The 288,358-nt window shown below is 37.2% G+C and overlaps 1 protein-coding gene across 1 annotated transcript; it reads left to right on the forward strand.

Moving 5' to 3' along the window:
- Positions 1-7,860: 7,860 nt before the first annotated feature.
- Ar (androgen receptor) lies at positions 7,861-177,462 on the forward strand. The gene is made up of 9 exons (XM_004661005.2): positions 7,861-7,909; positions 8,041-10,722; positions 106,509-106,660; positions 144,707-144,823; positions 165,276-165,563; positions 169,981-170,125; positions 175,295-175,425; positions 176,272-176,429; positions 177,121-177,462. The coding sequence occupies exons 2-9, from the start codon at positions 9,116-9,118 to the stop codon at positions 177,274-177,276; spliced, it is 2,754 nt and encodes a 917-aa protein (XP_004661062.2). The 5' UTR covers positions 7,861-7,909; positions 8,041-9,115; the 3' UTR covers positions 177,277-177,462.
- The last annotated feature ends 110,896 nt before the right edge of the window (positions 177,463-288,358 follow it).

Consider the following 288,358-nt stretch of genomic DNA (forward strand, 5'->3'; position numbering starts at 1 on the left):
ACCCATGTGATATAACTATTTTGGGATAGTTTGGAAAGCTAAAGAGGTGGTACTTATCTTGAAGTAGTAGCTCAAGGAATGACATGACTTTGGGGACAGGCTGTATGTTGTTCTGTGTTTTTCTCTCTCCTTCCCTCCTTTCTGGTTGTCATGAGGTAACCAGTTTTGCTCTTCCCTACAATTTCTACCCTGTTCTTCCTTAGTATAGCCCAGAATCTCAGAGCTGGGCAACCATTTACTGAAATCATGAGCCAAAATAAATATTTACATCTTTTTAAGTTAATTGGTTCTGTCAATTATTTTTTTTTCATAGCAATGGAAAACTGACTAAATAGAGAAAAAACGGTCCCACTGGAGTTGGTTCATTTCTGTGACTAAACTAGTTCATGTGGTTCTTAAACTTTTGGTTTGGGAGAGTTTGAAAGATATTAGAGATTTGAACTGGGAAAAGCTTAGAATGCTATAAGCAGAGATAAATGGGTGATTGGAAGACAGGTTGTATTTTGAATTTAATTAGAAGCCATTTATGTTATATTCTGCTGAAAAAAGTGTCTAAATTTTGTCCATGTCTGGAAACTTTGTAGGATATTGGATTTCAAACTGTGATGAAGTTTCCTGGATGTCCGGCATTCAAGCTGTGGCCTTTTTATTGCTTACATGTTCAGCCAGGCTTACAATGAGAAATAGGGGGTGAGAGTCAGAGCATACAGTTTTCAAAACTTACATGTTGACCAGAAAATCCTGTCTTTTTTAATTTGGGGCTAAAGGGAAAATGTTTCTGAAGAAAATCAGTGTCATTGCAAAGAAGATATGTACTTTGCATTGGGTTTTAAAAGATCCTTTGATGGCATCTAAGAAATTGTCCAGTGCATCACAAGCTCAAGAGTGTGTGTACAAAACAGAGTTCTCTAGAGGAGCAGAACTGATAGAATGAATATAAATAACAGGGGAATTTAGATTAGCTTGCATGATACAGGCTGAGTAGTCCAACAAGGGCTGCTGTCTGCAGACCAGAGAAGCTGATAACTTAGTAGCTGCTCAGTCCATGAGGCCGAATACCTCAGGAGTCCCAATCCAGTGCTAAAGGCCCAAAGGATTCTAAGAGAACTGCTGCTATTTATTCCATTTTGGATGGCTGAAGAAGCTGGTGGCAGCAACAGGACAGATGCACTTAACAAAAGGAGCAAAGGTAGTTAACAAAAGGAGCAAAGGTAGGTAGGCAAAAATAGTGCTATTTGATTCTGATCTCTTTATATCTTAGCTGATACAAGAAGGACTTCCTGCCTGGGGAAGTGTCTTCTCTCATGTGTTAAACCTCCTTGGAAATGTTGTGGTCACAGCCTCACAAAGAGGTATGTCCCTTGCTTGATTCCTGATCCAATAAAGTTAATAATCAACCAAGTTGTCGTAGTATGAAAAAAGTAAACTTATTTAAATGATATCCCTTGAGAAATGAATACTTCTGGGGCACTCTATTCACACAGGGATGCTTAAAAGTTTGCTGCTACTTGATTTCTTTAAGGATGATCACCTACTTAGATACTCACAGGATTTTGTAGCCATATTTCAAGGGGGTGCTCCTCAATCTGGCAGAAGATCTTGATTTTAGGCGCATGATTATGGCTTTACAAGCATGAAGAATACAAAAGCCATAGCCTCATGGAATCTTCCACCCTGACTTCAAAAGAAATACTGCAATACCTGGAAATGTGTCGTATGCTCAAGGTCTCTGCAGGCAGGCTCTAAGAGAGAGCTATATGTGAAGCTGTGAAAAAGAAGCCAAAGAGGCAGTGGGGGCAGCAGGAAGTTGGAGATTCCAGGAATTTAAAAAGTCTGTCAAGGAAAGCCATAGTAAATGAGAATAACTAGCTCAGTAGTGAAGCATATGAGCTGCAAATTAGTCAAACTATGCAGGAGTTGGAAACCCCACACCCTTCGGAGTGGAGTTCTCTTTATGCTGCCAAGTGCTCCACTTTTCAAACAAAAGAGACATGATTTCATGTTTACCCTGGTGAGTTATGGTCTTGTTTGGGTCTGATTCCTTCCTATGATCCCTTTCCTGAATTTTGAGTGGGAACCCTTACTCTGTGCAATTGTATGTTGAGAGGATTTAAGTTGTTCTTTCTTTATTGCAAGGACTTAGACCAAGGAACAATGGAAAAGGCTAGCCATGGACTGAGTCAAAAATTATTCCTCCTTTTAAATTGATCTGTCAGGTATTTTTGTCATAGTAAGGACAAGCAATAAACATGTGTCATACCAAACTGAGTCTGTAGGGCTTAATTGTGAACACTAATCCTTACTCTCAGAAACTTATAGTTCAGTGAGCAAAACAAAATGAGATAAGGCATCTGAAGAAGAAATACTAAATGGCATTAAAACATACTAATTAAAGACCCAGTGAAGGAATTTCAGCTAGCTTTTGTGGTACAGGAGTTCTTCCTGGAACTACCAGTATATTTTCTTTTCCCTAGATGAATATGGAATAGGATGAACCAGCTTTTCATGCAGAGGGGATGGCACCTGCCAATGCATGACAGATTATAGGATATTTCATGAACTCAATAAAGGCCAACATGAGTCAACTTCAGAAAGCAAAAGGAAGAGTGGCATGAGATGAGTCAGAGATGTGTAGAGGAGCCAGACAGTGTAAGGTGTGGTGAAAATTTTGGACTTTCATAGTAAGAACAACAGAAAAGTAGTGACAGGATTTAAGTATGATCAGGACCAGATTCAATTTATTAAAAGAACCATCTTTGCAGTGCATATTGACAATTGATAATTGACAAAGGTCCAAAAGCAATTATTTAGACAGGCTAGATTTTTAAACAAATGGTGCTGAAAGAGTAAGATACTCTACAAAGAAAACTGAATATTTTTATATAAAAAAAATCAAGTCAGCACCAGGTATAGTGGCACACTCCTTTAATCCCAGCACTGGGGAGGCAGAAGTAGGAGGATCACTGTGAGTTTGAGGCCACCCCGAGACTGCATAGTTAATTCCAGGTCAGCTGGAGCTAGAGTGAGACCCCACCTCTCACCCCCCAAAAAAATTAAGATTGTATACATAATTATAAAACTAAAATTAATACAATTTCAAAATCAGCACAAATGGGAATATTTGTAATATTGAATTTGCAAAGCATAATCCACAAGAAAATAAGTAGATACATTGGAGGTCATCATAAAGATATTTAGCCCTCCAGACTCATGGGTTAAAAATGCACTAAGAATAGATCTGGCATATGATGTATATATACCATTTCTTGAATATACTCCAAAAGAACCTAAGTCAGAATATGACACAGATATCTGCACATCCATGTTTACTGAGCTAGTATGCAGAGTATCCAAGATATAGAATCAGCCTACGTGTCCACCAACATATGAAAAGGTAAAGGAAATTTATAAATATACAATGCAGTTTTATTCAGCTATAGTTATGAAACAATGCCATGTGTAGGAATATAGACATCACTGGAGATTATGATGCTAAAAATGCCTCAAATTGGCAAATATAATTCTCTCATATATGTTCATATATGCAGAAGCTAGACTTTTTTAAAAGACATCAAAGTATAAAGGAGGGCTATTTGGAAAGAAAGACAAATAGTTGAGTGGATAGAAGGAGAGACAGTAATGTGGGAGTAAATATGATCAAGGTTTCTGGATCTACACATATGAAAATGTTATAAGTAAGCCATTATTTTGTATAATGAATATACATTAATTAAACTTACATTCAAAATAAGCATGACATGAAAGTAGGTGTGGAATTTGATAGGTGAAGAGGATCAGTGGGAAATGAGACAAGAAAGGGTAATACAGGGGTGGATACATGATCAGAGTGTATGATATATGCATGAGAAAACATCATAATGAAAAATATTATTTTGTACAGTGAATGCATGCTAGTAGAACCATGAACAAGAAACACAGGTGAGGAAATGAAAACTATATAGGGAGAAAAATATTAAATCTTATATTTTGTATATGACTTGTTTCCAGGGTATGTAAATAATGCTAAAAATCCCATACTAGCATATAAGCAGTCAGTTTTTAATAATAAGCAAAAGTGAACAAGGTAATCATCTAAAACAACCAAATATTAACATGCAAAATAATATTCATATTTATTCATTAGTTAAATATGAATTAAATGATCAAATTTATTCATCTAATTAGAATGCTAATATTAAGAATATTACAGCTACCAAAATGGCTCAGCAGTGAAATGTGCATGTTTGCAAAGCCAGTCATCCTGGGTTCAATCACCCATCACTGAAGTAAAGCTGGATGCAAAGTGGCATATGCAACTGTGATTCCCAAGACATATATGACAATGTTAGACAGACCTAAGAGAATCTTAAACTCTTGGACATGCCATTCTTATATTTGTTTGAGTCTGGAAGTTCCATTACTGTGGCAAGAGACCCTGTCTCAAAGAATGTAGAGCTCAGATGCCTCAGAGTTGTCCTCTGATCTCTACACATGCCCACACATGCACCATGGCACATGTGTATTTCTCCACTACCAGAAACAGACAAATATTTTTTTTAAAGATTCTTCACCTTAAGCCAGGCATAGTGGCACACGCCTTTAATCCCAGCACTCAGGAGGCAGAGGTAGGAGGATCGCCATGAGTTCCAGGCCACCCTGAGATTACCTAGTGAATTCCAGGGCAGCCTGGGCTACAGTGAGACCCTATCTCGGAAAAAAAAAAAAAAAAAAATGGCTCTTCACCTTAAGTGTTGGTGAGAATATGGAGGAATAGGAATTTTCATGTGCTGGTGACAATATAACTCTCTCAGAACAACTGATCTAACCTATTTAAAAGTATTCATTTACTCAAGTGAAATTACAGCATATGTTTATGTTTAGATTTTATGTTGATGAACATAGCAGCTTTTGTAGTAGTAATCCTAACTTGAAAGAATTCACATGTCTGTCAACAAGTAAATAGACAAACTATGGGACAGCTGTACAATGGAAAACAACTTAACCATAAAAAGAATGAATTATGTAGTGATCCATATAACAGCTTGAATGTATATCAAAGTATTTTGCTTAGTAAAATATGTCAAACAGAAAAGTACATATTTTATGATTACATTATTATAAATTCTGGAAAATCAAAACTAATCTATAATGACAGAAATATCATTGGCTGCCTAAGCAGAAGTGTAGGAGCTACGGTGGGGAAAGAGGCACAAAACAATATTTCCAGGTGAGAATTTACTGTTTTGAATGAGTGACACTTTTGTGTGTATGCATGTTAATATAATTTTCAGAAATCATCAATTTTATAACTTCAAATATTGCAGTTTATTACATGTCAATTATACATTCATCAGATAAGATGTAAATTTATTTGTCTGTTCAATGCAGAACTGACTATTGCAAAGTAAGAATAGAAATGGAAGCACCGCTTACTGTAGTTCAGATAGGAAATGAGAATTCCTTGAACTATGTTGTCAGCAAGAAGATGAAGGGAAGTGAGCAAATTTACAAGACAGTTAGGAAATGAAATCACATTACTCAAAAAAAAGTCCACCATTTTCCAAAGTTCAATTCATTCTCATTTTCCTTGGGGGAGGGGAAATCAAGGGAATATTCCACTAATAAAATCATTGAAGTTGTAGCAAAATTTACTTCCAACTCAAGGGAGAATGCCACTTATTATACTCAGCTACTAAAACGTTGTTTAAAAGTGTAAAAAGAAAAAAAAATATAGCATAAGCACAGAATTTACAGCATATTCTTTTATAGTTGTCTCTCTGTCTTAAGAGCAAATGGGGGAAATAAGAGGTGAAATGGGGATGAGAGTCCAAAATTCCAATAAAGTTTGTGTCCATACTACATAGTGGTCAGTTTCCCCAAGCATGATATAATTGTTGAGAGATCAGGTCTACTTTAACATAAAACAGAGACCCTTCAGATTTTTTCTAATGCTGCCATACTCACAATTTGTTTTATACACAGCATCTCTTTTGATTGCCAGAGTAGCCTTTTGAGGGGATGTGTCATTAGCTACCATTCTCTGTGAGTAAACTATAGATACTTCTGGTGCCGTAGAAGCAACACAAATATTGGCATGTTCCAGGCTTGAGTTTGATTTTCTGTTAGGCTGTCATTTGTTAAAAGGAAAATTATTTCTCGCATTAATTTATTTCAGGCCTCTTTTCTTTGAACTTTCCTTCTCCATCACTGCCATTAGCACCCTCCTTCATCTGTAAGTAAATAGTTATGAGACCTATTTTCATTCCATTCTCTTATCTTACCAGCTGACACTATTTTCTTTCAACAAACCTTGTAAAAAAAAATTTGTGGGTGAAAGTTTGTGATGACCATTCAAATAAGGTTTTCAATGTATATGTGCATTTCAGTTATGCATTTATGTTTTCCATCAAAATAGAATATTGAGAATTAGCTATTTTGCAATTTGACATCTTATGAGTAAGTTGGTTTCTTTACTACACATAGTGATTTATGAGATTCTACCAAGAAAAGGGTATGGTATGCCCAGGCAGAGCCTCAGTTATTAAAGTTTTAGCAGGTACTGTTTTCATCTCCATAGATGGGAGTGTCTTCAAGCCTTTTTCTTCTACATGGTCATTTTATAACCAATCCCATGTGCTCATGAAATTGTCATACAATTTTTGTTTGTTGGGGAGGGCATTTAGGTGGGAGTTATTCCCTTTAGTCAAGGTAAATAAATACCCAAGATATTTATTTTAGCACAAAATTAAGCTACAAACCCTCTTTGTAGAAGGCCCAAAAATATGGAAAAGTCAAGAGTGATAATATACTTCTGCCATCCCAGAACTTGGGAAAATGAAGGAGGATCATAAGTTCAAGGCCAGTGCGGGCTACATAGTGAGACTCTGTTTCAAAAACACTAACAAAAATTAAAATTAAAATAAGTAAGTGTGGAAGCATATTTGGTGAAATCCTCCATATGTCTTTTGGGACAAGAGAAGAGACCCTTCTTAGATCTATATGAATGAGAAATTTAATAGCTAGGGAGGTAGGTCCATGGCCTTTCTGTTAGGCAACCTTCCTCATAGGTCTACCCTTAAATTTCCTTTCCTTTTCCGTTCTCACTTGTTTCTCTATGTTTACATGGGGTATATCAATATTTGTCCACAAAGGAACAGTTGAAGTACCACACATCACCCCCCACTTGTAGCTGTCCTTTAAGAGGGAAAGCGGCTCTCTATAAATGCTATTTCTTGGATAACATTGTGCGAAAGGTTAAAGTACGTAAAGACAACTTGAAAACCCCAAGGCTTCTATGCAAAGCTCTGGACCAAGCACTTGTGAGTCTGTATCCTTGCCTGGGGATTTTGCCTTTGTAAATCTAGAAAAAAAAAATGAAAAGTGCTGGTTAGATGGGAAGAAAGACAGAGAATAGGGTAGAAATGACCTCTGGTTCCTGGGGCCAAGAGTTTCCAGAGCAAATGGCACAGTGCCAAGAGGCCCAACCTACCCCTATGGAGGAATCTCAAAGGTTTCAGCAAGAAATGGCTTAGCTGCAGGTTGTTTCTTAATTTGTTGGAGACTCTTTTCTTCTACTTGTCCTCATGGGCCCCCAAAAGAATCCCTGACAGCTATTGGTGGCTGGCATTCCTATCACTCCACACCCCCCCCCCCCAAGAGTCTGTTTTGGGATTGGGCTTCAGTCTCAAATCTGGCCTGCACTAGCCTAGCCATCTGGATATCCAGTAGCCCTGTCTGTCAAATTAGGTCCAGGTTAAAGCTTCTGCTCTGGAGCCTAAAGCCTGGTTAAGGAAAAAAGCAGGAGGTATTCTCGGAGCAGGGGTCCTCCAAGGCTACAGCAAGTCACTCCTGCCCTCACCCACGCAGCGCCGGCACTTGTTTCTCCAAAGCCACCCAGCACTAGCTTTCGGTGAGGGGAAGGGAGGAAAGGAAAGGGGAGGGGAAAGAAGGGGAGGGAGAAAGGAGGTGGGAAGGCAAAGAGGCCGGCCCGCGGGGGTGGGACCGACGAGCAAACTGTTGCATTTGCTTTCCACCTCGCAGCGCCCCCTCCGAGATCCCCGGGAGCCAGCCTGCTGGGAGAAACGGAGGGTCCAGAGAAAGCCTGGAGGCAGAGGAGGCAACAGAAGGAAAAAGACCGTGCTAGCTACTCCAATGCCACACAGGAGCTGAAGACGCACACCACGCCAGATCCAGCCCGGTGACAGCCAAAGCCTGTTGAAGCGCGGCGGCGGCTACGAAGCCGCCGCCCCAGAGCTGCGCCCTTCCCTCTTCGGTGAAGTTTCTAAAAGCTGCCAGAGACTCCGAGGAAGCCAGGAAAGTGCCGGGTAGGACTGAGGAGTGCCTTTGTCCTCCTCCCCTTCACCCTCCAACCCCCTCCAGGGTGTACTCTCCCACAGCTGCCTAGGCCAGCTAGTCTCCTTCAGCTTCGGTGCCAACCCTCTCCCCTACACCCCCAGCATTGCCAACCAGTTTGAAGAGAGGTAACTCCCTTTGGCTACAGGCGGGCAAGCTAGCTTCACGTTGCAAAGAAGGCTCCTGGGAATTGGGAGACTGGGGAGCGAATTCTTCACTGCAGCCAGGACCAGGCTTCTTAAGCCATAAACCAAGAGGGTCCCCAGGTTACTCACACTTCCTCTGCACTTCCTCCTGTCCCTCTACTCCGAGTACTGAGCTAGAGACCCAAAAATGAAAAGACAGCAAGGGTTTCAGTAGTGGAAAACAAAACAAAAACCAAAGCCAAAAGAAAAGAAACAACCCATTTCTTATTTGCACCTGTTTAGTAGATATTGAATGTAGAAGACAGATTTTCCTTCTCTTCCCCTACCTACCTCCACCCAAATTTTGAGCATTGTTTGATTGAACTGCTTCAAATATTCAGGGACAGACTGAGCCTAGCAGGACAGATTGAATCTAGCTCGTGCCTTCCTCTGTACAAGACTTTGAGGCTACTAGAGCGTCTGTTTTCCCCCCTCTTGCAACTTTTCTTCCCCGGAGCTTTTCGCAGGCAGCCAGATAGCTACAGTGACTACTTATTATCACAGTCGTCTGAACTCTTGAGCAAGAGAAGGACAGTCCAGAGAAAGGAATTAGGGGGAAGATAAAACCAAGCTCAAGGATGGAAGTGCAGCTAGGGCTGGGGAGGGTCTACTCCCGGCCGCCTTCCAGGACCTATCGAGGAGCTTTCCAGAATCTGTTCCAGAGCGTGCGTGAAGTGATCCAGAACCCCGGTCCCAGGCACCCTGAAGCCGGGAGCGTAGTACCTCCCAGCTCCCGTTTGCTGCAGCAGCAGCAGCGGCAGGAGACCAGCCCCCAGCAGCAGCGGCAGCAGCAGCAGCAGCGGCAGCAGCGGCAGCAGCAGCAGCAGCAGCAGCAGCAGCATGGTGAGGATGGCTCTCCCCAAGTCCACATCAGAGGCCCCACGGGCTACCTGGCACCAGAGGAGGAACAGCAGCCTTCACAACAGCAGTCAACCTCCGAGGGCCACCCTGAGAGCAGCTCCCTCCCTGAGCCTGGAGCTGCCACAGCCACTGGCAAGGGGCTGCCATTGCAGCCACCAGCACCTTCGGATGAGGATGACTCAGCTGCCCCATCCACGATGTCCCTGCTGGGCCCCACTTTCCCATGCTTAAGCAGCTGCTCCACAGACCTTAAAGATATCCTGAGCGAGGCCGGCACCATGCAACTCCTTCAGCCCCAACAGCAGCCCCAGAAGCAGCAGGAGGTAGTAAGTGAAGGCTGCAGCAGTGCGAGGGTGAGGGAGGCCTCTGGGGCTCCTACTTCCTCTAAGGACAGTTACCTAGGGGGCAATTCGGCCATATCCGACAGTGCCAAAGAGTTGTGTAAAGCAGTATCTGTGTCTATGGGATTGGGTGTGGAGGCACTGGAACATCTGAGCCCTGCAGAACAGCTTCGGGGAGACTGCATGTATGCATCGCTGCTGGCAGGTCCACCGGCTGTATCTGTGCGCCCTACTCCCTGTGCCCCGCTGGCCGAATGCAAGGGGACTCTGCTGGATGAGGTCCCGGGAAAGGGCACTGAAGAGACTGCAGACTATTCCTCTTTCAAGGGAGGTTACTCAAAAGGGCTCGAAGGAGAGAGCTTGGGCTATTCTGGCAGCAGCGAAGCTGGTAGCGCTGGGATTCTTGAGCTCCAGTCCACCCTGCCTCTGTACAAGCCCGGAGCGGACGAGGCTGCCGCCGCGTACCAGAATAGAGACTACTACAACTTTCCGCTGGCCCTCCCAGGGCCGCCGCCCCCTCCACCTCCTCCCCATCCGCAAGCCCGCATCAAGCTGGAGAACCCGCTGGACTATGGCAGCACCTGGGCTGCCGCGGCAGCGGTGGCGGCAGCGGCGCAGTGCCGCTATGGAGATATGGCAAGCCTACAAGGTGCGGGTGCAGCGGGGCCCAGCTCGGGATCGCCCCCAGCCACCACCTCCTCTTCCTGGCACACACTCTTCGCAGCAGAGGAAGGTCAACTGTATGGGCCAGGTGGCGGGGGTGGCAGCGGCGGAGGCACAAATGAGCCAGGGCCTGTAGCCCCCTATGGCTACACTCGGCCCCCTCAGGGTCTAACAGCTGGCCAGGAAGGTGACTTCTCGGCCCCTGATATGTGGTACCCCAGTGGCATGGTGAACAGAGTACCCTATCCCAGTCCCAGTTGTGTCAAAAGCGAGATGGGACCTTGGATGGAGAACTACTCCGGACCTTATGGGGACATGCGGTAAGTTTCTTTTCCTAGAAAAGCTGCCCTTTGACCCAGGGCACAAAGTAGCATGGGCATGGGCGTCTGGGCGTAGCCAGGCACTCCTTCCCAAGAGAGTATTCTGTTTGAGCCCAAGACAGCACAGCTGGGTTCCATAAGCGAGGCTGCCTTACATATGGAGCATTTTAGGGGAAACGCATTTGACCTGCTAAAGTTTCTAGCTATGCGCCCCAATCCTTGTTGTGCTCCCTGGGTGCTGATTGGTGCCCTTCAAATTCCTAGACAACTCCCCACAGCCGCCTGAAATCCTCCTCTAAAATCTTTCTGGTGTTTCGTGTCCCACAAGTGTCAAACTTAAGTTCAATTGCAGGAGGCATTTTCATAAACGAAGTCCTTAAACCCTCCACTCTTTCTTTCTACCCTTCTTAAACTCCTAGGAACTGAACCAGAAATATGAGCAACTTCTCCTCTTTAGTTCTTTTGCATTTTCCTTCCAGCTTGTGAAATGGAAAAGGGAAGAGGCTAGCCCAAAAAGTTTCTCAGCCCGCATCCTCCAAAAAAAAAAAAGGAAAATAGGGCAAAGAAAAGTGGTGTCTGGGTGTTGATGGACCCTGCAGTTCCTTCTCGGTAAGCAACATGGGACTTGCTTCAGGGTTATAGTCAGCCCCTTGAATATTCACCTAGGCACATTTAGAGCGGGTAGTGGGGCTACTTTCTTCACAAAGCTTGGGCAATATTTGCCCTTAATGGATTTCTCAGCTTTGGCTGACTATATTAAAAATAGTTTCTCTTCTAAAATGTTTATTTTCTCTGTAGATTATAAAGGATCCAAAGTCCCCACTTTAGGTTTACATTAGGTCTATAAACAAGAGAGCATGCTTTAAATGAACAATTTAATCAGGTTTGAATTTAAGTAAGTGTTGGAAAAAAAATTGCAAAGCATTTCCTGCTATTCCAGTGTGCTCCGAAATTTATCCTAAGGAAGGGGGACTGAGACTCTTTCATTACACTCTTTCGTGTTAAAGACATACTTGCATTTTAAAACATGAGTTGCTGGTGCTAACAAATTGAGCAAGAAATACCAGTGACCTGTCCGCCATAATCTTGCCCCAGAGTTTTAATTAGGACATGAGAAAAGCGGTGAGCAATTTCACATTATTAAAAATATTTCCTTGCTACAGTACTTGGGCTTCTAGGAGACTAGGGGAAGATGTTTCTCAAGCAAGTTCATACAATTTGTTCCTCTGGTGAGAGAGGGAATACTGACTAATGAATTAATTCCTCAGGTTGGTAAGGTGCTGATGTCCCCATGAACATGTCTTCTTCTGTGTTTGCAGAGCTGCTTTTTTTTTTTTTTTCTGTGACTTCTCCAAAGTTTGTTAGCCTTAACATATTTGCTAGGGGGCCTAAATCTAACAATGTGTATGCTTTCATGAACATTTCTGTTCTTGGTTGATAAGACAGTGTCAAGAAAGAAAGGGGAGTATTGGTTTTCATAAAAGCACTATTTTCTGAGTTGTAGAAGAAACTGTTTCTTATCCGACTTTATATTCAGTTTTGTTTGTAAGGTTTGTCTTACAGGATTTTCAAAGATTCATTTGATATCATCAAATCCTTTTCAGTTAATTTAGAATGTTTATTTGTGTGAAGGGTTAGACGATGGGATAAAAGGTCTTCTTTATTTTATAAGAACAAATTTATGCGGGAGGGTTAATTTTTTTCTAGGCTTGCCAATAGCGTCAGAGTCTCTTTTTACTACAAACTTTTCTTGGAGTAGGGATGTCTAAGTTGTTTCTTAACCTATCATGATGCAAAACATAATCCCTGGAACCTTCTGCTTGTTCTGCTCTAACTCACTCACCTAACAAGGAGGAAACAAATAGTACCCTATATTTGCTTAAGAAAACACAACCTGACTTTCCAAACAGTGGCTAAAAAAATCCTCCCCCAGATTTATGATGAGCTTGCATTTTATCCCACATCGAAATAGAGAAAAAAAATACCTACAAACATCTCTACTAGGAACAACATCATACATTGATGCCTCATTGACACTCTGCAAATTAATCAGCTCAACTAGTGAGAATTTAGCAATATTCAAAAAAATACAAAATTATTTACTGTTTTACTGACCTGTGGTTCTTGAACTGGTTATAGTGAACCTCATAAAAAAGATAGAAATAAGTTGTCAATTTCTATTTCTAGAACATCAAAAATATTTTGTCAGTTTATTGAAAATTAATCAATTAATCAGACTGCAACTCATCCCACAATAAAAATTTGATATGCTTTCTTATTGTATTTTCCCTCATTTTAAGGGCAAACTTTGATGATATGCAAGGGATCTTTTAAGCCAAATCCAGTAGCTTATTCCCTGCATGTATAGCATGTATTATGTGTTAACTTCGAGTTAAAAATATCAAAAATCTGGAAGCTTCCAATAACCTTTTGAATTTCTTCCTTTTCTAATTGTGAGTGATACTGAACATTAGCTACTTGAGGGAGGGTTTTTTTTTAACTTTAATAACCACTGCAATAACTCTGTGTTCTGATACATAAACAATGTTTCTACTAAGAAAAGAGAAGCCAAAAGTCATCTGATTTTTACTTAACATGTACTTTGAACAGAAGGAAAAATAAAAATTATTGGGAATTGTTTGCAACCCTGATGATATTTTATGGTGCTGTTTTTTTTCTTGGAGCTCAAACAAGACCACAGCTTTGTTAATTTACCACTGGCCCACTTGACACAAGTAGGGTCCCTGATATCTCTGCTAACAGAACAATAATATGGCAAACATTTATTCTTGGAAGTTGAAGCCCATGTATTGAAATTGGGTATAAAAGAGATGTTTAATTTTTTTTTTCTTAGTGGTACCTCTGGGTCTTTAATTAGTATTAGTATTTTAGTAGTTTTGAGATTGGTGATCCTTTCCTTTAGCAATTCAGTTTTTTCAAAGTACCGTATTTCATTAATTTCTCTTTTCATCTTCTCTTCACAATTAGCAAACAACTTATCATAGCTATCTGATAAGGGGCAGTTTGTGTATTTTGTAAAACAAAATTTTGCTTTGGGATCAGGAGATGCTTTCTGACTCTAGGCTCTAAGCATGTTAGGATGAAGCATCCTTTCTCTGTGGTTAGTAAATGCCTACTGAGTTCTTTCTGGGTCTCAGTATTCAGAACTTGAGGACCAAATACATTGGGGGCATCCCATTCCTAAATATGCACAGGATGCAGCCATGGAAGGCCTCTCTTGCTAGTGTGCAGATTATCTCTCAGCTTGGCCAAAGGTTAACATTGATGTTTTCAAAGAAGCTTACAGCCTTCCAAATGCAGGGTCACTTTGGGGTGCTTTATTGACAGTGCTAATTTTATCTCATCAGATGATCATTCATTGAGCTATTTACTTTGAAATAATATATTGAATTTGCTGACACATTTCATTTTCTTTGTTAAGTGTTCTTCCTTGTTGTGATAATTTTCTCATTTTGTGTACATATACACTTTTAGAGCAAAGAACCTTTCCCAAATTTCTGCAAGTGTAGAGGCTGCTGTTGGCAATATCCTGTGAATTGGATCGGAACAATTTTATGATTAGTTATTACTAATGATGATGCTGAGACCACTAGTTTCATTTGGAACTCTGCTCAAGCAAGGAGCAAAATGCAGGCTGGATATGGCAAAGCAAAGGACTTCTTTTATAATCAAATCTAAGCCCATAATTCTGGAAAATAAAAAGCAAACACAAAATAAAATTTTGTGAGTTTTGTCAGCTAGGAAAAAGGAAATCTCCCCCCCCACAAACCCCACTTCCTCCATTTTCTCTTTGTCTGCAGCTTCCTCAAGTGCTACTTACCCACGATTTTCTTTTATTCCACTCTTTTATGTTTTTGATATTGAAATATGGACTCTTTCTTCTATTTCTCAGAATATTTTTTCTCATTACACCTGTGGAATGCTTCTAAAGAATTTATTTTTAAAAGCCTCTAGGAAGTAGCAGATCAGATCAACCTCAGAACCTTTCTCTTAAGACTAGAAGACACAAGGGGATTGCCAAATGAATAGCCAGGCTTTTTTATCTTGTGGTTAGAGCCTGAATCAACAGTTGCTGAGGGAGCCAAAAGATGCCTTGAGAACTTGAAGATTTAATGAAGTGCTTTTACTGGCTGCTCATTCTGTCTCTCTCTTGATCTCTGTCTCTGTCCATCTACTGACCCTATTGATAACCTTCTCCCAGATGCTGAAAGTAATTATAGTCTTTTTCTTTCCAGAAAGCCCTGTCTAGATCTACACCTAATCTGCATGTGAGGGTGTTTACTCTAAGTGTTCAGCTAGGCTAATCTGCTCAAGCTACCTGTAAATAGTCTATAAACATCAAAGAAAAAGATTAAAGAAGTTGTCTATTTCAGATTTCCTGTGCCAGCATTCTATCAAGTTTTGAGATGTTCAATCATACTGTTATTTTCATTCTTAACACAGAGCTGACTTTTGAAAAATTACTGTGAAGATCTGTACAGTGATTAACATTTGTTACCCTTCATCACAGGCAAGGGAATTATGAAATCGTGTCATTATCTAGCACTATAGTCAAAAAGTGACCAAATGTTTTCCGTTTTATTTACTAGCACTCAAATATGTTCCAGCAGGCCAGAAGAGTGTTTGGTGACCATCTCTTTGCTAGTAGACAGAATACAATGAGTTACATTTTCTATGTTTGTTGACCATGTGGAGAAACTTCTCTAGAGCAAAAATGAAAGTTTTGCTTCTAGAAGCCTCTCAACTGACTCTAATGCTATTGTTACTCAGTGACGGCTACACTTAGTGGCTTCTTCACAAAGATGATGGCCCATGAGTTATTTTTGCACAATCATGAATGATGCCATCTTTCTATCTCACATCAGTTCCTGCCAACCTGCAGGGTACATTGAGTTGTGGATTGCTCACTCACATAAATTTATAGTGTTAATGTGCTGGTCACTGGAGAATGCTGTCAATTTAGATCATGTACTATCTAAGTTATATTAATAACAGCTTTATTGAGACATAATTCATAATCCATATAATTGTCTATTTACATTGCCTAACTCAATACATTTTAGTATATCTGCAGTTATGTGCCTATTAACATAACCAATTTTAGAACAATTCAGTCATTCCCAAAAGAAACTCTATGTCTGATAGCAGCTACTCCTCTACCCACCCCCAACACTGAGCTACCATAATCTACTCTGTCTCTGTGTATTTGCTTATTCTTATATTTTATATAAATTACCCATCCAATAATGGGTCTTTGTGACTACCTTACTTCACATTGAATAATGTTTTCAAGGTTCATCCATGTTGAAGAACATATAAATGCTTCATTATTTTTCATAGCTGAATAGTGCTCTATTGTATAGCTATACCATGTTTTATCAGTTGAAAGGCATTAAGGTTGCTTCTACCTTTTGCCTTTTATTAGTATTTCAACAAACATTAATGTAGAAGTTTTCTATAGACATATTATTTAATTCTTTGGGGAACATACTTTGAAACACTGGGTTATATAATACCTCTGTATTTAATTGTATTTAGGAACCTGACAAACTGGTAGTGTCATTTTACAAACCCACCAGCAATATATGAACATGTCATCTCCACACCTTGCTAATACATGGTGCTATCTTTTTTTTAACTATACTTATCCTAGTAGGAGTAAAGTGGTATATCATTAAGGTTTTTTATCTATAATTTCCCAATGACTAATAATAGTCAGCATCTTTTTAGGTACTCATTAGCTGTTTTTTATCTTCTTTATCAAAATATCTATTCATATTCTTTGCTAATGTTAGTGGGACTATTTCCTTTTTCACCAATGAATTGTAAGAGCTTTGTAAAATTATGTCTTTTGGATAAAGGTCCTTTAACAAACTGTGATTTATGAATGTTTTCTTACATAATATTGGTTGGATTATCACTTTCTTGGTAGCATTCACTGAAGCAAAACATTATTTAAATTAAAAATTATTATATAAATATACTATATATACATATATACATCCATATATATATATGCTTGTGACATTGGTGTCATGGGCTTTTCTTAATCCTAGCACACAAAGATATATACCTATGTTTTCTTCTAAGAATTTTAACATTTTAGTTACTTACATATAGGTGCTTGATCACCTGTGATTTAATGTTTTTGTATGATGTGAAGTAAAGATGCAAAGTTTATTGGCTTTAATGTAAAGTTGCATTTATATAATTTCAACTGTATTCTACTGATCCATATACTTATAACACTTCCATGCTGTTTGTATTGCTCTCTGTTTTTACTTAGTCTTGAAATGAAGAAATGTAATTACCCCAACTTTCTCATTTTTTTTCAAAATTATTTTGGCTGTTGTGGTCCAATTAATTTCTGTATCGTTTGGAATCAACATGTCAATTTCTACAAAGAAACCAGCAAGCATTTCAATATGGATTGTGTTGAATTTTCAGATCATTTGGGCAATATTGTCATCTTAACAGTATTATGTTTTCTGATGTATGCATCTGGGATACTGTGACATTTTTTAAAGTATTCTTTACTTTTTCAGCAATATTTTATAGTCTTTAGAATATAAATTTTGCAATCATTTTGTTAAATGTATCCTAAATATTTTAAATTATTCTGATGTAATTGTTCTTTTAATTTTTTTCCATTTTGTTCATTGCCAGTGTATAGATACTAGAATATTTTAAATGTTGATATTATATCCTACAACCTTACTGAAAGTTCCTTAGTTGTAGATACCGGTGATACTTAAATGACAAGGAATTTTTTCTACTACCCTACAGTTACAGTGCGCTTCGTTTTATCCTGTATGAATGCTATTCAGTTTTACTCAGCTATGAACTGTAGTTGATCATTCAATACCTTTCCAGTATAAACAAAATGATGCTTCTGAATATTCAGCTTTTTGGAACTAGCAAGGGAAAAACCCAGTTAGATCTATAGTTATTAGTCCTATTATAGAATTTGGATTTGGTAATTATTAGCAAGTGGGGAATAATCATGATTTTTAATTAAAAAAATTATCATGGGCTGGAGAGATGGCTTAGTGGTTAAGGTATTTCCCTGTGAAGCCTAAGGACTCAGGTTCAATTCCTCAGTACCCATGTAAATCAGATGTACAAGGTGACACATGCATCTGGAGTTAGTTTCCAGTGGCTATAGGCCCTAGCATGCCCATTCCTCCCCACCCCAGCCTCTTTCTCTTTCTGTCTCTCTCAAATAAATAAATAAATGAATAAATTTAGCATGAAAATGTAACAAAAGCAAACTAGGCCACTGAAATAACTAATTATATTTGGCTTATTTTTGGATTTTTGTAAGCAGCTGATGCCATAACCTAATGGTTTTGTATGTTGTCCTTTGAATCCATTAAATCCTACCACTTCTTATGGTGTGCATTTCTAGATGGGAAATATTTACTGTCATGTGATGTAGGCTTCCTTTCATGAATGCACTCTACAGCCAAAGTTTGTCCTCATGAACATACAGAGCTAAGGGTCATAGGTTATCTGCTACAGTTTTAATACTCTGGAAAAGGTTAGTGAACCTCATTTCATTGAACAAAATAGTTGTATTTGATCAAATAGCTAGCTTTAGGGATTACCCTAATAAAGTAATTTTTTTAAAAAAGTTTCATGCTTGGAATTGAGCTCAGTAATAGAACACTTTACTACCAAGTGTAAGGCCCTGTGTTCTATCCCCAGAACCAAAAAGAAAAAAAAGAAAAAGAAAAAGAAAAATCCTCTATCAATCAAATGTTTTATTTTCATTAAGCAACTGCGATATGTGTAGCATATGTTGGAAGGTGGTGCACTTAAATAAAAGGGGATCCAAGTGAATGAGAATCTCAAGATCACCAATTGATTTGCCTTCAGGTTTCAAATAAATGGGTTTACCAGAGAAGGAAGACATAAATAGAAATCAAACAATTGGAGGAGTAAGGGCAACATGACATTCTTTTAAGGGGCTTACTTAAGTAAATGATGGAGCTTTGAAAATGACCCGGCCCCTTAATCACAGGTTCTATTGTTTCTAGACTAAGTTGATTTCTTACTTTTGGAAATACAGTCTCACTATATGACCACTAAGAAGACTGCATGTGTCTTGAGGCAGACTTCATGGTAGTGATCAGTCTCCTTTGGTTGTTTTAACAGCTAGCCAAGGTCCTATCACAAAAATAACTTAAACCATAACTGCCAGATAATAAATAACCTACCATTAGTACTCAGTATTTCACCTGGGATCCTAAAGTGATAAACATTTTTTTTTCTTTTTTTGTTGAAACCTTGATACTCCATGCTACATGTGGATCAGGGATCAGTGACAGTGGATATATTCCAGTATGCATTTTGCAACTTACAGAGAAGTTTCATCTTCCATTGTATTTAATTTTCATTTTTACCTTGTACAAGTATCCAGAGTTTAGAATATTAGAATACTGTTTACAAACATGCACAAAGAGGTTAGGTACCACATCTGTAATCAAAAAGCTTCAAAGTGGCAGATGTGAAACTTAAGTTTCTTTATTAATTACTAAAGCTACATGTTGCTGCTTTTATTCCACAGGTTTTTACTTCACACACAGGAATGATGAAATTCAGAGATGCCACAGAATACAACAGTATAAATAATAGAAATTCTTGAATCTCCTAAGGGTTCTAGGTCTCTATCTACCCACCAGTCTGATAGATTAGTTATGTTTAAGTTCTAGATGACAATAACCTTGTTATTTTATCTTACAGAGTATATTTATCCAACAATTTTTTTTGAGCTTCTACCACATGCCAAATTCTATACTAGGTATAGAAGATATAGTAATGAGAAGTCAGGCAAGATCCTTTCCTGGGGCTGTTTGTCTAGTAGGAGGAAGACATGTAGAATTTCTCCGAGTGTGATAAATGACGTGAAACAGCAGAGTGAGGGGAACAGTGATAGTGGAAGGGAGAATTCTGTATTTTTTCCTATGACAGGTCTTATTTGGAGAATGATGTGTGAACAGAAATCTGAAGGAAATGAGGAAGTGAGCTATGTGGCTATCTAAGGTTAGAAATTGCAAGAACAAAAGGCCTGAGGCAGGAACCAGGAACGCAGTAAGTGTGATAAATAAAGGACAGTGAAGAAACCCATATGGCTGGCTTGCTTAAGTAAACATTGAGAGAATATGACATTAGAGTATCATAAAGATTCCTTACAATTTTGAATTTTACTCTGAGATTTTGAGCATGGTCATGTGATTTCTCTTATATTATAGTAGTATTGTTCATAATGGCACAGTTGCTTTCTGATAGACTATACATTTATTTAATAACTTCTTGTTTGTATGATGATGGGACTGTGGAAACAAGCAGGAAACAAGGAAATGAGGCTACTGAAGTAGTCAAATGGAAGATTCCAGCAGCTCAAGCTAAGGTATCCAAGAAGGTAAGAAGTGGCTGGATTTGAGGTAGAGCATTTACTAAGAAATTGGACATATTGTGAAAAAAAAATAAAGAAAATAAAGGTGATTGCCAAATTTCAGTCTGAACAACAGAAAAAAAGAGATTAGCATTTATGAAATGATGAAGATTATATTTATAGAAGGTGAATAAATATGATATAGGAGTCAAAGGTTTGAAAAATGTGTACTATCCAGTGAATAACCTTTTGGCTTCTTCTTAGGCAGCTTGCAGTGATGTCAACTTTCCTGTTCTTCAAGGGGATTAAAAAGGATCTTAGAGAACACCTTGGCTGTCCATGCCTGTGTTTTCTCCATCTGCCTCTTGTTTTTTTTTTTTTTTTTTTTTTTTTTTTTTTTTTTTTTTTTTTAATGGAGGCTTAAAGAAGGCTAGAGACTTATTCAAGGTTATTTTGGATTCTAACTGACAGGTTTTCTAAGATATTATTCTATGGCTTCACTTATATGAAACAGCAAGTTTTGTTTTTTTGCCCAAACCATACAGCAAGTAATAAATAATATAAAGTCACACAAATTTGTTGCTGCTCTCCAAATTATACTACAATTTTATGCTTTACTGAACTGTATACTGAACTAATTCTAAAACACAATATTGATTTGGGTGAAAACTAAAGTTTACAGGGAATCTGAACAGAAACAGCATGAAATCCTAGACGACTAGACTAACTAAATAGGAGAGGAAATCTTTCCAGCTAGCTCATTTTATAGGTGAGGTGCCTGAGGCACAGGCAGAAGTCTTGGCCAATATCATACAATAAGCTAGTGCCTGCTGCTAGTCAGAGCCTCATCTGAAAGAAAGCACTTCTTTAGCAAACTCTATAGTGGAAAGAGATCCCATGCTCAGAACAAAGAATCATAATAGCATTTACTATTTGTTCTTTGCCTAACTTTGATACCTTACATAGACTAATACATTTAATTTTCACATCAGCCTTACATAGACTAATACATTGAATTTTCACATCAGCCTTCAAAAATAGACCAATAGTGATTAAGTAACTTGCCAGAATGTCACACAACTTGGAAGTAGCAAGACTGGTATGCACCCCCCAGAATTATGGCACCTAACCACAAGATTCTAACCACTATTCTATACCAGCTGCTTCAGGGGATGACTAACCATTCAGATTTATTATCACAGAAGACTAGTGACTAAGGTGATTTCACTATGCACTTCCCTCTGCTATATTCCACTGCTCTACAGGAAATAGTTCAGTGGCCTAGGGGTTACAGTGGTGTTGTGCAACAGAAAAATTATGAAAAGTGAATAATTTATGATAAGGATTAGAAAACAAGATGATAGGAAATATTGAAAAGAGCATAGAGTTCCTAGGGTGGCAGAAACTTTAAAGTCCACTACAAACCTGGGCAGTACATCTCCTGGGTAATAGAAGTATGAAGATAAGAAACAAAAAAAGAAAGAATTTTGGGGGATCCGTAACTTTTATATACTTTATATGGGCTATTTCATGTGATTTTCAAAACAATTCCATGAGGTAGCTATTTATTCTTATATTACAGATGAAGAAACATATATATATATATATATATATATATATATATATATATATATATATATATACATATATATATATATATCAATTAAATAATATGCCGAAGCTTAAGCAGGGCAGCAGAAAAGCCTGTGTTAATACTTAGTTCTTTTCTAATACAGTTTGGAAAAGAGGTGATACTCATACTACAAAAGTATTTTAAAGTAAAAATTAAAACAAAACAAACATTGTATTTGAACTTCAAACACTGACCAATTATTTTCTTAATTTTCTACCTACTTAAGGGCTCTATTAAATAAAAATCTCCAAAATTTCATGGTAAGTAAGTAAGAGAAACAGACCATAAATTTGAGATTTTTGGGCTTCCAGACATGTTTCTACTCAACCACTCTGACTGCCTTCTCAAAATCACTTGTCTTCCTTTTTTCCTTCCTCTGTATTGTACTGATACTCTCTTTAATGAAATATAAATACCTACATTAACAAGACTGGAAAGACAGGAGAATGAGGAGTGCCTGTCTTCTTTCAGAGATTAGACAATGTGTAAAGAAAAAAATTCAACATATGGAATTTCTTCTAAATAAGAAGAGGAACTTCCAAATACTTCAGTGATGCTACTTCCATCCTTCTACTTCCATGTAGGTTGTTAAGGGTCTCATAAGTTAAGAACATGACTGTCACACAACATTTTTGTTACTGTGGAAATGTTAGCAGATTGCTAGGAAAGTGCACCTCAATCCATGATTTCTTATCAAGGAGATACAATATTGCAGCTCACATAGTGAGAATACTTAGGTACTTCTTTTGAAAATTTCCACTGCTTGAGAAAAAGTATCTTTCCAACCTTGTCACAGTTGGGCACCTCCCTGAAATACTGTCAACCCTCTAACTAGGTGAGATCACTTAAACTGAGAGTTGATAGAAGCATTTGATGTTTAATATTTGGGTGCAAAACAGACTCCAAAACAAAAGTCTGCTTACTCTGCCCACCAACCTTTCCCTTTCATTTCTGTTTAAAAACCAAGGTTACCAAGTGTGTAGTCTGTGGTAGTTTCCAATTGTGTATATGAAATCTGTTTGATCACTTTTTAAATTGAAAAAGGAAAACAAGACAGACTGAAATACTCAGTTACAAGTTATCCAATAATAAAATAAAAATCTTAAACATGCTCTTATTTTTTCAAATAGGCTGTTTGCTTTGGATACTTACTGTGCCTCACTGAGGTCTAGATTCAAAATATACCAGGTCAGATGTGAAAGTAAACAGAGTAGTCTCTTTTCTGAGGGCATCTCTATTCTTCCAGGTTCAGTACATTCCATCAGACATGCCTCATAGTGTATCGGAAAAGCTAAGCTGCAGAGTTTGAGGACATCAGTTAAAGAAAGTGTTGTTTCCCCAAACACTCTCTGTAATCCCCTTTACCCAAACACAGATCTATATCACTTCCTACCTGTGCAAGTGCAATGACCTCAGATCTCGTCTCTCCAGCTCTTCCTGTAGCTTTCTTATTCATATTGTCTCCATGCCACTAGACTTTCTCAACATTTACTTGAAATCTTTTTAGAATTCTGTTTTAAATATCTAAGACTGCATAATGTCTTTGAGGGTTGTAGCTTTGATTTATCTTCTTTATTGAGTAATTAAGTAAGGCAGGGTAGAAATTTCAGCTAGGGCTAGGATGGGCTAGGATGTAGCTTCAGTGGCAAAGCACTAGTCTAGCATAAGAAACATGCTAGGCTCTATCCTCAGCAGTACACACTTACCCTAGAACTCCCCACACAAAACCAATCCTCTCTATTCACTTATTTTTCCAGCTTAAATTTCTACCATTACCTTACATACAAGTTACAGTTTAGTCAAAAGCATCTAGTCATTGACACTTTAAGCCATCCTCACTCCTTTCTTCTTTGGAGCTATTATTTTCCCTATTACCCCCTGGCCTTGAAAGATATTTCAGTTTCATTACTTGTTTTTTTTTCTACATGTAGCCTGAATACAGTTTCCTACAAGATCAGCTTTCTCATTCCTCAAACCAAGGAGAAGTCTTCTCTGACAAGATATGGTTAAATAATGTTGGCTATAGTTTCTTCATATGTAACCAGAACTAGAAATTTCTATCTTATGTCATATAAGATGTTAGATAAAAGTCAGGAATAAATTTAAGTTCATCCATTATTTTGTTACCACAGTCAGGAAACAGAGTCAGATGAATACTAGCACTCAGCACACTTTCTCCTTTTTATTCACTTCAAGACCCAAGCCTATTGAATGGTGCCACCCACAGTTAGGGTGGGTCTTCCAACCTCAATCAACCTAATCTAGAAAATTCCTCACAGATATGCCTAGACATTTGTCATTTGATGTGATTCTAGATCCAATCAAGTTGATAATAAAGATTAATCCCATTATTCACAGGACAGTACCTTTCCTAAGGCATGGGAAAGTTGAGATGCTGGGTAAAAAATAAGGGAGGCAGAGAGTAGTGAACATAACTACAGCTTCACTAAATTTGAATGATTATCCAAGAATTAAAAAGTTAAAAGGAAAAAAAAATTAGGGCAGGTATAATAAGAGAAACATGTCTCAGAACGTTTTCATGGTGCCCAGACTCCAAATGTTCATCTGGAAGTTTTAAAGCATACTTTATGTAGTTATAAATTTGTAATAGGTAACAAATAAGCTGTAGGGCCCTTGAGATAGAAACCAGAGACATGGGTAAAATAAATGTATTGACTGACATAGGCGTTAACATCTAACAGCCTTTGATTTAAATCTTGATTCTGATTCTTAATAACTATGAGTTCTAGGCAATTTCCTCTATCAAAGTTTAATTCCTTTTTTTTCTAAAATGAATATACCAATCCTTTCCTTACCATGGTTTTGTGATTGATAATAAGTAAAATAATGAATGGAAACATATATTCTAGTGCCTGACTTATTACAAAGGCTTACAGATCATCATCATCACCATCACTATTATTTCTGCTGCTGCTGCTGTTGTTATTATTATACCAGACAGGCAGAGCTTGGGACTATAACTACAGCTAAAGGGCATGGGCTTTCCTTGGGGCATTGTTGCCTGCCCTTTCCATCTGCAAAGTTCCCTACTTCTAAAGTATTTTGGCAAGAATCTATGTCTGAGGTCACTGCAGATAACGGGGATCCTGATTTGCTTTAATAATTCAAGCTATTTAGTTACCTCCCCCAGTTCAGCTGAAATATTTTACTAGTTGGCGCTTGCTTTAGAGTACAAAAACGAGCTGGTCTGTGGGAGAGTAAGAACCTTCTTAGGCAGAGGTCATGGTCCTCCAAAGGGAACAGGATGACCCAGTGCAAAGTCTGAGCCCATGGTGACTTTGGGAACCCCTGCATTTCAACCAGTTACTCCATTTAACATGTTGAGCCACTTCCATAGAATCACAGGATGGGAATATCTTTGATGCTTTCCATGGCCTGGAACCATCCCTCTTCTCATCCTCAAGATCCACACAGCTGGCAAAGAGCGGAAAGTAGAACCAAAGTAAAACTTTTAACATCCAGAGAGCAAGGCTTCACAGCAGCACTGAATTTTCTAGGGTACCTAATTTAAAAAAGGCATTCCTGATGGCCTCTCAACACCCCAAAAAGATTGAAACAGATATTGTTAATGACAAGCTGTCATCTCCTTGCCTGGATATATTTAAAGATCTGCTGAGTCATTTGAGAGCAGTCTAAAAGATGGCAAGAGATAAGGACTATCTCCCAACCCTTTAGTGAGTAAGTTTTGATGTGAAATCTGCTTGGCTTTTTCCCATGGAGACCAATGACATGACAGGATCCACTTCTATTATGCCCCCTCAACTCTAGAGAGTATCAGTGAAGATTTACTATTCTGTTACATTTGGAATCCCCATTTTATAAAAGTGAATGAGAGAGGAAGAGACAGAGGGGAAAGAACAATTATACTAGTGGGTCTCCTATTTAATTGTAAATGCCCCTGCTGGGAGTAATGTGAGAGTTTAAGATTGGTGTGATCATTTTTCTTTCATTTTCAGCTTCTGGTGTTATGCATTGTTACCAGCATGTGTGTGTGCATATGCATGCAAGCACACACACACACAATGACACACACACAATATTGTGTAGAAGTCATTCTAAGTGTAGGGTTTCAAACCATATGTGCTCATTGTTTTCATCCTAGGAACCTGTAGTCCTGATTGTTGGGAAATTCAGTGACTCCTTGGTCCTGACCTCATTGAACCCTGTTCCACAGACCTAAATCTCCATTCTCCATTCCCAGTCATGGCATCGATCATCCTCTTTGCTTACCCACTCCATTTTGGGTCATATACTCTTTCTGTTTCATTCTCTTCAGTTTGCGACACTTTCCAGAACCCCTCCCACTCCACTTTTATCATGTCATACAGCTGGCTTTCTCAAAATCACCCATTAAGTGAAGTCCTCTGAAAACCATTTAAATATTGAATAGGAATTGGAAAAGACAACAGAAAGCTAGGCATCCTCTTACGTCCAGGCACATTTTAGTTTATCTGATTTCTTCTAGGTTCTGGCCATGACTGCTTGAATAAATTGATGTTACCTGTGATAAAACATCATAATACCAATATTTAAAGTCCTACAAAAGTCAGCCTTTTGGGGTCCACTATCCAAAGATAGTTTCAAACAAAGGAGGCAAGGAGAAAAATGAAGTGTTTGTGTGCGTTTATGTGTGTATGGATGTGTATGTGTGTGAGAGATGGGGTTTGATATATGATACTTAATAGGAGCTGGGAAATTACAGAATATGAACTATGGAACTATGGGTTACTTAGATTGTTCTTATGAGTTTAAACAATGTACATACTGTGTTTAAGAGCTAATCTTAAACTTTTTTTTTTTTCCCAAGTAAGTGGTTAGTAGACTTGAAACACCATCATTATATTTGTGTTGAAAATCTGATACCCAGGCTTCTCTTCTCGATGTATAAAGGGTTTCTGGGCAAATTACAGTTTCTTGAGCATTTATCTCTTCATTGGTAGGTGCGGTTAGATATGTTCTATTTTCTTGTTTACTCTGTACTCTGAGTCAAAGTGGTTCTTATTAGTTCCACTTTTTGAAAAAGGAACAAAACATCATAGAGATCAATGACTTATTCAAAGTCACATAGTGAAGACCTTGGTGGATTTGGGATTTGCATTTTGACTTCTCAGGTGTTTTTTTTTTTTTTTTTCCCTGTAGTCTCAATGTTGTTTTCACTATTCCAAACCACTTTAACTTTATTTTTCATAGAGATCATTAAATCTACCTTCCATTAGCCAAAGCCTCTTGCCTCTCCCTTCAACATAGCTCTTTTCTAGCATGTTCTTAATAACCATCTGAAATGGTTTTACAGCCTTCCTGGGTACTGTGGCCCAGAATCTTAATCCAAGCACTTAAGTGCCTTGGTTAACTGTAAAATGGAAAATCAAAGTCACAGCTAATTCAGGAAAAATGAGTTCGGGATGTGAATTTCCTGAGCAACTTGTCATGCCTTTTTTATTTCCTTAGCTCCATAAACTTACCCACAGTATTCCCTGAGGTCTGAGAGTAATGGAGATGATGGAGAAATGTTTGCGTCTCCTCCTTTGCAAGAGTCCTTTAGCACAGTGCCACACCTATTTCTGCTTCCCAATTCTCTATGCAAAGATGGAGGTGGATGACAACACCAGGACTTTCTTTCATTTTGGGTGGACTGAAGTAGTAAGTGTGTTTGAATGGCTTCCAAGAGGACCAGGAGTAGATGCAACTGGGGTCCTTCAAAGATCATTGGGCCTGCACTTACACTTATAACACCTTGGATGTGTCCACACATTTGGGGTTTCTATCTGTATTCCTCATCTGTATATTGGAACATAACTTCTAATATTATACATTAAAGTTTAAATATAAAAGGATATTGTCAACTCAAGGACTTGTAGATTTACGGTATTTCCTAGAGTTTAGTTGTTAATATTTGGCACTCTATCATAGGAGTTGTAGTTTTAAAGTGTAGCTTTAAAAACATATCATACATGAATAGTATATATTTGTTAGGAACATTTATCTAGTTTTTCCTAAGATCATGAACATGTACAATTTAATGACTCAATAGAACCCTCTGTAGCAGCCACTTTACAGTGACAGTAACTATGGAATGAGGAAGCTTATACATTCAGAGGTGGACAGATGGCAAACAGAACAACCCCTTCAAGTCCCCCTTCCACCACCAAAGGCACTTATTATTTGTTCAAATAACATAATAACATTTAAAGCTCATTTAAAGTGGGCACACTGTATCTGCGCACCTCCCTTTTTTGTGTAAAACAAGTATTTGTTGACTTGGAGAAAATCATTACTCTTCTTTCATTTCTGAAGATTAATTCTACCTCTCCTCTACACAAGTTTAAAATGATAGGTTGTAAAGGAGACAAGCTGAGACCAAATTATCAGAAATCATAAGAACTCAGGGTACCCTAAAGGTCAGTCCCTTTTATATGGATTGGACAACTGAAACCTAGGCAGACAGAAAAGGGCATTAGACCAAGTTCACAAAGGACATCAACGAATATTTAGATTAGAAATCTTGGATTCCTGATTCCAGACACTTCCTAACACAAATGATCTTTGAATTCATTGATTTTTGACTCATTTACGGGAAAACAAAACATGGGAAGCAGAAGTCACCTTTGTAAAAAGTATGAATTTGTGTTCTCTTCTTCCCCTTTGTTGCTTTCTAGGGGCTTGTAAGTCAAAGGGATGCATTCTTTACATGTAGTGTATGATTTTTATATTTGCCTTTTCCCTTTATTCACAATCCACTATGCTCAGTAGAAAGTTTTATCAACGCTAATTGCCAAATATCTCTTTTTCCTATAGGTGCTGAAAGCAGAGTGGTTCTTTAGAGGTTATGTGTTTAATTTTCCTTCCTATTCCAAAGTATGACCCAAGCTGCTAGCCCATGGCTTTTCCCAGGACAACAAAGGTGCCATGAAATGAGTGTTAAGTGTTCTTGACTCTCCTTGTCACTTTCTTCCATGGTATTTGGGACTCACATGTGAGAAGTTCAGTTTCTAAGGTATTGAATACTATGTTTAGACTGTGATCTGTAGGATACAGCCATGGTGTCATCTATTAGGCATCTAGGCCATTTTTCTTGGTAAACTGTTTTGGTGTACAGTAATTTGAATCAGACTACAGGGTGATTTGGGCTTTAAGGGGAGCTGACCAGTTACTATTAACATGAAATACACATAGACATTATCTGCTATGAAAAGGCTCTATTGTGATTTAAATATATATTGGCCTGCTTACAGGAACCCAGTAGACCTTAAGTAACATACACTGTGTATGAACAACTGTAGGTTTTCATATATGTGTTATGTTTGATGCTTAAATGTGATTGTGTACCAGAACTGTAATGCTGTTAGTATGAATCCATTTCTGAGAAGTTGTGACACAAAGTTCTAGAAACACTGTCTTGCTAGTGAGACCATGTAGAAATTTTTTGTACTTATGTCTTTGTATAATCAGGTGTCCTTTTAAGTGAGCATGACCCTGTTTCTTGCCACTTCTGACACTCTATAATTGCTTTCTTATAATATTTATCTTTACGTTTTAAAAATATTTTATTTATTTATTTATTGGAGAGAAAGAGGCAGACAAAAAGAGAGAAAAAGAGAGAATGGATGTGCCAGATCTTCCACCCACTTCAAACAAACTCGAGATGCATGTGCCACCTTTTATATCTGGCTTACATGGGTCCTGGGGAATTGAACCAGTGTTCTTTGGCTTTGCAGGCAAATGCCTTACCTACTAAGCCACCCCTCCAGCCCCTGTCTTTAAATTTTGATATATGTCTGTCTCTTCCAGGGCAGTATGTCACAGGATCTGTTCAAATGTGGGTTTTTTCTGTTTGGCATGGAATTTTTGTGTCTACGTAAGCCTGTTTTGGGATGACTATCTGGAAAAGGACTAGCCCTTCTTTATGTATCTGGGCATCTATTTTTCTCTACTGTCCTGTTTTCATGTTTCCCTGCATGTCAGTGTTTTGATACTTCGGATTTTTTATCTTTGTTCATATTTCTGTTGGCATGCATCTCTGTCTTGATGTTCTGATCCTGTATAGTGACTTTTTCTCAATGCTGTGTAAAAATACCTAACAAGAAGAAACTTAAGAGATGAAAGGGTTATTTTGGATCACAGTTCATCATGGCATGGAAGGCATGGCAGAAGGAGTGTGAAGCATAGCTGGTAATATTGCATGTCAGTCAAGAAACAGAGTGATGAGTTGTGCTACTCAGCCTCATTTCTCTTTTTTATTCAGCTGGAGATCCAAGGATATGGAATGGTGTTACCCACAGTTAGGGCATGTCCTCCCACCTCATGTAACCTAATCTAGAAAATCCTTCACAAACATGCCAAGGGATTTGTTTTCATGGAGACTCTAAGGCCTGTCAAGTTGACAACTAACAATAGCCATCATAGAGCCTTTGCAACTTTTTTAAATTATTTATGCTTTGTACAAAACAATTGGTGTTATTAACATACCTTCCACCTTTTTAGCTTATGTGAATTAGTGCACATTACACTGACTTCACACTACTGTGGTGTGTTGGATGTCTCTGTTCTGTGTATAAATCTCAGTACATATGTACTTATCTGTACATCTCTCTATTTCTCTGTGACTAGATATTTTTATGTAGTTGTGTCTATGTGTCACCTTTTGCCTGAGTCTGGATTGTTGCTCATAGGCATATGAAATGACTGACCTCCTTCTAAGGATGTAATAGATTCTTGTTTAAGATAGTTCACATCTCTATTTTTACCTTTTTTTCATGTTCTGTCTTACTGGCTACTTAGGTTTTTATTGATATTTAGGTAAGCATAATTATACATGCATGCTATCAAAAGAGTCAATTAAATTAATTGTAACAAAAGAAATTGTCAGGAAAGTAGTGGTTGTGAACCTTATAAATCTTTTCATGTTAATTTCACTATTTCATTGAATTAGAAATTTTCTGGCTTGAAATTATGTGACCTTATAGAAATAGAATATTGATAGTGGAGAAAAAAGTTCTTTGTACTATGAAGTCTTATTGCGTTGTTCACTGATGGATTACAAGAGGTTTGTTTTCTGCCTTTCTTTGCCTCTTTATGTTGAAGAGTTGTCACAGATGGCATCTTAAGGGATATGGAACTTTCAGATTGACTGATGACACTTGAAGTACAGATATAAATAAAAATGGTAGAGATGGACATGTTTGCAACTAGTTAGAGTCTCAAGATGGAATGGACAACAAATGAGGAGATGAAAGTCAGAGGGAAAAGCTTTAAATAATCCTGTTGTACCTGTCCCTGGGCTACTGTGTTCACCCAATAAAGATGGTAAGAGCAAGGCAGGGATGAGGGAGAAGCTAGCTCTTTTTTTCTTTCTTTCTGTAATTAAAATTAAATTACCTCCTATAATTAAAATTTATGTTCTTGGTTTATCTTTCATTGCTTGATATACTATTTTCTGCTTTCTGTCATGTTAAGAGGTAATTCCAAATGTAGATTACTCATTCACTATATTTGTTTCTTTGCAAGGTATTAAAGAGAGCTTGTAAACTATCACTGCAGCCATCATACAGGTTGATCCTCTGATATGGTCTTCACAAGATATCTGTGCTGTTTACTAGGGACAATCATAATTTTTCTCATGATACCCTGTGTTCACTTGTCCAGTGTGTATGTAGAATTCTTATGTTTATAATTCATTCTCAACTCTGGCAGTACCTGAAAAGGAAGTGGATACTAAAAAAATTTAGGCTCATACAAATATCTAAGTATGCATACATAGGTTTAAGACATAAAATTGATACTCAGCTAAGAGAATATCTATCTAGAATCCAATTGCTTTATGTTCAGTAAAGGACAGATGCCCTGTGATTGTTTTAGTTGAATTATCCTGCAAGATCATAAAAGAATGCTTAAAAATACTCAATTGTTTTTAAAATTCACAAGTGCTCTAGACATATTAATTACATACAATTGGCATGCGTTACTCAGTACATCATTTTTATAAAAGTTGTCTCTCTTAGCTTAGTTTGAATTACTGATGCTAAATAGTGCAAATAACAAAATCAAGAGAGGTATGGAGTTGGTATTATCTTAAAATTCAAATAGTTGAGTTTTTACCTGGTTATGCTGATTTAAACACGGAGGAGTCTGTAGTTCTGGGTTCAAGTTAGAAGTGGGTGTTGGCTCCACATTCTCACCAACATTGATAATTTCAAACCTCAGTTTTCTTTTGGGTGTATGAGTAATTATAAAACCTGCCTCAATAGCTACCAAATCACTGTGTGTGACAAAATTCTCTTTTCTTTATGAAAATTGAAAAACATAAGGAAACCAGTGTGAATTTTGTCCAGCACAACACATATTCAGTTAAAATAATATTCTAAGATTAGCTTTTGTAATAAATCTTAACTTCTCTGTTTTATTTAGGAAAACATTTCTGGGAAGTGAGGATGAGTATTGGTTGAGGGAAGAGTCATTACTTTTCTGATATGATACTTCCATGGTGAAAATTAATAGTACTTTATATTTGTGGTGTAAATTATTTGGTTTTGCTAGTCAACAAATGCTTGTGGCAAAACTATTATGATCTCAGTTGTATAGTAGCTTCCTTATTATATTTTAAATTAAATGTAAAAAGAAATCAGAATTATCAGATATTGTTAATATTCTTTCAGTAGAGGTCCTAAGTGTTGACTTTATGACTGATAGAATATTAAATGTAAATGTGCATGATATAAAAGAAAAGAAAGCTTCTTGAAGTTCAGTGTTTCTTTCTATAAAAAATTGATTTGGTTTGATTTTTTTGTTGCTTTACTGGTATGATGAAATCTGAATGTTGGATTGTAAACATATCATTAGACTGCAAGGTAAGCCTTGAGGAAGGAAAGTAATCCAACCAGTCTATCAAATAATCACTTTCCTGGTAGGAAACTCTGCCATGTGTTTGCCTAGTTGGAAACACTAGTCAAAACTATCTAAATACCCAAACCAACATTGTAAAAATTGTCTCATTGTGCTTAAAGTGCTTTCTAGCACTACCCCTGTTCTTTATTAAAAAAAAAATAGTTACTTAAAAAACACCACTTATATACACATGTAATGTGTTCTGACACATTTTTACTCACAAAGCCCAGTGAAGTGGGTAGCAATCTTTCACTTCATTTTTTAGATGAAGAAATCAAGACCTACAAACATGAATTAACTTTACTAGAGTCCTGCCAATAGAATGTGATAGAGTGGGGATCCAAACCTAGCACATCGTTGTCTCCTTACACTTTCTGATTTTATGATTGTGTGGAAGGCTGCTGACTGACCTTAGGCTCTGAAGTCCAAGATTAACCATTCTGCAAAGCAGAAACTGTAAGATCATTCAGATGATATGTTACACTTTCAGAGGGCTGTTAACAATGCTCAAGTTAAGCGAAAGCAAATAGATACAACTAAAATATTTCAAGTAAAGTACTACACAAAGTACTTGTGAAACAGTTAACCTTAGCTAATTTGGCTTTAATTTACAAAGGTAAAGTAAAATGGAGGAACCAGTTCTCTCCTGGACTGATATTTATTTATCTTGTTCTTCTAACCTCTAAGCCAACAGTCCTAATTTTTCTGAATGTATATCCATGAGGAAAACATCAGATTTGGCACAAAAGATTGATTTGTTAAGATATTATTAAAAGGACTCCACTGACTTACATTTAAAAGTCTCTTTTAAGCCAGGCCTTTAGGCCAATGCTTTTAGTCTCAGCACTTAGGAAACTGAGGTAGAAGGATCAGCTAGAGTTTAAATTCAGCCTGTGCTAGATGAGACGATGCCTGGACCATTCCTTTCAATCTTTCATACTAGTGACATTTTCTCGGGTTCATATGATTCCAAGCCTTTGTTTGTGATATGGATACAGTTGCCTGTGTGATTAATGCTGCAATTTGTCTGGCATGATAACATATGTCTGTAATTCCAGGACCATGCTAAGGCAAGAGAATCGCAAGTTCAAGGCCACCCTGGGCTACATAGAAAGACCCTGTCTTAAAAAGTTAAAAGGCTGTAACCTGTCTCAGTGAGCATATGGGCTGAGCCTCCTTTGATTTTTTTCTTAAGGTTTTTTCGAGGTAGGATTTCACCCTATCCCAGGCTAACCTAGAATTCACTATGCTGAGCCTCCTTTTCTAGTCCTCTTTGACCTAGAGTTTCATGATAGAATTACCACTCTCTCATTGAGCCCTGGGACCACTGAGGCCCAGACTGACAAAGGAAACTTTTCAAGGTAACATAAGTAGTTACTGTCAGAATACATACTAGGTTTTAAATTGTAGAACATATGAGTTTTCCCCCTAACATTTTAGTTTATTTGAAAAGTTTTGTAAATAATAGTTAAGTAACTTTAAAAAAAGTATTATAGTAACACATAAATTCATGCTTCACAACTGTGTAAACATTGCCCTGTATCTTATGTCTATTGGGGATCTATACAAAATGTCTTCCGGTTCTCTGGGTTCCATTTCTACCTATGTGTGAAACATGGTGGAAGTTTAGGGAGGATAGGAACTAAGATCTCTAAGATTATTGCCAAAGCATTAGGATGTATGATTCTTCCAAGTGGCAACTCACTTCACTTCAGCTATGGAAGCCATATGTACCATAAATGTATACCGTATATTTTAATCATATTCACCCCCATTACTCTCTTTTATCCCCCTTCCATACCCACTGATCCTATTTTTCTTCCCAATTGGTCCCTCTCATCTTATCATGCTTTTTTGTGATCTACTATGTTAAATTAGAGCTGTTTGCATAAAAATGTGTTGGGATTATTTATTGGAATATAGACATTTTACCAGTAGCTACGTCATGGAAGAACCTGCTTTTCTATTGCAAAACATTAAAAAAGTATAAAAATAGTTGAAGGTGGCTTAGCTCAGACTCTGCATTATTGGGTCGGTACAGAATTGTTTAATATGAAGGATGCACACAGAAAACTCCCTGGGTTATCAAAATGGGAGCACATTAAAATTAATAGATGCTTTTATGATGTTGGGGCCACATAAATAATAGGGAATTGTTATAACACAATAATGATTGATTGATTGTTGCTGTTGTTTCTCTGTTTTGTTGTAATATAGTCTCACTGTGCAACCCAGGTTGGCCTTGAAATCATAACAATCCTCCAGCTTCAACCTCTTGAGTGCTGTATTGCATGTGTAAGCCAACCCTTCTTAGCTAAAAGTTAATATTTGTAAATGAATAAATGAGTTGCTTATGCCTGGGTACCTAAAGGAGTATGTTAAAGACTTTAAAAGACCCATACTTGAAGCACTATGCCAAGATAACTAGAGGGGCTGTGAATATGAATATCATAATATGGAAGAACCGTCATCATCCATCTTTCCTCCCAACTCAGGCTGAAAGGAATAATAAAACATACCTTACATCTCAGAAGTATGTAGTTGTCAAATGAAATTTGCTGTTTATAAGTGCCCATTTTTTGGACAATAGTCCTACCTTTCACTGTGCTCATGGAGGAGATGTAATACTGATGTATTATAAACAAAACCACAGAAAAGTGACCATGAATAAAACCATGGTTTGGTGTCTCCTTAACTACTCCTGTTTAAGCTTTGCTTTTTCTGTTATGTAATGATTTTTTTTCATTTTAAAATCTAACCACAGAAAGGAAAAAAAGACAGATCAGCAAGTAACCTCCTTTTCCATTTGCTCTATCTTTACCTCTGCCTTACAGATCATACCTTCAGCAAAATGGCCAATAGCAGATGAGACGTTATTTTTCAGAGTTTTACATTTGCTTCAAGTATGTGGAGAGACATAAAGAGGGTACTACTCACACAAATATGGCAAAGGAGTGTTAATGTTGGCAGAGATGGCACAGTGTCCTTTCTGTGCTTCTCTCCTTTATACATATCCAGGCTGAATAGCATGTGCTTTCTTTTCTATTTTATTCTCTACCTGGGAAAACATTGGTGATAACTTGTCATATTGACATTAAAAGGCACCTTGATGATCCTTTGTAGTTTTGTTGATATAAAATTTATGTAGCATAAAACTTAAACAATTTAGTGTTTCTTTTATATATTCATACATTTATATATTCTAAAATCAATTTTATATCATTTTTGTAACTCCAAAATAGAAACCTGTTGCCCACTAGTAGATCCTCCATGTTCCCTTTCTCCCCAGTTTCCTTCTGATTAGCAATCATGAATCTATTTGTTGTCTCTATATGTTTACCTATACTGGATATTTCATACAAATAACATAATGTAACATGTGGTAATTTGTTATCTTGATTGTTTCATTTAGCATAAGGAAGTTTCTTCACATTACATATATGTGAGATATAGATCATATGTATTCACTTCATTTATTTTATTGTTAAATAATTTTATATTTTGTGATTGTATGATGTTGCTTATTAGCTCATTAGCTGATAGACATTTGGTTTGTTTTGCCCATTTACAAATGTGAATAACGCTGTTATGAGCATTCACATATAAGTATTTTTTTTGGTTTGCTTTTTCAAGGTAGGGTCTCACTCTAGCCCAGGCTGACCTGGAATTCACTATGTAGTCTCAGGGTGGCCTCAAACTCACAGAGATCCTCCTACCTCTGCCTCACAAGTGCTGGGATTAAAGGTGTGCGCTGCCATTCTCAGCTCACATACAAGTTTTTATGTCAATATTTGTTTCTATTTCTCCTGAGAATATACTTCTAAGAGGAATGCTTTGTCAATGGTAACTTATAATGAAATCTTTTAAAAAGCTGTAAAATTTTTCCAAAATAGATGAACCACTTATATTCCCACCAACACATATTGTTTTTGCAGTTGTTTTTCTTTAGATAATATTTATTCTACTTGATTTGAAATGGAACCTCATGCTTTCTACTTGAATTTTCCTGATGACTAATGATTTTGAAGATGTTTTCATGTACTTATTTACTATTTGTATATCTTGGTTCTTTTTATTATTTCCAGTTGTATTTTCTTTTATTATTGAATTCAAGATTTGGATTACTTTGGATGTATTTGTCTTTTTATTGGAGGATGCCTTAACCTTATAGGTTATTTTTTTTAGTAAACATTTGTGTTATTCTTCTGGTGTTACATTTTAGCTGCATTTGCTGCTATGCTGGATATGAATTCCAGCAGAATCTCAGTGACCTTGGCTTCCCTGCTGAGTATGCAGCCTGGGCACAGAAATTTATCAAAATGTATCCAAAATTTCCCATTTGAGTCCTTTACTCCCATTATTTTCTGGGACAAAGGGAATTCACATTTAAAGGCCTATATTTTTGTTTTGATATTGTACTTTAGCTTACTTGATTTGGAGGCACTCTACTTTTGTCTCATGCAAATGAAATAGGGGCAAGTTAAGGAAGTGATGCATAATTATGATAGCAAAAGGAATATACTTCATTCAAATTGGCACATTCATTTTGGTCTGTGTGATGGGTCAGTTGGATGAGTTAGTCTGTCATTTTAAATTCTGATATATTTCAGGCACTGAAAGGATTTACCCAACGTGTATTTCCTTTATGTTTGGACTCTACATATTTTGGATGAAACAATGGGCATTAATAGTAACCCTACATACCTCTTTTAGGTTTGATTTAAGCAGCTGATATAAGTTATTTAAAATTAATCTAAAGTGTGAATTCATGAAGCCATGGGAGAATAGGTTATGAAACTTCACAGACCTGAATTTCAAATACTGCTTTTGCTATTTTTAGATGTCTTGTGCTGATGATTTTGCTTCTGTGAAATACCATTTCTGTCTTGATGAAGTATATATAAAAAAAACACGTACTCAAATTGTTGTGAGGACAAAATGAAATAACAAACATGAAGTGCCTTGCACATAATACATACTCAATAAAGATGGCCACTCTGTTCTGTTTGAGGATAAAAATGAGTAACTTTGGAAAACATTAGGGGCACAGTTACATTTGGGGTGGTATTCCAGTGTCCACAGTCAAAGTAGACTGGGACTGAGTGGTTATTTTCTTCTTGATGCAGACTTATACTAATCTATGATATTTATATACTAGTTTGTGCCTTTGGGTCTTTTTTTTTTTTCAAGGTAGGGTCTCAATAGCCCAGGTTGACCTGGGCATATATAGTCACTTTGTAGTCTCAGGGTGGCCTTGAACTCACAGTGATCCTCCTGCCTCTACCTGTGCCTCCTAGGTGCTTGGATTAAAGATGTGCACAAATAGCTCAGACCCTCACAAATAGCTCAGACCCTCTAGGACTCTTAGTACCTTTCACTTCACTATGTACTCATAAATTTCTGATAAAATGTATATATGTATATATAACATTTTTTATTTTGGGATTTTTCTTTTTTTCCCATTTCTATTTGTTATTTATTATTTTTTATTAACAACTTCAATGATTGTAAACGATATCCCATGGTAATGCCCTTCCTCCCCCCACTTTCCCCTTTGAAACTCCACTCTCCTTCATATCCCCTCCCCCTCTCAATCTCAGTCTTTTATTTTGATGTCATGATCTTTTCCTCCTATTATGATGGTCTTGTTTAGGTAATGTCAGGCACTATGAGGTCATGGATATCCAGGCCATTCCGTGTCTGGAGGAGCATGTTGTAAGGAGTCCTACCTTTCCTTGTGGTTTTTCCAAGGTAGGGTTTCACTGTAGTCCAGGCTAAACTGGAATTTACTATGTAGTCTCAGGGTGGCCTCTAACTCACATTGATCCTCTTACCTCTGCCTCCCAGCAGCTTGGATTAAAGGTGTACACCACCATCCCCAGCTCATTAATTTTATTTTTCACATAAAACTACTTATACCCAGAAACTTTTAGTGACTTGTCTGAATTCACACTACTTCAGTGATAAGGTCTGAATGAGAACAACTATCTTATTTTACAGTGTAACTCTTTCCTTTTTGTATTATGTCAGTCATCATGGGACTATATGTTTATAGGTTTTTATCTTGAAATATTTTTAAATTATTTTACTTTATTTTTCTTAAGTTTTACTTGAGATACAGTCTTTCAAAATTTCCAGGTTAGGTTTGAACCAATGATCTGCTTGCTTCAGCATCCTGAGCAGCTGAGATTACAAGCATACCCCATCACAGACAACACTTCAATGTTTTCTTTGTTATGTTTTTGTTTTTTGGCACATTTTTTATGTCCCTGTGTCTGATAATGTGTATATGGTTTTATCATTAAGTAGTTAAATACTCCTAGTGGATGTGATAAGCAGCTTTTCCTTCTGAAGAACCCTGAAAAGTGGAAAGAATTACAGGAGACTGGGCAGAAATACCCAAGTCGCTTTTAGGGCTGGATGACGTTTTATTGAAACCATCTCCAAGCACTACTTAAGAAAAGTGTTGTGAGATCAAAATAGGCACTTTGGATGAGTTAAGAACTGTAACTATGCATGGAAAATGTGGGAATATTGTTTTGCATTATTTTCATTAATGCCACACAATTGGTCCTTGGAATGCTATTTCAATAAGGACTAACAATATTGTTATAGATTTCCAACACAATGCTCATATATCTGCAATACCCTGACATGCTAGGTACATGGAGGAAAATTTATGAGCTTCACATTTCTATGCAAGTTATTAAAGTCTATTTTATCTGTTTCCTCTCTTGTGCTCTCTGAATATTTCAGTCTTTCTTCCCTTTATCAAGCTCCTTTTCTATTTGGTTTGCTTAAGAACACTAAGTAGGTCTGTTTTCCTTTAGAAATCATCACTAAAAACATTTATATTTTTCACCTCTTAGTTCAGTCCCTTGCAAAACAAAATGGTAGAACCCAGTAGCTTGAAAAAATTGGAAATGATTCTGTAAGAGGTGCAATAGGGTAGAAATTTATTCCTCTTTCTGAGAATGTACTCATGACTGTATGTACATTAATGAAATGACCTTTTTCACTTTTACTGAGAGTACTTCAGCTACCACTAAGTGATTTTCATATACATTTATCAGAGTCTGCTTCTCCAACTTCATAGAATTTCTTAACTTATTTTAAGCAGATGTCTGTCTGCCTTGTCTTTAAGGGTGTCCATGGAAAGGCCATCTTCAGGGAAAATTTGTTGTTTCTTCCCAAACACTGACAAAAACTTCTTTCTTCCATTTTCCTTTAATCATGTTTACAGGGTAGAGATATTACCTAACAATCATGATTTTACTACACTGAATGACTCTGAAAATAATATCTTCCTTTGATAAAAAACATTTATTGTTGATTTTATTATCATAACCACTTAGCTACAGTTTGAAAACAGTAATTGTGAGTATTGATATTATAATAATTATATTCCACAATATGAAAACATATTTTGGCCAATGGATGGAAAGTTGTTCTGTCGTTTCTGATCTATAACTTGAATGTTCAATGTACAATTTATTTAATCTAGAGGTAATGTGTATTACATCACTATTGATGTTGTTGTTCTTCTGATTCTTTAGATGTCAGCTTACAAGTTTCCTCTGCAGACAGTCTTTTTTGACCACTTTACTTCAAGTTGTCTCTCTCATTATTCCATCATAACATCCTATTTGTTGACTTTGAAATGCCTATTCCAGTTTTTCATTATACTATAAAATTTGTCTGTTATCTTGTTTATTGTTCATTTTCTGACTAGAAAATCCGTGATATACTGTTCACTGCTGTGTATATTCCCAACACTATCAGAGTGTTTGACACATATAAAATACTTAGTAAACATTTGTTCAATAAATGAATCATAAGCAAGAGCTCATATTTTAAGTGTTAAGTTGAATAAGTCTAAACCAGGGATTCTCAACATTGGCTACACAAAAAGAATCAACAACAAAACTTTTAAATAATGACTAAACTATCCCAATCTACTCATTCATAATCAACAGATGTAAATATCAGCATGTATTTTTTAAATAAATTGAAAATGACTCTCTTCCATAGATAGAGAGCATATAACCAGTTTAAATAGTATGTAATCAACTAATTTAAAAAAATCAGTTCCCTTTGCCTCAAATTTTCTCATTAGAAACTGTAAATGATAATTCTTAATGTCTCTTATTTTGTTTACATGAGCTATAGTGGGTCTGATGTGTATCGAGTTAGTTGGCATATATTAGTGAAGTGTTAGGGTGATGGCTAATTATCATTGTCAACTTGACTGGATTTACAATCACCATTGAAACAAACACCTCTCTGGACATATCTCTGAGGGTGTTTCTACATTAGGTTAATTGATGTGGGAAGAAATAACTTAAATGTGTCACAATTCCATGGTCCAAGCATCCCAGTTCTGAACAAAAAGGAGAGGTCAAAAATAATTACTAGTATTTATTTCTCACTTCTTTATTACTACAAATTCAATTTGATTAGCTGTCTCATGCTCCTGCTGCCATCCCCCGCATAATGGAAAGTGCTTGTAAGCCAAAGAAACACTTCCCTCAGTTTGCATTTGTTAGGTATTTTGTCACAGCAACAAGAAAAGTAACTAATATAATTAGTATTAATCAACCAGAATCATTCTCCTTCATCTCCCTCCCCACATCATGGATTAACTCTGCTGTCCTTCCTTATGTCTTCTCTATCTTTCTTATAGTTGTTAGATTATCATCAATCAAAAAATAAGTTTTTGATTTACAGAATTCTTAGGGTTTATCACAGAAAATAAACCAAGTTTCTCCCAAGAAAAATTTAGATACCTCTTATAGAGTACACTATTTTAAGAGGCTTTACTCATTAAAGAAATTTCAATATATAAAAAGTCACTGAATATGCATAAGATTACAAATGCAAAATTTTGTATTATGCCAAAACATGAGTTTATATTATATTCAAGTATTGTTTCCAGCATATGGCTCTCAGCCCTGGTAAATTTCCCAGTCATAAGAATATGATTGTTTCTGTTATTATTCATTTAAGATGATCCATATCAATTATACCAGCTATTATTATTGAGGACCTTGTATATGTCAACCACTGCTATAGGGATTTCATATTAATCCTCACAAGACATCTTAAAGCTAGTTAAACATTTCCACTTCATAATTCAGAATGTTTACCTCAGAGGATATATAATACATAGCCTGTAATTTCCTAAGCCTAGATTTGGGTAGGCGGGAAGGCAGAGAGGAAAGTGACCAATAGCAAAAGTAATAGAATTGATTTGTTAAACATAAATATGTTTACAAAACTCCAAGAAGGGAAAACATGGAAGGTATAGTGCACAACTACTAGAATGAGTGCCAGAATGCTACTACCTGGCATGCATTGAGGGTTAAACTTCTAGTCTTAACACTCTTCCTACCTTAAATCTCAATCTAATTATTCTGAAAGCCTCTACTCATGAGAGCACATTCCAGTTTTTCAAATTTGTGATTTACATCAGTGGCAGAATGGATTCAGTTAAAATTTGCTTTCCTCATGACATTTTAGGATTACATCCGTTTTGCAAAGTTCTGGTGTGTACACACACACACACACACACACACACACACACACACACACTTAAACATACAGTATGCCTTCTTCTTTTTAGTGTAAATTTCACTTTGCTATGCAAATGTGATGGCATCTTTGGAGTAAGGTTTCAGTACACTACTAATCCAAAGGCTGTATTTTCTCATCTTTGTTTCTGCTCCTTTTGGCTGATGACCTATGAGCATTACATAGCTCTCATTCATTCTAAAGTATTTCTGCATTACATTGATTAAGAAGCATTTCAATCTCCAGAGCAACTTAGGAGATTGTTGGTTGTCAGGAAGGATAAAGTGATATTTTTGCCATAGAAATAAAGGGTATAAGGTGTGTCAGTTTGGGCAAAGATAATGTTGTAGATTAAACTTTAAGTAAACAAAATGGCCTTTGACTTCATCTGTTTCAGTTATTGATCATGCCTAGGTCCTCCCAAGGAAAGAGATACTTTGAGACTTTTCTTCTGCTTTTGTCTGTCACATTAACCTGAAGGGGCTGGTTTCCAGCCATGAATTTGTTTCAAAAATTGTCTTGGAATCTTAGGTCTCAAACTTCAAATCCTCTGATATTACTCTCCTAAATGCTGGGATTAAAATGAATGCCACCACCCTTGGCTTTGTACCAGTCCTTGTTCCTGGAAATTATGACACACTTGAACTTGTATAAAGGCCATGAATGTATATTCCTAGAAATATTTGTGTTTATTTATTTGCAAGGAGAGATGATAGATAGACAATAGGTAGGTAGGTAGGTAGGTAGGTAGGTAGATAGATAGATAGATAGATAGATAGATAGATAGATAGATAGATAGATAGATGATAGATAGATAGAATAGTTAAGAGAGAAAGAGAATGGGTATACCAGAGACCCATGCTACTACAGGTGAACTCCAGATTCATGTGTCTCTTCATGCACTAAGCTTGATGTGGGCCAGAGGAACTGAACCTGGCCTGTAGGATTTGCACATAAGTGACTTTAACTGGTGAACCCTCTTCTCAGTCTAAGAATTCTATATTTTTGAAATATACTCAAGTAACTCAGATTGGTGGTAATCCTGGCACTCAAGAGTCTAGGGAAGAAGGATCATTACTTTTGAGACCATACTGAACTACATATACAGAACCTGTATCAAAATCATAATGAGCTTTTCTTAAGTGATTTTGTTATACACTTACAATTGAAAAATCTGTGACTTAAATTGTCCACCCTACTGACCACCTTCAATACTTCTCAATGGTGGCATTTTAGCCTAGCCTCATAGAAAACATAATATTTTTACTATTAAAAATGATTAAAGAGCCAGGCATGATGGCACATGCCTTTAATCCCAGCACTCGGGAGGCAGAGGTAGGAGGATTGCCATGAGTTCAAGGCCACCCTGAGACATACTGAATTCAAGGTCAGCCTGGGCTAGCGTGAGACTCTACCTCAAAAAAACCAAAAAGAGGGGCTGGAGAGATGGCTTAGTGATTAAGTGCTTGTCTGTGAAGCCTAAGGACCCCGTTTTGAGGCTCGATTCCCAAGGACCCACATTAGCCAGATGCACAAGGGGGTGCACGCATGATGCCCATTCTCTCTCTCTCTCCCTCTTTCTCTGTCTGTCACTCTCAAATAAATAAATAATAAACAAAAAAAAAAACAAAAAGAAAAAATGATTAGAGAATTAGTGGTGTTCCTCAGTGGTAGGCTACATATTCAGTATGTACTAGGCCCTGGGATCAATTCCCAACACCAAAAACAATGAGTATAAATGAATACTTAACACAAAACATGGTTTGGAAGAAAAATTTACAAATATGACCACAGGTAAAACTCAGATTCTCCTCATCCACAAGGAGAGAAATAGAAGCTCTGTGTGTGTGTGTGTGTGTGTGTGTGTGTGTACACATGTTTTCGCATGAGTGCATATATTTGTATTGTACATGTGCATATATGTGCACAAGTATGGTGGATAGAGGTCAATCACAGGTGTCTTCCTCAACTGTTCTCCAATTTTGGGGGGCAGACAAGATATCTCAGTGAACAAGGAGCTTACCATATTAGCTAACCAGTGGGCTCTGTGGACTCTCTTTCTCTACTTCTCTGGAACTGGGTTATAGGTATAAGCTACCATGCCCAGCATTTTATGTGTGTGCTGGTTATACAAATTCAGATCCTCATCCTTGCTTCATAAGTACTTTACTGACCAAGAAATATCCCCAACTAAGCAGCTCTTTGTTCATTGCAAATAGAAGCTTCCCATGGATAGGTACAGGCAAAGAGTCACTTGTCATTAACTTTGAATATCTTTCTATAAAACCTTTGATACACTTCTCTACTTATAAAGAAATCTTAAATAGAAAGGTGACTGACTAATGTGCCAGATCCATGCCATTGTGAAACCTCTATTCATACTGAAGGTTTTGAGGAATAAGAAAATTATTTGTTTCTTTAAGAGATGTATTTACTAGCTACTCTTTTGATTAGAGATGCCTTCAGAAGAGATTGTGTTCCATTTCATTTTGATTTATGCAAAAAGCCCACACTCCCCAAGTGGTGTTCCTTTATATGATAGTGATCTCAAGTTTGATTGTAAAAATCCAGTTGTTGAAGGGAAGTTGTACTGGCTATAAGATTGTTTTCATATTTCTGTCCTTTCTAAATTGTCATGAGTCAACAGCACTGAAACTGTTTGATAAAATAGTTATTTGTGTTGATGTACTGAATTGGGAGATAGGTATTCAATATGAAACTAGATATGGGACCAATAGGCAGTCCTTGAGAAAGTTTTTCTGATGTCAGTTTCTTCTTAACTTTAAGTAAACAGCCCACAGAGCAGTGCCAGTTTGTAAATATAAGTGACCAGACTAGTTGGCCCCAAGATAAAGAAGAAATGAGTTAGCCAGTATCTATCAAGTATAAGAGAGAACAATCTTCTCTTTTATGCCATGTATATTTTCCATGTGTTTATGACTTCTCTAGTATATCCTTCTACTTACTGGGGATGTTGGAAAAGAACACAGATTGTCTAAATTCACTGTTCACTGAGGAGCACTCCTCAGTCAAAAACTCCTCTTTACTATTTCTCATTCATTGACCCAGGGACATGGATAATGAAGAAACTTCAGGTAGCTCTTAAAAGAGGGAGTTGGTTGCAGAGGGTAGAGAAGTATGTGATGGATCAAGGTAGTTTGTGGACAGTGATAGGCTTCCAGTAATGTCAAAGAACATTGTTGTATCCAGAGCATATGAATCACTATCTATACTATATTGAATCTATAATTCTGTATCAACACTTTCCTTCTACAAAAACAGAGGACTATATTTAAGTATATTTTTGGTATCTATACACCTTTTCATATCTCTAGACATTTCTGTACTTTGATCCCTTGTTAAAAGTGCTCCCTGTTTTCAGCTGACTCCTCACTATTCCTACTGTGGCTCCAAGTGGCTTTTCAGGGTCCTTATAATTTAATAAATCATTCATTTTTAATGATGGTAATACATTCTTAGAAATACATTGTTAAGTAACTTTTATCACTAGACAATATATTCTTACAGGAACATTTGGGTGTATTTAATAATCATTGACTAAAATGTTATGTGGTACATAAGTATAAAATACTCTTGAAGTGGAAAGGGAACTTTCAAAATCCAAAATAATAATTTACATAGGCCTAAATTTTGATAATTGGCAGATATGTGAGAGTAGATAGTAGTGGGAAAATAATTCACAATGTATCCTTCAAATCATAGCTGGAGAAGATGGCTCCTTATTTTTCCATATAAGAGCATTCTATTTCCTATTTATTTCATACACACTACACACACACACACACACACACACACACACGCACGCGCGCGCGCGAGCGCGCAATCATGCAGAACTTGTAAACATTTCCTTTCCTTTCTCTATAGATGTGCATGTTTTTCTCCTTAAGCCATTTTTTTTCTTTTTTTTTTTTCCGCCTGGAAAATCCTAGTGAAGATGTTAAGTACCTTATCTCTACCATTTTCTTTACTATTCCTCCTCTTGTGATGAATATATTCACTAGTCTGATGTTATACTTCAACGTGGGAAGTAAGTGGCCTCCCCATCTCTAGATCTCATTCCACTAGCCTATAGTAATCACTTGTAAGGTTAGGATGAATAATTTATTGAATGACCTTAGAACTTTCAGACTTCTACTATTCCCTGTGAAAACTCCTAATTTTGGAAGAAGAGGGTAGGTGGTTGATACTTATGTATAGAGAACGATTGTAATTGAGGCATTATGGAGGCACATAGTTTTATACACTAAGTTCGGTGCCAGAATGGTTCCAAACACAGTTAAAGCCTACTATAGACCCAGTTGTTATAGAATTGGCCTGAGATTTATTTCTTCTTTTTTAGATAGTGTTAAAATAGTGAATTCGAGGTCAGCCTGGGCTGCAGCAAGACCTTACCTCAAAAAAATGGAACTTCTCAATTTTTGCCTTGTTAAAAATTGGCAATTCACTGTGGTCAGTTTCAGTATATTGGTTGATATTGTTGGTGTGCCCATTGAAAAACACTAACGCCTTCTCCTTTACGGGTATATTTCTGTTACTTGCAAGATCCTTCTTTTCCATTATCTTATTTAATACTCAAAAAAAATCTATAAAAGAGCCATTCACAATTTCCAAATTAAAGAACTAAGACAGATAGGAGAAAGTACTGGTTTAAGATAATATAGATAGAAAGTAAAGAATTGAACATACGTTTTCCTAGGTCCGAGACCACGGCTCTGCTACTAGAAAATACTGTAATATAAAGTAGGCAGTGAGGGACGATGCCATGTCTGATGTTCATCTAAATGTGCACATCCTTCTTAGAAGTCAGCCATGGCTTGTGCTGAATAAGTGTTGGAAACATTCCTTTAATTTATTTGGCTATCCATATGCTTTCTAGGGGAAGACAAGTAAGGGCAAGTACAGATGAGCAGCCATAAAGTTTTGGTGCTTTCCTTCCAAGCAGAGATGATTGCTTTAAACACACACACACACACACACACACACACACACACACACACACGGAACTCCTAAATATGTTGACTCTTAACAGAGTACATGACTTAAATTCAGAGAGATTGTGCTTCCCTCATCATTTATTAAAACTTGTATAGGGAGTATTTCTAAGTAATATGATTTATAGAACTGTATACAGAGTAAATACTTGCATTATAAGAAAATTAACTGCAACATTTTACTATGGCCCAACCATGCTACTTCGTTGCATAATCTAGGAGTCATTGATAACCTTTTCTTGGTTATGTACCATTCAGAATAGAATCTTAGGGAAATGTAAGAAACAAAAAGGCATATTCCTATTCTTTTCATATTACCTTCCAAAAGTTCCACACTCTTCTATTTGTAAAGATGGCATACCTAATGCTTTGGGGGTAATGAAGTCATTTTTCTTTAGCTGTATCCTTCTGGGGGTTAGACTGAGCAATAGTCAGCCAACTCTCCTCAGAGTAGCCACTGCAGGTGCAGATAATTTTTTCCCATGTTAAAAGTATGAGTTAATAACATACTACATAGGTCACTAGCCTTGGAATTCATTGTCATTTAATATTAGCTCTATGAGCAACAACAAGAAGCAGTATACAGTGAACTTTTGTTTGTAGAATAATGGAAGGGATCAGGGTGTAACATAACATGTCACTTGGTTTCTTTTACAGGTATCATCAATAAATGCAGTTCTAGAATCAATTGTTTGCCAGTCAATGGTGAGCAGTATTGTAGCTCAAATTACTGGTCTGGAGTGTGCATTGTCCGTATAATGCACATCCCTAAAATGAGAAGCCTGAGGTTACTGAGCATTTGGGTTGGAGTGCAATAGTTAATGAAGCCAGGAGAGTTAATGCTTTGAGATCTGTCTGAAGTACTTTTCTGCTTCATGATCATATCCTAGCCCTGCCACTAGTAAGGAGCTTTAGAAATAATATGGCATAAATTTTGGGTGCTTTCTTTAAAATCCAAGCTGATGGTGATAGAAGATATCTCTTGAACAGATTTTATTGATTTGCACATGCTCGTGAATGGAAAGTTTCCAAATAATCACTGTAGGCCACAATAATCAAATAATCCACAATAAGATTTATGAGTCCATAATATTTTCTGACTCAGGTGCACTCCTTATCCATAAGAATCACATTGAGTGTATTAGAGAATTCTACTAGAATACTTATGTAAAGGCTTTCTAGTATAATGGGAAATATAGTGGACTTAGAAATGGCTTAGAATTCAGTTACAGTCTGTCATGGTGTGATCCTGGGCAAATACTTTAACTTCTCTGAACTTCACTTTTCTTATTCTTTGAAGTAGAATTGTAAAATGGCTTCATGCCTGATTGCTTCAAGAATGAAAATGAGGTCCAGTGCCAGTCACACAGAAGCCATTCAACAAACATTATTGCTGTCCTTTTGCCCACCCCTGGGCTGACTCTCAGCTAGTGGTAGAAGTCTGCCTACTACTCTATGCTGTGATATGCAATTCATATACAGACTGATTTGTTTTCTTTCTTTCAAGCCTCCTGTCTTCTACTCTACCCACTTGATTCTGGGGTCTTTCAAAGTGGAAAGGTACAAGGTGTTCTGTGGGGCATCCAAAACTGTTACTCAATCTCTTGGTCAGCAGTCTCAGTTTTTCTTTACACACTCCATATTAAGGTAAACCCTAGATCTTGGTGCCCATGCATATCAACACTTAATTGTACCCAAATCCATCTCAATGTTGAAAAAAAGCAGGCTCAGATTTGTTTGGAGAGCAGATTTCCTAAGCTGTCATTGTTCCCACAACATTATTAAAAAATAAATGTTTTAAACCTGTTGGACTTTAGATGATTGGTCATATATTCTGTTCTCAAGGAATCCCAAAACAATTTCTAAGGTAATGTGACTATTACTGAGGATATGTAGGCCAGTGCATTAGCCATCACCCAGTGCTTCACAATTAGTCATCCCCAGGCTGGAATTATCAAGCCTATTTTTATTGGACGATTAAGAAAGGGGACAAGAAAACATTGGTTGGCAATTTCCACATATCCTTTATGAAAATGCTCTTGGTTATTCAATTTTAACCTGAATAACCAGGTCATGCAAATTTTTCAGTACCCAAAAGCTGAATGTGATAGTGTCAAGCTGATGACTGGATGGTACCCCTGAACACTGAAGTTGAGACTGCATTTGCATCAGCCTTTGTCCTAACTGCCAATGGAATTATCTTTTCCTGTTATGACTTATGTATCCCAAAGAGATACCCCACAAGAAAGTTTGTCATTGATCTACATTTGAGGTCATATTCAACCTGATTAGACATGATTAGATTGATCATTACCCACCAATATCAGAGATAACTGCCTGTACTGTTTAAAAGAAAGTTATAGTAGCATGATACAGACAGAGGCAGCTACAAGTAGGCATGGCAGATGTGTTTTAGTGTGATAGAATACAGACAGCTAGTTGCTCACCTATTTTTTAGCTTGCCTATATAGCTGAACAGATAAACTAAGCCTCTGGAAGCAGGTATATCTTCAAACATACCTAGTTTCTTTGATTCTTCTTGAATGGCCATTTGATATCATAGTAGAGAAGCTTTAGAGTACTTGTGGCTTTCAACTTCCATATGAAGCTTGACATTTTTAATAGTAATTTTTAATTATAACAGGTTATCTTTTTTATACCTTCTCCCCAGCTCCTGTTACCTTGGAGACTCTCCTCAGTGGGGTTATAGTATTCACTGTAGAGTTATGAAGGCCTCAGTCAGTCCTTATTGGGTAGCAGAGAACCATGTCTCCGGATATTCCTACCTACTCTGTGGATCTTACAATCTTTCTGCACCCTCTCCCATAATGTCCCCTGAAACATAGAATGCCTGTAGGCAGTCTAATTTAGTGTTGAAATCTCTGTAGCCCCAGTAATTCTGTTTTGATAGGTTTTGATTGAGCACCATATTTGTCACCTTCATCCTGGTGCTGGTTGCCAGGCTAGCAGTAAGAGCAATGTTCATGTTGTCATTTCCCCTGAAATTTCTTCTGGGCCCTGAGAGATGTGGAAAAGGTGACACAACTCATGGTGGGCAGTCATCTAGCTTCTTGTCTTGTGGATGGATCTTGATTCTCCTCCATTTTCTCTGCTATCTGTAAAATAAAATAGATTCTCCAACTAAGAGTAAGAGTAGCTTGAATTAAGGAAGGTATGCAAATTTGAAATTTGTGTGTGTGTGTGTGTGTGTGTGTGCAAGCCCACTCTTCTTTTCCAGAGAGCAGTGGGGGCTTCTGTCTATAGTCTATGGGTTTTCTAACAAGGGGATTCTGACTTGGTTTTCCAGGACCAGATATAAGTTCTGTTCCACTGAGCGGGCCTCATTTTCAATCAGAGAACAGTTGGTTACCAACTGAGGTGTGCCACTATTGCACAAGTGTGTACTTCTTGACTGGCTGATTGATTTTGTAGTCTGTAGCATCTCCTGATTATTCATGCTATTGGTGACTGTTGTTCTCTAGCAGCTCCCATAGGGCTTTCCAGCACTATGAGAGCTAGCCAGGTGGAAGGTAGTTTCCCTTTCAGTTCCAGCATGATATCCAGATGTCCTGTGACTGCAACCAGTGGTGTCTTCAGCAATATGGCCTTGCCTTTTATCTCTGGAAGGTAATCAGGGGTTTGTTTTGGAAATGGTCTGCATTGTTTTGGGAACCTCATGGGTAAACCTGGCTCACAGCTTACTATGGGGGACAAATAAAAGAGAACCTTGGAGTTTGAATTTTTTTTTATTGTTTTTCCTGTATGCTAAAGTTGATTTTTAAGATCTTCTAAAGCTGCATAGTTAGAATTTTGTTTCTTTTTAGTTTTATTTCCTCCATCTTCCTCAGGGTTTGATGAAGAGCAAGAGCTTTGTTATTGCCCCCTTGGCCAATTAGAGCCAGGAGTTTGGTTTATGCCATAAAAACCATGACAGCACACAAACTAGATTGAGGTGGGACTATGAAGCCTGTTTTCCTCTCAGGGTGAAGCAGAAAGAAAATCTCAGCATGAAATACTTGTGTTGCTACATACTTCACTGGGAAGTCTAGTCACTTGTTACAATAGCAGTTGCTTGGGCTCTCTCCTCTGAAGTTTTCAGGTCAAGGACTGGCTACACAATTTAGTAATCTCAAGCCGTGTGATTTTAACCCTTTAAACTTCAGTTTTCTAAATCTTAAAACTGGAACTAATGACAATAATTGCTACCTCACAGAGGTTGATGATTACACACTCATTAGGTGTAAGGTTTGGGAGTGACAAAGACCACACAAACCACTCTGAGGCAAGGATGAAAGCTCTTTTATTTGGAGGAACAAACACAAGCTGCCAGGACTGACTCTCAAGAGCAGAGCACAGACAACCTTAGATTCCAGGTATTGGGCTTTATAGGGCTCTTCAGTTGGGGAAGGTGAGGAAGAGAAAAGTTGGATTAAAAATAGTTTATTTAGCGGAGATCTAAGATAGCTATGGTATGTCACCAGAACAGAGACCAGGTGACTTACAAGATAAGGGGACTAAGGGGGCAGGAAATCATGACCTGGGGGGCATTGTCAGGCAAAGAAGGGATAATGGCTTGAGGAATGTGGATAAGTCTCTGTCACCATCCTGCTGCCCTCAGTGACTCCATTTTTGTTTTTTGTTTTTTTTTTAATTTTTTTATTAAATTATTTATTTATTTATTTGAGAGCGACAGACACAGAGAGAAAGACAGATAGACGGAGAGAGAGAGAATGGGCGTGCCAGGGCCTCCAGCCTCTGCAAACGAACTCCAGATGCGTGCGCCCCCTTGTGCATCTGGTTAACGTGGGACCTGGGGAACCGAGCCTTGAACCGGAATCCTTAGGCTTCACAGGCAAGCACTTAACCACTAAGCCATCTCTCCAGCCCTCCATTTTTGTTTTTGTTTTTGTGGTTTTTTGTTTTGTTTTTCGAGGCAGGGTCTTGCTCTAGCCCAGGCTGAACTAGAATTCACTACAAAGTCTCAGGGTGGCCTCAAACTCATGGCAATCCTCCTACCTCTGCCTCCCACATGTTGGGATTAAATGCATGTGCCATCATGCCTGGCTTCCATTTTTGGCAGCCTGTCCAAACCTAACATCCCAGCCTTTTGTTAGTGATAAGAGACAAGGTAGCCGGCCGTGGTGGTGCACGCCTTTAATCCCAGCACTCGGGAGACAGAGGTAGGAGGATTGCCATGAGTTCAAGGCCACCCTGAGATGACAGAGTTAATTCCAGGTCAGCCTGGACCAGAGTGAAACCCTACCTCGAAAAACCAAAAAAAAAAAAAAAGAGAGAGACAAGGTTAATTTTTTCATGATGACTGTAAGAGTGTTGAGTTCTTATGGGTAATGCAGTTGATGGGACTCCCTTTAGGGCAGGTGATGAGGAGGCATTTTCATGGTGGCTAGAGGTGGCAGAGTTGTGAGATTGATAGCACCAATGTAGCATGTTACTTGGTCCTGAATGAAACAGAGACTTCTCCCATACCATTTCTGTATTGAGCTGGCGTCTGGGCAATCACTGGTGACACCTGTTATAGAGAAGGTGAGGGAGATTGGCTCCTTGCACCCCGTGAGAAGACAAAAGGGAGGGAGAATAAAGGAGCTTGTTACTCTTGTCAACAGCTATGACATCAAAACATCAGGTGTAAAGAGGGGATGAGCATTCAGAGGAGAGAGATAGAGGATTTGGGACAAGAGAGAGGAGACAGAGGGGAGGGGCATTTTGGGTTCAGAGGAAGAGTAGAAACACAAGAGAGTTTAAGTTTGAGAGTGCCCATTGAGGTGGCAGTGTAATTCTCCCTGGATGAGATAGGGTAAGGCTAAGGAAGGAGGGGTCCCAAGGAAAAACTCTTATTCTGGTTACGATAAGTGGGAGGAGCTAGAACCAGGTTAGATGGAGTTCAGAAGTAATCAGGGACAGACAGATGAAGAAGGCATGAGTTAATATTAGAGTTGAGTATTGTAAGTCAACATCAGACATGGGTGCCTATTAGTCTGACTCATTGTTTATAGTGTAGTTATATTTTGTAGATATATTTTTCGCACTGGGTGATTAAGACCATGTAGGTTGCCAGAATTAACTGTATATTTTATAGATCAATAATGGCACGGTAGGACAGACTTTTATGCACCTTTGTGGAGTTCTATGTCTCTAATCAATGTCATCTGTTAGGATAAGTCAAGGCTGTGCTGACCAACTGGTCTTCTCTCATTTGGGAAGCCTGGAGGACTGATTTTCCTCTGATCTGACTCTCCTGTTGCAGATACACATTTCTGGGTCTCCATATCCTCTCTGATCAAGAAGAGAGGTAACTTAACAGAAGCTAGAAGTTAGTACTGTCACATCATCTACCCTGGATTTCTGACCCAGGAATAGGAACCAACATATTGTTTATACTTTTAACTCCAAAGTTTCAAATTGATTTTGGCTTCTATATATGATTATTAATCACTCAGAGAGACTGTACATATATTATCAGCAAAGCATGTTGGTTAAAAAGGAGGCAGAATACATCTGGTTAGCAAAGCCAGTCTGGTTAGAGAATGACACAATAGTTTATAATAATTCTGTTTAATATTTAATTGTCAGGTCACAGTGTAAGCTATATCTGGGACATAGAAAGCATACACATTCTATCTTTTAAGTATCTGTTAGTTATAAGTATAGGCAGAACATTTTAGGAGCCCTGAAAACAATATTTTATCCATTATTTTATCAATAACTTTAAGACAATTTGACTTAATCTATAAATTGTATGCCTGGAAAAGACAAGACAGTATAAAAACTTGGTATCTGTGCTTGAAGACAAACTTTGGTTAGTCTGTATACCAATGTAAGTACCAATTACCCCCAACCTGGAAGCAGAACAACAATTTAAAATTATTTTTCTAGGACAGAAAACATGTCATAAGTATCAGTATCTTTATAAGCAATGAACTTAAGATACCAAAATGAGACAATGAATTAAGTGAAATCCTGACTAAGACTGATTATATGTAGCTCAAGAATAAAATACAACTTGGTCATTGTTGAGTTAAACAAACCTGATTTTAACATACATTAGAGACAATATGACAGACACAAAGTGATTTCTTAAGTAAGTACATTTTACCATTGAGTAATTTTAAGGCTTAACTAATGAAATATTTATGATTATTACATGAAGCTTAGACAAACTATATTAGCATTGTTTGGGTACAGTGGATTTTCCTAAGACATGGGGAGCTTTCTTCAGTTTTTCTAAGCACAAAATAACAATAAGTCATATTTTATAAGACTTAGATTATAATTTCAGTGATAATCACCTAGAAAAACCAGCATGGACAAGACAAGAACCATCTTAAAATTACAGAGTTTTAGCCAGGTATGGTGATGTATGCTTATTAATAGCCAAACTTAATGGACTTTGTATAAACCAAATTACAATATACTGATATCTTGAAAAGTCTGATATTAACAAAAAGTAGAGTTTACATATTTAAGGCACATGAGAATACAGAGAGTAAACTATGAACAAAAGATCTGCTGACAGAATTTAAAATAAACAAGAAATCTGTGCTATGTAGTAACATTTTGGATTAAATATAAGGTCATGAAAAATTTTACAATTTTTAATGTTCATCAGAATTGAGATACCTTTATACACACACACACACACACACACACACACACACACACACACACACACATTTAGTGCTTCTAAAAGTTAAATAAGATGTCCATTCAATCTATAAGTCAGTTTCTGAAATTAATTCAGCTATATCTAACATCCTCAAAAAATAGAGGAACTGGATGAAACTGCCATGATTTAATTAAAGAAGGAGATATTTTTCATGGAAAAAAGAGGCAATGGGCATGCCAGGGCCATTTGCCACTGCAAACAACCTCTAAATGCATGTTGCACTATTTGCATCTGACTTTGTAAATAAGCATCTTTAACTGCTGAGCCAAAAAGAAATATTTTAATTTCTCCCAAATCAATTTTATAGAACTATATTGAATTCCAAAAATACAAAAAAATTTATGGCACAATCTATAACTATATGAACCTTAACCAACTCTATAACTTGTTCAGTAGTGATGTAAGTTAAAGTATTAAGATTGGTTGTTGGAGTAGTTGAGGAATTACATCTTAAATCACAAAATAATTTTGTTCAGAATTTTGTTTCACTGTTCACCATGAAGTAAATATTTTTTTAAGTGTGTGACAGATAAATACTGTTTCATATTTTAAATGTGGCCTATTTACCTTATAAAATAGGGGAAATCAGAGTAAATAATTCTTCTGTGAGTTTTTTTTTTTTTTGAAGTAGGATTTTAGATATAATAACCTTAGGAGAAAATTAAATATTTATAATATCTATTATGAGTAAATTTTAACCTTAAGAATTAGTTAAAAGTTTGACAAATAGAAGAACTTAGTTAACTTGGTTGGGTACTCTAAATAGTCTTTCATGACTATTATTATGACCAGATTAACATCAATGAGTTAAAATTAAGTTCACAACCTGAGTACTATTGCAACCTGCTACCAGCCAGTGTCATACTTTGTTAGTCTGATGTAAGCCCTAGGCTAATAGTCATTTTATATCTCAAGAAGACCATAATATGATCAAATTCTTTGTCTTTAACCTTCTGCTTAAGCTTACTCATATCTTCATCTACATACTTTACTCATCTACATATTTTTACTTTACAATTTATGTAACCACTCTGTAATAATCTTTTTCATCAAACATGTAACATCTAGCATTTAAAGTGTTCCTTCTGGGGGACACTCAAGTATAAAAATTGGCTATGCCATCTAGTACAGTGGGCTTGGTGGAGAATAACCCCACAATGAAATGGCATTGCTCAGCACAGAATTAATTCTGCAGCCTTAGGACTGTGAGCCCCCAGACATACTCATACACACACATGCATTTCAAGTGCATTTTTCATATAGACTCTAGACAACCATTTCCCCTTCACACATTCCTTCACTTATTCAAAAGTTATGCATTCCCATTTTAAACTTCTATTTTACTTACAACTCCAGAGACAAAAATCAAACCTTGTTACCAGGCAGGGGGTCAGAGGGAGCTGCAGGAGCTGTTGGGTGAGGTGGTTAGAAGGACCTGTTGAGAAGTGCAGGTAGAGCAGAGAGAAGGCTGTGCACTCAGGGTATTTCAGGTCATTTGCCTGTACAGAAGTCTTTTAAATGAGTGGGAATTTGAAAATCAAAAGTACCATTGTCAGGCCATTTGGACCCATTGTCCAGCTTAAATTGTGGCCAGGCAGAGTTACAGAGAAAGGTAAGATCCAAGAGTCATAGAGGCTTTAAGTTCTTAAGGAGACAGAGAAAGAGCAAAACAAGAGTGAGAGAAAGAAACTAGAACTTAAGCTGGGTTTACATAGAAGACCATTATAACCCCCTGGCCTGTTATGGTGAACAGGGCTTGCACCACCCATGTGGGCAGAGGCTTTAAAGGTTGTGACTGTCAGCTTTTTAGCCTGTTACATGTGAGCAATGCAGGTGACTGTGCTCCTAGTGGTGAAAGCAGCTAACAGTGAAATATAAGATCTCATGAGGGAGAGGGAGGAGGAGAGTGCCCCAAGATGGTGCAACCAAACAAAAAGGTAGAGCAAACAGCAAAGGACCCGAGGTGTCGAGAGTGTGTCTTTCTCAAGGCCTGGGATTGGGGTGCAAAAGCAGCTGAGGGGTGTAGCCTGACATGCTGTCATGGCTTCCATGAGTACAGATTAAACCGGAGAGCAGGCCAACTTGAACAGAACACTTACCAAGAAGAAGGGAGTAGACAAATAAGGGAACACTGAGACTGAATTTTAGTGGATGTAAAAGATGGTATCAAGCAGGGATGGTCAGAAGCTGTCAGTGTCGAATGGCAGTTTGGTGGTCTGGTCAGGGGAAAGGAGGTCTGGCCGGCCAAGTAGGCAATTAGAAGCCTCCTAGCCAAGTCATGAGCACCAAATGTAAGGTTTGGGAGTGACCAAGACCATATAAGGCACTCTGAGGAAAAGATGAAAGCTTTTATTCAGGAAAATCACAAGCTGCCAGGACTGAATCTCAAGAGCAGAGCACAGTCAACCTGTGATTCCAGGTAGTGGTCTTTATAGGGCTCTTCAGTTGGGGGAAGGCGAGGAAAGGGAAAGTTGAATTAAAAAAGGTTTCTTCAGGGGAGATCTAACATAGCCAGGGTGTGACACCAGAACAGTGACCAGGTGACTTACAAAACAAGGGGGCAGGAAGTCATGACCTTGGGGGGCATTGTTAGGCAAGGAAGGGATAATAGCTGGGTAGTTTCTTGATGAATGTGGATAAGTCTCTGTAACCTTCCTGCCTGCTGTCCTCAGTGACTCCATTTTTGGGAGCCTGTCCCAACCTAACATTAGGGAGAAAAATTCACTCAGATAAAAATAGGGAACCATTTTGCAAATGGTAAAATATTAGGATCTTAAAAGTTAATTAAAATTTTCCTTTCATTATTCCCCAGCGACTTGCATTTTCTGATTTTGGGGTTTTATTGCTTGTGTGTGTGTGTGTGTGTGTGTGTGTGTGTGTGTGTGTGTGTGTGTGTGTACGTATGTGCTATAGCATGCATGTATTTAGAGGTCAGAAGACAAAGTCAGGTTGTTGGTACTCTCCTCTTCTACCTTGTTTGAGACAGTCTCTCTCTATTTCCTTCTCCCTCCTCCCCAACTTTTCCTTCTCCCCCTCTTTCCGCTGCTAAGCTACTAAGACAAAAGTAGTTTGTCCCCAAGCTTCAGGTCTCTCCTGATTCCTGCCATTACTGTAAACATGTTGGGATTACAGATGTGTGCACCACTGCATCCAGGTTTATGTGAATTCTGGGAATCTCAACTTGTTCTCAGGCTTACCCATCAAGAGTTTTTAAATGTTGAGCTATCTTCCCAGTCCCATTTTCTGCTTTAATAGAAAAAAAATTGTCATTTTCATTTATTTATTTGAGAGCAACAGACAGAGAAATAAAGAGAGAGAGAGAAAGAGAGAGAGAGAGAGAGGGAGAGAGAATAGGTGTGCCAGGGCCTCCAGCCACTGCACATGAACTCCAGATGCATGTGCCCCCCTTGTGCATCTGCCTTACATGGGTCTTGGGGAATCAAGCCTTGAACTGGGGTCCTTAGGCTTCACAGGCAAGCTCTTAACTGCTAAGCCATCTCTCCAGCCCATTTTCTGCTTTTTTTTTTACAACATGGATCATTGACGGTTGATTCTGGACAAGGGATGGCCAGAATGACTTCTTAAGCATGTTTCAGTTTACTTGTTATTATGCTTTGCTTCCTTCCAGAATATCCCAAGGAGAAAACTGAAAACTATCAGCTTTGATAATGTCTCCTAAAATTTAATTGGATATTAGTACTCCTGAATTAAGTGCTGGTGTCAGAGCATTGTTTAGATAAATAGTAAAATGCAAATGGCAGGAAATTGGCTGAGTTTGAATCCTATTTCTACATGGGGCTAACAATAAGCCTCTATTGGCCAGTGACCTTTGATTTCTGTTTCTGCAACCTCACACTTGTCTAGGGATTTTCCTTCTGCTTTTACACTTTGTATTGGGGTTATTTCCAGGTATCACATTAATCTTTAAAGCAACCATATATACCTGTATGAGCAGTGCACCTAAAATAAATTATCCTGAGGAAAATATCAAAGCTATGAATACAAACATTCATGCCACTGAAAACAGAATTTGGAGAACTTCATTCAAGTGACCTGTCAGTTTATAGCAGTGGATGACTATAAGTGCAAGACAGATGGATGGAAATGTTTTCTGATTGACTGGAAGAGGGAGAAGACAAGCCTTTTGGGAATCTGAAAAAAAATGAAAGTGAAATAAACCTCACTGGGAAAATGATTTTTAAAATGAACCTGTTCAGTGTAGTGTGTATGAAAAATAAACTATAGAGACTTTGACTTCTGAGTCTTCTATGTTTCTGATGAAGTACTCTTTTCAACTTCATAGCAGTAGGTTGGATTTACTTATTCCACCACAAAACAAATGAAGATTGAAATCTTTAGTTGGACTTGGCTGCATAGTTTGTGCCAAATGTGAGTATAGTGTCACCCCAGTAAGGCCGAACAGGGGTCTCCAAAAGAACACGCTCCTAATGACACATTTTTGTTCAGTGAAGGTGAGGAAGGAAAAATCTTACAGTTAATTAACCAAACATAAAGCCCTCCACTGGGCTTGTGAGAATTGCTACAGAATACTCCAAGTTGAAGAGCTATGCTGCAACAGTGCCCTTTCTTAGGTTTCCTCTGAACTGAGATTGGATCCTCCTTTGTTACTATTTTTGACAGCTGTTGTAAAACAACTTTCTTTCTCTAAATAAGCAAGGAATACAATTCTCTAATTGACCAATGAAGAGCTCTATACAAGACACTTTAGTTGGAGTAATTTAAAGGATGATTCTCCTTGCAAAGATAGATGATGTGTCAAGAAGAATAATCCACATGGGAAGTATATGCTGAATTTAAAAAACACATATATTGAAAAATAAAGATGAATTCATCATTCAAGAGCAATATTTCACTGACATAAATCTGACTATATCCCTTAATATTCTGTTTGAGTGACTATAGAATTATTAATAAAGAACCTGTGGTTTGAATATTCACTGGAATAAGCCACATTCCTAGGGCAAATGGGATGGAGTGATGACTTAGTGGTTTAAAGGAAGTTTAAGGGCCCATGTTCAACTCTTCAGGTCCCATGTAAACCACATGCAGGTGACACAAGCATATAAAGTTGCATGTGCTCACAAGGGGGCACATGCATCTGGAGTTTGATTACAGTGGCTGGAGGCCCTGGCGCACCAATTCATTCTCTCTCTCTCTCTCTCTCTCTCTCTCTCTCTCTTTCTCTCTCTCTCTCTCTCTCTCTCTCTCTCTCTCTCTCTCTCTCTCTCATAAAAAAGGCTAGTCTTTTGGGCTTGCCTCAGAAAAAGTTCAATCTATTATGTGAAATTGACAATACTGAAGATTAAGTTATATTAGTATCAAGTCTTTTTAATTATACAAGTATCAAATATACATAAAGATGTTTGTGGTACTCTCATCACAGTAGAGCTATGAGCAAGTACTAAAGAAAATGGTTAGTTACCTCTACAAACTGTTAATGATTGATTGATTTTATGTGCCTCTTGTTTGGATAGAACAGCAGAGTGAATAGGTTTTAGAAGGGCAAAGCTAAAAGTCCAAAGAAAAGAGATTCTGGGATTTATTTAAAAAAAAGAATTTGGTGATTTCAGATCTTTGTCAAGCTTAACAATGGAAATCCTTTCCAATGTAATGGAGAAGTAATGGCTTTTGGGGGCAGTTTTTACTGGGTTAGTCTTCAGATTCCTCTTCCTATCTCTTGCTAAGGGAAAATATCCTTGCCTTTTCAATTGCTATATAATTTTCAAGTATAGAATGCAAAAGATTGCAAACTACCATCATTACCATTTCAAATCTGCAAAAATTGTGTCTCTGACATAGACTAGATTATCTGAGAATTAAGTGATTCTCACCAGTGCCTGACTGCATTACTCAAACATTAAAAGTAATAGGTTCCAACTTTTTGCTGGGTGTTTTCATAGTTAATTCTTTAGGAATGAAAGGATTATTTTGTATGTATATGTGCTGTGCATGCAGGTTTGTATGTGTGTTCATGCACATGTGTGTTAGGTACATGTACTTGTGCCTCTTGGTGTGTATGTATATGTGGAGGGCAGAGATTAAAGTTGCATGTCTTCCTTGATTACTTGTCACACTATTTATGGAAACAAGTTCTTGCTTTAACCCAGAGCTAACTGATTTGGGTAGTCTAGCTAGTCAACTTGTCCCAAGGATATCCTGTCTGTTCCTTCCCAGCACTAGGATTAAAAGCAGGCTACCATGACCACACTGCATTTATGTAGGTCCTGGGGATCCAATTTCTGTTCTTCCTTGTTTCATGGCAAGTGCTTTACCAACTGAGCCATCTCCTGATTTCCATAATTAAAGGTTAATAAAAACCTCATAGTACATTTTGAAGACATGCTGAGGAAAAAAACTTGCTATAACCTGTTTTACAAAAAATCTTTTTTATAAAGGTTATTGTAGTATATCTTAATACTGTACACTAGAATATATAGCTTATTTTTGTAAATTTGCCTTTATACTTCAGTTTAATAGGTAAAATTTATGTTAAATCTAAATGATCTTTTTCCTTTTGTTTATGTATTGGCAATGGATGTTAAAGACATAACTATTTTATCTGTTCACTTAGATTCAAACAGCAAATGCCTTTGTATGTTTATGCTAATAAGTTTAGATAAAATCTGAGTTTTTTGATGTACTGATCTGAAGAACATTCACTCTTCCTCATTTTGGTGTAGGCACTATTATTTGTTTAAAATGTCTTTCATTTTTTAATTGGATTCAAATCATTTTAAAGAAGGGGAGTAAAACACATGAAGTTACTATGAGAATAATGTAGATTAATGGGTCTTAACTAGGTGCTATCTTATTGCCCACTTGTGGGACATTTATCTGTATCTGGAGCTAGTTTGTCAAGACCCGGTACATGGCATGGAAACAGGGTACCCAGCGGACATGGGCCAATAATGTTGGTAAATATCCTACAACTCACAAGACAGTCCCAGCAAAAGGAATATCTGACCCCAAATATTGATAGTGGAGAGCTTGAGAAATCCAAGGATAGTGGAATGTAGGCAAATCTAGAACCAGTTCTCAGTTCTACAAATGATAACCAAATTATTTAACATGATGATGATTCACAATATTATTTGTAGAATGATAGTTTGAATCATGTGATCTTTAACAACTTCCAGGTATAAAAATTTATAAACCTATAAAATACCACAATGGGTTCTTTCTTATCAAGAGAATTTCTTTATTGATTCCACTTCATTTGTTGTAAGTCCTCCTATTTGACATATTCATTTTGTTTTTCAATTAATTTTTAGTTTTTAACTTAAACTAGTATATAATGAAAACATTGAAACATCCATATTATAAAAATATTTTGATATTTAAAGTTCTACTTTAGATTATTCCTAATATTTTATTTTAAAGTAGTTTTAAAAATCTGCCTTGGTCTCTATCAGCAATTAAACCAGAACCTTATCTTAAGTATACTGCATGCATTGAGGATTCTGCTTTCCTCAGTCTGAGGTGGCTCCATATATTCAATTCTCCTAAACTGTAAGAAGCCAGTCAGGTACATAAAAATTACCATGCTACATGATGTTAGTAAACTCATTTTATATACACATAGATTAGTGAGCAACACATATATGCATGTCATTCCTCTAGAGAAACTGTTTAGGTGATGGCTATAGAACTTTGACTTAAAAGAAAAAACATATATGGTGGTGGTTTCTTAAGTAGTTCAAGTTATAAAGTGATACCTGACTTGTACTGAAAATAAGATTTCTTTAATGAAATCAGTTCTAATTTTCTGTCTCTCTAGGTTCCATATGTCAAACCTTGTTGTATGTATTGAAACAGTATCCAGGTTTTATCCTGTCTTACAGATGATGTCACACAATTTCATAGGGATAAAAGCAGAAAGTTAAGTGACTTGTCCCAAATTACACAGCTAGGAAGTTGCTTTACAATTTTGTAGCACAGAGTATCTATATACAGTACAGAAGTGAATGAATGCGACTGGTTTTCAATGCAAGCATACAGAAAAGGAAGTAGGCCAATTTGGATTAAGCACTTTAGTTCGAAGACCTTCAACATTTCCTAAAGTCCCATAACTTGTCTTGATATCTCCATCTGCCCCCCAATTTCACCATCTGAAAAGAGAGCTCAGTTGAAAATTGCATAAATACTTGTAGAGAGAATATATAACCCTGTAAACCTCAATCATTGAGTCATCTGATATTAACCTCCTGAGCTTCTGCACCCCAGTCTGGCCTCTTTTATGATATATTACCTTCTTTTGGGTGTCTCAGCAAACAATTATGCATGCTTTCTAGAGTGTTGCTTGAAGACTACCTCTTTACTTCCCTACTATTTTCCAGAATATCAGATGTCCTATGCTTTATATAGAGAGCTTCCTGTATGCCATGGCCTAGAAATTGCTAGTATACCCTGTATTAGTTTAGATGTGTTTCTGCAGGGCCAGCTGGTAAAGGAAAAATCAGTCATATACAATTGCCAATTTATAACTGGACATAAATTATTTTGGATTAAAATAATTTTAGCAGTTCAAATATGATACATTCAACACATAATATGATTCTGGTGAGAATCAGGTGTTTCAGAACTTAGATCAGGTTTTGAGGACCTGAATGTGTTTACTACCAGCTTAATAATAATGTTTTTGTTATTTTAAAAGTAATTTCCCATCTCTTCCTCAGATTACTAACTTTTGAAATGGAAATAACAATCATGATTATTTCTTTGAATTCTGCCAACATATGAATAAAAATAATGGATACCAAAGTATTTTTTTTCTCAATTTTTATTAACATTTTCCATGATTATAAAAAGTATTCCATGGTAATACCCTCCCTCCCCCTCAACTTTCCCCTTTGAATTTCCATTCTCCATCATATCCCCTCCCCATCTCAATCAGTCCCTCTTTTATTTTATTTTATTTATTTTATTTTTTATTTTTTTAAATTTTTATTAACATTTTCCATGATTATAAAACATATCCCATGGTAATTCCCTCCCTCCCAACCCCCACACTTTCCCATTTGAAATTCCATTCTCCATCATATTACCTCCCCATTAGAATCATTGTAATTACATATATACAATATCAACCTATTAAGTATCCTCCCCTCTTCCTTTCTCTACCCTTTATGTCTCCTTTTCAACTTACTGGCCTCTGCTACTAAGTATTTTCATTCTCACGCAAAAGCCCAATCATCTGTAGCTAGGATCCCCATATGAGAGAGAACATGTGGCGCTTGGCTTTCTGGGCCTGGGTTACCTCACTTAGTATAATACTTTCCAGATCATCCATTTTTCTGCAAATTTCATAACTTCATTTTTCTTTACTGCGGAGTAGAACTCCATTGTATATATGTGCCACATTTTCATTATCCACTCATCTGTTGAGGGACATCTAGGCTGGTTCCATTTCCCAGCTATTATAAGTTGAGCAGCAATAAACATGGTTGAGCACTACTTCTAAGGAAATGAGATGTGTCCTTTGGATATATGCCTAGGAGTGCTATAGCTGGGTCATATGGTAGATCAATCTTTAGCTGTTTTAGGAACCTCCACACTGTTTTCCACAATGGCTGGACCAGATTGCATTCCCACCACCAGTGTAGAAGGGTTCCTGTTTTTCCACATCCCTGCCAACATTTATGATCATTTGTTTTCATGATGGTGGCCAATCTGACAGGAGTGAGATGGAATCTCAATGTAGTTTTAATCTGCATTTCCCTGATGACTAGTGACGTAGAACATTTTTTAGATGCTTACATGCCATTCGTATTTCTTCCTTTGAGAACTCTCTATTTAGTTCCATAGCCCATTTTTTGATTGGCTTGTTTGATTCCTTATTATTTAACTTTTTGAGTTCTTTGTATATCCTAGATATTAATCCTCTATCAGATATATAGCTGGCGAAGATTTTTTCCCATTCTGCAGGTTGCCTCTTTGCTTTTGTCACTGTGTCCTTTGCAGTGCAAAATCTTTGTAATTTCATGAGGTCCCAGTGATTAATCTGTGGTTTTATTGCCTGAGCAATTGGGGTTGTATTCAGAAAGTCTTTGCCAAGACCAATATGTTGAAGGGTTTCCCCTACTTTTTCCTTTAGCAGTTTCAGAGTTTCAGGTCTGATGTTAAGGTCTTTAATCCATATGGACTTAATTCTTGTGCATGGCGAGAGAGAAGAATCTATTTTTATCCTTCTGCAGATATATATCCAGTTTTCAAAACACCATTTGCTGAAGAGGCTGTCTCTTCTCCAATGAGTATTTTTGGCATTTTTATCGAATATCAGGTGGCTATAGCTATTTGGGCTTACATCTGGGTCCTCTATTCTGTTCCACTGATCTACATGTCTGTTTTTGTGCCAGTACCATGCTGTTTTTGTTACTATGGCTCTGTAGTATAGGTTAAAATCAGGTGTGGTGATACCACCAGCCTCATTTGTGTTGCTCAGTATTATTTTAGATATTCGAGGTTTTTTGTGATTCCAAATGAATTTTTATACCTAAGTATTTTAATGCTCAGCACTGCATCATATGAACATGAGGGAAGGATTGAGATGAGATGAATTAGTCACTGAGGCAATAACATATAAAGTATTCAATATCTGTTGTCTAAGTAAGCATCTATTATTTCTTTTACAGGACTTGGTAACAGTTTTTATTCTAATTGGCTTTTGTTAATCTCTGGTTTTTTTGGGTTTTAGTTGATTTTACACACTTTAAGGGCACGATTTACCCTTGAAAAATTCAAATATTGTTTGATTAATATAAAATCATTTGGCTTCAACTATAGCCATAATCATCTTCTTAGCTGTTTCAAATCTTCTCTTCTTCTATTTCAATCCCTTCCCTTTCCTTTCTTTGTTTTCTCCTCCCTTCCATTCCTTTTTCATTTTTCCTGAAACATGCAAAAGCTGTCTTCTTGAGATTTTCAAAATAGGCATGATTTCAGCTTATTGAACAAGCATTTCCTTTTGTGCCTATATGATGGATACAGTAGAATCCTTTCCATCAAGCTTAGACTAGATACATACTATTCATTATGCAACTAATAACCCAGTATGACTAGTTAAAGTGAAAATGTAGAAGATGATGTAGAAATGAACGATAGGCAACTCACTGGAAGAAACTAGAGACAGATAATAAGAAAAGAAAAGACCTATTTGTAGTTGAAGATGTATGGGTGGTATTGGTGTCACTACTTCCTCCTATCTAGTTGTGGTATGGTCTCAAATGTAAGTTATGTAGGTAATGTAATAAATTTGCTTCAGGAATATACACTGAATATGTACTTACTCACTATATAGCACAATAAAGATAATTTTGTACTTTTGCTACAAACCTATACTTGTGTTCATTTACCAATATGCCATTTTCTTGAGGTGAGAGAGGAAAACTTTTTATTTGTTTCTAAACCTCCAGGTGTCTACTTCTGTGCCTATCCCAGTACCTAATCCCAATACCAAGGGATGACTGAAAATGTATTTATTATAATATCTTTATTTATTTTGAAAATTTATCATATATAATGTATCTTATCATGTTTACCTTGCATTAACTTCTTTTTTTCCTCTTCCTACACCCCTTGAATCCTTTCTTCCTGCACTAGTACCCATTTCTATTTTCTTACTTTTTTGTAACACATTGGACTTAATTAGGGTTGCTTGCATGCACATGAGATTTATTTTATGGTACAAATAATGAGATTCTGAAATGTTTACTTTATGGCAAATGAATTTAAAGTCCATTTATAAAATAGACCTTCATATACATTTTTATTTCAGAGATTTCACAGTGCTGATTAACATATTAAAAATGTTTTCAACTAAGTAAAAAAATGAATGAATTGTTTGTATTTATTTTGAGTCCTAATCTTTTATTTTTATATGCTATTACCTAAAAAATTGTTAAATAAATCACAGAATATTCATATATAGTACTAAGCTATACTTAAATTGGGCAAATGTGCATATACCTACACCGTGTTTTATAATTAAACAAGGAAAGCATTTTTCACACCACTGTATTTATTTGACTTTTGTAAACAGAAAATCACATTTGAATATACACAAATGCACATGTTTATATATGCATAAAAGCTATAATAGAATATACTTCAAGTCGTATAGATATATAGATAGACTATACTTCAGATTGCAAGACAAACATCCAACCAGAAGCAGATTATGGGAAGAGAGGTTTTATTTCAGGTTTACATAATCCAAGGGAACACCATTAATGGTAGACAAAGCTGGCTCACTTCCATAGATACATAGCAAAGACACACCACCAACAGCCCACAAACACAAGTATCCAGAGCTCAATCTGCTCTGTAAACACCTTGGGACTAGACTTAAAATATGTCCCAGTGACACACACTCCAGCAGGCTTCTAGAGACTTTAATTGTAAGCTTAATCAAAATACCTCAGGCTACGGGGTACATGCAATCACATTTAAGCTACCACAAGTTGTTAAGGGTAGATCCATGTGATAGTTAATATTGTCATTTTGACAGGCTCACAAATAACCAAGGAGAAAAATCTCTGGGCTTGTGTAGATTAGTTTTATTGAGGTGGGAAGACCTAAGCTAAGTATGGGCTGTGGTCTTGGACTGAATTAAAAAAAAAAAAGAAAGAAAACTAGCTAAGCATAGGAGTCATCCACCTCTGCTTCCACAATGTAGACTGAATGTGACCAGTTACCTTAATCTACTGCTTCCATACCTTGTTCATCATGATGGACTTTAACCTTGAACTGTAAACCAAAATAAGCCCTTTCTACCCTTCCTTCTTTAAATTGCCTCTTTTCAGGTATTTTGCTTCAGCAATAAGAAAGTAGCTAATATAATGTCCCTGGGAAGGAAGAAGAAAGAGAGTTGAGTAGAAACTAGATTTGTTACTTTATATATCCCAGTAGCATTTAAGTGTGTGTGTGTGTGTGTGTGTGTGTGTGTGTGTGTACATACGTGTTTTGTATGTATGTGATGTTTGTGTGGTATATGCACATGTATGCCCTGATGCAGAGCACAGTGGGCTTGCCTAGAGGGCCAGAGGAGAACATTGGGTGACCCTCCATCACCTGTTGTACCTTCCAACTGAGTAGTACCTTCTGTAAATTTCACTGATACTTTAGTCTCTGCTTCCCACCATGGGACTGGAGTTATACATGTTCATGACCACACCAAGATGTTTACATGGGTTTTGGAGTTTCAAACCTGTGCAATCTCAAGCCTCCTCAAGCTCTTATGCTTGTCAGGAACTGCAATTAATAGTTGAGTTGTCTCTCCATCCTGTACTGTTTGATTTTTTTTTTTATTAATGAGTTTTGTACTCAGTGAATAAGTAAGTTGGTGCCATTGTTAGCCTCCTCCATGTCCTGCCTGCTCCCCCTGGCCTTACCTTGTTGAGGTATATATTACAAATTATTTCTGTAAGTTTTAAAAATATTAATTTTAAATCCTTCACTGCAAGTTTTAAACCAAACAGTAGAAATATGGAGGAAAACTATCTCCAGTTAAATTGACTATTTTGGAGATATTTTCATCTTATTCATTTAGCAGTACTCACTTGAAAAAGAAAATTCTTCAACAAACTGCTTTCATGTATACCTTTCTGAAAACATATGAGAGTTTTTCTGTAAAAAATGTATTTTTCTATAAATAAAGTTTCAATTATAAATTCTGTGTGTTTTGAAAGTAAATTAAATGAATAGTTTCAAGCAGTTCATAAGAAAGCACATGAGATAACAAGTTGTGTAGAATTTAACAGTCTGAATCTTTTTATTTTGCTTATAATAAATGGGGAAAGAAAAACGTATTTTAGCTTATTTACTCCCCAAATAATTCCTTGTTTCTCCAATAATAAGTGCCATATATCTTGTATCTCAGAATAGATATCTTAGTATTTCAGCCTAATAAGAAGTCTTTAATGTCATCTCACAGTGCAACTGTCTTCCATTGCTTCAAATTCTCTTGTGGCGGGAAATGTGAACTACAGAGTAAGCACTGAATAATCTATATATTGAATTTTTCAGGGACGCTTTTTGAGTAGATAATTTTAGATTTATTATTTTATTCTTTTTTTTAAAAAGTCTGTTTCTTTTTTTTAATTTTTTAATTTTTTTATTTATTTGAGAGCGACAGACACAGAGAGAAAGACAGATAGAGGGAGAGAGAGAGAGAATGGGCGCGCCAGGGCCTCCAGCCTCTGTGAACGAACTCCAGACACGTGCGCCCCCTTGTGCATCTGGCTAACGTGGGACCTGGGGAACCGATCCTTGAACCGGGGTCCTTAGGCTTCACAGGCAAGCGCTTAACCGCTAAGCCATCTCTCCAGCCCTATTATTTTATTCTTTACTGACTTGCAGAAAGCTGAAAAACGTACATGTTACTTGTGCCATTTTCAAGAATTTATACAACTGACTTCTTCATTGGTTTCACTTTGTTCAGGTACTGTCAGCAAATGCAAATGTTCGCATGATTCACCACAACAGAAGACTGAATATATAGTAGAACCACAAACTATTTCAAATAAGCAGTGTCTCGTAGGCAATTCAATCTCCTCATCTTACAGATTTGGAAACTGTGGGGGAAAGATGTTTCTGAATTCATTAGGTCAAAGGTGGACTATATGAGGTTCCTAGCCTTGTATTTTAGGGAGCATCCAGTGCTTATTGTCACACTAGTGCCAAACTCCACTAGCAGTTGGCCTGATCATAATAATGTATCCTGGAAAATATGACAGTATTCCAAATTTATTATTGTTTTGTATCAAGTTTATATGACTATAGTGCAAGGACAGATATCTCAGTGGTTAAAGGAACTTCATTGCAAAGCCTGATGGCCCATATTCGATACCACTTTGTGTCTGGAGTTTGTTTTCAGTGATAGAATGCCCTGACACACTCATATTCATTCATTCATTCATTCATTCATTAATTCATTCATACATTCATCCATTCTCTCTCATGCTCTCAAAATAAATAAAATATTAAAACTAACAAAATTTACATGGCTGTAAATAGTATAATATTATAAAGAGTGATCCTTAGTTCATGTTTATTTTTGTTTCATAATAGCAACATAAAATATATTGATGCAATGAATGAATGCAAAAATATTTAACCTAGATCAAATTAATATTTGCCAGATGATTTTTGGCACTCCTAGCTTCACTAATAACTTACTATGGTAGATAGATTCTTAAATGGCCTCTGTGACTTTCTTCTTGTATGATTCTTTCTTCTGTAAGTAAGGTTAGAAACTTTGAATCTTTTTCCTAAGAATGATATGTTATATGGTCGAGTAGACTTTATTTAAGAAATAACTAACTACACAAATCCCGTAAAACAAATTCTTCACCTAGTAACAAAATTACAAGTCAGGGACTTGAAGTTTGTGATGGGGGCTAGTTATTGTGTTAATATAAACTTGAAGATGGAGGAATAGGTATATAGACTCTAGTATTTAGTCATAATCCCTAACAACAGCCAGTAAGAAAATGAGAACCTCAGATCTAGACCTGTGAATAATAAATTTTGTCAACAACCAAAAACATGGGAATAGATTCCCTCTCAATATAATTTCCATGTAAGAGTCCAGTATGATTAGAACATTAATTTTGGCCTTGTGAGACCCTGAACATAAAACAGTTAAATATTTAAGAATTTCTTACCCATAAAATAATAAATAGGTATTATATTCAACTGCCAATATTGTGGAAGTCTGACAAAGAGCCAAGAACAATGCACTTATTACAGAAGACAATACCTTTTTCTTGTGTTTCATGTGTTTTTTTTTTTCCATTTGCATTGCTGTCAAGTTGAAGATATGAAAAATGACTTCCAAAGCAGTACTTGGCTTGCACTATTATTTGGGTGATATCAATAATGATTATGAATCTCTCATTTCTATACAAATCTGTTTGACACTTGAATAGCAAAAAATATAGATTGGACAGTTGGACCTCATTAGACATTCTAAAGAAGCTCAAGTCCTTCTACCATTCTGTAATAGTAGACAAAATATGGACCCTGAGGGAGCAGCTTTTTGCATCACATTCACATTGTGACTTAGTCTGTATCTAATAATCTCATAAGATATTCACTTCAACCAAAATTCACAAACCTAAAAATTTGAAATTAAGATCCATATATGAGAGAGAGGATGCAGTGTATATTTTTCCATGCTTAAGTTACTGCACTTAATACAATATTTTCCAGTTTCACTTATTTTCCTATAGATTTCACTTTTTCTTCACAGCTAAGTAAAATTACATTGTGTATATGTACACATGTTAATAATCCTTTCATCAGTTGTTGGACATCCAGGCTAATCCCATTTCCCTGTTACTGTGAAAAGAACAGCAATAAATATGTATAAGATATGAAAGATGAGGGAAGCATATTGGAGAAGAAAAGATACAGTGGGGAAAGCAAAGGTAGGGTGATGGGAGAGGAGGAGTATGGAAGATAATTAACCAAAATTAATTATGTCTAAAAATCCCATAAGGAAAATCGCTACCTTATAAGCAAATTAAAATAAAAATTAATTTTACAATAAGTATAAATAAAAGTAATCATAATGTCATGACATGTTTATTGTAAATATCTTTTAGTATTATTTATGCTGTAATAAACTAAGCTATTGAAAACAAAATAGAACATAAAGTCATTAAAGCTAAAAAAGGAACAGTTAGGATTTGACATATATATGACATGAAAGTAGAAGGGAAACGGGAAATAAGGACTGTATTGAGTAGAGAATGATAAAGGGTAGTGTAGTTAAATATGGGGACAATATACTCAAAGTACAATATACACTTGTATGAAAATGTCCTCATTTAACGTAGTACCATGTACAATGAATATATCTAATGATTCTTTTATAAGGTCCAAAAATAATAGTAAGGATTTGAACTACAGGAGATAGAACAGAGAAGACATTGAAGAAAAAATGTAAGGTAAGGCTTAGATAACATTAGAGGTCATAAGGGAGCTTAATAGGATAATATTTAAGTCGGTTTAATGGGAAGTTTGAATACATAAAAATAAATGCAATATGAAATGTGGCTGAAAGTACAGCCCTAGGCCAGTTGTTGAAGGCCTTGATTTGAAGGCTAGGATTTTAAAAATCATCATGTGTTGTTGAACAGAGGGATAAATTGACCACACAGATTAAAAATTTTCTGACAGTAGTATTAGTAAATGTTAACAGTGAAGTATGGAAAATGGCAAGACAGAAGCTAGAGAGAAGGAGGCAGATTAAATGTGAAAATAAATGAAATAATCATAGCATGATTATCAGAGTGGTTTGGAGAAAAAAGAAGGGAGGTGTTTTAGAGATGTTACAGAGATAAATGGAAGTGAAGACTATGGAATTTGTAGGTACTGAGATAGGTCAAAGTTACTAGGGAGTGTCAGTGTCAGGATTAGTACCCACAAAACAAGGCTCTAGAACTCATGCTTAAACATTATGAAAGGATAAACAAGAGTCAGGGGAAGAATCCTTTCTATATACACACTTCAGAAACAACATTTTCATAAATCCTGCACCTGCTCTTTGACAGGCTAGTTGAGGGGTGTGTGTGTGAGAGAGACAGATTTTATTCCTGGGAATGAAGATAGTAAACAGATCAGGCAAATCCACCATAGTGGAGCCCTCAAGTTGATAGCATTCAACTGCTCTGAGGAAAGGCTTAAAAAGCATGTATTCCCATGGCATTAACACATTCTTGAAATTCATAACCTTTTCAGAGGGCTGGGTCATCTAATTTCACTATTTCTGAATGTTGCCTTCTGAATCCACATTAATTTATTTTTAATCTATTCTAAAGATTCACCAAGACTTTCTTAGGAACTCTCTCAGACACCAAACATGCATGCAGTGATCTACTGAGAAATATACAATAAATACAGGATGGTAGGATTTTCAGTAATTCCTATACAAAACTTTGTGCTGTGGAGGGACTACAAATTATGATTCCTAAACCTAGCCAAACTTATTAAAGACAGAGAATATTTGTACATGTTTATAAAATGCTAAGATCCTTTTTAATAACCATGAAAGCTCAATACTCTCTTTTAATGTTTAAAGTCTCCAAATAAATTATGCTGTGTGCCAGAATATCAAATCAATTACAGTACTAAATATGTTTCTCTGAATGATACCTTTACCCACTGAGTCAGCAAGTATTCACCTGTATCAGTGATGTTTGAAAACTCTTTAGATAAGTAACACACACACACACACACACACACACACACACACACACACACACACACACACCATTTACCTAAAGCATGTGTGTTGAGAAGGTTCTTTTTCTTGACATTCTCATTGTTCAGGAAATGTTATGGAAAAAGAGGTAGAAAGTTTGAAAGAGCCACAAAGTGGGTAGGAATACCCTGAGGCATGGTCCCTTGCTATCCCATGGGGACTGACAGGCCTTCATGACCCCACAGTGATTAACATAACCCCACTGTGGAGAGCCCCCAGAGTAATAGGAATTGGGGTGATGGGATAATAGTATATATAACCAGTTATGATATATATACAATAATATTTATTTAGAAAACTAAAAAGTATGTTTAAAGATCATATAACACAAATATTCTTAGTAGTATACCCAACCACTAGCTGATGAAATTTAGCTAATTAGACTAATTCTTTATATTTTCTCTCATCTATGAAGATTTTTATGCTTGTACTACAATAAGTTTCATTGGGACTTTTCTTTGTCTGCCACTAGAGGAAGGAGCCTGACATGATCATGAGTAAATGGATGACATGATAAGAGAATGTTTCCATGTTGATTTCCATGGCACCTTTGGAATAATAGCCTTCATTTTATTTCCTTACTGACCAGTGTGAACAACAGGGATTTTATTGTCTGGACCTGGCTAAGTAATAATTGGAAAATGATAAAATGTTTCTTTCCATGGAGTTTGGTAGGAATCTTGAAACGCTGGACAACACCACGGTCCTGAGGCTTCAAATTCCTCAAAGCCTTGGGCATTCCCAGAGGATTTTCACAGTGACCTGTGTTGCAGAGGACACAGTTGAAATTACTTCCTAGTTTTGAAAATAAATGTGCACATGATTATGAACTGATTCACCCTTTTTGCTTGGATTGTTTCACTTTCATTGTGTCCTGATTCTCTGAAGGACCAGAGTGGTGTGCATATGTGTATCTATTACACCCTGGAGCTTTCTTTATGAGAAAGCATTTGTTGAGTGGTTTGCTATTTTGTTTTATAGCCACTCTGCAGGCTATGAAGTGGTCATCTGGCCTCTTAATTAGTCTGACAAAAGCCTCTTTCCCTTTCTTATCTACATGGTTGACAAGTAGAAGGAATAACTCAGAGAAGCCATGTAATTTCCTTCCATCTCTCTATGCAGAAGCTGGAAAGGGATTATATTTTTTATCAAATCTGAGGTTTATTCACTTGTATTTTCCACAAAGTTGGCATGTCATATTGTTTGCTTGGTAATATTACAGATAGCTTATAGACTTCATTGAAGCAAATCCATTCAATAAATGTGTGTTGAGTGCCTAATACATGCTAGGCATTGTGCTAGGCATTTTGTTAACAGTGATAAATCCAGGAAAATACTACAATTTATGTAATTATAAGATAATTATTAATTCTGAAGGAATAAAGTATGGGTCTTAGGGAGGAGTCAAGTACTGGGAGGAAAGGCAACTGAGACAGAAATACTCAAGCATACTGAATATAAGGTAATATAGCATAGTCCAGTACTGCTTCAGCAGGATCCAGGTAATTCATAGTATTCTGTGGGGAAACAAAGAGCCTTAGATGCCATTCTGTAGGTCTTTATTTATATATTTATTTCAGTTGGCAAATTGTTCACACTTATAAGGTATAATGTGATGTTCAGATACACATACTGGCTAAAATGGCTAAACCAAGCTTATCTGTCACCTCACATATTATAAATTTGTACTGAAAATATTTGAAAGTTGCCATCAATAATTTCGAAATATACAATGTACTATTATTTCCTATACTTCCTGTGTAGACTTCAAGAAGTATTCATGAAGTATAGAGACGGCTCAACAGTTAAAGGTGCAAGCAAGCACCTGATAATCTGGGTTTGATTTCCCAGTGCTTACATAAAGCCGGATGCACAAAGTAGTGCATACATCTGGTGTTCTTTGCATGATTAAGTAGCACTGGCACACTCGTTTATTCATTAATTCACTCATTCATTCTGTCTCTCTCTATTGCAAGTACATAAAATATTTTGAAACACCTATTCTTCCTAAGTGAACTTCTGTATTCTGAAGGTTTTCAACTTTCTACTGTGAGTACACATTCAAAGATTTAAAAACTTATTTGCTATTTATTAAGCAAGATATACATTTATGTGAAATGGTCATTTCCTTTTCTTTTTCCAGTATTAGTTTCCCTCACTGATTCTTTCCAGTTACTTGTTTATTTTAAATTTAGTTCTTTATGCTTTTTAAGCAAATGTATTCCCTCATAGGATTTACAGATTATAATGATGGTTGGGGAATGGTAGGCAGAGTGGTGATGCCAGAGGTACTGAGACTGTTCAGAAGGCTAATATGAGTGGTAATTGAGCAGAAAAGAATGGACATTATACTTGTTTGGATGGTTCAAGAGATTGAAAATACATGGGACTTTAGCAAAATCATCTAAGATTTTCATTGGCTCTTTGTACATATCATCAACACATGTATAAAAACATGGTGTTTTTTTAAGTAACTGTGAGCTTAGAATTGTAATATTGGGTTTCAGGCTCTAGAACTGCCAAACTAGTTGTGAAACCATAAGAATTGTCTTGCCATTTACTTCCTCAGTTGTAAAATGGGATATTGAAACTTTCTGGCTACTTCCTTGAGTTATGAGGAACAAATGAGATAATACTCTTGAAAGAAAATGTACTATACAAACATTGGTTTGTTAGGCAGCTGTTTTAATGGACTGAGTATTTATGCCTATTTCACAGGGCTGTTGCAAACATCAAATAGAATAATAGATTGAAAGCATTTTGTGAACTCTAAAATGTGATTCAAATGTTAAGAATTAGTAAAAATAATAAAAGAGTACGATTCATTCTCTGTCCAGATGTTTTGTTTCCATTGTGACTCATGTCCTCATTCAAAGCTATACAGATGAACCACCACTGAATGTCAGCAGGCTAAACTTCTACATATAACTGTATCAAATGGGACCAAAATATTCTGTGAATTGGTTTCTCTACTGTGAGAACTTATCTCTGGGATTGATGAGACAATCATATATCATGAGCCGCTGCCACTCTTGTATTCCCAGCTAATTCTGTTGCCCATGTGCATCCTGAAATTGGGTCTAGGAACCCTAATCTAACAACTGTTCCTTGTTCCTTTCAAAGTGTATGTATGTTCAAGTTTGATGTCCATCAGGGCCATAGGCCTCCAATCAGCATGGAACCAGAAGTTATCTCTAAATCAAGATACATTCTGCTTTTAGGCAGCCAGTTTGCTATTTCAAGTGGAGATAAACACATGGAAATTCTGCTTTTTATATCTATGAGATTAAAAAATAAAAGTGAGACATCAGAACAGTTCCCACTCCTACCCTCAAAATTCCAAGATAAAGAGGCCTTGAAAACCCTTTTGTATGATTGTTTGTTTCATTAGTAAAAGTATGTTCCTAGCTACATACTTATTCTGTCCCCATTCCTTTTCATTTTAATTTTAACAATTTAAGATCCTATAAATTTGAACTTTCAAGGATCATTTCATAATTTTTTACTTAGTTTTGGAGTTTTAGCCATGGAAAGTCTATTGATTTATATAGATTTACCCTCACACACCTTGCTCCAACTTTTTATTATATTACTAGTGACATAAATCATTCATTACAGCCCCACACACTTATTCAAAATGCTTTCTAGCCTCAAATTTTACTTACAGTTCAGAATTTGTTACATGACACAAATCAACTCAATTATTCTTAGTACACAGGAATCAAATGATCACTGTGCTACCGGCTTTTGGGAAACAGTTTAAGGTTAATTTAAATGTACATAGGAAATGTTTTCTTCTATGTTGTAATTACACCCTTTATTTTTATTTTATTTTATTAGGTAAGAAAGGGGAAGAAGCGTCTTGTTCCTCATCTATTTACTCCTGGAAAAGAAATGAAATTTAAAATAATTTAGAACCCAGTCTAAATTTAAACTCTAAAGAAGTTCCATATCAGCAGACTTAATGAACCAATATTAGTGAATTCAATGTGTAGTTGAGAATTTTGCACCACAAGAGTTGATATACAGACATACGATGTAACTTTTTTGAAGATTAAAAATCTAAAAGTAATGAAAAAATTAAGACATCCTGTCAGAATTTATTTTCTTGTTCACACATTTAACCATTTTTATTTTCTACATTTGCTTATGTGCCTGTTTTAATGTCTTCTTGCTTTACTATCATTAAATTTTGAGTTTTCTTTGTATATAACTTTTAAACATTAATTGTTTCTTCATATACCAATATCCAATATAAGTAGCTAATTAGGTTTAATCTTAAACTAACGTTAAAATTAAGGAAATTCCACTTTCAGTCCCTCATTCTTATGACCCATAATTCCCATGCTTAGTGGCCACATGTTGATAGTGTTACTGTGTTTAATAGTGCAAGATATAGAATATTTTCATCAATACAAAAGTTCTACTAGGAAGTAATGCCAAAGAGGGGATGTATCATACTATGCTGACCCAGTTTTGTACTGTTAGGCATGATATATGTATGTGTATATGTGATAGTTGACTACACCTGTGTTCTGACTATGTCTACTTGTTTTGGCTGATTTTTTAAAATCAAGATTAGTTTCAAAAGTAATGTTATTAGGCCAAAGAATATGAACATACTGTTTGGAACCTCGAACTCTTAAAATAGGTTTTATCAACAACATGAAAATGCTTTTAGCAGCATATTTGGTTCAACAAGTTTCAGCTTAATCTTGATGAAAGTAGATGTTACCAAGTTTAAGATTTTATTCTGCCATGTTTTTATGAAACTATTGCTTACATTTGATTTACTTTGTACATTCTTTTATTATTGGTGATTGCAAACTTCCTTAGCTTCACTTCCTTGTGTGTGTATGAGTATCTGTATGTATATGTGCAGATGTGTATGGTCATATGTGTAGAGGACCGAAGACAACCTCAGGTGTCATTCCTCAAGTGCTATTCACCCGCTATGAGACAAGGGTTCTCATTGGCCTGAAGCTTACCTATTAACCTAGACTGGGTAGCCAGTGTGACCCAGGGATCCTTCTGTCTCCACTTTCTTAGCTTTGGGATTGCAAATGAAAGCCCCTTTGCCCAGGTTATATGAAATAGATTCTGGGGATTTAACTCAGTTCCTCATTCTTGCAGGATGAACACTTTACTGACTAAACAATCTCTCAACCTCCCACCTTCACGTCTTGTTGAATGAAATTATATTTTCCCATTTACATTTTGATTTTTAATATCTTCTCTATCAATTTTAATCCATCCTCTCCAAGTAATATTTTATTTTATATCAATATAATCTTTAATAGACAGTTAATTGTATAGCATGTTTTTGAGATATCAAATAAAATTTATGATGTTAAATAGTTTTATATAAGAGTGTGTATATGTTTGATATAACTTTTTTCTCCCCAAACTACAAGCATTGGATACTATTAAGCTTTTAAAATTTATCTGGGTGTGTGTGTCTGTGTGCATATGCACCCAAGTCTCTTGCTGCCATCAACTAATCTCAGACAGTTCCACACTTTGCATCTGACATATGAGGGTAACTTGAGAATTGAAACTGAGCCAGTAGGCTTTGCAGGCAAGCACCTTCAACCAGTAAGACATCTTCTCAGCATTCATTAAACTTTTAATCTTTGTTAATCTTATAGGTAATAGCTACAGTTTGTCTTCATTTAAAGTTGCTTCTCTTCACTTGTGACTGAAAATGAGCATTATTTCACATGTTTATTGGCCATTTCTATTTATGTCCATGTGAACTGCCTGTTCTTGGCCTTTACTGATTTATTGCTATTGTTGTTTGCCTCTTCATCTGTTTCTTATTGATTTATGGAGCTCTTTGTATATAAAAATATTGGCTCCTTGTCATATGTATTACAAACATTTTCCCTATTTATCTTTCAACTTTGCTTATAAGTTTTTTAATGCAACAATCTTAGGTTATAAACTATATCTATGTTCATCATCTTTGTCTCCATGGCTTCAGAGTTTTGAAGTCACACTTTCCAGATCTTTCTAGGTGAAAGTAATTTAAAACATGGTCTACAAGAATTTTTGCAAAATAAAATAGACTCATTAATTAAAAAAAAACATAAAGGCCTTCAGTAGAATGGTGGCATGGGAGAGGGAATATGATTATAACTCAATAAGATTATAACCAATTTGCAATATGTTCATATATTAAAGTTCTCTATAAAGGTTTAATGCTTTATTACACTTTAATTTTCATTGAACAGAAACATGAGCATGTATACTGCTTCAAAGTAATTCATATTTATGTTCTGGCTATTTAGTTGAACAAATGTCTGAAGGAACAGTTTTAGTCTACTGTCTTAACTATCCTACTTAGGAATAGTAAATGTAAGTTTAGCTTAACAGGAATTATACAGATGTTTCATTTGATAGATATGAGAATTAAAAGGTATTGGGTTAGCTACTAAGTTGATGCTCTATTTCTGTCTGTGCTTGGGCAAAGTCATGGATTAAATCTAATTTGTTTTAAATTTTTCAACAATGTGGCTAGCATGACTTATCTTGAATGTAGCATGGCCCATATTATCCTCCATTCTAAAGTTCTCTCAATGTTTCTCAGTGCCTACAAGATGGATCTTAGACTAGCTTATTCAGTATAACCACTTGATCTCTAGCACCTATGCAGAATTATTTCCCCTTATATACTTCCCTTTGTACATGCTGTTTTCCATCTGCCTGCCTAACCAAACCAATTTAAATAAACATGATTTTTGTTACTTCTGTGAGGGCTTTTTACAGTCATTCCACTCCAAGACTAACATGTTCCTACAAGCAGAACTTTTGGAATGGTAGGTCAAGGACTTTTTTGGAAAGTTCTATCCAGAAAACAACCATTTAACTAGTAGAAATTATTCAGATAATTATTTTTAAATTTCAAGAAAAGATCCTAATGGAATATAGCAAAATATGAAACATTTATTCAAAAACATACTAAATTTCAATAAGAACAGCAAGAGTTTATGGTATTTGTATTACAATGTACTATGTGATGGAAATTTTCCTTTAAATAGATTCAACAAGAAAATTAGACATACCCCTATTCCTACCTCCTATTCTAGAGCTACAATTTTATCCCAAGTAGAGCAGGCCACCAGCCTACCTATGTCCCTAAAACCTGTATTGAAATACCGTTTTAAGATGGCACATCTGAAAGAACTAGAAATCATTTCCTTTACCCTAATTCTATTGTGAAAACTGAGACAAGAATATTGGTTTACTAACTATACCTGCTCTAGCTCATATACCAGATGAAGCCTCCATATTGGGCAAACAAATCAAGATAACCAAAGACCACGATTATCCCCAGTGTTTATATGTACAGCATAGGAAAGAATCAGTCTAGGAGAAGCAAATCGTTGTCCCTGACCTTTGACTTTGTTGCAGTGACACAGATTCTACTGATGAGGTTGGCAGTAGGCCAGTATGATGAAGTGCTTCCTGAGATGACTCACTTTGTTTGGAACACAGCACAATGCCTAAGGGCTTTATTGAAGACAATTGAGATCTTGGTCATCAGCAAGCAAGAGTAAATTGATAGCTCTTTAATAGTAATCACAACAGTAAACATTAAACCATAAAATAGTCCCCAGAGAGCCAGACAATAAGACAGCTACAATGAGCTCTTGTAGGGTTACATTCATTGTTACGTGTGTAGAAATCTATGTATATATGCCACATTGTATTCACGCATGAATGATCTTAGCAATAATGTAGGGCAGGTTCTAAACCATCTCTCAAGGCACATATGGATCTATACATTTAAATTTGAGAAGGCACAATCTGGCCAAATATTGACTGAAAAATTTGATGCATTAACTGACCCCACTACTGTAAAATTACTTCAGTGCTAGGATTGTTAGTGAAATCACATCTGTCTCTAGTGCAATGAAAGATTGAGCCCTGTGAAAAGGAAGTAGAGGGAAAACTTCTGAACTACTTGTCCCTTTCTAAATGCAAGACAAAATCTCAAAATCGCTGAACTGTGCAAATAATATTCAAGGTATATGGACAACAAATGGTAAAGGGCAAAAGGGAAGCCTGTGATTAAAAAAAATAACTTTAAATTCAGAGCTGAACAAATAGAAACCAACCCAAAAGACAATCAAGGAACATGGGGAGATACATCAGTTTCTACAATGTTGCAGAAGTAGAATTCACAGAATTACACAAAATTAAATTTAATTTAATAATTTCCATGAAATGACTAAACAAATGACTAAGAAGAAAAGAAGTTATAGAAAGGGGCATATTGTTATCCAGAGTTGTTATAGTATGTAAAATACTCAGTTTTTATGCCAAAATTTAGTCATTCAGAGAAAGAGAAATATTCTCCAACACGAATATTTCTAATATAAATAAAAGATTCCATGAGGAAAATCAGATGTTGAACTTCCTACTAAAGACTTCAAATCAGTCACTTAAAATATGTTCAAAAACTTTAGAAAACGTGTCAAAAATAAAGTATAAGAACAATATTTCAACAAATAAAAAATGTCAATAAGGAGATAGAAAATATAAAGAAGAAAATAGAAAACCTGGTGTTAAAATTCATGCAAAAATAGATTTCAGTTGGCAGGAGATTAACAAAATGTTCTGTATTTTATAGTATATGGAGAAAAAAATAATGAAGAAAAATGAAGAGCCAACAAGCATTCCGTGAGAGAACAGAAGGGAAGGGAAAGAAAGGAGCAGAAATAATATTTGAAACATCAGTGTCTAAAGTTTTAGAAATTTATTGAAAATATTACAATGAACACCAAAGGTGGTAAAAACTCTAGCTATAAAATTAGCATTAAGTGCAAAGACTGACATTCAGAAAAATTTGTAATCAAATTGTTGAAGCTAATTATAGAGAAAATCTTGGAATCAGCAAGAGAAAAATGACAAGGGAACCACAACAATATTAACAGCAAACTTATCATCAGACAGATATAACAGAAGATAGAAGAAAGTAAAAAACAGTGGGATGACATATTTTAAGTGCTAATTAGAATAAAACTGTCAACTAACAATCCTCTATTCAGCAAAATTATCTTTAATAATACAGACTAAATAAAGACTCCCCAAGTTAAAAAACAATCGAAATATTTGTCATTATCTGACAGATCTTACAAGAAATAATGAAAATAAGTGACGTTATACAATAATTTAATCTGCATGAAGAAAAGAACGTTTCTCTTAAAAATTCATATGTAAATAATGATAAAACATTTATCTGTATATGTTTCTCTAAAATTATTAAAATTTATTTATTTCATACAGTAATATATGTAAACCATATCAAGCAATCCTGTAACATATAGAAACATGATACATATTATTTGACAATAAAATGCAAAGAAAAGAATAGGGAAATAATCAAACCTGAAGTAAATAAATGGCATCACATGATAAATGGTATTAAATAAGATGAAATGAAATATGGCAAATATGAGTATTAGCATACAACTTCTACAAATTAATTGTGAGCACTTGCCTTCACCTAGCTTTTTAAAATATGTATTATAAAAAGCAGTAATTATTAGAATCATGTGCTATTTATTGGTAATTATGGGCAATCATTACTATAATACAATCGGTGATAATGGAGCCACAGAAGAGCACAGTTTCAGTAACTAAATAATATCAATTTTGTATAAATCAGATGTCGAGTCTGTTATCAAGATATATGCTGGAAGCCAAACAGCAACCATCCCACAAGTGATTCTAAAATTTAATTTTAAGGCCATTAAAATATAATTAAAATTGTTCATAAGTAAATATACACTTTTTCAAAGTTTAGAGATAATAAAGGAGAACAGAGAAACAAAGTGGTTAAGAGATACATAATGAACAAGAACAAAATGGAAGACATAAATACAACTATAGCATTATCAACATTGGACAAATTAAAGGATGGAAATTGTCAGCATGGATACATAAAGGCAGAGATTTATGGTAGCTATCTATTAGGGGTAATTTTAGATTTTAATGCCTAAAAAGTTGGAAAGAAAAAGAATGGAAAATGATGTCAGTTGAAGAGTAATAAAAAAAAAAAGAAGTGATTCCGATTAATATCAGACAAAATAGACTTTATAGCAAAAAAAACTAACAAGATTAAGAATGACATTTTAAGCCGGGCGTGGTGGCGCACGCCTTTAATCCCAGCACTTGGGAGGCAGAGGTAGGAGGATCGCTGTGAGTTCGAGGCCACCCTGAGACTCCATAGTGAACTGCAGGTCAGCCTGGGCTAGAGTGAGACCCTACCTTGAAAAACCAAAAAAAAAAAAAAAAAAAAAAAGAATGACATTTTAAATAAATAAGCTTAAATAAATGGCAGCCAACAAAAAACAATTATAAATATATAAGCATTAAATATACATACACATATACATTATATATATGCTTTAAAATACACAGAACAGATAAATACACAGTTCATACTGATGGCCAGAGAATGTAATACCTTGCTTACATTAGTGCCTAGAACAATGGAACAAGAGATCAGAAATGAAATTGAAGAATGGAACAACAATATAAAACACATAGATCTAACAAATGTCTATTGAACGCTCCATCCCAAAACAGTAGAACACATAGTCTTCTCAAATGAACATGAATTCTCCAGAGTAAATCATTTAATAGTCCATAAAAAGTCTTTTTGTGATACAGTTACATAACAAAGTAAAAATTCAGCCCATAGAATTGGATAAAATGTTTGTAATGATGTATCTAAAAAGGGAATTATATGTAAGACATAAAAAGAAAACTTACAAACTAATAATAAATGGATATAAAGTCCCTTTAAAAAGGGTTAGGATTTGAATATATATTTATTCAAAGAAGATAAACAAGTGAGAAAAAGACACTTTTTTTTGGCTTTTTTTTCAAGGTAGGGTCTCACTGTAGCCCAGGCTGACCTTGAATTCACTATGTAGTCTCAGGGTGGCCTTGAACTTATGGCAATCCTAACTCTGTGCTCCAAGTACAACCATGCCCAGTGGAAACAAAAACGATATACAAGTGAGTTCAATATCACAAATCATCAGGGAAATTAAAATCAAGATCACAATAAGCTACCATGTCATACCCATGAAAATGGCAATAATAATGACATATGAAAAGTAAGAAGTGGAGGAGGATACTTAATAGGTTGATATTGTATATATGTAATTACAATGATTGTAATGGGGAGGTAATATGATGGAGAATGGAATTTCAAATGGGAAAGTGTGGGGGTGGGGAGGGAGGGAATTACCATGGGATATATTTTATAATCATGGAAAATGTTAATAAAAATTTAAAAAAATGAAAATAAAAAAAAGAAAAGTAAGAAGTGGTAGGAAGAATGTTGAGAAAGTGGAACTTGTATCCATTGCTCATAGAAATATATGATATAGCTCTATAACCCTCTGGGGGTTTCTCAGAAGGTTAACCTTACCCTTTCACAGTTCGCCTCTAGGTATTTTAGAAATTACCCTATGCATAGAATAAAATACACAGCTCCATGAAAACCTGAACATGAATTATTAAAAGCTAAAAGTAAAACAACTCAAGTGCTCATCAAATGATAAATACTCCACATAATGTATACATCTGTATAATGGAACATTGACCCAATAAAGTATATTATTTTAAAGCACAGGTGAATCTTGCAAACACGTATGTTTGAAGGGGATCACTCATGAATGTCATTCACTGTAATTTAGTCCATATGCAATATCCAGGATGGATCAATCCATAGAGACAGAAAATAGACTAAGTTCAGAGATGGTGCAGGAAGGGGGGCTGAGGAAAGATAAATATGGGTAAGGGGTTTTAGTTTGAGGTGATAAAACTATCCTGGGATTAGATAGTGGAGATAGTTATGTACCTCTGTAAATATAATAAAATACATTAACTTCTAACTTCTACATTAAATGGATAGATTTCATGTTGTATAAATTTTATCTCACTAATCTGGTAACAATACTGTCTTCCATTCCTTCATGTCCTTATTTCAATCTTCATTCTTCTCACTTGTGAATTTCTTTCAAATTCCTTTTCAATAGTTTTGTTTTCTGCCATTGCTTCTAGGCACAGTCTAGTGGCAAGATAGGCCATAGAAAATCTCAGGTGCCTAATTTTGAATGAATATGAAAACTAATAAATACAATAAGCTATATAAAATACATAATATGGCATTCTTAGGTATGCAAAATTATAAAATCCAGTTCTGTATTTATAGAAACGCATTGTAGATAATGTTCTTATATTAGCATAAATAAGTTTAAATGTAGCTTGCCTCTATAAAAGTGTGATTCCTTTCCTTCCAAGTTTTGAATTATGTCCTTATTTTCTTCAGATTTAATCATTACCTCTACCTTAGCAAAGAGTACAATTGTACTATAAATATATAATTACATTTGATTCCAATATTGGTATGTGGATGGCATTAACATAAGTCACTTAGGACTTATGGCCATCTTGAACTGGTTGTTAGATGTGATTTTTTTTAATTTATTTATGTTTTAATTTATTTATTTGTAAGTAGAGAGAAAGAGAGAGAGACAGAGAGAGAAGAGAGACAGAGAGAGAATGGGCGCTCCAGGGCCTCCAGCCACTGCAAACGAGCTCGAGACGCGTGCCCCCCCCCCCTTGTGCATCTGGCTAACATGGGTCCTGGGGAGTCAAGCCTTGAACTGGGGTCCTTAGGCTTCACAGGCAAGTGCTTTACCGCTAAGCCATCTCTCCAGCCCAGAAGTGAATTTTTATTCTCACCTTGTATAAATATAATGAAGAACTAGTCAATTTGACCTATTTAACAGTTCTTGCTGACTTTCTTCCCAGTTATAGAACCTTGGAAAAGATACCCATTCTTGTTTATCTGTCAAATGGAGGTAGTAGACTACGATGCAATACTATGAGGAAGATACATACCTGATTTGAAAGTACCTAAAATATAACTCTGCATACAGATGACAATTGTAGTGGTGAAGTGGCATCTCATTTGTTTATGCACCATATACATACAACATATCAGACTCTGTGCTAAACACTTACATGACATGGAGTGCTTCCTCTAACTACACAGCAAGTAATAGGTAGAACTTCTGAATATTCTTGTGTGACTATAGATACTGTACTAACAGTACATTTTAAATTAATACTGACTTTCTACTTTCACTTTTTCTCTCTCTATATATCACTTGTAAGTATTCAGAAGGTATAGTTTTTTGAGAATACTTTTAAATTTGTTTTTATTCACATATAAAGAATTAAGTTTCATTGTAATATTTTAATTTTTTGTTCACTTTTTATTTATTTATTTGAGAGCGACAGACATAGAGAGAAAGACAGATAGAGGGAAAGAGAGAGAATGGGCGTGCCAGGGTTTCCAGCCTCTGCAAACGAACTCCAGACGCGTGCGCCCCCTTGTGCATCTGGCTAACGTGGGACCTGGGGAACTGAGCCTCGAATCGGGGTCCTTAGGCTTCACAGGCAAGCGCTTAACCGCTAAGCCATCTCTCCAGCCCTCATTGTAATATTTTATTTACAAATTATTTTGCTTCCCTTACCCACTTCCCTTTACACCCTTGTCCTGTTTCTCACAACTTAGCCTCTTTTCATGCTACATTTTTCCTTTTATCCTTGATCCCATTCTCATAACCCTTTGTTTTCCTCTTGCGGTCTCCTATCTCAAGTTATAACCTGTACTAAGTCTTATATCCCCATATTTACATACACAGACAAACATTCAATGTTAGGATCCACATATGAGAGAGATATGTAATTTTTGTCTTTCTGAGCCATGGTAACCTCACTTAGTATAATTATTTTCATTTCTTCTATTTTCCTACAAATTTCATAACTTCATTTTCCTCTACAGATGAGTAGAGCTCCATTATGTGTATGTTCCACATTTTCATTATCCATTTGTCAGTTGATTGACATTTAGGTTGATTTTATTTCCTAGCTATTGTAAATAGAGCAGCAATGAACATGAACACTTATAAGTATCATTATGGTAGAATATGCAGTCCTTTGATTTATATCCAGAAGTGGTATAGCTGGATCATAAGGTAGATAAAATTTTAGCCTTTTAATTTTTTTAAATTTTTTAAAAATTTTTATTTATTCATTTGAGAGCAACAGAGAGAGAAAGAGGGAGAGAGAGGGAATAGGCATGCCAGGTCTTCCAGCCACTGCAAACGAACTCCAGACGCGTGCACCCCCTTGTGCATCTGGCTAAGGTGGGTCCTAGGGAGTCAAGCCTCAGGTAAGTGCTTAATGACTAAGCCATCTCTCCAGCCCAAGTTTTAGCTTTTTGAGAAACTGATTTGCAGTGTCTGCACAAGTTTACACTCCTGACAGTTAATAAGTACTCCCCTCTCCCCAAAACCTTGCCAGCATTTGTTCTTAGTTTCCTTGGTTGCCATTCTGATTGGAGTGAGGTGAAATATCACAATAGTTTTAATTTGTGTTTCTCTGATGGCTAAGTATGTTGAAAAAAAAGTAAATATCTGTTGGCCATTTGATTTTCATATTTTAAAACTGTCTGATTCATTTCATTAGCCCATTAATTGGATGGCAGTTTTGTTGTGTGTGTGAGTTTTTGCAATTCTTTATTTATTCTAGATATCTGACCCCTGTCAAAGAATAGCTGGCAATGATTTTCTCCCATTCAGTAGCTTTCTTCTTTACTCTGATGGTAGTTTCCTTTGCTGTGAGAAACATTTTAATTTCATATAGTCATGGTTGATTCTTGGGTCTATTTTCTTACTATTATTAACCTGTTCCAAAACTTATTACTTAAGCCTATAACTTCCTATGTATTGCCTACATTTTTCTCTAGAATTTCCAGCATTTCTGGAGTTACATAATCATCTTTTATCCATTTTCAGTTGAAATTTGTACAAGAATAAAGATAGGTATAATTTCATTATTCTGTAGGTAGATAACCTGTTTTTCTAGCCCTGTCTGTTGAGTAGGATGTCTTTTTCTAAGTGTATGCTTTTGAAGCCTTTATCCAAAATTAGGTGACCAAAGCTGTGTGGGTTTATCTCTGGGTCCTCAATCATATTCCATTGGTCTATGTGTCTTGGGTTGTTTTGTTTGTTTTTCTTTTCTTTTCTCCAGTACCATACTGTCTTGGTCACTATGACTCTATAGTATAGTTTTAAATCAGGAACTGTTATACCTCTAGCAGTGTCTTTCTATTTAGGTTTGCTTTGACTATGTATGATCTTTTATGTTTCCATATTATTGGATTGTTTTTTATCTACTCCTGATAATAATGTCAAATTGATAGGAATTACATTTAATCTATACATTGTTTATGGCAGTATACCTATACTGATTCTGAAAATCTGAAACCATGATTGATCACACCAATATCTAGTACCATTTTTCTTTGTAGAGAGCCTTCACATCATTGGTGAAGCTGACTTCTTGGTACTTTATTTTTCTGGAGATTGGAAGCTATTGTTAATGAAGTAGTTTTCTTGATTTCTTTCTCTCAAGGTTTATTGTTGAAATATATTAATACTATTGATTTTTGAGTGTTGATTTTATATTCTACAACTTTGCTGAAAGTGGTTACTAAATCTTAGGGTCTTCTATTAAAGTCTTTTGGTCATTTGAATATAGAATCATATTATCTGCAAAATGTACATTTTATTCCTTCCTGTTGCAGTTACCTTTTTGTTAGTGAAAAAGCACCTAACCACCAGCAGCTAATGGAAAGAAAGGGTTTATTGCAGGTTTACACATTCCAGGGGAACACAGTCAATAGAGGAAGAAGCTGACTCACTTCCATAGATCCAGAGAAACACCATAAAAATCCAGCAAAAACCAGCAAGCAACCATGGCCAGAGCTCAAAACTAGTCTTTACACACCTATTAAGGCTGGATTACGTGTTCCATTCCCAGTGACATACTTCTATTCCCCCTCAGGATCCAACTTCTGGAAAATCAAGTTGCAGGGTCTATCTTAATCAAAAATGTCTGAGGCTATGGAGGCCGTACATTCAAACCACTTTCTGTCCCTGGCCCCAAAAGACTTAGGACCATCTCACAATGCAAATTATACTCAGTCAAGCTTCAAAGGTACCCATAAGCTTTAGGAACTTTAACATTGTTCAGAAGTATAAAATCTCATCTATGATTCAAAACCGTTTTTAATTATGAGCCCTATAAAATCAAAACAAGTGGTATATATTTCCAATACATAATAATTGCACAGAGGAAACAATTATATTGCAAAAAGGCATAAAAAGAAAGACTGGACCAATGCAAATAATAAATAGCATAAAAACATCAAACATCTACAGTTTAAGTCGAACATCAATAATCAGTGTCAAAAGTCTCTGGATTCCAATCCCACCTCTCCAGTTAGTCTGAGAACCCTGGAGATTATTTTGTCCCAAGCCAGCAGCACTCCATGATAGCTGTTTAACAATCCTTGTACATCCAAAACATATTTGGGTCTACACCACAAACCAGGGTCCATCTTCACAGCTCCATACAATGGTCTTTCTTGGTCTCCAATACAGAGATTTCAACACTGCTTCCCATTGTCACATCTCAGCAGCAACTGGAACCAGTATGTCTTCATATAATGGCCTGACTGAGCTTCCATACACAGATCTATCCCTTCTTTGCATTCCTGGAACCATGTGCACTTCATGATGTGCTTTCCTGTATTTATCATGCTTCCAAAATCAGCACCAGTAGTGCAGCATAGCCAAAGTTGTAAATCTAGGTGGGATAAACCTTGACCTTGAAGAGCAGCATACTTCTTTAGAATTCTTCCCTTAAGTTATCTCCTTTCAATGGCTCATCCTCAGAGAATAACTTCCATTGTTTCAATAAAAAACAGTCACTCCATATTGAATGGTGGTAATCTGCTTAACAACTGCATCTTCAGTAATTTAAAACCTGTCTCTGTGCAGTAACTTTAAACTTCCTTGTATTTTTCCTGTGATAAGCCATACATCATTCATATCATTTCATTCTGTATCTTCTACCAAGCACATAAGTCCATTGCTTTTAAATTCAACCTTGATCAAACTCTCTGGGCATTGGACAAAGAATGCAGCCAGGCTTTATGTCCATATCTCAGTTCTAACAAATTTCTTCCTTTTCCTTTGAAAGTTCATAAGCCAACCTTTCACAATCTACAATTCTCTCTGCATTTAGCATTTTTCAGACTCTTACCACAATATTTTCTTATAGCACTGTGAGGCTTCTCCAGTCCAATACTAAATCCTTCCACATTCATCCAACACAAAAGTTCCAAAAGACCAAAATCCACATAGTCAGATTCATCTCAAGAACAACCCACTTCAATGATACCAAATTTACTTTTGCAGTTAACTTTGTGTTGCTGGACAAACACCTGACCAGAAGCAGCTTATGGAAAGAAAAGGTTTACCACAGGCTTATAAATTTTAGAGTAACACCATCAATTGAGGAAAAAGATGGCTCACTTACATACATCCAAGACTAGAAAGAGTGAACACCCTTATCTTATTCCTAATTTTAGAGCTAGTGTCTCATGTTTTATTTATTATGAGTAATGTTGGCTATAGGTTTGTCATATGTAGCCTTTATTATTTGGAGACATATTCCATTTATTCCTAATTTCTCTACAACTTTTATTATGAAGGTATGTAGAAATTTGTTAGAACCTTCTTTGCATAATAGACAATTTTGGTCCCTCAGTTTATTGACATTTTGTCTTTGTCAAAAGGTTGAGAGGAGATTATCTCTTGATCTATTTTATGGTGTATTTATGTTTATTGATTTGCCTATGTTAAACCACCCTTGCATCCCTGGATTGATAACTATTTGGTCATGATGTATAGTCTCTTGGTGTATTCTTCCACTGGATCCAGAGGTCTGTGGGGCCACATATTTTTAAAATGTGCATAGCACAACCATCTAGGCAATCTAACTCGAATATTTTTTGAAAATAAAGCAGAAGATTCTAGGATGTCCAATAGCCTCCAGATCACCCAGCTTTAATTTGATAGAATTATTTTTCCTTCTTGGCTTCCAAATTTGCAAGTCACAGTATTTAAGAAACAATATTTCTTCTTGCATGAGTACAGGATACAAATAATAACTTTTGAGGCATTAGAGGGAGGGGGAAAAAGGCTTATCAAAGGCCTCTCTCAACTATGCCTTATTGCAAAACAGTTCATTTTCAGCTTCCCTGGTTTTGTTTATTATATGATAATCTTCTCTTCTCCTCTCCCTTGACTTTCAGATCCCACCTATATTTTTCCTTGCCTTCTTATTCCAAGAAGAAAGCACCTAAAAGTTTGGTGGCAGGGTTAGGAAGACAAAGCTAGTTGAGCTCCCTTTGTCAGAAATATGTCAATCCATTTTCCATTAAGTTGTGCTAACTTGTGCTGTAATTGGTTAATTCATCCACTCAGTAATTCACAGTTTCAAAAAAAACAAGATTTTTGAAGACTATATAACCAAATGAACCAACATACACCCCAGTCCTGTTTTCAAGTCCAGTTCCTTATGTTGCTGTTCTGATCACCAAAGCATTTTGCCTAAATCTCTTCTTTCAGTAATGAGGCTTACTAATTCAAGGACTTAAGAGTCAGTGATTGAGAGGCTGCAAAGAGATCCTAGTAAACTAATGCAAGGATCAATGCCATAGAATGGAATAAGGGAGGATTTAGTCAGAAGCTGTGGTATCTAGACCCAGCTGTATAGCTTACTGGCTTGCTAAGTCAGTTAATACTATCTTATTTTCCTTGTCTAGAAATGAACTGAAATTTTATGTGGCAGGAAGATTAAATAAGATACTGTTCAGTCACTTGGCATCTTGTTACTGTACTTAGCAACATCTGAATTTATTTTTTATCACTCAATTTTCTATATTCATTTCATGTACAACTCCCTGAAATGTAACTTTCTTAAAACAGGAACTATTCATCTGACTTGTTTACCATTGTATCCTACATGTAATGGTCTCTGGATTACAATAGTATGTTGTGGACAGAAAAGATAATGATAAATGTGCAAGTAGATTTTAATTCATGAAAAATGATACATTGCTGTTGTTATTGTCTTAAAGCTTTTAAATTAAATGTTTTCTAATCCAAACCCTTCTTTTATACATTCTAGGCATATTAGAAGAATCCACATTGCAACTCTGTTTCATTCTGCTTGTTCCACTTTAGGGGTGGTTATATAACTTCCCCAAATTTCTTTTGACTCATCTGTTTGCTTCAGTGTAGTTGTACAGATCCATAAGATAACTATATGTCAGTGTCCTATAAGTGCTTAAAATGCTTTACAAATATGGGTTCTATAAAGTAAGAAAACTGAAGGTAAAGAAGCAAAGTGGGGTACCAAGTTCACAAGGTGTGTTGGTGTCAGAATTTCTGTTTTCCAATTCTCAGTCTTTATACCAAGGCAGATTCCAGTCAGAAAGAGTGAATGAGAGTGGGTTCTGACCATAGTTAAGGGAAATCAAGCTCTGCAAGGCTGCAATTTGTTTCTTCATCATAATAGTACTGATGCAATTAGAAGGTAGTGTGCCAGAGATCACATGATCACTTTGCAAAGGGAAAGAGCTTGTTCATCAAGTTCAACAGTTGAGCTGTTTATTTAATAATAGCAGGTCTACCAGCTCCATACCATTTCACTTTTACCTACTTCAGAAAGATGGCAAGCATTCCTTCTCAGGGTTTATCATAGATTATATTCTGTTCACTTTTGTGTTTATTTGTAATTTATAATGAAATATACTTAAGGTAAGATCATAGCAAGTGATTCTTCTTAATTTTTGCAAAGTACAAAGAAAAAGTAACAATCTGAGGAATCTGAATTAGATACGAGGAAGAAATTCATGGCCAATACACAAGTGACATAGATTGATTTGATACTATGAAATTTTTGGCATTTTGAGAAAAAAAAATAGAGCTTTTCATTTGTCTAATACAGTTTTATAGTGTCCTAATTTAGGAGTCAAAATTATTCAAGGTCTGTATTAGACTTCAAATTAAGATGGCCATTGAAAAATAAGACAGCTGTTTACAAACTCTGTTCTGTGACTTGAAAGTGATAGGAGAAAGACAATGAGAAAGAGTTGAACAGGAAGTTTCCAGTCTGGGTTAGATATCAGAACATTAATAAAGGCCAAATGTTGTGTATAAAACAGATATTCACATGGGCTATATGTGACAAAAAGAGGATATGTTATTTGAAAGAGGGAATGCATAAGTGAGAAGATGTACATATTGTATCTAGTAGGAACACAGTAATAAATATGTTTTTTGAAATGTTTATGGAATAGGTGGTAACCTTTTGTGCTGAGAATTATACTATGAGATGATGTAACAAAGAGACAGATGGTCAGGGGCAGTATGAAGTCATTCAAGCTGGAGAAAATGGCACTGCAAAGACTGGGAAGAGTGTGGACTCAGGAGAGGTGAGATCAGAGTTGTGTATTACTAGTTAGTTCCTAGTGTGATTCTAACATATCAGTGAGTGAATACTACTGTTGTGATCCATGAAGAGTTGCTGAGAGCTGTTAGAGAGAAGAATCACATAAGGAAATTTTTGTTAGGGTTCATCTGAATTCCTGTGTGAGGCTCAGACAATAAGCATAAGGACTTAAATGAAACAGTTGCAGTTATTTTGAAGGCAAGGCTATGGGTGGAAGTGGTTATGCAGACAGTAAATTAACAGATTATTAATCAATGATTGACTGATTAGATGGCGGTGGAAGGAGGGGGTGCATTGAGGAAGTGTATTACATTAAGGCCAGGATGACTCAAACTTTCTGAGTTGAGTCATTGTAGATTGGCACCCACTATAAGAAATGTCTGATGATTAACACTGGAGTCAGCAAGACTTGAGTTCAAATCTTGAGGCTATCATTTGCTATGTGTATTGAGCAGACATATTTATTTTTAACACATCACATGTTGGCTACAGTCCCAGTGAGCTATACTCTTTGTTGTTTGGTTTGATTTTTCTATGAAAGAGAGAGAGAAACAGGGAGAGAGAGAGAGAGAGAGAGAGAGAGAGAGAGAGAGAGAGAGAGAGAGAGGAAGGGAAAATGGGCATCCCATGGCCTTCAACTACTGCAAATGAACTCCAGATGGGTGTGCCCCCTTGTGGCACATGTGTGACATTGAGCACTTGTGTCACTGTGCATCTGCTATGTGAGACCTGGAGATTTGAACATGAGTTCTTAGGCTTAACAGGCAAGCACCTTAACCACTAAGCAATCTCTTTGGCCTAAGTTATACTCTTATTTCCCCTCTATCCTATTCCAATTCCACTGAAGGCCTTCCTCAGTGGGATTTTTGGTATTCACTATGGGGTGAGGAATGCAACAGTCAGTCTCTGTGGTAGGGCATACCTCAGAATATTTCTTCACATCCTGAGGCTATTTCAATCTTTCTGTCCCTTCTTTTGCAATGTTCCCTGAGCCTAAGGCAGTGTGTTATAAGTTTCCTTTAGTGTTGAGCTTTCAGTAGCTTCTGATTTTCTTTTTAGTTGAGTTTTGAGTCTCCTCAGTGTCTGCTACCATCTCCCTGGATGAAGTTCTCAAGCTAGCAGTGAGAGCAGCACTCATTTAACCAGTTGGGCAGGCTTTCTAAGGTTGGACCTCAATGATCTTTTCTGAAAAATAATAACATATACTTCATTAATTTGTTATAAAGATAAAATGAGATTTGACTGTCTCTAAAGTCTACTAATCTTTACTACTTCCCCACTCACTCACAATGAAAATCAGTCTCTTATTGAGAGTACCATTTTTTTCCCCCAGTTTCCATTTAATACCTGTCCTTGTTTGACTTCAGTTAAGACCTCATTGAACATGGGGTTAACAGACTCTTGTAGGTAAGTGTCACAATAGTGCAGTTTTTCTATTTTTTCTAAGTTCTCTGAGCCAACATGACTTACTTAACCTCTGCTTATTGGCTATACATCGAAATTGAAATCTCATCAGAATTTAATTGCTGACCAAGTTTTATCTCCTGACATGGAAGTATGTTTCTTCTTTGGATTTTAGATTCATTTCCACACATGGCTGAACATTTTTCACATTTAGGTTTTTTTTTTCATTTATTTATTTATTTATTTTAGAGGTAGGGTCTCGCTCTAGCCCAGACTGACCTAGAATTCACTATGCAGTCTCAGGCTGATCTCAAACTTATGGTGATCTTCCTACCTCTGTCTCCTGAGTGCTGGGATTAAAGGCATGCACCACCATGCCCAGCATAATTTTTTTCATTTATTTGCAAACAGAGAGAGATTGAGGAGATACAGGCAGAACGGTGTGCCAGGGCCTCTAGCCACTGCAAATGGACTCCAGATGTATGTGTCACGTTGTGCATCTGACTTTATGTAAGCACTGGGTAATCAAACTTGGGTTGCAAGGCATTGCAAGCAAGTGCCTTAACTGCTGAGCCATTTCTCCACTCCCCATTTGTCACATTTCTTATGGTACATTTTCTGTGGTTACTCTGTTTCAGATAATTCCACAAAAAGACTTTTAAAACAGTGTTTTGCCCTAGTGTTTTCACAAGTCTTGAGTATGAGGTTGTGATAGGTGCTCATTTTTAGCCTTCACCTGTAGTATTTAGCAGAGGAACAGCATGATCATATAGCTCATGGGACTGGAGTCATATCCACTAAATTAATTGCAAACAGAAATTAGAGTTGACTGAGAAACAGGGAAAATATAACATGTATTTTGGGTATTTCAGGTCTTCCCCGTATATTGCTTGATGCACGTGTCACAATAAACTTCTGACCCTGTAATATTCTTCTCTTTGTCATGGTTGGTGATCAGTATTAGTGGGATTAGAACTCAGGTCTCTCAGTCTCTAAAAGCCTGTGTTGTCACAATTGCTTAGCAAATGTGCTTAATTTTGGGCTTCTTTTGCCTCATCTCTAAAATGGAGTTCTATAACAAGTGTTCATCATGACAGTATATCCTCAGGCCAGACTTAAGATAGGGAACAGGGATATATGCATCTTTAGGCTTTGTACATAGTAGAGAACTTGGTAAATGTTGGATAATCTCCTCTAGGCAGAATTCATTCTCACAATAGAGATGAACTGTCTTGATGGCTGGTATGCTGCTTATTACTTTTGCCAGCTTTCAAAAGAATCCTGGAAAATAGCTTATTGTTAGATAAGGGTATTTATGCAGATATTTCCAGATTGTCTATTTTGGATTTTAGATTTAAGGAAAACAATGAGAAGAACAAGACTAGAAATCTTGCTTTACAATTGAACCTTAGCATAAGAACCATAACAGCTGGGATTCCATGTCAGATCTGCTTCTTAATAACAACTTCTCCTGGTTAGTTCTCAGCCCCTTCTGGACTAGAAATTTGCACTGAATATAGAAGTTAGATAAACCATTGATATACACTAAATCATTTGAATAACTTTGAAAAGTTATTACAGGACTTAATTGAAGTTCATTTAATTCAGAAAATAAATATTGGATAATTTAGAAAAGCTCCCATATGAGTTTAATGCACAGCGAAGAGTGAGAAACAATGGATTTTTAATTGCTATCCAACTTTGATGGTCAATAAGAGGCAAGGCTATATAGACTTTGGAGGTGGCTTAGCATTCGATTAATCGCTTGGTGTGATCTTGAAGATATCAGAAAATGCTTCTGTATCCCTGGTTCTTTCATTTGTAAAATGAAAATATACTGTGTAACCACCACAGTAATTGTAAGGATGAAGCACCTTTGTCAGTACCCAATGCATAGCAAGCCCTCAGTAAATAACCTTCTTTGGTATTAAAAAAAAAAAAAAAGTAAATGTAGGAGGATGGAGATAGGGCTTAGAGGTTAAGGGGCTTGCTTTCAAAGGCAAAGGACCTAGATTCAGTTCTCCAGGACCCATGTAAGCCAGATACACAAGGTGGCATATGCATCTGGAGTTCCTTTGCAGCAGCTAGAAGCCCTGATACACTAATTCTCTTCCTGTCTATCTCTCTCTCTCTCTTTATCTCTCCCTGCCTTTTTCTCTTTGTCACTCAAGTAATAAATAACAAATAAATAAAACATTTTAAAAATTTAAAAAATAAATGTAGAATGTGAGCAACATATAAATTGAAATAAAGTGGGTTTGATTTTTTTAAATTTTTATTTCCCATTTTCTGAACCGCTGGCAATACATTCCAGAACCAGACTACAAAAACAAAACTTTCACTAAGATTTTATGACATTATAAGCTAATTCTTCCATGGTCAAGTGGCTATGATTTCTCAAAAGATATTAGGAAAAAATTAGCTCACAGAAGATAACAGATGTACTTGGAGGAGCATAAAAACATGCCTGTAGTGAGGATTTATCTGTTCTGATCCGGTTCTCATAATGATACTAGGGGGAAGGTAGAGATTTGTGATGTCATTGGCACACTTTTACAAAGTCTTGGCATCACTCTTCCAGCTGTCTTAATGTGTTTGTTAGTGGTATAAGATTGCAGAAAGTAAAAATTCTTTGTTACTATGTCTAAGGCTACAATTGCTAACATGTAATTTTAAGTATTTTTTTTAATTCAAGCTTGGATATTATATAAGGCAGTCACTGCATATTAGGTCTGAAGGTAGCTATGAATGTGGCCCACCACAAAATTGTAAACTTACTTCAAACATTAAAATTTTCCTTGCTGCTTTTTAGATAAATTGATTATGTGGTTTGTAAGTGTGAACTTTCTAGATGACAACATTGTATCATGGTGTCACACAAAATAAATTTATGCATACTGACAGCCTGTGGGCTATTTGAGTGTGAGAAAAGCAATCCTTGCAATATTTCATCCAATATGGCCTAGAGATGACAAAAGTTTGGGCCTCCATGCACAGTGAAATAGGCACCATCATCTGATGTCTAGATTTCATAGTAAAATATTTAGCCTGGTAAGTAGTAGGGCTTAGTAAATGGCCATCATTACCCTCTTAATTCCTGCAGGTAAATCACATTTTCTGTTCCAATAGTAATTACCAACTGTCCCCCTTACATTTCCATTGTTAAAAGTTGTACTGGTCTTAGGCCTGAACGAACGTGTGAATGTTCCCTGTGGACAGAGTCTGTGCCTTTCTCATCTGTATATACCACACTTATCAGCATTGCTCTTGTCATATATAGTTAACTGAATAAAGCAATTAGTTAATGGATAAATGGGTGAATGAAAAGGATGATTAACCTCTCTTCCTTCATGGTGGGGATTAGTGTGTAATGAATTTTGTATTATCTATAACCTGACATGGTGGAGTAAAGGCATTCATGTATCCATCCTTTCTAAAAAGCAATGAAAACACAAGCAAAAATTTCCAATTTAACTCTCACAAATCTCTGTAAATGAAACAAAGGCAACAATATTTATGTTTATTCCAGAAAAAGTAATATAAATTCTTTTGCTATAAGGAAACAGTGGAAAATTAATAACTGAAGGAAAGTTGAAAAATACACAAAAATGTGTAAAAATAAATAATACTCAAAAAATAGCACATAAAAGAAACAAATGCTATATGAGAGATGAGTTGGGAAACTCTATGATGGTTGAAAATTAATGTATCATAACAAAGCTTCCTAAGCTACAGTACTGCATAATGGGAAATAAAATTTGTAGCAAAGACAAAACTTCAAATCAGTAACCGAACTATTGACCACAAAAAGCAAAGAACAAAAACAAAGTTAAGCCAGAAGAAAATAATACATAGTAGAGCATTAATACTTGAAACAAAAAGTATACAAATGGAATCAATAAGAATTAATTCTTTGAAATGATCAACAAAATTAGCAAAGCTAATAAAAAAAACCTATTGAACTGAAAGTGGAGATTTCACTACCTATCATAGCAACATGGTTTTCAAAAATGTACGTCAAAAATTAAATAATCTAAGGGAAAACAAAATGAGACGTAAAATAAGTTCACAAAAAAATAAAAAGAATTATAAACTATGATCAAGAGGAATTAATCATAGGGTCTTAGTGTGATATAGTTTAAGAATATAAGCTTCATCTAACATCCGAAAATCAATTAATTTGATATACCATATTAAATATCAAAGGCAAGAGCCTGGGGATGTAATTCTGTGGTAGAGTACTTGTCTAGCATGTGCAATGTCCTAGGATTCATATCCAGTACTATGAAAAAATAAACAAAAAAAGACAAAAATACTAAGACTGGGCTGGAGGGATGGCTCATGGGTTGGGTCACTTGCTTACAAAGCCTAAGAACCTGAGTTTGATTCCCTAGTGCCCATGTGAAGCCAGATACACAAGGTGGCACATGCATTTGGAGTTCATTTGCAGAAGATTCTCTCCCTCTCACTTTCTCTCTCTATCTCTCTCTCCTTATGTTTCTTTCTTGGTTTGCAAATTAATAGATAAAAATATTTTTTAAAAAAATAAGATCATTCAATGGATACAGGAAAAAAACATTGAACAAAATGTCATTTAGTTCATTATTAAACACTCAGAACCTAGGTATAAGAAATAACTTTCCTTGGGCTGGAGAGATGGCTTAAAGGTTAAGCGCTTGCCTGTGAAGCCTAAGGACCCCGGTTCGAGGCTTGGTTCCCCAGGTCCCACGTTAGCCAGATGCACAAGGGGGAGCACGCGTCTGGAGTTCGTTTGCAGAGGCTGGAAGCCCTGGCGCGCCCATTCTCTCTCTCTCCCTCTCTCTGTCTTTCTCTCTGTGTCTGTCACTCTCAAATAAATAAATAAAAAAAATTTTAAAAAATAGATCATTCACAGTATCATCAAAATAATAGAATATTTACAAATAAACAAAAGAAATGCAAGACTAGTCCAGTAAAAACTGGAAAAATTGTGGAAAGTAATTTCAAATTTGAATAAGTGGAACATCTCATATTCATGTATTAGACAATTTAACATTGTCAAGACGGCAATATTTTCTAGAGTCAAGTAAATCTCTAACAAAATAGTAGCTCAAGAGGAAAGGACATGGGCTTGAGAGATGTCTTAGTGGTTAAGGCACTTGCCTGCAAAGCCTAAAAACCCAGTTTTAACTCCTCATAACCTATGTAATCCAGATACATGCATGGTGGTGCATGCATCTGGTGTTCATTTGAAGTGGCTAGAGGCCCTGGCATTCCCATTCACTCTCTCTCACTCTTTCTCTCTTTCTCTCTCCCTCCCTGCCTAATAAATAAATAAATACAAATATTTTAAAAGGGGGGAGGACAGAGCCAATTATGGTGCACAAACCTTGAATTCTATCACCATTAGTTTGAAGCCACCTTGAGACTACATAGTTATTTCCAGGTTATCCTGGGCTAGAGTGAGACCCTACCTTGAAAAAAAAAAATAGAGGGACAAGAAAAAGTAGAAGAGAGGGTAAGCATGATTAAGGCATGACTTATTCATTATAGTGAATCCCATGAATTTGTATAGTACGTGTTAATAGTTATAATTAACAACAACAACAAAAAACTTTAGCTGGGTTCTTAACAGAAACTAAAATGCTGACCATGAAATTCATATTGAAACACAAGGAAACTAGATTAGACAAAACAATCTTGAAAAAGAAGATCAAAGACAGAGGATTCAGACCTCATGATTGCAAACCCTAGCATACAGCTCCAATAAACATGAATGTATAGTATTAGTGGATATGTTGTGCCCAACAAATTGCCCTCTATATGTTTATGCTTTTGCCTATAGATCAGTGCTCCTCTCAACTTTGATCAGAGAAGCTTCTTTTTGAAGTTGGAAATGACTACTGAGGGTACTCAATTCTCATTAACATACTGAGAATAAATTACTATGGTGTGCTCAGTGCTAAATGAAATATTTCTATCATGCCTTCCAAGATTCAAGAAACACTGCAGAAGAGAAGCCGTGGAGAATGTAAGAGTCAGAGGTCGAGAAGGAGTGCTGTGGAACACTGTCTTTTGGTCATGGCTATTGAATTCATGACTTTACAATGACGGTCATTAATTGTACAAGACTTAAACAATATAAAGCCCATTAACTTTCCATCATGGATGGTGGAGTGCAAAAAAGAAAGAAAAAGCCATCAAAGTAGAAGAAAGACTAGTTGGAAAGAAGAGACAGGAAAAGGTATAGGAAGAGATTAATATTAAAATACATGTATGAAAATTGTCCATAAAATGTTTACAAGTGAAAGCATGACATTGGCATAAGATGAAAACATAAATAGTTGGAATACAATTGAGAATTCAAAATTAAAGTCACACATCTATGAGCAATTGATTTTTAAATTGTCTAAATTATTCAATAGACAAAAGAGTAGTTTTTACAATGATTTCTATGGAAACAACTGCATGTCCTAGTGCAAATAAATGAATTTGTACCACTTTACATATACTCAAAAATAAGTGCTAAATGTATTGTGGGAATTAGGAATATAGCTTATTTAAGAGTGCTTGCCTAGCACACACAAAGTCCTGGGTTTGATCTTCAGTACCACAGAATCCAGGCATGGTGGTTCATGGCTGTAATCTTAGCACTCAGGAGGTGAAGGCAGAAGAATTGAAAGTTCAAGATCATTACCTGATAAATGAGGAGTTCAAGACCAGCCTGGGCTAAAGTCCTGGTGTCAAAAGATTGCATCATGGATATAAATACTAGGGCTTAAATTGCAAATCACTGAATATGTAGGTGTTAATCTTGATTACTTTGAATAAGGCAATCATTTTTGAATATAAGACCAAAAGCCTAAGAATAAAGGAAATGATAAATTGGATGTCATCATATTTCATAATTTGTACTGCAAATAATACTGATGCAAAAGTGAAAATCCAACACAAAAAGTGTAAGAATCATGTATTAGTTATATGCATACAATTTACTTTGATCACCTTTACCCTATCATCCTCTCTAGTTCCTCTCCCCCATCTCACTGGTCTTCCTGCCCCCAAGTAGTGTTTCTACTGATAAATTGGATCCCTTGTGCATTTCTAATAAAATATGAATTAGTAAAACAACTTTGAAAACAACCTGGGCATTTTTTTTTCAGTTTTTATACTTTATTAATACTCTGGAAATTTCTTATAAAGCTATTATTTTATTTAATAGCTTGATCTTACAATATATGTACATATACATAGAAAAGTGAAAACATGTTAATATAAAATCTTGCATCCAGGTCTGGGGAGATGGTTCAGTCATTAAAGTTGCTTACTTGCAAAGGTGGATGGCCTGGGTTCAATTCCTCATTACCCACATAAAGTCAGATGCATAAAGTTCATCTCAATTTTCTTTTTCAGTGGCAAGAGGCTCTGGCACACCCATACCCACTCTTTCTCTGTCTGCCTCTTTCTTTCTGTATTTCTATCTCTCAATTAAATAAATAAAAATATTTTTAAAACTTTGATACAAATAATAATTCAGCATTGTTCATGGTAAGCAGAGTTGAAGAAATGAAAATGTCCACCAAATGATGAATGGAAGCACAAAACGCAGTATATCCATGCACTGGACTATATTCTGACAATTATAAAGGACTAAAGCATGTTACAATGTGGGTGAACCTGAAAAACATTATGCAAAATTAAAAGTAAAGTCACAAAAGACCACATACTGTATGATTTCATTCACATTAAGTATCCATAAAAGGAAAATCTTTAGAGACAGAATGGAGATAAGTGTTGTCAGGGTCTGGGAGGAGGAGTAATGGCTGCCAAATGATTCTCTCTCTTTTTTCTTTATCTCTCCCATGTATTTAATGTTCTGTAATCTCTGCATAGCAAAGAATCATGTTTTTCTTTTTTAATTAGGATGACAAATATCTCATTTTTATCATAATATGAAAGGAGGATATATATATGTATATGTATATACAATATACATATATATATATGTAGTTTCTTATTTCTTATTATTTGTGAAGTGTATTTTATTGAATGAGTGTGCCATAATCTCTTTCTCCTTTCTCCTATCAATAGACATTTATGGCTACAGCTTTTATAAACAACACTGCTATGAGATTTCTTGCATGTGCTTACTAGTATTCATGTGCTTAACTTTAATTAGGACATGAACCCTGGGAAAAGCAGCCAGAACTATCATTTCCGTCTCCCAAATGTTAGCTCACAAATCAGAACTTTAGCATACCCCTTATCCACTCTGAGTCAGGGCCAATAGGAATGTCAAAATATTTTAAGAGATAGACAGAAAAGGGGAGGGAAGAGAGGAGAGATGTAAACTTGTCTGGTAAGACTCAGAGTTATTTCAGGCCTTTTGTCAGTTAGTTGTAGTTAGTAAAGTGTCCAAATTCTAAAGTCTTCTTCATTATTTTTTCCTTGTTTCCTTTGTAGTTATTTCTCTAAAGGATATACTTTATTAAATGCATGTCTAATAATAATAGTAGTGTTTGATTGTTTTAATCTCATTGATTTAAAACTTTATTGGAATATATTAAACAATTTAACTATATTTTAAATTTTGATGTTCTTCAATATTTATATTTATTTAAAAATTTAATAACAACACTCAACAAGATATGTATCCTCATAACAGAATTTAAGCATACAATGCTGTGTTGTTAACTAGAGACACAATTTGAATAGCTGATCTCTCAGACTTGTTCAACTGATACTTTATACCCATTGAATAGCAAGTCCTCATAGCTATTTTTAAAGGCCCTTTACAAAAGGACCTCTTTATTTATCTTCTGCATTCTTCCATTTTATTTATTTAACTAAACTTAATTTTGTACATACACAATACTTATTATAATTGTCATTTACTCAAAAGTATACTAATTGTGTCTCCCAAAAAGAATCCTGATTTCCAGTTGCCTCCTCATCCATAACAGTTGGCACTCATATCAGTAACTGTAGTATTTCACTGTTATTGGCTTCCCGTGTTTCTGCTACACTAGATGGTAAACTGTGAAGGGAAAGAAAATATCTTGATTCTCACTATATTCTTAGAATATAGCTTTGCACATTATCTAAAGGGTTCAATTGCATAAATCTACCTATTCTCAACTTTCAATAATATAACATGGTTTGTTAGTGGTTAAGACTCAGAACTTATTTAGGATGGAATTCTGGTATTCCCATTTATGAGATTTGTAATCTTACATAAATTTTCTTAATTGCTCTAAACATCAGAATGTAGGAATGATATGGTTACATGATAGGGTTGTTGGTAAAATTAAATGGATTGATGTATATGAAATAGCCATTCATGTGGATTGCCTAAAAGCATACACTTCTGATTTGATTTGAATTGTGTTATAGAAGTCAAAAAGTGAAATAAGGAGTAAGAAAACTCATGAAAAATTCTGTTTCTTCTTGTTTCAAGACTGAGGGTAGAAGCAGAGTTGTTACCCAAGGATATGGTATTTTAACCAAAAGAGAGATCCTCTGCATCTGGTTGTTTTATATTTGAAATAAGCTCCTTTGAAAGACATGGCTCTCCTAGCCTTGATTTGGTAGATAGACTCCTGCTAGCTTTCTAGTAAGGTCATGAAAGTAAGGTCTTGTGGAAAAGGAAGACATGCGACCATGGTCAGCTGCTGCATATGCGTACCAAGAGAACAAATGTTTTGAGTTCCTTTTGTTCTATGTGAGGATTGAATAAAGGCTGGTATTTGTATCTTGGAGGCTTGTCAAATGTAGCCTAAGGGAAAGCTTTTTTGCTTTTGCTTTGCCAAGGTTGCTCACTTGGGGTGCTGGAGAAAATGACTTTAGATAATTCCTTGGATTCTGTGAATTGTGCTGAATAGGAAAACAAAGAGCCATTGGTAGAAAGCAAGATGAGTAGTGAAAAGGTAACATGGCAAAGAAAACTATGCTGTTTGAAGTCAGATAATCTGGCTTGGTAGCAAATCATCTGTGTTTGATCTTTCTTAGCTTCATTTGTTTCATCTGTACCATGATAAACTAAAGAGAAAACAATCTTGTCTTACCAAGTTGTGAGGCCTTGAAACCACTCAGCACAACAGTCACCCTTTTGGACTCATATTCCCTCCTCCCTTGTCAAAGAAGGACTCATAAAGCATAGCATTTGGACTTTTGTAGATGAGAGAGTGGACAATTGTCAAATACTTGGGGTAGATTAATCTAGGAAGTTACCTGAGTTTTTTTTTTAATGTTTTGACAAAGGACATGGGACATAAGAAAGATAAAACTTGACCATCGGTTAACAAAAACTAAGTTCTATTTGTTCAAAATTAAATTAATTAGTACAAGAGATTGAAAATGTCTATCAGTGAAGGTTTTAGAATTAGCTTTACAGCTCTGCTCCTTCACATCCACCTAGAAGAAACCAGATGTCATCTAAAGTACCATCCTTGCTCAATGAACCTATAAGCCTTGTAATGGACAACTGTTTTGCATTATTCCCCAAACTGTCCCAGATTACTGTGTAACCTTTATTAGTAAAAGTCTCAGTCATTGAAATACTTTATACTACTTTATATTATAGAATGGGAGCATGGACATATCCATGTGATCCCAAACAACTCATAAGTAAAACAAAGGAACTGATGAAAAAAATCAAAACTTATGGCTGGGTGTGGTGGTGCATGCCTTTAAACCCAGCACTAGGGAGGCAGAGGTAGGAGGATTACTATGAGTTTGAGGGCACCCTGAAACTCCATAGTGAATTCCAGGTCAGCCTGGGCTAGAGTGAGAGACCCTACCACAAACAAACAAACAAAAAATCAAAAATATCAAAACTTATGACATCAATTGTTTTCATTCACTTGTGTATTAATCCCAAGAGCTAATCATTTGATTTAAGTTGCTTCCTCACAGCAGGAATTCAGAAGGATAGGCAATAATATTCTTGATTTGTAGATAACACGTGAGGTTCCAAGAGCCAGAAAAAAACATCAAACTCTTTTGGTGTTTGACATGGTTTTATCATAAGTCTCCCTTTGGAGGAGGTAAGTTCATAGGACTAGGTTCATGTCATTTAATAATTCTGTAAATGTTACCTAAGGACTACATCAAATTAGATATTTTAAACTTGGGTTCCCTGCCTTCATCCTTCCATCACACAAAGCCTATAGGATTCGTTACTCCCAGAAAAATATAATCCCTAGAACAGTATCAAAACTATTCTAGCTATTTTATAGGAAACCCTACAACTATCTTCTCAGGTAAGGTCTAAGAAAATTTTGTTTTCTACTGACTCATTTGAGCAATGAATAATCATTTATGCATTCAGTTTGCAATAGAAGAGCATTGAACTCTGACCTTCGATTTCTTCCACCCACTGACATTTTTTACTTTGTGTCTGTTTGTCATGTGTATGTATGTGTATGTCTTTCCAGTTTGGACAATGCCAGAGATCATGTTTTACCCATCGACTATTACTTTCCACCCCAGAAGACCTGCCTGATCTGTGGAGATGAAGCTTCTGGCTGTCACTATGGAGCTCTCACTTGTGGCAGCTGCAAAGTCTTCTTCAAAAGAGCTGCCGAAGGTAAAAGGTCTTGCATACCCACAGCTCCTCCCATTTCTTTTTTCCTCAGAGAGAGAGAGAGAGAGAGAGAGAGAGAGAGGGGAAGATGCCCAGAGCCCTGGGTTCATCCAGGGGATTGGACTTAGCAGGGAGCCTCTCATAGAAACTACATGATGAATAACGCAAATGCTCATCCTTGATGCCCTACCTTTGGCTGCTTTAGTTGTACTTGCAATGCAGGTGATGAAGGTGGTCCCAGCTGGTGCTTGGTGTTCAGTGGGTCTAAAGAATGAAAGTAAAATTGATGATTTGAAAAATTTAATTTTCTTCCTGCTTATTTTCCACTCTGCTGCCTAGTGAAGGAAAAATTGCCCTTATTAGAGAGGTTAGGAATGTGGAAACCCCAACTGAGTCCCCAGGTTTTTCTCTGTGGTGAATACAACATTGTTCCTTAGCAAAGGCTTTCTGACTCCAAACCCCAGAAAGGAAGTGTTCTTACTGTTCAGCAGATCATCAGTGTCTGCACCTGCTCCCTCCTGCCACTGCCTCTTTGGGAACTCTCTTTGCATTAATAGTTTCAAGGTAAGTAAGAACTCAAAGGGAAACAACACTTGTATTCTCCTCACTGGAGGCCTGCCCTCGAGCATGACAATTGATCCAGAAATTCAAGCTAAAAAGAATTTTATATCTGGCTAAGTAGAGTGCAGACCTGGCTCTTTAGCTTAGAATAAAATTTTATCAGCATAGATCTTAGAGCTACCCAGCTTATATCCTCTACCAGGAACTCCTATTTCCAGACCTGTTATATTCTAGTGATTCCTTCCTTCTTAACCATTATGGACTTAAGCTTCCTATTCATTCACTTTATTCCCTTCCCTATGTTAGAGACTTCTTTCTCAAAGGCACATTGGTGAACAGCCCATAGATACTATCCCATGGGATGAGACCCAGGTATTAAACATAAATAGGCATCCCAACCATGACCTCTAACAAAGGAGGTACTTCTTGCCAAGGACTGTTTCCTTCTTTATGCTTGGCTTGGAAGTGTTTAGTTCTAAGTCAGAACCATAACAGAGAGTCTTTTCTTATATAAGAGAGCCATCTGAAAAGACAGGAATATAGGCCACACCTTTCATGAAAAGTGTACTGATACCCACCAGAGCATGACAGAAACAGAAGTAAGTGCTTGACATCAAGACAAAGGGTAGAAAGTAGGTATCCTTCAACTTGTCTCCTCATTCCTAGCCAACCATAATAATAATTGTAATAACATTTTGACTGACAGGAATAAATACAAAAAGAAGCTGTCATTTTGTATATTTTCCAGCTCCCAAACCATAAGGAAGCAATTAGCACTTGATATAACTGAAAACATGCTACATGTTCTACCTATAATCCCAATTGGCCCATTGCTGTTCTTCATGCTAGATTAGTATGAGTTCCAAGGCCCCAGGGCTTATAAGTAGGAAAATCTGAAAGGGTCAGAAAGCTGTAACCTCTACTATTATCAGTACTTATGAAAAGACAGTTATCAGAAAAGGAAGTAAGGTTACTCTCCAGGGCCTTCAGATCTCCCCAGCTTCCCCCAGAGAAACCCTCCCATTGCCCAATAATCTGTCATTCTATAGACACTCCTTCCACTGCAAGGAATGAGCCAGTGCAGCCTTACAATGCTAGTGTGGTAGCAAGCCTGGCAAAATGAGTTCAAATGAGCAAGTGAACAAGCAAAGTCAATAGTCAAATAGTGCTAATGGTCCCTATAGGTTGCTTTCAGAAAAGAGGAGAAATAACTAACCATACTGTAAAAGAAGAAAATTTTGAAGGCATACTATAAATCCTGCCTGGAAGCTTTTTTGCAGAATCTCAGGCTGAAAGAAGGCAGGCCAAAGGGCTACCTGGGAGGAACTTTGCTATCACTAGTGTTCAGGAATATTTGACAGCAGAAAAGAGCAGACATGTGAAGTCTCTCACTCAATGTACAAAACAAAGGAATCCAGCAACATGTTAAAATGCCTCAGACTTCAGAGTCACTTAAGTTAGGGAAAGTCAGTGATCATGTCTTTGAGAAAATTATTCACTGAGCTCATAGGACCAAAGGCATCAAGGGATTCTCTACAGAACTATGGACAGTAAGCCATATGAGCGCTTTGATTACTTTGGAATATGGACCCCACATACTATTTCTCAGCTTCTTGAGAAATAAGACATAGGTAGTTTAGAGAAAAATAAAGCAAAAAAAGGAAAGAAAGAAAAGCCACACCAATATTATTATGGATGTTTCTTTCTCTTCCCATATGTAAAGCTATGTGGCTTTACTTTACTAGCATCATTATCTCTATTTGAAAGCAGAGGGTTGTCTTATTATCTGAATAGAATATTTATTGATTTTTTTAAAATTTTTATAATGGATCTATATTGAATTTTGAAATTTTATCATATCGAAATGTGGAATCATACTTATCTTGAAGAAGTCACAAACTTTCTCTTCATTCATTGTCACTTAACTTGGGTTGTTTTCAGTGTTGATTATTACTTTATGCACAGTTTTCAGAAGTCTGTGGAGTGGGCACAGGTACAAGAGTTTAAAAGCCTAGCATGTCAAAGGGAAATTTATTTCTAGCTTTGGTGGTTCATAAAGAATGAATATTTGATGCTATCACTGGTAGAGGGCTTTACACAGAATTGATATAAACTGACCAGGATTTTGTTGGGCAGGAAGAGGTGGGAAGGAGCCCCATATTTTCTAATTGTTTTTTTTCTAATTGTTTCTAAATGCTGTGGTATGGGTAAAACTAAGGCTGGGCATGGAGACAAAATATTCCTGAGAGAAGAAATAATGGTATTCATCAATGGGGGTAAAATCATTAATCTCTAGTTGAGGGAAAAAGTGAAAAAGTATGGTCATGTAGGTATGAAAGTGGAAGTGGGTTAATTTGGGAAATGGCCTGTGAGTTAGAAATAATCACAAGGAGGAAACTGTATTTGTGAGTGGATAAGGCAATAGGAAAGGGGTGGAGGTGGGGGTGTCATGCTGTACATTATCTTAAGCCAGAAAATCAAAAAAAAGGGCAATTCTATAGAAAAAGTTTAAAGAGATTTAGATTTTTATCTAGTTAATAAGAAATCCCTTCCATTGGGCTGGAACATAGTTCATCACATAAGGCACTTGCCTGCAAAGCTTAACTACCAGGGTTTGATTCCCCAGTACCAGCGTAAAACAAACCAGATGCAAAAAGTGATACGTACATCTAGAGTTCATTTGCAGTGGCTGGAGGCTCTGGAGTGCCCATTCTTTCCCTTCCTTCCTTCCTTCCTTTCTCTTCTCACCCCCTCTCTTCTTTGTCCTCTACTTGCAAATATTTTGTTTTAAAATCCCTTCCATGTTTGAGCTTTAGTTTTCTGATTGTAAAATAAGGAAACTGAAATAAATATTTTTGTAATTTTTTGTTATTTTTATTTATTCATTTGAGAGAGAGCTAGAGGCAGATATATATAGAGAGAAATGTGAACAACAGGGCCTCCAGCCACTACAAATAAACTCCAGACTCATGTGACACCTTGGTTATTTGGCTTAGGAGGGTACTGCGGAATTGAACCTAGGTCCTTAGGCTCCACAGGCAATATCCTTAAACTTTAAGCCACCTCTCCAGCCCTAAACTACATATTTTTTTTTAATTTTAGTTTTATTTATTTATTTGAGAGTGACAGACACAGAAAGAAAGACAGATAGAGGGAGAGAGAGAGAATGGGCACACCAGGGCTTCCAGCCTCTGCAAACGAACTCCAGACGTGTGCACCCCCTTGTGCATCTGGCTAACGTGGGACCTGGGAACCGAGCCTCGAACCAGGGTCCTTAGGCTTCACAGGCAAGCGCTTAACCGCTAAGCCATCTCTCCAGCCCATATATTTTTAAAATGCTCTTCTACTTTAGATTTTTGTGACAACTCTGTAAATTACAAGCATCACCATTATATGAGCAAACAGATGTATTTATACCTGCATGCACTTGGGGTTTGCCTTCTTAACAGATGGCAATTTCTAGGTCCTAATCAGTAAAAACTCAGTGGACAGACAGGGCCAGAACAAACTAACTGAGTGCACTGAGAAAAGGCTAGGTGAAAATCCAGAATGCTGAGATTCTTCCTCATGACTATGGTTAGATAAAACTTCCTTTCTTTTCCATTTTCTCATCTGGAAAAATCAGGATATGAATCCCCATCTCTATCTCATCAAGTTTCAAAGAGGGTTAATTAATTCATCATGTGCATTATGTGCTCAAGAATTTACTATTTTTCAGACATTTTCTAGTAAAACATTTGAGATTGTACATCCATTTGTTTTGTACACATGGTTTGGTTTGGTACACATCATAAAATTGAAACTGCAGTTTACATTTTGAACTAAAAGAATTACACCATCCTCACTGATGTTTACAATAGGTCTCAATTTAGTTTCCTTGGCAAATTTTATGTAAGTATGGCTTTGATTCCCTCTCTTTCACTCCAGGTTTTGTGAGGGAAGAAATGTAAGTGAATCTTTATTGAATTCTTTCTGTCCTTTAAATCCACTCATTCCCACCTCAACTCATATGGAATTGAATGTTATACCTCTTGTTTGGAAACTTGCAGAAAGTTTTTGGTATATGACAGTGTCCTCTTCACTCCTTCACTTTCTGAGTAACATTTACCAGGGGCAAATTAACTCTAATAGGAATTTGCTTGTAGCTTCCAGAAAGACTTGATCAGGTAGGTATCTTGGGCCAAGAAGCTGGCTGATCCTGAATTTGTGAGCTTTTAGAGATCTTCCCACAAATCTCTGCTTAACTTTTGATCTTGCTTTTTCTTAAATGTTATTGCCAGACTTTAGATGAGAAGCAGATAAAAGTTTATTTTTTTTTCCTTTAAAAGCCCAGGTAGTAAATATTTTATGCATTGCAGGTAACAAGGTCTCCATCTCAACTTTGCCTTTGTAGCATGAAAGTGGCCATAGGCAATATATAAACTAATGGATGTGCTGGGTTTCAATAAAACTTTATAGGCACTAAATTTTAATTTCATTTGATTTCACATGCCATTAAGTATTGTTTTTCTTTTGACTTTTTTAATCCATTTAAAATATTAAAAATTATTCTCATGAAACAGGTGGTAGCCTGGATTTGTAAGCTGCAGTTCATTGACCCTTACTTCAGATGGTCTCTCTTGTGCTTGCCAATTTACATAATAAATTCTACTTCTCTGATCTCCTGATATCTTTACAACACTCCAGATTTACTTAATTTTTAAAATTCATCCCAGTTGGTCAATGTTTGCACAAAATGACTAGTATAGTAACCTCTTGAAGAAAAAATAAATTTAAGAATGTTAGAAGAGGATTTTTGTTTTGATGAGCTATTAGATCACTCCCTTTTATGTAGAAGAAATTGAAAACCTTTCACACATTTTATAAACTTTCATAAGTTTGTGAATAACTAACATATAGATAGATATCATAAATATGTCATCACATACATCACATCAGTTTTTCTAGACACCACATATACTCCAGAAAGTAAAGAAAAAATGGTGGATATCTTATACCAAATATTATGGAAAAGACCTTCTTGCAGACAGTAAAGCCCAGTTGTCTATCAGAATTGTGGATATGTCACATATGGCCCATGATTTGTTGGCTCCATATATTTTCTGAGTTAATTCTAGACTTCCCTGTAAGAAGACTAGACTACAGTCTTACATTGCAGTTGATGCCCATCCAAATCTCTGAGAGTGCCCAATTTGGCATGCCAAGACTTTATCACTCATGTTCTATACCTATTTATTTAGAAAATGTGCATGTTATTAAATGGTTATTAACAGAAAGTTTCCATAGAAGGTGCACCAATTAGATACTTGTAATTTTCACATGACCTTTGCCACTTGCAATATCTCTTTTATCTATTGCCTCCTACTATCACATCTAACTGATTTCCCAGTCTCTTATCTCTTACATGTCTGTGTGTTTATTGCATTCAGGAGTATCTTCAATCCTTAAAAAACATCTCTTTGTGACTAAAACCTGAGTATTTCTATTTTTCAGTTAGCTGTCATCACAACTTTCCATTCAGACACTTGAGTTCTAGTCCTACAGAAAGAAAAATAAGGCTGGAGAGATGGCTTATCAGTTAAGTTGTGAAGCCTGAGCACCCTGGTTTGAGGCTCGATTCCCCAGGACCCACGTAAGCCATATGCACAAGGTGGCACATGCAGCTGGTGTTCATTTGCAGTGACTGGAGTCCTTGCACGCCCATTCTCTCTCTCTCTATCTGCCTCTTTCTCTCTCTGTCTGTCTGCTACTATCAAATAAATAAATAATAAAGAAATAAAAACAAAGAAAGACAGACACTGACTATGAAGATAACTGAATTCTGAACGAAGTTATGGTTGTAAAAATCTCTTCATAATAATTGACATGCGTTACTACTTTGAAATCTGTTATTCAAGTGTTCATGCCCTTTCTCTGACTCCTGTTAGATATGAAGCTGCTGTAATGCTTACTTTCCAGGGAAGAATGTGAGCTTTGTTAATTGCAAATCAGTGAAAAAAGGGCTTATTTTAAAAATTGAATTACCTAGTGTAATGGCTCATACCTATAAATATCACTGTGAGGCATAGGCAAAAGGATTATCACAAGCATGGGCTACATAATGAATTTCAGGCCACCCTGTGCTACATAATAAGACAATGATTGAAAAATTAGAAGACTTAAATGACTCTACAAACTGAGAAAGGACTAAAATTTTCAGTTTTTTTTTTTCTTCTGTCTTTGTTGTGGTTACTGAGGTACCCCAGTGAAAGAGCTATAGTCCTGTCTAGACTGATGTCAATCTCTATGGAACACCTTGTAAGAGTGGGCCCTAGTATTCAATCTACTCAGGAATTTAGTAAGTGTTTACCAGTAAGTGTTTATTACATGTAGGACAAAAAGGCTCACATACTCAAGCTACAGAGACCACTTTCCTGCTTAAAGGAGCTTATAGTTCAGTGATCATAAACATGGCTATCTTCAAAAATCTTCAGTGGATAAAGAGCCATGATACTTACTTTCCATTTGAACTTCCCTTTGACCTGGAATAGGACAGGTCATTGTTTTGGTATTCTAATTGCAAACTGCAGATTTGTCAGTTAATCAACAGGTAGGTAGCAAATCATATAGCTGAAATTTGAATCTAAGTCTGCCAAGGCCAAAATCAGCATTAATACTTCAACACCACAGCCTCCCCACAAATATATAAATATACTAAATCCCAGTAAAAAAACAAAAATTTTGTCTAAACAAATAAGCAAAGCAACAGTGATGGGGAATAACAGTAAGAAAGACAAGAGTACTATGGGTAGAAATTGAAGAGCCACCAAATAGCACTTGTGTCATAAGGTAGGTATCTATCTATCTATCTATGTATCTATGTATCTATGTATGTATGTATGTATGTTTGTATCTATCTATTTATCTATAGCTTCCAAAGATAGCATCTCGGACATAAAACAACTGGTACTTCATCAGCAGTTCCATTCATTATATAGGGCCAGGAGCATGTTGTTCATCATCCTTTGACCTCTTCATATTCTTCAGAAGTCACAATTCTGTGTCTGGTGAAACCTATCCTGGTAGATCTTAATTCACTCGCATAACTCAAACACAGAACAGGAAGCATAATTTAACACTTGTGCTCATTTATTTTTATTTACAAGCTAATAAAAGAACTCAGAGATAGGATTTAAGGATTTGAATGGTAGATCTATGAGCCCTTGGCCCTTTACTCTGAGCCTTCTCAGAGGAGCATGCTGCAGCATTTTCCATTAGACCAAGAGTAAGAAAAATCCATTCCTCTACCATTTTATATCAGCAAACAGAATAATATTTATGGGGCTAAAAGTTCACATTGATAATGTCATGGTTTTTATTTTACCTGCTTTTAAAACTATTTTTCTCTTGGGAGACTTAATCTTGTGAATGGGCCTATGTTTCATTGTACTACCTGAATGTAGACCACGAAAACTGGTGACCTCTCTTAGTTTCTTTAGTTAGACAAGCACTTTCCTACAGATGACAAACTGGTTCAGTTTTTCCCCCCAGGACACTTGATTTAGCTACAAGTTGTTTAATGAGAATTCTTTTAAAATGCAGTACTCAGAATCACATGAATTTGAAATGTTAATATGTTAGACTTGAAAAAAAGGAACTTATAAATCTAAAATCTCTGGTCAAGCCATTGCCTGGGTGAAGAAATTAAGTCTAGAGGGAAAGGCTGGGTGTGGTGATACATGCCTTTAATTCCAGCACTCATGAGGCAGAGGTAGGATTGCCATGAGTTCAAGGCCACACTGAGACTATATAGTGAATTCCATGTCAGCATGAGCTACAGTGAGATCCTACCTCAAACAGTAACAAAACAAAACAACAACAACAACAACACTAAAGGAAAAAAAAAAACTAGAGAAAGAAGTGACTTTTTTGGGTTCATTTAACATATTAATTAATTAATATTATTCATGTTTATTATCTGAGAGACTGTCCTGTTTCATAGATGATCAGCAAGAACATAGAGATTATTACATTGGAACCCTTAGGTATTATGTGCAGTGGCATAGTACAACATTTAGAACAAAGATTTGGCCCCTAGAAGGCATTCAGTCACAATTAAACCATTTTGCTTCAACCATCTTGGGAAAGAACTTTTTGTAATCACAGGTTCTGCCACCTGTAATTAGTACAGGGCTGAGTAATTAAGGAAGTAGGGCTCTGTAAAATATTTAATGTTGTGAGTATTTTTACTATACTTTTTGTGTATATGTGCATGTATGAAATCATATGGAAAGATTTTTAAGAGGAAGTATAATCTAGAGAACATTACAGAATACAGGTCTAGTTTTTGATAAGGAGTTTATGCACTCAAAAGGTAATATCCTGGTTACCGTGATATCCAAAATGGCTGGTGATGATGCGAGAGTTTGAATGAAATGTATCCTCAAACCTCATGCATTTGAGTATTTGGTCCCAGATGGTGCCAATTTAGGGAGTAGTAGATCCTTTGGGAGTTTTGGGGAGTTGGAGACTAACTGGAGAAGGTGTGTTACTGGGGTAGACCTTGGGGCTTATTAGTCCAGCCCTACTGGTTGTTTGCTAGCCAGTTCACTCTTGTTGCTACCTCCAAGCTCTGTTGTGTCAAGATGTGATGCCCAGTCTCTGCTCTCCCATGCCATAAAGAAACTTCACGTTGAGTCCATAACCAAAATAAACCCTTTCTTCCCATTGACTGATTCTGGTCAGGTATTTGATCTCAGAAAAGAGAAAGATAACTGTAACATTGACCAGTAATTTATCTAGCACCTGGTCCTTCTTGTATAAACCAGAACTATACAAGATGCTAGTATAAGACATATAATAGGCTGGGGAGATTGCTTAGTGGTTAAGGTGCTTGTCTGAGAAGGCTAAGGACCCAAATTTAATTCCTCAGACCAACATAAGCCAGATGCACAAGGTGGCGTATTTACCTGATATATGCATTATCTTTCTAGGTATCTGCATTTCTCTCTTTCTCTGTGTCTCTCATAAATAAATATACTTAAAAATATTTAAAACAAAGACATACATGATAAGAATACAAACTAGTTAGTGGGCATTCACTAATTAGTTGCTTAATCTATTTTGTTCTCATTCAGACCTCACAGTAAACCCCATGGTATTTTTGTTATTGCCCTAATTTACAATTGGAAAGAAAGGCATAGAGGAATCAATAACTTCTTTGGAGTCATACACTTAGTTACTGAGAGTTGAACATCATGCACAATTAACACAATAATGAAGCCAGTGCTGTCCTAGAATTAATTACAGAATTTTCTGAGTAGGAAGAATGCATTGTTTGGCTTGAAAAGTTTCAGAAAACCTAACGCAGAAATGAAGGATTAATCTTGGCTTTCTTGGCTTTTAAGGATACATAAGAGTTTGCCACGTATAAAAAGATAGATAGGAAGAGAATGTCAGGAAGAAGAAAAATACCAAGTGAAGTACACGGTGTTGAGAAAGTACAAGGCTTATTTAGGGAAACATTGTGGGGTCTGGAGGTCATTGTGGGGAATCTCACCAGCTGAAATGAGCTCCTTGGCAGGGCTTCAGGTGACCTCTCTATGCTGAGCTGTCCATGGCTGCCCTAGTCTAGTCTTCTGGATTTTTTGAAAACAGGCTTCTATCTAGGTAGTGAAACAAGATGCACTGTAAGAGAATCAAACCATCTTATATATAAAATGTTTAGACTGAGTGATCTTGAATATTTTAACAAAAATATATAACAATCTCAATCTTTAATGATAATTTTAGTAATAAATCTTTAAATTTTTGTAGGTACCCCAAATGTGTTCATGGCCAGTAGTTCACTTTGTGTGCAATGTCCTTCAGAAACAAACCATGTTCAATATTTAACTAAGAATGAATAGATAGGTGACCTTAAAGAAATCAGATAATTTCTCTGTGCCTCTGTGAAGACAATAATACTCTATATGGCTATTATAAGAACTAAATAATGAATAGTACAGTTTTTGGTACCAAGCAAATCTTTGGTTATTGGCATACATCCACTGAAGATGTCCCTGGGGTAGAAGGGCAGACAGGAAGCAAAGGTGGGGAAAGGTATGTGTGGGAGGAGGAGGACAGTGTAATATTCCCTGCCAACCACTTGTCTTCAGTGTTAATTAGTGACCAGAAAGACCAACAGAATTTGTACAAGAATATACCAAAGGTCAGTCCTTTTGTCTCTCTTTGCCTCCCAGGACACTGTGGCTAACATTCCCCACAGTTCAGCCAGCACATGTTCTTTGCTTCTCCTGGCTTGCAGGCTTTGGACTTGAAGGTGTCAGTGCTGTCTTTGTTTCTTTGACCTGAATGGGATAAGTTTAGCCTCCCCAGAAAATCCAAGTCTCAAGCTACAGGCAAGGAGAAATACTAACAAAGGTCATAAATTACCCTCCAAATTCTTTAGCCATAGGTTTCACTTGTCCATCCAGAGGCGTGTCTCAAAGTAAGATGAGGCCAGATTCAATAGAAACCTGAGCCAGCACCTGTGTAAATAATTTTAAGGTTTCTTTTCCTGAAGCCGGATGAGTATTTTTTTTTTTTAACCAAGCCAGATTATCTTTTATCTAGAGTCCCATCTCCTCCATTCCTATTGCTGTAGGCCTTTTGGTAGAATGTGGTTTGGTTATATTGATATTGTTTTGTTTGCCCTTTTAGCAATGCAGGGACATTTCTTTCAAAACAGGATTATGCCTTGGTATAGCCCATGACATTACTGTGAATTTCTAATGACATACTATAATTCATCCTGCTTCCTATAGCTTGCCTTATATCCATCCTCCCATTACCACTCACTCTCCAATTTATATGCTTTTAAAAAACAATCAACCCAAACCAGCAGGTGTGTACTGCCAATCTATGAATTTTATCTGAAGCACTGTCAGTTCTTCTCCACAACTGCATGTGAGGATAAGGGTTTGCTTAGCAACCTGCCCACGGCCTTGAGAGGCCCTCAGTAAACTCTAGTTGAGACCTCGAGTTCCCTTAGTTTGCTGAACTTCAGTCCTTCATGTGTGTTACTGATGACTAAAGGCCTACTACTTCACACTCTGCTGGCATGGTCTTTTCTGCCATACCACCAGTGCACAACCTTCTTCAGCCCTCAGAAACGCCTCTATAGCTCATATCTATTTGAAAGTTTTCTGCACGTTTGTAACTTAACAAGAATTGGGCAGTAAATTATAGGTAGATGTTATTATTATATGAGCAAAGATAGTTATAGGGAAACAAAAGAAAGGGCATTAAATGATCTCTTGCCACCTTACTGGGCCATACACAGATACTAAGGTGTCAAAGTACCCAGGAGTTCAATGGATGCCAAAGTAAAAGACTTTATCTTGAGTCCAACACGAATGTTTCTCAACCCATTTAAAATGCATTTAACATACCCAACCTTCAGAATAAGCAAATGTACCAACAAGGTCCACTGTACAGTATGAGCTGTTTACTTTCATGTGTATGTCACTTACTGTTACTTCTTACTATCATGGGAGATACTTCCTTCTTCCAAGTCTCAGTTTTCTCCCCTGTAAAATGGGGATAATAATGACCACACCCAGAGAAGTAATTGGGACAATATGAAATAAGGGAACTTGTAATATCTTCCCAGAGTACCAAATTTTTGAAAACAAAATTAACCACTGTTCACAGTACCTTTTAATAAAAATGTGAGAAATCATTTCCCCACTGCACTATACCGTGTTTCCAAGTCTCCAAGGATGCCTTTAAAGAAATATTAGTGTAAATTAAATAATAATTATTATTTACATGTACAGTAATTCCTTTAAGACATAGCCTGTTTTGGAGCTTTATAGGTGGGCCTGTCACAGTCAGCTTCACGTTGCTGGAATGATTCTCCAGAACAGACAGAGTTTATGGGAGTAGGGGATTAACTGAAGCTTACAGATCTAGGAAGAAGGTTCATGGTAGTGGAAGAAGCTTCCCTCCTTTCATAGGTCCATGGAGAGAGAAATAGTACCACCAGAACCATAAGCAAAGTCACTTTAGATACTCCAGGCAGAGATAAAGCACTCTACAAACCTTAGGTTGGTATTTAGATCCACCCCAGTAACACCTTATGGCTAGACCCTAGAAACTGCCCACAGTGACACCTCCTCCACCCTGGGCTCAAGATCTAAGTTTCTAGCTTTAATAAATTCCTGAATCTATTGGGGGCATTCATTCCAACTTCCACAGGGTCCATTCACAAGTACTAAAATTGAAGGAAAGGATGACAGTAAGAGCCATGAGAAAGTGGGCAGCACAGAGCTTCATGAGTCCTAAGCCCTAGATATATGGAACTTCAGACTCTGGGTATTTAATTATCATAGTCCAGTATCAGGGAAGAAAGACCAGATGTGAGTATATTTCACTCATTCAATTTTTCAACAGCATGCATTTTTTCAGATCCTGCTTGGCTCCAGAGATGCGTGTGAGGCAGCCTTGTACCAGGGAGTTTTCAATTCTGTGGGGATGCATTCCAAGTTCAGCTCAACTTTAACACTGCACAAAGTATCCAAGCACAGTGGAGAAAATGAGAAGTGATATGGGAGATAAAAAAGGTATAAACATGGCTCCTCTTACATAGGCCTAGAGACAACCCTGAACAAGGCTGGCCCAATTTGAAAAGCATATCCCCATTAGCAAACCTGGGAGCTTTAACAGAAAGCAGTAATGATAATAGTCATAATCACCACACCCAATATCACTGAACACTGTCTCCATGTTAGGTACTGTGATAAGGACTTCCTTAATCCTTACAATGATCCTAGGGGCTAGTCCTCTTACTACTGTGTTTTAAAAAGGAAATAGCTAAAGCACAGAGGACTAAGGGGATAGAAAGACATCAAATTTGTCTTGGCTCTCTAAGCATCATGCATCTGTTATATGAGAGCTATGCAACAGATGCTTCTTCAGAGAGCAAGATGAGGAAAGCATGGTCTCAGTCCATGGGGATAAGCAGGTGTATTTCAGGACCCCTTCTTGATGCTGGAAACTCAGTAGTGACTGAAACATAGCCCTTCTCTCAAGGGTCCCCAAATTTAGTGAAGTCTATAGATATGGAAACACTGTGCTTAGTATCCTGTAAGTGCAGAATTGTAGAGAGATATTGCTATGAATGATTGGTTTAAATCAAATTCCCAAAGAAACATTGACACTGAGAATATAAAACAACTAATTGATTCATATCAAAACCCCAATGAGACTGTGTGTGTCCTAACTTTACATCATTTTGTTTGACAATTTCTATTTTTATTTTATAATTAAAATAGAGGATCACTCTTGTATCCTACCCAAGTTTACAAGAATACTAAGGTTAGTGTATGTACTACATGATAGTTAAGGTGTTCCTTTATCCCAATGGATGCCTACAATTCCCTTGTTCCTTCCTTTCATTCAAGCTATTTTGTCTGCTTCAAGATTTTCCCCACACATCTCCATATACATAATTCCTACCTTTCTAACACACTCCATTGAAATACCTTCTCTTCCATAGTCTGTACCCTATCAATAAGTATCATACACAGTACTGCAGTCCCACAGCACTTCATGGGTATCTCTCTTGTGGTTTTTACCACTTCCTGCTTTATCTTTCTCACTGATCTTTTCTTTCCACTAGTCTGAGCTCTGTAATAAAAGGTTCATTTTGCTGAAACCTTTATTTTATTTAAAATATATCAAAAACATCCTCTAGAATACATTGTGCCTGGTAGGCTTCATCTTTCTATCTTAAATATGTGAAATTTTTACCATTTGACTGAAAGTTTACACTTCTCCTAATTGCTTTTTTTAAAAAAAAACAACTACTACTGTAACACAACTGATTAAATTTTTCTTCATTTCCTCTAGTCCTAGCCTTTATAACAGGCATACTTTTTGTAATCATTGACATGTTTTGTTTTACTCATGACTCTATTATTGAAAATTTAGGGATTTTTTTTCCATGTACTTAGGTTAAACTTATACATGTTCCATTTTGCCCTTGTAAAATTACCTTCAGATCCATTTTTACCAATGGAAATACTGGGTCATGTGTCAGTCAAACAAAAATTAAAAAGACAGGGACTATTTGTTGGTACACATAATCACATATTATGAGTGAAAACTTTAGGAATTTTTCTTTCTTCTTGAAATTATATTTATACACATGATTTTTCTGTGTGAAACTCTTATTGTATATAGAATTATTTGGGAATGTTTCACCTCCTGGGACACATGCAGCTATGATCATAAATAGTATTGGGTATCAGATTGTCAGGACCCAGGATGAGTAAGGCATCAGTCTCCAGTTTTGAAAGGGATGGTGTTCAGGACATGTTCTGAACAGAAGGTGCTTATGTGGAGTAGTAAGGTATAGGGAGAGTAACAAAGCAGGAAGCTCTGGAAGAAGGAGTAAAATGAAAGCATTGAGCACTTGGTACAATTAAAGAGTAAAAGGGAAAAAGGGAAGGGGAGGTATGGATTGTGGAGAGAGATGAACATGTCTCACCCATTTAACTTGGAAATTTTATGCTTGGCTTGTGGACACAAAAGAAACAGTGAGCATCAGTTTACATAAATCAGAGACATACATGCGTCTTTTGAGTAATCAATGGTTAGCTTTCTAGGTAGACTTACAGGGGTTAAGGCCTGAGGTGTCATTTTGGTCCAAGTCAGCTTCATCAGAACATCAGAAAATCATGAGAGGTTTATGTATCTGAGAACTAGTAAGGATGGGAGAATTGAAGCCATCCTCAGCACATATGTACAAGTATGAAGACTCAGCACATACACACAAGTAGGTTCACACCAGTTAGTAGACAGGGTTATGATTACCACTGTGGAATAGAAGCTCCCCTGCTGCATGGTGGGCAAACCCCTAGGAATAGTAGGCATGAGTAGGGAACTGAAGGAGGCAGATGGCTATATTCATCAATTTGTTTGGGGTTATGGAGTATAGATATTCAGATTTGTTTCTCTGGGTGGACACTGAAATGTATTACAGAATTGAAGTGTTTGCTTGGAAAATAGCAGGTTTCCTATGTTAGCCCATAGAGGAGCTAAAAAGGTGCAGAGACTCTTCTAGAGTTCCTTGTCCCAATTAGGGATCATTTTCTTTTACTTTCCTTGCTAGTACTGCCACTCCACTTTTTCTTCTGTACACAATAGCCAGGCCTTTTTTTTGTAATACTATGAACATATGACATTATTTCTGCTAGAAACACAAGTGAATGATTGACCTAGTTTTTTTTGTTGTTGTTGTTTTCCTTGCAGCAGAATGTGATTGACTATATTTGTCTCATGGTGTCCCTCACTACCTAGGAAATATAACTACAGAGTTTTCCAGCTACCAGTAGGAGCATGTACAGAGAATGGATCTTATAGTTAAGCCTTCCTCTGATGAGCCTCATATATATTAAAACAGTAAAGATATGGTGTGAAACAAGAGATGTGGGAGTTCCAAATATGACTAATAACGTTTGGCTTTAAGAAATTCAAATGAACAAGCTTAAACCTTTATTTCATCATCTGTAAAATGGAAATAACATTGTAGTTTAAAAGGTCAAAAGTGATAATGACTGTAAAAATACTGTATAATTTGAAGTGTCATTTGAATATTTCTCAGAGGTTATCTTGCCAATGTACAGGAAATTCTTGTCTATTTTTAAATTAATAAACACTTGCCTCTGGCATCCATGTATCCCTCTGCAAACAGTTGTTTTTTGGAGACATAGCTTTACTTGCAAATCACTCCACTTTTCCCTCTATGCACAGTTTATTAACACGTAAGTGCTACTTCCTCCAATCTGCACTTACACCAGAATGATTAGCTCTTTAAAATATCTCCTGGGGCTCTTCATTTTGTATATGCCTGCTCAAAAATAATGCATTACAAAGATAACCTCCAAATGGAATGGCAACATGTCCAAACACTTCTGTATGGCACAGGCATAGATAGATAAATGATTTTATTATAGGGATAATTATTGTCTCCCAACCAGTGAGGAGTGGTCAGAAAATGGCTGACAGATGATGGAGAACACTTTTCTATTGCAACTCAGCTTTGGCTCTTAGTTACAAAGTTAGTAGAAGCCCATGCAGGTAAATTACAAGATTTACCACAGAAGCAAATCTTTCTCTAAAAGCAAGCCTTCATTTCATGTTTTTATCTCCAGCAGCCATGACTTTGATCTAGCATTTGACAACATTGTTGATCCCAGATTGCTTCTTAGAAATTTGGGTTACAGTGATAACTTTTTTTTTTTTTTGCTTTATTGCTAGTGTTACTAATACTTCTTTCTTTCTTTTTTAAATTTATTTTTATTAGATATGGACATACTTAGGATGTAAACATCACATGTTGGTACCATTGTTTCCCTCTTCCCTGCCCCTTTTCTGAAGAAGCCTTCCTCATTGGGGATGCAGGTCAGCCCCATGGGGATTGCATTGTGGGATCAGCAGTCATTTATGTGGAAGAGGCAATGTCTCTGAAAAGTATCCCAACTTGTAGTTCTAACTATCTTTCCACCTCTCTTCCACAAAATTCCCTGAGCCATGTTGGGTGTATTTTAAGTCCATTTCAGTGATGGGCTCTTAGGAGCCTCTGGATATCTGCTTTTGTAGGTGTTGAGTGCCCTCAGTGTCTATCTACTTCACCCTTGTGCTGATATCAGGTTCACCTAAAAAGCAGCTCTCTTGCTCATTTCCCCAATTCCTCTGTGGTTTCAGCTGGGGCCAGGGTGGTGTACAATGGGTCATTTACCTCCTCAGGTCTGCCCACACGCCATCTGGCTCAAGGGAACCCAGACCAGGGAACTCATGATGATAATTTTTATTTATTTTTGGGGGGTGGAGGTAGGGTCTCACTCTAGCACAGGCTGACCTTGAATTCACAATGTAGTGTCAGGGTGCCTTCAAACACGCTGCAATCCTCTACCTCTGCCTCCTGAGTGCTAAGATTAAAGGTGTGTGACACCACGCCCAGATTTATAGTGTTGCTTTTATTGAGATGGATTTATGTTGTTTTAATTTCTAAATATATGGACTTTTTTTCAGTCTCAAAACCTTTAAGATCTTTGTCTGTATTCTCCAATGAGGATATCTTCTCTACCTTTGGAGTGTCTGTTTTGAGTTTATGAGTGGATATACTTACCTGGAAGACACATAAGACTTGTGAAATTACTTCTAAAACCCTCTGCTTTGTTGTCTTTTTCTTGATGCCTAAGCTGCCAGGGGCAGTAGTGGTATTGATGAGCTGACAGTGACACAGCAGCTGGCTAGTTTTTGTTTGCTGGCTGCCCTTAGACATATTGTATTCACAATCAAGGGGATTTCAAGCCAGCAGTCCAAGGAATAGCCTTATTAAACTTGTGAATTAAGAGTAAAGGGAAGGGTTCCAATCAGCCATTCCATTCATAGGGAATGAGACTTCAGACTTGTGAATCCATGGTTATATCTCTATTGATTAATTTCAAACCAAAAGGATCCTATTTTCCTTTAGGTTATGACACACAGAGACATTTCCTCCTACCCAAAACTAAAGGCTAACCCCACAATGCACGACTCATATACCCCAACAAGGAGGGACCCTGTAGGGGGGGGGGGACAGGGAGGAGGCCAATAATGACATCAATTTGACTGTATTCACTGACTACAAAAATAAAAATTGAAAATAGAAAAGAAAATATCAAAATGTAATGGATTTGTCAGGACCCGGGACGTTTTATTAAGAAAAATGTTACAGAGATCTCTCTCTTGGCCAGCAACCTGTTCAGTATTCAATTAAGTTATAAAATAAATATTATCAATGAATCAATAATATATTGGGATATTTTCAATGTGTTGGCCAATGGGTGACAAAAAGGATATGCCTTAAACTTCTTCTACAAGGTAATTAGGGAACTAGCCATTCTTTCAATTTAAAGTGGCCTATAAGACTTTATATACCACTGGAAGTTGTTACATGTAATGACACAAGGTAATGTTTGAAAAGTTGACAGAGACTATGGGAAGAATAATGGATGTGTAAATGGCCACTCTCAAGGTTCCATTTTGGAGGGCTATTTTCAAATTCCACCCCATAGCCCTGTAGATAATTGACTCTTGCTTTCACTGGAGGTTTCAGAAGAGGTAATAGAATAAAATGAATGAGATGAAAAATTGAAAAGAGTTAGAGATCAATTTCTTTTAGCCAAGAAACTATTTTATGAACCATGATCCAGTAAAGTCACCATTAGATGAAAAAAAGATGTCTATTTGACTCCAGGCAGCTCTCTGAAGTTCTTTAGGCTTCTGTTTTATTATCTGTGAAGCAATTAGTGAGGGTTGTCCTTAATTCTTCATGGGTAGTCTGTAAGATGATGCAAGCAAAGTGACTTGTACTGATGACATATCTTTAAAATGTATGGGATTGCTTATAGGAACTATAAAGGTAGAACAATAATACCTGGGCTGTATTTAGAGACTTCTTGCTTTTAAATTAGGTCAATTATGATAAAATTTATAAAGTTTTTCTGGTTTCTTTCTCTTTTTTTAGCTTCTATTCCTGAAAAGTAGAAAACCCTCTAGGATTTTTTTTTCTTTTTTCTTTTTTTTTTTTTTTTTACTTGAGATGTGACTTACATGCTACAGTATTCACTGTGGTAAACTATACAAGTGTGTGGACTTTAGTTTGGTGAAGAAATTTTACAAACATCACCCCTACCAATTTCCAAATGCCTTTCATTATGTCAGAAAGATAATTCAATGCATTAACACTTACACTCAATTTACCTCTTCTTCCAGCCTTTGGCAACCCTATTTTCAGTCTCTGTGCATTTGTCAACTCTGGACATTTTGTATAATCAAAGCAACATAATATGTGGTCTTTGCATCAGGCCCATTTTACTTAGAATAATATTTTCAACATCACTGTTGTAGCATATATCTATATTTCAGCATTTGTCTGGCTTTCTAATATTCCATTGTAGGGACATAGTACTATTACTAGTTTCTCATTATTGTGAAAAACCACCTGCCAACAGTAACTAAAGGAAGAAAGGGTTTATTGGGTTTACAGTTTGAAGATACAGTGAATCATGATACTTAAAGGTATGGCAGACAAAGCTTGAGACAGCTGTGCATCTGTAGTGAGGAAGCAGAGAATAACAAAAGCTCTATTGTGTATATGTAACCCATCTTCATTATCCATTCATCAGTTGATAGACATCTGGGTTTATCCCATTTCCTAACTATTGTAAATAGAACAGCAACAAACATGGCTGAGCAAGTATCTTTATTGTGAAGAGTAGAGTCTTCAGCGAACATTCCCAGAAGTGGTATAGCTGGGTCAAATGGTAGATCTATTTTAATTTATTTTTAAAAAAACTCCATATTGATTTCCCTAGTGGCTACACATGTTTGCACTCCCAACAACAATGGACAATGGTTCTTGTTTCCCTGCATCCTCACCAACATTTGTTGCTATTTGATTTTTATATTTATATATTTACTAGCAAAGAGGGGAAAGGAAGACAGAGAGAGAAAGATAGAGAAGGGCCACTCTATGGACTCTTACCACTGCAATAAAATTCAAGATGCATATACCACTTGTGCAACTGGCTTTACATGGGTACTGTAGAATCTAACCAAGGCCATCAAGCTTTGCATGCAGGTGCCTTTAACTGATCAACTGTTTCTCCAGTCTTCATTAGATTTTTAAAAATTGATTTTATTTATAATAAAAGGTTATGCGCTTATATCTCCTTGCCCTTGCTCCCTTTTCCTTGAGCAGACTACATATGAAGAAACACACCACCTCTACCACATCTGCTGGGGCCCAGGACAAATTGCAGAGGAAGTAGCAATGGGAGTACTGCTCTAACTGCAAGCCTTACAGCCAAATCCAGTTTGATGGTGACTGACACTGTGCTTAATCAAAACTCATTTTATTATTTGAAGATAGTCATTATATCTAGAAAAATGAATATAGATTCTGTTCTCCCACCCTGCACAATAAACAGCTCCAAATGGATCAAGTACCTCAATATAAGAACTTAAACTATGAAACAACTGGTGGAAAAAAAATTAGAGAACAATCCAAGATGTAGACATAGGGAAAGAATGAGACTCCAGTAGCCCAAGGAAGAAGGCAAACACTCAGCCATTGGGATCTCATGAAACTAAAAGCTGTTGCACAGATAAGCAAACCATCTACAGAATCAAGCAGACAACCTACAGAATGGGAAAAAAATCCCCAGCTATACATCTGATAGAAGTTTAATATTTAAAACATTCAAAGAACTCAAGAAACTAAGTAATGAAGCTGGCCATGGTGGCACACTCCTTTAATCCCTGCACTCGGGAGTCAGAGGTAGGAAGATCGACATGAGTTCGAGGCTACCCCAAGAATACATAGTGAATTCCAGGTCAGCCTGAGCTAGAGTGAGACCCTACAGCAAAAAAACAAAATAAATAAATAAAAAGAACAAAACTAAGCAATAAAAAAAAAAAACCAGGGAACTGAAGAGAGTTCTCAAAGGAAAAAATGCAAATGACCAATAAACATCTAAAAAACATTCAACATTTTTAGCCATCAAGGAAATGCAAATTAAAACTCTTTTGAGATTCTGTTACATTTTCATAGATTTCCTTTTTTATAGATTGTATAGATTCTTCAGATCAACTTGGTGGAAATTTTCTTCTAATATGAAATCTTCAAATTCATGAACATAGGAAGCCTTTCTACCTATTTATGTATTATTTAAATTCTTTCAATTTTGGTATTCCTAATTGCATGATTGTTGAATACTTACATTAAATTTATAAAAGCATTTTATACCTTAGATGGTGTTGTAAATGAGGTTGTTCTTAATTTTACTTTGGATAATTCAATCAGTCTATAGAACTGTAATTATTATTTGTATATTGACCTATTAGTATACTTCAACTGTACCAAACTCATTTATTTTCTGTATTAGTGTCTTTGTCTGCTTTTTAAGATTTTTTCTTTTATTTGTGGGATTTTTCAAATAAAATTTGTTTTTGTTAATATACATCCCTCCCCTTTAACCTTCTTAAGCCAAGTTCCCCTATTGGATATTGGTTTATTGTATATAGCGTTTATTGTCTTCAAAAATATGCCTTCTGTTCTCAATTTCTTCTAAACTGTTATCATGAAGGGATGTTGTATTTTTCCAAAAGCCTTTTCTGCGTTAATTGAGATGATCATGTGATCTCTGTCCTATATTCTACTTATGTAATATATTACATTGATTGCTCCATATATGTGGAACCATCCATGCATCTATGGAATAATGTCAACTTGATCATGATGAACGATTTTTCTGATATATTCTTGCACTCTGTTTGTAAGTATTTTACTTTGAACTTTTACATTTATGCTTGTCAAAGAGATTGGTCTTTACTTTTCTTTTTGTTGTTGTTGTAGTTGTTATGTTTCTATTCAGTTTTGACATCAGGATAATATTAGCTTTGTAAAATGAGTTTGGTAGTATTCCTACCTTTCATGTTTTATGCAGTAGATTTAGAAGCAATGGTGTTAGATTTCCTATGAATATCTGGTTGAATTCAGCAGTGAACCCATTTGAGCCTGAGCTCTTTTCCATACATAGATCTTTTATCACTGCTTCAATCTCACCCTTTGTTATAGATTTGTTTAAATTCTTTACTTGTTTGCTTTAATTTGGTGAGGTCATGTGAATCAATGTATTAATTCATTTCTTTCAGACTTTCCATTTTAGTAGAGTATATGCTTAAGGTATGTCTTAAGTATTTTATGAATTTCATTAGTGTCTGTTGTAATGGCTCCCATTACATCTAATTTGGGTCTCCTCACTCTTTCGGTAAATTTTCCTAAAGGTCTATCAATCTGTATCTTTTCAAAGTAGCAACGTTTTCATTGATTGTTTGTATGTATGCTCTTTTTTCATTTCCATTTCAGTAGTTTCTACCTTGAACCAATACTTATTTCTCTCTACCTACTGATTTTGGGTTTGGCTTGTTCTTGTTTTTCCAGGCCCTAAGATGAATCATTAAGTTAGTCTTTCAGAATTCTCAATGAAAGTGCTTAGAGCTGCACACTTCCCTTACAGAACTTTTTTCATTATATCTCATATATTTCTGAGAAAGGGACCCCTCTCTCATTGTTTCCAAGTTACTAATTGCCTCATCATTGCAGGCTATTGGTTGTCATGGATCTGGGTGGTGGAGATGGACAAAAAAAAAAAAAAGGTTATATTAAAATACCAGAAAGCTTGTTATGTTTTGAAAGATTTTCAATAATTAATATTCTTACACTGTTTAAAAACATGAAACACCAATTCTGATATGCTTTGCTAGTTATACTTTTATGTTGAGAAAATTTTCAGAGTTCTTCACTCTTTAATTTTCACTTAAGTCATTCCAATGTAAGGTTTTCAAGACAAATGTACTATTTTGTGTTCATAACAAAATGGAAGATAAATGGTTTCCATATCTATGTCAAAATTAAGTTTGTGATATATAATGACTTATAAAGCCAACAGTGATCTACACTACTGTCACTTCTCAGACTTTATGTTCTACCACTTTTCTTCCTGCTATAGTAGCATTAATCCTTTCATCAGTACCTGAACATGGTAGACTCAGTCTCACACCAGGGTCTTAACAGCAGCTATTCCTTCTGTCTGAAATGCTTTCCCCTGAGACATCTGTGTGGATAACTCTCCAACTGCCTTCTAGTTTTTGGCCCAGATACCACCTTAGTAAAGCCTACTCTTATAACTGTGTAGAATTGCTCTCCTCTAGCATCCCTATCATTTTACTATGCTTCTTATACATAGAAAATTTTTCTTTCTAGCATGCCACATTTTCTAGTTTATGAGATTTATTATTTATTATCCGTTTCCTCCTATTCAAGACTAATTCCACTTCCACATGTATGTTGAAATGCATCTTCTTGAAAATAGACATTTTTTCGTACTTTAACCACTATGTCACAAACACAAAGCATAAATATTTAATGTATTATGAATAAATGCATAAATGAATGAGTGAATTGATTAATTCTATCCGGATGTTTCTCAATATTTTGCTTTATGTACATGGAAAACAGTATCTAACATAGAATTTTGACCTTAGTAGACATTTAGTTTTTGGGTTTTTTTTTTACTGAATTTTTATTAAGCAGAAACTTTGTATGGATACATCATGTGTTGGTAGCATCATTTCCCTCCTCCCTGCCCCTATTCCACTGAGGACCTTTCTTAGTGGGATTGCTGGTATTCACCATGGGGTTGTGAGTTTTGAGTTGTGAGAGCAGCAGTCAGTCATTGTTTGTGGGGTGTGGAATTCTTCTGGATACTCCCTCCCACCCTGTGGCTCTTACACTCTTTCCTCCCCTATTCTGAAATTTTCTCTGAGCCTTGATGGTATCTTTTAAGTCTACTTTAGTGCTGAGATCTCGGCAGCTTCTGGGTTTCTGCTTTGGTACACTTTTAGTATGCTCAGTATCTGGCTCTATCACCTCAGCACAGGTTGTTTGGCTCGCCATGGAAGCAGCACTTTTTGCTCTTCTTGCCAGTTCCTCTGTGGTTTCAACTAGGCCCTGGCTGATGTGCGAGGGGTGGTTCATCTCATGATAGGGAGTAAGTTATCTTTTCTTTTCTTCTTGATATATTTTGATTGTCCTCTGTTTTTGTTGCCTTCTGCAAAATAAAAACAGATTCTCCAGTTGAGAGTGAGATCAGCATAGGTTAAAGTGGGTTGGCATAGTTAATTTAGAGAGATTTTGATGGGTGTAGTCTCTCTTCTGGCCAAAGACTAGAGGGAGCTTATTGTTAGAGTCAATCATCTTGGTCTCCATAGGATTCTGACTTAATTATTGAATTTTTAATTTCATTACATAAAAAATTATTACCTCATGTTCAGCATTATGTTTATTCAACATTGTCAGATAAAACCAACAGTCTAACTAAGTGAACTTACCCAGATAAGTGATCTCCAGAGCACCTATGGTTTAATAATTTTATGTATCTCTTAATGGGATAGGTAAATTGCCTTGCATGCTTCCACAGCACTGCAGTGAGTGCAATTTAACATTTTATTGCTGATATTTGATAAGATATGACAAAAGGATGGGGCTATGATTCAGAACATTTGGTGATGACTTCATCTTCACCTCTCATTTAACTAGTGGAGCATCAGCAATTCTGTTACCCATCCTGAGTGTTGGTTTCATAATAGGTAAAATGGTAACTACTCTGAAGAGATTTTAGATGAGTATGAGGTTTAAAAAAGATAAGTCATAGGAACACTATCTGCAAGACATAAAGCTACCTACAAATGTGACTGCTATAGATATTTATAATTTTGGAAAGGGCTGATTTTATATGAATATTTCTCTGTGTTTAAGTGTTTAGAGAATAGAGGAGGTACCCTTCATGTGACAATGGCTAAGCCTGAGTAACACCAGAAATTCTGTCTTTAATTTAATGTTATTTTCCTTTCCTAGTATCTTAGATTTGGACTTGCTCTAGATTATTAAAAATTATTAATGTTGCAGAGCCAAGAATGACTCTTTTGTTTTCCAGGAAAATCTCTGGTGGCTTTGTTGTTGAAAATGTGCTCCAGAATACATAAGATCCTACATAACCTAGATATTATTTGGACAGTGAAAAACATAACAAATGAAGACAGTATAGTTCTGTCAGCTGATTCTACCATGGTGGTCATTGTATGATTTTCTTGGTGGGTATTGGGGGGGAAATGTCAATCATGGGAACCCTAGTATCATATAACTTTGTGTTCTCCTTACCTAAATCACACATGGAAGGAAGTGATTTATAATAAAAGAATTTTGATCTGTTAACCATGGGAGACATCTCACTTTGTCAGCAACTATTGTTTTCTTTATAATTCAGTTGATATCAACATTTGGAAAGGAGTTATGAATAATTCATTAACTTAGTTTGCCAAGACAAAATAATATTTATATATCTTTATAATAAATTTATACATGTATACAGTGTATATACATAGATCAAATAAGACTAATAATCACTTCTATCTCATCAAACATTAATAATTTCCATGTATTGGAGTCATAGATAGCCATTTTTGACTTATTTTGAAATATTCCATAGATTATTGGAGATAATAGTTTGCTGTACTGTAGAGAACTGATTCTTTCTATGGAAGTCTATTAAGGAGCTCAAATACATGGCAGGAAAATACATTATCTTTTTAACCAAGCTGGTGAAACATGTGACCTTCCTGTATGGATACATTCTCTACATCCTTAGAATCTTGTGGGTGGAAGGAAAGGACTTGGAGTTCTTTAACTGAGCACTCAACATACCAACAGTGTCCACTACTTTCTTGATTGCATTTTCCTGGCTGCATATGTTGGTCAGATCCTGCAACTGTTCTAATAGGTAGAAATTACCCTGGTTTAAGCACAAAAAGTGGTTAAGTCAAACCTGTTTGTCTCAAGATAGTTGTAAGAATAAACCTATTTTTCTGTCATCTTTCTTTTTCCCTGCAAGGAGGCTAAGGCAGAAGGATCATGAGTGTGAAACCAGCCTAGGGTACATGGTAAGACCATGCCCTCCTCTAAAATTAAACTTGTAAAAGAAAAATTAGTTTCAGTAGAAAGGAAAAAGAGATAGTATGCTTGATCAAGTCCAATTGAATATTTTGGAGCTTTTTAGTGACTAATAAATTATAAATTTCACAACCTGCTTCATATGTCAATCTTGGCTCTTTCCAACCTCCATGCCTTTTTAAACACATCATCCTCTCTGCCTGGAATGTGCTCAAGTGCTTTGTTTATTCAGCAAAGTTCTGTTTCCTTCAAGAATATTCTTTCTGTGGAATGTAACTTCTACCAAATTTTTCATCTGAGGAGTTTAATATATGTTAGCTGTTAGCATTTTCTCTCTATGCCGTTTATTATCCTGTTATTTTTTTTTCCTGGTGACATTTTATAACAACTGCTACTCTTTCTTCTAAGATTTTGTACATCTATTAGTTCCTATCTTTCAAAATTCACCCATATGCACTTCCATATTGACATTTCTAACACAATATTTAGTGATTGCCTATGTATGCATAATAGCAATTGTATTGAAAACATTATTTCATGTAAATGTTACAGTAGATTTGTGTCTTAAATCCATTTTACAGAAGGTGAAATATATGTCTAGAGAAGTCAAATATTTTGCACCATGTTGCAACTAGTAAGTAACAGAGAAAGTGCTTAAACATAAACCTGTCACTCTACCATACTCCACCTCTTCCTGACTATTCTACATTAGCTCCTCTCTTTTTCTGGAGTTTCCAGTGATTTCTCTACAAGTGTTTTACCTTAATCTTTCAATACCATTTTGAGCTTTCCTAGGAACAGAAATCAATTTTGATGTTTTTTATTGTGCTGAGTATATCACATTGCAACTTCCTAAGAAGTGGGGGGGATACACAAAACAATTTTGGGAGAAGCAGGTACCTACCCTTCTCCCCCACCCCCCTACTCTCCCACTCAGTAGTACTAATATTCTCAATGGAATATCAGTGACTTGAGATAGAAATAATATATTTTTGTGTTTTTTCTTGAAGCTGTCATGTAGCACACTATTACTTTAATTAACCAAACTTGGATTCTCACCCTTTCCCTTCCATTCCTTTGCTCTACTCATCCCTCCCTTGCCATTCTTTCCTCTTCCATTCATGCACCTCTCTTCTCCTTCCCCATCTACTCTGTGCCTCTCTTCAATTTTTCCCCTCTCCAACTTTTCATCCTTTCCCTCCCATTCCCTGCCCTCTCCCTTCTCTTCTTCTCCCCCTCTTTTCCATCTTCCTCTTCCCCTTTCTGCCTCTCTCCTTCCCTATCCCTCTTTATTTTTTGTCAAATAAAATATGAGGTTGACAAGGGACATACTACAATTATTTACCCTCCCTTCCCCTCCCTGGGATTTTACCTATGGCCTCACATTTGCTAGGCTATCTTTCTACCACTGAGCTATATCTCCTCCTAACTGGATTTAAGGTTTATCATATTCTAATAGGATTTGCCTCATATGAATTAGTGACATTTTCAAGTGGGTTGAGTTGAAGCTCATCTCTAGCTGAGACTATAGCCTGACTTTATTTTTCTCCCTATTTACTCCTCCCCTTCTTTTGAAAGCACAACCTACCAAATATTCAAATCAATTTTTACCTTACTGGTTGACAAATATTTAAGCAATTGGTGGCTAGTTTTGAGTAAAGTTTGGGAAGTTGAACAGTGTTTTATTCTGATTTTGAGTAGGAAAAAGTACATTAATATTTGTCGTGAAGCAATTGTCAATGTGAATTTTTAGGAAATGAAATCAGAACAGTGCCCAGAAGCAGAGCACAGATTAAATTTGATCTCAGGTTGAAATATGATGTTTTAGATGTATAGATGTAATAGAAAATTATAGATGACTTTTTATTTTAGAACTAGATAAGAAGAAAATTCTGGATAAATTGATCAAAGTTCTTTCTTGTGGACCACTTAGCAGATAAACAACATTAATTTTAATTCTTGAGTGCTGCACCATAAAGATTTCAGCAGCTACTTCAGCTATGATTCGCTCTCGTTGAATGTCACATGATTTAGAAGAATGCTCACCATACTAAATTCTCATTTATTAATACCTAAAATATGCTACATGTGTCACATATTTTAATCATCATTGCTTTTGCAAAGATGAATCATCTAGTCCTCATTCTATACCAGAATGGCTTTGCTATTTGCAAAGGTCAAATTCAAGGTCAAATTCCTAGGACTTACAAGCAAGGCCTGAACCTAAGATAGTACTCCTATTACCATACCATACTGTTTTCCCAACTAACAAATATGAAAGACTACTAATGAAATTTACTATATATAACTCATGGCTTCTTAGTTTCTGGGATGAATATTCATTTTGAGAGATTATTGAATTCCATTATTCCAATCAATCATTTTATATGAAGAAATTGAGCTTCTGAGGAAAGCACTGTCTTCGCTGAGGCTGATCACTAAGCCAGTGAAGGTAAGCCATAATGTAGACCTTGCCTCATTCCAAAATGTTCATATATTTTTTGTCTTATTATAGCTTTAGATGAACTTATGTTATCTCTTACTAGATTCCAAGCACCTAAAAAGCACCTAAAATTATTATGCAGATGCAGTGTAGTGAATAGGCAACACACCTGCTCTTAATGATGACTGTAAATTGGGAAGAGTGTGCTGGGAGCAGTTTTTCTTGGTTTCTTCACACCGAAGTTATTACAAACTCTAACCTTTTTATTATGTATATAGATGCATCTATTGAATCCCATTGAAGAGAAAGAATTTGGCCCAAGGTTATAGAAACACTTGTAACATACATGGTACTGTTAAAACTTACATTTGGGCTGGAGAGATGGCTTGGCGGTTAAGCACTTGCCTGTGAAGCCTAAGGACCCCGGTTCAAGGCTCAGTTCCCCAGGACCCACGTTAGCCAGATGCACAAGGGGGCACACACATCTGGAGTTAGTTTGCAGTGGCTAGAAGCCCTGGCGTGCCCACTCTCCTCTCTCTCTCTCTCTCTCTGCCTCCTTCACTCTCTGTCTGTGGCTCTCAAATAAATAAGTAAAAATAAAAACAAAAAAATTAAAAACCTTACATTTAAAGTAGGCAGTACACTTATATGTTATAAAAAATTAAATTATGAAATCATTATACCCTTTCCAGTGTCTTGTGACTCAAGTGTTCCCTCTAAGGGCCTGGTGGAGTTTCAGCCATTTGGTCTGCCTTTTAGGATGTAGAATTTTATGGTACCATTGCTGTTTGGGTCTAGATTTGTATCCCACACCCCCTCTCTTGTCCTCCCTTCCCTCCCCACCCACCCTATTGTCTAGTCCTCTAGATGTTTGCTAGGTATGTCAGAATCTTGGGTAGATTAAGGTTAGGTGCTGTAAAACTCACAACATGAGACAGAACTTAAAGAAGACAGCTTGAGAGCATAAAACTTAAGTTTGTGCTAAGGAGAGGTAAGGTTGGCAGAAGTGAGCTGGGACATTCTTCACAGATTTATACTTGGTGATTTGAGCCTGGTACTTCTCCAGATTACCTATCCAAATCCCAAGTGGACAGCACCATCTGTTTGGTATCCTAATATAAGTAGTTTTTACCTTACAAAATCCTTACCTCAGTTCTTACCTTGAACCTCATTTGTTTCCAGAGAAGTAAAAGTGGGAGGGGAGTTGGGAACTGTGACATGCTTCTAATATCAAACATTCATCATTATTAATCTAGTGTCAGCTACAAAACTCCCTAGAAGTTGACTCACTGCAATGTCTCTCTCCTAGCTGGTCATATGCAATATTGACATTTAAAAACTCCCATTAATCACACATTACCCCCAATTAAATCAGAGGGACCAGTAGTGTGACAAGGTATCAACATTTTGTAAGTGCCCTGGTAATGGTTCTTATTCACAGCTGAGTTTGAGAATTACTATTCTGCACAACCTGCTCTTTCTATATCATTAACTTTATATGCTACCTCATCTCATTCATCATATTACAGCCACAATGGCCAAATTGTTATATAAAGTACACAAATTAATATGCATATGTTCCCTCTCCTACTATGTTGGTCTCTGCCCAGCTTACAAATCCTAAGGAAGTCCCCACAACCCCACCCACACACACAACCAAACACACCTCCTGAATTATCTCCTCCATTCTATTTAATCACACCACCTTATTCTCTTGTTGTTGTATGTCAATATCTTAAAAGATACAATTTATTATGCATGTATTGTCTATGTACTTCCACTAAGACAGTGCCTAAGGCTTTTGGCTGTCCTATTCACTAATGTTTCTTCCTGTTGCCTAGTGTAGTGCCTAGAGCATAATGCACACACATTCAAAGACTATGCTTTAACTCTTAGAGGATAATTACTGAAGATCATCTATGACTAAACTCATTGAAGGATTTAAATACTTCAAAATGTTCAAGGCTATATCATAGGACATGATATTCAAAGTTATTCATGTACTAGCTACCATGTAGTGGATTCTCCTCACTTTCCATTTCCTGTCCTATTGAAGAAAGAGGCCAGTGTGAAGCTAGGGGAGATGATCTGGACCCAGATACTGCAGAGTTTGCTTTAGTAGAGAAGTGTATTTGTATATGAGAAATGTATGTATACTTTGAGGAAAGGACAAAAGACAGAATGTTTCTGAATAAGTTAGACCCCAAAAAGTGAACAAAGCACAATGTTTAGAAAAGAGTTGCTAATAGACAGAAATAAAATACAGACACAGACTTACCAGCTTCACATATAACCTTTCTAATGTATCTAATATGGTTCCTTTTCCAGACCATTTTCACAAACATTCTTAATTGTTTGTGAAAAGTGCGATTTTTTTACACTCGTGATTTAGATTAAGAAACAGTACACAGATTTCCTTTATATATAAAACAGTGGAGGTGGGATTTAACCAGAAGTCACATTGTAGGGTACCAACTCTGGGGCTCACTGAAGATCCATCCATGGCATTATGTTAGCTGCCACCTGGGTCTGTAAGATAAGAGAGACTCAGGAGATAACTGACTTCCCTAGAGTCACAGTGATCTTGCCCCCTCACAGGACACTGGCCTTTTGTCAGGGCACAAATTGTGTACCTAGAATGATCTATCCTGTTCCATATAACCAAGAACTGTAACTTGATAGAAAAAAAAAAATAGCTAGGGCAGTGCTTGGTAGAAAAACTTCCACGTAAGAGGAATAGATTTTGAAAATGTGGTATATAAAATGTACACAGTGATTTTTTTTCAGTCATGAAGAAGAAAGTGTTGTTATTTTCAAGGAAAAGGATATAACTGGATATAATTACAATCCTATTAATTGAATTAAGTCAGTCATAAAAAGATAAGTATTTGTGCATCCTAGGATTTATATAAACACACAAAATCATCAATGTATATATGACATGAAAGTAGAATCAGAGTTATGTATTATATAGGCTATGTATTGTGTTTATTTGTCTTGTTTCTTTGATTAATTGACTAATACCAAATTATTATAATTGACATGTCTTAGCAATTTAAATGCTTATTAGAGAATTATTAGTATTCTTTTCCACAAATATTTTGACATTAACACACATAATATTCCTTCAAATATACTTTGGCATTTTTAAGTCAACATTTTTCATGGATTGTTCTAATTTTTCTATATTTTAATCTATTTTTTTCCTGGTAAGGACTCATTCTAGCTCAGGCCAACCTGTATTTCACTATGTGGTCTTAGGGTGGCCTTGAACTCACAGTGATCCTTGTACGTCTGCCTCCCGAGTGCTGGGATTAAAGGTGCACACCACCATGCCTGGCTTATATTTTTAATCTTATTTTAACTGGCATATGGAGATTTAGGTATCATTCATTCTGGAATTTTCAAATACAATTTCTTTTTGTTGATGACCATCACCCAATTCTTTCCCTCCATACCAGTCGCCCCTGTATCACATGTATCTTTTTCATTTAAATTTATAGAATTCATTAAGTGAAAACTGAAATCCTTACAATATTGTATCTTCTCGTTAAAAGAACAAAGAACATCTTTTCATTTAATTTAGTCTTTCTCTTATATACCTCAATAAAGTTTTTATTTTGTCCATGTAAGTCCCATATTAACAGTCTCCATATACTTACCTCTTATGTCAATAATGAAAATGATAGTTCAATCCTTTCTTTGTTTCTATGATACTAGTAGTGGGTAACTCCCCTACCTTACCTTTTACTCCACTTATCTTTATTTTTGTAGAATGAACATATGGAAAGAAGCTTAATTAGAATTTTGACATCAAATCATATGCATGGGTATGTCATAACAGAAAACAAAATTAGAGAGGCTATAGAAAAAAATCTAAAGATTATCTCATGGCATGAGTTCCTCCTGGGGCTAGAATCATATTTATGGTTTATGATAGGAGAATAGGACCAAAGAGAGACATAGAATTCTATCAGGCAGAAAAGAATTTCAGAGCCATATCACATGCAGAGTATCTCATGTCAGCCTGTTACATGATCATTTATAGTAGTTGAGGGGTTTCTAACAAAACACTTATAAAGCACTGAAAAGAGTGCTATGTTTTAGCTCTAGAGTGTATGCTTGCATGCCTCAAAATGAGATGGGATGTTTGTAATTTTTCCAGTCATTTCACAATTTCTGTGAGACCTTGATAGTAGGCTGTTGATATAATTTTGCTGTTGAAAAGTCAACAGTTAAACATCAGAGGTTTGTGTTTTGTCTCTGATGACTGGGGGTTAGATAGGTATTTGTATTCTCTTTATTGTTTAGTCACCTCAAGTATAGCAAAGGAACATATAAACTTCTAGAATAAACTTAGAGCAAACCCAGATCCCACTTAACACACTTCCCTGTCAACTGAACATACAGACACTACCCACAGGGCCATGCACTTCCTAGATTAAAAAAAAAAAATGTCTAACACCTAAAATGTTTTGTCTTCAGACTGCCATCACCCATAACATGTCTCCAATATATGTAGTTTCCAAATATTGGACCAACTCTACCTCAAACTTGCTGTGGTTTGGTGCAAATCAGTATGTCATACCCATTTTCAAAACCTAGAAAGTAGGTTGGGGAAATTTGGGGAATTTTACTAGAAAGCTTGTTCTATCCTTTGAGCTAAGAGATTCTGTGTTTCTAATTTTCCCTGGCAAAGATACAAGGAGATATATAATCAATTTTCTGGAAGACTCTCTTAACAGAGTACAGAAAAATAATAATTTAAAACGTAATTCAAGAAAATATTAAGAAACCACTTTGCAAAGATATCACAGGAGAGGAATTCAAGCCTTTATGCAAGAGTAGGATTTATGGGACCAGTTTCTAGAACTATTTCCTATTTGTTGGATCCGTGGCCCTAGAGCAAAACCACAAATGTGATGACAGGCAGATGCTGAGTCTTTTTGAGTGTTGTGGTTTGAATGTGAATGTATTTCCCACATAGTGTGAGGTATTTTTGATAAAATTTGAAACTTATGTCTTGTTGCAGTCAGATTCACATTGCTGGAAGAAAGCACCTGACCAAGAGTAGCTTGTGGGGATAAAAGGGTTTATTTTAGCTTGCAGACTTGAGTGGAAACTCCATGATGGCAGGGGAAAATGATGGCATGAGCATAGGGTGGACATCACCTCCTGGGCAACATCAGATGGACAACAGAAGCAAGGCAGTGTGACAAATGCTGGCAAAGGGAAGCTGGCTATACTACCCATAAGCCTGCCACAACAATATATGACATCCAGAAGGATCCAATTCCAAACTAGCCACCAGCTGGGGTACTAAGCATTCAGAGACATAAGTTTATAAATGACATCTGAATCCAACCACCATATGTCTTAAGCTGGTAAAGCCTTACAGAAGGGGGTGGGGGACGGTTGTGGTAGTCCAGCCCTGAGGTGTGCTCAGAGCCAGGTTTCAGCTCTAGCTATTCATGTTTCCTGGCTCTTGATTGTCTCTCTTCTCTGCATCTGTGGAAGTAAGCCAGCTTCTTCCACCATGGTGGAACTTCTCCTGGATTTTGTGAACCTGAAATAAACCCTTTCCTTCCACAAGCTTCTTTTAGTCAGGTGTTTATTGCAGGTGAAAAAAAAAAGATTAAGGTACTTGCCTGTGAAGATTAAGGACCCAGGTCTGATTTCCCTGTACCCATATAAACTAGATGCACAAGTGGCTAGAGCCCCTGGTATGCCCATTCTCTCTATATGCCTCCCAATCTCCGCCCCCCTCATAAATAAAATAGTTTTTAAAAGGAATGCAAATGCAACAATGAGCATAGATTTGTAAAAAAAAAAATCATTAACACAATACTTTAAAACTAAATTCAACAGCATGTCAGGATATCATTCACAATGAACAAATAAGATTTATTTCTGGGTTTCAAGGATGGTTCAACATACAAATCAGTAAGTGAAGGATGTCATATCAATAGAATGAAGGGCAAAAATGATAAGCTCATTTCAGTAAAGTCATAAAAATACATTTGATGAGCTGGAGAGATGGTTTAGTGGTTACGCGCTTACCTGTGAAGCCTAAGGACCCCGGTTCAAGGCTCAATTCCCCAGGACTCATGTTCCCAGATGCTCAAGGTGACGCACACATCTGGAGTTCCTTTGCAGTGGCTGGAGGCCCTGGTGCACCCATTCTATCTGCCTCTTTCTCTTTATGTCTGTTGCTCTCAAATAAATAAGTAAAATTAAACAAAAGAATATTTTTAAAATATGTTTGATAAAATCCAACATCCTTTCTTAACAAAAAAAGCTCAACAAATTATATATAGAATGAATGTTTCTTAACATATTTTAAAGTCATATGTAACAAGCTTATAGTTAAAACCATACTCAGTGGGCCAGAAAAGAAGACAAGGAGACCCACTGTCATTACTTATATTCAATATAATGCTGGAAGACCTAATACCAAATTCATCATAATAAGCTTCATTTCCTTTATCATGAGGGCATATAATAATCCTGTACACTTGTTTTGCCAAATAATGTTACTTAAATTTTATAAACAAATTAAATGGGAAGACATTATTATTATTAAGAATTTTGAAAACTTCATCCATATAGGTAGAGAAATGGAAAAAATAGAAATACAGGGATTTATTTCATTTATGAAATGAAAGAAATATGCTGGAAGAAACTAAGATATTTACTCCATCCTGTACTTCATCCTTAATCATAACTAATCACATGAGTCATAGTCATATTTTTAGGACTTCCAGAATAAGACTTGTTTAATAGCCATCTTTGAAATTCTGTTTTGTCTCTATTAATTGTTATTTCAAACATTAAATTCATCATTCTACATAATAATAAGTACATGCTGTTTATGGGTGCACATGTGATGTATGCTTAATAGTCTCGTGCATATATGCACAGATAATTCAGAGTTCTAAGGCGTGTGTGCACACACATCTGTACATTCATGCATGTAACAATGTAGATCTATACATAAGCATATTTGTGCCCAAATTGCATATGGCTTCAGCATCGATGCCTCTTCATAACACCATGAACTTTTTGGAGGGTTCTGGAAAGCAAAGAGGCTAAACAGATTGCTCTAGATTTAAGATGTAATGTTACATTCAAAGTACAGACTGAAACAAAAACAGGCCGTTATGTCAGTTAATGTCTAGTTTACTAATAATACTAAGGAGGCATGGATGAAAATCTTTGCAAGTGCATTACAAGTGAAATCCAGGCATTCTTCGTGATTCCAGGAGCTGGAAAATGTTTTAATGATTTTCTAGTCCAACCTTTTTCATATTATCCTTGGGGTCTAGAGGAGGAAAAACGATTTGTTCAAGATCATGTACTGAGTTAGTGATAAGGTGGAACATGGATTCAGATCTTATGGTTTATAATCCAGTTCTCTTATCTGAGAATTGGATATTTTTCCTAAGAAAGTTTTCTTCTGTTGTCAAATAAGTAGTATGATGTCTGTCATATAGCGGATGCTCAGTAAATGCATATTTAATAGGAAATGATGCTGATTATACTGGGTGTTGCAGTCCGGTTCGCATTGCTGGTAGAAATCATCCAACCAAGAGCAGCTTGTGGGAAAAAGAGATTTATTTTGGCTTACAGGCTCGAGGGTAAGCTCCACATGGCAGGGGGAAATGATGGCATGAGCAGAGGGTGGACATCACCCCCTGGCCAACAGAAGGTGGACCACAGCAACAGGAGGGTGTGCCAAACACTGGCATGGGGAAACTGGCTATAAAGCCCATAAGCCTGCCCCCAACAATACACTCCCTCCATGAGGCATTAATTCCCAAATATCCATCAGCTGGGTATCTAGCATTCAGAACACCTAAGTTTATGGGGAACACCTGAATCAAACCACCACACTGGGATTTATAATCAGTCCTGGATAAATGTTAAATTATATGTATTTTAAGGCACCTTGTTTCATAGGAGAGTATAATTTGTGATTAAGGAAATGATCTGAGTTGTCACATAAAATAAACCCAATTTCAGGTTTTATTTATTGGCAGAAAATGTGAGAGGGAAAATACCAGGGACATGGGAAAGAAATGACAGAAGAATACACCTGCTCAGTTTGGAGCAGGGATGTAGGTATATTTCAGAGTACCTGAGGATGGATATTTTTCTTTATTTCTATTGATGGTACTGTTTGTTTATGTAGTTTATGTTGTGTATATGTATTGAGAGTCCACGTATATCAAGGGTGTGCCTGGCTTGGAATGGGAGCAAAGGAGCCAAGTATGAGAAAGACACATGGGTGGACCTTCCCATCTTTCTTTGAGTAACACTTATCCCCAGTATCTGAAGAATGGAGGAAGGAAGAGAGAGAGAGAGAGAGAGAGAGAGAGAGAATTAATATTTCTTTCTGTGTATCTCTGATTAGTCAAGATATGTGTGGTTGTGATTTTGTTCCTCTACTTGCTTCAGAAGACTTCCTCTTCTTGCATAGTACAATTTATCACACAAAGTGTAAGTTTTAGTTTGGTTTGGTTTTTACAACTGCAAGTCTGAGAGTATCATCACTAACAATTCATAAGCATTTAGTGGTCCAATAGGGTTATAGAGTTTTATTATTGAAGTTTTACCTGTGTTGGTATTATGAAAAAAATAAACATCTTATTTGCTCAAGTATGAGTCTATTTATGATTACAATGTAAGGGTATAATACATTGAGCCCACATTTTCATGGTGCCATGCTCAACAGTGGTAATTTCTACAAATAGTCATTTTCCCATGGCATTCTTGGTATTCACTCAAGGTAAAGCATCTCTTTTTTAAAAACAGTAAGTGGTCCTAATAATGGAAGTATTATCAGGACTTGCATTCATATTGTCAAAAGCCAGCTACAAATACCAAGCAATATGGCAGAGAATTAAGTCACCCATTCAAACTTTTATTGAAAATTGTTATACATGAAATAATGTATTTGGGTCTTAATCCCCTCCCATAACTTTATTTTGTCCTCCCTCATAACCTTCCACTGAACCCCTTCTTCCCAACTAATCACTCTTCTATTTTATCTCCTTTTGCCCTCCTCTCTCATAATGACAACAAGCTGATTAGTCCAATACTGTACAGGTAACCAAAGTCATTGTGATGGCATGAATATAATGTCCATTTTATGTCCCATCTTAATCAGGTGTTGATCACAATGGCTGGTCATGTGGGCCTATGCAGGGTTAAAGAGAGAGTAAGCCACCCTTTTAAAAATATATTCTGTAAAAAAAAAATAAAATATATATATATATATATATATATATATATATATATATATATATATATTCTGTGTGATTAAGTTTATTTGAGCTATTGCCTGTCAATTTCTATCATCTGGTAATATATATTTTCATGTCTATTACCCAGAAATACTAGAGAAAAAAACTCTGGAGGCACATTAACCTGTTTGTTATTCTTTTATTTGTTCTTCCAGGGAAACAGAAGTATCTGTGTGCCAGCAGAAATGATTGCACCATTGATAAGTTCCGAAGAAAAAATTGTCCATCATGTCGTCTCCGGAAATGTTATGAAGCAGGGATGACTCTGGGAGGTATGATACTTTCCTTCCTCCTTCTCTGTGTCTTGTACATTCTCTGCCCTTTGCTCTCTAGTTCTGTCTTTAAACATAGACCTCTTTCATGCTTCCAATGGGACCATCCTTATTCTAAACGCAGGCTGACATTAGTGCCCAACATGGCCATTTCAAAGTTGGTGCCTTCTTTGTCCTTAAAGATGCCACTGCTAGCTCTGGAGATGTGCAGCGAAGCATGAAGCATAAAGCAGGATCAGAAGCTAACAGATGCTGAGTTGAGGATGGGCTTAAATGGGCAGAGTTCCATTAGCAATGCATTAGTATGTGTCTAGTGCTGTTCAGGATGAAGGAACTAAGGAGGAGGACAGGGAGGAGGCTAACGATGGTACCAACATGGCTATATATACACTGTGTAAGTAACTAATTTAAAATAAATGAGAAAAATTTAAAAATGCGTGAAGGGAAAAAAAAACAGCCATAGCACAGACTAACGGAATACCTAGTAATGTCCCTTGGTTAACTGGAGTATCTAGTCACATGGAATGGGAAGCTACATTTTTTTCCCTGTGAATAGGCTGCCAGAGAAAATTTCCTATCCTACATCTCCCAGGAATTAATAGACCTTTTAATCCTTCCTTTTTCTTTACTAGTCTATTTATTATTTCCAAAATGAATTTTGCAATGGTATGGTATATCAATAGAAGGTAGATATAGTTCTTTCAAGGATGACCTGATATAATAAGGCTCTGTTTACTTTGAGCTTATGTCTACTATGAGCTCTGTCACCATTCCAAATTGGCTTGATATCAGTTCATTGACACTTAAGTTTCTCCTCTCCAAATTCCTCATCTCTTTATGTTTACATCTGCCCAGGGTCCTCCCTGTTGCCTGCTACTCCCAAACAGATGCATCTTTCATAAGGAAAACAATATTATTAATCAATTTATAAATAAATAATAATCAATATATAAATAAATGGAACTCAAAGAAAGAGAAACCTATCTCTCTTTCTCTCTACTTTCTTTTTTGTTTTTTTTTTTTTTTTGAGGTAGGGTCTCACTCTAGCCAGGCTGACCTGGAATTCACTAGATAATCTCAGGGTGGCCTTGAACTCACAGCGATCCCCCTACCACTGCATCCCGAGTGCTGGGATTAAAGGCGTGCGCCACCACGCCCAGTTTACAAGCTTATTTTCTAACTCTAGAATTGGATAATGTTTGGACTGCCACGTAAATATCTATGTACACCCCTCCTCACAGGCCTGTGTTATTTTTAAGCACAACAAAGTACCTTAAACAAATTGACTCATGCTTAATCTGAAGCAGTTTTAATAGAAGCATCTCAAATAATGTATAATATGCCTAGGAAGTTACTATGTGAGTGACCTTCCAAGCAACCACATCAAATGAACCTCAGATATTAAAAGGGGAAAAAAAACAACCTTGTTATTGCTTGCGTGGTGTGCTATACAGAAATCCTATAATTATGGTCTGAAGTTGGAAGGAAGACACAGGGTTGCAGAGGAGTGCAGACAGCAAGTCAGGAAAGGTGACAGAGGGATTGAGAAAAGTTTTTCCCCATATGAATGTTGCAAGTTTGGGGCAAACATTCTGATGCATTTACCTCTCAATTATTTGGTTCCCTATGAATTATGCTTAAATATTGTCATTTTCAGATAGAGAATCCCCTGGCATTCCTTCTGTTAACAGTTATTGCAAGCCTATGTTGATACAAGTAATGTCTAATGATAGTAAAAGTCCATATTATATTTGAATCCACTTATTAAGACTAGTTCAATTATTAGCCCATATTCTCCATTAAAAATAGTCTTGTGGGGCTGGAGAGATGGCTTAGCGGTTAAGAGCTTGCCTGTGAAGCCTAAGGACCCCGGTTCGAGGCTCGGTTCCCCAGGTCCCACGTTAGCCAGATGCACAAGAGGGCGCATGCGTCTGGAGTTCGTTTGCAGAGGCTGGAAGCCCTGGCGTGCCCATTCTCTCTCTCTCCCTCTATCTGTCTTTCTCTCTGTGTCTGTCGCTCTCAAATAAATAAATAAATAATTTAAAAAAAAATAGTCTTGTGATACAATATAGGGAATCCATTTTGAAAATGAATCTGTGAATTACCAAAAATTTCAGTATACTATATGACAGCCAGGCATAAGTTTGTAAATTAAATAATTTGAAAGTGTGGTACAGTAAATTTACACATTGGGTTTTGGGGGAAAGTCCTCACATTTGAATGGGTTTGTTAAACACAATGTAGAATTGCTGTGAATAGTTTTAATTTCATTTGCATTCCCATGATATATTACTAATATTCTGTTGTGTACAAGGCATAATACAAGGCACTGGAGCTTCAGGTTCACAAACTTCAAGAAAAATATACACAAGAGAAAAGGATTTTTTTTCTTATTGACCAGGTATGGAATTGAGCTTAGGGCATTGTGCATCCTGGACAAGCACTGTACCACAGAGATCATGCCCAGGCTCATCATAGAAAGATTCTTGATGTTGTGCAAATGACCTTACTTTTGGAGTCAGACATACCTCATTTGAAAGTCTAGCTTCATTATTTACTATATGCCCAATATGATCCTCAGTTTTGTTATCTGAAATTTAGGGATGCCATATTCACAGTTTTACAGTGAGGATCATATGATAAGATGATGATGGGCATCTTTCATAAATGACAAAATTGGTAGGCAAATGTAAGGGTGGATTATCATGTAGTGAGGTCACTTAGCTAAGTGAGCTCTTAATATTTTCAAATGGCTTTATATTCATATTAAGTTAGCTTATCATAGAATATGTAACAGTGTCGACAGGCAGAGGAGCACCAGAAATCATTAATGATTATCTTGAATTACAAAATGCCACCAGCATCCTATTTGGATGGTGATTTAAGCAATTAAGAAAATTGAGCCAGGTGTGGTGGTGCACGCCTTTAATTCCAGCACTTGGGAGATAGAGATAGGAGGATTGCTGTGAGTTCTAGGCCACTCTGAGAATTGACTGTGAATTCCAGGTCAGCCTGGGCTAGACTGAGGCCCTACCTCACAAAACCAAACAAAAAAGAAAGAAAATTGTATGTTATTGTTCAAGTATCATATCAGTAAAAACCCAAGTGTTTATTTGATGAACTTGTCATCATATCACTTGACTTCCACAACTTCTTTATAGCTAACTTGCAGATTTAGTGCACTTTGCATCTTTATTCAAACAACTAAGAGAAAAATGAAAGTGTCATTACATAGTGACCCTGGTGAATACACTTTCATTTGGATTCAATATAAACAGTTTCATCACCTTGAATGAGAAGTCATATAGTTTTATTTCCTGCCTCTTCCCACTAAATATAAAAATTATATCTTAAAATAGCAACTAGGAATGTGTCTGTGCACAAATCTGTTCTTTTTTTCTGAGACACAGTTTTCCTATCATAAGACTTGGATGGTGGGTGTCACCAAGGACCTGATATTTGTGATTCTCTATCTAAAACCACAAAGAAAATATTATAAGCTTATCAGCCCTTTTGTGATTATGTATCAACTGCTCCCAGAAGTACAAAGAGGTGAGACTTGATTGCTTTCACACAAACATAATAACATGTGCCTAAACAGTAGTCTGGATGGATAAACTACTGAGGGAGTGGAGGGAAAAAAAAATCTGTCATGGTATCTTAGAGAATCTGGCATTTTGTAGTTAATGGTTGCTTGATGTCAACATCTTATGATCTTTAATATCACTTTGTATACAGTATTTCATTTGCTGGTGATAGAAGCTCTTCAACTCAGAAAAGCTGAACACATATAGCCTGTTCTTTATGTCTTTTTGTTTCTAGTCCTGCCTACCTATTCCTTACTTCTTTTCTTAGCAACTCTTGGTAGTTCTTAAAAGATCTTATGGGAGGGTAAATTTTCCGGTTGGCTCAATGCAGGCTCTCAACTAACCATCCATATAAATAATAGGCTTTTCTTTGTTCATGATTCATTTTTTACTTCTTTTGAAAACTATACATTGCTAATTGCTTGATGAATTTAAATTCCTTTCCTAGTTTTCATTTAAAAATCACTGATCAATAAAACTGTCTGGATAAAGATTTACCCTCCATTGAATTAGCTGTGACTTTCTCATAATACATAGTTAAAATAAATGCAAAGATATCTTTCACTTTGTTCTGCACTTCCCAGGATACACACCCAGTTTCCAAGATGAAATAAGAAAGGAAGAATTGCCCATGATGTCATCTTCTCTTCTGACACTTTCCTTCTTCTAACTTACCACTTACCACTTACATTCCTATTCCTATTATTTCTTTTTGTTTTTTTTTTAACTCGTAATTTGTCTTTGGTAAATAGCATTGTATCTGTTTACTTCCCTTGGACCATGAAATGTTACAGGCCTTTCAATAATTTCAGGTGGAAGCTATCACCCACATAAGGAGAAGGACCATGTAACCCTAGAGCACATGAGAATGCTACATGTGCAGCATTTCCTTCAAGAGTTATTTGAGTTTATAATCCTAATGCCCAGAAAGCTGATACAGTAGGACAACAAAATTTTTGAGATGATACTGAGTTTCATAGTGAGTTACAGGCCAGCCTGGACAATCACATGTGACCTTGTCTCAATAAACAAATAGAAAAAGCTTTGTTTAAAAATCTCATTCCTAATAAGATATTGAGCTCTGCATATGACTGTAAAATCATATATGCAGGTTTTAACAACCTTTATGAATTCTCTAGTTGAGAAGATGTCTCAAGGATCCCCTGGCTATGGTCTGATGTCATCATGGATAGTATGAACATTCTTGTAGTTTCCAGTGTTGAAGAATCCTGATATCAGCTTCCTCATCATTCACCATTCTCAAAAGAAGCCTGGCTTTGTTACTTCAAGATCACATATCCTAAATACAAGAAAATGATTCCAATATTGAAATACTATTTGTGGCATGAGTCTTCACAGTATTTATTCATTCACTTATCAATCCACCATTCAAGTAGACAAGAAATCAGTGTTTTGATCTATAAAACCTCTCATTCATATATCCATTTTATGAGTTCCATTTATTTATTGAGTGAAAACCATGTACCAGACCCTATGCTAAGCATTTGATGGAGGCATAACCAAATAAGACAAGATATTGCTTTAAATATTAAACAAGAAGAAAGATTAATAATGATTATGCCTTATCCTTAAAAATAAGTTGGAAATTATTGGAAAATTTTTAGTGACATGGAAGGGAAGGGACATTTAAGAAAATGGACAAAGTTTGAATAAAGGCACAGAGACACAAAAATGCAAGGAGAATTTAAAGCACAGCAATTAATTTAATGTGGACAGAGATAGGAAAAAAAGAGAATGCAAGCTTTGACCATAAAGAAAATGTACTAGCATATTATGCTTAGAAGTTTGACTTCTGGAAGTTGAAGATTTATGGTCACCAAACAAACATGCTACCTGTTATATTGCTTATTTGTGTGGGTTGTAGACAGCCCCACATTGGTGGGTTGAACATCCAAATCAGGCACAGTTTAGGGGAGAAAGAGTTTGATTTCAAACTTCCAGATCCAGGAGAAAGTTTCATCAGTAGCAGACAAAGCTATTTCTGTGCATCCAAGCAGAAAAAGAAACCATGAGCCAGCAAACACCATAAAGAAGTTAACACAAAACTGACAAGGAGTAGGGAACTGCAGCAAACAAGACCCGCTCAGAGCTCAGACTTCTCTGCATTCATTTGCTCTGGAATTCAGAGCTGCCCCCAAATAAATCCTAGGGCTGGATCCTAGGATCTACTCTCAGTGAAACCTCCTCAGCCAGGTAGTTGGAAAGCAAAGTAACAAGCTTCAATAAAACACCCGAGTCTATGAGGACATATTTTCAAACTATACAGTATATATGTATGTTTGATGAGATTAACAGCATGAACATGATATGAATAAGAATTTACATTTTAGAAAGGGAGATAGTAGACCTTGTAAAGAAAAATTCTCTCTGTGTATGCCTCCTCTTCATCTCTCTGCTTGCAAATAAATAAAGAAAATAGAAATTTCTAACATTAAATTTTGTTAATAACTTAGGATTGATGCTGCCTGGAGCTAGAGTCAGATAAGGGAAAGAAACCTACATATTATGATCTCTCTTTGGAAAATGTATGGACAGATTAACACACCATATATTCTGCTGAATAATGTGATACTTAAGCTGGCATTTTAACTCTGAATTCTCAAATTTAATTCAACTGCAGATCCCCCTTTTCACATAATACATATTTACATCCTATCAACACACTGTTCTATAATATGCTGTAATGACTTCAAGCATCATATGTTCTGATTAATTAGGATTTTGTCTAGCTAGAGTTTAGCAATTCTATTTTGCACTGTGTGATGAGCATTCCTATACCAATCCAGGTCACTCACATGTCACTGAATGACTGAATTATCTATACCTCATGTGTGGCAAGCAGCAAAATGTCACCAAGAATTAACACTGTGAGATCCAGGCATGGTGATGCATGCCTAGAATCCTAGTACTCAAGAAGCTGAAACAGGATCATAAGTTTGAGGCCAGTCTGAGAAACACGGAAAAATTCTATTTCAATATAACAACACCAAACAAAATAATGAGAATTCATTTAGGGGCAAAGGATGTAGCCCAGTGATATAGTTCCTGTAGTTCATGTAAAAGGCCCTGGAATGAACCCCCAGTATTGCGAAACTATAGCAATTAAAAAATAAAACAAATATGGAACTCATTTACTGGGATTTCCTCCTTTCTTTTGACTCTATAGACTGAAGTTATAAAGGTTCTCTGGCTAGGGATTAAGCCCCATTTCTGAGAAGTGTTGCTTCCCAGACACAATTTTCAGATATTAAATGCTCCAACAGCTGTACATCATGACAGTGTGCACAGAGAAGCACAATTTCCGTACATATTTTGGCATCAACCTGTTAGAGCATACACTGAGTACTTAGGACATCAGTGTGTGTGTGTGTGTGTGTGTGTGTGTGTGTGTGTGTGTGTGTGTGTGTAAGAGAGAAAGAAATAAACAGAGAGAGAGGTGTTAGAGATAGAACTCAGAGCCTTATGCATGTTAGGCCAACACCTTGCTACTGAGCTATAACTCCAGCCTTTTTTCTTTTTCAAGAAAAATGTCCCGTGGCATAGTAGAAATAATGAGATTGGCATTGTTTCTAGTACTGTCTCTGCCACTTACTATCTTGATGGCCTGGGGAAAAATCTTTACATATCTCTGTGCCTTGGTTTTCCCAACTGCAAGAATAATAAAAATCTTTTGTATAAAATTGTTATGTGTGTAAATAAACTGGTACATAGTGGCACACAATAAATATCACTGTACCCTCTATTCCTCTTTTTTTTTTAGGTGAAAATTGATCTCTCTTTGTGTTCCCAGTCACCATTGTGGACTCTTCTTTGCTGTCACAGCATGTTCCTTGATTCTTTGGTCTCTGAGTCACCCCTAAATCAACCCTTGAGGTCTTCTCTTTATGGCAGACATTGCCATTTTTCAGCTGGCTGCATATATAATCGGTGATACTTTGAAGGGAAGAAAAAAAGTATACTTTAATTGTGGTTCTCAAGGGAGCATGTATGTTGAGAGACCAGAGACACACACTCTCTCTGTGTCTTTCTCTTTTTCTCTCTCTGTCTCTCTTCCTCCAAACCAAATAATTTGGAACAATATTTAGATGTACTCTGTCTCTGATCATTTTCTTTTAGAGAACTGTGGTTAAAGGTAAGTAATGTTTTTCTCATCATCAAAGTTGATGATACTTTGTATATAACACTTTAATCTCACTTAAAATTGCTACTTAAAATCGTTTCATCTGTAAAGTTTGATAGCAGTAGAAAAATTTTATAGTGGATATTTTGCTATGAGTGTTCCAAGATCCCTCATTTGCCCTTGGAAGATTAACATGATATGCTACATAATATTTTTCAAAGGTAATCAGCAGAAAGCAAAGTGTACAAAATATACAATAAGCATTATGAACATTATATTTCCAAATATCAAAATTCATAGAATAAAGATTTTATTTTTAATAATGAAACTGCTAGTTTGAAATCATTCTTTGTTGTGACCTGTGTTCTATAAGACCACAAAAACTTAAACTTATAGAAAATTGACTTGTGCAACAAGCTATTTTAAAATCTTTTAGATGTCTTTTGAAATCATATTACTTAGAAATGTAACTAAGAGAAAAATTGTTTTTCCACCCAGAAACCAGTAAAACCTTTCAGATCATCTGTTATTGATAATACTTCCATGACAACATATATCTAGTAAGCAAACTGATGATGGTATCACTACTGTGGATCACCTCTTTTGGAATCAAGTTCCATTTTCCACACTCCATTTAATGTTTGAAATGTTTTAGATCTCTTAACCCATGCATATCAATGTTTTCTTTCCCCAGTTTAACACCCCACTGGTTAAAAGCTTCTGTGCCTCAAGTGTGAATTAATTGATAAGGGACATTTCAAACTTATAGCAGTTAGTTATTAAAAATATGTGAACACTGGGCATCCACAGCAACCCTGAGCTGGCATTGGGAAAGACGAAATCTAGATCTTGACCAAGATGAAAAGTCACCAGCCCAAGCCTGCAATGTGAGTTATCAGTCTAGCCACAATGAAACCAAAAGACTGATAACACTTCCCCCTGATGACAATTAGGGCACAGAAGCCTTTAATCTATGAGCTCTTGGCCACACTGATATTAATTTCAAATTGATCCCATTTATTGGCTGAATAATTATACTAAAATTCATATAAGACAGTTTGTCTAATGTAAGAAAAAAAGACACCAATAAGGAATCTGTTGGGTTTTGAGTGGCTACAATAAAACTGTTAAACTGTACCACCCTGTTTTTCATTCATATATCCTCTACTCTGCAAAATTAGTTTTTGGGTATTATTTGCAAAGAGGCGTAAACACACACACTCACACATACATTTTCTCATATATAAAGCTCTGGAGTACATTTGTCAAAAAGGCAGAGAAGACTCATGAGTAAACAATTTTCCATTTCCCAATCTTACTTCTGTCTTATTAGTAGATAGGGAAAGAAGCATGAAAACCCCCAAGCCTAAATAAGAACCTTTCTCCTCCTGTGCATGCTGTCTCCTATGTCAGAGGACTTAATTTGCCCATCTAATGATGGAGCCTGCTAAGTATAAGCTGCTGCCTTCAATAATACCTCTCTTTTATATTACACAAATTCTAGTTTGGCAACCACAAATATCTCAAAACAACCATGTAGTGAATAAAGGCTGATCTGCATCATTCAAAATGAGTGATCTAGTAGGTAGTGTAGAAAATCCTGTAGTTGTAAGCTTTTGCTCACCATCACACAGACTTTAACACTGGGACTGGGGGCAACTCTCTTGTTTTATTGTTTTCCCCCAGCCAGAACAATAGTGTTTCCCTAACTTACAAGTATGTTGTGAGGAGAAGCTTCATTAACAATAGCCATTACCATTCATGTAGCTGTGCAGGTCATGATTATTGCTTCCTGTGATGTAGCTTGGCCATGGTGAACTGTGTTTTGATTACTTTTGATCATATGTGATGGCAGCCAGGCACAGACTAAGGTGGATGCAGAGAAGTGATGGCTCAGTCACTTCATTTTCACTGTGTACTGCTGGAAAGAAACTGTGCTGATAGGACTTAAGGTGCTACCTCCAACAGGAAGCTACTGTGCCTGCCCGTAGCTTCTGTGGACACCTTTATTAAGGCTATTTGTAATTTCCCCTTCATTTCCATTTTTCTTTCTGGATTCCTCCCAAGGATCCAGTTTTTAGACTCAAGCCTTATCAAGCAGCTGAAGGAATTCGCTGCTCTGCAGTCTTTCAGTAAACAAGGAACAAATTTGTGTTTCTGGAGGATATGCCAGGCAGCCCCTCTTTTAAAACAGAAGAGGAAACTAGAGTCAGACAGTTCTTTTCTCTCCGAAGTCAAGGTGACTCTGTTTTCAGTAGCCCACACAACTTGAACCTTTCATAAGGAGGAAAACAGCAAAATCTGAGAAACAGTATCTGCTTCTTTTGTTTCCTACTGAGGTTAGGATGGAGGAGGAAGTTGATCTCCTTTTTCCTCTTTCCTATGGGTGCCGTCCCACTCCCCGACTAGTACTTACTTCCTCTCATAACACACACTTGTATATCCATCTCCTCAGGTGAGAGACCTCCCAAGTCATCTGAAGCATTGCAATTATGTAAAAGAAGAGGTGCTTAGAATTGGCAATATCTTGCTCTATCTCTGCCCGCAGCTTCTGCATTGAAAGGAGTTTCCTTCTCATGGAGATGCATGTGTGAGACCCAGAGAGAAAAACATGAAAGGAAGCCGAACTGTTCTTCCTGCCTTGCTTGGGACCTGCATTTTCTTCCCTTTCCCTTCTCCATTCACCTTCTACACAGAGAGACACACACGCATGCACGCATGCACGCACGCATGCACCCACGCATGCATGCTCACATGCACCACTTGCATGTGTACACAATATTTCTCTTTCTTATAAATCAATGACAGTCTGGAACAACGCCATAGAAAAACTTCAGGAAGTAAGGTTCTCCCTCCTTCTCAAGGCAGAATTTTAATCTCCAAGCCAGAAGTTCCCTAATGTGTATTGAAGGACTAATGTGTTTTTTTTTAACTGCTTTCTATTTACTTGAATGCTGTATATTTATGCTAGTGAAAATTTCCTTGAATAAAACCATTAATATACCATTAGTATTTTCTTATTTACAACAGACTGACAGAATTAATGCTGTTAACATTGGGTCTCTTTTTCTTATTCTATTTTTTTAACTCTCGTTTGCTTTCCAGGTCATGCTGACCTGTTCAGCATGGACCGTTTCACATTTGTTTTTAATGTCAGTTTAAATGTAATTGTAAAAGCACGTATGCTCTGAATTCATGTACTTACTTTTTCCAGTGAAAAGGCCTGGTATGCAAAAGCATTTTGCAGGCTCTGTAATTTCACATGAGCAGGTTTTGGAAAATGACCTTGTCCCCTTCACTTAGAATGGCATCAGCACATTAACCCCCCTTCTTCTGGCTCAGTAGTCAGAGACCGGAGACTTGGAAATAGTTTCTGCCAGACCCTGTGCTTTGGCAGGGATGTGTAGCATTGCATATCATTCTATTATTAATTATGTTTACTCCTCTTATAACTAAAAAACATTAGACTAAATAGTCCAATATAAACCTTGAAATATAAAACTTGATATTCTTTCCCCTGTCTATTCCTCTGACCCAGAAGTAGGACTAGGAGGAGAAAGGGACTGTGAGAAGGACCAAGGAGACTTCTTGCCTGAAGGAATTGGCTCAATTTATTAATCCCACTTGGTTGCATCTCCCTGCTAATCTCTCACACCATGTCTGCCAAGGACTGGCTCTATTCTCTGCTGGTTGCCCCATCCTAGCTCATCTTTATGCAACTCTAACTCCCACCTCTGACCATTCCTCTTAGGGCTCTACTAGTTTATTAGATTAATGTGCAGAAATCCTTTGAACTTTGTTTCTCTGTCTTAGTAGATTTTAGACTTGGTAGAAGCAATACTTCTCAAAAAGAAGTTAGGTGGTTCTTTTTCTTGTTTCTTTCTTTCTTTTTTTTTCAAAAAGAAGTTCACTTGCTTAGGATAAAGAACATGAATGTGGAGCTGAGTAATAGTGAGTTGTCATTAATGGCCTACAGAAATTAACTCTGTGACCAGGAATTTACATACACACTATTTTGTAAAAATTACAACACTGATATAGCTGCAATTATTATACTACAATTCTGAAACCTGTCAGTTCAGCACTCAATCTTGCACTTGATTTCAGATGTCCAAGATGGAAAGCCATACTTCCCATTGTTTGCCAATGTAAGCATATATTCAGACTGATTACTGGCTGGAAATCCATTCTTGCAAAGATATATAGTTGATCATTTTCATATACTTTCACAAGGTTCAGAAAGCTCTCACTCAGCTTACTTTATTTCCTTGTAAAAGTAGCCCTATGCCAGAGTCATGTCATATGACCACCATTAAATAGATGAGAAAATTAAGTGTAGAAGAAATTGAAGGGCATTATTTGCTCAGGGTAACATATCCCATAAGATTCTGATACCACTATCAATCAATAATAAATCTTTTAATAGTATTTTAGAATTGCAGTATCATTAGTACACTTTGTTTCCTGGACTTCAGTCCATATTTCCCCATATTTTAGCCTTGAAGAGTCCTTGTGGTGGTATAGAATATGCCTTCTACCATTAGGTGTCACTATAGTATCATTTTTTTTATTTGTGTGTGCATGTGGTGGGGGGGACACACATGGCTTGGCACATATGTAGAGGCCAGAGGATAATCTCAAGTTGTCTGACCACCTGGTCTCTCTAGTTGTGTTGCACTGCGCTAGACTAGACAGCTTGCAAAGTTCCAGATGCTCCTGGCTGTGCTTCCTAGTTCTGTAGGCAACCTGAGATAACAGACAAGTGAGTCATTTTGTATCAGGGTGTAAGGAAATGCTGAGTAGGACTGAACTCAGGTTACCAGGCTTGCAAATATATGCCTTTAACTTCTGGTCATCTGCCCAGCCTCAGTGTCTAAATTTTTCAAAACAACATTATGAATCAAGAACTGATATTGTTCCCATTTTATTTTTATTTTTTAAATATTACTAGCATTTATCTATTTATTCATTTGAGAGAGAAAGAGATCTCTAGCAATTGCAAACAAACTCCAGACACATGTTCCACCTAGTGCATCTGGCTTTACGTAGGTACTGGAGAATCAAACCTGAGTCTTTAGGCTTTGCAGGCAAGTGCTTTAAACACTTAGCCACCTTTCCAGCCCTATTCCCATTTTAAAAATGAGTGTACTGAGGTACATAGAAGCTGAGTCTTGCCCAAAGTATCACAGTGAGTCAGCAATAGTATCAGACTTAAAAATCAGACAGTCTGACTCCAGAGTGCATGTTCTTAGCTATTCTGCTTTTTAAATGAATAAGGCAGCGACTTTCTAATCCTAAGGTCATGTACTAAGGTCTCATGACTATAATCTCTAGATAGAAAGAAGAGATGATTAGCTAGAGGAAACAAACCAGCTTTCCCTAGGCCAAAATTCACCCAAAGAATCCTATCTGTGCAGAACAATATTTTTGTTAAGTAATCTGACATAACCTTCCTCTAGGTAGGGTATAATCCATAACACTTCCTATTTGTTTCCACCAGCTTTTATTATATATCTGCTTTAATTATACAGGTATTTGAGATCATAAACCCTAGATTTAAGCATCAAAATAAAGCTTAGTCTGTAGTCTGGCTTTATACAGAACTTGATGCCATGCCCCAAGTGTATCTTTATGTTTCCTTAACATGTATTTTTTAATAATTCAAACTGCATTTTACAGGCAGTCATGTGCTGAAGAAACTCAACTGCAGTTTCATAGAATCTAATGTGTTATCCTTTCCTCTTCTTGCTATCAGCCCGGCTCTCTTCCCTTTCCCATGATAAGTCAGGTCACCTACAAACCATTCACTTTTTACTTTTCAGTAATGGATGGAGAATGAAGCAACTATCTTGAATAACCTACTTTATGGCAGGCATTGTTTTATTCAGTTTTCATGAGTGCCCTAAGAAATTGGTGGGTGTACTCCTCTTTTACAAATGTGGAGGCTATCTCAGAGAAACTGAATAATGTGTTCCTAGTAACTAAGAAAGTAAAGTTGGGATTTGAATCCAAGATTTTATGACTCCAAAGCTAATTCCATTACCTCACACCAACTTTCTATAAGAAACAATGTATGAGTTCTTATTGCTGTGATACATATTACCACAAACTTAGCAACTTCAAACCAAAACTATGAATGAGCTTACAGTTCTGTGAGTTAGAACTCTGGCACAACATAGCTAGATTCTCAGTTTAGGGTCTTATTAGGATAAAAATCAAATGGTTGGCAATCTATGTTTAAACCCATAGTTTAGGGTCCTCTTCCAACCTTGTGTGATTATGGTAGGATTCAGTTCATTGGCATTGCAAAACTAAGGTTCCCATGCTTGCTTCCTCTGTAATTTATCTGCCAAAGGCCATGAGTTCCTAGCCACTTTGACTCTCCTGTAGACCCCACTTTTAAAGAGCCATAGAGACTCTTCTAAGAAGGTCTTAATGAGAAGATTCCAGCATTTTAAAAGTCCTACAGCTTAAGTTAGACCCATGGAGAATAACTACTCTTCATATTCAACCTAATTAGGATGTTAATTTCACCTTCCCAGTCCTTTCAAAACAATATCTACATTACTGTGTGATTTCATAACTGGAAGGAGGCACATAAACTTATGGGACTCAGAATTGTGGGGTCCATAATAGAAATTAAATTCCCAGAGAAGGTAATTCTTTGATGTTCTAAATTCCATGATGAGATATGAGAAAGAGATATATCCTTGACTATAAGCACAGAGGGATTCAAAGTTTCAAGAATTCTGAAAATTTCTCCTGTTTTTTTCCTTTTGGGGAGATGATAGCCTTGACATATAAGGAAAGAAGGTTCAACTATGGCTTAAATTCACAGAGCCTAGAAAAATTAATAGCAAATTAATAGCATCTACTCCTTAGGAGCACACAATGGAATCTGATTTGAAAGAAAAAAAAAATCTTTCTGTGATGCAGTAGAGACAGCCTTTACAGGAATGCAGTGTCCCAGGACTGACATGCCAGGATCCAGTTATATCAGGCTGTGAAGGTCCTTTCTTTCTGTCCTTCTGACCTAAGGCTAACAGACAGGGGCAAGATGTAGAGTAGTACACATACCATTCGAACTACCCACTTTGGCTGCCTGCTCCATTCTTGTTTTACCCCTCAATTTTAAGTAAACCAATGTGTCTCTGCCTTGACACAGTGACTGGTTGGTGTGTACCTCATATAGAAGAGTTAGTTTTGACTCGGGGGCTCAGGTGCAGAAGAAGGGAGGAGCAAAGAAGCGGCCTTCATGGAAGAAAACAAGGCCTTGGGCATTAAGTAACAGCTGAGACTAGCAGGCTTCATTGTCTAGCATTCCAAGTCGTCTAGCAACATGCTGGCCTCTGCTGCAGAGAGAGAACAGAGGATCCCCCAGCAAAATGAATGGAATCCGATTTCAATTATGTTCAGCACAATCACCCTCTTCAGGCAGATAGCCCAGAACACCTGGTGCAGCTTGGGCTTCTGTGGTCACAGGGACAGCACATTATCAGATCCCTGGAGGCAAATGGGAATGTAGGCTCTCTTCCTCAAGCAGATGCTTTACAGTTTGAAGGAAGGAGAATGCAAAAATGTCAGCCAAATTCTGATTGGCACTATGCACAGACAGGGGAATTATTTCATCTTGATGAATTTTCTCCAGTCTCTACACATATTGATCTCATTTGTAATGAGTGAGCTTAGACTCACAATTATTGCCTCACTGCAATATGAATCATTGGAGAGATAGTTGAGGTGACAAACAATATTTCACTGATAGCACTAGCACCGATTGTACTGTGTGTCCCTTTGCCTTCTAAAAAAAACTTAATGGATTCATCTGTATATAATTAATTTGGATTCTTTTCTTCCTTATCAATAGCTTTAATACAGTATAACAAATGAAACAGCTGCCCCCCAAAAGCAATCTATATTCATAGCACTATTCATTAGAACTCTCAGAGAAACAGAAATGTTCCCTAACTCTTATCTAATTTAGCAGCGACTGGCTACATATGACTTTTGAACACTGACAATATGATGTCCAGTGAGACCCAAGGATTGTATTTTTATTTTCTTTAATTTTAACTAAGTTAAATAGAAATAGATGGGTAGTGCTACTGAACTGGACAGTGCAAGTCTAGGAGGAAACTTAGAGAGGCAAATAATGAGATAGACCATGGAAAAGTAAGTAAAAAGAGAAGCATTGTGGCACAAGGAGTTTGGAGTTAGGAATAAGAATTCTGGTTCTTGGGCTGGAGAGATGGCTTAGCAATTAAGCGCTTGCCTGTGAAGCCTAAGGACCCCAGTTCGAGGCTCGGTTCCCCAGGTCCCACGTTAGCCAGATGCACAAGGGGGCGCACGCGTCTGGAGTTCGTTTGCAGAGGCTGGAAGCCCTGGCGCGCCCATTCTCTCTCTCTCCCTCTATCTGTCTTTCTCTCTGTGTCTGTTGCTCTCAAATAAATAAATAATAAAAAATTAAAAAAAAAAAAGAATTCTGGTTCTTGGGCTGGAGAGAGGGCTTAGTGGTTAAGGAACTTTTTGCTAAGCCAAAGGACCTATATTCAATTCCCCAGGACCCACATAAACCAGATGTACTATGCGGTGCATGCATCTGGAGTATTTTGCAGTGGCTAAAGGCCCTCAATTGCCCATTCTCTCTATATATCTGCCTCTTTCACTCTCTCTCTCTCTCTCTATCTCTTTATCTCAAATAAATAAAATATTTTTAAAAGACAAATTCTGATTCCAACCCCAGATCTATCACTATATTGTTTCATCCTCTCTGACTTCAACCTCTCTATCTTTGTTTGTTTGTTTAAAAGAAAGAGAGAGAGAGAGAGAGAGAGATGTATGTAATGGGCTCCTCAGGGCATCTGGCCACTGTAAACAATCTCCAGACACATGTGCATCCCTGTGCATCTGGCTTATGTGGGAACTGGGGAATTGAACCTGGGTCTTTAGGGTTCACAGGCAAAAGCCTTAATCACTAAGCCATCTCTCCAGCTACCTCTCCATCTTTGACTTGAAACTTTGTATTGGCATCAGAAGTCTAACAATAATGGCTTCAGGAAAGGTTTTATGTACTACATGAGTGTCTTTTGGAAATAGAGATGCAGTCATTCCACTTTGCCAGAGAGAGTGGCAACTATTCTCCTACACAAACATAAACACACACACACCCATCCCCCACATACACCTACACACCTTATTACCTGGATCAGTTCTGAACGTATATGAATCTTGGAACTTTCCAGTTTTATCATGTTGTAAATGTTTATGACAATGACAGTACTCCAAGCATGTTTCCATTTAGTCAAGTGACTAGAATGTTTTCATAGCTCCTGGTCTCTTCATTCTAAATTTGATGATATCTACTAAAGTTTGAAGTCAAGAATAAAGATGGGAGTCAGGGAAGATAAAACTCCAGGGCTTCAGATTCCTTGGTGAAGTAGCATGATATAGCAGAGATGTGAACTTTGTAGTCAGCTGAATAGGTTCAGATAGTTGGGTACATTTTCCTAAGTTCAAGGCCAGAAAATATCTGTGATAGTCATGTCTGTCTGTAGGATATGCACCAGAGAAATAGATCCTGTAGATATCACCAGTCTGTGGAACTACATATAAGACCCCATGTTATCAAGGGGTTTACAAGGTAACAAGACATTGCTGGGGCCAGACCTCTAGCTCTGAAATAACAGAGACTTAGCTAATACCCTATCTATCAGCCTATGCCCTTACAGAGAAGTGGGAACTGACAGTGGATGTGTATATCTCCTTATTATTGACAGTGTCCAAGCCCTGCAGAAATATTTGTTAGATAAGGTCATCTTATATACAATGTTGAGTTTTCAGGGTTCTTTGTTCTTTTTTTCTCTGCTCAAAACTTAGTCACAGTACCAAACCCACCATTTTCCTCTTCCCTACCCTAGCTGTTGATGTAAGCATGTGATATAGTCTTGCATTCATTTATTGGTAATACTATGATTAGAGATTGCACTTAAGATTTAATTTTCAAATTAGAATTTAAAGTCAGTTCAAAACATGTATCTCCTTCTACCAAATCCAGAAACAGATTACAGTAGATTTTGTTGCATTTATTCATTTGAATTTAGAAATCAACTTATCTTTGTTGTATGCCTTTATTTATTATTGTCATTTCTTTAAATGATTAGCAAAAAAGTGACTTATGGTCTACTCCTAGTACATTAGCTTATGATAAACCTCAGAGTTATGACCTTTTCAATTATTTACACTTCTCTCAATATAAATGGCCAGGAAAATAACACAGAGTAATCTTTGGTATACCCAAAGGCCTATAAATTTGTGTGTGTGTGTGTGTGTGTGTGTGTGTGTGTGTGTGTGTGCATGTATGTATGTATGTCAGAGTATCTGTGAAGATGATTCTTAATATTTAACTTCTGGATTATTGCAACTGTTTTAAATAATATTTTTCCTACCATCCTTTCTAATGGCTGCCTTCTAGCATGATTTCTATTTTATAAATAGATCATGGAGCCAGACACACTGTGTCATTTCTTTGATAATGCTACAGATGTCAACCATTCACCTTCCTTTTCACCCTTCTGCTAAAGAAGAAAATCAATGTGTGTTATGTTGTGTGTGCAATTGTGGGTATTATTCTGACAACATCTGATGTTTTATTTTTATAGTTTTGGTGGGAAATAGAATACTAGAAAATACCTGTTCACTGTGCTAAAACTTGGTAGTTTGAGAATTTAAGGACTTTCAAGGCCATTTGTTTTAAATCTCATTCCCATCTAATGTTTATATTCTTAATTACTATATACCTTGTCTCTGATCATGCACAGGGACAAGAGTACCAGCAGCCTTTCTTTATCCAGAGAGCTTGAACTACCAAAATATGTGCATGAACTAAGCCTGGTCATAAAAGCCTACTATCCTTACTAACTAGAAAGCTGAGGCAGGAATATCACAAGTTCAAATCCTACCTGGAGTACAGAGTGAGTTCAAGGCCAAGTGGGAAACTTTTGAAAACTGGTCATAAAATAAAAAGTAAAAGTGCCGGACATGGTGGTGCATACCTTTAATCCCAGAACTCTGGAGGCAGAGGTAGGAGGATCACCATGAGTTCAAGGCCACCCTGAGACTACATAGTAAATTCCAGGTCAGCCTGGACTAGAGTGAAACCCTACTTTGAAAAAAAAAAGAAGTAGGGGCTGGAGAGATGGTTTAGCGGTTAAATGCTTGCCTGTGAAGCCTAAGGACCCCTGTTCAAGGCTCGATTCAGATACACAAGGGGACTTACGCATCTGGAGTTCATTTGCAGTTGCTGGAAGCCCTGGTGCGCTCTCTCTCTCTCTCTCTCTCTCTCTCTCTCTCTCTCTCTCTCTCTTTCTCTCCCTCTTTCTCTGTCTGTCACTTTCAAATAAATAAAAATAAACAAAAACTTTAAAAAAAAGTAAAAGTGACAGCAAAGGATATTAATTCAGTGGTAGGCCTTAAATTCAATCCCCAGTACTGCAACATATGTGTGTGTGGAGGAAAGGGGACTAAATTCCAAGTCACTCTATTTTTTAGTACTTCTGGGCACCACAAAGATATAGACCTTCTTTCAAGAACTCTGCCTTTTTCATCTCTTTCCTTTCTCTAACAAGTATTTTCATTACTCTCTTGTTAACAACATTCAGTATTGTCCTGTCACCTATAAAGTAAAGCCTGGATCTCTCGGTGCCAATTATAGACATATTTACATTGTTGCCTTGTTTACAATATCCTTAATTGCTTATCAATTATAGGAAAAGTTTGAACTTCTTAATATGATGGAAAAGTCACTTAAAATCAGACCCCATCTTGTTTTGAATATCATGAATAGTAAGTCTCTCCATAAATTCAACATACTTTAGCCACACTAATTTCTAGTTGCTCCCAAAACACTCCCCGGGGCTTTTGTTGTGCCCTTTTAACTCATCATCTCTACCTGGTAAAAACCTTATCAGTATTCAAGCTCTAAGTCTAATTCCACCTTTGAGGTAAAGAATTTTCCTATACACAGCATGTAGGAAGATTATTGTTTTCTTCGTTTTATGATGTCTTTGTTGTAGCACTTACTAGTTTGATATTGTCTGGAATTGTTTGTGGGCATTCATTTCTTTTCTACCAGATTGGGTCAGGACCTGTCTTGTTTGTCACCCATCAACAAAAATCTACCAATGGGAATATGTTAAATGAACAAATGAAGGAATCAGTCATGAATGTATTTGTACATGAACCAGTTGAATTCCCAGATTTAAATACTGAAGGTTGCATCTAAGCTTAGATGGATCCAAAGATAGACTAGACTGGATTAAAACAAGATCAGGGGAGGAAGCAAGGTATGAGAGTTTATGCTTAGCACTGATTTAAGGTGATAAATTATCCATACAACTAGTGTTGAACAAACACTTGTCCTTAATGATATTAGTATCTATGACCAGAAAGAATGAACATCTTTATTTTCTTAGATCAGGTACTTTTTTTTAAACTGGCAACTTCGATAAATATTAACAGTACAGCATGACCATATTTACCTCCTGCCACCCACATTTTTCCCCTTCCAAATCTTCTCTCCACTGAATATATTTATATAATTTTTTACATAGGCTACAGTCTAATATCCCCTCACTTCCGGTCCCCATTTGCCTGAGGGCCACAAGATTGATCTGTTATGTGCTTTTGGCCACTAATAATAAATTCAACCTTTTCTTCTTTCCAATAGCTCGTAAGCTGAAAAAACTTGGCAATCTAAAACTACAGGAGGAAGGAGAGAGTTCCAGTGCCAGCAGCCCCACTGAAGACCCATCACAGAAGATGACAGTATCACACATTGAAGGCTATGAATGCCAGCCCATCTTCCTGAATGTCCTGGAAGCTATTGAGCCAGGAGTGGTGTGTGCTGGACATGACAACAACCAGCCTGATTCCTTTGCTGCCTTGTTGTCTAGCCTTAATGAATTAGGTGAAAGACAGCTTGTACATGTGGTCAAGTGGGCCAAGGCCTTACCTGGTAAGGAAAAGGAAAATATAAGCATGGGAGAGGGAACTAATATTTACTTAATGCTCCTGTGTGTCAGATACCTACTAACTCAGGCAGAGGCTGGGGGCTAGGTATGTGGTATAATCCTCACTTTAAACATTGAAGGAATTGAGATTCAGAAAGCAAGGAGAAAGTATAGTCATGTCCCATATGATTCACATTAACTCACACCAGTCATACTTTCTCATTCAACTCATAGATGTGGTCAGAAAATTCTCTCAAAATCATCTTATAACTACATATTCCTTAGGATGTTCTATATGCACACACATAGCTTTACCACAAAGATAATACAGTCTGATCTATACCACAGAAGCTTTTAAAATTCGATATGTCAGAAAGAATATCAGGTTGAAAATGAGAATATTTGGTTTCTAGTCTTAGTTCTGCTGGTAACCCATTATGTGGTCCCTTGCCCATCTGGATCTCAATTTCTCTGTATATATAAAGAGGAGTTTGAACTAAGCTGATAGCTTTTGCATTTTACTTCAAGGAACCCTTAGTGTTCTTTAAACTACATTAGGATTCATAGTTTGAGGAAATGTTAGGCTATAGTAAAATAGTTACCAAGTGATTATCTTACTTGTGTTTGGATACCTCTGGTGATGGGGAACTTATTTTCTTACTAGGATACCTATTATTTAACAAGTCTGATTACTAGATATTACAGTTTAAGGTAATTTTAGAGATTCTCTGTCCAAGGGCTCACAAACTTCCCCTCAGTATCCTTTATTTCTCAAAAGCAGTATATACAGATACAAGTCAGCTGGCTGATTTAAAACCAGAATCTATGACCCAAACCTCACTGTTTCAGCATCCCTTCACTACATTCCCAAATTAACCAGAGGATACTACTCATTCTCAGAATCTTGTAACTCTAGGGAACACAGTTTGAAAAGCAGTGAACCATATGCACTTAAAGTGTCTCCTAATCTGAGATTATATGATTCAAAATTTCTTTTTAAATATCAACAACCAAGTCTTCTCTTGTGGAGTCAAAGATTAACCTGTCTTTTCATAATAATTGCTACTCAGATTAAAATTATAATGAAAATTGCAGTTTTCTATGCATCAGCTGGTTGGTTTCTCATAAGAACTATGAAATAGTGGCTGGTTCTCCTGTTTCACAAAGAACAAAATTTTGGGTTCTGGCAAGAGGTGTGGTTGACTTACAGTTGCATAGCCAGAAGGCAGCAGGGTCAGAAGGTGAACTCAGGTCCTGCCAAACCACTTTCCTTCCTTCAACTCTAGCTAATATTTTTAACTCTGCATTTCTGAGAGAGATCATAGCCTCCTAGAAGGCCACTTGAGTGATATGGTGAGCTTTCTACTTTTACAGACTTCACATATTTACTCTCAAGGACTTATTTTTCACTTCCAGTTCTCAATGCCCAGTTATCACCTCTAGACCTTCCCTAACACTTTCTCATCTCCAGAAACTGAGTTTCACCAGCCAGGAAGAATACTAGGAAGAAGACCCAAGGACTTGGTGGGAAATTCACTATGATAAAACTGAGAGTTTGCATGAGAAAGAAAATATACAAATAAGAACAAAGAAAAGGCTGCTTTCACTCTCAACATTTATTCAACTAGATGTCTCCATGCCATGGAAATTCAAAGTTTAATACTGTTAATACTTAACATGTCTCATTTTATAGGATGCAGAGCTTTTTCATATATATGCCTCAAAACACTCCTGTGAATCATAGGAACTATTATTTCCGTTTCACATGCCACAGCTTAAAGAGATTAAATACATTGTTTTATTAGTTGCTTAACAATGAGACCTGAATTTGAGCTCAGATATTTTGATGTCTTTTTTGGTGGTCTTGGCAATGACATACTGCAAATGACCATGCCAGAATTTGTATCATTGAGTATCACTGGTCGTCCTTGGCCCAACACTCAGGATGAGAAGCCCCCTCCTTATATTAACAATTTAAATGACTCTGAGTCATTTAAAAGAATAATTTCAAAGGGAAGCTGATTACTACATTCACAAACACTTCTATTCGTATTCTCTATAATCAGCTACTACTTCAAATAATTTGCTTATTCATTGATTTGAATTTCTGTCCTAAATTAAGGCACACTATTAATCTGGCCAGATAAATTTTGTTTTACATTTTCTTTAGTAGCAATTGTATCTGGAAATTGCCTACTAAGGTAACTGGCACATTAAGTAATCATAACTATGAACTAAGACAATGAGTAAACTGCATGTACACAGTATATGTAGAATCAGATGTAATTAGATTGAAATCCTAGCTATGCATTGGATGTATGGCCTCTTGGAAATCATGTGTCTTCTTTGTGCTGTTTTCCTCATTTGTAGATATAGTAATATGCTTGCTACCTTGAAAGCACAGTAGGTACACTCTGTAGGGTTGGCTTATCCATGTGAAGATTGAGTACTAAGCTATTGAATTCATTGAGTTCAATGTAAGGTACCACCGCAAGCCATGCTTGCAGCTTATCCATGTACTTCAGGATTAAACTGTCTTCTTTGAAGACTTTAGTTGACAGGTTCACTAGAGAAACTTTGTGCCTGTACCTGTTCTCCCAGACAAGACATGAGACTTACACATTTCCAGTGTAGATTGCTAATAATAGTATTACTTGGAGTCTAATGAGAAAAAATAACCATCTCTGTTCCATGTTTAGTTTGTTTCAAAACCTAAGAACAATTTTTCTCTATGACAACAGAACAGCCTAACATAAATGACAATGGCTACCAAGTAACTGTGTGACTAAGGAAAACTATAGCATACTTCCCCTCCCCCCTGTCATTCCATATTAAACATGCAATCTGAGCAGCCTACTTCAAAAGCTTTGCAGAAATGGACAATTTTGTATTATAATCAGATTAGTGCTATAAGAGCATTAGTGTTCGACATTACTGGTGTGTACACAGTTATTTGGTGTCAGTGCCAAACAGTTTAAAGAACTGTCAATTACTATTTCACACAAATTAAAATTCCCCCTTTAACCTATTTGTTAGTTCTCTGGTATCTGGGGCGAGGAGAAGCATCTCGATGGACAGTTTCTTTGATACCTGTAAATTTAGTTGTTTCCCTCTATATACCTGCATATCCACACATTCCTCTAGAAGATCAATGTTTACCAGCTAGGGTCTCTTTTCTCTTTTCAACATCCTACTGTAGAAGGAAAGGATTGAAACTCCCAGGGCAATTTCCCCAAGGAACGCTTGAATATTACACAATTGGACCAAACTTTCAGATAATTCTATATGTGTTGGGAAGAAAATGAGGTGCTTATAAGAATGAGCTCTGCAATACTGGAAACTTCCAAGAAAAATAAGGCCGCCTATATATGTATTATTGGCAGAGGGAGCATTTTGGAGACCTCTTCACTCATGGGAAGTTGTTTGAAGATGATAAAATACCCTTTCTACAAAAACAGAAAGATAAATATTGAGATCCTTAGCTTATTTGTTTAATCAGTATTTCCCAAGTGTCTAGTCAAATATGTGGACCATGCAATGTTACAGAGACAAAGATGGATAAGAACATATGGTGTCTATGTTCAGGAAACTCCAGATCTCATCAGGGAGACAAATATGTGTGCAAATCCCAATCTTGTGAACTGAGAACTTTAATTGACTAGAGCTACCAAGGTTCCCTGTCAAAGTAAAAGAATTGCTAAGCTTTTTTCTTGGGTAACTTGGAAATGACCTCATATAAGAGGTGGAGCTTTGAGTTTACTTGAAAGATGAGTGAATGTTTATCAGGTGGAAAGTTGGAGAAGAGAAATGTATTCTAGGCAAAGGCAACTGCCTAGACAAATGCCTGGAAAATTATATATACGTGTGTGTGTGTGTGTGGTTTTGTTTTGTTTTTGAAAATGGCTGAAGCATAAATTATTAGAAGGCAAGTAGTAAGCAATTATTCAAGTGGAACAGGCCATGCAGGGCTGGTTTATGGCAATTACACCTCATGTCCTCCATAGTATAGTGATTGGGAACATAGAAGTTATTCTGCCAGTTAGTTGCCATATGATCTTGGACATATCCCCTGGTTTTTCTGCAACTCACTTTTAGTGATGCACAGAATGTGAACAATAAAAGTACATATTTTAGTCCTTTTGACAATTAAATGAGGTAATATAAGTAAAGGACTTAAAAATGGTCCATTTTCCATAAGCAGTCAGGGTCATATTTTGAGTGAATTCCCACTATTAAGGCCCTTTTTGGACTTATTATATCATTTCAAGAGCTCAGTTTGTTGTTCTCCCACCCTCTCTCAGTAGCCATCACTGATGATCTCTGGTATTCCTGAGTGACAGAAATGCTCAGTTCAATATATGCTCAGACAATATATGCCCACTAATGCCTGGACTGACCTTGCCTCTGTCCCTTGTTCTTTAGGCTTCCGCAACTTGCATGTGGATGACCAGATGGCAGTCATTCAGTACTCTTGGATGGGACTCATGGTATTTGCCATGGGCTGGCGGTCCTTCACCAATGTCAATTCTAGGATGCTCTACTTTGCTCCTGACTTGGTTTTCAATGAGTAAGTGTTCTGGGGAGCAGCCTTTTATCCCTTTGCTTCCACTAAAGGTTGATGTCTGTCACCATTTATTAGGCTACTACTTCATGCAAAACTATGCATGATACTTCCTCAATCCTATATCATTGAGTTTTCGTGGTAATCTAATATTCCATTTTTATAAATAATCCTTTTAGTATGGGAGTTCAGATGTAGCAAAATAAAGTGACCTTGGTTCTGCCATTTTTCTTTCCTAAAACAGATTTAATTCATATTTTCCCTGCCACAAGCTCTATTTATCCTTCATGAACATGGTCAAGGGCCCAGATTTTGGGATCACATGTTCTCTACTAAATTCTCAGTTCTGCTATTATCCATATCATCATCTTTGTATGCAACTCTGAACTTCCCCAAATTTTAGTTTCCTAATCTCTTATAGTAACAGAACCTTCTTAAATGGGAACTGATGAATAGGATTTTATGGCCCATGGCAGACAAAAAATAAGAAAAGAAAGTCCCTTAGGCTAGACATAATGGTGCAGAGAATCCCAGAATTCAAGAAAATGAAGCAGGAGAATGAGAAGTTCAATAAGAGTTGACCCAACAGTGAAATTCTATCTCAATATAAGAAGGGATGGAAGGGAAGGGTATAGGAGGGGAGAAGAGATGAGGACAGAAAAAGAGAGAGGAAAGGAAGGGGTGAAATTAAAAATGAGCTGATGGAAGGGAAGGGAGGAGAAAATAAGGGAAGGGGAGGGAAAGGAGAAGAAGAAAAGGAAATGGAATAGGATGAGAAGGGAGGACAAGAAGAAGAAATGATCTGGGCATGGTGGCGGCACATGCCTTTAATCCCAGCACTCGGGAAGCAGAGATAGGAGGATCACTATGAGTTCGAGGCCACCCTGAGACTCCATAGTGAATTCCAGGTCACCCTGGGCTAGAGTGAGACCCTACCTCGAAAAACCAAAAAAAAAAAAAAAAAAAAAAAAAAAGAAGAAGAAGAAGAAGAAGAAATGGAAGGGGGAAGAAGAAAGTGGAGAAGATAGATGGGGAAGGAAGAGAAGAGGAGGAGAAAGGAGGGAAGGGAAGAGAGGAAATGGAGGGGAAGAGAATGGGCAGGGAGAGAATGGGAGAGAAGATGATGAAAGGGGAGGGGAATAAAGGAAAGACAATGAAAAGGAAATAAAGTGAAGAGGAGGAGAAGGGAAGAGGTAGGAAGGGATTCTTTTCAGATTCCATTTCCTCTTTACCTAGTAGTAATAGTATTCTCTATGTCTGCTGTCTGAGTTTCTGAGTGGCATTGTGAATGCAGCTGACCAAAGTAACCTTCCCATGAACCTTTAGCTGGTTTCACTGAAGACAACATTTCAGTCAGGAATAGAATTGAATTCCCCACACCTTTAGCCATGCAATGGATAGTAAGTGCCCCTGCTGCTCTCTCTCAACCCAGCCAGCACTAGTAGTCAGAAGCTAAGAATAGCCACTTGGATTTTGGCCTGAGCTATTTTGTGGCTTTCAGACCTCCCAAGAGTTACCTATGATGTGATCTTCGTGGGCAGAACTTGTAATGCCTACAACTGTACATTACCTGACATAAAACCCCTACTCTCTGAGTGATTGAATCAGCTCTTTGAGTACCTGCTTCACCTCCCCAAAACCTTGAGTCTTATGTAATTATTCAAGGTAATAAGTCATTATTATATAAATCCATATTTCCTTCTGTTTCTAAGTAAGCCTTGTAGCACCCCACTTCATTTGTCTGGCTAAGTCTTATTCATCTCACCAAAAGATGCCCCAGGCTTCCCCCAAGAATAAAGACTAGATCTGTCAAGCTTCAAAGCTCCTAAAACAATAGCCCCCCACCTTATTTAGAAATACACTGTGTTACAGCTTTCAGAGTCCCTACAAATATCTAGACCAGTCTCTCTCAACATGGATTCTATTGATATTTTTGCAGCATTTTTATTAAGCAAGATGTTGTGCATGATGTAATTGTTTTATACCCCTTGCACCTGCCCAGTAAACATTCAAAAGGATACCAGTCACTCTGAAAGCCCACTGGAGAATCAGTACTACCCACTTGAGATTCTACAATTACTTTCAGCCTCTTCAAGGTAGTAATTGGGGAACTGAGGCTCAAGGAGAGAGATACAAATTTATCTAAGCTAAGCCAACTCATGTACTGTTTTCTGTGATGCCAAACCCTATCACCTTTCTACATTTCTTTTCCTTCCTTCCTTCTTTGTGGAGAGAATATATTCTAAGTATAATGATCTTGAATTGTAATTGTGTAGCCATTGGAAAATTACTGAACTTCTCTAAACTTCAAATTTCATCATAGAATATTGAAGGGTATCATAATAGCACCTTCCTTTCCATGTATCAGGTCCTGTGCTCACTATTTTCCAGTATTATTTCCTTCTTATCTGCTCTTTTATTCTCATATACCTTAGTTCTCCTGAATTCCATTCCTTTATCTTCTTTTTCATTCCTACTTTCTTTCCCCTTTTCTACCTAATATTTTATCTTTGCTCTAAGCTTCTTGTTCCCTTCCTTTCTGAATTGCTTTCTTTGCCTTTTCCTCTTTTCTCCTGTCCATTCTCTATTGTCTGTGTCTCATGAGCCTGCAGCAATATCATAACAACCCTCCATGTCAGGATGATTATTTAAACTATGAAAAGACTGAAGTGGCATCATCAGTAGAATGTGAAATATAATGAAGACCAAAGTAGAGCCAGGCTCTGGGATTTTACCCACATATCATGTAGGATAAAAATGCTTGAATCAACATTGTTCTGCTCAGTTGACTTATGCAGGATTTTGGGTCCATGGAGGAATTAAATTCAATAAAGTTGCAGAAGATCCCAGACCTATGGACCCCAATTTTTACATCCTTATCTGAGATAACAAAGAATTGAAATCATAGGCTTTGAGAGGGGTAAATGATGAATTGTATTTATTTTATGGAGAGTTAGGATTCAGAGGGAAGGCTAGCTGAATGACCCCAAAAAAAAAGTTTCTCCCCCTTCCCAGCCAGACTGAGAAGAGGGAAGGTAGATGGATAAATTCTCCTTCATAGCCAGGCATGTTGCTGTACACCTTTAATATAAGCACTTGGGAGGCAGATGTAGGAGGATATCCATGAGTTCGAGGCCAACCTGGAAATACAAAGTTAATTCCAGGTCAGCCTGGACTAGAGAGAGACTCTACCTTGAAAAAGCAAACAAAAATTCTCCTTCACATAGGGAAATATCCAGGGAAGAATCCTCTAGAGAAGGCGTGTATACACACACACACACACACACACACACACACACACACACACACTCACACGGAAAGCAAATCAGGAGAGCCCAAGCCACAAGACCCCTCTCATTTAAGAGATCAGAGAGGATGCAAATACAATAAATGGCACAGAGCTTAAAGAGAGATCATACATGTAACAAAACTAGAAAGCATCAGAAAAGAAAGGAACAAAAATAAGTCTTTCCCCTTCCCCACCAGGCTGGGAATTGGGAGAGTTTATCAAAGCAAGGACCTGGAGAGCTAGGAGCCAATAAAATAAGGAGAGATGTAGATATGTTGCCATTAGACTCCTTTATATGTGTCAAACATCTAGTAAGGATGACCCTCATCATCAGGTTGATCCATGAGGCTGACTCAGGAGGATCCAGCCCACCCAGGTATGCTAAGCTGAGGAAGAAGCAGGAAATGGCTACTGAGCAATTGCTAAAAGCCATCTTGAATTAGACTGGGTCAGATACAGGTTCTAGTCCTGCCAGGACAGACAAGGTATCATCTCCTTAGGCGGCTGTCCCTGGTTGATTGTATTTGAAAAGCAATTTTTTTCTATTTTATTTGAATATTATCTAAGCACATTCTCTGTAGTTGGAATTCAGTCTGAATTTAATCCTCTGCCATCTGCCCTTTTGTCTCTTTGTCTTTTTCTCTAGAGCAGCCAAGAGCCTTATGAGATAGCCCCCCTAAGCTATGGTCATGCCTGCCCAGCCTGCCACCAGGCTAGTGGCTTGGGAACCAGAAATGTCAAAACATCCTTATACTCTATCTGGGACTTAAGTAGGTGTCAAATTCCCTTTATTTTCTTCAGATGCTACATAATCAATTATTCTCTCTGTCTCTCTCTATCTCTCGCTCACTCGCTGTCTCTCTCTCACACACACATGCTCACGCTCAGGTCTGATCTGATGAAAACTTTAAAGTCTACTAATACAGAAATGCAGTATCTTCTCTTAGAGACTTGCTATGACCCACCATGGAATAGAGTTGCCCCCACCCTGAAGCTCCCTGAGTCTTGGCCACTTCCTCATATAATTTTACTATAAGAAAGCATTTCACATATGTTTATAACTCCCAAACCATGGTAAGGAATAGCTAGTCTATGAAGGAGTGGGTGTCCTCTCAGCAGGGATCATTTAAAAACACACCCCTCACACATTTAAAAGCACTGGAACTCATTTTGAAAGGGTAGTGTGGAATAGCCACCCATTATTTGAAGTTTTTGAAGAAATTTTATTATGAGAAATGACAGGCAGGCATGTTGACAGTATAAATACCTGTGACTGTTTGCAAATGTTGGCCTTCTTGTTTTTGTTTTAAATTTTTCTTTTTTTTTTTTTCCAAGGTAGGGTCTCACTCTAGCCCAGGCTGACCTGGAATTCACGATGTAGTCTCAGGGTGGTGGCCTTGAACTCATGGTGATCCTCCTACTTCTGCCTCCTGAGTGCTGGGATTAAAGGCATGCTAAGAGCAAATTGCTTGAGTCCTTTCTCTGAGAAAACCCCTCAGAATGGGATGTCTGGAAGGATGTCTGGAATGGGATGTCTGTCTATAACTGAGATTCTAGCTTTAGACACAGCCAGGGGGAACATGTGCCTTCTCCATTATGGTCATTTTTTTATGCTTTCCTGCACATGACTCACAAAACAGAGAAGGCATGAAGACCGGGGAATTCCATGTACAAACCATATCCTGGCCCAGAAAGATGAGCACTTATCAGGACATCAGGAATTTGTGGGAGGGAAACAACTTATTCCTTTTCATTTAAGTAAGAGCAGAACAAATGCCAGGCTTTTCTTGGAAAACTCAGGGTAAGATGGCTACTAGATACATGTCTGTGGGCTGGATGGAAGTCACTCTTCATTTTTCCTTTTCCTCTGTGTGTCTCCTGTCTAGGTACCGCATGCACAAATCCCGGATGTATAGCCAGTGTGTTCGAATGAGGCACCTGTCTCAAGAGTTTGGATGGCTCCAAATCACGCCCCAGGAATTCCTGTGCATGAAAGCACTGCTACTCTTCAGCATTAGTAAGTATCTAGAGACACAGAGAATGCCCCTGGGAACCCAGAGGCTCCAAAGGGGAACACTTTTACTATTAAAAGATGATCAGGAAAAAGGCAGCTCCTGGTCATTTCACATATCCCTTCATCCTCCATGCACCCTCAGCATCCTTGTTCCTAATGGACTAGTTTTATAGCTAAAGTGAGTTTCTTTGGGAGAATCCAAACCTTATCAGATCATCCTCTATCCTCAAGTCTCTCCTGGGATAAGGCCTTTTGGGTGGGTTACAACATTGATCTGGAATTTCCACCACTTCTTCTAGAGAACCAGGTCTGAGCAGCCTTGTGTTTCTTGCAGAGCTCACTCAGTAGAGCAGTAAGAATCACCTCCCAGAAGGCATTTCCTTTTCTACCAACCAGAAGAGGTTGATCTGAGAGACAAAGACAGGGTTTACTTGGCAGTCAGGGACACTCTGTTTAATGTCTCTTCTATGCAGAGTGTTGTGAAGTAGAATGGAGCAAACAGTTGATATTAAATGCAAGGTGTTTTCATTATCTAAATCACAGCTGTATGGGGAACAACATATCTTAGGGCCTGAGAAATAGGAGTATGAGAAAAGACTAGAAAAATTAATAAGTTGCTACATTTGATTTGACTCCCTCTACATTGAGAGTAGCAATCCTTTTCCTTGATAGCTCCTTAGCAACCAAAGGCCCCTGGCACACATCCTTCAACTGAGAAAAATTCAAGTAGATTTTTCCCTTTGTGTGGGGGTTGGGGGTTCAAGTTTGTGATCAGAAAACTTGGTTCTTTGTCTAATGTTCCTTCGTGGGCATGCTTCCCCTCCCCATTCTGTCTTCATCCCACATCAGTTCCAGTGGATGGGCTGAAAAATCAAAAATTCTTTGATGAACTTCGAATGAACTACATCAAGGAACTCGATCGTATCATTGCATGCAAAAGAAAAAATCCCACATCCTGCTCAAGGCGCTTCTACCAGCTCACCAAGCTCCTGGACTCTGTGCAGCCTGTAAGCAAACTACAGAGGGTGCCTTATCAGGGAGAGTAGCCTGATAGAGCCTAGTGATAATAGGCTGCTCTAGGGTCTGGCACCACCTGTTGGGAGGTGCTTCCATTTGCCCCTGGCTTTGAGTATAATCCAAGAAGAAAATGCAATGGAGAGAAAAGGAAAACAGGTCACAGTGTCCCAGCCACATGTTGTGAAAAGGCTGGGGGAGTTGAAGACAGAGAAGCTGGGTCTTAGGGAGAAAGTTTAGGGTAGATGAATTATAAGGGCAGACAAAACAGACCTGAATGTTTTTCCTTCATTTCTTCCTTGAGTCATGTACATGAGAGTTCATCACTATGTGGGGTGGGGGCGAGCAGAAGTGAGGAATGTGTGTACTTGGAAAGAAGAAAACCAATTGTCCAATTGTTAAGCCAGAAATCTTAGAGGGTAAGAGCAATGAATCACTCAGTGCCTCCTTGGAGACCATTTCTCAAACACACACACACACACACACACACACACACACACACACACACACACACACACTTTCACATAGACACATATATAAAAATATACACACACCTCACAGTGTACAATTAAGGATGGTCACATGTACAAAGGACTAAAAGGACCAGAAGTCAGAAGTGGGAGGAGAGTTGGGCATAAGCCATGTCAAGTCAACCATATATTTGGTCTGTACTTTTCCCTGCAGATTGCAAGAGAGCTGCATCAGTTCACTTTTGACCTGCTGATCAAGTCCCATATGGTGAGCGTGGACTTTCCTGAAATGATGGCAGAGATAATATCTGTGCAAGTGCCCAAGATCCTTTCTGGCAAGGTCAAGCCCATCTATTTCCACACACAGTGAAGCTTCGGAAACCTTGATGCTCCAATCCATCCCACTCCCCTTTTCAGATGTCTTCTGCCTGTTATATAATTCTGCACTACTTTTCTGCAGTGCCTTGGGGAATTTCCTCTATTGATGTACAGTCTGTCATGAACATGTTCCTGAGTTATTTGCTGAGCTTTTTCTCTTTTCCTCCTTTCTTTTTCTTACTCCCTCCCTTCCTATTTTGCCCTCCCATGACATCCTTTGACTTTGTTCCCTAGTGTGGCTCCTATCTGTGTTTTGAATGGTGTCATATCTCTTTGAATCTGTGATGATCCTCATGTGGCCCAGTGTCAACTGTGCTTGTTTACAGCACTGTGCTGTGTGCCAGCCACACAATGTTTACTTACCTTATGCCACGGGAAGTTTAGAGAGGTAAAACTATCTAGAGGGAAACAAACAGGAAACAAAAAGCAAAAATCTGTGCTAAGTTTGTTTCTTCAAAATAAATAAATTTTCCTAAAGAAGCTAACAGTGACTAGAAGAAAGTACAAATTGTAGGTCCATTAGAAGTCACTCTTGTTCATCCTGTCGCTCTCTGGGAGACTTTAGTTGGTGCCAATGGCCATTACCATCAGAAGGCAGGATGAGCCCAAAGCTTAGTTGGGAAGTGGGATAGACAAAAGAGAGGACAAGGTCAGCAGGGGGATCATCAGTACCTGCCCAACATAGTATCTTGGGCATCAGTATCTGCCCAAGATCAGCCTTTGTACCACCTGAGGGCTACAGTGTTCAGTTGCAGTGCAATTCATTGTGCTGAAATTGTGCTTCTTGTTTGAAAACTTGTCTGCATGTAAACACCTCCCCCTTCAAACCTTTTTCTCTCTTAACCTCTGCAACCACCCTGAAACTGACTTTCAAATAGCTTTCTAAGAACTGTGAACTGAATGCTTTCTTTAACCAAAACTTGGCCATTTCCACTGAAGAGTTCTGATCAGTGAGAAGAAAAAGCGAGAGATCTGACCCTTTGGAAGGCTCCATTCAGATCTTGTTCTGCATTTCCATGTTTGAGCCAAGGAGAAGCTTATGTCTAGAGTCAAAGGGAAAAGGAAGTTATGGCTTTACAGTTCTCCCCCTTAGGGGTACTGAATAGCTGATCTCTCACTGAAACCATCTTTAAAAGACCTACAGACTTCATGTAGCCACATGCTTCCTCCAGCCTTCAGTGTTTGGTGACCCTGAAATTCACCACAATTTCAGCCATGGTAGTGAAACTTGTTCACTTCTTTGGGCATGTTCAGACATGCTAAGATTCTACTCTCATCCCACCCTGAAGGCCAGTGCCCTGACATCCATGTTTAGATGTCTATTCAGTGTCTCTCATTGAGCCCTTAGATGCATTAGAAAGGAGGCATCAAAGGGATCAGACAAAATGGGATGTCTTGCCCTTGATACCCAGAGATGATGTCCTCCTATCAAGTGAAGAAATGCCCACTTCCTCCTCAAAGCAGCTACAGGGGTTACCCAGATCATGGTGGAAGAGTAAACTAAGTAACCAGGGTGGGAACAATGAAGGCACTAGAACCACAAATCCTGAACTGCTCTCCTTACCAACCAGCATTTCTGTCTGCAAAAGTCATGGAAAGGAGAGAGAAGACTCCAAGAGGATACTGACTACAGAAGTCCTCAGAGGCAAAGCCTAATGCCAGATGAACACCATCTTGATGGATGAACACAAGTTTACTTATACTCCTCTGCTGCAGAGGCTGGGCTGACCTGACTACAGTTACTCAGATTCCACACCATTGTTACTAACTCAGTCAGAGGAGTGCAGGACCATTGAGTCTTTCTTTAGAACCATGGCTTCCTTTGCCAAGATCTGTCTGGTATGGCTACAGTATGTTGCATCTGTAAACTCAGGGTAAACCCTGGGTCACTGGTTTCAAATAGTCCTCTGGCACATCTCTTTTCTCTGAAATTTGTTCCCCAACCTTGAGTGCAGGAGGAATGTTCAACTACTTTTGCAGTTTAGCCACTTCCTCCTCACTTAGCTCTTAACTTCATTGTTGAACTTGAGAAATCAAGGGCCAGCCACCAAGCTGCCTGTTTCAATTAGTATACTGTGTTGGTTAAGAAGATAACCTGTGAGTGACATAATATGATCCATATGAGTCTCCTTCCCTAGTTTCTGTGTTGATATTAATAGCCAAACAAACTTGCAAAGCAGCTTCTTTAAATACCAAAGGAGGGGGATCTAAGAATATTGATATGCCAATCCAAACTTACTGAACAAAAAACTAAAGCTGATTGGTTCCCTTTCTGAGGTAGGTTAGACAGATTCTGATTTAATGTGTGATGACACCATCTGGCTCATGTACAGGATCACTTATAGCTAGCTGTCTTAAACAGAAAAAAAAAAAAACACCATTCTTTTCAGTTAAACTAGGTTACATTTTAATAGTTCCTTTACATCTGTTTTGAAGCAATTTTCACTTCTGTGGTACACGGATTCCATTATATCATTCTACTATCTCTCTTTGTAAATACTAAGAGGTTCTTTCCATTTCTCTATAGTTTCTCATCTTAAGGATTTCCCAGTTGTGACTCTTGCCTTTATGAATGTACATTTTTCATTTTCAAAAGCCAAAAATCAGTGAAACAGCAGTGCAGTTAAAGCAACATCTGCAGGATAACGCCAAATTTCCAAGTGGCAACAACTACAGAAAAACAGCCTAACTGAGGCTTCATGCCTAATGTTTCTGCACTGAGGTTTAAATACCCAATGGAGGTTTTAATGTGGATTTGTTCTCCCACATGTGAAAAGGGGTTTGTTGTTATTGTTTGTTAATGTGTGTTTGTTTGTTTTGGTTTTGGAGTGCTTTGTTTTATATGGTTTGGTTCCATTTGATTTGCTTGGCCATCAATGTTCCAGCTAGTGTGATTGACAGAAGTCCCATTTTACAAGCATTCTGCTCAACACAGCTAAGGTTGCCGGTATGCTGTGCTCACCTGTGAAGAACTGGCCACCACCACACTCACCTGGTAAGCTGGAAAATGAGGATCCCTCACCCAACAAGTCAAGGTGATCCTCTTCAAAGAGGTTTACAGTACTTGATGAGAGTGGAGAGTGAGGAAGAGGAAACCAAGGAGCACCATGAAGAAGGCCCCATCGGTGTAAGGCAGCAGATGACTGCCAAGGTTGCGAACTCTGTGCTTAAACAAAGGAGCACTATAGCAGTTTCAATTCTCATCCATTAGGGAGCTCACTGGGTTTGGCCTCTGCGATGACATGGGGGCTGGTTTCTTTGTTCCATACTTTTTCTATGCCACAGGCAATATTGCTGTCATTAGAAAGTTCAATTATTTTTTTTAGATTACCTTAATCAGAAAGGAGTTTTTGAAGGATTCTGTCATATATCTTTGAAAAACAAAACCAGTAATACATATATTTTTATGTATGTTCACTGGCACTAAAGAAAAAAGAAAAAAAATGAGCTTCACTCTGTCCTTTGGGTATTTACTGAGGTTAATTGTCCAAGTTGAGAAATCATGTGCTGATACTTAAGTCCCTCTCTGTTGACACTCTGCTTCTAAATACATATAGGCATATATAAATAGCAAGAGACATTCAACTTGTACTTTAATAGAAAATTATGCCCATTATCCATAAGATACTGATGCTACACAAATGACTTGACTTTGAGCTTCAAGCAGCTTCTAAGTGTTTAATTAGGCATAGCACAGATGTGGCCTTGTCCCTTCACCCCCTGGATACTCAGTAGGGCACAAAGGCTTTATCCACCCCTTCTACCACTTCCCAACCCTATGCTAGTAGTCCATTTCAAGAAATTCTCTCCAGACATCCCAGTAACTATCCATGCATGAACTCATCATGTCCCTGGAAAAAAACAAGAGACTGACTACTGATTCTCCTGTGCTAGCTGCCCAGGTAAGAGGGCACTAGGCCAAGGGCATGGTTTTTCTTCTTTACCTCTTACAGGAGGCCAGGAGAACCACAAGTGCTAAAGCATCAGATCAAAACTTAAACTTAAAGTTGAAACCATTCCACATGGGAATGTTTTGGAATAGAAAGTTATCCCTGGTGCCATTATAGCTGTCTGTGAGCACCACTGATCTCTTTAAAAATCTTTGAAAGTTGTTTTTAAGACATAAAAAGAGATGAAAATGTCACATTATGTCACCAAATTTTATATTGTATCTGCTAGGGCACCAAATTTTTTTTTAAGGGCAGCAAGGGAGCAAGTATTAGTGCCTCTTTCCAAAGACAGAATATAGGACTTCTATTGTAACTGACTTAGAAGAGTTCAGAGTGAGGAGTTGCTTCACAACATACATATTTAGAAGAAGTTAAAATAATTTGGACAAAATGGGATGATGGCATCACTCACTAATCAATTTTATATTCAGACCTAGCTTTCCCTCTTTGCAAATAGTTGCTGAGTAACTTCTTTAAGCTTCATTGTTGCATGGTTGGAAATGGAGCTTGTCTTGACCACTGTGTTTGTTAGTGCCTGTGTTTGCTTATCTGAAGATGTGAAGCCCTTGATGAGAAGGGGGAGTATATAAAGTACTAGATTTTGCACTAGAAGGACGGCAGGCAGAAACTCTCATTTCTGCCCAGGTTGGACAGCACAAAAAGTTCTCTGCAGTTTAAGGCAGAATGTTGAAATATATTGTAAATGAGTATTTGTATCCATGTTTCAAGATTGAATTATATATATAAATGTAATGTGTTCTGATAGCTTTACCTTTCTCTGCACCTTTATATTTGGTTCCAGGTCATATCGGATGCCATGTGCTTGTGAGAGAGGCTGCAGTTACATTTTGGGTGTTCTATCAGAATGGATAAGACACCTGGATTGATCAGATAATTCAAAAATCTCTACCCCTATTGGGCCTAACACACAGACCTCAAAAAGGGGTAGGGGGAAGGGTAGGGTACATGATGTATTGCACTTTACTAGCCTAAGACAGATGAATGTGGAAAGGGTGGTGAAGACTCCTTGAAAATGACTGGGATTTACAGTAGGTAAAACCCAGATGGGGCCAAATGCCCACCCAAATGACTGGCCAGTAACCCCTTCATGGGACCTGAGCCATTGAAAGAAGGAAGGGTATTTACTTGGTCTTCACCATTCTTGTGAGAGAAGGGCAGTTGCCTGCACTTGGGAACCTGGAGCAAGTGCTCCATCTTTCACATCAATTCTCTCCACTGCAATTGAGGTGCTCTTGCTACTGGGTGTCTGTGCACTCTAATTCTGGTTTTAGATATGTGCTATAATGACTTTGATAATCGAATGTGTTTTTCTCTGTTCACACTTGTCAGTGTACTAGAAGTCATATCTCTGTAGGTACAGGTCCATCTCTACCCATGAGTAGAGGTGTTTTTCTTCAATTAATAGTTTGACATGGGGTCTGTTGCCCAGAGCCTCCTCACCCTCAGCCATTCTAGGTGAAGGCAGAAAAATCCACATTTGTCACTTTTCTTCAGATATTTCACCTAAGGTAACAAATCACTTGGAATTATCCTACCCCCTACCAGGATGTTAACTATTTAAGTTTAGTCATCCATAAAACAGCCTTTAACCCAGCTTTAATTTGGCTCAATTTAATTAGGCCAGAAAACAGATATTATATATTTATTAGTTTCCAATCCCAATTCATTATAGCAGGGGATCTGGTTCCTTTTCTTGCTCCACTTATCTCTAAGCCTTTTATGGAATCAAATGACAAACTGTGGAATCGGTGGCCCTGGTGGCCTGAAATAGTTTCCACATAAGCTACTCATCAAGCCTGTTATGTAGCTGTAGATTCTATTAGCCACCAAAGTCTGGAGAGCACATATATTCATTTCCCAGAGGTAAAGACAATTCTGAAATGTTGCTACTTCTCTAGGGATGAGCCCTCCCAGGATGCTGCCTCATAGTTTGAGTCCCTGTACTCCACATAACAGGCCAGATTTCAAGTCTCTCACAACCTTGGCCCATGATGCTAACTGTCCTGCAATTGAAGTGCCACCTGAGTTGGAGAGAGCAGCCACCATTTGGATTCCCTCAAGATAAAAAAAAAAAAAAAAAAAAAAAAAGAAGTTCCCTCACCATTCTCTGATACCTTTCTGCTTTCTTCTAGACTGGGTAGACTGGATGTTGGTTAAGAAATACCTTCTATATGACATTCTTGTGCTGTCCTTGAGATTTATTTGGCAGTAGGAAGGAGTAGGCTATGTAACTACAGATAAAAATTAATTTTGGATGCTGTGAGGCAAAAAAGAGAAAGCATTATCCAAAAAAAAAATTAAAAGAAAGAAATTAATTTTGCTAGAAACTTGTTCCTATGGGGCTTCAGTTCTCACAGTGGCAGTTGGCCTCCACTGGGCAGCAGGATCAGCCCCAAGCTCTAGTGTTCTGTTCTCTTTTTGTAATCTTGAAATCTTCTGTTGCTTCTAAATACAATTAAAGATGGCAGAAACTTGTTTGTTGGAATACATGTGTGACTCTGGGTTTGTCTCTGCGTCTGGTTTCAGAAATATAATCCATTTTGTAAAATATGGGCTTGCTGATCTGCCAGCTAAAACTTGGCCACAGCTCCTGTTGTGGCTGTAAGCTCAAGTTATTGTTAACAAAAAGACCTAAGGAAAGCTGGTGTCTTCTTATCACCATTGTTAATTTGTTAAAACATAAAACAATCTAAAATTTTAGATGAATATCATCAAAGTCCTTTTCATTAGCTCTTTTTATTTACTGTCATCACTGAAGTCAAGAATTGGCATCATGACCAGTGGCCTTTTATGTTCTCTGATTTATATATATCCCTTAGTTATGGATTATAAATTTGTCCTGCATTGACCTTAGCATAATTTTTACCTGACACCACTGAAATAATGAAGGATTTGTCCTAGAAAGCACAGATGAACACTAGCAGACCATCACGACACCTTTCATGAGATACCCCCAAGGTCATTAACCAAGAGAAATTTGCACAAAGGTGAAATGCTTGCCCTTATATCCTCATCCTCATAAGAGCATAATTTGATATGCCACTTACCAAACCTCAGGTGGCTTAAATTAAGCATCAGGTGATGAGCACGTTCATAACTTGACTGTTTACAGGGACCATGCTGTCTTCAACAACTCAAATATAACCAAATCATGCTTCTTTGGGCTCTTCAGTTCTAGCAAGGCCATTACCTTTAGACTAACAATACTGATGCTTGTGAGAGCCCAAGTTAGATTGCTTAACTTCAGAGATAGTCCGCCAGTGAGTACTCCTGTTGTCTTAAGGAATAATAAGGAAGTACTTTATGCCTCAGTGTCCTCACATGTAACAGTGGTTGTTACAAAGTCTCCTTCCTTGGTTGAGTTGGTTATTTAGCGAGAACTTGTGTGACACAACTGGTGGGCTATTTATTTTGGCTCTTCTTGTTAAAATTCCAGTATCCCTGATAGGGATCCTGTTTTGAGCCATGTTAATTACTGACCACCTCAAAGCACACGGATTTCTCAAATGTTTTCTGAGATAAGAACATGATGGAACAGAGGAAAACATGAGATTCTAGGGATGCATATCTATATATCTACAAAAAATAAAGAATGGGGATGTGAATGTTTGTGGGCTACACAAGTCAGAGTCTGCCTCCAGAGCATGCCCCTGAACACCATCACTTAGGCCCTTCTCATTTGTATCTACAAAGAATGGAGGACCTAATAGAAACACCTCTAGAATTCACTCATCACTAACCTCCTGCTTCAAGAGACATGGTGATTAGTGTCCACTATGGTTTTTCAAGGAATATCAAAGTACAAAATTCAGGGAGGGCATAGGACACCTACTAATTTGAAAAGAGCCTGGCGACATAAGAGCTATACTTTACTTGTTCATGAACATACAAATAATGTATAGGTTAAGAGTATGTCCTACTGATGTGTTGTATGACACTTGGATACACAGTGCAATTTGCTTGAGTTTATTTTATTTTTCTCATCACAAAGTGAATATGGGTTAGAAGGTATGTGGAGCTACATAAGATAAGAAGTCTCTTCCATTATAAAGACTATGGTTCCTGTAAATACAATAACTTTCACATTCATGACCTAAGAAGGAAAATGACTTTACTAAGCCAGAACACAATTTTGGAAATAGTTTACCCATGTTTATATTCAATAAACCTTTATACAAAACAAATGGGGATACAGAGTCAGAACAATAGCATATGCTGTCAACTACTTAATGTATAGAGAAAGGGTACACAGATGAATAAATGAGATTATCTTATAAATGGCAAAGATAAATAGGAGTACAAAAATCCCAAACCTATGCACTGTAGCTTCAGCAAATCAGTCTAATAAATATCTTATGCCAGACCATGAGTATGAGGCAACAAGCTATCACACTCATCCCCAACCCTCCCACATCTTTCTCTACAAAGAAATGGTGCTTTTCTTTTTTTTTTTTAATTTAGAACCGGTAACCTGGGGCTGGAGAAATGGCTTGGCAGTTAAGGATATTGCTTATGAAGCCTAGTAACCCAGGTTCAATTGCTTAGTACTCACATAAAGCCAGATACAGTGGCACACACATCTGGAGTATGTTAGCAGGAGCTGGAGGTCCTGGTAACCCATTTTCTCTCATTCTTTCTTTTTCTCACTCTCTTTCTCTCTGTCTCCATCTCTCTCTCTCCTTGCAAATAAATAAATAAATAAATATTTAAAAAATAGAATTGGTAACTTTAGAACTAGAAAAGATCTTGGAGATTGTATGGTCCAAGTTTCTTCTACTTTATTTGAGAATTCTAGGCCAAAACATTTAATGTTATTATGATTTAAGGACTGCCTGTGTTTGGCAAGGGGCCATACCTAGAACCTAGTTCATGACCCATTTTATTTATAAGTGGACAGTACTTCAGGGTGGTGAGGCACCTGAGAACATCTACCACCCCCTTGCATGCTGTTTCAGAGCCTCAACAAGTCAACCTTCACCTCCCATAGTGTGACTCACACAAGTACAAACCACAAGTGTATCCCAAACACCAAATCTACTTTCCCTTCTACCTCCTCCCAGAGACTTTCTTATATGGCACTACAGATGATAGTGATAGAAGGAGAGATGTGTTGGATGAGCTGGAATAGGGACTGTAAGAGCAATGAGAGTCATTTAAAAGTTACTGAGATATGAAGGTGGCCTTCTGAGTTAATAGGTAGATATAGATAATTCAAGCCTTCAAATTATCCTGCCACCATTTTGTTAGGCAACAACTTACCCTCTTTCCTCAACTTATTCACCCATGTGATTTCAAGTGAGGAGAGGATCATTTGGCAGACTTAGTTCAACTGTTGCTAGTAAGGTTCCATAAGGAAAAGATGGTTTAAGCCAGAATATATAAATAGCACTTCACCCCTCCCACACACATACTATAATACTTCAAGCCTCAGATAAGATAATAGGCCAACAGAACAGGCATGCCACTGATCACCTAAGCAATTATAATGGTCCCCAAAAGAAGCAAACCCTTTAGATGCATGTATACGGTGCCAATGGTAGTTCATATTGGGGTTAAACTAACCATATGGAGGAATCCTATTGACTCAAAAGACTTCAGAGGCTCCCTCACCGGGGTGTATTATCTAGCATTTCCTATATTCTGTTGACTATTCTTCTGTTTAACAACCAATTTATATGTATAGACTCTGTGCCATGCATGTGAAAGACAGTTCTACCCTCATAAAGTGCAAGTTTATCGGTGAGGGATAAAGACATAGTAAGTTGCATTACATAATGGGTGTTATGGCAAGGGAAATTCTGTATTCTGTCATTCCCACAGAGAAAGAGTGCCTACCCCAGTCTGATACTAAGGTCAAGGTAGACTCTTCAGGAAATCAAGCCCACAAATTAAATGAACATAGGACTGAAAGTACAGACAAAAACATTCTTCTTGAAGTGATACGTAGCAGGAAAACTGGATACACTTTAGTTGAGACTAAGGGAAGAACTTGAAGAAGAGTATGGCTGTAAGAGATAAGTGTAGGGGAAAAAAAGCACAAGCAAGGAAGTCTAGAAGACTAGGGTCTTTATGTCAGGATCAAGAGGTTGGGGAATAGAAGTCCTTGCCAGCATTTCAATTCTCAAAGTACCATTAGACTCATGATCTCATATAAGCCTAATAGTATCCTAAGGATGCAGGTAAGTCAACAATTTTTCAGAGAGGGACACTGAAATCCATTAAGGCAAAGTGATTTGCCTAAAAACTTCTCTGAGTAATTTATAACCCTAACTCTAAACCAGAGCATCTCATATCCTGATTTATAGTCTATCGCCTCATATTTTACCAATTTAGCAAAGACCTCAAGACATGGTAGTGCAAACCTTGGAATGCCCATGTTCATGTATCTCTATGATGGAAGCATGCATTACCTACTACCAAACCTGTACTTTTCATGACCTTCCTAAAGTGACACTAATACCAGGCTCCCAGGTATCAGAAAGGAATCACTGAGAAGAGTAGTAGAACATCTTCAGGGATGATGAGGACTATGGAAATTCAGCTAAATTGGAACTCATTGAACAGTGAGGTCTCATTTAATCATCCAAACAAGAAATCAAAGAAAACGCAACAGAAGAAATGACAATATTCCAACTTCTTAGAAGAAGCAATATTTGACTCTAGCCTTGAACAATCAGATGCTATCTCACAGAAAAGGAAGGTACCTGGGCAGGCAACCAAAGCTGAGGGAATGGCATACAGAAAAGGTGGAGAAATATGTGACTTTTGTCTTGGAAAAGTGTAGTAGACAGCTTCAGGTTCTCTGAGATGAACTTCCAAAGCAGGCACAGCTATGGAGGAAGAGATATTTATTTAAGTGTATAGATCTAGGGGAAGTTACATAATGTCAGAAGAAATTGGCCTGCTTTCACTTTTCCAAGAAAAGAAAGAGATGCCACAAGCCCAGAAGCCCCATAAGCACACTTCAGGAACTCCAGGTGGAACTAAGCACTTTGCATATCTTTAGATTGGAATTTCAAACCCATCACCATACCTTTAAGATCTTCCCAGTGACCCCTCCTCTAGCCAGGTGGCTACAGATCCAAACTACAAACTAACAAAACACTGAATATGCTGGAGGCAATCTAGTCAAACTTCCACAAGAAGGAAAGCAAATTAAGAATAGTAGGCACTAAGAGTCAAAGATAAGTGTGTATTAGTGCCCACAGTGAAAATCCTCATGTGTCCTGTGAAAAAGAATTTCTTCTATATAGCATTCATTGTCAAGTTTCATGTGTGAGAAACAATGGCCTTATGTGTAAATTATATATATAAAATCTCCATGGAATTCAGTATTTAAAATATCAACAAATTTCTTGTTACATGATGTCAGAATACCATTTGTGAAAACTGAAAAGAATGTCCAAAACCCTAACATAATTTGGGGGGAAGAAGATGTCAGAACATCATTTGTGAAAACTGAAAAAAAAATTCCCAAAACACTAACATAAGTTTGGGAGGAGATGGAAGCTATGCTAAAACTTTTTGTGTGAGAATATAATAAAAGGTAAAATGAAGACTGTTTTAAGAGAAGAATTAACAATAATAGTGACCATGGCAACAACAGTAATAAAATATATTGAGAATCTACTATGTGTTGGAAAATACTAATGCTCAGTTCCATACATGATATGCTATAAAGCTATTTACACACTGTGTGTGTGTGTGTGTGTGCGCGTGTGTGCGTGTGCGCATGCGCACATGCTATATAATCTTCATATGAACCTATAAGTTGAGCATAGTTGCCCACCTTACATAGCTAAGGAAACTAAGGCTCTGACCCAACATTATCTCTAGTAGACTCAAGATTATGTCTAAATAACATAGACTGATTTCAAACTCATGTAAGTTTATTGCCAAAGTCTAAAATCTTAATCATTACATCCTTCTTGAAAAGCTGGTCATTGAGGCTTTTCAGTCTTTCTTAAGAAGCCCAAGGAACTCAAAAGCAAGCAATCATGAACATGCAGAAAGAAGCTGTGCCACTTGCTGTTGTATTCACACCAACCTACTCTAAGACTGTCAGTTAATCTGATATACTTGAGGTCAAGATTTCCACATAGCCTCACCCACAAATTTTAGGTGACTGTGGCTGGACAAAGAATGACTTTCTATAACTAACATCTCCAAAGTGTCTTACTAAGGACTTTGACCCATCCTACCTGTCTGATTAAGGTTTTCTGAGGTATAGTAGTTTATTGTTGTCCAAATAATCTATGAGTATAGTTCTCTGCAAAGGAAGGCAGGAGAACAGAGCAATGAATTAGGACTGGAGTTTCCAGCCTCTGTTACTGTCAGGTATAACTTATCATTTCTGGGCCACCACCTTTTATTTGTAGAGTGAAATACCTAAAGATTTGGCTTCATTCTTTCAGCTTTAACATATTTTCTCAGTCTCTGATTTTTTTTTTTTTGGGGGGGGGGCTGGAACCAAAATGTTGCCAATATGGGAATTTCCCATATTATCAAACTCATACCTCTAATCATATGCTTACATTTTAGAATCCTGTATTCTAGTGTTTACTCTTCTGAAAATGTCTAGCCACCAGCTTCCAGACTGCATACCTACTAATCTGTTGCATATTCCCCCACACCACTCTCCACCCTATAGCACACTGTCCTGCCTTGGTGGGAAGCTGTGTCTCTGACCATTTACACTACAACAAATTGATATGAACCAAAGAACCTGACATAATTTCACATTCAGAACATATGTAGTCAACTTTAGCTGCTTTGAAGTGTGGGAGCTATGGACCAACAGAACTACAATATGGGTAAAATGTTGTTCATCTGGTTCTATCCATTATGAAATACACTCCTACTGTGTCTGCCTATGCAAACCCTTCATGTCCATTAATGCTAAACTCAAAAGCCAATTCCAGAATATTTGCCATAATTCCTAACCTAGGAAATGACCTCTCTTTTCTTTAAATTTTGCATCTCAATTTCCTAAGCCTAAACCACAAGTTCTGCTTGCACTTATTGATAATAATAACATGCTTTTATCAAAAAGGCTTGATAAATTTTAGCATTTGATAGCCACTATTTCATTGAAGACTCACAGGAACTCTGTAAGAAATTCAGGTAGAAATTAAGAATATTCCTGTTAAATATATGACAGGAAATAGGCATTGAGAAGGCTGAGCACTTAAATTTCTCATGCTATGTCTTACTGCATTTAGAAGGATAAAATTAAACCAAATTCTCTTACCCTGTACAAAAGTCAACTCTAAATGGATTAAGGACCTCAATATAAGACTGGAAACTAGATACCTTGAACGGACGTTCCAAAAATTAACTACAGTGCTAAGTGAAATATAAAAAGACTTTTCAAATTCGTTGTTGAACGAATATAGTAGTAAACAGCAAGGAAAAAATGGAATTGAAAGCAGGAATTCTATGAAGTAAGCAATTGCTCGAGACAGATCTTGCAATTTTTATTCTAACTAGGAAATTCCTACAGGTCCAAAAATAATAAACATCTCAGGGTCAAAAATTATAAAACAATATGAAGAAACAAGATCATCCTGAATAATACAAAATAAATCCACATTAGACTCATCATAGAGCATTTGAAGAACATTGAAATGAAAGTTGGTTAAAGCAATAGTGAGATCCTGCAGAGATGGCTCAGCAGTTAAACGCATTTGTGTTCAAAGCCTGATGGCCCAGGTTTAATTCCATAGGAACCCACTTAAATCCAGACAAACAAAGTGGTTGATGCATCTGGAGTTCATTTGCAGTGGCAGGAAGCCCTGGCATCATTCCTATTCTCTCTCCTTCTTTCTCTCTCTCTCTCCCTCGCTCTCTTTCTCTTTGTAAATAAATAAATATATAAGAATATTTTAAAGCAGCAGAGAGAAGAAAACTGAGAGCAAAACAGATCATACACAAAGAACACCCCAGTTATATTTAAATTTAAATTACTGCTGCTGATAAAACAGCAATAGAATACAGTGGAAAAACTTTTAATTTGTTGAAAGAAGTATGTGTTCAGCACAACTATCAGCAAAGAAACATAAAATAAAGACAATAAAAAAAGACCTGTGTAACAGGAAATTCTAGATGATAAACTTCAGAGAGAAGGAAAATCATTCTGGGTGGAAAATTTATGAGGCAAGAGGTAATACTAAAAATATTGACAAATATATGCATAAATCTAACATCATCATTCACTGACTAGATGCAAAGCAATAGTACTGTATAAACTTTAGGAAAATATCAAGATAAATTAAAGAATTAGAAAATAACATAAATTGATAAGAGCCAGTGTAGTTAATAAGTTCTCAAGAACTTGCATTGGTTTACATTCCCACCAACAGTGGGTGAGGGTTCCCCTTTCCCCACATACTCACCAACATTTGTCATTGTTAGATTTCCTTTAATGATTGTCATCCTTACTGGAGTAATGTGGAATTGTATGGTTTGTTTTTTTTTTTTAATGTGCATTTTCTTAATGGTTAGAAATGTTGAATATTTTCTTAAGTGTGTGTTAGCCATTTATAATTCTTCCTCTGAGAACTCCTTAGTCATTTCTCTGCCCCATTTTTGGAGTGGGTTGTTTGATTTTTATTGTTTAGTTTTGGGGGTGCTTTGTAGGTTCTAGATGTTAGGCTTCTGTCAGTGGTATGTACTTGGAGAAGATTTTCTCCCATTCTGTGGATAATCCATTGGCTCTGCATATGGTATGCCTGTCTGTACAAAAGCTTTGTAGCTTCATGAGATCCCATTGGTTGAGTGGTGGTTTAATTTCCTGGACTACAGGGATTTTGCTCAGGAAGTTTTTCCCCACACCTATATTGTGGAGAGTGTTTCCTATTTTTTCTTCCAGTAGAAGAGTCTTGGGTCTTATATTTAAGTCTTTAATTCACCTGGACTTGATTTTTGTTATGGAGAAATGAGTGAGTCTAGTTTCATTTTTCTACATATGGTCATCCAATTGATCCAGCACCATTTATTGAAGATGCTATCTTTTCTCCAGTCTACATTATTGGCACCTTTATCAAAGATCAAGTAATTGTAGTTAATTGACCTAAGGTCCAAAGCTTAAATCCTGTTGCTTTGGTCAATATTTTTGTTCTTATGCCAGCAGCATGCTGTTTATGTTATTATGGCTTTGCAAAATAGCTTTAGATCAGAAATGGCAATATCTCCAGAAGTTTTGTTTTGTTTTTGCTGAGGGTATGTTTGTATATCTGAGGCTTGTTGCCATTCTATTCAAATTTTGAGATCATTTTCTCTATCTGTGTGAAGAATAATGCTAAGATTTTTATTGGTATTGCATTAAATGTATATTGCTTTTGGTAGAATTGCCATTTTCACACCATTAATCCTACTTATCCAGGAGCATGGGAGGTCTTTCTATCTTCTCAATTCCTCCTCAATTTATTTCTTTTTTTTTTAATGCTTTCATTATATAGGTCTTTCACATCATTGGTTAATGTTATTCCAAGGTATTTAATTTTTGTTGTTGCTATTGAAAATGGGACAGCTCACTGATTTTATTCTCTATATATTTGTCCTTTGCATATAGAAAGGCTAATGATTTTGTGCATTGATTTTTGTATACTGCCACTTTACTGGAGGAATTAATCACCTTTGGAAGTTTTGAAATGGAGACTTTTTGGTCACTTATATTTAGGATCATGTCATCTGAAAATAGGGTTAACTTGACTTCTTCCTTTCCACTTTGTATCCCTTTGATTTTTTTCTCCTGTCTTATTTCTTTGGGCTAGTACTTCTAGTTCCATGTTAAAGAGCAGTTGTGAGAGTGGGCACCCCTGTCTTGTGCCTGATATCAATGGGAACTCCTTGAGTCTTTCTACATTAAGTATCGTTTGGGCTTTGGGTGCTTTATATATAGCCATTTTTTATGTTGAGATATAAACCCTCCATGCCTATTTTTTCAAGCATTTTGATCATGAAGTGGTACAGGATTTTGTCAAAGGTCATCTCTGCATCAATTGAAATGATCATGTGGTTCTTATGGTTAAATTTATTTATGTGGCACATTCCACTGGCCGATTAAACAATCCCTGCATCCCTGGGGTGAAGCCTACTTGATCAAGGTGGATAATGCTTTTGATGTTTTGTTGGATTCAGCTTGTGAGGATTTTTTTCAGGATTTTTGCATCTAAATTCATAAAGGAAATAAGCCTATAGTTTCTTTTCTTGTTGCATCACTGTCTCATTTTGGTATTAGGGTGATGCTAACTTCATAAAAGGACATGGGGAGGATTCTCTGGTCTCCGATTATGCAAAACAGTTTGAGAAAAAGTGGTTTCAGTTCTTCAATGAGGTTTAATAGAATTTGGCTGAGAAGCCATGAAGTCCTGGACTTTTCTTTTGGGGGGAGGTTTTTGATTACCTTTTCAATCTCCATGGTTGTGATAGGTTTGTTTAGGAGATTGATCTGCTCTGAGTTTAGTGTTGGTAGGTGTTATGTGCCTAGGAATTCATCCATTTCTTCCAATTTTGTGGAGTAGAGGTTTTGGAAGTATGCCCTGATGATTCTTCCAATGTCATTGATGTTTGTTGTGACCTCTTTCATTTCTGATTTTGTTAAAGACTTCTCTTTTTTGCTTGATCAAATTTACCAGGGGTTTATCAATCTTGTTTATTTGTTTTCAAGGAACCAGTTCTTCATTTCATCAAATTTAAATTTTGTTTTTTACTTTCCAATTCATTAATATCTGCTCTGATCTTTATTATTTCCATTTGGAGCTCTTAAGTTTGCATTCCTCTTTATTTTTTTCCAGTGCCTTAAGGTAGACAGTTAAGTTGTTAATTTGGGATCTCTCTGTCTCTGCTATGAAGGCACAAGTTTTGGTAGGTTGTGTTTTCATTATCATTCAGTTCTAGAAATTTTACAATTTATTTCTTGATTTCATCCACAACCCATTAATTGTTTTAAATTGTGTTGTTTAGTCTTTCCCTCTCTCTCTCTCTCTCTCTCCCTCTCAAATAAATAAATTTTAAAAATATTGAGTTTGTAATGATAATAGCCCAGTTTGCCAGTAAGATAATGCCATTTAAAATTTTATGTATATCATAACAAAATCTCAAAATATGAAAAGAAAATATATACTTGAAAAATTTAACATATTCAGTGTCAGAGTGAATGAGAAATATTAACATCTTCACTTAGGAATTACTAAGTAAAAAAAATAATTAGTAAGGGTAATTAGAATATTTGAAGAGCAAGGTAAACTAAAATTTATTTGATTACATGTAGAGTTTTAGATCCAACATTAGAGAATTCATGTTCTTATCAACACATATAAGATACCTAAGAAACGAGTCAATGAGTACTATGTTCACTTTTACAGGGGAATCATGAGCAAAAAGTTTATTCGCCCGTGATAGCCACTAACAATAGGCCAAAGTAATTATTGCAACACAGTAAAGCCCACTACAGAGTGATTGATGATTTATAAAAGCTGCATCCTAGCCACTAGGCTGTTTAGACAATCTCCCTCCTCAGAATTCTTTACTTATTGTATATCTTTGAGGAGAAGCCTTGTGATTTGTTTGCTTTCTGAGCCTTGTATATTTTGTTTACTTCCTGAGTCTCAATGAACCTCCCTCCAGGATAAAATGTTCAATAGTGAGGAAATTGTTATAAAATAATGGGTTAGGTCAGAGCTCATAAAATTATAAGCCTTAGGCAAAATCCAGCCTGCTGCATATTTTTCATTTTCTTAAGCATTTCATTCATAGTGTATAATTTAGTGACTTTTATTATATTCACTAGTAGGGGAATTCATTGTCACAATAAATTATAAGATATTTCCATTGTCCCAAAAGGAAATTTTCCACTTCTTAGTTATCACTCTAATCCTGCACACAATTCCTAGCCTCATGCCCTAGGCAATCACTAATTATCTAGTTGCCTAAACCAAAAACTTCCTACAGATTAACACATTCAGATTGCTATCCTCTGTAACTTGCTTCATCATGTAGCTTGTTTTCAATTCATCCATGTTGTAGCACATATCAGTGTCATTTATGTCTATGGCCAAATGTCATTCATTCCATTATATGGTTATATTTCCTTGTGACTATTCATCAAATGATGAACATTTGAGTCATTTCAGTGTTTTTTTTTAATGTTTTATTTTTACTTATTTGACAATGATAGAGGGGGAGGGAGAGAGAGAATAGGGGTGTGCCAGGGTCTCCAACCACTGCAAATGAACTCCAGATGAGTGTGTCCCCTTGTGCATCAGGCTAAAGTGGGTCCTGGGAAATCGAACCTGGTTCCTTTGGCTTTGCAGGCAAACATATTAACTGCTAAGCCATCGTCCTGCCTTCTGTGTTTTAACTAATATGAATCATTGTAACATTCACATTCACATATAAGATTATGTGTAGCCATCTGTTTCTGCTTTGTTCTTCAATTTATGCCTACAAGTAAAATTGTTGGGGCACATAGTAACTACTGTGCCTGAAACAGTCTTCATTCCCTCCAACAAGATAGGAGAGATGTATTTGTTCCATGTTGTATTTATTATTTTGTATTAGTTTTTTAAATAATGGATTTTACTTTGGCATTTTCAAACATATTTTGTTCGCATTTATCCCCTCCCCCCATTCCTCTTCTCAATACTGCTGCCTCCTTCTTGCTGATCCATTATCTTCCACCAATAATCCCCCTTTTTCTTTCACATCACATATAGTCCAGTACCATATCATTTCTCCTTTCATCCTTCCCTTCCCTTAACATCTATTTTCCCCTCCTTTTGTCCTCCTTTGTTTTCACTGGGGAGTTTAGATGACTACACTATGCCAACACCATATTTGATATCTAAAAATATGAGTTTCTTTTCAGTTTGATGGTCAATGTGTGTGGTTTTTTCCCATATCCGTTGGCTAAGATAGTATACAGAAACTATTACTATGAATAATGGATATTATATGTTGAATTAAAAATACACAACAAAGTAATGAAGTCAGTGTTCATTGCATAATTTAACTTATCATTAAACACTATTTCATTAGGTATACTAGGTACACAGGAAAAATGAAATCATTAATTTATTCATACCTTCAAGAAACCTGTGTCAAGATTCGGTGTGTGTCAGGCTTTGTGATAGTTGCTGAGAAAGCAAAGCACATGAGATAGGACCTTGAGACATTAAGTTCATAGTCCTAGTCAATATATAGAAACATTACAGTGGAATAAAGTCTGTGACAGAGGGAAACATGAAGTACCATAAACAGGCAGCTGGAAAGGTCAGAGAAGGAGGATTCACATAATTCATGTTGGGTCCTTATTTGGAGTTCATAGATAGCTTACTCCAGAAAATGGCATGCTTGATCTGTCAGAAGCTATGGAATCTATGGATCCTACACACTTCCAAGGTGCGGTGGTTTGAATAGATGACCCCCAATATATTCAGTTGTTTATTTGTTTGTAGATTGCATCTGCAGTCACCTGGCTGGAGGCAATGTCACTGGGTGGCTCTTAAGGTGTGGTGTTGGGTTTCAGATTTCAATATAAAGCTATGCAAACTGTGCCTACCTGGTGTTCCTGAAGTGTGCTGTGGCTTTTGACCTTTTTGGCTTGTACTTCTCTCTCTCCACCTGATCCTGTGAAGGCAGGCCAGCTTCTTCTGCCATTTATGGAACTTCCCCTGGATCTGTAAGCTTCAATAAATATCCCTTCCTCCATAACTGTGTCTGGTCTGAAAGTTCATCTCAGTGAACCTGAATCTGTCTGCTACACAAGGTATTATTTGTGTTGGGGGGGATATCTGTACTGCTACAGAGAAGTCCAGGATCCTATTACCTTGTCACCTACTATGAGCCACACAATGACTTCTCTTGCTCACCTTTGATTGTATAGCTGAGTAGAGACAGAATATTATGGTGTGTTTAGAGATGTCAATAGAAGACGCATTGCAAATCTCAACACCTATTTTCTTCCTTATTTGTGTTTGGGTCTGGTATCTAGCCTATGCAACTCTTCCCTCCTAATTATACAATTTATTGGCACTGATGATAAAGCATGGCATTCCTTTTTAGGAAATTAAGAAAAATATATCACTCTGAAATTTCCATATAGAAAAACAGCAGACACTGAAGTTTTAGGGAGAATCGAGATTTGAGAACACAACTTAGTGGGAAAATGGGTCCTTGGAAGGAGTAATATAAAGAGCAGTAAAGAAGGGAAAGCCCTGCCATTCAAAACTTGGTTTGATATTTAAATTAGTACTGGAGGATAGAGAGAAAGGGCATGAGGGTGAAATTTTTTTCCTTTATTCCATCTGACAGACAAGAACTGTACAACCTACTTTCTGTCAAAATGTTTTTTTTTTTTTTTTTTTTTTTTTTTTTTTGTAATTGACTTTTCTACCTACTCTTCTTCAGGTCTCAGGGAAGAATAAGCCCAATTGGCAATCTAATTTCTGTGATTCAAATTTGTATCCATTTTCTTTTGTCTAACTTTTCTCTCATCCTTTATCTGCCTATTTCCATTCCTCTCTCAGCTTTTCTGCTTTCTCTTTCCCTACTAATTCCCTATCTCTGGCTCTAAAAGTTTTCTTTTTGATAGTTTGTATTATTCTCATTTATACCTAGTCTCTCCTAACTCAGTCTCAATCACTGTGTAGTCTGAGCCTTTTGTTGTCTCTCTCCTTTTTAATCATAAAATCTAAGCTTTCTGGGTACTGCTTTTAAGTTTCAGCCATTTCCTAATAGGTACCCATACAAAACCATTTAAAACTTTAGCTAATATTACATTGTATTGGGACCAATCTTTATCTTAAGTAGATCCCAAAATTAAATAAACATTTTTAAAACAACCTCTTTGCAACATAGTTTATGTTTTATTTCATTACACTTCACAGCCACTTTTCAAAGAAAGAAAGAGGTTATTATTCACATTTAAAAATGAGGAAAAGGGGCTGGAGAGATGGCTTAGTGGTTAAGCACTTGCCTATGAAGCCTAAGGACCCTGGTTCGAGGCTGTCTTCCCCATGACCCACATTAGCCAGATGCACAAGGGTGTGCACGCATCTGGAGTTCGTTCGCAGTGGCTGGAGGCCCTGGCATGCCCATTCTCTCTCTCTCCCTGTCTGTCACTCTCAACTAAAAAATAAACAAAAAGTTTTAAAAAAAATGAGGAAAAAGAATTGGAAGGTGAGGATAATGAAGATAGAGTGGTATTACTAAAGTCACATAGTATGCCTATGCAGGATTAAATTTTATATCTAGTTCCGAAGTCTATTTATTTCCATTTTACTGAGTGTTCACTATAAATGTCTACTCCAAATGCATGACAAAGAGCAGGAGTAGAAGATAGGTGTGAAGCAGGAATAGGAGATGAATATCCAGGTAAAATAATGCCAGGCTTTTCTATTGTCCAGTTTTCCATCCAAAATTTGCCAAGCTCATGAAATTATTTTCACCATTTCTTGACCCCGTCTTGATCATCATGGAGAAAATCTTAGAAATTTTAGCTTCTACATCCAAAGCAGTCTAGAAAGGAATTACATTTCCTAGGGCCAGACAGAGTGACTTTATAATAATTCTCACTTTCCACAATCTCCTTTGCTACTGGCAATTAAATCAGACAACTGGTGAGTGAACCAGGAGATATGTGTGTTGCTATGGTCCTCAACTTTCAGTATTCTATACCCTCATAAATCATAATATTTCTAAAGATGCTTCTGTTTTATACTACATATACCAAGCTATTAAACTTTCAGTCAAAAGCTCCTCCTGTTCATGGACTATAGAAAGATGATAATCTATAAAGCATCATGGTAAGAAGTTCTTTTCAATTTCCCTGTGGCCTGAAGCACCAATAACAGGGAGTTGGGCACTATTGTATAGGCTAAGTGGCTGACAATTAATGCAAAACAGGTGTATGTCAGAATCATTATTTGTTTGTCCAGTGCATAAGTTTGGCATCTTGCCTGCTTATGCTGTCTCATACAGTAGTTATAGGCATATCTTTTTTTTAAATTTTATTTATTTATTTGAGAGCGACAGACACAGAGAGAAAGACAGGTAGAGGGAGAGAGAGAGAATGGGCGCGCCAGGGCTTCCAGCCTCTGCAAACGAACTCCAGACGCATGCGCCCCCTTGTGCATCTGGCTAACGTGGGACCTGGGGAACCGAGCCTCGAACCGGGGTCCATAGGCTTCACAGGCAAGCGCTTAACTGCTACGCCATCTCTCCAGCCCCATATCTTTTTAAATACATTCTCAGGGCCAACTTCTCACCTCAGTCTTCCTACTCCTAGCAAAAGTTCCTCACCTGTGCCTCTTGCTCTTCCTATCTTTTAACCATGTGTGGTAGCTTGAATGGATGGAGCCCAGTATAATCAAGATTTTATTACAGTTTGTAATTTAGGCCTGGCTGGAGGAGGTGTCACTGTGCTCAGATCCTAGGGTCCAGCCCTAAAGTGTGGGGGTGGATTTGGAATTCTAGTCTAAAGATATGCAGAATGTTTGAATTCTTCCTGGAGTTCCTGAAGTGTGCTTGCTTGTTCTGGTGGGTTTTGCTGGGCTTTTCTCTCTCTGTGTCTGGGCCTGTGAAAGTGGCTCAAACTTGTTCTCCCATTATGGAACTTCCCCTGGACTTGTAAGCTTGAAATAAACCCCTTCTTCTATAACTGGGCCTGGTTTGGAGGTTCATTCCATTGATGTGGCTGTCTACTACAGGAATGGTACAAGAATTGTGAGGTGTGGCTGAGATGAATCTGACCATGTGGATTTTGGTCTTGTGGAACTTTTGTTTTGGAGGAATGTGCATAAACTTGGAACTTGCAACGGAAGTTGCCCTCTGGAGTGGTGAGCCAAGTATTATAGATTATCCTCATGAGAGTTTGAAACTTCAAAGTGCAGAGAAAATTGTATTTGGAGGCTTAGCTCATGACCTTTCTAAGGGGAAAGAAAGACTAAAGAAAACATTTTTTGGAACTCGGCTACCAGTATAAGGGCTGGCTGTGTTCTGCAACCCATACCCACAGAGTTGAATCAAGGTTAAATTTGTATTGGACTGATGTGCTTGGCTAAAAATATGGAGCTGAGAGATTTAAGATTTTAAGTTGGAAAAATTCTAACAAGTTTAAGATTTACTAGTCTTACTGGTTTTAGGTTAGTGAATCTGCTATTGTCAAACACATTTGCAGTCTTAGGGAAGATGGTCCAACATCTTTGCATTAAAACAATGGAAAGGATGCCTGAGGAAAGGCTATGATAGAATTGCAAATTCTTTTGGAAAGAGTTGACTGGAGAAGGAACTCACTTTTCAAGGTTACAATTTATTTTGTCCCTGAATTAGGAATATGACTGTGTTCTGCACACCTGGTATTGGTTTTGGAAACATGAAAAATGTGTGAAGTGGTCATGAAGTGCACACAGTGCCAGGAACCACTGCTGAGATGTGGCATACAGGGAGGGCATGATGAACCTCATTAAGAGGTTGTCAAAGCAATTGGAAGATGGACGATGGTTTACACACTGACACAAAAATATTTTGGATATACTAAGACTGTGCATGGAGGCTGTTGGCTATGGATAGAAGTTCTCCTTGGATATTCAGCCCAGCTAGAGGGGCAGAAATGGAAAATCTTGAGACTGTTTCTCACTGATTATGGAATTAGACTTAAACTGCAGAAGTTTGATAGCTGTTGAGTTTGCATTGTTCCAATCTCTCCCTGCTATTCCTTATAGCAGTTGAAAATGTTTACTCTGTGCCTTTATATGTTGAAAATATATAACTTGCTTTGACTTTACCGGAGTGACAGCTAAGAGACCATCTTAAATCTCAGATGACTGTTGGGACTTTGGAACTATCCTAAGTTGGTAAAGACTGTGGGGACCATTGAATTTGGCAAATAATAATAATAATAATAATAATAATAATAATAATAATAATGGGAGATGGCTATGGATCAATTGGGGGCCAGGATTGAAATGTGGTAGTTTGAATGGATGGCCCCCAATATATTCAGGATTTTATTATAGTTTGTAATTTGGATCTGCAGCCACCTGGCTAAAGGAGGTGTCACTGTGGGTAGATCCCAAGGTCCAGCCCTAATGTGTGGGGGTGGATTTTTAATTCCAGTCTAAAGTTATACAAACTGCTTGAGGTCTGCCTGGAGTCCATGAAGTGTGATTATTTGTGCTAGTATTTTTTCTGCCTGGGCCTGTGAAAGTGGGCAAGCTTCTTCTGCTATTATGAAACTTCCCCTAGATTTGTAAGCTTGAAGTAAATCCCTTCTTCTATAACTGAGCCTGGTTTGGAGGCTCATGCCAGCAATGGGTGGCTGTCTACTATACCATGGAAGTGGTGAAGTAACTTGTGATTTTTTTTTCTTGTCTTACCCTTCCCTTTCTAATTGCAGCAGAGACTGGATTTTATCACAGCAGTCACCATAGCCTTTTCATAGGTGATTTCCTCCCTGATCAAGCTCATAACACTAGGATTTTGGAAACTCTGGGAGACCTATAGCTTAATTATGAAAAATGAAGAATTTATCATCAAATGAAGGCCTAAGACTTATCTCCTCCCCCCTCACATTATCTTGCTTCTGCAGTTAAAATCTAGACTGGAATTAATTAGGTAGTACACGTTTCTCAGGTACACCATAACCTTTCCTTGGAGAACTCTGACTGACAGATTCTAATTTATAAGCTTTATTTTACTTCATAGACAAACACTGCCATGCTCAGACTGTATCTTTTTGAAGGTTATAGCATTTAGACTCCAAAGCTCTTAATTTTATTGGAAATAGAAGAAAAAATGTCATACAAATATTTCATTTTGAAGCATAATGATTCTGACATACACCTCCTGCTGCAATAATTACCACCTATCTACTTGTACCATAATCTGAGAATCAGCCACAGCAGGGCTCAGCTTCATACTATATCTGTTTGGGGTTCCTGAGATTTCTCTTATCTTGATGCCTTACAGACAATCATTTTGCTCTATCACCTCAACTGGAAGGAGATTTTGAATGAAAGTTTAGTAGTTTTGCCTATTTGGTATAAACATAAAAGCAACTTTAAAAATATGATGGCTTTATTGAGATTTATTTCTAGCCCAGAATCCTTGATGGGCAAGCTGGCAGAAGCATCCTGTTCACCTCATTTCTAGATGAAGTAAATGCTTCCTGAAAATAAAAAAAAAAAGAAGAAAGAATGATAAGCATAATAACATAGACTTTTAAGCCAAGAGAATTAAGAGAGCAGAAATAAGAATTGTCCAAGGGTACTATTCTAGAAGTAACAACATAAAAAAACAAAAATGGAGAGTGAACTGAGGAGAAAAAGAATATTCTGGTTAAAACAGGAGTGAAATGTAAGAGGAGTGAAAACAGAGTGAACCAGATATCTGGGGAAGACATGAGGTAGAAGAACTTGCACAATGTTAACAGGCCAGAATAGTATCTAATTCAGAAGTGGGAGAATTACCTGAGGCATAGCTGTAGCCTAAATTCTAATAGTGACACATAAGTCTGCCAGAAGGCAGTAAGATTTTCATTGAAGATTAAAGAGGAAAAGTAACCCTATCTAAACAATGGAATAGAGACAGGAGGGATGAGAAAGCAGTCATGGTTAAAAGTGATAGAGCCAGAAATCTCCATATATGTAACTGAGCTCTAGTTCTAGTTTCATCATTGAAAGGCTATATATTAGTCATTTTATCTTTAAAAGCTTCATTTTACTTTTGTATCCACCTAAGGCAATCTAAACTGACAAGGTCATTATGCATACACCTATTAATCAAATTTCACATAGCCATGGATGTCCTTGACTAATATAAGAGAATAGATGCAAAAAATACCAAAGAAAATCCCAAGATTGTAATACTACTTTCTTTTAGTTGTTGGAAGCACTGTTTCTTATACTGAATGAATGGGACAAGAGGCTATTAACATACAAAAGTAAATATAAGGGGATGGAGAGATGGCTAGCAATTAAGGTGCTTGCCCACAAAGCCTAAGGACCCAGGTTAGATTCCCCAGCACCCACATAAAGTTGGATGCATGAGGTGGCACATGAGTCTGTAGTTCTTTAGCAGTGGCTAGAGGCCCAGACACTCCCATTCTATCTGCCTATCTCTTTCTAATAAATAAATAAAAATATTTTTAAAGTCAAGATGGAAAGTTGGTATAGTGGTTAAATCACTTGTCTGCAAAGCCAAAGGACCTTGGTTCAATTCCCCAGAACCCACATAAGCCAGATGCACATGGTAGCACATAGGTCTGGAGTTTCTTTGCAAAGGCTATAGGTCCTGGTGTGTCCATTCTCTCTCTCTCTCTCTCTCTCTCTCTCTCTCTCTCTCTCTCTCTCTCTCTCTCTGCCTCTTTCTCTCTCTCAAACAAATAAATTAAATTAAATATAAAAAATTAAAAGCAAAGATAAGATGAATGCTAAGATAGAAGATGATTACAACCTGAGGCAATTCTCAGTGGAGGATAGAGAGGTGTCAGTGAGGAAGTTATATATCTCTGGCCCTCCATCTTTATCACTTCTAAAACGTGTCTTTGAGCTTCATCGAATGAAAATTGTTCCACTCTGAGTCATCTGAGTTTGCAAATTTCTGTCTTTCACTAAACTAACTATTCTGTTCATTTCTTTTTAAACAACATTTTATTAACAATTTTCATACATGTATATCATAAACCTTGATCATAATCTCCTCCAGTTTCCTATGATTCCCCTCCCCATACTTCCCCCCACTGAACACTTTTTCTCCTAAGATCTCTTCTTCATTGGTGTCCTTTATTGCCTTTCTCTGCCATCCATGACAAAATGTTAATGGGACCAATGTTGTGCAGGTCTTGGGCAGGTAATGACAGTAACATGTCCAGAATACAACATTCTTTTTGTTGTCTATTTTTATTCATTTGAGAGCGACAGACAGAAAAAGAAAGACGCAGAGAGAGAGAGAGAATGGGCATGCCAGGGCTTCCAGCCACTGAAAATGGAATCCAGATGCGTGTGCACCCCCTTGTGTATCTGGCTAACGTGGGTCCTGGGGAACTGAGCCTAGAACCGGGGTCCTTAGGCTTCACAGGCAAGTGCCTAACTGTTAAGTCATCTCTCCACCCCAGAATACAACATTCATTCTTCAGCCCTCCTTCTCATCTTCTGGCTCTTACATTCTTTCTGTCTCCTCTTCTGCAATGTTTCCTGAAACTTGGAGGGGTAATAGAGAAGCCTAGTATTGATTATGGACATTACACAGCCACTTATTCTCAACACTTCAATGAGTTTTGATTCTCCCTAGTAGTCACCACTAAAGGCAAACCAGAAGATTCTCTGATAAAATCAGAGAGTCACACTAATATGTGGCCACAAACATAAATATTTATAATGCAATTTGATTTGCACAATATAAACATTTAGCCAAACAACAGTGGTAGCTTCCTTCCTAGGGTTTAGGACTTCCCTAGCCATAGGCTTCTGACTAGGATTTCAGTCAGTTATGAATTCTCTCCATTGGAGTATTCCTCAAATCCATTCGGATAATTGTGGGTTATCCCAATAACAGTTATGTCACTGTTGCACCAATGAGCACATCTTACTTCACTGATCAATTGTGTAGCTCACAGGGTCCACCACTGAGTAAGATTATTTATGACTTTTGTCCACCAGCAGCTTTCATAAAACCTTCCAAAGCTATGAGAGCTACCCAGCAGGTAAGAAACTTCCAGCTCAGTTATAGTTTGATTTCTCTATGTTTATGTTTGAGTACCAAATTAATGAGGTCTACCATATAGTTCTGGTGAGCAACCAAGATCATACACTATCCATTACGATTTTTCTATCTCTTCTTTCCCTCTACTTTCACTCATCAAAATCAATGTTGGAATAATATTTTATGGGTTACTTCTAAACCTCCACATTTCTAATGTCTATATCAAGATTTATGTCTATATTGGGAAGAATACATAGACCCAAACATCTTAACTGTCCTTTAGCAACATGAGGGTCCTTAGAATTTGTTGAGTGTCAAACATATGTTAGACACATTCCTGGACACATTTCCAAACACTCTATACTTATTTATGCTTTTAAATGGAATACAAGAACTCGAACTACCCTAAAGATGAGAAAACTAAGGATGAGTACAAGGTGATAAAGTTGTTCAAGGTAACATAGATAAGAAGCAGTAGAACCAGGGCTGTGACTTTCTAGCTCTAAACTTAATGACTGTCATTAGAAGCCCCTCTGGGAAAGCTTAGTTTTGTCTGCATTTTAATCAGGCCACTGTGGCCAAAAGCCCCCTTGTGGTTTCTGTGATAGACGTGAAGGTGTTAATGTGTGTTCATTATTCAATTCATAGGGGGCATTCTTTTGTTGTGAGTACCCACTCGCAGATAATCAAGACACAGATACAGATAATTTTGCTTATTACTGTCACTTGAATTTTCTACAGATCCTTCAACATCTTCCTGAGTAAGATGCTTTTCATCACTTGGACCAGATGCCAAAGACCACACTTCTTTTTCTACATACCTACTTTGATACCACTATTTGCTCTTGGTTTATCTCTTATCCTTATTCTCAGCCCAGATTCTCTTTGTGGGCAGACTGGTAGAACAACTCCCATCTTTGCAACCTGGATGGAGTAAATGCTGCCATCAAAGAAAGCAACAATCCCTGTTGCCATGGATACCACAAATGAAACTTTGAAGTCTACCTAACTTGCTCTTCATTGCTTTCCCTCTATAATAATCAAGGCTTCAAATCAGTGGACCACAAAAGTTAAGTAATTTCTGCCATTTGGTTGCAGCCTGACTCAAATCCTCACCTTGGGAAAAAAAACCAGAGCCATCCAGGCTCAAGACCTCAGCCACAGCTGCTCTTGGAGTCTACAGCCTATGCCTGGCTCATTTTCTAGCACTGCAGTTTTATTAGCTTCATTTTATGTGCTTTTTGGCTTCCTGTATGCAGCCAAAACCAACATCAAATAACATCAAGGAACATAAGGTGATGACTTCCCCACCCCCAGCACTCATCCTCCCAACTCATTTAGTTTTGGGGTAGGCTGAGCAATGCATCGCAGCTTCCCCCCTGCCTGTCATTTCAGAAGTTGGGGAAGACTGTTGCTGCTCTGTGAGCTATTCTCAGGCACAGAGAATATTCTCAGGCTGCCTCAGAACTCACTGTGAGAGACATTTCAGGTCACCATAACCCAAGGAGCAGGAGGAAAAAGGGGGATGTGTAGAAAACTCAGCCGGCAAGGAATCTTCTGATCTCTCCCTGAGGCTGAAAGAGTTGGGCCTAACAGATCTGCTAGAAGGGGCAGTTTCAGGAACCAACTCCATGCTTCTTACTTGCTCTTCACTATTTTCCTTTCCCTTCCTTCCAGAGATAAGAATAAGCATTCCAAAAAAGTTCCCAGATGGGCTGCAAATCCTAGCCACCCCAAGAGATTTATTGACCCCTTTTCTTGAGCTATTAGGTAAGGTATCAAGGGTACCAGACTGTTCTGGGAAGTTACCCAGTATATAAAACTCGACCCTGAGCCTGAGACCAAACTCAGGAGGCAACCATACTGAGCTAAAGGAGTTTCCTAACCTAACAATAGTTATAAAACTAGTTTGTATCTTAATTTTCCTGACTGCATGCTGGGAAGCAGAGGCAGGGCTCTAGGACTAATGGCACAGTGCCTTGGTCTTCCAGTTAGGAGTCATAATTTAGAGTCCTGACTTTGTGTCCTTCCAAAGTCCTTTCGTCTCTTAATCTCAGAATCCCCTAGAAACATAACAACTACTCTCCTAAGCACACTCAACAGATGTAGAACATAGTTAATTTTTAAAGAGATAATAAGTTGATATATGACTGCCACTGCATTAATGACGAGATCATAGTTGTAGCCACACTCATGAAAAACAAGGTGACATAAAGGAACATAATTCTTGAAATTTTGTTCTATCTGTTCTTTCTCTTTAATAAATAAGGACTCAAGCTATACTAGGTCCTTGCTTCCCTCTAACCTTACTCCCTATGTTAGAATTTCACCAGGTCCCTGGGGTCCTCATCTATAGTGTGGCCAAAGCATCACTACCCTACTACTGCAAAATTCTGAGGTATTTATACTATTATGATTCTGGGTTTTATTCCCTGCCCAACTTGATGAGAACTTGAGAATTTAACATTGTTTCATTATCTGATCATTTTGACTCTTTAACTATATATTTCATATGTCTCTACTAACACACCTACACCTGTCTATTTATATACCAGCAAACCTACCCAGAATTTAGAGCACTGGATTCCTTTACCAATATAAAATAAGATCAAATAGATACAAACAATCCTCTTCTGAGATGTAATCTCTTTTTAGTTACTTGTTCTTATAAAATGAGTCCAGGATGTAAATGATGGAATGAGTTACTTGCATCTATGGATAACAGAAACAGATGAGTGACATCTTTCCTTCAAATGAAAAACCATTGCCAAAGTAGAGTAAGCAAAGCTATTTTATTGTTATCTATGAAAAATGCAGCAGAAACAATAATATATTTGAGGGATGCAGATATTGTTCCTGCTACAGACAGCTCCATTGTTTGTCAAACCTCACTTCCAAACACCCAGCTTTTCAAGACTTGAGTAGTAAAAACAGAAAGTAACTTGGGGAGCCTTATTGCATCTAATACAGAACAGGGAGATGGGTGAAAGGAAAAACATTTAGGTCATCCTCCCTACCCATATTTCTTGTTTTATCAAGTTATAGCAGAACTCCATACATTTTCTTGGTTTCCAATGCCTTTACCTTCTCAATATTTTTACAATGCTTCTTGGCCAAAAGGAGTATTTAACACTTCCATTTATTAAATAGTTACATTCCCACAATTCAGTATGCATTTATAACAAAATAGCATAGTAGTAACTTAAAAGCAGTGTCAATAAATTAATAGAAAATATTAATACAAATATTAATATGAAGAAAAATGTTTTATTTCTTCAGTAGCCAACTTTCAGACAGACCACAACTTTCTAAACCTTGGAATCAGATTGGAAATCACTGCCCTTATTTCCTGTTCCTCATGGATTTTCACAAAGAACTTGAGTTTGATCACTGAAGCCACCTAAAAAAATGTAGTGTAATCTAATGTTGAAATTGTTAACTATCTCAACTTGAAGCTTGTGGGACATTTAGCAGATGCTAAGAGTCACAGTGCTTGACTTTAAATTTTTTAAGTATCCCAAAATGATCCTGTGACTTTATTGTGGTACCTCAAGAAACCACAACAATTTGGGGATTCCAGAGTTAGATAAACAGATTCCTGGACATTCTTAGACATGAATTCCTTTCCTCACTGTCCCAAATGTGTTTCCTTAGTTGTATTTCTCTAAAATGTCCTTTGCTATACTAGCAATTTGAGATAAGATAAAATTATGTTCACATCATCCACAAAATTGTTATTTATTTCCATTTTTTCCCCTTACAAGGTATGCTTCACATTGTATCTGGGAAGATCTTTTAAAAAGCACATATCTGACATACCCATCAAATCCCAAAACATTTAAAATAAGAATAGCAAGTGCTGGTGAGAATATAGAAGAATGGAGTCTCTCATATATTAATATGGCAATGCAACTTGGTAAATCTCTTTGTAAATATGTCTGTTATCTATTAAATTTGGTCATATGTGCACTCCATGACAACAATTTTTATGACCTAAAAATTAATGTACTTCTGACATCAGAATAATCATATTAGTAAACATGGTCTTCAACTTACCATGACTCAAGTTATATTAATGTTTTACTTTTGATTTGGGGAAAAGAATTTTGATCTTTTCCCTTAGCAATGATGTGCATTATAATATAATGAACATTAAGATGGAACCAAAAGATAGACATCCTCAATGGAAACAAAATTTTTAAAAATGTGTTATCAGCATAGCTATCTTAAAAGTAGCTAAGCTTTCTTTTTATTAAATTTTATTGAAAACTTTATACATAATTATAATGTAGCTTTATCATAATCCACCCTAATTACCATCACTTTTTCCCCCATAATCAAATCACCCTTCCACTGAACCACTTATTGATCCAAACTAGTCCCTCGTTCACCTTGATTTCCTTTCTTTCTTTTGTGTATATTTGTCCCACTGAGTTCAGTTAGGATTGCCAGCATGAATAAGGGTGGTAGAACATTTATACAAGAAGAAAGCTTGAGCCTATAGAAACAACATTTAGATAGATAAAAATGAGGATAAACCGGGCGTGGTGGCACACGCCTTTAATCCCAGCACTCGGGAGGCAGTGGTAGGAGGATCGCCGTGAGTTCAAGGCCACCCTGAGACTACAGAGTTAATTCCAGGTCAGCCTGGACCAGAGTGAGACCCTACCTCGAAAAACCAAAAAAAAAAAAAAACAAAAAAACAAAGGATAAGTATACTAGACTATCTACTCATGAATATCTAAAATCAATATTTAATGAATTATAAGCCTATCTGATGTAATATTAACATATATAAAATAAACACTCCTTAGAATACATTAATTTTAAAAATAGTGTATTTATTTATTTATTGTAGAGAGAGAGGTAGATAGAGAATGGGCATGCCAGGGCCTCCAGCCACTGCAAATGAACTCCAGACACATGTGCCACCTTGTGCATCTGGCTTGCATGGGTACTAGGAAATCAAACCTGAGTCCTTAAGCTTTATAAACAAGTGCCTTATCCACTAAGCCATATCTCCAGCTCAAGAATGCATTCTTTTTTCTTGTTTTTTGAGGTAGTGTCTCAGTCTAGCCCAGGATGACCTGGATTTAACTATGTAGTCTCAAGGCTGGTCTTGAACTCACAACAATTCTCCCACTTTTGTCTCCCAATTGCTGGGATTGAAAGTGTGCATCACCAAACCCAGCAAGAATACATTCTTAGGCTGGAGAGGTGGCTTAGCGGTTAACACTTGCCTGTGAAGCCTAAGGACCCCGGTTCAAGGCTCGATTCCCCAGGACCCACGTTAGCCAGATGCACAAGGGGGTGCATGTATCTGGAGTTCATTTGCTGTGGCTGGAAGCCCTGGCATGCCCATTCTCTGTCTCTGCCTCTTTCTTTCTGTCTGTCACTCTCAAATAAATAAATAAAAATAAACAAAAAAATTTTAAAAATACATTCTTAAGTAGGGGAGGGCAAAGGAAGTGATTTCTACACTTCATTCAAGATAGTAAAACATTGATATTCCAATAGCTTATGTTGTTATTTATGCATATAATAATACTTAGAGCAACAGTAAAAATCCCGCAAAATAACATACCAAAATTATAATAAATAAATAAAAATAAAACCTAGAAGTTTATGAAGTAATCCTGAAAAATATAAGAAAAATTAACAAAGGTACAGGAAACAGAAATCAAATAAAGGAAAGTTGCAGACTAGCATCATATTTACCTTAAATGTAAATGGTATAAATACAATTAAAAGACAGGTGGAGGGCTGGAGAGATGGCTTAGCGGTTAAGCGCTTGCCTGTGAAGCCTAAGGACCCCGGTTCGAGGCTCAGTTCCCCAGGTCCCACGTTAGCCAGATGCACAAGGGGGCGCACGCGTCTGGAGTTCGGTTGCAGAGGCTGGAAGCCCTGGCGCGCCCATTCTCTCTCTCCCTCTATCGGTCTTTCTCTCTGTGTCTGTCGTTCTCAAATAAATAAATAAATAAAAATTTTAAAAAAAACATTAAAAAAAAAAGACAGGTGGAGGATACTCAACACATACTAAAGCAGAAACCCAGAAGCTCCTCAGAGCTTTTCACTGAAGTAGTCTTAAAACACACCTACCAAGGCTCAGGGAACTGTTCATAAGAGGTCGCCGAAATATTGTAAGAGCCACGGGTTGGGATAGCATATCCAGAGTCATTTCCTCCCTCCCAAAGACTGACTGCTGCCCTCAGAACTCATAACCCACAACCCCATGGGGAACACCAACAACTCCAGAGAGGAGGGCCTTCAGTGGAATGGAGATAGAAAGGAGGGAAAGGATGGTACCAACATATGATGTGTTCATACAAAATATATTCATAATAATTTTTAAGACAGATGTGAGCTGGAGAGATGGCTTAGTAGTTAAGGCATTTGCCTGCAAAGCCAAAGGTCTCAGGTTCAATTCCCTAGTACTCACATAAGCCAGAAGCGCAAGGTGATTCAGGTGTCTGAAGTTCATTTACAGTGGCTAAAGGCCCTGGCTGGCATGCCCGTTTTCTCTATCTGCCTCTTTCTCTCTCTCTCTCTCTCTCTCTCTCAAATAAAAATAAAAGTTAAAAGAAGATGTTTGTAGAGTCAAAACATTACTAAGAGAATAATATCTTGACCAAAATAAATAAATAAATAATACCTCACTTAAAATGCATTGAAATAGCTAAATAATGAAACATGAGGGAGAAGCCATATGGTGAAAACATCAATTTAAAAAACAGTAATAAGCCTCAGCACTCAGGAGGTGGATGTAGGAGGAGGCCACTCTGAGACTACAGAGTGAATTCCAGATCAGCCTGATCTAGAGCAGAACTGTTATCTTGAAAAACTAAAACAAAAAGAAAAAGACAGTAATAATAGCCAGGTGTTGTTACACACACCTTTAATCCCAGCACTCAAGAGGCTGAGGTTAAGGCTAGCCCTGTGCTATATTGAGACCCTGCCTCTAGGGAAAAAGTGCAATAATAGCTATATTAATATCAGATAAGGGCTGAAGAGATGGTTTAGTGGTTAAGCACTTGCCTGTGAAGCCTAAGGACCCCGGTATGAGGCTCGATTCCCCAGGACCCACAATCGCCAGATACACAAAGTGGTGCATGCATCTGGAGTACGTTTGCAGTGGCTGGAAGCCCTGGTGTACCTATTCTTTCTCACACAATCTCTCTTTCTCTTTCTCTCTGTCTACCTGTTGCTCTCAAATAAATAAAAATAAACAAAAATAAAAATTAAAAATTCAGATAAGCTATGGCCAAAATGTTATAGACTTTCTAGTGGACAAAGCATTCACATCTCATATTCAGACATTGCAAAATGATAAAAAGATCAGACCACTGTGAAGATATACAATTCTGAATGTGTATGTGACAAAAAAATGGGCCTGGAATGATAGCCAATACCTTTAATCCCAGCATTTGGGAGGCAGAGATATGAAGATTGCAGTGAGTTTGAGGCCAGCCTGAGACTATATAATGAATTCTAGGTCAGCCTGAGATACAGTGAGACACATCCTCAGGACAAAACAAAAAATTTAAACTAAGATCCCAAATCCACAATTGTAGTTGAGTATTTCAATACTCTACTCTGACTCTACCAACAGAAAATAAGTATACAGAAGTACTGACAATTCCAACTAGCCAAAATGATTTTCTATGCATATTCAACAAATAACTAGCGTCTAAAAGACTTCCAAAACCCAACAGCAAACAAATAATACACTTAGAAAATAAATGGGGTCTGGGCAATGGTTCATGATTTAAAGGTACTTGTTTGCAAAGCCTGCTGCCCCAGCTCAAGTATCCAGCCACTCATGGAAACCAGAAACAAAAAAATGGTACAAGTTTATTCCATTCATTTGCAGCAACAAGAGACCTTGGTCCCCTACATGCAAATAAATAAATAAATAAATAAATAAGTAAAATATATCATCAAACTCAATAAGAAGATTTTTTTATAAAGGAAAGCAATAGGCAAAAGACAATTTGATATTTTACTAAACAGTTTATACAGATGGCAAATCAGTACATGGAAAGATGTTCAACATAATCAGACATTAGATAAATGCAAATTCAAATAAAAATAAATCATTACTACACAACTTTCATACTGGCTGAAATCAAAAGTATTGACAGATTAATACTGGTAAGGATATGAACAAGCTGGGTAACAAATTCCTTTCTAAGAATTTAAAATGATACACCAATCCTGTAAAAAAAGTTAGTGATGGTGTTGTTCTGTAAATGTCAAATGTCTCCAAAGGCTCATGTGTTTGAACACTTCATCCCAAGCTGATAATACTGTTTGGGAAGTGTGGTGGTTTGATTCAGGTGTTTCCCATAAACTTAGGTGTTCTGAATGCTAGGTTCCCAGGTAGTGGAGATTTGGGAATTAACACCTCTGGGAGGCAGTGTATTGCTGGGGGCGGGCTTATGGGTATGATAGCCAGTCTCCCCTTGCCAGTGTTTGGCACACTCTCCCCTTGCTGTTGTCCACCTTATGTTGTCCACGGCGTGATGTCCACCCTCTGCTCATGCCATCATTTTCCCCTGCCATCATGGAGCTTCCCTCCAGCCTGTATACCAAAATAAACCTCTTTTTTTTTTCCTCAAGCTGATCTTGGTTGGGTGATTTCTACCAGCAATACATATCTGGCTGAAAGAGGAAGGTTGTGGAATCTTTAGGAGGTAGGCTCTTGTTGAAGGAAGTAGGTCACTGAAGGGTAAGCCTCAAGGCTTGATAGCTCAATTACTTTTCCCTTCTGTTTCCTGCTTGAGGATGAAATGTGGGTAGTTAGAGGCCAACTCCTGCTACCCTGCCTTCCCCACCATGATGGAATTTATAATCTTGAAATCATAACCAAGAATAAACATTTTCTCTCCTGAAATTCCATCTGGGGCTGAAGAGATGGTTCAGCCATTAAGGCACTTGCCTGCAAAGCATAAATGACCCTGGTTCAATTCCCTAGTACCTGTGTAAAGCCAGATGCACAAAGGGCTACATGCATCCAGAGTTTGCTGGAGGACCTGACTTGCTCATTCTCTCTGTCTGCCTCTCTTCTCTGCATCTCTCTCTGTGTTTGCAAATAAATATATATTTTTTTGTTTTTTAAATTCCTTCAGGTTTGCTGTTTAGTCACAGCAATGAGGTAGTAATTAGTACAAATTGGAGGGTGGAGGATTATCAAAGTATACTCCTTCCTGGAAGATTACTTTCCATATCGTAAGGGGCTTGATTGCTTTATGCTACTTCAGAAAACAGAGCTAGGGAAGGGAAATGATGGAAGAGTGAAGTTAGTGAGAAAAAGAGAGATTAAAAAATAATGAAAGCAAATTGCTTTTGAAAATGCCAGAATGAATGTTTTATGCTAGCCAAATGTTTTAGGCCAACCAAAAATAAATAAATCAAATAAATACATAAGCCGAACCAGGGATAACCGGTGACAACTCTGGGCATTCCAATTAGTATTATAATATTAATGATGAATTTTTTGATAGTTTGGGTTATCAGTGGAAGAATAAGCTGACTAAATACATTTTAAGGTGGTAAGATTCCCATAGGAGGTGGGTTGCCCTATAATAGAGATGTTAATGAGAAGATATGTGTCCCTTATAATTCTGAGACTCAAGAATGTAATGTGTTGGAATTTCAAATCAAAACGTCTTCAGCAGATTCCACTGCCTACCCTACTAGCATTTCCCAGTGTGGTTCTTGAGGCATCTGAATTAGCAGCATGGAGGTACCTTAAAATATTACATTTCTGGGTCAGCTGTACATCAATAAATCAGAATTATCAAAAAATGAGATCCAGAAACCTGAATAAATAGTTAACTTGGATACTCTGTCCCTTCTCACTTCGTGGTGTCATTTGCACTCTGGAACCTATACCATTTTTCCAGTGTAACTATAACTTTCTCTCCTACTTTTCTATAATTCCATAACTCAATCAAACACATGGGTTCCTTATTCTTTCAGCTTTCTCCTAGCTACTTAGCTACTCTTATAACTTAGGCAAAATACTTTACATCTCGGTATAAGTAGGCTAGTATATAATAGATGATACCAAGATATCTGTTCCCTTTCTTTCTTCAATATTGGCTTCAAACTCTCTCAGCTTTTTGTGATCTCCAGTGTACTGACTCTTCACAGACACATTTTTATTATGTATGTGCATGCATACAGATAAATGAAAGAAAGACAAAAGAAAAAAAGAGAAAGAAAAAAAATATTCCATTCTGGATTCTTCGAGTACTTGCTATATTGCAGACCATCTAGTAAGTATTGGGCTACAGAGATGAATAGGACATTTTTCCCTGCCCTTAAAAACAATACTGGGGTATAGAGAGATGGCTTAGTAGTTAAGACATTTGCCTGCAAACCCGAAGGACCCAGGTTCAATTCCCCAGGTCCCACATAAGCCAGATGCATAATGTGGCACATGCATCCTGAGTTTGTTTGCAGTGGCCCTGGAGCATTCTCTCTTTCTCTATGTTCCCCCCTCTCTAAAATAAATAAATACATATTTCAAAAAAACAATACTGAGATGACTCAAAAGGCAACATGATGCTAAGAAGAAGTGACGGAGGATTGTTCAGCAGTGAAACAACTCTATCTAACATCCTCCAAGACTGAGGGTCTGTTGTGGAAGAGGTAGTGGAAAGAATGTGGGAGCCAAAGGAAGGGTACCACTCCTTGCAATGCAATTGTCCAGAAGGAAATTGGCCTCAGTATCCATGACCTCACAGTGCCCAGCAATATCTTCACAAGACCCTCATAATAGTAGGAAAAGATGATGACATCAAAATAAAAGAGGTACTAATGGAGAGAGGGAGGGGATATGATGGAGAGTGAAGTTGTGAAGGGGAAAATGGAGGAGGGGAGGGAAATATCATGGTTTATTGTCTGTAAGTATAGAAGGTATCAGTAAAAAAAAATCAAATGAAAAAAATACTTTCTAATGCAGAAAGCATTTACATCCCATATTCAGAGTACCATCAATGCTGAGAAAAAGCATGCATGCTGACCTGCATGTGTGAAGCAATCAGGGAAGACAACAGAAAGATACAGGTTAGAAGTACTGGAAACACAGGAATTCAGAGAAAAATGTAAAGGAGATCTGTTAAGGTAAGCAGAATATTGCACAGGAGAATATGGGCAGGGTAAAAGATTTGGGAAATGTGGTGTCTGTGGGTTCTCCAGGCAAGAAGGTCAGTAGCTAGCTGACTAATACTGTTCAGGAGCTCAAGAATAGTTAGGCCTGAAGGGCTGGAAGATCAACATAGAAGTGAACCATGAAACTTTGAGAGAGAGAGAGAGAGAGGGAGAGAGAGAGTCATAAACTAGAATGGGGCCTACTTGGAGGAAGGAAGTAGGAAAACAAGCCAGAGGGTAGACAGTAGAGGGTAATGGAATATGAATATTAGCAAATCACAATGATAGACATATATTAAAATGCTATAATTCATTCTTTTGTATATAAACTTTAAAATTAATAATAATAAAAAGAATCTTTAGATTATAATAACTTAAACAATGTGGTTAAGAGTGGGGCACAACCAACACTGGAAATAAATTCAGCAGATAACAACTGGTATATTCTTTTGAGTTTGGCTTTGTCAAGGAAGACTGGGACATTAAGTGAGAGCTGATGAGACTCATTATCACTCCCTGATACCCTAAAGCAACTAAGAAAAATTACTTGTTTTCATATTTTTATGTGCAACCAGAGAGAAAGAGTGAGCAAGCCAGCCAGAACCTTTTGCCACTGCAGATGAACTCCAGACACATGCCTCCACTTGTGCATCTTGTTAAACATGAGCATGGGGGAATCAAACCCAGGTTGTCATGCTTTGCAAACAAGTGCCTTTAACCTCTGAACCATCTGCTCAACAACTGGTATTTTCTCAAGGTAGAATAGAATAAGTAGAAAATATCACAGTGATTGTACATACTAATGGCAAGTATTATTTGGTGAAATTTTTGCTTTCATATTAATTTGAAGAATATAAAATTGCTAATATTCAACAATTTTGATATATAAAAACTTTATTTATAATTAATATGAAAACTCACACACATATGTATGTGCATACATGTGCAGAAACATATGTATGTGCATATTTGCATACACACATATTGAAAGACCTTAATGGTTCATATTATGAAGTCTCTTCTGGGCTGGAGAGATTGCCTTGTGGTTAAGGTGCTTACCTACAAAGCCTAAGGACCCATGTTTGACTCTACATATCCCACATTAGCCAAGCACACAAAGGTGAGCCAACAGCAAAGTTGCACATGCCCACTATTTGGCACAGGTGTCTGGACATCTATTGCAGTGGCTGAGGCCCTGGAGTGCCAATTCACCTTCTCTCTAAAAAAAAAAAATTAAAATGAAAAATATAAAGTCTTTTCTTCACTGTGAGATAGTTTTTTTTTAATGTTTTATTTATTTATTTGCAAGCAGTGAGATACACACTGAAAGAAAGAGAGAGAGAAGATGGGCATGCCAGGGCCTCTAGCCACTGCAAACAAACTCCACATGCATGCACCACTTTCTGCATCTAGATTTATGTGAGTACTGGGTAATCAAACCAGGTTGTTATGCTTGGGAGGCAAGTGCCTTACCTGCTAAGCCATCTCTCCAGCCTGAGATATAGCTTTTTTAATTATTAATTTTGTACTCAGTGAATGCAGTCAAGTTGGTACCGTTGTTAGGCTCCTCCCTATCCAGCCCCTCCACAGGGGCCTTCCTTGTTGTGGTATATGGGTTGTGCATCATGGGGTTAACCATCAGTTTTGGGTAGGAGGAAATATCTCTGGGTATCATGACCCAACATGTGGTTCTGACATTCTTTCCACCCCCTCTTCTGCAAATTTCCCTGAGCCATATTGGGTTCATTTTAAGTCTGCTTCAGTGATGAGGTCTTGGGAGCCTCTGTGTATCAGGATATTTGGTTTGATAGGGGTTTATTGTTCTCTGTGTCTATCTCATTCACCATTATTCTGGCACCAGGTTTGCCAAGAAAACAGCACTCTTGCTTGCTTCCTCAATTATTCTTAATCTCAGCTGGGGCCCTTATGAGGTATGATAGGGTGGTTTTCTCCTTAGGATCTGCATTTATCTGAAAAAGAGAAGCAGATTCTACAATGGAGAGTAAAGTTAGCACCAGTTAAATGGGATAAGCATTATTTTTAAGAGAGATTTAAATAGGTGTAGGCCCACTTCTGGCCAAGATTCATGGGTGCTTGATCATGGAGAGCAGGCTCATTTTTTTGATATGGTTCTGACTAGTTTCCCACCTCCAGCTATGGGTTCTGTTCCACTGAGCAGATCAGTTAGCCAAATCAAAAGCAGTTGGTTTCCCACTTTGGCTGTGTTGATATGTATGTAAGATGGTACAACCACTTTGGAAAACAATATGGAGACTCCTAACAGACCCAGTTATTCTCTTACTGGGCATGTACCCTAAAAGCTCCACACCTCAGTTCAGAGAGATTTGTTCAATTATGTTTATAGCTACTCAACTCATAATAGCTAAGAGCTGAAATCAATCCACATGTCCATCATTAGATGGATGGAAGACTAAGATGTAGTATATCCACATGATAGAATTCTACACAGCAGTAAGTAAAAATGACACAATGAAATTTGAAGAAAAATGGTTGAACCTGGAACAGATCATTCTCAGTGAACTTGTTCAATCACAGAAAGATAATTGCCACATAGTCTCACTCATCTATAGCTCCTAACCTGAATCTACCCAAGATGCCAACATACCTAGCAAGCATCTCAAGGTCCAGACAATAGGAAGGGTGCAGAGGGAGGGGAGGGCAAGAAAGGGGGGTGGGGGACACAAATCTGGAACCAAATGGCAATGGTACCATAAAATTCTGCATCCTAAATGACAGACCAAATGGTTGAACCTCCAGCAGGACCTTAGAGGAACACCTGAATCACAAGGCCCTGGAGAGGTTATGATGAAAACTGACCTTAATCTTCTCCTGTTTCTGTTTCTCTCTCTCTCCCTCTTCTTTCTCATCTCTCTGTCTCTTTTATATGACTATCTTTTTCTTCCTTATTTTCTTGGTTGCTGACCTGTAACTCTCAGTACCAACAGATGGCTATCATCCACAATACGTTTTGATCAGACAGACCTACAATATTTCCCAAAAGAAGACAGATTTCTATTAGAACCCTTGATGACCCACCAAAGGTTAGTGGTAATACCCTACTGCTAAAGACACCATATGCTGTTGGCACATACACAGAGTGACATGGCTGGAAGCTGGAAGAGAGTCAGTCCCCAGATAGTTAGCATGGCTAGTGCAGGAAGGTGCTACATGAGTGACTGGGGGAAAAATGACCAATATGTGGACAAGCAACTCATGGTCTAACCTACTTAGCAGCAAACAACCTGATTTGATGCTTACATGAGATACAGCTTTTATTGAAAAAATGTTTGAAAGTCAGTTCCTTAAATTGAAGATATGACCAATGGTGATTTATAGGTAGGTCAAGACTGGAAGGTAGTACACAAATTGGCCAGGGCCTATTGAGAACACTGACATCTCTAATATAAGTTGTGACCTCCTCTATTATTGTAGAATCTTATGGTTCTAATTATACACCAGTTTTACTGGGATTTTAGATAGTACTAGCTTTCCTGCCAAAACAATAGATTCTATTCTGGTGACCTTTTTGGCATACCTACAGCTTAAAAAGGAAAATAACAAGGATATGTAAAAAGAAGTGGGGAGAGTATAAAAAAAAAGGGAAGTTGGGAGCAGCATTGGGGATGAGAATCAACTAAAATAAATTGCATTTGAAAATACCAGAATGAATGACACCTAAATCTCTGTATTCTAACTAACTAAAAATTATAAATAAATAATTAAAAGAATAAGTAAGTTTCTGGACCATTCATCTTTAGTGTTTGCTGGGCCACGATGGGCCCCATTTACCCTGCTGTGCCACTCCACAAATGAGGACACAGATGATGGGTCTCACCAGCAACTCCTATATATACTTGGTTATCTCATCATGGATTATATTTTGGAAAGGAGGAAATGCTTTTGCAGTCTCAGGAGAATAGAAAGTATGAACTATGTTCTGGGGTTGCCATCAACATTTTTGAATGCTGCACCATGCCAAAAACATGGTTAGAAAGCAAAATCAAGAGTAGCTGGCATGTAAATCTAGCCTATGAGGCATAAATAGAAGTGGTCACCCAGTTCTTTCAGTTTCTATTCCTCTCAAGAGCTGATTCACTGGCAGACATTTCCACATCCTGGCCTTGCCATATGGAGGAAGACATTGGCCATAATTAGGAGGATAGGGTTTTTTTTGGCACCAAGTCTCCCTCTCTCTAAAAGTGTTCCAAGACAGAATCTCTGAAGACAAAATGAATCAAAATACAGATACCTGATTTTCAGTGTTAACCTGATAAAAAGTAGTGGCCAGTGGGCTTTCACTCCTATCAAGCACTCAATACCATGACTTGCTTCTCATCATAATGTCCAAGTACAGAGGGTGAGCAGTAGCTGAGCTAGAAGTCTTGGGACATTTATACAATCAATCTTAACATCAGAATATCTTCATCTTATGCCACAATGGCTTAAGCCTTACATTTTGATCTGCATTTAAATCATTCAAGGCCCACCTAAATTTTGCCAATTCGGATAATTTTTTCTTTACTCTATCCTGAGTCTAAATTTTTATCTTCCATAGTGATACAATACATTTTTAACACTGTAGGGTTCTTATCTTTTTGACTGATATATTAAACTATATTTAGCCATATCCTAGGCACATGAGGAATGTCTGCGTGTATAATTCAGAGGTAGAGTGCATTTTTAGCTGGGCTGAATTTCAAACACTGCACAAATAGAAAGGAAACAAAACAAACTATGTTATTTTAATTGATGGTAAACAATTTGGTTAAACTGATACTAGTAAAATGTATTATGTTACTACATCAAGTCACCATGTTAAAAGAATGACAATAATATTACAAGGAACAGAAGAGAGCAACTGGGAATACTTTAAGATATCTGTACTACACATGAAAGTGGAATCATTCCTATGGTTATATGCAATGGAATTATAATTAGCAACTCCACCAGTACACAGGAAGTGTTACTCAAAGGGGCATTCACTCCTCACTATCGCCCTTTCTTTACTCCCACCACACCATTTTTCTCTTCCATATCCCTAATTTACTTTTTTCACGTTGTTTAAAATCCATCCTATATTGCACACTTACTAGCTAATATCAAGAGCTACCTCTCAAGCAGCTAGTAACTACCCCATCAGAGAGGGCAGGAGGAGAACGTTATAAAGTCTCATTCTCATTCCCTGACTCACTGATACCAGCAGAGCTGTTCCTAGAGCTTTCTTGATTTAGCTGTTAAAAGAATTTCCTTTTCTATTTTCATACAAGTGCTTTAGTAATCACCATATCACAGTGTTGACCTTTTAAGGTTTAATTTGTTAACATATTATTGGAAATTTCTAACATAAAAAGAAGGAAGAACAGAATAATAAATTCCTAAGTAAGCATCAATTTGTGCTCATCTTGTTTCATTTTCCATACTCTTTTTACTTCCTATAGTAGTTTAAAACAAATTATAAAGCAAGTAAAAAATTATCATTTAATCCATAAATATTCCAAGATTTTTTCTAGAGCTTTAATATATGAGCATATTGTAAATTTCTCATATTCCCATCAAGTCATATTCTTATATACATTCTCCACTACCCCCATTCTGAGAACTTTATACTAAGAGACTTATTGCATGTCCTTCGAGGTTCAGGGAATATTGCAGAAGAGGAGGCAGACAGAATGTAAGCACTACAGGGTCGGAAGGTATATTCTGAAGCATTGTCCCCTCACTACAGAGACATTGTGGTACATTCATGACCCCATAGTGATTACCAAGAATACTTTTTTGTTTAAACATTAACCCCAATGTTTGTTATCATAATTAGAGTCTTTCTTGGTTTATTACTCAACCACCTCCCCTACGCAGTGGAAGGCCCTGACAGGCAGGACCAGAAAAAGATATAGTCACCTTGTCTAGTCAGTTTACCTCTCTGTAACCTAGCAGTGGACCCTGAGAGCTACACAACCAGTATGCAAGACAGAATGTGCTTATTCATGTAATAATGGTATGATTGTTATGGGGGTAATGACTGTCCTCTGATGTGAGGTCTACTCCATGATAGGGAATTAATATCCAGTATTGAAAATCTAGTTAAAAGCCTATGTCTGGGGATATCATAGGCCCTAAGAGGGGAGATAATACCATTATTTGGTTAGGTGCACATGTGTGCCCATAAAATTGCCTTCTAGATACGTATGTCTATTCTTTACATTAGTGCTATTCTGGCTTTTTGGTAGAGAATTTTCCGCTTGCAAACAGTGATGACTACTAAGGAGTCCTAGAACTCATTAAAGTAGTGAAAGTAAATGACTGGGAAGTGCTCAGCACCAAATGAGACATTTATATCATACCCCCTAAGGCTTATGGGGTATTTCAGTTAGGTGGAAGAAAGAATTTAAGATCCAGAGGGTGGAGAAGAGTGCAATAGAATGTTGTCATTCAGCCATGATATGGCTGTTACACTTATGACTTCATAGTGATTGTTGTAATGTGCACAAGACCCACAAAATACTGGTCCAGAGCTGGGCATGGTGGCGCACGCCTTTAATCCCAGCACTCAGGAGGCAGAAGTAGGAGGATCGCCATGAGTTCGAGGCCACCCTAAAACTACATAGTAAATTCCAGGTCAGCCTGGGCTAGAGTGAGACTCTACCTTGGGAAAAAAAAAAAAAAACCCAAACATTATCCAATTAAAGTCTTATTATGGAAAGTAGATATGCTTTCCACTATACCAGCAACACTGTTCACATCAATATTCTATTGTGGATGATGGAAGAGACCATGAGACCCTCATCCCTCCCTGAGGATTTATGAAGATTTATAAAAAGTTAATGATGGCTGGGGGAATAGGAAACATTTTTTGGCAGTGATATAGTCACAGGTAGGAAACACATGCTCTGGTAAATAATCTCCCATTTGTGCCCATGCAGTAAATCCTAATCAAATTCAGTAGGTCACACCTATACACAAGAACAAACAAAAGGAACGTTACAGTAGAAGGACTCATTGCAAAGAAGAGGGTTAATGAAAGTGGAACAATTGGGAGGAAAGGTCAAGAGAAGACAATGAGAGGGGATTTTGATCTAAATTCATTAATACATCTATAAAGTTGTCAATAAAATGAAAACATAAATACATATAAAATAGATCAATTCAAATATATTTTAAAATAAAAAAGAATAAATGTCTGGGCTGGAGAGATTGCTTAGTGGTTAAGGCATTTGCCTGCAAAGCCAAAGAATCCCGGTTCAATTCTCCAGGACCCACATAAGCCAGATGCATAAGGGAGTGGACGCATCTGGAGTTCATTTGCAGTGGCTGGAGGCCCTGGTGTGCCCATTCTCTCCCTCTCTCTCTCTCTCTCTCTCTCTCTCTCTCTCTCTCTCTCTCTCATATATAAAATATTTGTTTTAAATAATAAAAAAAGTGACCTGCACATAATTCCTTTTCTCTAAACCATCTAAAGGCTCCTTTTATCCTTTAGAATAAAGTTCAACATCTAAACAAGCATTCAAGTCTCTCTTACATCCACTTAAACTCTCTATTAGTTTCTCTCATCCCATTCAGAATAAACCTGAAATGCTCATAGTGGCTTTTAAACTCCTACATGTTCTGCTTATATTCCTGTCCCATAAGCCTAACCTCCCTGGTCTCTTTTCTTACCACTTAGCCTTTCTCACTGTGCCTCAGGGATAATAGTCTCTCTATTTATTTATTGGGCATAGCAAGTATGTTTCTACATTGAAGTCCTATACTTGTATCATACCTTCTGAATAGAACTCTTCATCTTTTCTAAAAAAAAAAAATGTTTATTTGTTTGCAAGCAGAGAGAGAGATAGAGAGATAGAAGAGAGGCAGACAGAGAGAGAGAATGGGCATGCCAGGGTGACTAGCCACTGCAAACGAACTCCAGATGTACATGCCCTTTCTTAATCTGGCTTGTGGGGGTCCTGGAGAATCGTACCTGAATCCATTGGCTTTGCAGGCAAATGCCTTAACTGCCAAGTCAACTCTCCAGCCCATGAACTCTTATCTTTTGATATTCAAATGACATTCACTTTTTTCATGTCTTTATGCAAATGTTATCTTCTCAGTGATTATACACTATTTAAAATTACATTGCCACATCCAATTATTTTCCTTGTTTTATTGTTCACCATAGAATTTAATATATACTATTTAGTATTTATTGCTTGTTTCTCTCAACTAGAATACAAGCTACATGAAGCATGAAGGTAGATATTTTCATCTATTGTTTGTTGCTCATATTCCTGTCACTCCTTTCTTCATCTAGAAATTTCCCCCATCTCAATGCAGTATTTCCACAGTATACTTGTGCTATCATTTCTCATTGTACAATCATTTTCTCTTCTCTTTATATGTCCCAAATAGTTATAGAGCTTCCTGAGAGATTTTCATCATCTCCAAATATATTATCTAGTTGATATTTTATAAGAGAGAGTAAGAGAGAAATGGAGAGAGAGAGAGAATTGCCATGCCAGGGCCTTAGCCACTGCCAATGTACTCCAGACATGTGTGCCACCTTGTGTGGGCCACCTGTGTGCATGCATCACTTTGTGCATCTTGCTTACATGGGTTCTGAGGAATCAAACCTGGGTCCTTAGGCTTTGCAGGCAAGCAACTTGACTGCTAAGTCAATCTCTCAAGCCCATCTAATTGATTTTTTATAGGTGAGTTTAAAACTGAGGTGGATTACTTTGAACTTGAACACATTTTGTCAGCTGTGGCACATAGACACCATTTTATACATGATTCAAGGACTGAGAATATCCTCCTAAGCTCTTACATTCTGATCCTATCTTTCCCTGCCCCTTTACAGTTGTGACTAATTGACATGTTCTCTAGTCCTCAACAAGGCTGATAAAATTATTGAGAAAAATTCTGAGAAAGAGTTGTGGAAGGAGTGCTTAATGGAAAACTACAAAAAGTCATTTGGAAGGGCTATCCTCCTTCTAAAGATTGTGTTTATTCAATCACTCCATTTGTATTTGCATAAGCCATTCCTTACATGATTCATTTATACTTTCTTGGATTTTCCTCAGCAGGTAAATAGGCTTGAATTATTCCCTCTACACAGTATTTGAGCTGCAACATAGATTTCCCATCTACAGTAGGTACTCAGGAGATATTACACAAACTGTAAGAGGCCTACTCTGCCCCATATCCTTTAAGAAGCAGTGTGGAAGCTCTTGATAATCCTTTAAAAGAGTTAAAAAAAATCACATGTAACTTGGTCTACTTTATATAAAATTCTTTGTGTATGTGTGTGTGTGTTTGTATCTGACAAGATTTTCAACAAAATACAAACTATTAAGTGTGCCCAAACGCTGGAATTTTAAGAGTCTTAAAGTTTCCTTTTAATGTTTTACAATGTGTATATGTTCTTTTAAAATGAAGAATTAATATAAAGTTTACAAATATAAACTGTTTAGAGTAGTAATGAGAAAAAGGCAATTGGAATGCCACAATCCTTTTATCTTCAGTCTTTTTCTCTAAGAGTATTGAGGACAGGAACTCTTTTAAAGGAAAAGGAAATAAGCTGAGTACTCAGGCCTAATGCTGGAGTTGGGCAAACATGCCTGGGATAAAGAAGGTCTCTGACAAAAGAGTGGAGGCCCAGTGAATCTGACTCCTGAGCTACTAGAGAAATCATATTGTGCCAATCTGCCTTTGCTTAGCTTGATATCCCATGGCTTCAGCCCTGGCAGCCAACTGGTAATTTTATCCCATGCATTGCCAATAGAGCCAACCAGTGTATGGGCTTCTTTCTGATATAGGCCCAACTAGGCTGGGGGAGAGTTTGTTGTTGGAAATGATTTCTCAGCTGATGCTGTGGTGGTATGCAGTGGTCAAGGTTATTCCCATACCACAGATCTTGAGAACTGTCCCTAGGAGTCCTTGAAGAAGGTGACTACCCCCTGATGGAATGAATGAAGGATTGGGAGTTTCAACAAATAAAACAGGCCCATATACAGAGATAAGAGGTGATTAGTGTTAAAATTTGAAAACTGAATCAGAGAAGAGGAATATTTCAGGTCACAATGTTAGGCTCCAGAAAGTTGTCAACAGGCTGAAATAAGTGATTGAGTCTGACCAGATGATTGACAGTTACAAATGGAAAGGTCACCACTTGGGTACAGAAAACTGACTACTCACAAAATGAAAGAGACAGCCTTGACCACTGTTTATAGGAAAGGAATTTGAGACTTTCCCTGGTAGGCGTAATCATCACTGGGATTTTTAAAGGCAAATATTTGGGAACTTAGGCTGAAATAACATATGTATATTGTCTATATCAATAAATTAATAGTTACTTTCCACCCTGCCCTGGTTAGGGCCTTAATGAGGGGCTATTATCTGACTCAGAGTACTATATATTAAGGGGGTTATATGTGAGATATGATTAGAAGGAGTGAAGAGGCAGGGGAAGTGACTTCAAGAGTTAGATATATGGTTGTTTATGCTGGAACAGACTTAGAGGAGATGATCTCTGCTTTTATACCCCTAAGGAATTGTCCGGAAAAGACAAAGCAGATGGGATGTGGGAGATTCCAAGAGGCAAAAGTGAAACTCATGCATGAGAACCATTAGACATAGATTTTAACTCAACACAAAGAACTTTCTAAGTGAGTTGACCATGAATAAAACAGGTTATCATTACATGGAATGAGCTCATTATCAAGGGAAATATATAAGAAAAATCTAAGTGTTTCTCAAGGATTTGCATAGGAGAATGATTTAAGGTGTGAAATGGCAGTTTAGGTTGCCTCTTAGCAACCTAAATGCATCTAGCAGTGCAGTTGATAACTTCCTCAGAATGGTAATGTCTCATAGATTGTAGAGATTTAGATATCAGCTGCTGCCTCAGAAGGTTCTGTCAAATACTCCACATACTGTCCTATGGAAGCTCAGAGGCTTACAGTACTGAATACCTGCTGAACAAACAATATTGCTTTGACACTTCTGATGACCACAAGTAAGCATCCTTTTCAGGATAAAGGCTGAGAATCAGAGAAACAGAAGATATGATGAATTTATACAAAAAGTGCTAGCTGAGAGTGAATACATGGGATATTCTGAAATACAGCCAAACAGATAAGACACACACAATTTGCAGAGTGAGAAAGATAATGTAAGGAATGGACTAAAGATGCCAGGCTGCTTTAACTATACATTCAATGGTCTTTCACTACACTGACAAAGCTCAAACAATAGTCAGTTTTGCCAACCTTCCAAAACCCAGGGTCCATTGTGAAAGAAGTGGTGAAAAGAATGTAAGAACCAAATGAAGAGGAGGTCTGCTTACAATGCACTCTTCCAGACGCAAAAATGCCCTGGATATCCATGACCTAGCAATTCCTGGAACTACCTACACAAGACCCTCATAAAGGAGAAAAAGATGATGGCATCAAAATACAACAGAGACTAATTTAGGGGAGAGGGCATATGATGGAGAGTGGGGTTGAGATGGGGAAATGGATGAGGGAATTAATCACGGTTTATTGTCTATAATTATGTAAGTTATCAATACAACTTTTTTAAAAAAAGAAACCTTCGTGTTTTACAGGAAAAGTACTTTCTTCCCTTATGTTGAATCTAAGTCTGTGGAAATCATCCTATTTTATCATACTACCTCCAGAGACATATAACTAAGGAAGTGGGCAGCAGAGTGGTTGATCTGCTGGCATGTTTGGAGGGTGTGTTCTAATAGGCACATGATTAGGAAAAAGGTTCCAAAGATACACATAAGCTAAGAGTTTTGTTTGCTTGGAGAGGTTTCAAAGTAAGACTTCCTGCACTATTCCAGTGAGTCCAAAAGACATTTAGGAGAATAATGTCTTCTTGGTAACATGACTGAATTTAGAATCATCTAGGAGATCCACCCCTGAGTATGTCTGTGAGGTTGTTTCCACAGAGATTTAAAGATGTCTGACTCCCCCAAAATGTAGGCAGTACCATCATTACAGACTTGGGTTTTGGACTTAATAGGAAGGAGAAAGTGAGTAGAGCATCAGCATTCATCTCTCTTTGCTTCCTGAGCACAGACACAGTGTGACCAGCTGCCTCACTGGCTTGCCACTATAGCTAGAGCTCCTCTCAACACCATACTTTCTCTGCCATTATGAACTGTCCTTAAAGAAATACTTCTGTCTTTAAGATACTTTCTCATGTATTTTTTCATAGCAACTAGAAAACTAATGCACTTACCATGCTAGACATCCAGGATTTATATACACTTGGGGAACATTTATAGCTCCCCAGTTTTAATATGATGACATTTCCATACTTTTTCTTTCTAGGCAATAGATCTTCATTTGTGTAGTCAAGGAATTAGGCCTGATAAGCTTTCTAAGATCTCATCCCCTTTTGATATTCTATGAGTTACTGATCTTAATAGCAGAATATGGATTGTTATTTAGGAAGTTATAATGTTTTTTGTTTATTGTTTTTTGATGTAGGGTCTCATTCTAGCCAAGATTGCCTTAAACTCACTCTGTAGTCCTAGACTGGCTTCAAAACCATGGTGATCCTCCTATTTCTGCCTCCTGAGTGCTGGTATTAATGGTGTCCTCCACTACACTTGGCTCTAAGTATTTTTATAATAACTATTGTTTGGTTCTTCATGACCTGGTAATGAGTATCACTAAGATCCACTGTTGCAGAAGACAAAAAAAAAATAAAACTACATGAATAATATTCAATACACAGTTAAATTCTGTTTTGGTATATAGAAGTGAAACGTAAAGAAATTTAGTCAGTGATCATGTTGAAGAATAGAAATAGGCAGGTGGAATCCTGGTAGCAATGCAAAAAGAAGAAATACTAATCTCAGATAGTCATAGAAAAGGCACTTTAATAACCTTCTGAGAAGATACCTGTATTCTCTGACATTCCTTATATTCTCCTCTCCAACCCCCTTCACACTCTGGGGAGCATTTGGTTTCCAGATTTAGCTTACCTCTGCCATCATCCTCTTTCTCAATTCTACTGTGTACCCATGTTTTTACAGCTAAAATAGAAATATTTCAGGAGCTGTTGTATAGTGCAGCATGTCTCATTCTATGTCAGAAGCCTGACTTTCATTCCTAACTCTATTCTTGACTAACTGGCCTTGAACAAACTCTTTTCCTCTTATAGCTTCATTGGTGACTTAATGTATTTGAGATTGTTTTTGACCTTATGTCACATCTGAGACTTCTGAAAATCAGAATAAATCTGTGGATTCCGATGACACAATTTAACATATAATAATTTTGGGCCAGTCATGAGCCAGTAGGCTAAGGATTTCTTAACTACTGGACTAAGGATTCTTTCAGCTCTGAGTCTATGGTTCTGTGATCTGGGCATATGGCCAAGGCCTGGCTTCTCCTTCCAGAGGAAGAAGAGTTGGAATCCACCTTCCAAATATATCCTTTGGCCTGTGCTTCCAGCTGCTTTTGGCTTTAATCCATGACACTGGGACCATGAGGAGTTCTCACCACCCCACAAAGACTGAAACTACATAATGAAAACAAAAATAAAGCTTCCTTCAAATCCCAGTGCCTCTGAGGTTCTTTCCTAAGGCTTCTTGAGCCCCAGTCCAAAATTAAAGACAGCGTCAGGTGGCCCTCTGATCCAGGCAATAAGTGACTCCAGGAGGACTGCCTTCCATTGCGAGCTGCCACAGCTTGTCTACACCCTACTGTCCTCTGGCGGCTGTGAGCATGTATGAAACTTTAATGGAATTATAAGGACTATAGTGACAAGAATCAGCTGGTAGCACATCCAAAGGATGTCTCAAAGGGGAAATAGAATTTCCTGGAGGTACTGCTTTAAGGTAAGCTCAGGATATAGGATGTGAGAGTTGAAGGAGAATTACAGCACAGTCTAAGGTTACCATAAATTCTGACTTTCAGCCCTAGAGGTATCATCACTGTTTCTAATGAGGCCCATATCCCCTCTTTTACAGTTTCTCCTTTTTCTTTACTAATGATTTTGAAGGAGAACTTACATATATTATGGTAAAAGTCCATTGCCTTTAACAAAGATTCTGGAGATAAGTAGATTCTGGTGTTGGCTCAATGGTTAACAAGGATCTAGGTTCATTCCATCTGCCTGCTCTATTATCCTAAATAAGTGAAAAGATATCTACAGTAGTGCAGACATCAAATTTTCAAACAATAATGTTTGATGACTGAACTAAGAAGAAACTCCTTCAGTACATTTTTAAAAATGGAAAATATGTTGTGCTGGAGAGATGGCTTGGTGAACAAAGCACTTGTCACTTAAGCTGCTGTGCCTGAGTTCAACCTCCAGATCCCTTATTAAAAGCCTGAAGCTGCAACAGGCTTCTTTTTTTTAAATTTTTTATTTATTTATTTGAGAGTGACAGACACAGAGAGAAAGACAGATAGAGGGAGAGAGAGAGAATGGGCGCGCCAGGGCTTCCAGCCTCTGCAAACGAACTCCAGACGCGTGCGCCCCCTTGTGCATCTGGCTAACGTGGGACTGGGGAACCAAGCCTCGAACCGCGGTCCTTAGGCTTCACAGGCAAGCGCTTAACCGCTAAGCCATCTCTCCAGCCCTGCAACAGGCTTCTTAATCTCAGCTTGCTGACAGTGATGACAAGATGAGAGGCAGAGACAGGAGACTTTCCAAGAAGCTCAAGGTGAGCCTAGTAAAGAATAACAGAATGAGAATCCAGAGTGAAAAGCCATGCCTCAAATGAGGTGGACAGGTAAGGACGAACCTGAATATAATACTTAAACCTTCATTCACACACCATGGCATGTATTCTCCCACAGATGAATCCATCACACACATACATGCATGTGTGTACACACTATATATATATATACTACATGTATATATATATATATATATATATATATATATATATATATATATATATATTACATGCATGTGTGTACACACAAATACATAAATAAATACAAATTATATATATATATATTACATATATATATATTACATGCATGTGTGTACACACAAATACATAAATAAATACAAAATATATATATATATATATATATATATATATATATATATATCTCCCAGACTCTCTGAACTTAGCTAAAGTGAATCCAGTGACAATGTGCCCACTTAAAATTTGGTGTTCTAGTACTACAAAGTAAATGGAAAATGAATATAAATGACTATTTAGCATTCTTACAAATATGCCCCTTCCTATTACTGGCTCCCCAAAATAAGTGATTTTTAGACCCAATGTGACAGTCATGTGACAGTCTGAATCTATTTTCATTATCATAATTTGAGAGGAGTAGTACTATTGGCATCTGGTAGGTGGAGATGAGAGATGCTACTACTAAATATCCTATAATGCACTGGACAAGCCTTACAAGAAATAATAATCTTATACAATATGATAATAGTTCAGAGGTAGAAAAACCTTGGCTTAGATTTATTAAAATTCAGCATATACCTTGGACTTTGGGATGGGAAATGACTCAGGGTCTTCTAAACTTGCCTATAGCCACACATTGATTTGTAACCTATCCAGACACCAGGTTTGTTATTCCCAGGATTACAACTCTGTAGTGATTGTCTATAACTCAGAATAAGCACGAAAGCCCTTAACGAGATATGCAAGATATATATGATCTGGCTCCTCCACCTATCCTGTGATCCAGCCACAATGGCCTTGTGGATCAGGTTCTTGCCTCTTACCGTCTCCTTTGCCTCATCCTCTAGATACAACTGTGGTAGATTGATTGCACTGATGTTCTTAGTTATTCATCCTTCCTTTGATCCATACCAATTGGCATGTGCCTTCCACTGTGACTCTAGGCTTGGCTATGTAATTTTCTTTTTAAAATATTTTATTTTTATTTATTTATTAGAGGGGGGAACAAGTAGAGAGAAAGAGAGAAAATGGGCATGCCAGGGCATTCAGCCACTGCAAGTGAACTCGACACTTGGGCCACCTTGTGTATCTGGCTCACGTGGGTCCTAGGGAATTAAACTTGGATCTTTTGGCTTTGCAGACAAAAATCTCTTAATTGCTAAGCCATATCTGCAGCCCTATATGATTTTCTTTAGCTAATTGAACTTTTTTGCCAATAGCAGTTTATCTAAGACTGTTCATTTTACAATGTAAAGATGTTTATTTAGCTCATGGTTGTGGAAATCTAAAAGATGGCAGAAGAATCTGTTCAGCTTCTAGTTAGAGTCCCAAGATACAATGGCAAAGAAGCAAGCAATTTTGTACAAAGAGAAGGAAGTATGTTAGGTCCGCATAAAGAAAGATTTATGTGAGAGAGTGATGGGCGGTAACAGGGTCACTTTATAATAACCCAATGTAGTTTTTATAAATTAACTTATTCTCATGGGTACTACATTAATTCCTTCCTTATGCTGATGATTTCATGATATAATTGTTTCTTAAAAGTACCTATCTCTCAGCATTACTACACTAGGTATTAAGCCTCAACATTAACTTTGGAAAGAACAAACTATATTCAAACTTAAGTGGTTGGCCTAAGTGGGAGCATGCCAGTTCTGAAATTAGGTGTTGAGAAGTATTTCATGTATTTTCTCATCTCTGTAGCCAGTGTATGGAACCCCTGCTAAGATCAGCAGTCCTTGTATACCTTTGAGATATAGCATTGAGATTCTATGATTCAATAGTTGATTGTGAAATTCCTTGATTCAGTATTACTGACATGGTATTCATTCTACTGCAGTGTGTTTCTTATCTATTGTATTTACGTTGTTATGAACCTTGAAATATTCTAATCAGCCTCTCTGTTTTCTGGAATTCTCCAGTCTTCCATATTGCTTGCATAACTTTAAGCAAAAAAACAAAATAAAACAATTAACAAAATCTAGTCATGTAACTTCCCTGCTCAAAACTCGTTAGTGGTTCTCCCTTGCCCCCAGAATAAAATCAAATCCCTTACTCTGGTATTACATGCCATTTTCTATGCCCAGCTTACTTGTAAATCACATTTCCCCTGCTCCCCTTGGTATTCTCTAATGGCAAGGCTCAACTATGTTCTGTGTTTTTATGCCCCCAGGCAGCCTTTTTTCCACTTTACTAACCCCCCCCCAGAATTGAATAAAATCATTTTTCAACTTTCTAGACAGATCCAAACTATAGTCTCTTCTCTGCATCCTTCCCTGATTGTCTCCACTTCCTCCCAGCTAGATGATATCATGCCTCTCCTTTTTGCTTCTGTGAGAAGCTGTTTACTTCACACTTCCTTTGGCATTGGGTTATAATTAGTTACTTAAGAATTTGCTTGCCCCATTCCCTGTGAACATCCTTGTGTACTTTTTTTTAGACTTTTCTCATTCTCATGCCTTCCACATACCTAACAGAATCTGGAACAAAGAAAGTGTTCATTGCTGTATTGCATTATGAGAATTCTATAACTGTAAATATTGAATGATAAATTTGGTAGGTGCTATATTAGAGACTGTTATAGCCCTCAAAATTACCTCCCCTCCCTTATCTTTAACTTTCATAAAACAATCATTCATTATAAAATTAATTTAATTACTCTTTTTTCACAGTGATTTGATACCAACAGAAGGCAGACAAAGTTATCATTATTGTGTAGAAGTCTATGCCATTGCTTGCTCTCATGTGTATGTATCTGTGAAAAGGTAATAATCTGTTGTGAATAAAGGTGAGGCAGAAATACTTTAGAGCATCAAAAAAGATGTAGAGTACAATCCTAATGTGTGCCACTAAGCTAGGCTAGATATTGACTCAGCCTACACCACCAGGATAGGTGGAGGTACACATAGACCTAGTGACAGTGTTTCCAAACTATACTGCACAGGAGAGAAAGCAACCCAAGGCCGCTAGATAAGGCTACAAGAGAGCAAACGAAATGAAAAGAAAGAAATGATGAAAACCAAAGGCAGAAGCTATAGCAATTTGCCTGAGTCTCTAGTGTACAAAACTTCATCTTGCAGCAATGTTTAGGGCATGGTTGCCTTATAGAGTATAAATGCATGTTCCCTTGGTAATGTGTCTGATAGACCTCTGGTGTCAAATCTCCATAGTCATTTCCTTCCTTTCCAAAGACTTTTCAAATACCTATTTCTATCTTAGACCTATAGCTCACCACTGATTCTGTGTGATCTTGGATTGAGGTTTTGTCCTCCCTAGGCCTATAGATCTGTATGTACAGCATAATGGACTTTAGATAAGGTGTCCTACATGGGTATAGCTCCAGAATCCTGCATATCTACAGTTCTATAATCAAAACTATGCTTAATTGTGAGTGAGTATGAATGTATGAATACATATGAACTTGGACACATCCTTGCCTCTTGGACTTAAGTTTGTCCATATATAGAATATAAGTATTTGAGCCTAGTGTCTTTACAGCCTTTACACAATTATTCCAGGTTCTACAGACCAGATGACCTCAAGCTTTTGTCCCTTGATTATATCCTAGAGGCTTTTCTTATGCCATTTCTATGGCCTTATTATCCCTTTTATCTGTAGCTGGAGGATGATTTTTTTTAACTCCTAGAAATAATCATGAAGATTCTGAGGCCCTGCTCCAGCCATGTTCCCCTCTGGCCACATTTCTCTCAGCTATGAAGAGCTATAAAAATGCCAGCTGCTTGGAGCACTCTTCCTCTGCTAACAGTGATTTTTTTCCTAGTTATCTTGAGAAAATGAATTATTCTCCAAATAAGCCCTACTTAAGTTTATGATAAATGTGATTTAAGTGAGAAAATTATCACCTCTCAAACTGGGAAAGCACTCCAATCTCTAGAGAAGAAAATGCCTTTATTATACAGAGCCTCTTCCAGAGTCTTTAAGGTCAGGGTCTCTCAGTGCTGGAGTAGCACACAGAGAAATACAAAGGCTAGGGGAAATTGAGTGCCCTCACAATTAGCACCAGCCCTCCTGGGGGTCACAGATATTCAAGGATCATTGATTGGGCTGTCAAGGGAATCATCCTAGACAGCTCCCTGCTCTCATGCTAGACAGCCTCTCTTTCAACCAGACAGATGAGATCTTTCCTGGTTGTAAAGGTCTTTGGATACCTCATCTTACTTTTTTTATGTCTGAATTTACAGAGCTGTAAGGGAGTTTTAGAGATCATCAGATCTAGCTATTTTGTTACAGAGAGGCAAAAATTGAGGCCAAGCAAAGACAAACTAAGGAGACATAGTAAATCAGTAGCAAACTCTTAGTCTTCCTGAATTCTAGAAGAAACAGCTACATTGTGATTTTATTTTGCAAATTCTGCATATCTTATCCTTCATGCTTTAATATCCACTTCTTGCGACTGAATTAGTAACCCTTGTCAGAATATTTTGGTTCATACAAGATACAAGTTTTAGATACAAGGATAACTATAAGAAGTAGAGACTATGCCTTCCTTAAGTATGGTTGAAAGCACTTGCCAACTATTACAGATCCTCCTCAAGAGCTTAAGACCAATTCCAGCCTTTGACATCCTTTTATGACTTTTCTGGCCAAGTTTCCAGTTTCTCTATAATCACATGCAGGTACCCAATTTTTTCCACAAAAAAGAACTAATATATGTGGTGAAAACTCCACATTTACCCTGTGAATTATCCCCATGGGAAAAGAATGAAATGGAATGTGTCATTACTGGGTATCTTGGGGGTTTAACCTTCTTCTACCCAACTTCTATCTTTTCAAACCCCCATTCTTGCTCATTAAGTACCTCTGCTAACAGTTAATTCAGTGCACTCTAGCACCTACATATTGTTCATGAAGAAACAAGTTATATAAAGACACATTTTTAAAGACCATGAAAAAAGATCATACATTAAATGTGTAAAAGTATATATGTGAAAGGATTTGTAAACTGTCATTGGGAAAATGTACTATAGAGAGAATATGATGATTTGATATTTAATGTTGTGCTCTGTATTCATTCACTTATCATCCATTCATTCATTCTCAAACAACTACCAAATATCTGCTGTGGGTCAGATCCTATGCCAGATGCTTAGGATAGAGCAATAAGACATAGACCACTGCTATCAAGGAGTTCTGAGATTAACAGGAGAAACAGATAGAGCATTAGAATATACAGTAGTCAGTGTTTCACCAGAATTGGGTATAAAGCATTTGTTACACAAGATTGAGTGTCAAAGTTCACATTCCCATACCACACATAAAAGCCAAAAGCTATATTTGCTGCTGTAATCGCAGCAAATTAATAGTAAAATGGAAGAAAGAGAATTTCTCCAAGGTTTGGAAGCAGGTAATCTGGCAAATTGAAACAGTGAATAACAATGATAGACCCTGCATCAAATGAGGTAGCAAGTATGTGCACAGACACCCAAAAGTTTTCCTCTGACAAGCTGTGCTACACACACACACATTCTCACACACATAAGCATGTATGTAGACATTCACACAGATCATACACACACCAGCAAAGAATTCTATTCCCAGTAACTCAAAAACTAAAGTACCAAGCTGGAGAAATGGCTTAGTGGTTAAGCACTCGCCTGTGAAGCCTAAGGACCCCAGTACAAGGCTCGATTCCTCAGTTCCCACGTTAGCCAGATGCATAATGGCATGCACGTGTCTGGAGTTCCTTTGCCGCGGCTGGAGGCCCTGGCGTCCCCATTCTCTCTCTCTCTTTCGGCCTCTTTCTCTCTATCTGTCACTCTCAAATAAATAAATGAACAACAACAAAAAATTTAAAAAACGATTTTAAAAAAGGAGTGATGGAGAGATGGCTTAGCACTTAAGCGCTTCCTATGAAGCCTACGGACCTAGGTTCAATGCTTGATTCTCCAGGACCCATGTTAGCCAGATGCGCAAGGGGCTGCACGCATCTGGAGTTTGTTTGCAGTGACTGGAGGCCCTGGCACGCCCATTCTCTCTCTCTCTCTCTCTTCCTCTTTCTCTCTCTGTCTGTCACTCTCAAATAAATAAAAGTACCAAAAAAATTTTTTAAAAAATAAACAAAGTACCTTGTAATAAGCCTTACCAAGGATGTACAAGGCCCTTACAAAGAAAACCTTTACATGCTAAAAAAGGAAATTACAAAAGATACCAGATGTTGGACATACTTTCTGTATCCTTTGATTAGTAGAATCAATACTGTGAAAATGGCTGTATTACAAAAGCAATGTGCAGATTCAATTCAATTCCCATCCAATTTCCAGTAACATTCTTCCTAGAACTAGAACAAAAGACCGTGTAGAGCATAAGCAAGCAGAAGCAGAAAGAACATGGCTGGAGGCATTATAATTTCTATGTAGTCTCAGGGTGGCCTTGAACTAATGGCCATCCTCCAAACTCTACCTCCCAAGTGCTGGGATTAAAGGCTTATGCCACCATGTCTGGCTTTACATTTCCTAAACTAAAATTCTGCTGCAGAGCAATAGTGACAAATACATCATAGTATTGCCACAAAACAGAAATATAGACCAAAGGAATAGGATAGAGGCCCCAGAAATAACCCAAACAGCTAGAGGATCCACAAATAATCCAAACAACTATAATCATATAATTTCAACCAGGGTTTCAAAAACATACACTGGAAAAAGACAGCCTATTCAACAGATAGTGCTGGGAAAACTGGATATATAGCTGCAGAAGAATGAAATCAGGCTCATATCTCTCACATTGCTCTGAGATTAATTCTCTGTTGCTGGGAGTGTAAATGAGTGTAGCAACCTTGGAAATCAGTGTGGAGGTTTCTCAAAAAACTAAAAAAAAAAAAAAAAGGACTACTATATGACCCAGCTATACCAGTCCTTAGCCGATACCATATGGATACCAAACATCACTACAGATTTACTTGCACAGCCTTATTGAATGCTGCTCTATTTACAAAAGCTAGAAAATAGAATTAACACAGATGCCCATCAACTTATGACTCAATAATGAAAATGTGGTGCATACACACAGTGGAGTTTTACTCGGGTATAAAGAAAAATGAAGTCATGAAGTGTCCAGAAAATGTGTATGAAATTGGAAAAGATTACACAAATTGAGATAACCTAGGCCCAGAAACACAAAAAATGTATAGTCTCATATGTAGTTCCTCTTTTTACTGTTTTCATATAAGTAAGCAAGGGGGTGTGAAAATAGAATATGAATCAATATACACCATGTTTGCTTGGTTGGTGTGTTGACTGGTTTGGTTTAGTGCTTGAGACAGTGTCTCACAGACTGGCCTTGAACTTGTGCCCCTGTCTCATGGATGCTGAGACTATAGGCTTCTAATAGCTATTCTTTTCTTCCTCAAAGAAGTTTGGGGAAGAAGTGCACCAGATGAATAAACTACACATTTAAGTTTTACTTCTTTAATAGAGGAGTAGCCAGATAATTATTCTCTAATCAATAAGATGGAAGCAAAGTGGAGATTCTAGGAAGTTAGGTATCATTTTAAGGAAGTGGACTCAGTGAAAATATAACGTCTTTTTTTTATTCCCTTTGTATATATTGTGGTGCATACATGCTGTCTGGAAATGAAAGATCATTTCGTAGATAATATTTATACTATGAGATTTATGTCTCAGATAGGAATAGTAGGGCATGAAGAATGAGAGCCTGGATTGTGTATCCTAGAATCTAACCCTAGACGTCTTATGATATGAGAAAAATAAAGTCCTTACTTATTTAAGCCTGTGGAATTTTGTTTGTTGACATCTCGTATTTATTACTAAATGTAATACAAAATTGATAGTTTGCATATCTTCTTGACCTGCAGTTTAAAAAGTAGCAGGGCTATGGAGTACATTGAGAAAGAGTTGATTCTGAGAGATGAGCAGCAGGCTACCTCTTCTTCCTTCCTATAGCCTTTTTTCCTAAGATCCTCTGTGTCCAAACCTGGAAATTTCTATGTACTCATTGAATCATGAAGGCTTTTCCTTACAAGGGTGACAGTAAGAACCACAGCCTTCACAGGAAAGTGAAAACCAGGAGATAAAATATGGGGCATTTCATACAAGCTGTACCTTTCCTCCCACAGCTGTCCTTTAGAACTCTTCTCTGGCAAAATCTAAGATGTTACCAATCCTGCTTTTTTAAAAAATATGAAAATGTAGTGATTTAAAGATAATACATGAGACAAAGTTATAGAGTTCTACACCTTTTATAAACTAGGGACAATGAGATATTTAGCTGTAAATTTGGTGATATTTTCCAGTTATACCATAACTTGGAAACTGAATACATCTGTCTCAGAAACACAAGGTCATTTTCAGTTATATAGATAGATCAAGGTCAGTCTGGGCTAGAGTCTCTGGCTCATACATAAGTAAATATTAAATATATATATATATATATACATATATTTTTGATAAATCAACATCACAGTGACTTATCAGTATTTTCCAGTGGACCACAATTTAAGATTATATATATATATATATATATATATATATATATATATGTCATTACATTATGAATAAAAAAGGGAATCAAACTATTCTTATTTGCAGATAATATGAATTTTTGCATAAGAAACCAGAGTCAACCAGAAAACTCCTATCCCTGATAAATAAAGTGGCAGGATATACAATGAACATAGAAAAATCAGTAGTCCTATTGTATACCAATGACAAACATATTAAGAAGTCAACAGCCTCATTCACAATAGCCACAAAATTTGAATATCGTGGAATATTCCTAAACAACTAAGTGAAAGACTTCTAAAATAAAAAAAATTAAAACACTGAAGGAATAAATTGAGAAAGATACTAGAAGATGGAAAAATTTTCCATGCTTGGAAGAACAAATACATTGAAAATGTCCATCCAAAAGTAATCTGCATATTCAATGTAACACCAATCAAAATTTCAGTTTGATTTTTCATAAAATATAAAAAAAATCCTGCAATTTATATGGAAATACAAAAGATCCCACGTAGCCAAATAAGTCTGAGCAAAAAGAATCCTGCCAGAGATATCCTGATAGAGATACTGATAAAAAGTTACACCACAGAAACATAGCAAAACCAGCATAAGATTGGCAAAAAACACACAAGTTGATCAATGGTAAGTCCAAGTAACTACAACCACCTTGTTTTTGACAAATGCCAAAAATCCTCATTTGTACCTTCAACAAAGGGTGCTAGGAAAACTATATAACATGCATAAAAATAAAACTAGATCCTTACCTCTCATCCTGCATGGATTCCAATTCCAAATGATTTGAGAACTTCAATGTCACTCCTGAAATCTGTAAGGCTCAAGGTAAGAATAGGGAGTCCACTTCAAGATACAGTCCTAGGGAAGGCTTTTATGAATTAGACAGTTGCCCAGGGAATGAGAAAAACAGCCAATACATAGGACCTCATGAACCTAAAATACCATTTTACAGTAAAGGATACCATCAAGTGATGAGATGAGATTATATTGAGAAAGTGAAAATATGATAAAATATTTGCCAGCTATACATATAAGAGAGTATTTATATAGTAACTGAACAGAGAAAGCCAAAGAGGAGAAATACAAATCATTAGTACAAGTTTTTAAAAGTGTTCACCATTCTTATCCATCCAAGAAATATAAATTAAAATAATTTTGAGATCCCATCTCATTCTAGTCAGAATGGCTATCACCAATAAATCAAATGAGGGGCTAGAGAGATGGCTTAGTGGTTTAGCACTTGCCTGTGAAGCCTAAGAAGTCCGGTTCGAGGCTTGATTCCCCAGGACCCACATAAGCCAGATCTACAAGGTGGAACATTCATCTGGAGCTTGTTTGCAGTGGCTGGAGGCCCAAGCATGCGCTCTCTCTCTCTCTCTCTCTCTCTCTTTCTCTCTCTCTCTCTCTCTCTCTCTCTCTCTCTCTCTCTCTCTCTCTCTTTCTCTCTCTCTCTGCTTTCTCTCTATGAAAATTATTAAAGAACAAAAATAAAACCTACATCTTAGTAAACTTAATAAAAACATATATATTATACATGTATAATTCTGCTTCTAGTAGCCATGAGCTATCAAACAATATCAGTGCCAGACATGGGATATTTCCATGTGAGTTGTCCATCAGTTAAGCCTCCAAGGCTCCCAAAATACTATAGGCTATTGTATGGCTCTTGGCTTCTCACCAGAACTGAAAGACATGACCCTATTGCTTAAAAAAGTACATCAGTTGATTGCAAGACATAGAGAAATAAAGATGGAGCTGAGGCAGAAGTGTCCTTCCTGCTGGCTAGATTTCATAGTTCAAAAAGGTGTTATGCAGGTGGCTGGCAGAGAAAAGTCATCAATAATCTCAATCAGCAGTGGATCCTGTGAGCTACACAACTGACCACCCAAGCCAAACATCCGCACTGTTGTGATAGTGGCATGACTATTATCGGGGTATCTAATCACTCTGCAATAGGATTTGAGGCTTGCTCCACAGAAGAAAATTCATGTCTGGTATTGAAAACCAGTCAAAATGTCCATGGCTGAGAAGAATATAGGCCCTAGGGGAAAACCTACTATTTTTTCATTGTTTAATGGATGTATTATCAAACTACCTCCTAAACATTTGTCCTTATACCCACAACTCACTTCTGTTTTCAGCCCAGTTAGAAAAGGTGGATTGATTTTTGTTTTAAATTTGCAGTGAGAGCCACTTAATACAGAGAATCATAACTGGTCAAGGGTTAGAAATAAGTGACTGGTGAATGCTTGGCCCTATTTGGGACATATACATCATCCCAATCAGGGCTCAAAGAACATTATGGAAGATGGAATGGAGAAGTAAGAGCTAGACGATAGGGAGGAACTCTAGAACACTGTCATCTGAACATGATAAGTTTATTGAAATCATGAATTAACTTGCAAATTGTGAGGCCAGTCATATTCTGTTATGGATAGGGGAGGATCTAGAGAGGCCATTCTCCTCCCTGATAAGCTAATGGCAGTTGTTATTTGTCAGGAGGAGTCATTCTCTGCCATGGCATAAGCACTGTTAAGTGCAAGATAAGAAGTGCAGTAGGACAGAGGGGGATAAGAGAGGGTAATATGGGGTACATGTGATCAAAATGTAATGTATATGCATTAAAATGTCAAAAATAAAAACATTGCATAATGATAAGTAAAATTAAAAATCAGGGTGTTTCGGTTCAAGGCTCGACTCCCCAGGACCCACGTTATCCAGATGGAGTTCATTTGCAGTGGCTGGAGGCCCTGACGCACCCATTCTCTCTCTCCCTTTTTCTCTCTGTCTGTCTGTCACTCTCAAATAAATAAATAAAAATAAACAAAAATATTTAAAATCAGGCTATTTATGAATGTAGAACTAATTTTTAACTTCCATATCAAAGAGTGTGAAATAACATTTTATCATAATATTTATTTCTATATCATACACTGTTGTTTCTATACCAATTCAGTATTGTCCAATAAACATAATGCTTTCTTATTCTTGAAAAAGAAACTCACGTGATACAATGAAATTTGCAGGAAGATGGACAGACTTGGAACAGATCATGCTAAGTGAGCTCACACAAGCACAGAAAGACAACCACCACAACAACCATCTGTGGTTCCTAACTTGGAACCTTGTGTTGCAGGCACACCTGACACTCAACTTGAGGATCAGATAATAGGGATGGAAGTTTGTTGGGGAAGAGGAATGGGAGGACAGGGAAAATACACACAAAACCAAATCCAAAATGAATCCATTTCATAGAAACCTTTCTCCTGGACAGCAGACTGAATGTTCCAACCCTCAATAGGAGTATGCAAGGATTTTCTGGTAAGAAGGACCCTGAAGAGCATGGGATAAAGCCTAACCCTAAAACATTTGGCTCTGGCTTATAACTCCCCATGCCAGAAATAGGCTACAATCCACATTAAGCTATTGATCAGAGAGACCTAGGAGGTCCCCAAAACAAGACAAGCTTCTGCTAAGGCACTTGGTTACCCACCTGAGGGAAAAGGTAAGACCCTATTCCTGATGATATCACATACTTTTGACACAGAACATCAAGAAATCTGGATGGTATCGAAGGAAGCCAGTTCCCAGATGGTCTGCCAATATAGTGCTAGAAAGTGCTACATGAGCTACTAGGGGAAATGGTCACAAACCTTGTGTGCTAACAGAGTACACTGCTATACAAAAGCAACCAGCCTGACAAAATGGGCATGCCTGTGCAATAGTAGCAACCAGCCTAGCTGAGTAACCAGTGGCTCTCTGATTGGCTAAGAGATCTGCTCAGTGGAAAGGAACCCTTAGCTAGAACTAGGAGCCCAGTCAGAATCTTATGCAGACCAAAATCATGGACTCCAACAAGAAGCTCCCACTAGTCTTTAGCCAAGAGAGGTTACACCCACCAAAATCTCTCTTACTTAATGTTTATCCCATTGATCCTAGGCTGACCTCAGTCTGTTTAACAGAATCTGTTTTTCTGTTTTCAAAAGGCAGCTAGAATCAGGAGATAAACCACTCCTTGCACATCATCCAGGGCCCAGATGAAACCACAAAGGAATTGGTGATATGAGCAAGATTGCTGCTTCTATAACAAGCCTGTCAATGAGCACCAGGGTCATGCAGGCAGACACTAAGGACCCTCAAAATGCACCAAAGCAGAATTCCAGAACCTACTATGAGCACAGCACTGAAGTAGACTAAAAATCACCTACCACGGCTCAGGGAATTTTATGGAAGACAGGGCAAAAAGATTGTAAGAGCCACAGAGTGGAAGGGGATGTCCAGAGGCATTGTGTTCCCTTTCTCCAGTTACAATGACTGAATACTGCCCTCAAATCTCATAACCCAAAGCCCCATGGGGAATACCAGCATTCCCACTGAGGAGGGCCCTCAGTGGAATGGGCACAGGGAGAAGGGAAATGATGGTACTAAAATATAATGTATCCATACAACTTACTATTTAATAAAAAATTCAAAAAGTCATTGTAAGAAATTCCAGTTTACTCTTTGGATTAGCTCTTCAGGGCAACAATAAATAAAAATTAATAAAGAACTAAAAAGTATTAAATATGCGAGATATCATTATTCAGTTTCATAGTTGTTTTGATTCATATTCTATGCATCATCTTGTGCATATGGTCATGCAAACAGCTCTAATTTAACTGAGTATGTAAAAAAATAGAAAAGTAAAGACAATTCATGAAAGTAGCATGGGTATCTAATGAGAAGAAAGGCTTTAGTGGGAGGGGAGGGTGACAAAAGAGCATAGTCGGGGGCAGTAGAATCAAAACGTATCATTTGCATTATGAAAGTATCAAAAGTTAAAAAAAAATGTTTTGTGAGTGAATGGTGTGAGACATGGTCTGTTATTGTTAACTGCGGCATTTGCCAGACTAGCTGGTCTGCAAAATTCTGTGGTTCTCCTGGCAACACTTCCCATCTCCCCATAGATGCACTGAGATTATATATGTCTACTATAGATTCTTGGGGTCAGAACTGAGGTACTCCTGCTTGAACAGCAAGCATTTTTATCTAGTGAGCCATCGCTACAACCTAAGCATACATTTTCAACAGGTTCATAAACAGTATGAAAATAAAAACAATCCATACATGTGAACTGATACTAATCAAGCAGCTTTCACTACTAGAAACAGTAATATAGATATTTAGAAATACTTACAATGTTCCTAAATCCAAAAGATAGCAACAAAGAAAAAAGTTGTCTGCTGCCTCAAAATCTACTTCCTTATTTGGAAGAAAGATTGAGGCCAGGAGGAGAGGGGACAAAGACAAGACAGGGGTAGTGGAGGTGGCAAATATTAATAAAGGAAAATGTTCAAGTATTAAAATATCATAACAAAATTTATTATTTTGTATGCTAACAAAAAGATTAATTAAAACAGTTATTTAAAGGATCATTTTTTTAAAAAAAAATTGCATACATAAGAAAACTGCAGTCCATCTTTTATAGCCAAATTCAACATCACTACAAAAGAAGGTAAATCAAGCCATAGTCACATGCACTAATATTTATAAAGATATAATGGCAGAAAATATTTACATAAATCAGAAGTTTAGTATTTTGTTTCCTTTAACAGTATTAAATATCTACCAGATAAAATATTAATAATGCAGTTACTCAACTTTAATGTCTGTTAAGAAAGGAATGTTGATAGTTATGAGTGGAACTATAGTTCCATTGATAATTCTGGATGTAAGCAAACTGAAGAAGAGACTATATTGGAGTAGTGGAGCTAGGCAAATAAGAGGGAGAGGGACTAACTCATGAATGATTGGCCTTGTCACCTCCAGAGTCACAATCAAGTTCTCCAGCATTTGTTAAGCTATCTGCTTAATGACTTATCTTACTTTATTTTATAAGTAAATGAAACTTTACTTTAAAAGAAATCCATTTCTTTTCTATATACAAATATAAGCAGTATTGTGTACAAATGGTCTACAGCTTCTAATTGCTCAACATACAATTTTTCAACTTCATGCCAAAATTATATGTTCCATAGAAACTGGATTTTAGCTCCCCAGAACTGGGCAGTGAGTAATCCACCCAGGGTCCAGGTAGTGCTCCCTCTGGCACTCAATACCATGTTTACAATCCTGGCTTGCTTATACTGGGGACCAAGCCCATTTGGTGCTCACCTTACTCCCCAGCTGGCTTGCCTATGCTTGCCTGTGCTTCAATGAGTACTAACACCTGAGCTGATTGAACTCCCCAGCCCAGGATACTGAGTAGGCCTTCCAAGTTCCAGGTAAGTGCTAATGCTGCCCCACTCAGTTCCACACTGACTCCTGCTTGCAAGAATTGGATCAGGCCTGTTGCAATTGCTTTTTATTGATGGGACATACACCTAATCAGAAGCAGTTTATGGTGGAAAGGGTTCATTTCAGGCCTACAGAATCCAGGTGAAGTTCCATCATGATGGAGATGTTAGCTCACTTCTACAGATATACAATAATGAGAGAAACCACCAATGGGAATAAACGCCAACTGTCAGAGCTCACACTTCTCTTTACATCTAGAAGAGTGACACCTACTCCAGCAGGCTGCTAGAGACTTAAGTTGAAAGCTTAATCCAAAATATTTCAGGCTATGGAGGATATGCATTCACATTCAAACTACCACAAGGCCTATTTAACACTGACCTTACTTTCCAGCCTGCTTGCATGTGTCACCCTACAGAACCCCCCAACCTGATTGCACTCCATAGCACCGTGCACCAAATAGCCTACCCAGAATGCAGGTGACTACTCCCTCACCCTACTAAGCCTTCCAGAATCATTTGGCTTGGATATCAAGTCCATTTGGGACTGAACTTAGTTTGACATTCAAACTGATTATACTCCATATCCAGGGCACTGAGTAGGCAGCCCAAGTTTTAGGTGAGAACTCCTCCACATTAAGATCCACAGGTATAGCATTGACACCAGCTGGCTGGGAATGGGTATTAGGGCGATTTAGTGCTGACCTCATTGTCTACCCTGCCTACCTGTGCTTTCCTGAGTGGGGACACAAAAGCCGATCACACTCCACAGCCCCAGGCACTAAGTAGGCTGCCTGAGTTCCAGATGAGTGCCCCCAGTCAGTCCCATGGGTACATGATGGCCTGCTCAAACTGGGATTGGGGATCAGGCCCATTAGGTGCTAAACTGATTCCCTGGCCTTCCCACATGCACCTGCCTGAGGAGAAATTCCAAAATTAATCACACTTCCTAGCCCTAGCCCCTACCAGTGGAGAGAGTACAGGAACAATAAGGAGCTTGATCAGCTTCCAATGTGTCCAGCACAGACTTGCAGAGAGACTACCCATATCATGCCCACCTGGATCAAAGTTGACCATATCACTCAACACAGGTTCCACAAGAGCCACTATTGCTGCATTCTGGGAAACTGCAGACATAAAATTCTGAAATGCAATTATAATGAGCATATTCAACACAATGAAGCCATGAACAAGTAGTTGAATAAAATGGAAGAGAATTTAGAATAATTCAATAGATAGATGAATGAAATGGATGAGAATCCATAACAGCAACAATATACCAACACAATGGACAGTGAAATGAATGCAATGAGGGCATGGTCACATTTAGGAATGAATATGAAGAGATAATAGGAAAGCCAAACCAAGAAATGAAAATGGAATTTAACAAACAGATGAAGACACCAAGGGAAAACAAAAAAGGAAATAACTCATTTAAAAAGCTCCCAAGAAAGCCTCACTGATAGAATAGACCATGTGTAGAACAGACTATCAGAGCTTGAGGACAAAACAGGGAAAATAACTGGGGGGCCAAAATCAATGTCAAAAATAAAACAACAACAACAACAAAAATGAAAACAGACCATAAAGAAAATGTGGTAACATCTCAACGACCAAAAATCTAGATCATTGACATACAAGAAGGAGAAGAACTACAGGCCTAGGGCATAGAACATATCTTCAAAGAATTATAGAAGAAAAATTTCCAAATGTTACAAAACAGAGGCCCATCCAAGTACAGGAAACACACAGAACACCAAATGGACAAGGCCAGAGAAGAAATTTCCCACGTTACACTATAGTTAAAACATAACACACACACATACACACACATAAAGAGAGAACTAAAAGCTACAAGAGACAATCAGCTTATCACTCACAAAGGAAAGCTCATCAGAATTACATCAGATTTTTAAGGGAAATATTAAAGGCCAGAAGGGCTTAGAATGAAGTGTTTCAAATTTTGAAAGAAGAAAGCTGCTAACCCAAATTACTATACTCAGCAAAATTATACTTATAATAAAAGGTGAAAGAAAAATTTTTCATCATAAAAGCTAGCTTTATGAATATATGAGCACTAAGGCAGCCTTACAGATACTAGTGAATGGACTGCTGAAAAGAACAAAGATACTCAAGAGGCTACAGGAGTATAAATACAATAATCAAAATTATAACAGATATGAAAGCACATCTCTCAATTATAACACTGTACATCAATGAATTTAACTCATAATAAAAAAACACAGGTTATCAGACTAGATCCATCCATTCTCTGTCTTCAAGAAATCACCTTACCACTAAAGAAAGACACCAAGCAAATGAAAATGGGAAACAAGCTTGAATAGCTATACTAGTATCTTACAAAATAGACTTTAAACCAAAAGTAATCAAAATAGATAAAGAAGGACACTTTATACTCATCAAGGTAACAATTCAATAATAAAATATTATAACCCTATACATGTATGAACCAAACACAGGTGTAATAAATTTTATAAAACAATGACATTAAATCAGAAATGGATCCCAACAAAGTGATAATAGGTGCCTTTAATACCCGCTATCATTTAATAGATGCTCATCTAAATAGAAAATAAACAGAGAAATGATGGAGCTAAACAGGGCCATAGATGAAATGAACTTAACAGATATCTACAGAACATTCCATTCAACTCTACAAAATACACATTCTTCTTAGCAGTGAATGGAACCTTCTCTGAAATAGATTACATATTAGGACATACAGCAAATCTTCACAATTCAAGAAAATTGGCATAGTTTTATATACTATATTGGACCACAATGAAATAAAAACAGAAATCAACAAGACAAACAACAGAAAACACACAAACTCCTGGAGATTGAATGACACATTATTGAAGAATGAACGGATCAATGCAGAAATCAAAAAGGAAATTAAAAATAAATCTAGAACTGAATGAGAATGAAATGACAACATACCTTATGCAACAAATGAAGGCAGTTCTAAGAGTGAAGTTTATAGCCCTAAGTGCCTACATTAAAAAACAGTGAGATTTCAAAACTAACTTAAATGATCCTTCTGAAAGCTTTGAAAAAACTACAACAAAGAAAATGCAAAAATACCAGATGGAAAGAAACAATCAAGATCTGGGCAAAAATCAGTGAATTAGAAATGATGAAAACATGCTAAAAATGATGAAACAAAGAGCTGTTTGTTCAGAAAAAAAGGTAGATAAAGGCTTGGCCAAATTGATCAGAAGAAAGAGAGAGGAGACTAATCTTCAAGATTAGAGATGAAAAAGAAGAGCTGAAGAGATGGCTCAGCCCTTAAGGCAAAATCTAATGACCTTAGTTAAATTCCCCAGTACCCATGTAAAGCCAGATGCACTAAGTGGTGCATGCTCCTGGAGTTCATTTGCAGTGGCAGGAGGCCCTTCAATTAGTTTTCAATATACCAGTGACAAACATGGGAAAATAAATCAAGAAATGAGTTTTATTTATTTTTTTAAATTTTTTTAAAATATTTTTTGTTTATTTATTTGAGAGCGACAGACACAGAGACAAAGACAGATAGAGGGAGAGAGAGAGAATGGGCACGCCAGGGCTTCCAGCCTCTGCAAATGAACTCCAGACACGTGCGCCCCCTTGTGCATCTGGCTAACGTGGGACCTGGGGAACCGAGCCTCGAACCGGGGTCCTTAGGCTTCACAGGCAAGCGCTTAACCGCTAAGCCATCTCTCTAGACCAAGAAATGAGTTTTATTTATAATAGCCACAAAAAAAATCTTGATATATCCGTAAGAAGAAAGTGAGACACCTCTCCAATGAAAGCTTTAAAACACTGAAGAAACTGAGGAAGACAACAGAAAATGGAAAGATCACCCATCTTCATAAATGAGAAGGAACAATATCATGAAAATGATCAATCTACCAAAAGCTATATAATTCAATGTAATTCCAATCAAATTTATAGCATCATTCTCCACAGAAATACAAAAAACAGTCTCAAAATTCATGTTGAGGCACAAAAGCCTACATATAGTAAAATATCATCAGCAAAATGAATACTACCAGCAATAACACCATACTTGATTTCAAAATATACTAAAAAGCCATAGTAATAAAAACATGGTACTGGCACAAAAACAGACATAAATATCAATGTAATGGATGTTCCAGGTATTATTTTTGGTAATTACAGTCACCTGATTTTTGACAAAGATGCCAAAAATACACCCTGGAGAAGAAAAATAAAGATAATAAATGGTGTTGGTAGCCGGGTGTGGTGGCGCACGCCTTTAATCCCAGCACTCAGGAGGCAGAGGTAGGAGGATCGCTGTGAGTTCAAGGCCACCCTGAGACTACAGACTGAATTCCAGGTCAGCCTGAGCTAGAGTGCAACCCTACCTTGGAAAACCAAAAAAATTAAAATAAAAATAAATGGTGTTGGACAAAGTGGAAAAACACTGAATAAAAGTGGAAAAATGAATTTAGACTCTTTTGTTTTAACCTGAGCAAAACTCAACTCCAGATGGATCAATGACCTCAACATAAGACCTGAAGCTGAAACAACTAAAAGAAAAAGTAGGGAAAACACTCCAAGATGTAAGAGTAGGAAAAAATTTTCTGAATAAGACACCAGAAGCACAGGGAATTGGAGAAGCACTTGACCATTGGGATCTCATGAAACTAAGATGCTATTGTACAACAAAGCAAACCATCAACAAAGTCAACAGATAACATACAGAATGGGAGAAAATCTTCACCAGCTATACATCTGATGGATGTTTAATATCTAGAATATACAAGAAACACAGAAAACTAAGCAATAAAAAAATCAACCTACTCAAAAATGGGGCAGGGTACTGAATAGAGGATTCTCAAAGGAAGAAATACAAATGGCCTACAAACATCTAAACATATATTTGCCATCTTTAGCCATCAGAAAAATTCAAATTAAAACTACTTTGAGATTCCATCTTACTCCAGTCAGAATGGCTATCATCAAAAAATCGAATGAAAAAAAATTCTAGCAAGGGTATGGAGGGTAAGAGGAAGCCTCATCCACTAATGGTGAGAGTGAAAACTTGTATAGATACTTTGGAAATCAGTAAAGAGGTTACTCAAAAATCTAAAAATTGTTCTAACATTTGATCCAGCTATATCACTCCTAGGTATATACTCAAAATACTGTACTCTTTACTATAGAGATACTTGATCTACCATGTTTGTTGCTCCTCTTTTTACAATAGCTAGGAAATGGAATCAGCCCAGATAGCCAAAAACTGATGAGTACATGATAAAGATTTGGTGCATATGCACAATGGAATTCTACTCAGGAATAAAGAATAGTGAAATTATTAAAATTATTAAAAGTGAATAGAGCTGGAAAAAATCATACTGAGTTTATGCAGTCTCTGAAATACAAGTGTCACCTGCTGTCTCTCATATGAAGATCCTAACGTTAATCAGTTTCATTTGTTTACAAGTTGTAATACGCATCTGTAGTACTGGTAAGAAAGCTAGAATGAGATTTGGAGAGAGGAGAAGCAGGGAGGTATAAGAGAAGGGAATACTTGGCCCCCAAGTGGAAGAAGAGAATACAGGAGGTTGAAGGGCTTTGTGGGACACCTGGGTAAGAAGAAGTGATGAGATATACAAAACTAATGATAGTTTGAATCAATACCATAGTTTCCTATTGTTTAGCCAATTAAAATATACAACTCCTGGGCTGGAAATATGGCTTGGTGGTTAAGGTGCTTGCTGCAAAGCCAAAGAATGCAAGTTTGATTTTTCCAGGACCCACATAAGCCAGATGCACAAGGTGGCACATGCATCTGGAATTCATTTGCACTGGCTGGAGGTCCTGGCATGCTCATATTCTGTCTCTCTCTCTCCCTCTCTCTCCCTCTCTCTCTCTCTCTCTCTCTCTCTCTCTCTCTCTCTCTCTCTCTCCCTCTCTCTCTCTCTCTCTCTCTCTCTTTCATAAATTAAAACAAAATTAAAATAATATATACATATATATATATATATATATATATATATATATATATATATATATATAAATCCTCAAAGGAAAGAGAGAGAGAAGAGAGAGGTATAGTTTGCACAGAAGTACCTTGCAGGGGTGGATAAAGCTTTATTCCCAAACCATAGGCTATAGCTGGTTAATCCCAGTGCCAGAATTAGATTAAACCCCAAAGTGAGCCCTTAGTCAGAGAGACCAGTGAGGAATACCAAACAATGCAGACTATTTACATAGCACTTGGTTATCCACCAGAACTAAATTGTAAGACCTTATTTCTAAAGATACCACAGGCTGCAGACACAGGATATTGAGAGATCATGGAGGAACTAATATGAAAACCAGCTCCCTGCCAGCTAGTTTTCATGGTGCTGGAAAGCACTATGTGAGCTGCTGGGGTGTGAAAGTCACTAACAGTGTGAACAAGCAGTGGATCCTGCAATCTACAAAATTGATCAGCCAGGCAAAATGCACACACTGGTGCAATAGTGTCCCACAGGATATGGGGGTAATCAAGTACACTCTGACTGAATAGGAGGTCCACTCAGTGGAGCAATCTCATATTTGATACTGAGAACCAAGTCAAAAACCAATGGTTTGGAAAATCATGGAATCTAGAGAGAAGATTTCAGTGTTCTTTGCCTAAAATTTGATTTTATGCTTATCAGAAAGTCCTCTAGTGATGGAGAGATTGCTCAGTGGTCAAAGGCACTTGCATACAAAGCCTAAAGGCCTGGGATTGATTCCTCAGTACCCAAGTAAAGCTACATGCATAAAGTGGCACATGCAGCTGAGTTCATTTGCCATGACAGTGAGGACTTGCCACACCCATTATCTCTCTCCCTCTCTTTATCTCTCTTTTTCTCTCTCCCTCTCTGCTTACAAATAAATAAAATATTTTAAAAGTCTTCTAACTGTCTGTGTTTATCCCTTTTGATCTATGCCACTCTTATCTTGAAAATCTGCCTTTTACAGATGCAGGTAAATACTGGAGAGACCTAAGACCCATCAGCATGACAAGCCAAGAAAGCTACCTGCTGAGTATAAAACAGACATCTCTATCACATCTTTCAGGACCCAAGAAACATTATGGTGGAAGTGGTAGATAAAATATGAGTGCTGCTCGCATTGTTATCCTGAAAATCACCTCCAGAGACATGGTGGTAAATACTGAGGAGACTCAAAACTCATCAAAGAAAAAACTCAGAAGCTGCTGAGAGTTCAAGAGAATTAGAAAGGAGAATCATAACACTTTTGCAAAGTTCAGGGAACATTGAGAAAGACAGGGGACAGAAAGAAAGTAAAAGCCACAGGGTTGGAAGGAGTAGTTTGAGATACTATCCACACACACACCAGGGACTGGTACATTCATGACCCCACAGTGATTACCAATAACCCCACTTTGGACGGCCTTCAATGGAATGGGGAAAGAGGAGAGAGAACATAAGAGTATAACCCTATAATGGGAATATGACCAATTTACAATATGTGCATATATTAGCATCTTCAATAATAATTAAATAATAATTAATAATAATTTTAAAAGAAATAAGACTTTGAATTTTGATTTTTTTTCTAGGTGAGAAATGCATGGTATGACACTTTCAAGTTATGGGCAGAGATAATGAATTAGAGAGATAATGAATTTACAACCCCTGGACAGCCACAGATCACATACAGAAACCATAAACAATAGATTGGGCATTGTGCTGCTAAGCTAGGTCAGTCTTGTAGGTGTCTCAACATAATCTTTTCAACTTATGATGTATTTATGGGGACATACCCTCACTCTAGGTTGAGTAATATCTATAAACTGACCCTTTGATGATTCCTCTTTATACATGACATCATTCTGGAAAGTACTAAATATGTCAGTTTTACTTTTGAAAACCTTTATGAAGCTCATCACAATCAGTGCTATTGAAACTCAGAATATCATTATGATTCATTTCCTCCACAGAGTCCTACTTGTTTACTTCCCTATCTAAACTGTTTTGGTCAAACAATTCAATGTATAAGCTTATTGTCTCAACATCAGTTGTAATTACATTCATCTGCATCTTCTCTATTTTCATTAGAGCCATTGACAGTAACAGGCAACCTCAGTGAGTCAGAAGAGATCAGCTGATAATTGAATGAAGTCACTGTGGCCCATCAGAAGAGTACCCAAGAGTCAGAATCCCAGATCATAGCTTCACAATGAAGTTTCTGCCTATATATCATTGCTTTCCCAATGTATAGAATGTATAAAAATGCCTAAGTGGCAAAAATAAAACAGAAAAAAAATTACATATTGAGTTATTTCCCAATAGCCTGGAATGATTTCTGTAATTGTACTATTTAGCTTATTCTGTTAAAGTATGGAATTGTCTCTGGATTAAAATCCCAACATGTCATATCAGAGCAATAACTTACTGGTCTACTAAACCATTTGCATATCAATACAAACAAAACTTTTTGCCACTGGGTATTCCCTGAAAAATGGAAGGAAATTCACTTAACACAAAATGTATTTGAGAATTTGGAAAATATAAATTAAGAGAGAAAATGAAGGTAGCTCTATAAATGTAAGCAGCCAGAGTTAAAACTAGTTCTTAGGTATAAGGAACACAAGAAAATATTTAACTTACAAAAACCTTAGTCTTGCTTTGGGATGGACATTCTGAGTCCTTACAGTCTTTATGTTAAGTTGTTTTGGGGACATAGAACCCCAACAAGTTTGAGATACTGTTGCATACCATAGCTGAAACTTGGCCTCATTCTTCTTCCCATTATCATGACTGGAATTTATTTTTAGTTAGCAAAGGAATACTAGAATAGGAGTCAGGAGATCCATGCTCAATTTCTACCTCTGAAACTCAGTTATTTGTAACATGAAGAAACTGTTTAAAGTACACATTGCAAAGATGTACTTTACCTCCTATAAAATGAGGATCAGGATTGCTGCCTACCTCATAGAACTATCATGGAGACAAAGTCAGTAATTGAAGGAAAGTGCTTTGAAAATAATAAAGCTTAATGTGTTATAAAAATGGAAGAAATGTGGAACTTTGTTGTCTGAACATGACATGTCCATCACACTCATGAACTAATAGTAGCTATTGTTACCTACACAAGGCCTGCACAAAATTAGGCCTAACAATAGTCTTTCATGGGTAGGGGAGGTGATAATGAGACCGCAACCCAACATGATAACATTGGCAGTTAATGTTTGCTGGGGGGAAGAGAAACATTTTCTTCACTGGTGTAACCACTTGTAAATTGCCCATTCTCTGGAAAATGCTCATGCAGCAACCCTAGTTAAACTTATTAGATAAAAATAAAAAAGACAGGAAAGTAGGAGGAGAACTAGCTGGGAATAGGAAGAGTTTCAGCAGGAGTGGCAGGGGACAAGAAAGTGTAATTAGGAGTGAGTATGAGTGAAACACATCATATATGTGTGTTAAATTATCAAAAATAATGAAACCGAGGTTCATATATTAGCTTTTTCTTGAATTAGTGGACTGGCTGCCTGCCTAGTTAACAGGTTTGGCTATTGCCAATTACTAATCGGCTAGCCAGCTGATATGCTAAATAAATTTCTGATTGGATGGCTTACAAATTAACAGAGTAAATGTCAAACTGATTTAGTGATAGAATAACTTCTGATTTCCTAATTGAACAATTGGATGACTGACTTTTTATTGGTCTATTGGAGAAGTATTCTGCCTGTCCATCTGATTAGTGGCCTGGTAGACTGACTCCTTAGTTACTATTTTCTATCTTATAAATGATTAATAGACCACAAGATGAACTGATTCACTGACATACAAACTTTATGACAGTATGACTGTCTGACAAACTGGCTAACGCTCATAATGGCTCTTTCCAATGGATGATTCCTCAAGAGGCTAGGCTCACTGACAGGCTAGTCAACTGGACATGGAAAGGACTGTTTGGCCATGTAGTGTTTAGTATGTAAACCATTTTATGCATGTGGTTATATACAAAGTGAAGGGTGAAGAAAGAAGATCCCCTTGCAAATAAAAGAAGAAGGCAAGCTGTTGACAAGCAGAAGAGGACACTTGAAAAGGGAGTCGACAACTTTCTCTGGATAGGTAGGAAAGTGGCTTTAGACAAAAATCAACCCATTAACAATAAGGCATGAAATTAATGTTAGTTCTAAACTGCTTGAGACACAAAGCTCATTGCTTAGCTCAATGATTAACAAAGAAAATAGCAGATGACACTTGGATAATATAGAAACAGTAAAATATCAGGAATGATCATAAAAGAGTCACTTATTGAGACAACAGGGAAAGGACTGAAAATGCACAAATCTTAGGCCCTGTGGATTAATTCCCAAGCACTTAGTAAACAAGAAGCCTAGGAAGACAAGAGATTGCAGTGCAGGGCTTGACTTATTTTCTAAGGGAATATTCACTCTGTTCTCTGGCTAATCTAAACTGCCCTAACTTCAAAGTTTCCTTTTTCCTAAATGTGATTTGAATTTATGCTAAGAAATACCAACTGATAATTTACATATTATCCAATCCTGATGCCTACCCATCTATGATTTCTTACAGATACATAGCTACATTCATACCATACCAAAAAATATGATTTTCTTCTTTTGCATAGCCATAGTTAATAAATTATAAGTGTCATAATAATGAAATATTAGCCTAGCCATAGACCTGACAGTGGGTTATGATGATGGATGCTGCAAAAGAATGTGCTGGGGGAAACTCCAACTTTTGAGAATTTAAACTAAGAAATGGAGAAGCATCAGTTATCAGTATAGGGAAAGAATCTGAAAGTGTATCATGTAAAGAAAGACAAAGATCATCATAATGGACCTATTTTAAGAAGATGCTAATTATAACCACAAGTACACAGAATCCACGAGGCAGAGAAGCGGGTAATGAAATTAGTCATAAATGAAAGGTGAAAGGAAAAAATCATAGGGAAGCTGAGTTTCATTCATGGAAGACTCAAATGACAAGCCACAAACCACAGCTGCTAAAATACTGTAGAACTTCTTTTGTAAATATTTATTTATTTATTTCATTTATTTATGACAGAAAAAGAGGCAGAGAGAGAGAGAGAGAGAATGGGTGTGCCAGGGCCTCTAGCCACTGCAAACAAATCCCAGATGCATGTGCCACCCTGTGCATCTGGCTTTACATGGGTATTGGGAAATCAAAACCAGGTCCTTAGGCTTTGCATGCAAATGCCTTAACTGCTGAGCAATAACTGAGCAATGTCTCCAGCCCTGAATTTCTTTTTAAAACAAATACATTTTGTTTGTTATGAGAAAGAGAGAAAGAGAGAGAGTATGGGCATGCCAGGGCCTCCTGCTGCTATAAATGATCTCGAGACTCATGTGCCATTTTGTACATCTGACTTTACATGAGCACTGGGAAATAAAACCCAGGGTCATCAGGCTTTTCAAACAAGTGCCTTTATCCACTGAGCTATCTCTCCTGATCTTGTAGAACTTATTTAACCCATTAAGTACTCTCCCTTTTTACTGACTCTTACACGATTTGATTTTATTCTCAAGACTCCTGGGTACAAGTTCTTAAGATAAATCCTCCACACTTGAATAAACAAGTGAGTTTCATGTAGCCAAAAGATCTATAAAGTTTATGTATATCCCTAATATCTTCCTGTCCTCATGTGGACTTTTGTAGCCATTCAGACCTACCCTAGAGGCAAAAAGAGCCCACATGTCATCAAGCACTATCCCAGATCCCATTTCCTCAAGCTTCAGGCTGGACATATAGGCCAGTCCCAAGCCAGCCCATGTGTTCTTAAGCTTCAGGCTAGTCCTATCACAAGGACAGCTTCTGAGATCCCAAGCATCAGGCTCACCCCAAGATTGGGTAGCTATTCACATCACAAACTATATACCAGAATCATCAGATCTAATATTCAGGTGTGCCCAAAGCACAAAGCTATCATCTGTGGGCCCCAGCTCCAACCAAAAGGGCCAGATCCCATACCAGCATCCATAAACATAGCTTTCAGGTTTGCTAAGCACCAGGTTAACCCATGTGGCTGAATGCTCCACGGTAGCACCTGTGACCCCCATATGTCCATGGATTAAAAATTCAGATTCATCTTAATAGACCTCAACATCAGCCATATCCCACATATCAAGCTTCTAGGACCACCCAGATGCCAAGCTGGCCCTGATGGACCAGGGCTCCAGAATAACCCTTAAGGATATACCCTTGATGTCAGCATCCATAGATCTAGTCTTTTGGATGGTCCTTACAATACCAAGCCCTAGGCCAGACATTGTGAACTTAGGCACCTGGTGATATATGTAGAACCAGACATCAGACCAGCCCTAAAGACCAAGAATCCAGGTTTATCCCACTAATATACTGGACCTAGGCTCTAACATGATCATCCTGACCCTAAATTCCAATTGGCCTAGAAATCATTCCTACTCCACTATAATCTAGTTTCTAGGTATACACATATGAAACATGGCCTCAAGGCTCTGGACAGCCACTATTGATTCATGGCATAGGCTTGTCTTTGAAGACACTGGCTCCTGGCTGAGTCTGGTATGAGGTATATCCCTTAAATCATAGGCTTCAGGCTGGTCCTCAACTATGTATACTCAAAGCACTTCCTTCCCAGTGAATTAGTAATGCCATTACTCAGGTGTCAGACAGAATTATCCAGTAGCAGGCAACAGGACAACCTGTTAATGGACTTTAGCAAGCCTGCTAAATAGACTCAACAGAATTACACACTCAGAAACCCTAGACCAGCTCAAAGTTCAAGGGCTTTTTCTACCAAAGCCATCATTTAAATTCTTCAAGTAGATGCTTAATTTTCTTTAAAAAAATATTTATTTTATTGATTTGAGAGAAATAGACAGAGAAAGAGGAAGATAGAGAATGAGAATTGGCGAGCCAGGGTTTTTACTCACTGCAGAGAAACTCCAGATGCTTGCACCACCTTGTGCATCTGACTTACGTGGGGCCTGGGCAATTGAACTTGGTTCCTTTGCCTTCGCAGGCATGCCCCCTAACTGCCAAGCCATCTATCCATCCCAGATGTTTAACTTTCTAATGCACAGACACCAATGCATAGCCACAAAAAATAATGAAAATTAGGAAACATAACAGCACCATTGGAACAATACAAGGCATCATTAAATGATCCTGAAGAAATGGAGATGTATGAACTGCTTGAAACCTATAATATCAGCACCAAGAAGCCAACACAAGAGGATCTCGAGCTCAAGGCCATAGCACATAGCAAGATCTGTCTCAAAAAGAATGAAAAGAAGTTCAATAAGCTACCAGAGGGCACTGACAGACAATTAAGTCAGGAAATCAATGCATAAAGTTCTGGATCTGAGAACAAAAAGACTGAACTTAAAAAATCAATTGATAACAGGATCAAAGAGAAGAAAGAATCAGCAAGATCAAAGAAAGGTAATTTAAAATTAGTCAGAACAAGAAGAAAGCAGGAAGGAAAAAAGTAAGGATAATATGCTGAGAATTGTAAGGTGTCATAAAATGAAACAATTTTGTATAATGAGGACTTGAGAAGTACATAGAGATAAATGAACACTGCTAAAATCATATTTAGAATGATGAGAAAAAAATCTTCTCAAATACATAGAAGAAAAAGAACATCCAGATCCATGAATCCCAAAGGATTTCAAATGATTAAATATAAAGAAATCTTCAGTGAGACACATTATAATCAAATACTAACAAGGTAAAGACTAAAATGGAATTATGGAAGCAGTAAAAAAAAAATCAACACATCATGTACAAGGAAACCAGTATAAGACTATGAACATATATCTCAGTAGTCCAGAAGATGTTGAAAATATATTGGAAGTAGTGAAAGGTTTAAAAAAAAAAAAAACTGTCAACCAAGAATACTATACTTGGGCAGTCTTTCCTTCAGAAATAAAGAGGGATAGCAACTTTCTCAGACAGACAAACTATACAGGAGTTTATCACCACCCCATCTACATTATAATAAATTCAAAAGGTTCTTCTTTAAGCTAAAAAGAATAAACACTAATTTTTAATATCAAAATATAAGAAATGTGAAAAACATGCTGGAGTGATGGCTTAGTGGTTAAGGTGTTTGCCTGCAAAGCCAAAGGACCCAGGCTCAATTCCCCAGGACCCACGTTAGCCAGATGCATGAGGGGCACAAGGGGGCACGTGAGTCTGGAGTTCGTTTACAGTGACTAGTGCACCCATTCTTTCTCTCTTTCCCTCTCTCTCTCTCTCTCTCTCTCTCTCTCTCTCTCTCTCTCTCTCTCCTTCTACCTCTATAAAATAAATAAATAAAATATTTTTTAAAAAGAAATGTGAAAATCCTGGGTCAAAGTAACCATATGTCTATTTTAGAATTATCTGTGATACACAGGTAGTGTATAAATCACATAACTTTAGTATAAAGCACAAGGATACAAATATATAAAATAACTATATAATCATTTGTTTATGGTCACATAGTGGCACATATATAAATTGCATCACAAAAATAAAATAAAATATAGGTGCTAGGGAGATGACTCAAGTAAAGTGTTGACCATGAAAATATGAGGATGTGACTTCAGATCCCCAACACTCTGGTAAATGCCTATAATCCATGAGATGGGGAGGTGGAGACAGGAGGATCCTTGGAGCTTACTGGCTAGCTAGTCTAACTGTATTAGTGAATTTTAATAAGAAACTCTGTCTCAAAAACAATAAGATGAAAAGTGATTGAGGTAGACAACTGATGTTGATATTTTGCCTTCACCTGCATGCACACAAACATGCACATACATCTGTACACACAAGTACACCCACAAACTTAAAATATGCATGCACACCATATACAAATATACCACAGCATGAAAGTGAGCCAAACAGAGGGGAAAGTTAGCTATAACACCCATAAGCCTGCCTCTAGAAAATCCTCCTCCAGCAAGGCTCCAGTTCCTAAATTCCCACTAGCTGGGGACCTAGCATTCATAACACATCACCACAGTCATAAATCAAATCTTTACAAATTAAATAAGATTGAAAATATAGGAAATATCTTTCTTATTACAATACAATGATGCTATAAAAAGTAATAGATATTAATCTGTAAAACTCGGAAATATATGGAACTTACACATTATAATGTTGAATAACAAATGACACATTTCAAAATTTATGACTCAGCAATAGTAGTTCTAAGAGAATGCTTTTTTTCTTGTAATTATATTAAGAAAAATGAAATAGCTGAAGTAATTTATACATGAAAATAAAGGAATAAATTAAGAAAATAAACCTAAAAGTGGCAAAATGAAGAAAAACAATTTAAGAAATTAGAATAGAAATAAAATCAGAGGGATCTTCTGGTCAAGATGGTGTCCACCTAACCATGCTTCCCTTTAAAAAGCAATAACAGGCGAGATCTGTGGGTTTTTAGGGTCAGCAGGTCCTAGCAGACCTCCAGTGGGATTGCTTGGAGGAGCAAAGTAGGGAATCTGCTGATTCCTACTCTCTCAGGTTGCCCACCAGTCCCCCAAACAGCCATCCTAGCCACCCCTCCAGGCCAGGTTCACTCTGGCACAACCTGTAGGCTCTGCAAATCCAAGCCAGGGTACCTCTCACCTTTCCTCACACCAATGTGCTCTCATTCCTCCCTCCCTCCCATGGCTTCCCTCATTTTTCCCTTCAAATGGACCACCATCCCATGTCCCCAACCTAGCCATGCCATAGGACTGCAATGTCCCATCCTGCCCCCCTACCCCATCACACCACCAGACTGCACTATCCCATTACCCCTACCCCACTGATGCAGTCCCTTTCCCCCAAAGCCACTGCATCACCAGACTATGAAGACCCATCCTCTCCACACTGCCACAATGTCAGACTATGCAGTCCAATCCCCCACTCCACCATGCCACTGGACTGTACAATACTATTACCCCCTGCCCTGCCAGCCACCAACAGCTCTGCTACTGGGTCTCCGGGTCCCCACCATGGCAGCATCAACACCTCCCACCTGAGCAGACAGGTCCGCTTGTCATTAAAAGCCTAATTTAGTAAAGCATAAAAGGTAACAATTACTGAAAACACTTCAAGAGTAAGTGACAGTCTCATTCTGAATTAAATAAGATTCCCACACTGTGATGGACAGACAACAGTGCAAAAGGAACAACATGAAACATCAAATGGAAGTAACCCAAAAAGGGTGCCTAGTCCCACAATGGAAATCTCTAATCAAAACATAGAAGAAACAACAGGATTAGAACTACAAAATGAAGACAAAAGCTATGTGACCCTTACCAAGCAATTGGCAGAACTTGCAGAAAATCAACAAAAGACCAACAATTGTGTGAATTCTGTCCTTTCTATGTTGTACCTAAAAGAAGAAAAAGGAAAAGAAAAAAAAAAAAAAAACAGGGAGTCTTCCAAAGATGGTTAAGTAAAAGAGAACCAAGTAAATGAGGACCTCTATAATCATCTGACTAAACTCAATGAAGACAAATAAATGCAAGGATGAATTCCAAGAAGCATTAAGAAAATCAGAAAATGACCTAGAAAGGGAACTCGATAGAGGGCTGGGTAATATATAGGAAAAGGCAATAGCAAATACAAATCAAATTGAACAAGTCCAAACCTCAATAGAAGCCCTCTTGAACAGAGTCAGCAATGTGGAAGTACCTCAGATCTGGAACACAAGACAGAAGAAAGTCTGTGAGTACAAAAACTTGGCCAAGTTCAAATTTTTTTGTGATCAGAACATGAGAAAACTATGGGATATGGTTAAACATCCCAATATTCAGATCATGGGTATACCAGATGGGGAAGAAATTCAGACCAAAGGCATGGAGAACTTACTTTACAAAATTATTAAAGAAAGCTTTCCCACTGTCTCAAAAAAGAGTCCCACCGAGATACAAGAACTCACAGAATTCCAAATAAGCTGGACCAAAGGAGAAACTCTCCAAGACATAGAATCATTAAGACTATAAATAATGAAAACAAATAGAAAGTCCTAAAAACAGCAAGAGAGAAACAACACATTACATATAAAGGTAACCTCCTCAGAATTACCTCAGCCTTCTCAATGGAAACCCTAAAAGCCAGAAGAGACTAGAATGTAACAAAACAAAGTGTAAGAACCTATGGCTTCCAACCCAAACTACTGTACCTAGCAAAACTATCCCTCATGATAGATGGTGGAAGATAAACTTTCCACGATAAAAGTCAGCTCTACAAGTATATGATCACAAAGCCAAACCTACAGAGAGTATGTCAGGGAATTCGCCATACAGAAGAGTCAACCAACCAACCTCAAGTGCCTAAAAGAAGCAGATCACAATAACCAAACCCAGAAATGGTGAAAAAAAAAAAAACTACAAAGTCCAAGAAAGCACCAAACCACATAAAGTACCACAATATGGCAGGGATTAAATCAAACCTCACAGTTATTACCCTAAACATAGTTCACCTATCAAAAGACACAAGTTAACAGGGTGCATCAGAAAAAAAGAACCCTCAATATGCTGTCTTCATGAAACCCACCTCACCACTAAAGACAGACACATTCTCAAGGTAAAAGGATGGAAAATGATATTCCAAGTGAACTGAAATAAGAAACAAGCAGGCATTGCTATACTAATATTGGATAAAATAGACTTCAAACCAAAAGTAATCAAAAAAGGCAAAGAAGACTACTTCTTACTCATCAAGGGAATGATCCAAAAAGTGGATATCACAATCATCAATCTTATGCACCAAACACAGGTACACCACAATTCGTAAAACAAAATCTACTTGACAAAAAAAAAAGAAACACCAACACCATCAGAGATGGAGACTTCAATACTCCACTATCATCCAGATAAGTTATCCAAACAGAAAATCAACAATAAAGTAAGAGAGGTCAACAACACCATGGATGAACTAGACCTAATGGACATCGACAGAACATTCTACCCAAAATCTATAGGATACACATTGCTCTAAGCATCCCATGGAACCTTCTCCAAATAGACCATATACTGGGTCATAAAGCCTATCTCCATATATTAGGAAAATCAACATAATTTCCTGCATGATATCAGACCACAATGCTGTAAAGCTAGAGAATAACAAGAGAGGTGCCCAGCTCCTGGAGACAGAAAAACACATTTTTAAACAATAAAATGGTGTTGGATGAAATAAATATGAAACTGCAAAATTTCTTGAATTTAATGACAATGAGAACACATTGTACCAAAACTTATGGGACACAATGAAGACAGTCCTTAGGGGGAAATTCATAGCACTAAATGCCTTCATAACAAAGACAGAGAGAACCCAAATCAATACCCTAACCATCCATCAGAAGGAATTTGAAAAACAAAAAGTATACAAAACTCCAGACAGAAAGAAATAATCATAATCAGAGCATAAATTAATGAATTGTAAATTAAGAGAATATTGGTGAAACAAAGAGCTGGTTCTTTGAAACAATAAACAAGATTGATAAACTCCTGGCCAATTGGATCAAGTGAAATAAGGAGACATTTCAAATTAACAAAATTAGAAATGAAAAAGGAGAGATCACAACAGACATAGTGAAATTGGAAGAATAATTAGGACTTACTTCCAAAACCTCTACTCCACAAAACTGAATAATGTGGAAGAAATGGATTAAATTCCTGGACACATACCATGTACCAAAACTAAACTCAGAGCAGATTAACCTCCTAAACAAATGTATCACACCCATAAAGATTGTAAAGGTAATCAAAAACCTTCCCAAAAATAAGAGTCCAGAACCAGATGGCTTCTCAGCTAAATTCCATCAAACTTTCATGGAAGAATGGATACCAATTTTTCTCAAATTTTCCCATATAATTGGAGTACAGGGAAAGCTCCCCAAGTCATTTTATGAAGCTAGGATGGCCTTAATACCAAAACCAGATAGATATTACAAGAAAAGAAAACTATAAACCTATATCCCTGATGAACTTAGACTTCAGATCCTGAATGAAATCCCTGCAACCCAAATTCAACAATACAACATAAGCATTTATCCTACTTGATCAAATAGGTTTTATCCCAAGAACAAAGGGTTGGTTCAACATGTGGAAATCTGCCAATGTAATACACCACATAAATAAGCATAATCACAAAAAACACTTGATCATTTCAACAAATGCAGAAAAAGGCCTTCCACAAAATGAAACATTACTTCATGATCAAAACATTGGAGAGAATAGGCATGGACAGTTTACATCTCAAAATAAGTAAGGCTACATATAAATCACTGAAAACCTAAGTAATACTGAATGGGGCAAGACATAAGGAATTCCCATTATGATCAAGAACAAGACAGGGGTGACCACTTTTACCTCTGCTCTCCAACAAAGTTCTAGAAATCCTAGCCCAAGCAATAATACAGGAGAAAGAAATAAAAGGGATACAAATTAGAAAGGAAGAAGTTAGTCCTATTTGCAGATGAGATGATCTTATACATAAGTGACCCAAGATCTTCCATCTCAAACTCTTTAAGGTGATGAATTTCTACAGCAAAGTAGAAGTATAGAAACTCAACACACAAAAATCACTGGGATCTCATGAAGCTGAAAAGTTATTGTTTTTTTTTTTTTTCACAGACAAACATACAATAAGAAAAGGCAATAGTTTACCCACAGAATGAGAGAAAATTTTTGCTGGCTATCAACTTACAGGCATAATTTCTATAATCTACAAAGAACTTAAAAACCTAAACAATAAAAAGTCAAACAACACACTCACAAAGTGGGACAGATCTGAATAGGGAGTTCTCAGAAGAAGAAATACAAATGACAAACACACACTTAAGAAAATTTGCAACATCCCTAACAATTAGGGAAATGCAAATTAAAACAACTATAAGATTCCACCTTAAGGACAGCAAACATTAAAAAATCAAATGAAACAAATGGTGGCAAGGATGTGGAGAAATAGGAATCCTCCTTCACTGTTGGTGGGAATATAAGTAGATACAACCACTATGGAAAGCAATATGGAGATTCCTAAAAAGGTTGACTATAGTTACCAACTGACCAAGTTATTCTCTTACTGAGCACTTACCCTAAAAGCTCCATGCCGTAGTTTAGAGAGATTTGCTCAACCATGTTTATAGCTGCTCAATTCATAATAACTAAGAGCTGGAATCGACCCAGATGTCCATCATTAGACAAATGGATAGCTAAGATGTGGTATATGTATACAATGGAGTTCTACACAGCAGTAAGGAAAAATGGCACAATCAAATTTGAAGAAAAATGGTCAAAATTGGACATTGTCATCAAACTCAACCAAACACAGAAAGATAGAAGAATTGGGAAAATGAGCAAGAGTGCTGCCTTCTCTGTGAACCAGCACAAGGGTGAAGAAGATAGACACTGAGGACAACCAATACCTATCAAAGCAGAGATCCAGAGGTTCCTAAGAGCCCATTACTGAAGTAGACTTACAACTATCCCAACAAGGCTCAGGGAATTTTGCAGAAGAGGGGGTGGAAAGATTGTTAGAGCCACAAGTACGGACATTACTCACAGAGACATTGCCTCTTCCCCATAATTGATGGTTACCCCCACAACTCACAACCCAAAATCCACATGGGAATGACCAGAATCCCCAAAGAGGAGGCTCCCTTGGGGATATGGGGAATGAGGGTAAGGATGGTACCAACATGTGCTGTTTACATACATAATAGCCATAACTAATAAAATAAATAAATAAAAATCTGTGTGAAAAGAAAAAAATGAAATAAAATCAGAGATGAAAGAAAAAATATATGCAAGACACTATGGGGGGAAAATAATAGTTAATGTCAAAAGATTAGCTAAGAACATGAAGACAAAGAAAACATCAAAATCCACCCAGGCATGGTGGCACATGCCTTTAGGCCCAGCACTTGGGAGACTGAGGTAGAAGGATTGCTATGATTTTTATAAACTTTTTTTCTTATTATTATTATATTTTTATTTACTTGAGAGCGACAGAGAGACAGACAGAGAGAGAGAGAGAGAAAGAACAGGCCCTCCAGGGCCTCCAGCCACTGCAAATGAACTCCAGATGCATGCCCCCCCCCCCCTTGTGCATCTGGCTAAACGTGGGTCCTGAGGAACTGAGCCTTGAACCGGGGTCCTTAGGCTTCACAGGCAAGCGCTTAACCACTAAGCCATCTCTCCAGCCCGGATTGCTATGATTTTGAGGCCACTCTGAGACTACATAGTGAATTCCTTGTCAGCCTCGGCTAGAGAGCAAGACCCTACTTTGAAAACCAAAACAAAAGTACAGAAAATTACCAACATAACAAGGGTTAAATAATACTTTTCAGTAATAAATCAGAATATCCATGGTTTCAGTTCTCTAATTAAAACATATGTAGACTGGATCAGAAAAAAAAAAGGATCCATCTTTTTGCTATCTTCAAGAAAGTCACTGTTGGGACTGGAAGGATTGCTTAGTAGTTAAGGTGCTTGCCTTCAAAGCCAATGGACCCATGTTCTACTCTCCAGGATCCAAATAAGCCAGATGCACAAGGTGGCTCATGAGTCTGGAGTTTGTTTGTAGTGGCTGAAGGCCCTGGCCCACCCATTCTCTATATCAACCTCTTTCTCTTTCTGTCTCAAATAAAATAAATAAATAAATAAATAAATAAATAAAAACCTGTTCCCTTATAAAAAAAAAAAAGGCTGGAGGGATTGCTTAGCAGTTAAGGTGTTTGCCTACAAGCCAAAGGACCCAGGTTAGTTCGTTTGCAGTTGCTGGAGGAATTGGCATGCCCGTTTCCTCTCTCTCTCTCTCATTCTCTCTCTCTCTCTCTCTCTCTCTGTCTTTCTCTGTCAAATAAATAAATAGATAAAAATAAAATATTATAATAAAGAAAGTCTCTGTTAATACTTTAGGGTGAAATAATAGATAGTTATTCCTAGCAAATAGAAACAGGAAAGAAGAAAGTGGCACTATTGTAATAACTGACAAAATAATTTTCAGGGCTAAAGATATTGCTTAGTAGTTAAGGTGCTTGCCTGTAAAGCCAAAGGACCCAGGTCTGACTCCCCAGGACCCATGTAAGCTAGATTCACAAGGGAGTGCATGCATCTGGAATTCTTTTGCAGCAGCTGGAGGTCCTGGCTCACCTATTCCCTCTCTCTCTCCCTCTCTCTGTCATTCTCTCTCTCTACCTGGCTATTTCCCTCCCTTTCTCTCTCTCAAATAAATAAAAATAAAGAATTAAAAAATAAATTTCAGGGGGCTGGAGAGATGGTTTAACAGTTAAGTGCTTGCCTGTGAAGCCTAAGGACCCCAGTTCAAGGCTTGATTTCTCAGGACCTATGTTAGCCAGATGCATAAGGGGCGCACTGTCTGGAATTTGTTTGCAGTGTCTGGAGAGCCTGGCATGCCCATTCTCTCTCTCTCTGCCTTTCTCTCTCTGTTGCTCTCAAATAAACAAATGAATAAGTTATTTGGGCTGGAGAGATGGCTTAGCAGTTAAGCGCTTGCCTGTGAAGCAGAAGGACCCCGGTTCGAGGCTCAGTTCCCCAGGACCCACGTTAACCAGATGCACAAGGGGGCACACGCATCTGGAGTTCGTTTGCAGTGGCTGGAGGCCCTGGCGTGCCCATTCTCTCCCTCTATCTGCCTCTTTCTCTCTCTGTCTGTCGCTCTCAAATAAAAAAAAATAAAAGTAAACAAAAAAAATTAAAATAAGTTATTTTAAAAAAATTCAAAACAAAAACTAATCAAAAAGATCAAGGTCTGTTCATACTGATTAACAGAACTGTGTCCTGGGCTGGAGAGATGACTTAGCAGTTAAGGCACTTGCCAACAAAGCCAAAGGACCCAGGTTTGATTACACAGTACCAAATAAAGCCAGATGCACAAGTTGACACATGTGTCTGGAGTTCATTTGCAGTGGCTGGAGACCCTGGTATGTCCCTTCTTTCCTCCCCTTCTCACATAAATAAATAATATATTTAAAATAATGACAATTAATTTTATAAGACAAATTCTACTATATATATAAAATGAGAGAGAAAATGCAACAGTCTGGCTTTAATAATATCCCACTCTCATCAATATACAGATCATCTAAACAAAGATAAACTGAGAAACATTGGAGTTAAATGACATCCTGGATAAAATGGGCCAAATATTCATGAACAGACCATTCCACTGAAACAGTATATAGATTCTTCTCAGCATCCCATAGAATTTTCTCTAAAACTGATCATGTAGTAAGACACAAAATTAGCATTACATTAATAGCAAAACCATATAGAGACACAATTATAAAGAAAACTATAGCAAGGCATGGTGGCACATGCCTTTAATCCCAGCACTCTGGAGGCAGAGGTAGGAGGATCACTGTGAGTTTGAGGTCACCCTGAGACTACATAGTGAATTCCAGGTCAGCCTGGGCTAGAGTGCGACCCTACCTCAAAAAAAAGAAGAAAGAAAAGAAAAAGAACACAGATGCAAAAAATTGCCAATAATGTAGTTGTGAACTGAATTCAAGAAAATATCAAAAAGATCATTCATCTTGTTCAAGTCCAAAGATGCAGAGATAGTTCAACATATACAAATCAATAAATATAATACATCATGCAATTTAACTGAAGGACCAAACTCATATAATCATGTGAGTAGAAGCAGAAAAGGCCTCCAACAAAAATCTAACATCCCAGCCAGCTTGGTGGCATATGCCTTTAAGCACAGGACTTGAGAGGCAGAGATCGGAAGATCGCCATGAGTTCAAAGCCACCTTGAGACTGCATAGTGAGTTCCAGGCCAGCCTGAGCTAGAGCAAGACCCTACCTCTGAAAACAAAACAAAACAAAACAAAATCTAACATCCATTCATGATAAAAAAACCTGGTGACACAGAATGGATGAAACATATGTGAATATAATTAAGGCTATATATAACAAACCTATAGCCAATAGGGTGCCAATTGGAAAAGAAACTGAAGTATTTCTACTGAGATTAGGAATAAGACAAGAGTATCCACACTCTCTACTTTTATTTAACATACTGCTTGAAGTCTTAGCTAGAGTGATGAGATAATTGAAAGAAATATAAAGGGCACAAATAGAGAAGAAGTCAAACTATCCTTAGTGCAGATATGATTCTATACATAAAAGACTCCACCAGGAACTCCTAGACCTCATAAACACTTTTGGAAAAGTGGCAGGTTACAAAGTTAATATTCAAAAATCAGTAGCCTTCATATAACAAATACACTGAGAAAGGAATCAAGGAAACAGACTTATTTACAATAGCCAAAAAATTTAATAACTTTGAATAACCCTAACCAAAGAAATGAATCATCTCTTCAGTGGAAAATATTAAACACTTAAGAAAACCATTTCAACTTGCAGTCTCTATGAGTAGTGGGAAGTTAAAGAAGGCCTGAGAAGAGAGGACAAGAGGCTTTAATGTGAGGAGATAGTAGAACACATGTGATATAAAAACAGTATGCAAACACTTGGCATTGGAATGAGTTAGGCATGGATGAAGCCACAGTGATGGATAAGCAAAGGAAGTGGGGAAGTGATATCCAAAAGTTTGGAGATATACTAAAGCCATAAGTTGGGGGTGGGATGTGAGCACATGTTATAGGAGAGTGCACCTGGACTCCCATGCTGCTGAGGCTGTGGTGGCTCAAGAGAACAGCCTGAAATATTTTTTAAATGATTGACTCATGATTATTGTAAATGATTGACTCGTATGACTACTGCAGAAAGTACATTTCATCATTTCATTCTGCCATAGCAAATGTTATTTTGCATGACAATTTTCTAGCATAAAAATTAAATACATCTCTAAGTTTTCTATGCAATTAAGAGTAGACATGGGATAGAGTTTAAATCAATGAAGTGGAACTGGACATACACAAATACAACTTTAAAACTGTCCTCTGAGTTAGAGTAACTCATCTTGTTCTTTTACTCTCTTTCCATTCTCTTTTGTTTATCTAGTAAATGGATGTGACATCACAAGTGATGAATCCATCATGCCATGTTAAGAAGTTCACACACCTTTAATCCTTGCACTCAGGAGGCAGTGGTGAGAGGATTGCTATGAGTTCTAGGCCAATCTGGGACATCAAAGTGCATTCCAGGTCAGCCTAGGCTAGCGTGAGACCCTACCTCATAAAAACAAAACCAAAACAAAAAGAAGTTATGATTCATTACTGCTAATCCAGATAGCACCTGTGTTAGAAAGTGAAGATATTATCTCCAAACACAGAGTCAATTTTAACTTTCATTTACTGCCAACTCTGTACCAATGGACAATGGAAATTGAGATGTTTGGTAGTTACTATGGAGTTGAAGACAAGAAGAAAAAAAAAAGGTATTCCAGGGAAGTAAGGGACTATCAGTTTTAGGTTGCATTGTTTTATGAGGAAAAATGCATTGCTAATGAAACTATTTCAGGCTTTCTGTTAGTCGAAACAAAGGTAATGATTAACTGATACAATTGTGGTCAGGCTTTTGGGGAACGAGGTTTCATTGTCATGGCAACAAGTTAATTATATTTTTTCTTCTCACTTAAAAGAGTGGATTTTGCTGATGAATGTGAAGTACCTCATTAAAAATTAAAGGGAAGATTTGTCAGGCTTAGTTGCAGAAAAAGTAAAATGAGGTTTTTATATGTTGGAGTTATAATATGTATAGGAATAAAAACAGTATTGCTGGAATGAGCTGTAAAGGTATTCTAAAAGGTATTTGAGTCTAGGCATGTAGACTAAGAGTTTACATACCACTGGAAACTTTGTGTTCCCTTTGTTTTACCAGTCCTTTCCTAACAGAGGCCGGGCATATACAAACAAACAAACAAACAAAAAAAAAAACATGCTGGTTGTAACTTGCCTATTCTCTAAACCATGAACCTTCCTCTTCTTCTCCCAATATCTGTCTCATAGACACAGTCTTAAGGTCCTGGTTCAGATTGGGTCATGGACTCCTGAGAGCTTATTTAGTATTCAAGAATAACTTCCTACAGGTTGTGTCAAAGAGAGTGGGATAAATAAGGGTTAAGATTAGAGTTGGAGTTGATTCAAAAGTCAGTATTTCAAATAAGCCAAAATCAAAGCCAAGAACACTCTCAATCCATTTACCCAAAGGAGCTGGTCCAAGTCAACAAATCTTCAGGCCATATACTGCCACTCACATTCCTCCCAGCCCACATTCCAATAACATACAGTCATGTATCATGGTATGCAGCCTAGTTACAGCCACATAAACCTTTCCAACATGGTGTACCAGAAAATCACAGGCAATTAATTTGTCAATATATAAATTGTGACCTATGTGTCACTCTGAAGCTTGGTAGAAAGGGAAAATCTGGACATGATGCAGTGAGATGGAAAAGGAGATAAGAAACAAAGCATAAGGGGACAAAAGTCATGGGAGCCTTGATTTGAGAATGAAGACTATCTCAGATGATAATTAAAATTTAACAACTGATTAGTTACTAGGGAAGAGGATATTACAGACAAACAAGACATCAAAAGTGCATCCCAATCACTGGCCATGTATTCACTCCTCCATGTGACTAATGTAATTCGCTAAATGTGGTAATTTATACATAGCCTGCTAGAGGAAAAAGATGAGGTGAACACCCAAGGCTGGGACTCGGGGAACCAAATTACTTCTCAACTCTGCCATAAAGTGTCTGCTCTAGGGACAGATTCTATCTCCTTCCAGGGCCTCCTTTCCTATCAAGTAAATAAAAGTCTCTTCCGATGGGGGAATAAAAAAGAGTACAAATGGGTTAAAAATGAAATCCAGCGGTTAAACCTGCAGATATTGACAGAACTAAAGAGAACAGACAAAGAAGCTTTGTGGAACGTGAGGCTTAGTCAGGGATAAGGACAAAGGTATGAGACTTCCAGACTCAGCCTCAACAGTGCAGTTTCACAGTAACATTCTATAGACAAAGACCCCTGGGGAATGCAGGGCAGAAGTTCAAATCAAGGATCTGTTATATTAGCACTATGAGCAGAAATGAAGTGAGAGGATTATAGGTTTTCAACATATGTACAGTCTAGTTTCGTGAAGTTTAAGCATCCCATTCTTGTCCCTAGTCTGTCTTCACAGGACTTTGCCTTGTGCCATAATTTTATTTTTCCCAAACAACTATATATTGAGACTGTACTTGTGGGCATTTACTGTAAGTTTTATCTGCTTCCTTTGAGGGGATATTGGTGATTTCTCATTCTATTTTTAAGATCTGAGACTTATTCTTCAAAAGCCTCTGTTCAACTTTCTCTGCCTAGAGAAACATACCTCCTCAAAGTAACTTCAGTTCTGAAGTCTCACTTTAGAACAGCCCCTAATTATGACACTGCAGTTATTTGTAGCCCCTCTAAAGCAATCAACTTTATTCCATGTCAAAGAAACTCCTTAGAGACTGTCCTTTACTGTGTTCTAAAACATCTTTCACAGATGAATAAACCATGGTTCTAAGATTAGGTGCATGTTTTTTATTTCTACTGCCTCAAGGTAGGCACTCTACTTTTCTGGAGCAATTGTTGTCCTCTTGCCTAAATTGGCTCATTTGTTTTTGTTCCAGAGTCTGAAGTTTATCATTAGTTACAATGTTGCCTTCACAGTATGACCCAAAGACTCTGCTCCATGGTTAACAAACTGTCCTGGTCTTAGGCTCTATCAGCACAAAATTTTCTAGGTGGGTATATATGTATATAAATTGCTCTACAGTAATAATAACACATTTGCAAGAAGAGCAGTGAAGCTTATTAGACACATGTGTTCATGATTTATTTTAATTCTTCCCTGTGAAATAGGTGGATCAGAGGTTATTGTGCCCATTTGCAAAAGAAAATCCTATGTTCCAGAGTGGAGTTGTGACTTGTGCAAGGCTCCATTGCACAACTACGTAATTCCTTGTCTGATGCTCTTTCTGCTCTCCCATGGGCCTCTGTTTCAGTATAACTTATATGCACAGTGAGAACAGCCTTCTAGCAAGCCTTTTTCCAGGGCCAAGGATCTGGCAGCCTTAGAGCCCATCTGGTCTCCAGTAGAGGAAGCTTTCAGTGACTGGCAATAAGCCCCACCCTCCGGTCCACTCCATTAGGAGTGCTCTGTCTGAGCTGCTGGAAGCACGCAAAGCACTAGAATATGTAAGTATGCAGTAGAAATCTGTTTTGCATTTACAGTTTGTAGACTGCAAACCACAAAGCATCAGTTTGGAGCTCAAAGGGCCTGAGGATGTTCAAGTGAATCTACAGTCCAAGATAATGGCAGCATCTTCAGAATAAACTACTTAGAAGACAGGTATTCTGTTTTAAATAGAAATTAAGAAGATGGAAAGAGGTTGCCAAGTTGTTTTTTGAATAACACTTTGTATCACTTTCCAGGTGAGGAATCATGGAGCCCAGAAAGGTAAGAGGATATACTTGAAGTTCTACCATTAATACTTGACAATGGAGAGAGTAATTCAGTCTGGATGATCCCAAAGCTCATGTACTCCACTCCACTCAGCCACATACCATGCTAGAGACCCTTAAAGGAAAATTTCTTAGTCTGGTTAAATGCCTGCCTTCCTTTCAATCAAAGCCTATTCTGTTCAGCTTTCACATTTCAAAAAAAAAAAAAAAAAACTGGCTAGGGAGAACAGGAGCAGTGATAAAATTCCTGGTTTCCTGCATGTATGCTGACAGATGATGAGGACTATCTTCAGCACACAGTGTGGAAGCAGTTCCTGATGGTTTTCAGCCTGGCTTATTTTATATCTTTTAAATCATTTAACAATTCATAACAGGTGACTGATCATATGTCTGAGTCATACACCCAAAGGGGGAGATTTCTAATAACTTGCCTTTTTAAGTGAAATAGCAAAACAATCTTGTCTTGGCAAGTTCATAACCTAAGGCACAAGGTAAAGATCCTATTACAGTTTGCAGTAAAATGATTGGAGGATGGTGTTCTGGCTGCATTCAACATAAATGAGTATCCCACTTACCGTATGAACTACGGTTGTTATTGAAGTCTCTGTGATCCCTCAGGAGGATGCTATGCATTGTTACAGTGGAGAACTATGGTAAAGATCAAAAATCAAAACATACTTGTATTGGATTTTGTAATATAAAATATGCTCCTTGGAATTAATTAATATAAACATATTAGGTAGCTGTTTTCCCTTTCTGACTAGGTTTATACTAATTACTGATTAATTTATACTAATAATTGATTAATTAAATATGGTAGTAAGAAAGATTAGTGGGATAGAAATCAGATAATCAAAATTCAAATTATATTGAGGTGTCTTCTCTCTTGGCCTTGGCTTTCACATTATAATGTGAAGAAGTAAATTAACCAGTATTTAGGTACTTATAATTATTTTTATCAGATTCCTTTGAATCCTCATTTTATCCTTATATGGATTTACATATTTTTAAATTTTAATTTGTTTATTTGAGAGAGAAAGAGGTAGTGGGGAGGGAAAGAGAGAGAATGGGCACACCAGGACTTCTACCCACTACAAATGAATTCAAGACACATGTGCCACCTTGTGCATCTGGCTTACGTGGGTTCTGGCAAATCGAACCTGGGTCCTTGGGCTTCACAGACAAGTGCCTTTACCACTAAGCCATCTCTCCAGTCCAATATTTACATATTTTTAAACACTGTTTATTTTTAAAAAGTGTAGCAAGTATTACCCAATCAATGTATAACAATGAAAAATAAAATAACAAGAAAAACACAACAAACAAAATTTTACTTCCTAGATATACTTGCTATAAAAGTTTAGCTATCTACAGTTCTGAATGCTTTTCTTGCTATAATATATTACACTTGTTTTTAAAAGTTGAATCATACAATAAGTACCATTTTTACCATGTATTTTTCATTTATAATATATTGTGACTTATATTATTATATTATGGAGAAGTAGAAAATTTATACCCCTTTCATCATATTGTGTTTTAAATGTTTTTTATTTTAATTTTTATTTGTTTGAGAGAAAGAGGCATTTAGGGGGAGAGAGAGAGAGAATGGTTGCACCAGGGCATCCAGCCACTGCAAACGAACTCCAGACACATGTGCCACCTTGTGTATCTAGCTTATGTGGGTCCTGGGGAATCAAACCTGGGTCTTTGGCTTTGCAGGCAAGTGCCTTAACCACTAAGCCATCTCTCCAGTCCCATATAGTGGTTTTAATATAAGATCTTTCTTTTTCACAATCTCAATAAGTCCATGTTGTTTTTACTTTCCCAGAAATAACTTATTGTTTCAGGAAAATGTGAGTGTCTGTGTAAGTGCAAGTGTATAGTTGTTTAAAAAGCAGTGTCTCTTTGTATGTCAATGGTGATGAACACCTATAATCTCCGAACTCTGGAAACAGAGAAAAGAGGTCATGACTCCTTTTCACTTTTACTTTTCCTACCCATGCACGTCTGTCTGGATTTCCTATACATTAAAAAAAATGGGCAGGAGGGATGGCTTAGCACTTAAGGCATTTGCAAAGCTAAAGGACCGAGGTTCGATTCCTCAGGACCCATGTAACCCAGATGCACAAGGGGGCACATGCATCTGGAGTTCATTTGCAGCGGATGGAGGCCCTGGTATGCCCATTTTACCATTTTATCTCTCTCTCTCTCTCTCTCTCTCTCTCTCTCTCTCTTTCTTTGTCTTCTTGCCTATTTTTCTCTCTGTAAAATAAATAAATAAAAATAAAATATTTTTTAAAAAGAAATTACCCAGTCTGTGAAACAGAAAAGAAAGAAAATCAACTGACTTTCACAGCACATGGAATAGTATCAAAAGCTGTAATACCAACATCATTGAATTGTCCCAAAGAGAGATAAATGTTACACTGCAGAAAAAAATATCCTAAAATAGTCACAAATTAAATGAAAAATAATGATTCACAAATTCACTGGTCTATTATTTATTAAATTGTATACTTGATTTTTTTTTCAAGTAGAAATATTTTTACAAACAAAAATATGTATATTCAAGGAGTATGTGCAGACATAAAATACAATCACACTAATTAAATATTTATTTCACATAATAACCATTTTTGTGTTTGTATGTGTATATAGTAGAAACACTTAAAATATCTTAAACAATTTCTAGTATATATAATATTATTAATAACTATAGTCACTATATCATGCATTGGATCTTCAGAATTTAGTCACCTTGTAACTAGATATTTGGCCAAGCATGGTGGTACATGCCTATAATTAAAGCACTTGGGAGATGTATGCAAGAGGATGAGAAGTTCAAGTACAGCTTCTGCTACATACTAACTTGAAGGCCATCCTGGGCTACATTATAGCCTGTATCATAAAAATAAATGAATCAGCCGGGCGTGGTGGCGCACGCCTTTAATCCCAGCACTTGGGAGGCAGAGGTAGGAGGATCGCTGAGAGTTCGAGGCCACCCTGAGACTACATAGTGAATTCCAGGTCAGCCTGAGCCAGAGTAAGACCCTACCTCAAAAAACCAAAAAAAAAATAAATAAATAAATAAAAAAAAAAAATAAATGAATCAATAAATAACTACAGGTTTGTACCCATTGACTAACATATCCTCCTTTGTCCTCCCATCTAGTTTCTAGCAATCACCCTTTTCCTATCAGTTTCTATGAGTTCAGATTGTCTAGATCTCACATATATTAATGAGTGTATGAATCAGTAGTTTTTCATCTGTTGTAACAAAATACCTGGAAGTAAAACAAGATTTATTTGGCTCATGATTGTACAGGTTTCAGCACTTGGTGGACTGGTTCCCTTGTTGCTGTGCTGTGCTGTGGCAGAATGCTATAGCAGAAGGACAATGGTGCAGCAAATTTTCTCACCTCGTGGCAGCCAGGAAGCAGAGAGCACCAAGGTAACATTAGCTTTCAAAGGCATGCCCTCAGTAATCAACTTTCTACAACCAGGTCTCATTTCCTAGTACCCTATTCAGTGAACTTGGGAGTATCTCTTTTACACAGGAATTTCATTTATTTCAGAAATATAACCAGAAGTAAGAATTCTGAATCATATAGCAGTTCTAACATTTTGAGGACTACCTACTTCATTTCCACAATGGCTGGACTAATTTGTATTTCCATCAGGAACAAGAAGTGTTCTTGATGCTCCACACTGTTGAAACTAGTCATGATAATAGTTATGACATGAGCTCTCCTGGTTTTGATTTTTATTTCACTGATGATTAGTTATTCGATACCACTTTCCTATATGTACTAGCCATTGTTTGTCTTTTTCATAGAAATATCTATTATGGTCATTTTCCCATTTAAGAAATGGGCTATTTGCATTTTTGCTATTGGATGATATATTACATATTTGCCCCCTATCAGATAAATGGTTTGCAAATGCATTCTCCTGTTCTGTGGATTACCTTTCCATTTTGTTTATTTATTTGCTGTGCAGAAAAAAACAAAATTATAGCCAGGAGTGGTGGCACATGCCTTTAATCCCAGCACTCAGGAGGCAGGAGTATGAGGATCACCATGAGTTTAAAGCCATACTATAACTACACAGTAAATTCCAGGTCAACCTGAGCTCTAGGGAAATCTTACCTTGAAAAAAAATACATCTTTTAAATATATTTAGTTTATTCAATGTGACTATTCTTCAATAAAGCTGTTTAAAAACGTTTATCAAGAGCCAGGCATGGTGGCACACGTCTTTAATCCCAGCACTCAGGAGGCAGAGGAAGGATGATCACCATGAGTTCGAGGCCACCCTGAGAATACATAGTGAATTAATTCCAGGTCAGCCTAGACTAGAGTGAAACCTCACCTCGAAAAACCAAAGGAAAAAAATATCAAAACTTAAGATGTTTGTTTTACATGCGAAATTATCTTGAAATTTCTCCGTTGGAGAATCTGCTTCTATTTTTCAGATAGACGCAGATCCTAAGGAGAGAACCACCCTATCTTACCTCAAAAGGGACTCAGATGAAACTAAGAGTAATTGGAGAAACATGCAAAAATGCTATTTTCTTGGCAAACCAGGAACCAGCACAATGGTGATGGAGATAGACACAGAGAACAATCAACCCCTACTAAACCAGATATCCAGAGACACAGAGGCTCCCAAGACCTCAACACTGAAGTAGACCTAATATGAACCCAATATGGCTCAGGGAAATTTGCAGAAGAGGGGTGGGAAGAACGTCAGAGCCACACTTTGGGTCATGGCACGCAGAGACATTTCCTCCTACCAAACTGAAGTCTAACCCCATAATGCACGACTCATACACCTCAACAAGGAGGATCCCTGCAGAGGTGGGAGTACAGGGATAAGGGTAACAATGGTACCAATTAGATTGTATTCACTGACTACAAAAATAAAAATAAATAAATAAATAAATAAAAACTTAAAATATTTGTTTTACATGTGAAATTATCTTGAAATTTGTGGTCTTCTATGAAAAACTAATATAAAAACCCCAGTGAGATTTTAGTATGTAACTATTAAAATAGTAAAATTAACAAAGAATAAATAAGCTGAGTGTGGAGGCACACACCTTTACTTACAGCTTTCAGTAAGCAGAGGTAGGTGAATCACTGTGAGTTTGAGGCCACCTTAAGACTACATAGTAAATTACAGGTCAGCCTGGGCTAGGGAGGAAGACCCTACCTCAAAACAAAAAAAAAAAAAAAAGGAAGAGGAGGAGGAGGAGGAATAGGAAGAGAAAGAGGAAGAAGAGGAGGAGGAAGCAATAGGGCTGGAGAGATACCTCAGTAGTTAAGGCACTTGCTTATAAAAGCTAAGAACCTGAGTTCAATTCCTCAGTACCTAATTAAAGCCATATTCAGATGCACAAAGTGGCACATGCATCTGGAGTTTGTTTGCAGCAGCTAAAGGCCCTGGTGCACTCATTCTCTCTCCCCATCCCAAGTTTTGTGGTGCATGCCTTTAATCCCAACACTTGCGAGGCTGAGATAGGAGGATCACTGTGAGTTCAATGTCAGCATGAGACAGCATAGTGAATTCCAGGTAAGACTGGGCTACAATGAGACCCTACCTAGAAAAACCAAAAAAGTAATAATAATAATAATTAATTAATTAATGATTTAAAAATAAAAATTAAAAAAAGTAAGCAACTCCACATGAAGATGGTTATTAGTAGTAACCAGACCTTTCATATACTTCTAAGAAGGTACAGTTGTATGTCTCCTTAGAGAAATAATTTCTTATAAAATTAAACATATTCTCCATATACAGCATCTGCCCAAGAGAAAAGAAAGCTTACATTCACACAAATGCCTCTACAGTGAATAGCGGCTTTATTCATGATTTTAAAAAAATCTTACAGTACAAGAGCACTTCAACTGATGATATGCAAGTAACTGGTACATTTCTGCAATACAAAAATCAAAAAAACATGCAAAAATGTTGATTAATCTGAAATTCAGTACCATAAACAAAAGAAGTAGTGCAACAAAAAAAACCTAAAGAACTTATAATTTCATTTGCTTAGAAAAACAAACATTGTGGAAAAAGTAAAATTTTAAGAATAATTTTTGGGAGTCAGAAGTAAACATAAGGCTTGACTACAAAGTGGTAACACAAAGTAATGGTTTAAAGCATCTATATCATGACAGTGCTAATGGTTAAAGACCCATAGAACAATATTGTTAAAATGTAAATTTTAATGCATCAAAGTATTTAAAATAATGATTTATAAAAGAAATGCTTGAAAGTGCCATAATAACCATATCTCTATGACATCCTTCACATTTGCCAAAAAAAAATCCTAGAAACATATTTGGTGGGCAATAAACATGGACATTTTAGAGATATTTTTGATGTGATGGTGTATTTTCAAGAGAATAAACCCAACAGGAATAGCTTCAATCTAGCAACAGCTTTGGCAATAAAAATTAAGGAACATTTCATCTTAGGATCTTGGGTATGCTTTTTAAATTTAGTAAGATGTGATTTATATTCCAGTTTTAATGTACATTTATACATATAAATGCTGTTTAATATACATGAGTTGTATGGCATATTTTTGGTTTAGTAGCTAAGAAACATAACTGAAATAAGAAATTGCATATATTCTAATCTTAGCTCTACCAATTTCTATCACTATGACCTCAAGTAGATTACATAGCCTTTCTAAGAAAGCTTCAATTTCTTTATATATACAGTAAAAGTTATAATATTGTCTTTCTTAGATGTCATGATATCTGGCACATAGTAAATAGTGGTAGATGTAATGTTGCTGCTATTTCATGATGTTAGAATTTGAAAATTCAACATGATTTATTTAAAGTATGTGTTGTACATGAAGCTACACATACCAATACTTTCACTGACTTCCTCTGAACCATCAGCTATAAGCAGTTGTTGCTGTATAAGATTATCATTACCCTGACCCACCAAAGGTTAGTAGTAAGACCCTACTGCTGAAGACACCATATGCTGTTAACAGGTAAAATGGAATGACATGGCTGGAAGCTGGAAGAGAGTCAGTCCCCAGACAGTCAGCGTGTCTAGTGCCAGAAGGTGCTACATGGGCGACTGGGGGAAATGACCAATATCTGTCCAAGCAACTCATGGTCTAACATACTTAGCAGCAAATAACCTGTTGTGATGCTCACACAAGTGCAATAGTGGCACACAGCCATGGTGGGAAACCAACTACTCTTGATTTGGCTAACTGATCCCCTCAATGGAACAGGAGCCATAGCTGGAGCTGGGAATCAAGTCAGAATCATATCCAAACATGAGCCCACTCTCCATTATCAAGCTACCAAAAATCGTGGGCTACAAGAGGGCCTATACCTATTAAATTCTCTATAAAATAGTAAGGGTTATCTCATTTGTCTGGTGCTAACTTTACTCTCCACTGGAGAATCTGCTTCTCTTTTTCAGAAAGATGCAGATCCTAAGGAGAGAACCACCCCATCATACTTCAAAAGGGCCCCCGCTGAAACTAAGAATAATTGGTAAAACAAGCAATGATGCTGTTTTCTTGGCAAACCTGGTACCAGCACAAGGGTGAAGAAGATAGACACAGAAAACATTCAGCTCCTACCAAACCAGAGATCCAGAGACCCAGAGGCCCCCAACACCTCATCACTGAAGCAAACCAAAAATGAACTCAACATGGCTCATGGAAATTTTGTGGAAGAGGAGGCAGAAAGAATGTCAGAGCCACATGTTGGGTCATGATATGCAGAGACAGTTCTCCTACCCATAACTGTGGGCTAACTCCACAATGCATGACCCATATATCTCAACAAGGAGGGGCCAGAGGGAAAGGGCAGGACATTGATGAGTGTAACAATGGTACCAACTTGACTGTATTCACTGAGTACAAAACTAATTAATAATTAAAAAAACAATATCATTACCCTAAAAACCTTCTGCCTCGACATATGTGATTGGGTTAAGGGTTCAATGCCATGACAAAACATACATTATCAAAGTTTTTTAAATGTCTAAGTAAATGTTACTATCCTGACAAAACTGAGCATTGCTAATACTTCATCAAGTTTTAGAATAATCTGTGGGCATTGTGAAAATATCAAGGGTCCTCAAGACCCCACTGATCCAAAAGCTATATACAACGGTATCTGAAGCCTATGTGGAAGAGCTTATGTGAAATCTAGTGTCATACCAAAACAAACTGACCTTTCACACTTTAGAAATCTAAGCATAGCATGTATATACTTTAGACTTTAGGCAGAAATAGATACATCTTTTAAAGAGATACAAGTCACTGGAACTATGATATCTTGAATAATACTGTCACTATTTTCATTCTTCCTAAAGCCAAACAATTATCTCTTACTCTCATTTTATTTATCTATTTTATGTATTTATCTCTTACTCTCAATTATCTCATACACTCTTCACATATCCCAAGATATTTCTTATGACAATATCTGACCCAAGTTAATCTGAGTACTCATTCATAAACTACCCAAAAATATTACCTGAAACGAAAGCACCATAAAAGGAAAATTATCTTCCAAAACTTATACTGTTCTCAGTCGTGTCAATCATCCCCACTCTGAGACAATATTATAGCTTGATTACTTCCTCCAAAAATCAGATTCTACCTAGGCGGTGATATTAAGAGGTGAGGACTTTAAGAATTAATTAGACCTTGAGGTCTTCTCTAATTAATGCGATTAACACCCTTATAAAACAGGCTTCATGGGCTGCTCACTTCACTTGTCCATCTACCTTCTACCACACGAGGACACTGTGTTCTGCCCCTGCAGAGGATATAGGAATAAGAAATCACCTTGGAAGCAAGGAATAATTCTCACTAAATTAAACTTGCTGAAGTCTTAACCTCAGTTGTGCCTATCTCCAGAACTGTTGAAAAATATTTTCTCCTGTTTATAAATAGCCAAGTGTCCAGAGATTTTTGTTATAGCCACACAAACAGATTATGACGGGCAGCTACTCTGTTCTTTTAATATTAAACTTAAATCAATTGTAGCAAGCTACTAACCATAGTTCCTGTCCCTTTTCTCATTAAATAATTCTGTTAAAATGATGTGTTAGACTTTCATTTTCTTTTATTATTGTCTAAATCAAATTACTGAGATTTGAAAATCATTCACTGTATGTATTCTTCTTATGATGATATTAGCTTAAGTAAGCTAATTAGTTTAAGTAAGCAAAGCTTCAAGTCCTTCCAGAGCAGGGAGATGTAAGACATTAGAGCAGACACTGTAACCAGAGAGATAATACTCAAGTTTATAACCAGAGAAAACCTAGGAGTCTACTGGTCTTATATTCAGTTGCTAAGATTTGTGAACCATTGTGCTTTATGTGTTGTATCTTCTGTAAGGTGTATCAATTGTCTGCACCTCTCTACCCTTCACTCTCTTTACTACCAAAGACAATTATCAAACAATAATTAAGCTATTTCACTCATCACATGCTGTCTACATGATTCCTCTTCTTTCTCTAGAATCATATACTATCAAAGTTACAAGTTTTCTAATTCTAAAGTCTCACTTTACATTTGGGCAACCTGAAGTCCAGGGAGAGGAAGCAATCTTTCCCAGGTCACATAGCTGATCAATATATCTCCCAGTTAAGAGAAAGTACAAGCAGGGCGTGGTGGCTCATGCCTTTGGTCCCAGGACTCAGGAGGCAAAGGTAGGAGGATCACTGTGAGTTGGAGGCCACCATGAGACTACATAGTAAATTCCAGGTCAGCCTGGGCTAGAGTGAAACCCTACCTCAGAAAGCCAGAGAGAGAGAGAGAGAGAGAGAGACAGAGAGAGAGAGAGAGAGGGATAGGGAGAGAGAGAGAGAGAGAGGGAGAAAGGACATGTCCTGCAGTTTCATAGGTCACTGTTGGGCTCCAATGTTGACTAATCAAGAATGGATCTTTAGAGAGAAGTTTGTATTGTCCCCCAATCTGTGTTTCCACTCACCCTTGTTCTTGAAGTGTATTGTCTTATTATTGAACTTCCTTCTCTGTGCCTCAGAAAACCACTTCATATTTTGCTTCCACCTTTCTTTCCAGGAAACTCTTTTTCTGTACATTCCATATTCAGCTTTCTCCAGTCTTTTCTCCTTCCAAGACATCTCCCTGTATGTGAAGGATCAGCCATCCTTGAGGAAGATTGGTTCACCTAGCACAGGGCAAGGCTCTGGCAAAATATCCCTCATTACCTATATGGACTTTTAAATTAGGGAGAGCATAGGAGTAGTCAAGTCTAGATTCTGAGGCTCACCTCTTTTGACCACTAAGGTTATGAAAATTTTAAGAGTATTCTACAGATGTCTATAAGACTCATCCAAGAATGATCATTAGCCTTCTTGTCAAGTAACTATAGTTACTTTATTTGTTTATTTATTGATTTGTGTATATTTTACCATCCTTGTATCTGTGGAATGAAGCTGACCTGATCATGCTGTGTAATTTTCTTAATGTATTCTTGAATTTGGTTTCTAAGAATTTTATTGATGCTTTTCACATCTATAATCATCAGGGATATTACTCTATAAATTTCTTTCTTGGTTATGTCTATCCTGTTTTTGCATCAGAGTAATACTGTCTTCAAAGAATGAGCTCAGAAGTATTTCTTACCATTCTATTTTATGGAATAGTTGGTTGTATATATACTTATTGGTATTTGTTCTTCTTCAAGGTCTGTTAAAAATTTGACTGTGATGCCATTCAGACCTGAGGGTTTTTTTTTTTAGTTGGATATTTTTATTACCACAGCAATCTCATTACTTGCTAAAGTTCTATTTAAATTATTGATATCAACTGGTTTAATGTTGGAAATATTTGTGCATCTAGAAATTAATCCATTCCTTTTAAGTTATCCAGTTTAATGGAGGATCATATAAAAATGTTCTTATGATTTTTGTATGTTTTGAAAGCTATTGTAATGTCTCCTTTCTCATTATCAGTTTTATTAATTTGGGTCTTCTCTATTTCTTTTGATCAGATTTTTGTTTGTTTGTTTGTTAGTTTTGTTTTGTTATTCAAGGTAGGGTCTCACTCTAGCCCAGGCTGACCTGGAATTCACTTTGTAGACTCAGGGTGGCCTCAAACTCACAGCGATCCTCCTACCTCTGCCTCACAAGTGCTGGGATGAAAGGTGTGCACCACCTCGCCTGGCTAGCTCTTCTGATCCGTTTGGCTAAGAGTTGGTAAACTTGTTAATCTTTTCAGAGTCAACTTATTTCCTTGATTCTTGCCCTAATCTTAATTAAGGGAGTTAAAATGAAATACCTAACACAAACTCCCTTGTAAGTTTTGGGGTTCACTGGCTTACTCGGTTGAACGTTATTGATTCTTTCTTCTGTCATTTTTGTTCACATGTTCTTTCCTTGGTGGGTATTCTGTGTTATTGTGAATGAGACTGTGTTTATCCTTTTCTTCTTCATAGAGTATTCCTTTAAGTGTTTTCTGTAGTGCTGGTTTGGATGTCACAAATTTCCTAAATTTGTGTTTGTTTTGGACTGTCCTTATTTTTATTTTTTTAATTTAATTTATTAGTTTTCTTTTCAGTAAAGACAGGCAGTTTGGTACCATTATTTAGGCTCATCTGTGATCTACCCCCTCCCATTAGACCCTCCTTGTTAATGAAAATGGGGTGTGCATTGTGGAGTTAGCCCCCAGTTATTAGTATGATAAATGTCTCTGCAAATCATGACCCAACATGTAACTCTGACATTCTTTCCACCCCCTCTTCCACAAGATTTCCCTGAGCCATGTTGGGTTCATTTTTGGTCTGCTTCAGTGCTGAGGTGTTGGGGGCCTCTGAGGCTTTGGCTCTCTGATTTGGTAGGAGTTGATTTTTCTCTGCGTTGATCTCCTTCCCCTTTGTGCTGGTATCCAGTTCACAGGAAAACATCACCTTGCTTATTTCGCCAGTTGTCCTTAGTTTCAGTTGGGCCCCTTTTGAGGTATGTTGGGGCAGCTCTCTTCTTAGGATCTGCATCTATCTGGAAAAGAGAAGCAGATTCTCCAACGGAGAGTAAGTTAGCACCCAGAAAATTGAGATAACACTTTTTTGATAGACAGTATGGTAGATTTAGGTCCTCTTATACCCCGTGATTAATGGTAGCTTGATAATGAAGAGTGGGCTTGTGTTTGGATATGGTTCTGACTTGTTTCCCAGCTCCAGCTAAGGGTCTAGTACCACTGAGTGGATCAGTTAGCCAAATCAAGAGCAACTGATTCCTCACCATGGCTGTGTACCACGATTGCACTTGTGTGGGCCTCACATCCGGTTATTTGTTGCTAATTAGGTTAAACAATGTGTTGCTTGGACAGATCTTGGTCATTTCCCCCAGTCGCCTATGTAGCGCCTTCTGGCACTAGACACGCTGATTGTCTGGGGACTGACTCTCTCCTGGCTTCCAGCCATGTCATTCCATTTTACGCGTCAGCTGCGTATGGAGTCTTCAGCAATAGGGTCTTACCACTAGACTTTGGTGGGTCATCAAGTACTCTGACAGAAGTCTGTCATTGTTTTGGGAAACCTTGTAGGTTTCTCTGATCAAAAGCTCATTGTGGATGGTAGGCCCAAGCTGGAAGTGGGGGTTACAGGTCAGTGTCCACTAAGAAATTGAGGAAAAAGATAACTAATATACAAGAGTTAGAGAGGAGAGAGATAGAGGGGAGAGGGGGAGAGGGAGGGAGGGAAGATGTAGGAGATTTAGGTCAGTCTTGATCCTACCCTCTCCAGTGTCTTGTGGTTCAGGTGTTTCCTGTAAGGATCTAGTGAAGGTTCAGCCATTTGGTCTGTCTTTTAGAAAGTAGAATTTTATGGTACCATTGCCGTTTGGGTCCGGATTACTGTTTTCCACCCTTTGATTCCCTCCCCGCCCTCCCATCCATCTTATTGTCTAGTCCATGAGGTGCTTGCTGGGTATGTAAGGCATCTTGGGCAGATTCAGGTTAGGTGTTGCAGATGAGTGAGACTATATGTCGATTTTTTTTCTGTGATTGGGTAAGTTCGCTGAGAATGATCTGTCCCAGGTTCAACCATTTTTCCTCAAATTTCTTTATGTCGTTTTTTCTTACTGCTGTATAGAATTCCATTGTGTAGATATACCACATCTTTGTTATCCATTCTTCTAATGATGGACATCTGGGTTGATTCCAGCTTTTAGCTATTACGAATTGAGCTGCTACAAAAATGGTTGAGCAAGTCTCTCTGGCTTTTGGTTTGAAGGTTTTAGGGTACATGCCCAGTAATGGTATAACTGGGTCTGTTGGTATTTCTATAGTCAGCTTTTTCAGGAGTCTCCATATTGCTTTCCAAAGTGGTTGTACCATCCTGCATTCCCACCAACAGTGAATGAGTGTCCCTTCTTCTCCACATCCTCACCAGCATTTATTTTCATTTGACCTTTTGATGTTGGCTATCCTTATTGGGGTAAGGTGGAATCTCATAGTTGTTTTAGTTTGCATTTCCCTGATGATTAGGGATGATGAACATTTTCTTAGGTGTGTGTTTGCCATTTGTATCTCTTCCTCTGTCAATTGCCTGTTTAACTCTGTGCCCCATTTTGTGAGTGCTGTATTTGTCTTCTTATTGTTTAGACTTTTGAGTTCTTTGTAAATTATAGAGATAAGGCCTCTATCAGTTGGATAACCTGCAAATATTTTCTCCTATTCTGTGGGTATTCTATTGGCTTTGCTTATTATATGCTTGTCTGTAAAGAAACTCTTCAGCTTCATATGATCCCAATGGTTGAGTGACTGTTTAAGAACTTGAGCCACTGGGGTTTTAATCAGGAAGTCTTTTTCCATTCCTATATCATGGAAAGTACTTCCTAAATTTTCTTCCAGTAATTTTCGAGTTTCTGGTCTTATGTTGAGGTCTTTGATCCATTTGGATTTGAGTGTTGTGCATGGTGAAATGTGTGGATCAAGTTTTAGTTTCCTGCATGTGGTTATCCAGTTTGTCCAGCACCATCTGTTGAAGATGCTATCTTTTTTCCAGTCTATATTATCTGGGCCTTTGTCGAATATCAAGTAGCTATAGTTGCTTGGCCCAAAATCCGGGTCCTCAAGTCTATTCCATTGGTCTATACTCCTGTTTTTATGCCAGTACCATGCTGTTTTTAT

This window comes from Jaculus jaculus, chromosome X (assembly GCF_020740685.1).
Source record: "Jaculus jaculus isolate mJacJac1 chromosome X, mJacJac1.mat.Y.cur, whole genome shotgun sequence".
NCBI lineage: Eukaryota > Metazoa > Chordata > Mammalia > Rodentia > Dipodidae > Jaculus > Jaculus jaculus.

Coding starts and splice junctions, on each gene's coding strand:
- Ar (XM_004661005.2), top strand. CDS start 9,116: ATGGAAGTGCAGCTAGGGCTGGGGAGGGTCTACTCCCGGCCGCCTTCC. Junction 10,723..106,508: donor GGACCTTATGGGGACATGCG/GTAAGTTTCTTT, acceptor ATGTCTTTCCAG/TTTGGACAATGCCAGAGATC. Junction 176,430..177,120: donor TCCTGGACTCTGTGCAGCCT/GTAAGCAAACTA, acceptor TTTTCCCTGCAG/ATTGCAAGAGAGCTGCATCA.